The sequence below is a fragment of the Lontra canadensis genome, unplaced genomic scaffold (assembly GCF_010015895.1).
Source record: "Lontra canadensis isolate GAN:19392208 unplaced genomic scaffold, GSC_riverotter_1.0 scaffold57, whole genome shotgun sequence".
In the NCBI taxonomy this organism is placed as follows: Eukaryota; Metazoa; Chordata; class Mammalia; order Carnivora; family Mustelidae; genus Lontra; species Lontra canadensis.
Window position 1 is genome coordinate 11,338,923 of NW_022631051.1, and position 258,639 is coordinate 11,597,561.

A 258,639-nucleotide genomic window follows, 5' to 3' on the forward strand; every position below is an offset into this window, starting at 1 on the left:
CGGAGATGCTGACGAAGAGGCACTTTGACTCTAAAGCCATACCCCTAAGGTGAAGAACATCAAGAAAAAAGGATTTACTGTCTACAATTGTGTGTACAAGTTTATGAAGGAAAATCTGACAGAATTCAAACAATTCCACGGTTAGAGTTGGAAATTTTAACAGCCCTCTCTCCACAGGTGATAGAACTGGAAAGAAAGTGAACATAGGAGATCTGAACATTCCCCCACCTGCCTTACGTGAAGGCCATGTGTAAACCCCATTCCAGCCCCAGCAGCAGGGCTCCGGGGTCCCCTCCGCCACCCCAGGCTGGCTGCCTGCTGGGCCTCAAGGCAGCTCTGAGCATCCCGCAGCATGTGCGTGTTCTCTGGTTGCGTGGGATTGAGTTAGGGATTAGTAACCATAAAGCTCTCTGGAAGAACCCTCAATATTTAGAAATGTAAAGAGTAGAACTAAAATGCAAAGTTCATGGAAGATTCGAGGCAAAGACCAGAGCAGCAGGCTTTAAGGCAGTGGCTGGGGTGGATGGCAGAGCTAGCCAAGTTCAAGCAGAAGAGATACCAGAGGGGCGCCTGGCTGGCTCAGCCGGTACAGCATGTGACTCCTGATCTTGGAGTTGTGAGTTCCAGCCCCACGCTGGGCCTAGAGCTTCCTTAAGGGGGAAAAAAAAAAAAAGATACCATAAAATAGGGTATAATTTGGGGGAAGATCAAACAGAAGATAAGGGTGGGGAGAGCATAGAAAAGGCAGGATAAACACATTATAAAATAGTAGAAATATTTTCAAACAGAGCAGAAATGTTTCCAAACCACAATCCTTAAAAAGACTTGTCAAATCGGCATTAAAAAGGAAGTCAGTCAGATGCTACATACAAGATTCTGGCAATATGGCAAATAGTATATCTGCAAAAATTAGAAGTGCTGTTTATAATACTGGGGAGAAAATCAAAATCCATGAGCTGACAAGATAAGGTCCATTTAGAGACTAAAGACAATGTGAAATTTATTTTTTTTAGAAGATTTTATTCACTTATTTGACAGAGAGTGAATGCAAGCAGGGGGAGTGGGAGCAGAAGAAGCAGGCTTCCCTCGAGCAGGGAGCCCGAGTGGGGTTCGATCCCAGGACCCTGGGATCATGACCTGAGCTGACATCGGATGCTTAATGACTGAGCCGCCCAGGTGCCCTGACAAAGTGAAATTTTAAAAAAGAACAATAACGTTCCTGTTTTGATGACAAAAAAATGTTGGTGACAAAAGACCAACCCAAGAGCCTGCCTCTGTGGAGCTTACTAGAGAAGCTTGGTCTATACTCGGTGTCGGGTGTACTAAAAATAAAGGCATCCCCAAAGTGCAGAAACTTCCTTGATACATTGCAAAACACCCATCATGCTTAAAGGTGAGATATCAAAGAACAAAGTCTACACGTGTCTGCTCTCATGGCCTCTGCTCAGCTTTGTGCTGGAGGCCCTAAGCAGCCCTGCTGAGCAGTAAAAAGAAACAGTTTCAGAATCTGGAATGGAAGAAACAAAACTCAGAAATGGTATTTGTGTACCTGAAAATCCAGATAATCCATAAATACGATCTCTAGTCAAGGTGATAGGACACAGATTCATACACGAAAGTTAAGTTGTGGATGTATGTGTACTACATGTAGCTCACAACGACAAACAAAATAGCATCATTTACAGTTGGATCCTAAAACATCAAATAACAAGAAATAAATCTGATGAAAGAGTCTTAGGAAATAATGAAAACTACCAGTGTTGAGAGAAGATCTAAACAGTAACATATTCATGGATTGGAAGACAACATCATACAGAGGTTTGTTCTCCCCAGACTGATCAGTAGTTTCACTCTAAATGCCGATCGAAATCCCAGAAAGTTCTGTGGTGGAAATTGACACATCTAAAATTTATAGTCCGAGGGGGCATCTGGGTGGCTCTATGGGTTAAGCGTCTGCCTTGGGTTCAGGTCATGATCCCAGGGTTCTGGGATAGAGCCCTGCGGCGGGCTCCCTGCTCAGCAAGGACCCTGCTTCCTCCTCTCCTACCCGCTCCTGCCCTCTCACTATCTCTCTCTCTCTCTCTCTCCCTCTCTCTCTCAAATGTCTTTTAAAAGAATTTATAAGGGCATACAAAGGTCAAAATACAGCTATTTTGATTATAAAGACCGACAAGCCTAAATATCAAGACATCCTCAAGCTACACCAGTTAAAACAACGTGGCTCACGACGGAAGAGAAGTCCAGGAACAAACGCGTACACAGAGACACTGCATGGCAGCAGGGGAAGGATGGTCTTTCCAATAATGTTGTTGCATTAGCTGGATACCGCTACAGAGAAACAGATACAACCCCTGCCTACCTCACCTCAGACATAAAAATTCCATGGACCATAGAGCTGTATGTTCAGGGTAAACTTTAAAGACTTGGGAGAGGGGCGCCTGAGTGGCTCAGTCGGTTAAGTGTCTGCCTTCAGCTCAGGTCATGATCCCAGGGTCCTGGGATCGAGCCCCCCATCAGGCTCCCTGCTCAACGGAGAGTATCCTCCCTTTCTCTCTCCCTCTGCCTCTAACCCTGCTAATGCTCTCTCTCTGTTCACTCTCTCTCAAATAAGTAAATAAAAGGGGCGCCTGGGTGGCTCAGTGGGTTAAGCTAAGCCTCTGCCTTCGGTTTGGGTCATGATCTCAAGAGTCCTGGGATCGCGCCCCTCATTGGGCTCTCTGCTCAGCAGGGAGCCTGCTTCCCCCTCTCTTTCTGCCTGTCTCTCTGCCTACTTGTGATCTCAATCTCTCTATCAAATAAATAAAATTTTTTTAAAAATAAGTAAATAAAATCTTAAAAAAAAGAAATATGCATTAAGGCACCTGGGTTCCTCAGTTGGTTGAGCGCCCAAGTCTTGATCACAGCTCAGGTCTTTGATCTCAGGGTCATCAGTTCAGCCCCACGCTGGGCTCCATGCCTGCGCGTGGCACCTACTTAAAATGCGTGTGTGTGTTAAAAACAAAAGCAAAAACAGCATGCCACATACCCGGGAAGATATTTGCAATCAGTTAAGGTACAAGTGACTAATACAATAGACAAAGTCCTGAAGAGGCATTTCACAGGACGCCTGGGTGGCTCAGTTGGTTAAGTGTCTGCCTTAGGCTCAGGTCATGATCCCAGGGTCCTGGGATGAACTCTGCTCAGGAGGAGCCTGCTTCCCCCTCCTCCTCTCCCTCTGCCAGCTGCTCCCCCTGCTTGTATTCTTTGTGTGTGTGTCAAATAAATAAAATCTTAAAAAAAAAAAAAGGCATTTCACAAAACAGACTACCCAGAGCCGATGAATAATAATAAAATGTGTTCAATGTCACCAGTCATCGTGAAAATGCAAACTGAAGCCACAGTGTGTTCCCTCCTCACCCACCTGCATGTCTGAAGCATAAACAGATAGACAGCAAGTGCAGCCGCAGGGACCCCGGGAAGCTGCGGGTGGGTGTGTAAACTGGTTCAACACTTTGGAAAACCGAAGTGTTCGCTAAAGCTAAGCAGCTCCTCCTTTCTGCCCCAGTAATTCCACTCCCAGATGGGTACCCAACAGAGGTACAAAATCTGTGCACCGAAAGACACAAACAGGAATGTTGTGAGGCACATTATTCATAACAGCCAGAAACCGTAAGTGACCAAGATGCCCTTCCCACAAGAGACAAGTAACCATGGTTACTCATGTTACTCATGTGGCAGAATAAAATGCAAAAGAAGTAAGTGCGCACAGCAGCGGGCAGTATGGACTACTCTTCCCATGGGTTTTTTGGGTTTTTTTTTAAGATTTTTATTTATTTATTTGTCAGAGAGCACAAGCAGGCAGAGGCAGAGAGAGAAGCAAGCTCCCTGCTGGACAAGGAGTCTGATGCGGAACCCGATCGCAGGACCCTGGGATCATGACCTGAGCTGAAGGCAGCGGCTTAACCGACTGAGCCACCCAGGCGTCCCGTACTCTTCCCATGTTTAGCAAAAGAATCCAGACACAAAAACATACATACTGTGTTTTTCTTTTCTTTTCTTTTTTTATTTTATTTTATTTATTTGTCAGAGAGAGAGAGAGAAAGAGCAGAAGCCAGGGAAGAGAGAGTCAGAGGGAGAGGGAGAAGCAGGCTCCCTGCTGAGCAGGGAGCCCAATGTGAGACTCAATCCCTGGACCCTGGGATCACAACCCGAACAGAAGGCAAACGCTTAATGGACTGAGCCACCAGTGTCCCCATACTGCATTTCTCGATTTGAAGTTCAAGAACAGGCATAATTATTGATGGTATCCAATGTCAGGGTAGTAGTTACTTTTGGAGGGAGCAAACTAGGGAGGCATGAGGGAAAATGAAGGCACTGGTTAACATTCTGTTTCTTACTCTATAGAGGTGTTCCCTTTGGGAAAATTCACTGATGATTCATACAGTTCTCTGTGTTAACATCAACAATTATTAGTGGTAATTTTCCCTTTCATCATAAAGCCAGGATGGATCTAAACATTTAAGGAAGAAAAATGCCAATGTTACACACTTTCCCAGAAAATAGAGAACACCTCCCCAAATCATTTTTATGAGGGTAGCGTAGCCCTAAGACAAGAATATTCTGAGAAAATATAATTATAGCACGGCATCTCTCTCCTTAACATCCAGCTTCTTAAGAATGCCTTTCCTGGGGCACCTGGGTGGCTCCGAGGGTTAAAGCCTCTGCCTTCGGCTCAGGTCATGGTCCCAGGGTCCTGGGATCGAGCCCCGCATCGGGCTCTCTGCTCAGCGGGAGCCTGCTTCCTCCTCTCTCTCTGCCTGCCTCTCTTCCTACTTGTGGTCTCTCTCTCTCTCTGTGTCAAATAAATAAAATCTTAAAAAAAAAAAAAAAGAATGCCTTTCCTGGGGCACCTGGGTGGCTCAGTCAGTTGGGCGTCTGCCTTCACCTTGGGCCATCATCTCGGGATCCTGGGATTGAGTCACGTGTGCAGGAAGCCTGCTTCTCTCTCTTCCACTCCCCTGCTTGTGTTCCCTCTCTCACTGTGTCTCTTTCAAATAAAAAAATCTTTTCAAAATACGTGTAAGACTTCTACACTAAAAAAATACAAATCATTGTTGAAATAAGTGAAAACCAGACACTGACATCATGTTTGAGGACTGGAAGACTAAATTCCCTGCAAATTAGTCTCTAAATGCGCTGTACTCACATTCCCGTAAGAATTGACAAGCCGAGTCTAAAACTACTACCTACAGAAGTGGAAAGGATCCTCGCATCATAAACCAATGGTGAGTCTAAAATAGACTAGAGGTTGAAATGTGAACTAAGAAACCATGCAAGGGGCACCTGGCTGGCTTGGTCGGAAGAGCATGCTACTCTTGATTGTGGGGTGGTGAGTTTGAGCCCCGCTTTGGGTGTAGAGATTACTTTAAGAAATAATAATGGGGGCGCCTGGGTGGCTCAGTGGGTTAAGCTTCTGCCTTCAGCTCAGGTCACGGTCTCAGGGTCCTGGGATCGAGCCCCGCACCGGGCTCTCTGCTCAGCTGGGAGCCTGCTTCCCGCTCTCTCTCTGCCTGCCTCTCTGCCTTCCTATGATCTCTCTCTGTCAAATAAATAAATCTTTAAAAAAAAAGAAATAATGAAATTATGCAAATGTTAGAAGAAGAGGTGGGTGAGTTTCCTCAACAACCACTTAGAAGTGAGAACTTTCCTACCAAAATCCAGAATCAATACAGGAAAGTAAATTGTTACAAAACAGTGTATGGATGGCAAAAGAACACCATAAACATAGTGCAAGGCAAACAGTAAATATTTACAAAAGATCTCAAAATGCCAGCTGAGGGAGAAGAAAACCCTCAATCCTGTATTTTTCAGATAAGCGAATGATATTTACAGAAATAGGCAACTGGCCGTGAAATATGAAAATATCCTTAATCTTGATCATAAGATAAATGTAAATGGGAAGTACACTCAAGGGCCGTTTCTCACCCATCAGACTCCCAGGGTGACAATATGCACCATCGCCCAGGCTGTGGGGAAAGGGGCCATCGTATCCAGTGATGGTGGGAATGGAAAACAGTCCAAGCAGGAGGAGGACCTGGGCAGTATCTAGCGCTATTGTGTGTGAGATTACCCTTTGACCACAATCCAACTTTCAGGAATTGATCTCAAAGACTGGCGAAATGCAAAGAAGGTGTTTGCAGAAGGCTCCTTGTTGAGATACTGCTTGGTTTTTGTTTTGTTTTCTAAAGATTTTATTTTTTAAGTAAACTCTACACCTGATGTGGGGCTCAAACTTACAACCCAAAATCAAGAGTCACATGCTCTACCAGCTGAGCCAGGAGCCCCAAGATATGGTTTGTAATAGCAAAGCGTGGGAATCCACCGCATCACTGCAGCTGAGTAAGGACACAGTTTCTCTGACACTGCTCAGAGCCCCATGCTGAAAGGGGAGCAGAGAAGTCCAGGGGGTACACCCGTGTTCATCTAAGAAATGGAGGAGGTCCTCACTGTATATTTCACTTAGTTAATAGGGAATAAAGTAGAGTCCATTGCAACAACCTAATGTTCTTTTTTTTTTTAAGATTTTATTTATTTGAGAGAAAGAGTGAGAGCATGAGAGGGGAGAAGGTCAGAGGAAGAAGCAGTCTCCCCGTGGAGCTGGAAGCCCGTTGCGGACTCATGACCCGAGCAGAAGGCAGTGGCTTAACCAAATGAGCCACCCAGGCGCCCTCCCCCCTAATATTTCTTCTAAGAGAATGCAGGCAACAGGGTAGAGAGAGCTGGGATAAAAGCTAGATGTCCCTAAAATGTCTTATTTCACGGATTTAATTTTGTAGTTATAGAGTATAAAAAATAAGAAATTTAAATAAAAACTTGGAAGAAAAAAAGTAACACAATGCCTGGGGCACCTCGGTGACTTGGTTGAGCACTCAACTTGGTTTCAGCTCAGATCATGATCACAGGGTCCCCAGCACACAGTTCGCTTGAGATTCTCTCCCTCTCCTTCTGCCCCTCCCTGTCCCTCCCCCAGCTCATGCTCTTTCTCACTCTAAAATAAATAAAAATAATCTAAAAAAAAAAACCAAAGTTAATCCAATGCCTAAAGATTGAAAGCAAAAAAAAAAAATCACACTCGTGAAAATGGCTATTATTTTTTAAATTTTTTGAAAAACAAAACGGGGGAGCCTGGGTGACTCAGGTTAAGCATCTGACTCTTGGTTTCAGCTGGGGTCAGTCATAGTCATGGTGATTTAGTAAATAAAATCTTTTTAATAAAGATTTAATAAATAAAATCTTTTTTAAATAAATAAATAAATAACAGATGTTGGTGAGAATGTGGGCAAATGAGAGCCCTTTTGCACTGCCCTGGAGATGTAAAACGTGGAATGCAGTAGAGCCCTTCCTCCTCAAAGCATCAAACACAGAAGTACCAATGATCCAGCAGTTCCAAGTCTGTGTATTTACCCAAAAGAACAAACATTGATACACCAGTGTTCACAGAAGCATTATTCACAACAGCCAAAAGGTGGAAACAACCCAAATGCCAATCTATGCATGAAACCATAAAGTGGTTAGCAACAAAATGTTATAATGAATGTATGAACAAAATGTTTACACCAACTAAAGGTATTTACCGTATGTGAGTATTAACAATTTCTGGACTGAAATGGATTTTTATAAGGGCACAGCACACAATTTCTAAATTTGATGAAATTTTATACACTGGACTACATAAACAAATTTAACCCCAAAAGGACTTAAACACCTACACATCAATAAGAAAACGATTGTTTGGAGACCACAGCCAAAACCTGTGTGTTGCGGGGGGCGGGGGGGAAGGCGCGTGTCGCTGGGTGTGTGCACGCGCACCCGCAACGAGATACACGGAACAATTTCACTACCAAAAAACTTAAAGAATAAAAGTAGTATTTGTATCAGATCCCCCCCCCAAAAAAACCCCACAAAACTCAAGGTTCATCATTTCCACTAAGCAGAACAGTCTACCTAAATAAAAAGACGATTCCCAACGAAGACCGCAGTGGGGAGCGCGCGGCGCCAGCAGGACCAGCACGTACCACAAGGGGACCACAGGAGACCAATGCCCAGGCCGGCGCCCTGAAGAACCTGCCGCGAGAAAACCAAGGGATGCTGCGGGGATCTCAATAACCCCCCACGCAGCCGGGGGAACCACTGACCTCCACGGAGAAAACCTGACCCGCCTGCTCCCCCGTCCCCCCCCACGCCAGGCTCACTAGCAGGGAAAAACCAAGTTTAGCAAAAAGATACTGACCAACTTCCGAGTTGCTGCGAACCCCCAGCCCCTACCCCAAGTCGCGGGTGCCGGAAGAGGGCGCGCCGGGCTCCTGCGCAAGTCGCGGGCTCTACCACCTGGAGCCCGGGGCAGCCTCTCCAAACCCAAGAACCGCCTGGAAAGCCTTGCACCCGCTGAGACCAAGATGCCAGGACCGCTGGGCCAAGGGACACATGACCCACCCCCGAGAGTCTCCCCTCGGCCTCCACCCAGGCGCCCAGAAACCACACAGAGACAGAGGTGCAGGCGGCCGCGGCCGGCGTGATGCGCGCTAGGCCGGCAGCAGGCCGCGTGCGCGCAGCTGGAGCAGCGGGGACAGCGTGTAGCGCAGGCGGCGGAAGGTGGTGTCCGAGACAAAGTGCCGGAGTCCTCGGCGGAGGGCCGAAGGGTTCACTAGCATCAGGTAGAGCAACGGCAGCGCCAGGAAGCCGAGCAGGAGCAACAGCAGCGTCTGCAGAGCGCCCAGCGCCCACAGCCTGCGGACCGAAGGACGGATGGACAGACAGGGGAAGGGGGGCGGTGGCGAGTAAGTCGTGGGGTGGAACCGAGCCCAGCGCGCCCGCCGCCTGCCACCTGACTCACCTGATGCCAGCCCTGCCGGTGCCCGTGAAAAGCCGCCTCTCCTACGGACAGAGGGAGCGGCTTCTAGCTCGGCCCCGGGGCGGGGGCGCCACGAGTTCCGGGTCCTTCATGGAGGGGGCGGGAGTCGTAAGGGACCAGAACCCCCGACCCCCAGAGTGCGGGTCTGGATGGTCACGGGCCCGTCAGGAGGCAGGCCCTCGAGGGGAGGCGGAACCCCGTGGGTGCGGGTGGCCCCCGTGCAGAGAGGGTCCGACTCCAGCCCGCCCGCCCTGTCCGGGCCCGCGCTCACACAGTCAGCCTCGGCCACCTCCTCCATGAGCGAGCCCGCGCAGTTCTGCACCCGATGAGGATGGGAGTCGCACCTGCTGGGAAGAGCATCGAGGTGGGCGATCTAACTCAGCCCCACTGCCGCCCCACCCTACCCCCACAGTCCTGGCCCCCCTTACAGCTCCGGGCCGCCGCGCGAGGCGTCCAGCTCAGCAGCTGCCTCCATCACCTTTCCCTGCAGCTCCTGGAGGGAGTGGGAGTGAGGCCTCAGGACTGGGGGAGGAGACCCCCGGGGGGGAGGACTGGGGGTCGCCGCAGCTCCGGGGTTGGAGGGGAGTCGGACGTGAGCGGCTCTCGGTACCTGCAGGACTCCGCTCTGCTCCTGAAAGCTGGCCCAGGCCTCCTCCGTCCGCTGCGCGCCCTGGGATGAGGGGAGCCCTGATGAGACTCGGGGTAGCGCCAGGCCCTCCATCCTCCCGCACCTGCGCACCTACCCACCCACACCCAAAGCCGACCTTCTCCTTCAGGCCCCGGCCCCGCCCTCACCTGCCGCAGGTTCTCCGCCTGCCTGGCGCGCTTGGCCTCCACCAGCTCCAGTTGTTTCTTCAGACGGATCCAAGGAATGTCAGGAATCCAGGACGCCCGGGACTCCCCCGCAAGCCTCCTCTCTGCCCACCCCAGCCCCTCAGGAAGCCTCCGCGCCCCCAGGTCGTTATGGCCCCGCCCGCGCCTCCGCTCCGATCTTGGGGGCCCCACCCAAACACCTGCAATGCCATCAGTTGGGTCCCCAGTCGCTGCTCTGCGCGCTGCTGACTCAGTTGTTCGCCTCCGTAGTAGAAGAGCTAGAGATGGGTTTTGTGAGGGTGGGATTTGCGGGGCTTCGAGGAGCGGGGAATGTCCTGAGAGGAAGGGACAGGGCAAAAGGGGGGCGAGGACGACAGTGGGACTTCCTAGGGGAAGCTAGAGACCGAGGCCGTCTCCTTAATGTACCTGACTCGACAGCTCTTCCCACTGCTCCTGCAGCTGCCGGTTATGTTGCTCCTGCGGAGGGGGTCGAGGAGGCTGCCTGGGCTTCTCGGAGACCGCAGCGTCGAGGCCGGCGGTACCCATCCAGGGCCCCGCCCCCGCCCTCCCCGTCCGCCCCGCCCCGCCCCATCCCATCCAGAGCCGGGTCCTCACCAAGTCCTGGTGGCGCCGCTCCGCGGCTTCCAGCAGCCCGCGAGCTCTCTCCGCGCGCTCCCGCGCCGCCTCGCGCGCCTCCCCGCGCAGGCTCCGCGCCACCTGGCTTCGCTTCCGCTGCAGGCTGCAGAGGGGAAACTGAGGCGGTGCCACCGTGGAAGGCGGCAGGTGCTCAGGCTCCCGCGGCCCCCGGGAAAGGCCAGCTGCGAATGGGCCCGAGGAAGCCCAAGCCGGGGGCCCGCACCCTCCCCTTCGTAGGTGGGGACGGGGCTTCGGGCCCCGGCGAAGAGAAATAACCGACGGGCCGGCCGGCGGCTCTGCCCAGGCCCGGGTGCCGCCGTCCGTGGAACCGACCCTCGTGCGACCGCTTCCCCCCATCGAGCCGCCCTTCCCGCGCACCTGCGCTCGCGCTCGCGCAGGTCCTGCAGGCGCCCAGTGAGGCTCTCGCTCTCGGCCTCGAGCCCGCGCACCAGCTCCTCCAGCTCCTGCTTCCGCAGTCGCCCGTCGCGGTTGTCCTTCTGCAGCTGCAGCAGCAGCTCCTGCGTGTCTGCCATGGCTCCAGCGGCTGTGTCCAGCCGCAGCTGCCCGCCTCGGAGATCCGTCCCGCGGCTGGCGTCACAATGAGCGGCAGGGGGCTGCCGAGCGCAGGCCCCGAGCCGAGCCGCGGCGGACCGGAGTGGGGCAGGATCGCACTTAGTCCCTCACACACACACAAAAATGTGAGGCAGGAGCCAAAATCGGATCAGTAAAAGGTTAATAAAATACTAATATCTGTGGGCACCTGTGTGGCTCAGTGGGTTAAGCCTCTGCCTTTGGCTCAGGTCACGATCTCAGGGTCCTGGAATCGAGCCCCGCATCAGGCTCTCAGCTGATGATCAGTCTGCTTCCCCCTCTCTCTCCGCCTGTCTCTCTGTCTACTTGTGATCTCTCTTTCTCTGTGTCAAATAAATAAATAAAATCTTTTTTAAAAAATCCACTTGGAGGGGCACCTGGTGGCTCAGTCATTGAGTATCTGCCTTTGGCTCAGGACATGATCCCAGGTTCCTGGGATCAAGCCCCACATCTGGCTCCCTGCTTGACAGGAAGCCTGCTTCTCCCTCTCCCATTCCCCCTGCTTGCGTTCCCTCTCTCGCTGTCTCTTTATTTTTAATAAACAAAATCTTTAGGGGCGCCTGGGTGGCTCAGTGGGTTAAAGCTCTGCCTTCAGCTCAGGTCATGATCTCAGGGTCCTGGGATCCAGCTTGGTGTCTGGCTCTCTGCTCAGCAGGGAGCCTGCATCCCCCTCTCTCTGCCTACTTGTGATCTCTGTCAAATAAATAAAATCTTTTAAAAAATAAATAAAATATTTTTTAAAAAATCCACTTGAAACAAAAAGATACCATGGACAAATGTTACAAATGGGTGACGGAATAGGAAAAGATCTTCGCAATCTTTGTAATCAGATGACTAGTAACTAGAATACATGGGAAATCCAGGGGCCACCATGAGAAAGACCAAATATCAAACATCAAAGGGCAAAGGGTCCGCTGGGCATTGCCCAGAGGGGAGAACTGGAACGCCCAAGAAGAGTCGGAAGAGACACCGCATTTTCCATCAAGCAGAGCAGCCAACAGAAAGACGGTTGGTTGACATCAAATATAAGCAACCAAGTGAGGGAGAAGGAACCCTTGTGCCCTGCTACCAGCACCATCTGTGGGTCATTTGGGGGAGCCACTGGGGATGAACAGTAACTGGGCATAGTGGTCCTCCATGACCCACAATTTCACCACGGGAGTACACTCCCCAGAGGAACTTTCTTCCGTGTTTGCAAAGCATTAGGAGCAGTGTAAGTGCGCCACTAACGTGTAATTAAACACTGAAATGTGATATAGGAGACAATTGATAAAGGAATCCAATGAAGCACTTAAAATGAGCTAGGATCTTCTAAAATCAACACGAAGAGACCTGAAAATAATGTTGATGGAAAAAACAATAACAACAACAACAAACCAGCATGTAGAATGAGCTGTGCCCATGATAGTATTTACCTAAACTAAGTATGCAGGGGTGAGTCCCAGGGGATGAGGAGGATGAAGAGAAGGGGGTAGGAGGGTGCAGGGGGAGCTGCGCAGGGACCTGGGCTGACGATGAGGGCAATTCCTGCTACGCCCCAGTGGGAAAGCCAAGAGTCACCAGGAGGCGACACCTTTGCAGGGGGAGCTGGGTTGCTTCTCATTAATTCTGAGAAATGTGAGCAAGACTGAAGTCATTTCGAGTTACTTACACAGTAGATTAAAAATGGCCATGGCTTCCCTGCAGGCCTGCCACCAGGAAGTGGAGCCTGCCTCCCTGGGCCGTTAATCTTGGAGAGGCCATGGATTCTGGCACCAGGGTGGGCCCTGAATGGGGAGAGATGGGGGCACTGGAGAGAGCCTGGGACAAATCACAGGGCCACACGGGGGTGAGGCATCAGTTGGGAGAGTGGTGGGTGCCTCTCGTTGGCTGTCTGGCTCGGAAGCCTCTTCCGGGCTGGGGCTTTGGAGAACGGACGGAGCAGCGGTGGCAGTGGCGTTGGAGCAGCCTTGGGCCCTGCTGCCATCCGGCCCCGTACCCTGGCCCTCACGTGCCCAGCCTCCCCTACACCCCTTGCAGCAGCCAGCCAGCACCAGCCCCAGCAGGAAGGCTCCCTGGGAGTGGGCGGGCAGCCTGGGTTAGAGCCCATGAGGGGCTGGGGTGGGGTTGGGGAGGCAGGGGCATAAAACCCTCCGACTCTGGAATGAGAGAGGAGATGCCTGTCCCCTCCATTCAGAGCCCTGGCTTCCTCCCTTCCGGGTCTGTGACCTGCAACAAGGCTCCTAAGCCCCTGTGTCTCTCGGTTTGTTCACCTATAAAGTGGAGCTTGTTAGAGACTCTTCCTCAAAGGACTGAGGGGAGCAAATGAGTTCACACACTAAGCCTCTGAGCGCTGAGCCTGGCACCTCCCCGTCCAACGGGCCATCAGCTGGCTCTCGGCACTAGGACTTCTGTCTCCACTTTGACATCTGTGGTCCCAGATGGTGGAGGAGCAGCTGACCCACAAAGCCACCCAGGTGCCCCTATATATTGAAACATTTTGAATGTACTGGGTTGGATAAAACATTAAAACTTGATTTGATTGTTCTTTCTACATTTTCCTGTGGCTCCTAGAGAAATATTCTATTGGAGGGCACTGCCTAAGGTCAGTCCTGCTGGACAGCACTCTGTCTCCAGAGTTCCCGCATGGCCACTTCTCCCTTCAGGCTTAGCCCGCCCCCTGTCCCCCCATTGCCCTATAGGGTCCCAGGGATGGCCACCACCTCCACTGGCTAGGCTTCATGATCCCGGTTTATGGATGGGGTAACCAAGGCTCAATGATGACCATCGCCAGGCAGTAGCAGCATCGGCAGCCCCTGTCCCCACCTATGTTCAGGAGGGAAGCCGGCAGCCAGTGGCCAGCCAGGATGGGCAGGTGACAAGGGCCCAGTCCCTGGGTTCCCTTTCTGCCCCGCCCCTGTATCAGGACAGGAAAGTCTCTGTGGGGGAACACCCAGGATTATGCCTCTTAGGAAACCTAAGCCACTTCCCCTCCACAACCTGAAGGTCAGGAAAAAGGCTCGGGGAACACTCCTGGCCTCAGTTCCCAAGCTGCGCAGGCCACTGGGGTCCAACTCCTGAGAACTTCTCTCCTGCACCCAGGCCCCTGCAGGAAGCACCTGCCTTTCTTCCCCCTCGGTCCATTTGGCCCATTTCTGTCGTTTCTTAAAACACGGGTTCAAAATCTTCCAGACCGTGAGCCTTCCTCCTCCACCAAACTGGGTCAGGAGCCACCTCCTCCTTGCAAAGTCCACTTCTGGGGCAGGGGCAATCAGTGCGACACTGGGCAAGTTCCACCCACCCCAAGGATGGTGGCATAGAACGGGAAGGGGGGCCGGCGTGTCCACTGCACACCGCCCTGTGCTGCTCTTGATTTTTCTTAACATTTTGGTACTTTAGAATTTATAGTTGATTATAATCTAGTATGTGTAGGCCCCATTTTCTCCAACATTTATGAGTTTATGCCCATCTCCAAATATGAAACAGCTGGAAGAATTTTAACATGAACCCCCATGAAGACAGCACCCGCATTCCACTGTTGGTTCCTCTTGCTTCCTCCCCCTCCCCACCTTCCAGGGGAAGCTGCAGTGTCGCTGCAATGTCCCTGGCTTTCAGCTTCCTGGGCCGCTCTGCCCTCCTCTCCAGGGCTGAACAGTCATTGCATCCAGACGTGCTAGGAGCTCAGTAAATGTCAACTAAGAAAGAAAAATAAAATCTACATCTGTTGTGCAGAACCCCTTGTTTTATATTTAAAACTTTTATTTTTTGCCCAATAATCGAAAAAGGATGTAGGTAACTATGATCTATCAAATAATGAAGAGTTTCCATGGAAACAACTATTAAAAAAAAAGTTAGGTGGTTTTAAGCAGTCACCACCACAGAAAGCATTCCCTTGGAGAGTACAAAGCCAGAAGTGCTTTATGGCATACGATGTCCCCCAGGGTGCAGGCCCTACCCACCGGCCCATGTGAATCCCACTTTAGTCCCTTGAAAAAATCATCTAGTTCGATGTCTCACTGGTTTTCCTATGCTGTTCCCAACACATGGAACAGCCTTCCCTTGAATCACTGCTCTACTGCCGTCCTTTCCTGTGAAGACTTTGCTGACCACAGGGGTTTCTGTGGCCCTCTTTGACCAATTCCTCCCCTGGCTCTTATTCGTGAGGGCCCGTTTTTTTGTTTTTGTTTTTGTTTGTTTGTTTTTTGAGAGCCCGTTTTAATGGTTAGCCATTCAGTTAGCTCCGACAGCAGTCACTCTAAAAAGACACAGCAATGAGCTTTCTTATTTGCTCCTTTTTTCATATCTGGGTTTTGAGGGTTTTTTCCATGGTCAACCTTTGTTGCCTTTTTTTTTTTTTTGACATTTGTTGTTTTTCTAATGAAAAAATAAGTATTTGTAATTGGCAGAAGAAAAGCATTATGGCATGTAAAACAGGTGAAAGCCAATTACAGCCTGGGGACAAGGATGCGCTCTGCCAGCTGAGGCCCAGCGCGGCTGGTGACAGAGACTCCCAGCTGGTTTCCTGACAGGGCAGTCAAGTCTCAGATGGGCGCTATTCGAAGATGGATACCTGGCCACCACTTCCGAACCATGACAACCTGCCCTCCATGCAGCTCACTTGCCAGGGAAGGCCTCCAGGACTCTCCTGAAGCCAGGCTCATTCTGGGGTGAGGGGAGTGGCCCGATCCCAAGGGCTCACTCAAGGAAAGCAGGTCTTGGCCCCCTGGTTAAAGCCCCTTCCCTGCACTGGGCTCCCGTCCTTTCTGGTCCCTCTCCTTACAGCTGTGGTTCTTCCGTTCCCTCTCCCCCTCAGAGATCTCATGCAGGGTCCTAAGGTTGAGCTCTCTCCCTGTGGTGACGCTCAGTGACCCACCTTGAGTGGTGACCCCCTGCCCGTGGACCATCACCAGGAGGTTCACCCCCAAGGATGCCCACATAGCCTCTCCAATTAGTCCTGCCCCCTCTCCTCCAGCTGTGGCCCTAGAAATCTCGATGCTTTCCCTGCTTTCTTGACCTCTCCCACCCTGAGGTCTGTCCCCAAATACTGGGGACTCTTCCATGGCAAATTACTGCCCTATCTGTACCTCCATTTCTACTGTGAATGGAGAGACCACCTATCTCATCAGTGCTGTTATGTGGAATAAAGAAGCTGATGTTTGCACAGCACTTAGAACATGTCTGGTACCCAGTTAAGTGACACAGAAGCACTTGTTAAATAAGTTTAAACAAAAAAACAAATTTTCAAATTCTGACCTCTAACCATGTTCAATGCCATTGTTCCAGACTGGATCATTCCCAGACTTTCTAAGAAGTCAGCCTGCTCTCACCTCGTCACCCCACAGAAACCAGAGGGACAACTCCCCCCTCAACCCAACACAGACAGACACACACTCAGCCCTCTGGCTGCTTCCCACAAGTCCACAGCCTAGACTATCCTCCAGGCAACTGGCCTTGAGCCCAGGAATCTGTCTCCTACTGCTCTTTAGACTCACCTGCCTGCCACAGGGCCTTTGCACCTGCTCTCCCCCCTGCCCAGTCCCTCCCTCACATTCTTCAGCCCAATTCCAGATTTTTTTTTTTAAGATTTTTTTAAAAGATTTATTTATTTATTTGAGAGAGAGAGAGAGAGAGAGAGCTGGGGCTGGGGGAGGTAGGGGCAGAAGGAGAGAGAATCCTCAGACTCCCTCTCCCTGCTAAGGCTCGATCCCAGGACCCCGAGATCAGGATCTAAGTCAAAATCAAGAGTTAGCCACTCAACCAACTAAACCACCCAGGCGCCCCCTCCCCTCAATTCCAGCTTCTTAAGAATGCATTTCCTGGGGCACCTGGGTGGCTCAGTAAGTGGGGCATCTGCCTTTGGCTCAGGTCATGATCTCAGGGTCCTGGGATTTGAGCCCCATATCAGGATCCCTGCTCAGTGGTGGGGCTGCTTCTCCCTCTCCCTCTGTGATCTCTCTCACTCTCACTCTCTCTCAAATAAATAAATAAAATTTTAAAAATTTTAAAAAAGGTACTAAAAAAACAAAAACAAAACACCTTTCCTGGCGACTCTACCCCAAACTGCAATCCCCTCCCTCTGGCATTTCCCCTGTGTCTGCCAAGCATGTATTACCTATTATCTTTACCGTGTCCCCCACCGGAATAGGAGCTCAGCTAGGACAGGGCCTGGTGCATATAGAGCTGCTGAGTGGACACAGGAACAGCCTGTCTCCACTGCAGAGTCTTATCCAAGGACAGAAGCCACAATCCAGCCGTGACCCCAAAGGGCTGGAATCCAAACGGCTGGCAGGTGTGGCCCAAGACCACATTTTTCCTCTGACCCCACGGCCTTAAACTTGCAGAGCCTGTAGTGTGAACGCAGACAGACGGAGGGCTGCCTGGGACTCCTGTGCACTCAAGGCCTCATGTGGCACACCCCTGTGAACCCCGTTATGGGTGTTGTGCCCCCAGAATCCCTAGGTTGAAGTCCTCAGACTCAGCACCTGCTAATGTGGTTGTATCTGGAGGCGGGGCCTTGAACAAGGTGGTTAGGCTAGTACGAGGCTGTTAGGGTGGCCCCAAGCCAATCCGACTGGGATCCTTCTAAGAGGAAATCTGGACGCAGACAGAGAGCGAGGACAGCAATCTATAAGCCAAGGAGAGAGGCCTCAGGAGAAACCACCCGTCGAGACGTGGATTCAGGCTTCGGCCTCCAGAACCCTGAGAACTTCCTAAGCTCCCGAGGGTGTGGGGCTCCGTTATGGCCGCATGAGCGCACATGCACACCCCTTTCCATCTCCCGAGGAGGGCCCAGGCCCACCTGCAGACAGGATGCCAGTGGTGGGGGTAGGCCTTGAGGGCAGGGCCCCCTTGGGGAGGTAACAGCAGCGGTGGGAAGCTCCCCATGGCTCCTTCAGCGGGGTGGCAAGCCCCGGCCCTCTGATTGGGCTTTGGAGGCCCTTCGGGAACTGGCTGGAGTCTGGGCGCTTCTCTCCCCACACACAGCCCTGGCCACAGGGAAGCTGCTTCAGTTCCAGCTTCCAGTTCCACCGACTCCTCCCCTGGCCTTCATGTATACTGCTCTGGCTGCCTGGGACAGAACACCTGGACCCACCACCATTGCCTCCAGTCACAACCCCGGTATGAGTCCCCACCAGATGGCCCTCTGTCCCAAAGCTCCAGAAACTTCCTGTGGACAGGGCCCTCCTCCCCTGTGAGCTCCAGGTTGTGTTTCACCACAGACACTCCAGGCGGTCCCACCATGTACCCCCGGGGTTAGCAGAAGAGCTAGTGCGGCTGAGCACGGGGCACCAGGCTGGCTATGGGGCCTCAAGTCAGTATCAGTGTCTACCTGCCTGTCTCCTCCGCAGAACTCAAGGATCCGAGAGGTCAGAGGCCACATTCATGCACCGTCAACAATAGGGCTGTCCTGGGCTACTCAGAGATGACCTGGACACATGCCCACCTGACACAGAGAAACCACTCTAGACACCCCTTTGGTGCTGCCTCTGACCTCACATCAGGGACACCTGCAGATGGCGATCAGCTTTGTCACCTGTGGCCAGAGAGAAGGGCTGACCACAAAATAGGCTACCAGTGAAACCGTTTGGTGACACTTAAACTCACTGGTCAGGGGCATTGGCAGAGACCAGCGCAGGTGGAAGGGGAACTGCGGGCTCTCTTCCCAGAATTCCAAGCACCCAAGATGGAGGGTTCTTTATGGCTGGGTGGTGAAGGGTAAGACTTCCAGCATCTCAGGCCCTGAGGGTGGGCCAGCTTCCTGCACTCAAGCCAATGCCTGTCCCACTGCCGGTCTTTCCTAATGACTCAGACCCTCTCTCTCCCCTATCTGGTTTTTATAGCATAGAGGCCTGCGTTCAGCTGGTTGGAAGCAAAGGCCATCTAGGACACATGGCCACCTGCTCTCCCAGGGAGCCTGTGTGTGCTCTCTCCACTGGTCGCCCTCCTCTAGCCAGCTGTTAGAGGACTGCTCTCTTCAGGGACAGCCTTCCTCAGTGTGAGGTTCCTGCAGGTCTTAGGTTGAGGGGGCGCCCCACTGCCTCCCAGCAGCCTTCTTCCTCCTCAAGGCCCAGGGCAGTAGGAGGGCCAAGGCTGGCCTGTGCCGAGGGGTGGGCAGAGTGAACCGGGCAGCCAGGCCACTCAAGCATTGGTTTCACATGTGTTCTCACTCAGACTCTGGATGTGCACGTCCCCTACAGGTGGCTTACAGAAGCAGGGGTGGGACTTCAGAATTACCAACGGTTAACATTTTGTGGTGTACCTCAGACTTCAGTGACGTGCCCTGGCTCTTACCACGTTTGAGGAAGGAGCCATTGTGAAGTTTCCTCTCCATTTGGTATACAACTTGGCAAATGCCCTTGTAGAAGGTCTCATGGGAAACAGTTCTTAAAATATTTAGATACTTCCTCATGCAACAAAGTGGAAACAGCCTCTAGTTCCCTCACCCTGACCTTCTCCTTTTCCCCTCCCTCCTTGTTTGGACACACAAAGCTGACTATGACTCTCACTCACAATTTTGGGCCTAATGACAAAAGAGTTTTCTCCTACACTTCCCTGTTCCTTTTTTTGGCTCACTCTTGACTACACAGAATTCCTTTACTGCTGTCGACCTCAAGGGGCTTTGGAAAAGAGGCATGTTTTAAATTAAACACTTAATGGAAGGAAATGGCAGTGCCCACAACTCAAAATCTGTCTTTCATTTCTAACCATGTAACTCCTCCCTAATCTAGCCCTGATTTACAGTCAGCTGGGAATAAGGTTATTTCATCTCACCTTTCACCCTTCTCTAGAAGGCTCTTCAAGCTCCTGGTACTAAGGGGGCTTTTGCATAAGGCCCTCTCTGTCAGAAGCACCATAGCCAGCCCAGCACAGGCAAAAGCAGCGTCTCATCTCCTCCATCCCACACATTTTAGGTGACCACTGGATTGATTCCAAAGGCTTTTTAGGGTCTCATTCTTGAATATCAGAGCCTGCAAGGTCATCCCACATTCGAGGAAAGGCTTTAAAATTAATTTTTTAATGGATAAAAACTAACCTAATTGGGGATCTAAAAGGGAATTAGATACAAGGAACAGAAGAAAATGTCAAAAAATTAAACTTTCCTTAGAGATTAAGTCTATGAAAAGAGAACAAAATGCAATAATCAAAGAAGGGAAATTAAAAATAATGCTGACACATCTTAAGAACCAGTAAATTTACCGAAGGAACAGATCCCCTGAACTAAACCTATCCATCAGGTGCCCAGCCCCATGAATGGACAAACCACCTGAAATAGAGACAATTCTAAAAGCCTCCAGAGAAGGTTACAAAGGGAACTAGACTTCTCATCACATTGGAAGGTAGAGGCCAATGAAGCAACACTTTCCAAATTCAGGAGGAAAATGATACCCAATCTACAATTCTATACCCAGCCAAACTATCAATTCTGTGTAGTTCAAAAGCATTTTCAACGTTCAAAGTTACAAAAAAACCTACCTTCCATATGTCCTTTCTCAGGATGGTACCAGAGAAAACATACTTCCCTAACAAGCATGTAACCTAAGAAAACACACAGGATCCAGAAAGCTGAGCTTTCAAAGCAGGGCAAACAGGCAAGAAAACTTCCCACCCAATCTGTGCAGGAAAGCAGCAGTTTCCAGATGGATGTCCCTTGGGGGCAAAAATAACAGAACAGATAGCATCTGATTCTGTGGAAAACTATACTGGCAAGGATTTCACAGAGTTTAAGTGTGGAGGAAGACAGAGACACAAACCAGTCTGAGTAACTCAAAACATAATTGACCTCCACAAGAACAAGAAATGGTACAGAAAGATACACTACACCACTAGGTTCAGCAGTGAACAAAGACACATGGTCATCGTGGCAAGTACAGATCAGGAAATCAGGAAACGGTACACTTCATCAGTTCTCATAAATGAAGTTCAATGGAACATAGCCATGCCCACCTGCTTACATTGTCAGTGGGCACTTTTTTAAAGATTTTATTTATTTGACAGAGACAGAGAGAGATCACAAGTACACATAGAAGCAGGCAGAGAGAGGAGGGAGGAGGCTCCCCGCTGAGCAGGGAGCCCAGCATGGGGCTCGATCCCAGGACCCTGAGATCATGACCTGAAGGCAGAGGCTTAACCCACTGAGCCACCCAGGTACCCCGTTAGTGGGCACTTTTGCACTGGGACAACAGGGTTGAGAAGTCAGTGCAAAGACTCTATGACCCACAGAGCCTAGAACAGTTATTATCTGGCTACTTTATGGAAGTCTCCCAAGCTCTAAATTAGGGTTGACTGGAGGGGAGGAGGAGGGGTCTTGCTGAACTGCAGCTTCCCCGTGGCCATGGCTGTGTGGGGGGAGAGCAGCACCCAGGCTCCAATGGGGAATTTAAGGAAAGTGGAAGAGGGCATAAATGCACTAAAATCTTCATCTATAGGTCCAGATTCTTCAAAAGATGAATTAAGACAGTAGGGTACTACTATTTAGAAATGTGGAGATAACTACATAAGAAATGCTATAAATTAGAAGTGGGTACCTGTGTATGTTGTGATGGGGTTAAGAGAACAAAAAACTACTGTCTTATGACTTATTTTTTTGGTAATCGCCACACCCAACATGAAGCTTGAACTTAGGATGCCGAGATAACATGTCACATGGTCTTCCGACTGAGACAGGCCCTGTGTCCCTGTTTTAAGCCTTTTTTTTTTTTAAGATTTTATTTATTTATTTGACAGAGAGAGAGTATAAGCAGGCAGAGCAGCAGGCAGAGGGAGAAGCAGGCTCAGGGAGCCTGATGCGGGGCTCAACCCCAGGACCCTGGGATCATGACCTGAGCTGAAGGCAGACGCTTAACCCCCTGAGCCACCCAGGTGCCCCCGTTTTAAGCCTTTTAAATAAAGAAACTTGATTATTTAAGCTAGGGTCACTTATTGCTTTGATAAAACAAAAAAAGTGTTTTAAAAGAGTTGAACAGGGCGCCTGGGCAGCTCAGTTGGTTAAGTGACTGTCTTCAGCTCAGGTCATGCTCTGGGAGTCCCAGGATCAAGCTCTACACCAAGCTCCCTCCTCAGTGGGGAGTCTGCTTCTCCCTCTGACCCTCCCCCCTCTCATTCTCTCTCAAATAAAAAATAAAATCTTAAAAAAAACATAGAACAGGTGGTACCTGGCTGGCTCAGTAAGTAGAGAATGTGACTCGATCTCAGGGTTAAGTTCGAGCTCCCAGTGGGTGCAGAGATTACTTAAAACACACACACACGTTCAAAAACATAAAAATAACTGAATGAAACTTACCATGTATTAGAGCAGTGATGCTCTATCCTTCTGGGGTTCTGGGATCCTGGGCTCATCTGCTGCTGGCCTGGAGCCACTTGGACATCTGAAGCCCACAGTCAGAGGTCTAGGCTGGCTGACCACCCTCATGGCCCCATCCTTGCTCCTCCTCCTGTATCTTCACTCATCCTGGAATTCCCACTCCAGTGGGTGGGTGGGACAGTCCCAGAGGAAACTGGAACCACTGTCCCTGGAGACTAAGATTATCCTTTCCTTCCTCCCCTGCTTGACCTCAAGCAGAAAAGGAGCAGTGGGCAGGAGAGAGCCATTGCCCTACCCCAGCCTGACTCTGCTACTCCAACAGGTGGTCCTGAGCATGGGCCAGACCTCCCCTCATCCAGTCGACCAGGTCCCTGTCCCTGCGATATATCCACTGCTCCCTAAACCCTTAGCTAAACCAGGCCAGCATCACCCAAGAGGGTGGTAACTCCAGAATACTGGGTCCCTGGACCAGTGCCCAAGCCCCGGATGCACACATGTGGCCTAGCGTGGTCCCAGCCCCACCTGAAACCCACTCTTAGGATGGTAGTGATGCCCATCCCAGCTCCCCACCCTTCTAGGTCTTTGAAGTGCTGGACACAGGAAAGCAGTGTGTCATTTAGCGAGAACCACCAGAGAACACAGAAGCCCCACAGAAAGAAGTTTTCAATCAAGCTTTTAATGAAAAGATCATAAAATAACAGTTTCTCATCACTGTACATTAAGACTGCACGCTTCTGAATGGAGAGATCAGTCGTCGGTGAATTGCTTTTCTATGACACTTGAGGGCTGCATACCTGCAGCTCTGACCTGAATTTATCCAAACTCTCAAAGGAAGTGAGCTCGATATGATGACTGACAGCGGCGGTGGCCAGTACAGGAGTGCGATCACGGTGTCCCTCCCCCTTCTGGGAAGGGAAGAGAGTAGGTCGTGATCCCTCTTCCAGTTTTGATTAAACAAAACAGCTATAATCCCATCCCTCCCCCTCCCTCTCGAGGTATTTGCGAATGGGCAGGTGCCCAACCTGGGGTCCCCCCAAGGGGGAAGGGGGAAACAAGTGATGGGCGGGATACAGAGAGGTTCCCCTCAGCACCTGGCCCCACGGGGCCCCGCCAAGTGGAGGGGGGGAGCCCTGGGGATCCTCCCTGCCCCAAGTGAGGTCTGTTATGCAGCATTTTTGAGGTCAATAAATTACAGCAATAAATAGCAAGGTGAGGTAGGGGGATGGGTTCTCGGTAGAAAAATTAAAGTGGTGACTGAAGCTGGGGGGGGGTCCTAGGAAGGGGGTCCTGGGCAGCCTCAATTCCCACAGCGCACATCCACCCCCCGACTGGAATGTCACACTGAGGCTCCGGTTAGGTCCCTCTCCACCCCATCACTCCTGGCACTGGATTCACAGGTTCAGTAACATCTGCCCCAGTGTGACTCTGGGGAAGAGCAAGGGCCTTGGTCCCTTTGAGGGGCACAGCAGGGCTTAGATCCCTTGTCTGTTCTTTGGAGGCCTAGTGCCTCTGCTTCTGCCCCCCTTCCTAGGGGGCGGACGGATGCAGCCAACTTTTCCCTGAGCCCTGCCCTCCTGGCTGCCCAGGCCTCCCCCATTCAAGGACAGCTGTGGGGAGGGCAGTAGGGTCTGCCTGCCCAGCCAGCCCAGCCCAGATCGCACTCCTGCACGTGGGCCAGTCCAGTGAATACTGACAGGGTGGGGGTAGGGGTACAGCGGGACAGCCCAGCTCCCCCAAGTGGTGACGAACGTGAAATACACACATGGCTGCGTGAGGTTCCAAAGTCCGTCTGCATCCAGATTGTTCATTTCACAGGCTGAGGTGTATGGCTATGCTGCGAGTCTCTGAGATTCTTATTTGCTTAAAGGTTCGTCTTTTCTTTTTTACCTTTTTTGCAATCCTGGAGGAGCCCTTGCGGTGGCTCGGTCTGGCGGGAGCGAGCGGTGGCGGAGCCATCCGCTCACTCACCCCAAGTCTGAGAAATAAATACATTCATCACTGCACAAACATATTGATACAAAAACAACACTGTTCAGAGTGTTTGCACCGTCTGTGTTGGTAAGGACCAGCCCAGTAAGCCCGCCCCCGCCCCCACTGCTGGGTGGGGGTAGGGGTGTCCCCTGGGAGTGGGGACCCACTGGAGTCAACGGAGCTGTGCAAAGGTCCCGGGGCTTTTTGGCTTGATAGGGACCCTCACATCAACCCACCCCGGAGGGTCGCAGGCAGAGCGGGGGAGGTGGGGGGTGACCCTCCACCCAGGGCCCTAGCCCAGACTCAGGTCCTGAGGCCAGAGCCGACGGCCACCCCGTGCTATGCCAGCTGGCCAGGACCTCCACGGTCCGGCCAGGAGGCCTGGAGACCGGTCAGCACCGGCCCAAGCTCTTTGGTGCCAGCTGGGCTTTGAGAGGCCTGGGGCTGGGGAGGAGGGCTTAGGTAAATCCGGCAGGGGGCTCCATGCCGGCGCCAGCCCCACAGCAGCCCCTCTGCCCATGAGCCGACTCAGAAGGGCCTCCAGTGGAAGGTGGGGATTCACTGGGACTGGCCTTACAGCTGCTGAGGTCTGAAACTGTAAAAGTTTATGTAAACAATGAGATAAATATATTAGTATCTTTTTTTCTGAGCCCATTGAGGTTCCATACTCATTCAAAATGTGCTTTGGTTTAAAAAATAGGTTTTGTGAATTTGGGTATGAGCTTTTTTTTTTTTCTTTTTTTCTTTTTTTTTTTTTTTGTTTTGTTTATCCTCTTTCCTACATGACATCTGCTATTTTCTGTTTCCTGTTTCTCCGAAACATTCAGGAATTAAGTGACTAAAGCAGAGAACTGTAAGCCGCCCTTGGCCTCCAACGGCCTAATTTCCTTGTGAGGCTCTTAACACATGTCCACGCACACACTCCCAAGCACACACTCCACATGAAATCAAAGGAAAAAGAAAACAAAACCAAGTGTTGTGTTAATTAGTCCCACCCCTCCCCACAAACCCTTAAAATCTTAAATAGGAAACTAGTGTTTTGCTTTCTTGTTAAAATACAGAAAAAGCTCGATACAATACTCAGGTGGGTACAATACTATGTCACACGAACGTCGTTGAGTGAGGGGCCCTTGCGCCCAGTCCCTGAAGCTCTGCAAATCAATCACCTGCTCTCACGGGTCACCTCATGGATGCAGCCGCCCACGGCCCAAGAGGCCACACACAGGCATGCGTACAACTCCCGTGCTGTACAGACTTTGTGTCATGTGGCTTAAGTGCTGACGGAGTGGGGTGGGGTTGGGAGGGCAGAGACCTGGAAAGAACCCTGCCCACCCCCCCCACCTGACTTCTGGGAACACGAGACCCTGGGCCCAGTGCTCCCTTCCCACCCAGAGGGAGTAAGACCCAACTTGGGGCTTGGGGCACCTTGAGATGGGCTCAGCCAGGAGCCCTCACTTGCAAAACACACCCTGCACCATTTGGGTCCCTAAACTCAGGCTGTTTTCAGCTGGAGGGACTCTGGAGGAGTTGAGGGTAAAGGATGACTCTGGAAATTTTTTGGTCTGAACTTAAGAGTAGAAAGGGAAAAAAAAAAAAAAAGAAAGAAAGAAAAGCAAAGCATGAAGCAAAATGAAGATTCAGCTGCTGGCCCAGCCGTGTGGCTCCAGTCAGCCAAAGATAGTGGGGCCAACCACAGCGACCTTGGTCTGGCTTGTGAGCCTGACCCCTAGCCCACAGAAGGGTCCTGAGGCTGAGAGAGAAACCCCACGTTGAGGGGTGAGGGGTGGGGACTCCAGACAGGGCTTAGCCAACTAATGGCATCCAGCCTCTTGCCAGAGCAGCCAAGACTGCCCCAAGAAGATGCCAAAGCAGGGCAGGCCTCCTCCCTGTCCCCTGGGGTGGGGGTGGGGGTTTACATCACTTTGGTCAGTGTCCCTCCATGCCTCTGCACTGGCCTGCTGCTCTCCCAAGGGACAGGATGGGGGGGGCTCACTTCCACTTCATCCTGGCCCCGGCAAAGGAGCTCCAAGTAGCTGGCTCCAGCGGTGAGGCCCCACGGCCTGCTCTCCCACGCGGCTGGAGCACCACCCCCCCGCCCCCCAGGCCCAGATCAGGGGCACACACAGGCTCCCTGATGCACAGCAACACACTCAGAACACCCACAGGGTGGACATGGCAATTGGTATGCTCCAGGGAGCAGAGCCCTTCTCTGAGAGTGCTGGGGGTGGAAGTGGGGATGGGGGGGCGGTGCCCAGGAGGGTAAGCCCAGCTCACTCAAACGCACCTCTTCCTGTGCGCACTGACAGGAGGAAAACAAGTGTCATGGCCTCAGCTGCCAGCCACCAACATACTGTTCTTGTGGATTCAAGAGGTAGCAAAAGGTCAGAAGTCTCTCCACCTTTATCGGTAAGGAAGGAAGGAAAGCTCAATATCTGTCCACATGCGCCACACACACTACATACATACATACATACATACACACGTACACACACACACACACACACACAAAATGATAAAGAAGAGTACCGACGGCTCTGGCATCGAATCCAGCCTCCCCCCCTCCCCCCACAAATCCCAGACCTTCCAGTTCCAACATTCACATAAACGTTACACTGGTTTTTCTCTTAATAAAAAAGAAGTACCTCTAAACAAAGAATATTCCTCAGAAACTACAGGAAAATCACTCTCTCTCCTGAGGCAGCCGAGGCAGGGCTCGGGGCCCAGGGAAGCCTTTGGCCAAGAAGGGCTTCTGGGGCCTGGAGGGGTGGGCGCCCCTCAGCCCTCAGCCGGGCGGGGGCGGGAGGGGCAGCTGCCCCTGTACATTCAGTCTGCAGACCCAGGCTCAGCCCCGAGGGGCCGGGAGGAAAATAAACTCTTGTTGGTTTTGGTTTAAAAAACAAAATTCAAAAAGAAAAAAGGAACAGATCAGTAGGAATAACAGCAACATAGGCCCAGAGGGCTCTTTAGCTGTGGAGAGGTAGGCGGCGGGGGCCCCCTGACTGTCCCAGCGCCAGTGAGCAGTGACCCCTGGCTCAAGGAAGGAGGGCTCTGTCCTATTCCCTCCAGCACCACTCCCCGAAGAGCCAGGGTGGCCCGCACACAGACAAGCACTCGTGCACGCACACAGATAGCACCCCTGGCCACGGGACAGCCCTGCTCCTCCCCAGCGGAGGGAGGCCCCATGGCCCCCTGCTCGGACCCGGCCTGCGGGAAGGGGGCCAGGTCCCAGCGAGACCCCTGTGACCCACTCCCCCAGACTCTGCAGCGGCCCTCCCGGGGAGCCGGGGTGGAATCGGGAGGTAGACTGCACGCCAGCAATGCGCACTCGGAACTCGGGCCCATCAGCTTCCCTCCTCTCGCTGCCCTTGTACAGACTGTCCATTAAAGCTCTGGGTGTGGGGGGGGGCTGGCTGCAGGTGCCACCAGGAGCCATCCCCAGGGGACTTGGGGGTCCCAGCCCCTCCCGCCCGGCCTCCACGCGTCTTCCTTCCTTCGGTGGGCTCCCGAGGGCAGGTCTGCGGAGGGCAGCCTCAGGCCGGGGAGAAGGGTCTTTGGCTTCTAGGAGGGGGAGGTGTGCATGCGCAGATGGCTGATGAGGTTGCGCTGCTGGGTGAATTTGCCCCCGCAGAGCTGGCACTCGTAGGGCTTCTCACCCGAGTGCACACGCATGTGCTCGGTGAGGCGGTACTGGCGCGTGAAGCGCATGCCGCACTCATCACAGGCGAACGGCTTGAGGCCCAGGTGGCTGCGCATGTGGCGCGTCATGGTGCCGCGCTGCGTGAACATCTTGCCGCAGATGTTGCAGGGGAAGGGCCGCGTCAGCCAGTGCGTCTTCTCGTGCTGCCGCAGCGTGGCCGGGTCCTTGTAGGTCTTCTCACACACCGAGCACTTGAAGGGCCGGGGCTCAGCTGCATAGGCCGCGCTGGGTGCCGACAGGTCCTCGGCCTCCTCCTCGGCACCCCCGCTGCCCGTCTCGTAGGCACCCTCCTCCTTGATGAACAGCTCCTCCTCCGTGTGTGTCTCCACGTGGGCATTGAGCTGCTCGGAGCTGGGGAAGCCTTTGGCGCAGGGGATGCACACATACAGGTTGTCCCCATAGGACACGGTCTCATAGCCCTCCTGCCGGTACATGTAGTGCGTGCCAGCATGGCCACTGCCCCCCTCACTCCCGCTCTGCCCACTGTCCTCACTCCCGTCCTTGCCGTTCTCTTCCTCCTCCTTGCAGGGGTACGGGGGCTCCGTGTAGGGCCCACTGGGGCCGCCCCCTCCAACGCTGCTGGCCAGGATGCCATTGGGAACCCTGTCGCCTAGCCCCTCGCCCTCTTCCCCCGGGCAGGGGCCCTTGGGCCCCGCTTCCCTCCGCTCAAAGGGGGACCCCACCCTGGGCTCCTTCTTGCTCCACTCCTTCTTGCGGGCTGAGTGCCGTAGGCTCTTCCGGGGCTGCCCACCGGGCCCCTCCAGCAGGCTCAGGTGGTTGTCCTCGGCCCCCTCCAGATCCATGGGCTCATTAGGGGTGCCCCCCAGCTCAGCGTAAGAGGCACTGTTGGCAACAGGAGGGGCGGAGGCTGAGAGAGGCGAGCCGTGCTGACTGTCACTCAGCTGGGCCGGGTCGTCAGGGGTCAGGGGAGGACCAGGGGTGGCAGGGGGCAGGGGTGGGCTCTTCTTCGACAGGTCCAGGCCCAGCTCCTGCTCACAGCCCCCGCTACTCCCATTGGTGCTGCAGCTGCCTAAGCCGGCCTCCCCGCTGGCTGGACAGACGGCCCGACCCAGGCCATGGACACCTTCCTGGCTGGAGCCTCCGAGGAAGAGCTCATCATCAGAGCCTTTGGCCTGGGGGAGCTCCTGGGGGGCGTGGGCCCCCTTGCGTCCGTCCACAAGCGCTGGATACCGTGCCTGGATGACAGAGGCCGTGGAAAGCCGCTGGTTGCGGGGTGGCCTTCCCATGCCGGAGGCGCCCACCCGTCCAGAGCCAAAGGGCTTGCCGGCTCGCTTGAGTTTACGACGGCAGAGCGCTGCCAACTCGGGCAGCTGGAGGTAGCTGGCGGCAGTGAGGAGAGTGCTGAAGTTGGGCTCGGCTGGCTGGTCGCTGGGCAGCAGCTTGCCCGTGTAGATGAAGTCCAGAATCTGCTGGAACACCGTGGAGCTGACCATGTCTGTGTCCAGGTTGATGAGGTTGTCATGCAGGACCAGGGACTTGAAGTAGATGCTGCTGGCGGCCAGGACATTCTTGTGGGCGCGGAAGATGGAGTTCTCCACCATGATGATGACATCACACAGGAAGCCCTTCGTCCTCTGCTGGTTCAGCTGCAGCAGGAGCTGCTTGGAGTGGCTGGGCAGCTCCATGTCGGGCCCCATGTCCCCACGCCCCGCCCACGCGTACCACCTGCAAGCAAGAGTAGGTGCACGGGCATTAGCCACCCGGGAGCCCTAGGCAAGGGCTGACAGGGTGGGGCTGTGGTGGTGCTCGGTGCGGGGGCGGGGGGGGGGGTACTCACTGTGCATGGGACCCAGGGAGGGAACTCACACTACCACATGGGAACTCATGCTGCCCAAAGAGGTCATGGGCTCTGGTCCCATGTATACAGAAGCAGAGGACAATGGTCACGTGATGCTGAGCAGAGAAAATGGGATGTAACTTGGGCTCCATAGCCCAGGGCACCGTCTCCACGCTAAGGAAGTTGGCCGCGAGCCCACAGGGGACTCAAAAATGACAAGCAGTGGACCATGAGGTGCTGGGAAGCAGTAAAGGACTGAGGTGAGAAGTTCCCAGGTGGGCTCACTTCTCACATGGGTATAAACTTCCCAAAGTTTAGGACAAGCTAGAAACTGAGATTTTCAGGTTAATCCTCCCAATGCCAAATAAAGGTCCTTTTTCCTTAAATACCACTTGGGCCAAATCAAATAAGCAGCCTCCACCTGTGACCTCTACCCTGCCCTGGGTGCTTCTCAAACCCTAGTGGCTTCCCAAGCTTTCGGATTTGCCAACGTCACAGTCCTGCCTGCAGACACTGTGGTCTAGCCGCAGTCCCGTGCCAGTGCCTGCTTCCATCCCACAAGCGCCTCACCCCCCAGGAGGGACCTGAGCACCCCAGCCTGGGTCTCTAGATGCTGAGCAGAAAAGCGGGCCTGACCAAGCCCCTGGCACCACCGGGCCCCTGGGAAAGGCAGCCAGCTGGCCTTGCCAGACCAGCACAGACACTAACTGACGTCATTAATAAACAGAGAGAGGCCTCTGACCCCCACGGGAACCGTACAGGTGGGCTAACAGCATGCACGTGGGTCACTGAGAGTGGGGTGCTCTGACCAGGCACCCACCCAAATGAGCAGCGGGACCTGAGGCACAAAGGTGTGGCTCCCTACTCCCTCCAGCCCCTCAGGGGACATGCACCCTCCCAAGGGTGCTTTCAGGTCCTCTGGCTCAGGGCTCAATCTCTGAAAGTGACTGCTCAGAGCCTTGCCCCACTGGGACCCCCTCTGCCACTACCAGTGTACCCAGCCCAGTCCTGCCTCCCTTGGGGCAGTCTAGAGAGATCACACCCTCCCTGTCTTCCTGTAACACAAACACTTCCCACGCCCCGTTGCCTGCCCTTATTTGCAAAGACAGAGAAAAACCCTAATACCCACATACACCCCAAAGGCACCCTCGGAACTCACTGTGAACACACATGGGTAGACACAGCTGCAAGCTAGCACTCAGGGCCTGATGCTAGATAGCAGGCTCAGAGGCTAGATAGAGCCTGGGTCCTGAGGGAACCTACCCTCTCCTGCTCCCTGCCCCCTCAGCAAGCCAGGCAGGACAAAGAGTCCGATGCACAGTTTCCACACTGGATGGGACACCCAGCCTCAGGGAAATGGCAGTGTCAGCCCCACCAGCACTCAGGATACGTGGTACTCCCAGGCTGGCAAGAGGACAAGCCAAGGGCAGGAGGTCCCATTCTCCAAGAGCCTGTGAGCCAAAGCAGCCCCTCCTCTGCAGGCTGAGGGCCGTGGGCCGTGGGCCCCAGCCTCCCCTCCACACTACCGAACACTGTGCACACAAAGGACCAGGCTGAGAACTGCAGGGCTACGAGGGCGGTCCAGCTAGCCCTCCCCCAAGATCCCCCGCTCCCTCCATCCTGCCAGTACCCCCTACCCAGCCTACCGGAGTGCCAGGGGCCCAGAAACCATGTGAGCAGCAGCCAGCGGGGGTGGCCTCCTTGAGCGCGTGGCCTCCCTGGGGGTGCATCAATGCCTGGTCACCTGGGGAGGAGAAGATGGGACAGAGTCACCCAGACAGACAGACAAGGGAGGGTAGGAGGGACAGTGAAGGGAAGGCACCTGGTGGTCCTAGAGCCCTCCATCCCAGGAAGATCTGGGGTCTCTGTGGCTGAGACACCAGGGGCAGCCAGGCAGGGGACAGCAGCCACAGTGCCCAGCAACAGTCAGGCCCAGTGGCAGGGAAGGTCACAGGTCTGGAGAGCTCAGCAGGGCTGACACTGTCCTCCCACCCAGGAGACTTAGGGCACTCTAAGGGCTACCTAGGCCTGTAGGGGAGCTGGTGGCAGGCACATAATTCCTGGCAGGCAGGCAGGGTGGCAGGAGGCCTGGGCAAGGCCCTTCTCAGGCTGGCTACATTTACATAACAAAAGGTCAAAATTGGAGGCACTAGTGCAATAGGCTATTTATAAGAACCAGTCTCAACCGCTTCTGGCTCTCCTGCCTCCTTCCCTTCCTGATCCGCTCCCGCCACCCGCTCCCTGCCCAGAGGGCCCAGCCCCCTCCTGCCTGGCCCAGTCTGACCACATGGCCTCCCCTCACAGGAGTTTCTGCAGGCCAGGCCTTTCAATACCAGCCTGCCAAAGCTGCTGGCAGCTGCCGCCAGATGCGAAGGGTCTCCTTCTGCCCCCCACCCACCCCAGAGACACAGGTCCCAGAGAGGGTGATCCTGAGGTTCTGGCTTTTTGCACCCCAATGGGCTAGCCTGGGCTCCCTTGGAATGGAGCCAAGGGTGGGGGCGGAGGCCTGCAGCAGCCTGGAGCCCATCCCTGCCTGCCCTTCCCCCACCCCCAGGGCCAGGGAGGCTCAGCAGGTCCCTCAGGAATGTGACCAGACCCGGGGTGCGGGGTGGCTGGGAGGCCTCAGCTCCAGCCTGCCAGCTGTCTCTCTGGCCCCTAGCACAGCTCTCTTCTCCTGGGGCGGCCCGAGGGTATGGGGAAGTGGGGGGGGGTGAGTGGTTGGTCCAGGATCCCCCTCATGACCCAGATGGCAGCAGAACCAGCCCCAGTGGTCCAGAGGCCTGAGAGCATCTGCGTCTGCATTTAATGAAGGCCCAGATCCCTTGCCTACGTAGAGAGTTCGGGCTCTCCTGCCAGGTGACACCAGAGGTAGCGAGGTGGCCAGCAGGACAGAGTAGAACTCAGGCTAGGAAGGGGTGGGGGGCAGAGACCACCTTAGCATTGGTGAGAGCAACCCTGAAAAATGAACAGGGAGCCACAGCAATGCATTCGAGCCGACCAGATGCCCGCCACACGGCCCTGTGCCCCCTTGCCCACTCCCCACCAGATCTCAGGGCAACCCAATCCCTGCCGGGGCACAGGGTCCACACAGTGGCCCCTGGTTTAGCCCGTACCAGACCCCGCAGCTAGGGATTACCTGCCTTCGTCAGAGATCAGGCCCACAACCACCGAACACCATGCAAAGAGAGAGCAGAATAGGACTCCGGGGCTTCCACAGGTTCCCACTGCTTCAGCCTTGCCACCCACTTCACCAGCCACTGGAAGGCAGGGTGACTAACCAAGGTCTTTCAGGTTGGATCAGACAGCCTGGGGCCCAGTTTCCCCACAGGGACTCCACAGGACAGGGCAGAGGGGCCTTCCAGGTGCCCTCCACGGGTGGGGCCACAGCAGGGCTGCCTGCTGGGAGTTCACAGGCAGCAGGATGCCACCATACCTGCCTCCCACCCCAGGCCAGGCCACACGTGGGCCACCCCTGCCACATTCTATAAGTCACAAAATGTTAACCTCCCCACAGGGGAGGGGTCGCCCCACTGCTGCGAGGCCAGGACCCCTACAAAACATTGCTCTTTTCTTCCCAGAAGAGTAACAGCAGGGAATCCTCTGCCCTATAGCTCAACACCAGGTATAGGAGCAAGAGGAGCCAATGCCTGAGAAACCACAGACCCAGGGAGGGAGGCAGGGTGTCCGGTAACTAGAAATTGGACTGTGGGGGCTGGCCCCATAAACTGGCAGCGCAGTGCCCCACTGGGTACAGGGGCTTGGTGCCCAGCCCTGGCAGGAGCCCACGGGCTGGGATAAGGACACCGCCTGGCACCAGCTCCTGGCACCCAGCAGCCCCCTGGCAGCAGGCCCAGGCAGCGTGCCTATCAGCCACGAGGATCCACACCCAGCTCAGAACCGTTGCGCACTGGAGCGCTGGCTCCAAGGAGCCCAGGATCTAGGACAACGGGATCATCAGGTCCTCCTCTGAGGCAGAGACCTAGCCCATTGGGGGGGGGGGGCAGGGTAAGACCCTAGCTAGGCTGACCCCAGGGAAGGGCAGCAGGAACACAGTCCCTGGGGAAGGCCAGCTCCGGCTTCTTGTGAATACAGAAGCTAGGGAGAATGAACAGACAGACCTGGCTGTAACACCTGGATTCCCTTCCCAGGTCATTGTTTACAAAATGGACTACCTATCCAGCTGGGCTACTACACAGAGAACCACACAGGTCTCTGCTGAATTCTCGTGTCCTTCTCTCCCTCTCCAAGTCCCTGCCACAGAAAAGCCAGAGGTGCGTCCCCCCCAACACACACTCTGAGGGTGAGGGCAGGTCCAGGACCCAGACACCCCAGACTTTTAAAACACACACCCACCGAGCGAAGGCCAGGCCCACAGAGCTGAGCCGGGACGGCTGGCCGAGCTCCCTGCACCTGTCTACCTCCTCAACTATAGGCATGAAAGGCCCGACCAGGAAACGCCATCCTATGGAAAGAAAGATCTTGGCAGCACAAACGCCCAATCAATAAATGAGATTATCACTGAGAGTGTGGCGTAGAAGTACAGGAAAACTGTTAAGTTTCTGTAATATTCAGAATTAAAAATAATCTTGTATTACTTTTAAAATCCTGGGGGAAAAGAGTAGAACTGATGCACAAATATGGTTAAATCTCAAAATTGTGACATTAAGTGAAGAAAACCTTACACGCAACAGTACAGATGCACAATCCCATTTATTTGAAGCTCTAGAAAAGGCTGAACTAGTCCATGGAAGAACAAAATTAGGAGACCCTGTAGAGGGTGAGGTGAACACTGTTTGGGAAGGAGCATGAGGAACTTTCTGGGCTGCACATGGCTCTATTATCTTGGTAGGAGTTTGGGTTACGGCGGATGTCTCGCTGGTCAAAATTCAAGGGGTTACGTGCATCTGGGTATCAAACCAAGTTGCATATAAATTTTGCCTCATAGTGAAAAAAATTCCAACAAAGAGATAAAGAACAGTGGTTTCCACAAGACATGCCCTTCTCAGCAGCTCCCGACCAGCTAACACTCACGTAGCCTGGGCACACAGGAAGAAACTCTCAAGGGCAGAGTGGTCACAATAGGACCAAATCTGTGTGTCCCTCCTGGTTCCATGCTGGCCTGGCAGCCCTTGTGGGTCTTCAACAGGTAGTCAAAGCCCAAGGCCAAGGATACTCCTAAGAGGACTCCACCCTGTCCCCCCAAAACACCCCAGCCGAAAGGCCAATGAGGATGGCAGAGGCACAGACCCATGGCCTCCTGGAACAGTGCCCTATAAGGAGCCACACTTGCCCATGATCCCAGGCAGTCTACAAAGCTTCAAGGGCTCATGGGAAGGCTAGAATGGGGCCAACCTCCGGGCCTCTTTTCCTAGCATCGCACAAAAAGCAAAGCATGCTCTGGCCCAGCCTTTTAAATGCCATGAGAGGTGGTTTTAAAACCAAAGTGATCTTTGGGGCAGGTGGCTCAGTCAGTTGGGTATCTGACTCTTGACTTCCGCTCAGGTCATGATCTCAGGGGCGTAAGATCAAGCTAGTCAGGCTCCATGCCATGCTTGGCGTGAAGACTACTTGAGAGTCTTTCACTCTCCTCTCCCTCAGCCCGCTTGTGTTCCTCCCGCCACCAAAACAAATAAATAAAATCTTAAAAAAAAAAAAAAAAAAAAGAGTTACATAAAATTAAAGTGATCTTTGCTTAAGCAGAGAGCCCAGGAGAACAATTCCAACCACGTATCTGATGGGAACTGCCCCGACTTAGTGTGGACACCCACCGTATCCAGAGCCTGGGCTCCAGGAGGCCTGGGCATTCAAAACTGCTCTGTTCCAGGGCACCTGGCTGGCTCAGTGGGAAGAGCAGGGGACTACTGATCTCAGGGTCATGAGTTTAAGCCCCACGTTGGGTGTAGAGATTACTTAAAAATCAAGGGGAAATAAAAGGTAACTGTTCTGGTCATTCAACCTCCAGTGGTGCCCTCTGGTGACCAGACTGACAGCCTCACCTCTATGGGGCCTGCATCCCTCCTGGAAACAGAGTAGCGTGTTCCACCCCACCCCCCATCCCACCCCACACCTAGGAGCCAATCCCAAGGTCTGGTGGCATAGGGTGCGCTCCTGACTCTCCCGAGCAGTATGCTCCAGAAAAAATGCTGTCCTTTCTACCCCATGTCTAGCCTCCTACAAACAGGAACAAGCACCCCTCCCCACTCCAGAGGCAACTGTGGGCACCTTGACCCCAGTATCACAAAACTTCTCCACCTTCCTCCCAACCAGAAGGGTGGACCCTAGGAAGGTGAAGGACAGGGAAAGGGGGCCCACCTGCCTCCCCTCCCTGGGCCAGCTTCTTTACCCAGATCTCCTAGACACTTTCGCTATCCCACCTCCCTCTCTAGTGGCCCTCCCTATCTTGAGCAGGACTTCCCACAGGAGTCTTGGAGCTATGTGGGGGGCCCACTCCAAAGCACCCAACAGGACCTTATCTCCTTAAGGACCTCCTCCGAAGAAACGCCTGCCAGAAGTAATGGTGACACAGGAATCTTGGGCTACCCATCACCCAGCCAGAGCTCCACTGCCAGGTGGGAGACACAAAGCATGCCAAGCAGAGGGGCGGTGCTGGGCAAGGTACAGCCAACCATAAGACAGCTTCCACATCCACAGGGCAGCTCTTCTGTGTCAGAGAGGGTCCTAAACACGCTGGCTACTGTGCCCCCAAGCCTGAACCTGAGGTCAGCATGGCCCCTTAGTCACAGCTGACCTGAACGGTCACCTGGTACTCCAGGTATGGCCCTAACAAGTACCTCTCCCTTGAAGGCCTGGCCCCACCCAAGCTTCCAAAGAACAGCTTGAGGGCATGGCAGAGACAACCTGGAAGGTACAAGCAGGATCCAGAAGAACCTGAGGCCCAGAGCCCATGGTCCAGCCCCCAAGCCACCAACTAGCCCTGTGTGGCCAGAAGCCCAGGACTGCATTCTCCTGGCCCAATGGCCTGGAGTCCTATTGTACATCCCTCTTCTCTATTTTTTTTTTTTTTTTTTGAGAGAGAGAAAGTGGGGAGTGGGGGAGAGAGAGAATCTCAAGCACACTCCCTGCTGAGCATAGAGCCCGGGGTTGGGGCTCCATCTCACGACCCTAAGAGCATGACCTGAACTGAAGTCAAGAATCGGCTGCTCGGGACGCCTGGGTGGCTCAGTTGGTTGGACGACTGCCTTTGGCTCAGGTCGTGATCCTGGAGTCAGGGGATCGAGTCCCGCATCTGGCTCCCAGCTCCACGGGGAGTCTGCTTCTCTCTCTGACCTTCTCCTCGCTCATGCTCTCTCTCTCAAATAAATAAATAAAATCTTTAAAAAAAAAAAAAAAAAAAAGAATCGGCTGCTCAACCAACTGAGCCACCCAGGCGCTCCCTCTACATCTGTCTTCTCTGTATTCCTCCACCAAGTCTTTCCATCCCCTTCCCTGGGAGCCTCTCTCCCCTTTACCGACCCACCCAGGCAGCACCACACCCTGCCTCAGTCCACCCTCTGGGGAAGACTGAGGTGTTATCTCCACCTCCAGGGACAGATAAGCACTGGGGGTTAAGGAGCTTGCACAAGGTCACAAGAGCAAGCAGGCAGCAGAATGAGGACTCAAAGCCTGGTCCAAAGCTGATGTCAGACCCTCCCTACCCCACGGACCACACACCTCCCATTCCTTGGCAGGGACAGAGACGCCACTTAGAGAAGCACACCCCTCCATGCGTCAGAAAGAGGGTCTTGGTCTCCAGCTCCACCCTCATCTCCCCCTGCCCACCACCACCCACCTGCCCATCACAGCAGGGCCTCAGGTGGCTGCATTCTCCTTACCTCAGTGTATAAGGTCACCCCAGCTCCTTCATCGCCTGAGACTACTGAGAAGATTGGGGCTTCAAGTGACAAGGGGCCCCCCCCACCTCCAGCAAGCAGGCTACTCTGGGTGCCCAGGCTGTGCCTGCTGTTCTTCTGAGAACATCCCTGGCCTCCATGACCTCTCTGGCCTGTCCCTCCAGGCACTGGCTGATGGTGGGTGGGACTCAGTGCTCTGGGCAAGCCCAGCCGTGTAATCTAGCCCAGACCTGGATGCCAGCCAGCAGCTCCTGGCTCTTCTCCCAGACCATCCTCCTGGAAAGCAACAGGCTCTCCAAATGCCAGGAGCCCAGCCCTCCCTAAACGCAGCTTCTACGAAATAAACATTTGGGTTTCACTCAGTGCACTGGTGATATAATCATCAGGGACCCAGCGCTGGCATCCTTCTCTGCCCCTCAGGCCAGCCCTGCTGCCCACCCACCGGCTCACTCTGAACAGCAAGGGAAGGTGTATCCACCCCAGCCAGACTCTAAGTCTGTCCTGAAATTGCTTCATGCCCCACAGAAGACCCCATGCTGCCCGTTATGGGCCAGGGTTGACCACCTTCATCTTGTGCAACACCCACCTGAGGGGTGGGCCAGCTCCTGGGTAACCCAACACCATGAGAGAGGGCTGGTGTGAGGAGAACCCTGGCAGGAAGCCGAACACTGCACAGCCAGCAAACCTTGCTTCTCCAGGGCAGCCTTGGGTCTTCTCCCTCCCATCACTCCTGGCTTTGGAGCCAACCAGAAGCAAGGCCAAGATGGCCTTGGGGGCCTGCAACTGGACTGGGTTACCTGGCACCAGAAAAGGCACAGGGCAGGGTGCCACCAGAGGGCGAGGTCTTGCAAGTGTACCCAGCCAGGCCAAGCCATAAATGCCACTGGGGAGAGGCAGGTGAGCGCTACTCTAAAGAAGGGGAATAGCAGTTTAAGATTATGATTATTACAGGGGCACCTGCATGGCTCAGTGGTTAAGTGTCTGCCTTCAGCTCAGGTCATGATCCCAGGGTTCTGGGATCGAATCCCACGTCGGGGTCCCTGCTCAGGGGGAGGCCTGCTTCTCCCTCTCCCATTCCCCCTGCTTGTGTTCCTCTCTCACTCTCTCTCTGTCAAATAAATAAATAAAATCTTAAAAAAAAATTATGATTATTACTACAAAATCTATGCTCACTTCCAGACTCTCCCCCACACTGCCCTCTCCTTGGGAAGGGCCTGAGCTACTGGTGAGAGGCTATCTGGCAACAACAGGGCAGGAGCCTGGAGGCAATGAAGCACCCACGGGGAGGGTCGGCCAACAGGAGAGCAGAGCAGGGGATATCTGCCACTCCCATCAGGCAAGGAACCAGGGAAAACCCAGAAGCTACTTCAGTCAGAAGGCAGAGAGGCCCCAGCCCTGAGCCCTAGCTCCCCGAGGTCTGGCTCATCACAGGGCACAGCACAGGGACAGCTACAGCAACCCCACCCTGGCTCTCGCAGGAAGCACAGCTGCCCAGGCCTCACTCCAGACCTCAAACCAGAACTGGCATCCTAACCTCACAGGACTCGCACGCACATTCAGGTCTGGGAAGCGCTAAGGTGGGTTCTAAGCTCTCTACTGCCCCAAGAGCCCAATGCTCTCCAAGCAGTAAATGCTCAGCCGCTAGGTGTTTAGAGGTAGATAGAGCCCAAAGGGAAGAAATCGTTTCCCAGATAAACGAGCCCAGAGTGATTAATAAAAATGATGGAACTCGGGAGCACCTGGATGGCTTAGTCAGTTGAGCACTCAACTTCAGCTCATGTCACAATCTCAGGATCCTGGGACTGAGCCCCATCTAGGGCTCCCCATTCAGTCGGGTGTCTGCTTCTCCCTCTGCCCCTCTCCCCACTTGTGATGCGTGCACACTCTTTCTCTCAAATAAATAAAACCTTTTAAACTAAACAACAAAATAAATAAATAAAATAAAAACAAACAGCAACGGTGGACCTGGAATGTGAGACAGAGGTGGAGCCTGGTTACCAGGCATCTGCAGAGACAGGATGTGGCCAAAGGCAGGGGGCGCTGGGTTTGGGAGGCAGGCAGAGCCCTCAAGGGAGGAGACCAGCAGCACGGCACAGCGGTAAAGAGGTGGAAATTCCACCTGCAAGGAGCTAAAAGGGCACCTGGAAAGCCTGGGTAGCTCGCTGCAGGAGACTATCATAGTATCTCACCTGCCCCGGGGGACACCCTTCAGATGAGATAACGAAGTCCCAGAGGCAGAGAGCGGAGTCACCGCTGAGTCACAGTGCTACAACTGCCCTCCCAGGGCTCCTGTAAAGAAACTCCAACTCCACAATTTCAAAATCAATCCTAGCAATTAACAATTTCTTATGCCAACTAAGGACTCTTAAAACAATTAAAGCAAAACAAAACTAACCCAAACTCCTACCATCTTCTATCACTGTGATGTCATACAAAAAAATATTAAAATATTTCATGACCAAAAACCAGGAAGAGGGGCACCAGGATGGCGCAATCAGTTAAACGTCTGACTCCTGATTTTGGCTCAGGTTGTGATCTCACGGTCATTGAGGCTCCCATTTCCGGCTCCAGACTGAGCACAGAGTCTGCTTAAGATTCTCTCCCTCCCCCTCTGCTCCTCCCTGCCTCGTGCTGGTGGGCGCGTGCTCTCTCTCTCTCTCTCTCTCAAACATAAACAAATAAATCTTAAGGGGTTTTGTTTTGTTTTTACTTATTTGAGAGAGAGAGAGAGAGAGAGAGAGGCAGAGGGAGAAGCAGACTCCCTGGTGAGCAGGGAGCTCCACATGCGCCCCAATCCCAGGACACTGGGATCATAACCTGAGCTGAAGGCAGAAGCTTAAGTGACTGAGCCACCCAGTCGTCCCCAAATAAATACTTTAAGAAAGCAGGGGGCAGGAAGAAACACCTCCCAATGTAGGGCAGTCCTTCCCAAGAAAGGGCAGCTGACAACCCTTCACCCACATGGCTGCTGCAGGCCAGTCAGAATTCTCAAGGCAAGCCGGCAAGAAACACTGCCCTGCCCCATGACACAACATGACCCTCCTGGCCAGGGTAACAGCGACAGCACCCAAAAGGGGAATTAGAGAAAAACAAAACCTGATGCCAGACAGTAAAGATGAAGCTTCAATTAGCTGGCTGAAAACTAAAAGAATTATTTCCCAAGGAGGAAAGAGAAAGGTAATATTTTAGAATGAAAACATGCAAACCTTGTGGTCCAGAAAATGCATTCCAAGGTATACACCAAAACCCAGGCAAGCATGTACACAGCAGCCCTGCTCACAGGAGCCCAACACCTACCAGACAGGGGAGAGCTGAAGGTACTGAGGCTGTTAGCCAGCCATGAGCACAACTGACCATATGCACAGGACCATACAAATGTGCCTTTTATAGGTTAAAAATAGCTAATTTTGTTGGCGAGGTCACATAGTTCGATTTACACGCACGTAGACAAGTCTCTTGAGCATACTGCTGACCAAAGAAGCCAGGCCCAAAAGAGACTATGTGATGTGATTCCATTCATGTAAATTGGAAAGCAGGCAGCACAAATCCAAGGGCGAGGAGCGGGGGAAGACAGGTGACTCAACGAACTCACAAGGGGGGCCTGGGGTTGTATTTCTCATTCTGGACACTGGTTACACAAGTATGTCATCTGTAAAGAACCCACAACTGCACGAGTTGCCTCTATACGATGTACCTGAATATGATACAGGGCACAGAAACATTCAGGATGGGGAGCAGGGCCCAGTCTTGGTCCTCATTAGCAAGTAGACCCAGGTCAGGAAATAATCTCCCTGAACCACCAACTAATAATAATAATCACATGACAAGAAGCAGAGCACTGGGGCACCTGAGTGGCTCCGTGGGTTAAGCCTCTGCCTTCAGCTCAGGTCATGATCCCAGAGTCCTAGGATCGAGTCCCTCATCAGGCTCTCTGCTCAGGAGGGGGCCTGCTTCTCCCCCCTCTCCCTCTGCCTGCCTCTCTGCCTACTTGTGCTCTCTGTCAAATAAATAAATAAACTCTTTAAAAAAAAAAAAAAAAAAGCAGCAGCAGCAGCAGCAGAGCACTGACAGGACAAAATGGCCACACTCAGAATGGAATGTCCATCTTGGAACAGAGAACTCCGCAGACCAGCCAGGAACCTACAGAAAACCTAGAAACCCCATAAAAATCAGTGTCTCAGGGAGCCTGGGCGGCTTAGTCGGTTGAGCATCTGCCTTCGGTTCCAGTCATGATCTCGGGGTCCTGAGATTGAGCCCTGCAGGGAGCCTGTTTCTCCCTCTGCTGCTCCCCCTACTTGTTCTGTGTGTCAGATAAATAAATAAATAATCTTAAAAAAAAAAAAAAAAATCAGTGTCTGGCACCCAAAATAACAACAACCTGCTAGCTGGTACTTCTACAGAGAGAAGTTCCAATATCAAGCAAGCCCAGAAGAGAAGAGAAAATTCAGAGTGGCAAGTGAGGTACAAACAGGATACATTTCCACCAACGCCTGAGCGGGTCCCAGAGCAGCCAGCTGGGCACGTCAAAGGAAGGAAGCCAAGGAGAAACCAGACGAGGCCATCCGGAATAGGGGGTCTAAGGGGGCTGCTGCACCGAGGGACAAGCCCCCTTGGCTCCAGTGATAGCAAACCCCCCAACTCTCAAACAAATGGCTCAAGGAACTACAGCCAAAGATCAAAGATGAAAAAAGCAAAAAAAAAAAAAAAAAAAAAAAATGTTGAGTAGAAACATCATAGGCACCCAGTTGTTTTTAAGAAGCCATTTTTAAGGATAAAATTAGGGAACTTCCATAGAAAACCTCACCCTCTATGTCCCTGTGTCTGAAAAGCCTCCAGGTGTGGCATCTCACAGAAGAGGTCTCACATGCCCAGCGGGTATCTTGAAGGGTCTAACAGAGGAGAGGCCAACAGCTCAGAAAGGGAACCGGACAGAGATCCACCCGGACTTGAGGAAAACACTCCTAGTGTCCCTCTACTTTTCAAATGGAGTCTCGGTGGTACTGGGAGGACTGTGTAGCATTACGAAACCAGCTTCAGAAACAGAAAACAAACTGAACAGGCATGTATCTGGCTGGAGAAGTGGAGCCAGCCGTGTGGTGAAAATAGGGCTCCTCAGAAGCCAACAAAGACCCTCCCCTGAAAACTCCAGAACCCCCCGCTAGCAGGCTGGACGATGAAATGGAGGACAGCACCACCTTGGACCACTCCAAGAGGGGACAGGATGGCAGAAACCACGGCTATCCCCAGCACTTCAATGAATCTCAAAATAGAGATTAGTGGCTGATTCTGAGAGCACAAAGGGCAGACTTGGCCAAACCTGGCCAAACCAGACCAAACCCAGCCACCCGCTGTTCAAGGATCCCGACAAGCCCAGGGAGGCGACAAAGAAAAGCTAGGGAATGGTTAACCCTCAATTCAGAAGAGTAGTGATTCCTGGAGGGAGGCAGGGAACTAGGGAGCAGCACAGGTGGGTGTCCAGGGGCCACTTTTTTTTTTTTTTTTTTTTAAGATTTTACTTACTTATTTGACAGAGAGAGAGAGATCACAAGTAGGCAGAGAGGCAGGCAGAGAGAACAGGAGAAGCAGGCTCCCCGCTGAGCAGAGAGCCTGATGTGGGGCTCAATCCCAGGACCCTGAAATCATGACCCGAGCGGAAGGCAGAGGCCCAACCCACTGAGCTACCCAGGCGCCCCCAGGGGCCACTTCTTACATGGGTGGGGGAAGCCGGGGCGCATGTTGCCCACTGCACCTGCATGTGTGCACAGGTAATTTATACTCTCGTTAACCATGTTTGTAAATAACCCGGAGCACAATTTTCAAGTCAACCGAGGAAGCTGGCATGCTTTGTGCAGGAGCCCCCAGAAAACAGGGAGCGGTGCCAGAGACTAAAGCTGTGTGACACTCACTTGAACATCCCTCACATCCCTTGACCCAGAGACACGCCCCCCGCCCCCAACCACTGCAGGGCCGGCCACACAGCTAGGCAAACATCGCAACAAGATGCCAAGAAAGGCTTCAGAGGGTTCAGTCCCATGGGAGAAGCCCAGAAACTATCACTCTGTCCCAGTAAGTAGAAAGCAACAGAAGCAAGGGCCTCCACACCTGGGAGGACAGGCATGCCTCACCCAACAGGAGGGAAATCCCAGGAACCCTCCAAAGGACTAGAGGGGAGGAAGGGCAGTCATCACCACTCTAAGGGAAAATACGGAAGTCTAGCACACATCTCCCCTCTGCAGCCTCTACTCCAATTCAGAGTCCAATCAACCCTGAGTTATCTTTCTCAAACACTGGTCTCATCCAGTCACTCCCCTGCTTAAAGCTTTCAATGCATTCCCGATGCCTGGATAAAGTCCACACTCCAGCCGGGCCTGCACGGTGCTTCTACAGAAAATCTGGTCCACCGTCATGGCCGAGTGCCCCTCCCCTGCGAAGCCAGCCCTGCATTTCTCCCAGGACCCCATGTCAGCACCAGCTGCCCAGCTGCTTCCCTCTGTGTACTTCCCCTCTGCCTCAGCCCACAACGAGGCCCAACCAGGCTCCCAAGGTGAGGGACCCTGTGTCCCACCAGCCCACAGCCACAGTGGCACTGGGCATGGAACAGGCCCTGTACATGGTCTATTAAGGTGAGCAAATGCCAGCCAGGCAGGAGCAGTGCAAAGAGAGCGGATAATATGTGAGAGGAGAAGCAGGCAGTGAAGACGGGGTCATGAGAAAGGAAGAAGGCTGCCCAGCACTCTCCCCTCAAGCACTTTGAAACTGTTGATCACTTTCCTCAAACTTAGGATGTCCAACAAACTTTCATGCAGTTTATATAGCCCATGTTACTGCTCTATTTAGCACATCAGACAACCTGGTAATTAAAACAGTAACTTGACTTAAAACAGCAGTAAGAAACCCATGTTGGTGGTGCCTGACTGGCTCAGACAGTAGAGCATGTGACTCCTGATCTCAGGGTTGTGAGTTAGAACCTCAAGCTGGGTGCAGAGATCACTTAAAAATTAAAAACAGGGCGCCTGGGTGGCTCAGTCAGTTAAGCGTCCAACTTTAGCTCAGGTCATGATCTCAGAATCCCACATCTGCTCTCTGCTCAGCAGAAGTCTACTTCTCTCTCTCCCTCCCCAGCTCCCCTCTCACCCTCACTCTTTAAGATTTTATTTATTTATTTGACAGACAGAGACAGAGCGAGAGAGGGAACACAAGCAGGGGTAGTGGGAGAGGAAGAAGCAGGCTTCCTGTTGAGCAGGGAGCCCAATTCTGGGCTCAATACCAGGACCCTGGAATCATGACTGAAGGCAAAAGCAGATGCTTAACAACTAAGCCACCCAAGCACCCCAAATAAATGAATTCTTAAAAAAAAAAAATTAAATTAGAGGGGCGCCTGGGTGGCTCAGTAGGTTAAGCCTCTGCCTTCAGCTCAGGTCGTGATCTCATGGTCCTGGGACTGAGCCCCGCATTCGGCACTCTGCTTGGCAGGGAGCCTGCTTCCCCCTCTCTCTCTGCCTGCTTGTGAGCTCTGTCAAATAAATAAATAAAATCTTTAAAAAAAAAAAATTAGAAACAAAACAACAACAAAAAACCATTAACATAAATACCATTTTTTATGGGGGGGAAATCCCAAAATTAAAAAAAAATTGAGAAGAGTTTTACATTTTTGCATTTATCTTTTTTTTTTAAGATTTCATTTATTTAATTGACAGAGAGACAGCTAGAGAGGGGAATACAAGCAGGGGGAGTGGGAGAGGAAGAAGCAGGCCCCCCAAGGAGCAGGGAGCCTAATGTGGGGCTTGATCCCAGGACTCTGGGATGGTGACCAGAGTTGAAGGCAGATGGTTAACGACTGAGCCACCCAGGCGCCCATTTTACATTTTAAATCTCTTTAACATCTGGCTTAATAGAAGTGGCTACATTCTCTCAGTTGCTTTTTAAAATTTTTTTGTTTTTAAAGAGTTATCTATCAAAGTGAGAAAGCATGCACAAGCAGGGGGACAGGAGGCAGAGAGAAAAGCAGGCTCCTCGCCAACCAGAGAGCCCAATGCAGAACTCAATCCCAGGACTCTGGGACCATAACTCGAACTGAAAGCAGACTTAACCGACTGAGCCACCCAGGCGTCCCAGAAGCGGCTAGATTCTCGTAACTGTTTCTATACTTCGTCTATTAGGATATGTGGTTTTGATTCAAGTCTGAAAAAGTGTCTCTTTACACAGATAGAAGAGAGGAGTATTTTTTTTTAAGATTTTGTTTATTTATTAGACAGACAGAGATCACAAGTAGGCAGAGAGTCAGGCAGAGAGAGAGAGGAAGGGAAGCTGGCTCCCCGCGGAGCAGAGAGCCCGATGCGGGGCTTGATCCCAGGAGGCTGGGATCACGACCTGAGCTGAAGGCAGAGGCCTTAAACCACTGAGCCACCCAGGCGCCCCAGAAGAGAGGAGTATTTTAATAATCCTTTCAGCTAAGTGTGGCCCTTCTTCATTGACATTACACTGAAATTTAACAAGTGGTGGTCTTTCAAAAGTTACAACGGAGGGACGCCTGGTTAGCTCCATCAGTTAAATGTCGCCTTCAGCTTAGGTCATGATCTCAGGGTCCTGGGATCCAGCTCCCATCAGATCCCACGCTAAACAGGGAGTCTGCTTCTCTCTCCCCTTCTGCATCCCGCCCCCGCCCCCATCCCCACCACTCATGCTTGGCCTCTCAAACAGATTTTTCAAATCTAAAAATAAATAAATAAATAAATAAATAATTTGCCATCGAGATTCTGAAATCGTATCCATGACTATCTTACATTAAGTTATGCAAAAATCCACTGGTCTAGGCTGCACTCCTAACCACGCAAGGTTGTGCAACATCAAGCACTGGTCATCTGGAAAATTTTGGTTCACTGAGTTGATCAGATCTTCCAAATGTCATCACATTTCATTATAGGACACCAAAAAACTCCATGTGTTAGTATCACCGCTGATCTCACCAGTGAAGGCTAAGTCAGGCTCACAGTGATGGAGCGGAGTTTTCCAAAACTCATCTTCCCGTGAGGGTTCTAGCACCAGCAACACACACTGTCAGTTGTTTTCCTTGAAGTGGCAAAGCTCACCACCCGCATCTGACAAAATGTCTGGGTAAATTCTCCAAGTCTGAATAACCACACCTTGTCTGTCAGTCGTTCTTTCAACTGAAAACAACCTCTCGTGAGAAAAAGCAGCTAGTTCAGAGTAGAGCCCAAGCAGATGTGAAGGGCTTTCTGGAGACAATGGTTCTGCTTCACATGAGTCATGCATACTCCCCATTTTGTCACTAATGCTAAAAAGACATGTACCCCAGGGTCTAGATTTACTCCTCAGTCATCTGTACTGCCTCCCTAGGACGTTCAGTAACACTGGCCGTCTCTGTCTGAACACCACCAGTGGAGAACACAACTCTGGGTGATGTGTACCACCCACCATGGCTTTGCACAGAACAAAGGCCCGTCCCTTCTAAGTACTATGAAAAGGGTCTTGGGGACCCCAGAGGTCTGCAAGTCACTCTGCAAACAGCTGATATGCACTAGCTCAAATATTTCTAACAACACATTTTATAGGCAAGGAAAATGAGGCAGAGACGCATTCTTCCCAAAATCACATTTGTTCACCAAATACTCTAAGAGGCAGCAGGACTAACAGAAACTCTGGAAAGACCTCCGAAGGCCTGCTTACTCAGAGCTGGCAACGCTCTGGGAACAAGCTGGGCCTCTGTACGCTGTGGGCCCCCTGGAGTGCTGGCCCTGCAGAGGTGGTCAGAGGGTGAGGTGGGGGAGGGGTGCTGCAGGAAACAGGATGTGCAAGCTTGCTGCCTGCTGGGGGCATGAAGTCAAAGTCCCCTCCTGCCCAAAGCAGCTAAGCCAGCCCTGCTGCCCTTATCAGCATCAACACATGCATGGAATGTGGGACTTTGGAAACAGTCCTCTCGCCTGCCTGCACCCCTCTGGCGCTCAGGTTCACCTACCACAGCCAAAGGACAACCCAACTCAGTGGGTTGAACACTAGTGGCAGGTGAGAAAGGCACCTGCTAGGGGTGGCCCACGGCACCTGATGCGGCTATGGCTTGGCCCCTCTCCTCATCGCCAAGATGACCCATCGTTCAAGAAACAGCCTCACCCTAGGAGGCCACCCTGCCCAGTCCCAAGCACCTCTTATTTGCCTGCACAGTGAGAATACCAAGAGAAGGAAAGGAGCCCAGCTCTGAACCCCCAGACCATCACCCTCACAGATCCTCTGAAAAGTGGTCAACAAAGGCCCAAGTTTATAGTCCAACATGCCAGAAGGGAAGAAGTTGGCACTAGAAGGCTAAGGATTACCCCGAGAGTCCTGACCCCCTGACCACCTCCAGACCCCACATGGAGAAGGGTGGGGAACGGACCTGCTCACCAGGCCTGTAGTGGTCCCTCCCCAGTTTACAAGAACTCCTGCCCAGCTCCAGGCTTTGTCCAAGACAGCCATACTGGTGCCCCACTCAAAATGAAAACTTTTGACTGTCCTTAGTCTCCAGCACAGCTCAGAGGAAGGAGCCCACGCATACGTGTTTGAAGCTGCCACACACGTGTGGTTGTGTTTAACTTACTCTTAGAACATCTCTAACAGGGGTGCCTGGGTGGCTTAGTCGGTTGGGCATCTGACTCTTGATATCACCTCAGGTCATGATCTTGGGGTCCTGGGATCAAGGGCCACGCTGGGCTCCTTGCTCAGCAGAGAGTCTCTCCTGGGGCGCCTGGGTGGCTCAGTGGGTTAAAGCCTGTGCCTTCGAGGCACCTGGGTGGCTCAGTGGTTGGGCCTCTGCCTTCGGCTCAGGCCATGATCCCAGGGTCCTGGGATCGAGCCCCACATCGGGCTCTCTGCTCAGCAGGGAGCTTGCTTCCTCCTCTCTCTCTGCCTGCTTCTCTGCCTACTTGTGATCTCTGTCAAATAAATAAATAAAATCTTAAAAAAAAAAAAAAAGGATTCTTTCTACCACCCCTCCCCCCCAACCCTTCACGTTCTCCCTCTAAAATAAAGAAGTCTTGGGACGCCTGGGTGGCTCAGTTGGTTAAGCGGCTGCCTTCGGCTCAGGTCATGATCCCAGCATCCTGGGATCGAGTCCCACATCGGGCTCCTTGCTTGGCGGGGAGCCTGCTTCTCCCTCTGCCTCTGTCTGCCTGTGCTCGCTCGCTCTCCCTCTGTCACTGACAAATAAATAAAATCTTTAAAAAAAAAAAAAAATTTTTAAATAAAGAAGTCTTGGGATGCCTGAGTGGCTCAGTCGGTTAAACATCTGCCTTCAGCTCAGGTCACGATCTCAGGGTCCTAGGATTGAGTCCCACCATCAGGTTCCTTGCACCATGGTGAGCCTGCTTCTCCTCTGCTCCTCCCCCTGCTTGTATGCTCTCTCTCTCTCTCTCTCTGAGACACATAAAGAAAACCTTTGAAAATAAGTAAAATAAATCTTTTTTAAAAAGAACTTCTTGGGGCACCTGGGTGGCTCAGTGGGTTAAGCCTCTGCCTTCAGCTCAGCTCATGATTTCAGGGTCCTGGGATGGAGCCCCGCATCAGGCTCTCTGCTCAGCAGGGAACCTGCTTCCCTCCCTCCCTCTCTCTCTCTGCCTACTTGTGATCTCGGTCAAATAAATAAAATCTTAAAAAAAAAAAAAAAAAAAAAAAAGAACTTCTTACCAGCTTCCTAGCTACATGACTTGAGACTAACTGCCTAACCTCTCTGAGCCACTTGTACAGTGAAGACTGATAAAATGATTGGCACTGCACAGATTATGTTCCAATGATTAAATTCACAACACCTCCCACAAGGGCTATCACGGGGTAAGAAGAGCCCAAAAGTGAGTCCCTGGCCCTTGTCTTGGGACTACTTTCCTAGCATTCTGTCAGGAACTCTGTGGGAACCACCCTTCCGCCTGTATTCAAGCACATCAGCAGTAACGACTGTCAGACACAAACCACCCGTCACTTTCTACCGGAGGGGGGTGTGGGAGGCAGAGTGGGACGAAGAGACAAAAGAGCTGAGGCACGAACCCACCCCTAAGACCACTAGCTCTCAAGACAGAACCAGAGTCCATCCACCAAGATGTGCACGGGCAGAAAAGAACAGAGAGGGGGAGCCTGGGTGGCTCAGTGGGTTAAGCCTCTGCCTTTGGCTCAGGCCGTGATCCCAGGGTCCTGGGATGGAGCCCGGCGTCAGGCTCTCTGCTCAGCCAGGAGCCTGCTTCCCCCCCACCCCTGCCTGCCTCTCTGCCTACCTGTGATCTCTGTCAAATAAATAAATAAAATTGTTAAAAAAAAAAAAAAAAGAAAGAAAGAAAGAAAGAAAGAAAGAAAAGAACAGAGAGGAAGGACACCCTGCCTGTGCTCCCAACACCACCCACTTCTTCCTCAACTACCAGCCAAGACTTCTCAACCCCCTCTCCTTCACTGCCCCCAGCCCAAGCTGGTCTTCCTTCCCTAATGGACAGCACTTCCTAACCAGGACACCAACGAGAACCACACCAGACTCAGGGGCCTTGCTGCTCACCTCATTCTATAAGCTGCCCAGAGCAAGCAGCACAGCGGTCTTATGTTCCATCTGCCCACAGATAACGCACAAAACCCCAGGACTGCCCCTTGTTCTCTTCTAGCAAAGAAAGCTGAGCCAGGTGAGCCAGGTCTTACTACCTGAAGCTCTACCTCTAATGCCCTTTCACAGCAACCCCCTCCCAATTCTGTTTCCCAGCCCCTTACACACCTTATCCAGGTAACAATCCAGAAAAGCAACCTCAGGACCAATCTCTCTCTCCCGGGGACCTTGAGGTCAAAGAGAAAAACAGGGGTTCAGGTCCCAGGAGTCCCTGGCTACGGCCACAGTGGCTCATTAGGGAGCCACAAGGATCCCAAATGTCACTAGGTCAGGCCCTGCCAGGGCACAGAGAGGCCAACCAGGGCCCACGAATGCACTCACAAAAGCAGAACACGGAAACTCTGAAAACCAAGCAGGACGAAGAGCCCTGGGCTCAAGAGCAGCAGGTAGCACTCCAAACACCCCCTAGTGCACACTGGCCTGGGGTCTCTCCCACTGCCCCCAAGGAAGAGGGACCATGAAAAGAGTAAATGCCCTCTGTGTTCTGTGTCTGGTGCTTCTCTGAGACTCCAGTAACTAACAGAATCAACCCAACTTGTTCTGTAAATTCGATCCCACTGGGCCATCAGAGTAAAGCATTCATGACACCCCAGATCATCATCCACTGGTCGATGGGAACTCACCACTTGCTTGATTCTATTACCAACATAGATTCATCACCTGCTAAAGCAGTGGTTCCCGACCTTGGCTACACATCAAATTCATTTCCACGTCTTAGGAAACATGGAAGTTAGAAACAGGCCGGGCTGGGCCAGCCTCTACCAGCAACCAGGTGCTCCTCACGCACGGGGATGGAAACTAGGGCACCAGCAGGCAGGCCTCCTCCCGGCAGCACAGTAACAGCACGTACTCGACGGGTCAATGCACTCATCACAAGGAAAGCACCATGGTGTCCACGAAGGGTAAGGCCAGACCCCACCTTCCCAGCCATCAACCCTACTCTCGCTTCTCATTCATTTCAGGAACAAGAACCCACCCAGATCTTACGATCTTCCAAAGCAGCACAGGTGAGGGAACTACAAAGGCCACGGGCATTTCTTCTCCTTAAAGGGCCTGTAACCAGGCTGATGAGGCAGCCGAGGAAGCTCAGACCCCAGTGTGGTCTGGTCTCATGAGAACACCTGGGGGGAAGGGTAATGTGGGGGTAGTTACTGTTCTCAAGACACTGGAGTGGCCCCTCCCAATACTCACCTGAGAGAACCCACCCACCCACAGGTGCTGCTGGGAAAGAAGCCTGAGGCCACCGCAGCAGCCTGGAACGCGGGACAAGTCTGCACAGCGGCCACGCCCGTGCCAGAGCCAGCAGCCCTTCCATCTCAAGAGGCCAACTCCCCACCTGGAAGCGGCCCCCAAGCCAAGCCCAAACACTGCCTTTCCTTAGTGGCCCTTGGAATTGCCATGGAATTGACAGGAGAGCTAGAGATACATGCCCTCAAAGACTGGGCCACCTGCCTATCCATACCCCAAGTGCCCATGGAGGTAGATTACCCTCAAACAGGAAATGGGCACCCACTCTGGGCTACATATCTCAGAAGCAGTAGCAAAGCCCTTTGGCGTTATGTTTATGACTATTCTGTCCCTTCTCACCCACAGGAGGACCTGCTCTCACCCCAGAGCCACACTCACTCTCTCCTCCACCCACGTGGGACATTACCATGAAAAACATGAAAACTGAGCAGTCTGAAGGAGGGGCTCTGAATCCCTTCCTGACTGTCCCAGGGCAGGTTCTTGGGGTCACTCTCTCTACCAAGTCCAGCCACACCCTCTTTCAGCAGAGGCACCCCAGCCTGAGCCCTTCCCTCTTGGACTGTGACAGGCCTGGAGTTGCCTCCTGGCTTTCCCTTCCTTATCAAGCTCACTGGGGGCCCAGATACAACCCCAACCCCCACCTGCTTCCCTTGTTTTGCCTTGCTTAGCCACTCCTGCCACTCCAGGGTATAGGAGCTCTCGGAGACCTCCCCTAGCCCAGGTCCCTATCCCTCAGGGCAAGGCCCCTCCCACCAGGAAGCACAGGCTGGTCGTGCCAGGCAGAGTCAAACTGGCCTGGCTTGTTTGGAAACCACTAAGCCGGAGCCAGGATCCTCCTGGGGAGGGGGCTGTCTGTTCGCCTCTCCCTGCTTGGATCTCAGACCTCGAGACTCCACACCACACGGGTCTTCACAAAGCCCAAAAGTCAAAGGCATTTTACCCTCCAGCCCCAGCCTAACCAGTTGCTTACTTGCAGGCCCACAAGTTATGTAATCTCCCAGTTGAGTCTCATTTACCCATCTGTAAGAGGAGACTATCCGGCGGGCTGACCTGGAAGGATTCCGAGAAAACCCATCTCCCGGCCTAAGGCTGTGAAAGTCAGAGACCAGCATGATCCAGCGGAGCTGCAGGGGCTGGGCACTGCACCCCTGTGTCTGTTCTCAGAAAATCTTTTTTTTTTTTTTTTTTTTTTTTAAAGATTTTACCTATTTATTTGACAGGCAGAGATCACAAGCAGGCAGAGAGGCAGGCAGAGAGAGGAAGGGAAGCAGGCTCCCTGCTGTGCAGAGAGCCCGATGCGGGGCTCGATCCCAGGACCCTGGGATCATGACCTGAGCCGAAGGCAGCGGCTTAACCCACTGAGCCACCCAGGCACCCCTGTTCTCAGAAAATCTTGAAGGAATAAAAAGCTTGCCAAAGAGCCTCACAGGTGCCTGGCATGGAGAGGGTGCTCCTGTGCTAGCTTCTCTAACACACAGCATCTGCAGGCTTGAGCTCTCACCTCACTGCTCAATCTTGCCTGCCACACTCCACACCGCCACTGTCTATGCGCTCCGCCGTAAAACTCTCCTCCAGCCAGCTTGAACTTAGCATGCCATCTGTGGCTCTCCTCCAGCCTGGAGCCGGCCCCTTCCTCCACAGCTCGAAGCTACAGCCACCATCCGCGGTGCCCTCTGCACCGCATACCAGCACCGTGCCAGCCCTTATCAGTCTATCTTACAATCGTCTGTTTGCCTGTCTCTAGGCTAAGCTCTGGAGGGCAGCGATATGTAATGTAAACTCAAGTTCTGCTCCCATTTTAGACACGGGGACACTAAGGCTCAGAATCAATCACTGTCCAAGGTCACATGGAGAGTAAACGGCAGACCCAATGTCACACTCACTTCCAGACTTTCTAAGTCCACTTCCCTCTCACTGCCCTCCCGAGACAGGCTCCAAGGACCAGGAGGGCAAGAACCTGACTGGTTATTTCTTCTCCCATGTGGCAGAAACAGGAAGAGGCCCCACTCTCCTAGTGATCAGGTCCTGGGGGCAGTAGCCCTCAGCCCCAGTGGGCAAGGTGAGCTAGCACTGGGTGGGGCTGACAGCTTGAGGCCAACAGGCCAGTAAAAGGGCAACACCACAGGTCCCCTGGGTAAACTGAACTTTATTCCTTCCTCACTCCTCCGACTCTCCAGAACTGCCCAGCCAGCCCTTCTCTGGGGGATAGTAGCTGATTAAAAGGCACTGCCCCCACGCCACCCACACCCACCCCCACGAGATCTGACCCTGACACACAATAAGGACTCTGGGAAGGCAGCAGGCCTGTCAGCTCAATAATGCAAAACCCTGTTGCTCCAAGTCCACGACAGCTGACTTCAAGTGGATCGGAGGCTGTGCTTATTAACCAAATGAGAAATCTGATCTATGGAAAGAAAACACTATGTGAGGATTAATCCAGGACTGCAGCTTGTGGAGAAGGCTGGGCTGCTGGCCAAGACCAGGGAACGAAGATGGGATCCTGCCTACCTGTCCCCAGAGCAGGTCCTGTGCCAGGACAGGACACAGTGCCTCTGCTCCACCTGTGCTGCTGCTTCTCCTTCCAGCAATTGCAGCAATCATTTCAGTTTTGCTTTAATTAAAGGCCTGGCTCCCTCGGGCTGCTTCTTCCTCTATGCAGAGCCAGCAACCAGAGGGAGATTTTTCTTTTCAGGAATCGCTTGTAAAAGCTGAGTGACTAATCTACAAGTCCTAACAACTGGCAGGAAAACACTGCAGGGAGAAATTCTGGGCACACACCAGCACTCTGAGTCGAATGGCCAGAGAAGCTGGGCAAGAGATATTCAGCAACTCCCCCAAAACTGGTCTGCAGAAAGCCAGAAGTCAAAGGAAAGCAGACCAATCTGGGAGTTCTGACCACTAAGGCAGGCAGGCAGGTGGGGAGACCCCTCCCAGCCTTCTGAGTCTACTGCGTGCCCATGAGACCCAGACATTTTCCTAAGCCCAACTGTACAGAACCAAAGGTTCTCTCGAAAGCAAGGCGATCTACTCCTGGGCCAAAAGCCTCAGTTCAACCCCCAAGTATCAGCTTCCCATCCCCCCCCTTGGAGCTAAGAGCCAGCTAACCAGCAATCTCACCACACAGCTTTGTCTCTGGAGGCCAGCCTGAGGCCGGCCCATCTGCTTTTTTTCAGACCACTCCAGCAACCCTGCTAAGTGTACACTCTCTCCTTGAGCCAGGGCTACAGACCAGCCACATGGCCTGAGCTCCTGAAAATGTCTGCTAAAAGGGCCAGGGAGTCCAGAGTTCGCAAATGGGAATGGAAGAGAAGAAGTAAAGCCAGGAGCCAGGAAGCAATAAATGCTAGCTTCAGAAAGGTCCTGGGTTTGGGTGACCTAGCTCCATCACTCCATCCAAAGTCCCTGGAGAACAGCCCCAAGTTCAGCCTAGAAGCTCTGGAGGCCCCTCCACTACCTGCCAGCTCTCCTCCCCCAAGCAGAGGCACAGCAATCCCCACATCAGTCAACAATCCACCGCCACAGGATTCCTATGGGCAAAGCTCTACCCCTCCCCCCCCACCACATATGTCAGAGGGGTGGCCTCTCTGGGTTACACCCCTCCTGCAGGGGGGGGGGCGGGATAGGGCCGGGAACCTAGCTTTCCAGATGTGCTTGGCAATTCCTACTGGAAAAGACACTGGGGGTGGAGGGGACAGGAGAAGACACGGATAAATAACTTCAAAACCGTTCCAACCCATCCGGATCAGCACTGGGCTCCCTTCCCCAGGCAGTCCCACGCTGTTCTGGGTGGGGCCGCTGCGCGCATTATCTGACCTCCTTCCCTCCTCTCCGTAAGTCACTGCCCCCCCCAGGGAGAGGCATCCCTGCCTCACCCCCCCACCCCACACGCACCAAATAAGTCCATGTGAATATGAACCATCTCGGTAGATAAACAGAGAGTGACAAGCTGGAGCCCTTCAGCCCCCTTCCTCTGCCAGCCGGTCCCCTCCCACTGCCAGCAGACCCCCTCCCCCAAGCCCATCTCTCTTCCTGCCAAGTGGCTGCCTACAGGAGAGGTCTGGGGGCAGGGCAGCGAGCCCACCAGCCGCAGGGCCCAGCCTTCTGGAAGCGGCCCCTCCAAGGCCAACCCTGCCCCTACCCAGGCCGGTCTTCCCACGGGGGGGGGGGGGTGTGGGGAGGGGGGCAACAAAAAGGGACCCCAGGCAAAGGGTCGCAGTTCTGGAAATAGCAAAATCCCCCTATGAGGGGCGGCCACAGGCGCTGGGCCGTTTGCATAATGGAAGCCCGCCCGCCTGTCAGGCAGCGCAGCTCGCCCGACACTGTTCGGATTAGATTGCTAATGAAAAGGCACAAAGAGCCGGCGCCCGCTCAGCCGCCGACCCCCGCTCTGCAGACCCGCGCCCCGGCCTGGCGCGGCCCCTGGGCTTTGTGCCCAGGGTCCCTCGCCGCCCGCGCCCTACCAGGCACTGGGACCACAAAGCCAGGGCAGGCTGCGTTGGGCCGGGGGTCCCGCGTGCGCCCCCGCCCAGCCCCTGCGGGCGCGCGCCCGCCCACGCCCCTCTCCCCGGGGGCGCGCCCGTCCGCGGCCCCCGCCCGCGCCCCCCTGTTGCCCCAGACGGCCTCTCACCTCGTGTGCGTCGGGGGCGGCGCTCCGCCCGCCGGCCGGCCGGCCCTGCCCGCGGCGCCCCGTCCTCGGCGCCCAACTCGCGCCGCCTGCGCCCGCCCCGTCCGCCCGCCGCCGGCCCGGCTCGGCTCCCCGCCCAGCGCGCCCTGAGCGCCGGTCACAGCCGCCCGCCCGGCGCCATCTTGGAAGCTTGTGACGTCGGCACCGCCCGCTCACCCCTGACCCACATCTGAATGGGCGAGCGGCGGGGCGGGGCCGGAGGCGGGATGGGGCGGGGCCTTGTGGTGGGCGGGGACTGGTGGGGGCGGGGCGGAGGTGGTGAGCGGTCCGAACACGGGGCGGGGCGGGGCGACGGGCCTGCTGGACGGCGCCGTGGGGGAGGGGCGCGCGGAGAAGCCGGGACCCCGACCGTGGTCGCCCCGCCAGACCCCGACCCCAGATGCAGAGGCGGGACCGCGACCGCACCCCGAAACGCCCGGACCGCCCACCCACCACCCCCAACCCCGGGAAGAGAACTCTGGACCCCCACAGGCCCACGCCCAGCCTGCGCCCTCAGAGCTGACCCCCTTCGAGCCTGAGCCTGAGCCTGACCCCTCCGAGTTCCTCATCAGGAACCCCTAACGACCCGCGTGCGCCCCACCTCCAGGACACCCTCGCACCCTGGCTCTGTGCTGCCCACCGCAGGGACCCCACCGTCAAAGGCGCACCCTCCCAGGGACTGGAGGCCGCATGCTCTGAGCTCCCGAGGAGGCCCGCATTGGGCCATTTGGGTCCGGAGGGGAAGGGAACTCCCTGACCCCTGACCCCAGCGCCCCTTCGGGTCCCGGCTCCTACAGCCCCGCGGGCTGGCCTTACCTGCTCAAAGGTCGCGGAGGTCGCAAGCACGCGGTGCTCAGCCAGCCCCTTCCGGTGACCGCAGCCCTTCGCAGGCCCCCCGGGGGTCAAGCGTCGTGCCTAAGCTGGCCCGCCTGGACCCAGGCTCGTGGCAGTCGTTCTCACGGCCTGCTGAGGGGCTGTAGCTTGCCCTGAGCCGTAGCCACTTTCTCTAAGAAGTTACTTAATGGACCTCTTTCTACTTTGAACACCGAACATACGAACACACCACTGTCAAAGTCTGAGAAGGACCCAGACTTACCATGCAGGGAAGTTGTGCCCTAGCACTAGTCAAAACAGAAACCCAATTCAATAATTTCCCTCAGGATGGCTAGTTATGCGACCATTCTTTCCAAATTAATGTATAAATTTAACGTATATTAAATGTAAATGTATACTGAATATAATGTATAAAATAATATAATCCTAACAAGACTTGACAAAATTCTAAGTTCACCAGCAAGAATAAATAACCAAAAACAGCTAACATTTCTCACAAATGAAGGTGGACTTGCTGTAATAGATACTTAAATTATAAAAAGCTATTGCTGTCAACCCAGTGGGGTACAAACCAAGAAAAAAAAAAGCCCTAGAAACAGATCCTAGAAATGTTAAGAACATAATAAATGAAAAGAAAAATATCAAGGATTTGTAAGGAAGAAAAGACATATTCCATGAATAGAGTTTAATAGAGAACTTAACTATCTGAAGAAACTACTGAGGGCACCTGGGTGGCCCAGGCAGTTAAGCGTCTGCTTTGGCTCAGATCATGATCCCAGCGTCCTGGGATTGAGCCCCACGTCCGCCTCTTGGTCAGGGGGTGTCTGCTTCACTCCCTCCCTCTATTCCTCCCCACCACTGGAGTGTTCTTTCCCTCTCCGTCTCAAATAAATAGATAAATAAAATCCTTTAAAAAAAAAATGAAACTGCTAAAAAAAAAAGTCAATGTTCCAATCACCAAAGACATGCAAATTAAAACTACAAGATGACTGAGGGGTTGGAGGGGTGGCCCGTGTTTTGTTTTGCTTTCTACCAAATCAGGAATTGGTTTCCAATGATAACCTTCAAACCCCAGGCAGGGGTCTGGTGGGTAATCACTGTCCTATATTATTGGAAGTATACAAATTGCCTCAAAATTTCTGAACGTGAATTTGACAGTACAAGTTAAGAATAAAAATCTTTTACAGTGATCAGTACCTCCTCGGAGTAGTAATAATCCATCTTCTGGATTCTGTTTTAAAGAAATTAACCATATTTGAAGACAATATGCTTGATGATCTCTCTTTGTAACCAGACCATAAGCTTGGGCCCCCAGTGCCCAGAGCACTCAGTAGTCACTTGTTTCATTTGCATTTGAAAATTATTGTACAATCATATTTTTTCAAGTGTCATTTATAATTATGAAAAAAACTCATACACAGCATAAATGTCTGACAATAAGGGATTGGTTAAACAGCTCACCACGTGATAAAATGTTAAGCAGCCACTACAAGCAGTGTTTACAAAGATGTTTTATGACCTAGAAATGTGGAAATGATATTAAAAGAAAAAACTGTGCAAGTATATACAAAATACAAGATATTGATTCATGGAGAAGCAAAGGAGGAAAATACACCAAATTATTTACAGAGGTTCTCTCTAGGTGTTGTGATTTGTTTCGTACACATGTGTAGTTTAGTATTTTATTACAAAAGTAACATTTCTTCTAGGAATAATTCTAGCCAAAATACATTTTTTTCAAGCTCCTAATTCTCCTTCCTCCCCACTCCCATCTGTCCTCTAAAGTAACATTAATGGTTTGACATGTACCTTCACTCCTTTCTCTGACATCAGCATGTACCTGTTCACATGTTACAAAAAAGACCTTCCTTTATGTAAGTATAAAATAATATACTATATAAATTCTAAGTCACTTTAGAACTTACAAGACATTTGCTCTTTGTCCCTGAGAAGCTATCACAGATGTCTTTCTAGTTCGTATCACATAAATTCACTTTTTTAAAAATATTTTATTTATTTATTTGACAGAGAGAGACACAGCAAGAGAAGGAACACAAGCAGGGGTGTGGGAGAGGGAGAACAGGCTTTCCGCAGAGCAGGGAGCCCGATGCGGGGCTCGAACCCAGGACCCTGGGATCATGACCTGAGCCAAAGGCAGATACTTAACCGACTGGGCCACCCAGGCACCCCTAAATTCACTTTTTAATAGCTGACAGATTCCAGAGTATGAGGGTTTTATAAACACTTGCCTTAATCATAGCTATTCAGGATACTTACAGTTTGATGCTTTAAGAAGATAATTTTTTTTAAGATTTTATTTTATTTATTTGACAGAGATCACAGTAGACAGAGGCAGACAGAGAGAGAGAGAGAGGGAAGCAGGCTCCCCACTGAGTAGAGAGCCCGATGCGGGACTCGATCCCAGGATCCTGAGATCATGACCTGAGCCGAAGGCAGCGGCTTAACCCACTGAGCCACCCAGGCGTCCCTAAAAAGATAATTTTTTTAAAAGTCATGGAATATATAGCTTTATGTTCTCCTGCCTTCACTTGGGCAGAATAGTTTACTAGAAATAGAATCTACAGGTTAAATGATATGTGGGCATTTTCAATTTGCATAGGTCCTGCTGAGTATTCTCCCTCCAAATCGTGTACCAATTTATATCCTGCCAGCTAAGGTTTTGTTATTCCTGTGTCTTTAACTTTCCCTAACATTCCAAGTTTTTCATACTTAGTACATATTCCCTTTAAAATTAGGCAGAGGGTCACCTGGCTGGCTCAGTGGGTGGAACATGGGACTCTTGATCTCAGGGTTGTGAGTTTGAGCCCCACGCTGGGTGTAGAGATTACTTAAAAATAAAATCTCTAAACAAACAAACACAATCAGAAAGAAAAAAAAGGTTGGGGGGATTTCTAAATCATATTGAGCTAGACCCCCACCATCCCTGTCCTGAGCAGGCTTGCATGGTCTCTCCCCACCTCCAGTGCTCACTCTCAAGCCCATTTCCTGCCAAGCACTTTACAAAATCCAAGCATGCTTCTAGTGCAATAGTTCAAAAACACTTAAACTTTGTAACTTGGGGGAAAGTTTTTGATATATTAAGTAAAAATAGCAGATTTCCAGATTTTGTTCACACTGATAGCAACCCTGTAAACTCTATTTGGATGGAAGGTAATAAGGAAATATAAAAACCACACAGGGGCAGGGACAGGAGAGCCATTGAGAACTAGGTGTATTCTGGACTGCAGCTCCCTCTGTGTGTCTAGCACTGGAGCTAACCTCTCTGATCTTTCCTCATCAGTCATTTGAGAATCATAACAGCACCTACCCATGGGGCTACTTGGAGGACTGATGAAGATGAAACTGGCAGATAGAGTACACGGAATCAGGCTCTGGCAAGCTCTAGCTAAAGCAGCTGTGATTGTTATGTCATGTAGTACGGATCAAGTAAGGACAGTAGAGCTGATTTGCCACTTTTACCATCATCTTTTCTCAATTAAAACAACAACAGGGACGCCTGGCTGGATTCAGTCAGTTAAGCAGCTGCCTTTGGCTCAAGTCATGATCCCAGGGTCCTGGGATCGAGCCCCGTATTGGGTTCCTTGTTAAGCAGGGAGCCTGCTTCCCCTCTGCCTGCCTGTCTCCATGCTTGGTGCTTTGGTGCTCGCTCGCGCTCCCTCCCTGTGTGTCAAATAAATAAATAAATAAATAATCTTTTAAAAATAAATAAATAAGCAGAGATGCCTGGCTGGCTCAGTCGTTAAGCGTCTGCCTCGGGCTCTGGTCATGATCCTAGAGTACTGGGATCAAGTCACACTTCTGGCTCCCTGCTCAGCGGGATGCCTGCTTCTCCCTCTCCCATTCCCACAGCTTGTGTTCCCTCTCTTTCTGCATCTCTCTCCATCAAATAAATAAAAATCTTTATAAATAAATAAATAAATAAGTAAAAATCAAAAACAACAACAAAAGGAAAACGAATGATACAAAATATCCCCAAAAGGTAAATCACAGCTTCTTAAATGACAGGCAGATTTAACAAATATAAAAAAATACAGGCTGCCTAGTTAAATTTGAATAGTTGAACAACCAGTAATATTTCAGTGTATCTCCCATGTAAGATCACGTCTCACCTTCCCCCACCCCAAGCTCAAGCCACAAGGGCAAACTCTCTGCTCCTGTACATGCCAAGATTTTTCCTCCCACCTCTGGGCATCAGTGCCCAGGTCTCCTCCTGCCTGCATAACACCCCCTCCTTCTCCCCACCTCTGTCTGGCCAACTCCTACTCAGCTCAGACATCATCTCCCCTGATCCCAGGCTACTCACCCTGATACAGTCTTGATGCCCTCGATGGGCAGTTGCCATGACAACAAGAAGACTTTGTCTTGTTCATTCTTGTAGACCTAGTACCCACCTCATGCCTGCCACCGAATAGATGGTCAACTAAAAGGTCAAATGAATGAATGAATGAATTTCCTCCCAACCCCCAGCCTGTTCTCTCCCACCACAGAGCACCCCATCTGTGGGGTGGATTTCATTCATTCCCTGTCACAAAGGGTGTAATGTGAGTGGTCCACACAGGAGGCAGGGTGCACTACAGAAGCCTGGTGTTCAGGTCACTCAACTGGGAAGCAGAAACACTCTTGCGACAACAACAGCCCCACCCAATTCCTGGTTGCTGTTATTGGCTCCCAACGTCAAGTCCTTACTCTACATGTGAGCAAAGCACTGTACACACATGGGCTTGTTGTTCCTTATCACCACCTATGAGAAGGATGGCACTACAATCCCATTTTATAGATGAGAAAAATGAGGCTCAAAGAGGGTAAGATCACTTGCTCAAGGTCACACAGCGAAGCTCAAACCCAAGCCCCTCTGATAGGCAAGAGCTTGGTGCTGCCTCTTAAAACAATATCTGCCTGGGTGGCTCGTCGGTTAAGCAACTGCCTTCAGCTCGGGGCATAATTCCAGGGTTCTGGGATCGAGTCCCAAATCTGGCTCCCTGCTCAGCAGGGGGGTCTTCTCCTCCCTCTGTCTCTGCACCTCTCCCCTGCTTGTGCGCACTCTCTCTCTCTCAGATATTTAAATAAAATATTTAAAACAAAAATAGTACTCCACCTGAAGAGAAGTCCCCCAGGGCGTCTGGGTGGTACAATGGGTTGGGTTGGCTCAGGTCATGATCTCGGGGTCCTGGGACTGAGCCCCACTCAGGCTCCCTGCTTAGCATGGAAACTGCTTGTCCCTCTCCCCTGCCCTGCTCATGTTCTCTCTTGTTATCTCTCTCTCAAATAAATAAATACAATCTTTTTTTTTAAAAAAAGACGACTCTTGGTTTCAGCCGGGATGATAATCTCAGGGTCTTGAGATCCAAACCTACAGCAGGCTCCTCTCAGTGTGGAGTCAGCTTGGATTTCATCTTTTTAAAAAGATTTTATTTATTTGATAGAGAGAAAGAGAGAGAAGCAGGCTCCCTGCTCATGGAGCTCCACACAGGGCTTGATGGATAGCACCCTGGGATCATGACCTGAGCCGAAGGCAATCACTTAACAGACTGAGCCACCTAGGCATCCCAAGTGGCAAACTTTTGATTTCAGCTAAGGCCATGATGGGGGGGGCATGGGGGGGCAGGTCATGGGATCCAGCCCCTCCCCTCGGCTTAGTGCTCTGCATTGAGTCTGCTTGAGATTCTCTCTCTCCCTCTCCCCTTGTCCCTCCCCCTGCTTACAGGCACATACACTCTCTTAAATAAGTAAAATCTTTTTAAAATCAATCTATCAACCAATCCTTTTTTTTTGGTTAAAGATTATTTATTTATTTATTTGACAGAGAGACATAGCTAGAGAAAGAACACAACCAGAGGGAGTGGGAGAGGGAGAAGCAGGCTTCCTGCTAAGCAGGGAGCCCAATGCAGGGCTCGATCCCAGGACCCTGGGATCACAACGAGGCAAAGGCAAACGCTCAATGACTGAGCCACCCAGGTGCCCCTCAACCAATCCTTTTTTAAAAAAATTAAGTCCCCCTGGGACACCTGGGTGGCTCAGTGGGTTAAGCCTCTGCCTTGGGCTCCGGTCATGATCCCAGAGTCCTGGGATTGAGCCCCGCATCAGGCTCTCTGCTCAGCGGGGAGTCTGCTTCCTCCTCTCTCTCTGCCTGCCTCTCTGCCTACTTGTGAGCATTGTCTGTCAAAAAAAAGAATAAAATCTTAAAAAAAAATTAAGTCCCCCAACATGATAGTCCCTAGAGCAAAGGCCATGCCGTGCTGGGCAGAGGCTTCCTCACTACCCATCTCCCCTCATTTTGCCATCTCACAGACCCAGGCAGAACTAAAAAAAACACCCTGAGCGCAAGAGAGTCCATACACTCCACTGTCATTCAACCGACAGTTGCTGACATCATTGACATTAGTGAGATGGGTACCACGCTAGTGCACAGTGGTGGTCCCTGGCCCTGGAAGACCATGGACAAGGGAGGAGACAAGGAAGGGAAGGCTTGGATCTGGGCAAGGAGATGAGCAGTCAGCTTTCCAACGTCTAACAGGGAAACTGAGTGCCCTGGTTTGTGGGGCCAAGGAAGGGGATTTGCCTATGCTATTCCCTCTGCCTGGCAAGCCGTGTTTCAGTGCTAGCTCCAATGTTGCTCCCAGTGCGACTTCCTCTGATTGCCCTTTCTTTCTTTCTTTGAAGATTTTATTTTTTTACTTATCTGACAGAGAGATAGAGAGCACAAGTAGGCAGAGCAGAAGGCGGAGGGAGAGGGAGAAGTAGGCTCTCTGCTGAGTGGGGAGCCCCACGTGGGGCTTGATCCCAGGACCCCAGGATCATTACTTGAGACGAAGGCAGCCACCTTAACCAACTGAGCCATACAGGTGCCTTTCTTCCTTCCTTTCTTTCTTTCTTCTTTCTTTCTTTCTTTCTTTCTTTCTTAAAGATTTTATTTTGGGGACACCTGGGTGACTCAGCCAGTTAAGCATCTGACTTCAGCTCAGGTTGTGATCTTGGGGTCCTGGGATGTCCAGCTTCCACTCAACGGGGAGTCTGCTTCTCCCTCTCCCTCTACCCCTCCCTCCACTCATGCTCTTTCTCTCTCAAATAAATAAATAATATTTTTAAAAAGATTTTATTTATTTGACAGAAAGACACAGCAAGAGAGGGAGCATAAGGAGGGGGAGTGGGAGAGGGAGAAACAGGCTCCCTGTGGAGCAGGGAGCCAGATGAGGGGCTCGATCCCAGGACCCTGGGATCATGACCCGAGGCGAAGGAGACGCCCAACAACTGAGCCACCCAGGTGCCCCAATAAATAATATTTTTAAAGATTTTATTTATATAGTGGCACCTGGGTGGCTCAGTGGGTTAAGCCTCTGCCATTAGCCCAGGTCATGATCTTGGGGTCCTGGGATTGAGCCCTATATCAGGCTCTCTGCTCAGCAGGGAGCCTGCTTCCCCCCCTCTCTCTGGCTGTTTTTCTGCCTACTTGTGCTCTCTTTCTCTGTCAAATAAATAAATAAAATCTTTAAGAAAAAGATTTTATTTATATATTTGAGAGAGGGAGGGAGAGAGAGAGAGAGAGAAAGCAGGAGGAGGGGCAGAGAGAGAGGAAGAGAGAGAATCCACAGCAGACTCCCCACATGGGGTTCAATCTCACGAGCCTGAGATTAGACCTGAACTGAAACCAAGAGTGGGGTGCCCATGCTACTGTGCCACCCAGGTGCCCCAAAGATTTTATTTTTAACCAATCTCCACACCCAACATGGGGCTCAAACTTACAACCCCAAGGTCAAGAGTCACATGCTTCACCAACTGAGCCAGCCAGGTGCTCCTGATTGCTCTCCAACAGCTGCTCTACACTCTCCACCCTTGCTCCCTATTTCCTTCCCGGGTCTTGCACCATCTGTGAAGACCTCATTGAAGGCATGCTTCTTCACTCACCTCTCTCTCCCTCACCAAAAGGGGTACCCCGCACAAGTCACCATCAGCCACTCTTCACTGCTGCGGAAAGTGCCTAGGCCGGGGCAGGCACCTACACAGTAAATACTACTCAGTGCACTCATGAATTAATGAGTGAGGTCCAAAGGCCAAACCAGAGTGAGAGGCCAGGCGAGGTGAGGCCAGGCAGGGGAGCAGCACCAACAAACCCCTGAAGGGAGAAAGGGCTCTCTGAAACACCCAGAGGAGTGCCAAGCACACGGGACCATGGGATGTGATGAGAACCAAAAGACAGGGAGTGCTGTGAGCCCAAGCCAGCGGCAGGCTTCTCAAACAGCTTCTTGAACATACTCACACTGGAAGCGTGTGGGGGTGACCGGTCCCCTAGCAACCCGGGGAAGCCACAGGGAAGGCAAGACAGCCCTGGAACCCAGCTGAAGGACATGACACTGGCACCCGGCACACTCGCCAAGAAGGGGGAGAAATTTACACTTGGCCAAGACCTTCTGCTAAGTGGAAGAGCAAGATGTAGAACGGGATGCATGATGTAATCACATCAATGGTTTTTAAACATTATAGGTGTTTTCATCTCTGTTTATAAATCCCTAAAGAATGCGGCACCTGGGTGGCTCAGTTGGTTGAGCGGCCAACTCTTGAGTCAAGCTCCGGTCATGATCTCAGGGTCCTGGGATCAGGCTCCATCCTCAGTGGGGAATCTTCTCCAAGATTCTCTTTCTCCCTCTGCCCTCCTCCTGGGCTCATATGCTCCTACGTGCACACACATTCTCTCTCTCTCTTTCTGTCCCTAAATTAAATAAATAAATCTTTTAAAAAAAGGCAGGGGGCACCTGGGTAGCTCAGTCATTAAACGCCTGCCTTTGGCTCGGGTCATGATCCCAGAGTCTCTGGCCCCTGGCTCAGCGGGAAGCCTGCTTCTCCCTCTTCCACTCCCTCTGCTTGTGTTCCCTCTCTCCCTGCCTCTCTCTCTGTCAAATAAGTGAATAAAATCTTAAAAAAAAAAAAATTTAAGGGCGCTTGGGTGGCTCAGTGGGTTAAACCTCTGCCTTCAGCTCAGGTCATGATCTCAGGGTCCTGGGAAGGAGCCCCGCATCAGGCTCTCTGCTCAGTGGGGATCCTGCTTCCTTTCCTCTCTCTGCCTGCCTCTCTGCTTACTTGTGATCTCTCTCTGTCAAATAAATAAATAAAATCTTAAAAAAAAAATCTTAGAAAAAAAGAAATCCCTCCGGGACAGGAGTCTCAGGGGAGGAAGGGAAATGGGGGAGGGGTGAAGAGGGAGACTTCTCATTTAACTCCATATTTAATCCTCTGTAGTATTGGCATTCCTCTATGTATTTGTTTTTGTTGTTGTTGTTGTTGTTAAACCATTATGAAATAAAGAAAAAGAAAAATTTCAGTGAGGCCTCCCTTTCTTGGAAACTCTGTGTCCTACTTGGTTGCAAGCCCACTCGGGCCCTTCTGATTACTCACTTGAAGCCCTTTGGCTTCTCGGATGCTTCCACCATTAGACTGGTAGGGTCTGTTCTGGGGTCTTTCCGCATGTGCCAGAGTGGCGGCTGGCCCCACAGAACACATGGATGAAGGAGGCCCAGCCATGGCTCCATGATGAGCAGGATGGAAATGAACGTCAGTGGGCCTGTGCTTCTGGGGGAAGCCTGAGGAAAAGCGATGGGACCTGGATCCAAATCCTAGCTGTAACAGTGACTACCCGCTGCCCTAGTACAGACCGCTATTGGCCTTGAAACTCCCACCTGTAAAATGGAGCTGATAGCTCCATCTGCCCCCATTGGCTTGGATAGGGCAGGTAGAAGCCCAGCAGAGTCTCAGCAGATGGGGAGGGGAGGGAGCAGACAGAGAAAGGACCTCAGGGCAAAGGTGGGGATAAGGTGAGGCAAGGTTCTATTTCCTTAGTGAGGTTCCTCTCCAATAGCTGAGGGGGGCAGGAGCTGAGAGGCTGGTCTCCTCCTGAATCTCAGCAGGAAACAGGGGCCTAGAGCACTGGGAACTGCCTGGGGGCTCTGCTTGAGTAGCAGGAGGGGTTGGAGTGCACCAAGGCTGCACTGTGGGGAGGGCTTGGAATTTCCAGATTCCAACTTTGCAGTTTTCTTTTGGGGAGCCCTCCCTCAACACCACTGTAGCAGTGGGGGAGGGGACCAGCTCCCTCACTGCCAGCACACAGAAGTCCCTGGGCTGGGAGAGCAGCCTCTGGTCACAGTCACGAGGGAGGCTGGGCCCAGGGACTCTTATCTGGCCTGACCTTGTGGAGACTGACCACTCCCTCCTTCTAGAAAATGTGGCCCCCTGCCCTCTCGGAAGCCTCTTTCTCCTCAAATCCCCATGGTTCTGTGTGGGGCCTCAGTGCCCAATTCTACCCCTTGGCCCTCCCCCCTGGGGTGCTTTGCTGGCCCCAGCTCTCAACCACCTTCCCTATGCTTCCCCCTGGAGACCCTTGGGCATTTCTGGCTCAGCAGGTCTGTGCCTGTCCTCTCCGTCCCCGAAGCACCAGGTTGCCCAAGCCTTAACTACTGGCCACTCCCCAGCACCTCCTGCCCTCCCCCCGACCAGCTCTACCGATTTGAATTCCTGACTATCTCACCCTCTACTCACCTCCCCAGATCCAGGCCCCTGCCCCCAGGCTGGGGGGAGGAATCCTTCAGATAAGGGCAAGGGGCAAAGGGACACACCTGGGTTCAGACCCTGGCTCTGTTACCAACTGAATGACCTTGATGCATGACCTCCTCTCTCTAGGCCTGAGTTTCCCCATCTGTAAAAAGGAGAAATAATTACACCATCTGGTTAGGGTTGCCGTGAGCAGGACAGCAAGACGTGAGCTAAGGCACGTGGGGAAGGCTCATAAAGGTCAGTTCTTATTGGGAAGCGCCCATGGATCGCCCCAGGCCAACACTTTCTTGAGCCGGTCTTGGTTACAGGCCAGTCAGTGCCCCTGTCCTAAATTTAGGAATACACTGGCCCACAGACCCTGATGCCACTCCTCACTGGGTTCAGATGCAGGTGTGGAGGGCACAACACGAGGTTAGACCCAGTCTGATGGGAGAGGCAGTGAAATGAATGGGTAATTTACTCATTTACAGGGATATGCCTGGGGGCTGTTCAGGCACCTGGGAGGGGCAGCTAAATCCAGGGAGGGTGGGGCTGGATGGAGAGGCTGCCCCCAAGACAGGATAGAGGGCACTTTTGAAGGGCGCTGGCCAAAGGGGCAAAGTAGCGCCGCCCCCCCCTCCCCCCCGCCAGGAAGGCTGATTTTAGGGAAAAGGAAGTTGAGGCTGAGAATGAAAAAAATCACCTGAAGTTTCCTGGGCGATCCAGGATTAGGATTCAGCCCCCACCCCCACTCTCAGGGTGAGCAAGAGGGGCCAAGCCCCGGAGAGGGCACTCTCTAGCCAAGAGGTGTGGCCAATGCAGTCCCCCAAGCTAAGGTCAATGTCCTAGAGATCCAGCTAGGGGGGCATAGCCTGCCAGGTGGTCATTTACTAGAGGACTGAAGGGAGTTTACCTGCGGGTTCAGAGCACAATGAGGCACGCAAGCCTATAGTCAGGCATCAGACACCCAGGCTTTGGAGAGAGGGGGACCTGAAAATACTGAGCACTGCAGACCAGAAGAGACCCAATGCAGACCCCCTCCACCTCCTGGTGTCCACAGTGCCACCAGGGCCCCAGGAACCCTCTGTGCCCAGGGTTCCTGGAGGCAGCTCCACCTGGTTTCACAAGACCAGAGTTGGGCCAGTGTGTTCTATCTTAGGTGGAACATCCCGACCTCCTACAGGCCCCCACCCGTCCGACTTCCACTGGGTTGAGACAGGCATAGGAGGGTGTGACCAAAAAAGTGGAATGAGTGTCTTTGAGTTCTTTTTCATTATGTCCGGATAATTTGAAACCTGCACAGTGGCAAAGGACAAGAGGGGCAGGTCACCGAAAGGTAGAGGAGGTACGGATGGGCTGGACGCGGGTCCCTATGGCAGGTGGGCCTTGGAAAAGGCTAGAAGGAGCCCCTTGGGCATCTTCATGCTGTTTTTGTGGCAGTTCTTTTCTCTTGCCACCGGTTCTCTCTTCTCATTTGTGAATTGGGGTAACCCATACCAATGTTGTGAGGGCCAGGAGTAGGAAACCAGGTCCCTGATGAGAAATAACTAAAAGCCGAAAGCCCTTCCTCTGTGGGAGGAGGGCTGGTGAGGTGCTGAGACTTGCCCTGACCAGAGGCCCCTGGGCAGAAGTAGACAGCCCCAGGACATGATCTGTGACCCTTGTTCCAGAATGCTTTAGGCTCTTCGGATGCTGCCCCTTTGCCCACTCCAGACTCCTCTGCCCTCTGGCCAGCTGGGCTTCCCAACCCCCAGCCCCTCCTGGGCAGGCCTGGACAGGCTTTGGGCCTCTAGGTGGTCTGGTCAGTTGGGGAGGGGCCCCACCAGCGCAGGCCACAACCAGGCATCTGCTCCTTCCTAGCCTGCCCACCTCACTAGACCTGCATGGCATCCCTGTGCAGGTTCTCAGTGCCCTGGCGGGAAGCAAGCTGGACCCAGAGCCATCAGCCCCTGCCACCTGTGTCCTTACCAGCTTTCTTGGTCTTTCTTTGGGTCCTGGCCCTGGGCTAAGTGCTCTGTACATTTGACCTGCTCAATATAACTTCCTGCCACACCCCCAGCCCTGACAAAGGTGAAGACACTGAGGTTCAGAGAACCCTTCTAGCTGTCCACTGGCAGGCCAGGGCTTGGACCTACCTGGCCAGGTTCTGGCCCCCCAGCTGCTCCACCGCGGGTGGTCCTGCCTCCTCCAGGCCATGAGGCCTTGTGCTTCTTCACTCATTCACTCAAACTTCCCGTGGTCTCAAGGAAACTAGGATTTGTAGGAACAGGACCAGAAGAAGAGTTCTGAAGATCAAGGCTTCCCTGTGGCTGGGTGTCAGACTTGCCAGGCCTGATACTGATCAGGGGTGCCCAGAAAGACAACCACCGTAGATAGGGAGGAGGGGCTCCTCAGGGTGCTTTGGTGAGAGGGGACAGAGAGAACAGGGTTGGGTGGGGCCTGAATCCCACGCCTGCAGGGTCAAAGAGACGTTTCTGTTTACCCTGACACTGGGGCTCAGGGCCTGAAAAGACAGGTGTGGGGCCAGGCAGCTGACTCCTGTGCAAGGGCCCTGGGGAGCAACCCTTGGGGCACCCAGCCTGCCCCCTGGTGGCAGTGTCAGAAAGCTCCTGGGGACTTGGAAACCCTTCCGGGAGAGGGGGCCCTCAGTGGCAGGTAGATACCTATCTCCAAACTCTTTCCCCTGCCTGTGCCACTGCTCCCTAAGTTTCCCCAAGTATTCAAGCACTCTCATGCCCCAGGGCCTTTGCATCTGCGGTTGCCACTGACGAGGATCCCCTGCTTCTCACCTGCCCCAGTGTCCCAGTGCCAAAATTAGCAAAGACATCCTCTGCTGCTCGGGGTCAACACCTTCCACTGTTCCAGTGGATTTAGCCCAGTGTGGAATATGAATGCCTGGAGCCCAGCCAGAGCCCACGTACAGAGGATGGTCAAAAACTGCTTGTTCGGGGTGCCTGGGTGGCTCAGTCGTTAAGTGTCTGCCTTCGGCTCAGGTCATGATCCCAGGGCCCTGGGATCAAGCCCTGCATCAGGCTCCCTGCTTCACGGGAAGCCTGCTTCTCCCTCTCCCACTCCCTCTGCTTGTGTTCCCTCTCTCATTGTGTCTCTTTCTGTCGAATAAATAAAATCTTAAAAAACAAAACAAAACCAAACCTGCTTGTTCCTTCACTCCATGTGCATTTATTGAAGACCCACTATGAGTCAGGCAATGAATAAGCCATTTGTGGAACTTGCATTCTGTCTGTGGAGATGGCTGTGGCGGCAGGACACAGACAACAGAAAAACCGTGGGCAAAACACCAGGTGTAGATTGGGCGGGGGAGGAAGTGAAGCAGGGTAGGGGCCGCAGTCGGGGGTGGGATGGCTCTCCGTAACTACAGCAGATAATTCTGCAGTTGTTGAAACAATGGGAGCAATCTCGACCAATGGTCGGGGAAGGATGCAAAGTTCACTAGAAAAATGACAGAACAATATAGTTTGTGTAACTCTCATTGGGTTCTTACAGAATTAGAGTCATTGTCTTTAAATTTGAAAGTAGGTGGGTTAACGTTTCTCTTCTCTGGCTGAACTGCTGTTGTTCTCCTGATGTGTAGACAACATTCTTGTTCCCTAGCCCTAGTACACAAAATGTTGGCTCTCCACTCCATACAATATGACTTGGCCTTGAGGAAGGACAGTTTGATGATACACTACATGGCTGAACTCTGAGGACCTTATGCTCAGTGACATAAGCTAAACACAAAAAGACAAATTTCCTGAGTGAGTCTACTTATAGGAGATCCCTAGAGCAGTGAAATTCAGAGATACAAAGTAGATTCAAGGTTATTGGGAACTGAGGGAAAGGGTATGGGGAGTTGTTTAATGGGTACAGAATTTCAGTTTTGCGAGACGAAAAGACCTTGGGGAATTGGCTGCATGACAATATGAATGTACTTCACACTACTGAATTACACACTTAAGAATGGTCAAGGTGGGAGGTGCCCGGCTAGCTCAATGGGTAGAGCCCGCAACTCTTGATTATGGGATTGTGAGTTCCAGCCCTGAGTTGGGTGTAGAAATTGCTTAAAAATAAAAATCTTTAAAAAATGGTTCTCGGGGCGCCTGGGTGGCTCAGTGGGTTAAGGCTCAGCCTTCAGCTCAGGCCATGATCTCAGGGTCCTGGGATCGAGCCCTGCATCGGGCTCTCTGCTTGGCAGGGAGCCTGCCCCCCCGACAGCCTCCACCCTCCCTGTCTCTCTGCCTACTTGTGATCTGTCAAATAAATAAATAAAATCTTTAAAAAAAAATTGGTTCTTGGTGCCTGGGTGGCTCAGTCAGCTAAGCATCTGCTTTCCGCTTAGGTCATGATCCCAGGGTCACAGGATTGAGCCCTACATCCGGCTCCTCGCTTAGCAGAGAGCCTGCTTTTCCCTCCTACTCTGTCCCTCCCCACTGCTCATACTCTCTCTCTCTCTTTAAGAAATAATAAAATAAAATCTTTAAAGAAAATGGTTGAGGGGTGCTTGGGTGGCTCAGTCGTTAAATGTCTGCCTTCGGCTTGGGTCATGGTCCCAGGGTCGAGGGATCAAGCCCCACATCAGGCTCCTTGCTCAATAGGAAGCCTGCTTCTCTATCTCCCACTCCCCCTGCTTGTATTCTCTCTCTTGATGTGTGTGTCTCTGTCAAATACATAAATAAAATCTTAAGATAAAAAATTTAAAAATGGTTGAGTAAGGAAGAGTTTCTTTCCCAGGCTTAGGCCAGAGACCTTCCACTCGCAAGTGGTGTGTGTGCACACCACAGCTGCTGAACTAGTCCCTGTATTTTGTGAGGATAAGGTGGCAACCCCGCCACCCTCCACAGGGTCTGTTCCTTTCCAGTTCCTGCCTTCAGCCTCAAGGCCAGCTTGGTGGAACACTCTGGACCCAATTAACCAATTCCCCAAGGAAACTAACTACTAGTGGCTCCAATCCTTCTGCCTGCCCGGGGAATGCTTCTAGTCATTTCCTCCTGCACCCAGGAAGGCAGTGCCCTTCCTTTGACATCATCGTTGGACTCAGGAAAACAAAGGAATGTCAGACAAAAGCAGAGATGGATAAAGACCACCTTTCACTCCCACTCTCCCGGAGGGGAAGCCCAGAGGCTGTGGGAAGAAGCAGCCCTACAGCCGGGTGACCTGACACAAGGGGTACCCTCTGAGCCTCAAAGGCTCTTATGTAAGATGGGGGAAATATGGAAACGCCCTCCCAGAGAGACACACTGGGGAAAGGGGACAGTTACTAATGCCATGTAGGGTGGGATCCCCAGTCGGGAGATGCTAATCCCAACCACCACAAAGGCTGACACCCAGGGACACAGGCCACGTGTAGGAAAGCCTGTGGGGAACACCAGCCTCACTGAGCCTGTGGTGGGGCCCTGCTTCTTCTGCATGGCTCTTAAAACCCTAAGCTGAGTTCCCCCTAAAGAGGAAGGAGGTGCCCTCCCCAGCTGGGAACACATGTCTGCAGTCATTGTAAGATCCTCTAGACAGAAGTGGGGGGCAGGGGGAGCAACAGGTAGGTTTGTGTTTCCCTTGGTTGTGCTTTTACTTCTAAAATATTCTTTTTCTTTTTTTCTATGAACATTTTAATGAGGGGGTGAACATAAGATAGAAAAATAACATTCTGGTCACTTATTCTTGTTGTTTTTTTTTAAGAGGTAGGCTTTTCTTGAGACTGTCATACAAGGCAATGGATGAGGAAACTCTAAAGAAACTTCTAGAGAAAATGTACACTGAGCACAGAAAAAGGCACTTCTCCAAACACCGTCATGGTCACTGACAACTCCGAAGTAGCCTGTTGGGCTCTCATGGGCTGTTTCTTCTGTTTTCTTTGGGGAACAGCTCAGTTTGGACTTAAGCCCTGCTCCTCGCAGAGGCTAGGGGACACCTTGGGACTGCCATCAGTTTCCCATGGTGACGCTTGGAGCAAGTGATGCTCATGGAGGTGAGGAGGGGTGCTGGAGGTAGAGTCCCAGAGTTTGCTTCTCCTCTGGTGGGGTGTGGGTGGCTAGAGGCCACTACCCCGGTGGGAGCTTTGCTCACTCCCCATGGAGGGAAAGGTGATCCAGCAGGTGGGCTGGGACCAGGCCCCTGTGACCACCCGACTCCCCATAATAGAATCCCTTGTCATCCACAGGCCCGTAGACTGTGACCACATCCCCTGCCCTCAGCGACAGCTTGTCCTTCACCTGGCCCCCTACTCGCCCATCCTTGGGGTCATAGTCCAAAGCTGCCATCATGGTTGTTGGGGTCCACAGTGATGACATCCTGGGGTTCCCTTGGGGCATAGGAAAGGAGCTCTGGGGGCTGGTGAGCCCCCCAAAGTCATCGAAGGGGGCCATAGGGGGGAGGTACCCATGCACTGGCAAATGCCACTTGCCATCAGTCTGCTCTGTGCCCACCTTCACCTCAGCCACCAGGTGCCCAGGTATGGTGCCCACTTGCCCGTTACACTCGCCATGGTAGAAGCCACAGGGGTCCTGAGATCCCCACACTCTCAGCAACTGCCCTTTCTGGAAGGCCAGCTCCTCCTCTGCGACCTCGGGGTTGGCAGACATCACCAGGGGGTTGTAATCAAAGAGGGCCACAAAGACCCTGACCAGAGTGTCCCCCCCGGTCCCCAGTGGGGAGGGGACACCCCTGGGCATCTTCATGACCTTGCTGGATGGAGCTGGACAAAGTGCTGGGCTAGGCTCCCGGAGCTGGCACATTCTCTTGCCCCCCAGAGCCTGACCTCTCCCATTCTGGGTCCTAAACTCCTTTCTCTGCTCTCGCCTCCTCGTGCCCCAGGGACTGAAGCACACAGCCTCCTCCTTCTGCAGAATGTCATGGAAGTCAGACACATATGGTTGGCTGGCATCCAGCCGGGGAGGGATGAGCACTTGGGTATCTTGCTTTTGCCTAAGGACCTTCTCAAGGGCAGCCTTTTCCTGATACAGTTCTTTGTTGAGCCCACGCTCTGGGAAAAGATGGATGACTCCCGAAGCAGGACTCTGTCTAGGGCCCATGTGACAATAGCGGTCTTCTCCCCTTGACTGGCCACTGGGCAGAGGGGGTCTGTGGTTCAGGGACCTCTGCTGGAAGAGCAGGTCCTTTCTGCAGACTTCTTGGGTCTCTGGAGGCCCCTGGGCTTGGCGGCTACACCCTGCACTGGCACATTCTCTTTCTGGATCCAGGTTGGGCATCGGAGACTGCCTCCTTGGGGGTTCTTCAGAAAAGGCTTCTAGAAACTCGGCCTGGGACTCCCTGCAGCTTCCAGAAGCATGAGGGCTGGCTGTGGCACTCAGGGGAGCCAGGGTCAGCCTCTGAGAACAGACAGGGACGGTGACTCTGCAGGTAGATGGGTCACCACATGGGTGGCTAAAGGAAGAAGTCTCTGGCAACTGGTGGCAGGTGAAACAGTCATGAGGGATCTGGGCTGGCACCGAATCCAGGGACTCACCACAAAGCGACATGGTTCTCACAGACACACTCTGGCACAGCAGGGGCTGCTGGAGCTGGGAGTATTCCAACAGGGTGCTCCCAGCAGTGGCATCGGCGACCTCTGCAACCTTGAGCCCATCAGCATAGACAGCATAGCCGGTGACCTGGACTCCATTAGATGACCCAGCAGAGTCAATGGTTACGGGGAGCCAGCTGACCATCAGGAGGCCTGGGGAGGCGTGGCGCTCCACCAGCACATCCAGGGGAGGGTCAGGGGGTCCCGCCAGGGGCGTTTTGAAGGTGATGGTAGAGAACGATGTCTTCCAGTGCACCTGCATTGAGTCCCACGGCAGCCGCACCTCCACCCGTGCCCGGTACCTCGTGCCAGGCAGCAGGCCATGAAAGGTATAGCTGCTCACACCTGCTGGGGTCAGGGCGTGCTCTTGACCATTGAGATACACCATGTGGAGGTGGCTGCTGCTGCCGTAGACCCAGGCGATCTTGGCCGATGTTGCTGCAACGCTTTGCAGGTGGAGTTGCATGGGGGCCATGCACAGAGCCCCTGTGGCCCCTAGAAGGGGTCTGGAGAAGCCCTTCTCTTTCATACACTGCAGTGCACCCAGCCAGCTGTCTTCTGTCTTGGCATCCTCGATCTCTGCTGTCCTCTCTGTCTTGGGGGCTACCCCCACCATCAGGCACGGCCTCTTGTCCATAGCCCCCTGGGCTTTCCCAGGCAAGAAGCTGTGACCAGTGTCTTCCGTCAAACCTTTGCTCTGTCCAGGTGGGAGCCGAGTGGGGCCAAAGTCAGGGGATTTGAGGGGCAGGCAGTCCAGGATGTCACTGTCTGGAATCTGCTCCACCAGGTTGGACGGCACCAGCCCTTGTCGGCCATCCTCAAGCTCCCCTTCATAAAAGCCGTCTTCATCCATGTCCCCAAAGATATAGACATACTCCCCAGCTGTAAGGGGTAGCTCACTCTCAGGGTGCTCATTAGGGCCCTTAAAAGGATTGTAGCTGTAACGAGCCAGGAATATCTTGAGCTTGGGGGGCAGGCGGGCCTCTGACCCCCCCACTTCCAAGGTGGAAGACATACTGTCAGGCTCCAGATCCTCCATCTCGCTGGCGGTGTCCATATCCAGAGTAGGACAATATGGCACTGTGGCCCATGCGGACTCCACCTCAGATGAAGAGTTAGACTGGGAGCTAGTCTTCTTGGCCTGGTACCTGGAGTTCAGAGGCCGACTGGCTAGAACTCTGTCAGGCACCTGAGGGGCACTGGCTGTCTCCCCGATGTCAACTGGACTTCCGGGCGGAAAAGCTTCTTGACTCTCCCGTTTGTCTCTGCTGGGCTGTGAAGATGCTTGGTCTGGAGGCTCCGGCTGGAACTTGGTCCTTCCAGGGTCTCTAACTTGCGACTCAGGGACTTGGGGGGCCTCCTGGAGTTCGGGGGGAGGGTGACCAGGCTGACACTGAAGCGCTAGCATCTCCTCGCGAGCAGCCTGGAGATCGTGCAATGCCTTCCGCAGGTCGTGCTGCAGCTGTTGCTGCCGGTCCTGTCCGCGCGCCGCCTGCTGCAGCAGCTGCTCTGCCAGCATGCCGGCGGCGTCGCGCTCCTGGCACGCGCGGTCCAGCTGCCCGCGCACGTCGTCGTTCTCGGCCGCCACCTTCCGCGTCCAGTCGGCCTGGGCCTGCAACCGCGCATTCTCCTGGGTCAGCCAGGCTCCCTCGCGTAGCGCCGCCTGCAGCTGCGCCTCAGCCTCGTCGCCCCGCCGCCGCGCCGCAGCCGCCTGGGCGCTCAGCTCCTCGCACTCCCGCCGCCGCGCGCCCAGCTCTAGCTCCAGGGCCTGCACCTGGCGCCGCGCCTCCTCGCTGGGTGCGCCCTGGCCGTCCGCCTCCACTCGGGCGCTGCCGCTGGCCTGCTGGCGTGTCAACTGTCTCTGAAGGCGCAGCACCTCCCGCTGGGACTCGCGCTGCAGCCGGTCCAACTCGCTGATGTCGAGCCACTGGGCTTGGGCTTGGGCGGCACCCCCGCCAGGGTGCAGGACGCTGCCGAAGCCCGAGGCGACGCGCGCCTGCAGCAAGTGGCACTCCTGCCTCAGCTCTTCGATCTGCTTGTCCTTGGCCAGCAGTGCGCTCGCCTGCTCGGACAAGTCCCGGGCGCGCTGGCGGGAAAAGGCCTGGCACAGCTCCAGACCCGCGCGGCTCTCGCCGGGCACAGGCGCGCTCACAGCCCGCAGGTTGGTTTCTTGTAGCTTTCGGGCTCGGTCCTCCAGGCGCCGCGCGAGGCCTGTAAGCTTCGCGTGCTTCACCTTGAGCCGCTTCACCTTCTCGTCCGACTTGTCCTGGAAGCCTGCGCGCCGCAGCTGCGTGTTCTCCTCCCGCAGGCCAGAGCAGCGGCGCGCCACCGCGCGCAACGCCTTGGACAGTTCCGAGTTCTGCTTCACCAGCTCCTGGTAGTCCAGACTCGGCGAAGAAGGGGTCAGGACTTCGCTGGGCTGGCTCCCGGGGTCTTCTGGCGCATCGCTAAGTCTTCGGTGCTCCGATGGCGGTGGTGGTGGAGGCGGTGGCAGTGGCGGCGGCGGCGGCGGCGTAGGGGGACTCGGGGAGCCCAAGACGGAGGCGTCTGGCGAGGAGGCCCGCTCCTCGGATTCGGGGGCCTTGGGACAACCGAGGGTGCTGTCGAGCGAGCGGGAACGCGCTGGTGGCAAGGAATCGAGAGAGCTGGCGCGCGTGTGGAGCAGGCTGTTTGAGGAGTTGGAGCGCCCGGCCCGCACCACGTCTAGGGAGCGGGAGCGCAGGCGGACGCCCCTGGTCAGGCTGTCAGCATTCAGGGGTTCGAGTCTACACATGGACTTTGGGGGCCTGCGGGAGTCGGCGGCGGTATCGCCGGGCGGCCCTTCCGAAGAATGCACGGCTTGGGGGTCGGGGGAGCCGGGCAAAGCTGGATGCCAGCGGAAGTGCTCCAGGATGTACTTGAGGAAGAGCTGGCGCTCCACGTCGAGCGCCGCCTGCAGGTGTCGGATGCGCGAAGCCTGCTCGCCGTCGGTTTCCCAGCGAAGCTGCGCCAGCACTTCCTGCAGGCGACAGCGGCACTGAGCAGCGGCGACCTCGGGCGCCCCCGCGCGGCCGCAGTAGCCCCGGTTCACCAACTCCTCGGCCAGCTGGCGCTGCAGCTCCCGGGCCTGGCGCATGACACCGTCGCGCTCGCGGTACAGCAGCTGCCGCAGCTGCCGCATCTCGGCCTCCTTCCAGCGCAGCAGCTGCCGGATCTCGGCCTCACGCTCCCGCAGCAAGTCCTCCTGCAGCTGCCTCAAGTCCCGACCGCGCTGAGCCTCCCACTTGGAGCGCAGATGGTCAACCAGCTGCTGTCGCTCCCGCTCGGCCGCCTCCCGCAGCTGGCGTGCCTGGGACGCGAAACGCTGCCTCTCTGCCCGCCCGCGGGCCCGCTCGGTCTCCAGCTCGGCTCGCAGCTTCTCCAGCTCCCGCCTTTGCTCCTCCAGCACCACCGCCGACGGACCCGGACTACCCGGCTTCTTCGGTGTCGCGCGGCCGCCGCCCGAAGGGCTAGGCGAATCTTTGGTCATGGTGGCCAAGGCCCGGCCAGACGCCTGACCTCGTCCGGCCCAGGCCGCTGCTAGCCAACCGCCACCGCCCCCGCTGCGGCCAACCGCCCCGCGCGCCCCTTCCGGCGATCCTGGGGGTCTCCACGCGCCCCTTCCGCCTCTGAGCGCCTTCCCCAACCCTCTGCTGCGGGTGTACTAGCCCGAGCTCCTCTCCTGGCTGCCTGCGCGGGGCCTGGGCTCCAAACACCCTTGCTCAACTCAGTCCATGTCCTTTCTGGGATACCCAGGGGTCTCTCTGATCCCAGGCCCTTCCGTGTTTCTGGTGTCATGTCCTTTGTGACTCACCGGGCATACTCTCCCAGGCACTGTGCAGTACCTTTCAGGCCAACTAGTACTGGGGCGAGCCCACGCCACTGCTCTGGACCTGGAGGGAAGAACTCCACGTGTGGGTCAAGGATGGGGTGTGAGCAGATCCTGCTTAGCCCTGGCATGGGTTCAGGTGGCCTGTTTGGTCTAAGTGTCTGGGAACCACAACAGAATACCCCCAAACTTAGAGATGAGCCCTGAACACCTATGAGGGGAGGGTGCGGTCTTGTGACCGCATCCCCAAGTCGCCTACCTTTCCAATGATCCCAGAGGAGCTGAGCAGTTGGATGCATTATCTGTTTAAACTTACCACGCCCATTTTACAGATGAGAAGTATTATTAAAGATTTTATTTATTTATTTGACAGAGAGGTAGAGAGAGAGCACAAGTAGGCAGAGGGTCAGGCAGAAGGAGAAGGAGAAGCAGACTCTCCGCTGAGCAGGGAGCCCGATACAGAGCTTAATCCCAGGACCCTGGGATGATGACCTGAGCCAAAGGCAGACACCTGGAGAAGTTTTTTTGTTTGTTTGTTTGTTTGTTTTTTTTTAAAGATTGTATTTATTGGGGGTGGCCAAAAAAAAAAAAAGATTGTATTTATTTATTTGACACACACAGAGAGAAATCACAAATAGGCAGAGAGGCAGGCAGAGAGAGAATGGGGGAAGCAGTCTCCCTGCTGAGCAGAGAGCCTGATGTGGGTGCTTGATCCCAGGACCCTGAGATCATGACCTGAGCTGAAGGCAGAGGCTTAACCCACTGAGCCTCCCAGGCAGCCCCTCCTTTATTTTAAACACAAATGAAAAGTCTTAGGCACATAGTCTGGGCATGGTGCCAACTGAGACAAAGAAGGCCTCCTTGAAGAACCAAAGCCCTGGCCTATGTTTTCTTGGTTCACTTTTATGATCACCTTGCAAGAATACTCTGAGAGATAAGGACTTCTTCACGGTCACACTGCCCAGAAGTAGCTTAGTGAGGAGTCAGACTTGGAAAATCCTGCCTCCAGAGTCCGTGGGCACTCTGACTCCATCTGCCTAATCTTAGGGTTGTAGCTTCGAAGGGTACTTCCCAGTCTTTCTTTCAGGGGAGGGTTTCACACTTTGGAATCCAGAGTGGGGAGCCGGTCAGGGAGGGAGGTGAGAACATGGGCACACCATTGGGGTCCAGCCTGCCCTTTGTCTGGCCCAGGAGTGCTCAGGGCTTCCTGCTTCTCCAAAAGGTAAGTCACAGGCCCTTATGGGCCCAGCTGTTTCCCAGCACCATCTCGCTGAAGGCAGCAAGGCCAGAAATTTCCATGGCTCTCCCAAGAGGCCATATTGTCAGACGGTTAGGATTGGTGTGCCTTTGGAGGCAAACAGTCCTTCAGCTTCTTGTGCCATTTCCATGTCCTCATCTGTTAAATGGGCTAATATTGCACCTCCCTTCTGTGTTGTGTGACCTCCCGGAGTTCCCTGACCTCTCTGAGCATCCATTTCTCCAGTTTGTGAGGTTTCACTAAGGTGAGAGCACACAGTGCCCAGAACAGAGTAAGGCTCTGGTTGGCAGTTCACTGATTTTATTTTTAAAATATTTTCTTTCTTTCTTTCTTCCTTTCTTCCTTCCTTCCTTCCTTCCTTCCTTTCTTTCTTTGTCAGAGAGCGAGAACAAGAGGGGGAGCAGCAGGCAGAGGGAGAAGCAGGCTCCCTGCTGTGAAAGGACCACCCCCCCACCACGCCATGCGGGACTCAATCTCAGGACTCTGGGATCAGGACCTGAGCCGAAGGCAGATGCTTAACTGACTGAGCCATCCAGACGTCCCAGCTCACGAATTTTAATCCCCACCCTTTTTTTGCAGCTAGGGAAGCTGAGGTCAGCAAGCAGAGATCTGACTGAAGTCATTCAGGGCGGCTGTGGTAGAGGCAACATGAGGTACCCTTTGTGTGCTCTGGGACTCACTCTGGATTCCTCATGGCAGATGGGAAGCCTCAGAGACCTGGGTGTCCATCCAGGCTCTGCCCCTCTTTGGCTGAGCAACCATGACTGATTATTTCGCTTCTCCTGGCCTCCACAAGATGGATATGTATTGATAACACTGGCCTTCCGTGGTTAGAGAGAGAGAGAGAGAGACACCGGGACGCTGTCTATCTGTGGATGGCCAGATGTGCAAGAGGGGCTGTGTCAAGCTCCGTGTAAGTTCTCATCTTCCCATCCAGGGCTTGGCCTAGACTCTCCAAGCTTCTTCCAGTAATCTAAAGAATCCCCCTGCTCAAAGGCCTCTGGGCCTTCACATGTGTTGCTTCCCCCTGCCTGGGATGCCTACGTTGCCCGACACAAAAATAACAACAACGCCCCCTGCAGACCAGGAACCTATTATGTGCCAGGCTTTGTGCTAAATGCTTGCCATTCATTATTTACACTGTCCATTTTGCAGATGAGAAGTCTCAAGCCTCTGAGGAGCAAGAGATTTTGTCCACCTACCTAGTGCTAACCTTGTCTTGTCCTTTAGCCTCAGCTTAGCGGTTCCTCCTCCAGGAAGCCTTCCCTGACTCTCTGGGCTGGGTATGGTCCCCTAAGAAGTCTGTAGCCCTAATGGCCCTACCAGGCACCCCTCCATTTGGAATAGGGATGTATCTGGTATATATCAGTGTCCCTGCCCAGAGGATTTTGGGGAAGGAATAAGTGAAAAGTCCCTCCCCAGAAAGGAGGGATAGGGATCCAAAGAGAGGCAAGCAGGGAGGGCACAAAGGGCACTATCCAACCAGGCCACCCAGACTGCCTACCTCCCACATTCAGGTACCACCTGGTGTCAAGGGCTGAAGCCTCAGGCTCTGGGCTGCCTATCAGGGCCTTGGGCAGACACCTTAGACTGGAGTGAGGGTCAGGCCTCAGTAGAGATGTTGGCAGGATCTAAAGATGTGTATCTAACACACATACATACACACACTCAAGGACTCTCTAGGCCTGGCCCCTGTGGGGCTGGGGAGCTTAGGAGCCCTACTTAAGTCTGGCTCCTCCCTATTCTTCCTGTCCCAGCACATCAATACCCTGCTATTTCGAATCTAGACCTTGATGTTGTGGTCACATTAGAGTCCCCCTTTGCTTTTCTTTGTCTATGGTGTCTGTGGCTTCTCTATGTTTCAGTCCCTCTCACACAGTCATTTCCCCCAAGTAGGTGGGCAGGTGACCTTGGCTCCATCTCCCAGGTGGTGAGAGAGAGGCTCAGAGATGGCACAGGTCGTGTTCTTCAGCACGTGGCTCTGTGGGCTCTGCCTTCTCTGCCGTACTCATGTTTTTCAGATCCCGTTCCCCTAAACCACTGGTGTGCCATGGGAGATTGATGGCTTCAGGCAATGCTATGTACCAGGATCACAGAGAACTGTGACTCCAGATGTTTTCCGGGAGTGATGCAGGGGGTGGAGTGATGCAAGGATGGCCTTAGCCTTGAACTAAGGCCCTGGATGTGGTAGCCACAGGCAGAGTATGTTCATGGAATCCTCACTGCAGCTCTGTTGGACAGAGGAGAGCCCGAGGCCTGGTGGGAGCAGGTGGCTTGCCAGGGGACATGGGCAGCTGCGGCAGAGCTGGGTTGTCACTTCTGGGCAGTGGGTGGAACTCCGCAGCCTAGATTTCTGCTGCAGTGTCTAGAGGAACCTGCAACCCTCAGAGGAGGAGGACCAAGGAAGAGGACCTTGGGGTGAGTCTCTGGGAACCCCACAGTCACCATCCAGCAGCTACTGGGGCTGGCACCACCTGTGGCATGTCAGAGGCATTCTGGAATGTAGGTTGAGTGGATGAGCAAACCAGGGCTTCCCCAATGCCAGACTTCTGCCACCCCCACACTCATCATGTTGTGCCATGATTGTTAATGACCTGCCCATCACTCCCATCAACTCTGAGCTCAGGGAGGGCACAGACCATGTAGATGCATTCTCTGGGTCTCACTTTCTTGCCTATAATATGAAAGAGGTAGATTACGTGGGTGGCTTTAAAACTGGGTTCCTTAAGGCCTCAGGGTTCCTGAGAAATATTGTAGCAGGATTTTTGGGAATGGGAGAATATGCCTGGAGCTAAAGAGAAATACTGCTTCTACCAGCTTCAACAGAGCATGTACACCTGTTAGTGTCATTCTTTTTTTTTTTTTAAGAGTTCCTTCATTTATTTGACAGAGAGAGAGAGAGGCAAGCAGAGGGAGAGGGAGAAGCACGCTCCCCACTGAGCAAGGAGCCCGACATGGGTGGGGCTTCATCCCAGGGCCCTGGACTCCTGACTTGAGCCGAAGGCAGAAACTTAACCAACTGAGCCACCCAGGCACTCCTTTTAGTGTCATTATTTAGGTTTTAAGGAAGACTTTGGCTTAATAAAGAGGTATGCCACTAGAAACAAGTTTGGAAACCTCTGGTTAGAGACCCTCCTGTCTATTACATGCAAACACACATTGCCCTGACACTCAGTAATTCCACTGACCCTGAGAGAAGGCACCTGGGCCCCTTACGTCTTTGTTCACCCCACATCACCAGCATTATACTCCATGCTGCCTCTCTCCCCAGCACCAGTCTGTGACCTTTGGACCATGCGGTCATGGGGTATGTGATCCTGGGCAATCTGGTTCTCATCCCCTGCTAGCCTGGCCTAGCCCTATTTTAACTCTGTCACACGTGCCTAGAGCTCTTGCCTGGCCTTAGGGAGAGGCAAAAACTCCATCCAGAGAGCCAACCCACTGGAAGATTTTTTTAAAAAAGATTTTATTTATTTGAGAGAGAGACAGAGAGAGCACAAGTGTGCGGTGTGGCAGAGGGAGAGGGAGAGGGAGAAGCAGACTCCCGGCTGAGCATGGAGCCCAATGTGGGGCTCAATCCCAGTACACTAAGATTAAGACTTGAGCCAAAATCAAGAGTCAAATGCTTAACTGACTGAGCCACCCAGGCACCCCCCCACTGGAGGGGTTTTAAGCTTCTGAACAGACCCCTTTAGCCATTGGGAATACCTTTGGTCAGTCACTTGGCTATTGCTCTACGTCACGGACAGTCCTTTTTTTTTTTTTTTTTAAGATTGATTTATTTGGGACACCTGAGTGGCTCAGTAAGGAGCCTGCTTTTCCCTCTCTCTGTCTGCTGCTCCCCCTACTTGTGCTCGCTCTCACTCTCTCTGTCAAATAAATAAATAAAATCTTTTAAAAAAGAAGAAGAAAGATACGGACGCCTGGGTGGCTCAGTCAGTTAAGCGTCTGCCTTTGGCTCAGGTCATGATCCCAGGGTTCTGGGATGGAGTCCCACATCGGGCTCCCTGCTCTGCGGGGAACCTGCTTCTCCCTCTGCCTTCCACTCTCCCTGCTTTGCGCTCTCTCTCTTTCTCTCTCTCTGACAAATAAATAAATAAATAAATAAAATCTTTTTTAAAAAAGATTGATTCATTTATCTTAGAGAGAGCATGAGAGTGGTGGGAGGGGCAGAGGGAGAGAGAGAGACCGAGTCTTAAGCAAATTCTCTGCTGAGCACAGAGCCCAATGCAAAGTTCGATCTCACGACTCTGAGATCATGACCTGAGCCAAAATCAAGAATCGAAAGCCCAACTGACTAAGCCACCCAGGCACCCCAAAGGGACAGTCCTTCACCAACTGTTTGTTGAGTACCAATCTAGTCAGGGCAAGGCGGCAGGGAAGGATGTGAATTTCCTCATTCGCTAAGCACAGAGAACCCCCAGTGGGATTTGTGAAGGGAGGATGGAAGGAAAGCGGGAGGTTGGGAAGGAGGATAGAAGGGAAAGAAGGAGCCCTTTAGGTGAGTTGAGCCTCCCAGACCTTGGCTTCCCCCTCACAGTCAAAGCGCAGACTTGGGCTTGATGCTCTGACCAGCTGAGCGGCTGAAAAGCTGATTGACCCTTTGAGCCTCAGTTTTTTCCTTTGTAAATGGGGCTGATAACAGTTCTGCCCTCAAAGGGCTGCTGGGGGAGTCAATAGAAAACACTTGTGCATTTGTACTCATGGGAACCCAGCACACAGCAGGCTGTCAGGTCAACCAAGTGAGCCAGCATGGTAAGCTGAGTCTTCAAGAATGGTTAGCACTTGGGATGCCTTGGTGGCTCAGTCGGACTCTTGATCTCAGCTCAGGTCTTGATCTCTGGGTTGTGAGTTCAAGTCCCATGTTGGACCCTCTGCTGGGTATGGAGCCTACTTTAAAAAAAGAAGAGAAAGAAAGAGAAGAGGGGAGGAAGAAGAAGGAGGAGGAGGAGAAGTAGAAGAAGGAGGAGGAGGAGAAGTAGAAGAAGGAGGAGGAGGAGAAGTAGAAGAAGGAGGAGAAGGAGAAGAAGAAGAAGAGGAGGAGGGAGGAAGGGGAATGGGAGGGGGAGGAGGAGGGTAGGGGAAAGGAAAGGGGAAGGAGAAGAGGAAGAGGAGAAGGAGGAGAAGGAGGAAGAAGATGATGAAGAAGGAGGGGGAGGGGGAAGGAGAGTGGGTTGGGGGAGGAGGAGGAGAGGAAGGACTACTATTTGCCAGCTGGTTAAGTGGTGTTGTGGGGAGGGAATGACAAAGGCATCCCAGGCAAAGGGAGCAGCAAGGACAGAGGCAGGGAGTGTGGAGTGGCAGGAGCACTGGTCTTGGAAAGGGAGAGATGTAGGATATGAAGTTTTGGGCCATCAGAAGGAGATCAAGTCAGAGCCTCACCAGCATGAACCAGATCAGGGTCTAACTTCTGGAGCCTCTCTTCCTAGCTGGGTGATGAAGGACAAGCTACCACTCTCGGGGCCTCAGTCTCCTCACCTGTGAAATGGAACATCTTAGCACTGCTCTGTGGTGCCAGTGCACTTGATGGTGGGTGTAAATGTGCAGTACCCAGTGCCAGGCATACAGTCAGTCTGCCAAGGAGCTCCTTCCATCCCTGGCCCCTCCTTTGGCCATTGTCAGCCTTCTCCTCCGGGCTCCCACACCTCATCCAACCATTGCCACATTCTGGCATTCTCCTCGGTGACTCCCCAGGATGCTTCGAGCTGCTTGCGGGCAGGTGCTACCTTTGTATCTCCCTCTCCGAGCCTAGAAGGCAAGCCCCAGGACCCTGTGCTGACTGGGAGAAGAAAAAGAAGAATGTGGTAAGGTCTAGCCAAAGCATCTGTCTTTGGAGTGTAGGAGGAGGAGGAAGATTGGAATTAGAGAAGGAAGGGGGCACTTTTAATGGAAGGCTCAGGGAAATGGCACACAAAGGCCAGGTCCAAATGAACATGGTTTGTCTGAGTGGAAGGGGGTTGGTGTGACCAGAAGCCAGGCCTGCCATGGGGAACAATAAAAGTTTTGTTTTCTTTTTTTAAAGACTTTATTTATTTGGCTGAGAGAGAGAGAGATCACAAGTAGGCAGAGAGGCAGTCAGAGAGAGAAGAGAAGGCAGCCTCCCTGCTGAGCAGAGAGCCTGATTCGGGGCTTGATCCCAGGACCCTAAGATCATGACCTGGGCCCAAGGCAGATGCTTAACTATCTGAGCCACCCAGGTGCTCCTTCCCTCGTGTTCTTCTAAGGCTGCCCCAGTCTGTCGTCTGCCTCCCTTGCTCCCTATTAACTTCCTACTCCATTCTGGCCATCCAGACAGCCTCATGGCCTTTGCCAGTGTCTTTTCTCCTGCTTGAAACAACCTCCTCTCAGTCTCTCAGCTGTTCCATCCCATCCTTCAGGTTCCAGGGTTGGCCCTGAAGCCAGCAGCTCAGTCTCTGTTCCTAGTTCACTGCATGAACTTGGGCAAATCATTGGCCTTCTCTATGCTTCTGTTTCCTGTGAGATGGGCTGTCAATGGTAGCCATCTCAGAATGGTTTCAGAGATTAAGGAAAATAAAGCACAGGAGGGGGGAGCTGGCATTTGAGGTTCCAGTGTTGGCTCTTATTATACTATTTCCTCAGTGAGGCTTCCGTGACTTCCCAATGAAAAGTAGTTTCCCCCATGGGCGCCTGGGTGGCTCAATCATGAACCTGGAGTTCCAGGATTGAGTTCTGCATTGGGCTTCCTGCTCAGCAGGGAGTCTGGTTCTCCCTCTGACCGTCCCTCCTCTCGTGCTCTCTCAAATAAATCAATAAAATCTTAAAAAAAAAAAAAAAGTAGGCCCCCATAATCACTTTCCCATCACCCAGGTTTCTTTAATTTTTTTGATTTTATTTATTTGACACACACAGAAAGAGAATAAGCAGGGGGAGAGTAGAGGGAGAGGGAGAAGCAGGCTCCCTGCTGAGCATGGTGCTCTATCGTGCAACTGGATTCCAGAACCCTGGGATCATGAAGTAAGCTGAAGGCAGACGCTTAACTGACTGAGTCACCCAGGAGCCCCTCAGTTTCCTTTTCTTCATGGCACTTATCAGTGTGAAATAATCTTGGTTATTCAATGATCTTATGCAACCAATAATTATTGTGCACCTACTATGTGCCAAACACCTTGTAATCACCTCCGGATGGGACGTTCAGTAAAGGCAAGGTGTCTGCCGGTTCCATTCATCTGTGTTCGCCCAGCATCGTCATGGCACACAGTAGGCACTTCATACGTGGGGGCGGGGGGAGCGCCCCGCCTGCCCCTCCCCCGCTCCAGGAAGTGCGGGGGCTCCAGCCGCCCGGCGGGCCGCGATGCATTCTGGGAAAGCAGCAGCACCAGATCCAAGATGGCGGCCAGCAGAAGGCTGATGAAGGTAAAAGCCATTCTCCGGCGCCGGCCGGGTGGGGGGGGGCGGCGTCCCGGGCCGGGGGTCCCCGCGGCGGGCGGGACTCCTCGGGGCGTCGCCGCTCGGTCTCCCGTCCCTGTGTGGCCTCACCGCCCCTCTGACCGCAAACGGGCAGAGGGAGGTAACGGGGCCGCCTAGGCCGCAGCCTGGGCGGGAGCGCCAGGCCGCGGTGGGAGCTGCCGCTGGCCCCTCCGCCCGGTCCGGGGCGTTCACGTCGCCCTCTGCCCGGAGCCCGGCCAGGCTCTTCTCGCGGTGGCCGCCTCCCGCACCGGGGGCGGCGTTGATGTGGGGACCCCGCCGGGAGGTCCCAAACCGGGCGCCCGCGGGGAAGGCCCGAGCGCCGGAGCTCCGACCCGGAGCCCGCGCCGCGGAGCCGCCCCGCCCTGGGCCGCAGCGCGCCGGGTTTAGAGCTCCGGAGGCTGGGAGGTTGGGAGGCTCGGGCTGGGGAAGGAAGGAGGAGGCCAGGCGACAAAAGTTAGGTCAGTTTGTTGGTGGGTCGTTTGAAATTGCTCTGGGTCCTAGCAAACTGTCGCCTTGTGTCTGCAGAGTCACACAGCCGGCAAGTTCCAACTCCAGGAAGGCGTGGGGTCTGCCGCATTCGCGGCGCTGTTCTCTTTCCCCGTCTCCTTTTCAACCTACCACTTAAAATCATCAGGACCTTCTTTCCCTGCCGAAGCAAAAGTGCCATTTTGGGGGGTGGGTTGGGGGTTGGCTTTAGTCGTTTGAACCCAAACCGGCCAAAGTTTATAAAAATAACTTGGTACTTTGTATATTGCATGCAGCGGGGTGCCTTTTTGCTAAGTGGCTCTCCTTTGGTGAGGAATACAGATGCTAAACTGGCTTAGTTCTCTCCCGAGTATGTTTGCCGGCGTCCTCCGGAGCCGACCTCGCCAAGACTTGTGAGTCCGCGCCCGGATAGTGCTGCTGGGTTGCACGGGGCCGGAAATAAAAAGACCTAGGAGCTGATTTCCTGAGAGGAGATAAAAAGCTGGGGTTCCTCTTGGGTAGAGCAGTGCTCGGTGGAACTAGACATTGAACTTGGAGTCACAGCCTTTGGGCCCTCCCTCCCTGGGAACGTTTCCTTTCTTTTGTTCACTAAGGGCTGGGGACGACATTTAACTTCGTAAAAGTGGATCGGAAGTGGGCACTAAAGAAGAGTCAGCAGATTCCAGACTTCTCCTCATCTTTTTTCTGTCGGTGACACCACCATTCACCCACCAGTCATCCAGATGAGAGGACTGTTACTCACTTAGTTCCCTACCCTACTGCAGTCACCCATTAAGACTTGTGGATTTTACTTTAGAGGGAGTTCTGGAGTGTGCTTTCCTTCCTGATCTTAATGCAATTACCAGAATCCATACCTTCATCTCTCAGATGCCTTTCCAAGTCCATACTCTTCTTCTCTGACTCCACTTCTTGGACACCAGAGTTCTTTTTCTAAAGCAAATATTTAATCCTTTCGCTCCTATTGAAACCTTTGTGATCTTATGGTCCTCAGCAGTTAATCCTAACTTCTTATTTGTCACGGAAGACCCTCCTTAGGCTGGCAGAAATCTGTTTAGCCTCCCCTCCAGGCCCTTTCTTTCCCACTACCCTTGCAAATCATAGTAGATACTTTTTTTTTTTTTTAAGCTGTTACTTTGTGCAGCCCTGTACTTCGCAGTCCTAATCATGTTTAATCATCCTTGAAAAGTAAACATTCCCATTTTGTAGGTGGTAAAATGGAATGCTGAGAGATTCCTTGTGTTGCCTCAGTTTTTCTAGTTTGGGAGGGTGAGCTGTAATCTCACCTCTGACTCCAGAGCCCCCTGCTCTTCCTCAGTCAGTTGCTATGTGGTGTTCCTTTGCACTTGCTGTTTGGTCTTCGAGAAATGCTGCCTTCCACTTGCTTCTCTTTTCCAGGGAAATCCTAGGTTCAATTCCAATGCCAGCTACTTTGTCAGGCCTTTGCCCCCATCCCCCTTCAGAATAAGTTGTTCCTCCTTTTTGTGACCACAGCACTTTCTTTATGTTTCTCTTTAAGATTTTGTCCCAATCAGATTTGTGTTAGACTTGCGTTTCCTACTGGGTTTTGAGTTCTTCAAGGACAGGAATCTTGACCTAATTCATCCTTGCAGGGTATCCCCTAGTCTACCCCAGTTGACCTAGTTGGGGTTCCCAGGCTCCAGGGTTCTGAGAGGGGAGTTAACTGGTTTTTAAATTATTTTTGTATTTCCAAAAAATTGGAGCTTAGAGAAAATGTGTAACGGTAACTGAGTGCTTTTTTTTTTCTTTTTTTAAAAAAGGTTTTATTTATTTGACAGAGATCACAAGTAGGCAGAGAGGCAGGCAGAGAGAGAAAAGAGGAAGCAGGCTCTCCGAGGAGCAGAGAGCCCGATCGGGGCTCGATCCCAGGACTCTGGGATCATGACCTGAGCGGAAGGCAGAGGCTTTAACCCACTGAGCCACCCAGGCGCTCCTAACTGAGTGCTTTTAAGTGCTAGGTCATTTACATTAATTCTTTTCAATAACACTTAGAATTAGCATATTGTTGTCTTTATTTTACAAATGAGAGAATTGTGAGGCTTTGATAGGTTGAGTGTTACCTAAGGTGGAGTAGCTAGCTGACCTGGGTGGGAAGAGGTAAGATGTTAAATCTCCCTACTTTTCAAATCCCAAGATCCATGCCTTTTTCTTACTCCAAGGGTACCTGGAAGACTATGTAGTTTCTTGAGTTGTGGACGGAAATTCTTCCAATTCAGTAGAGGAATGCTGGTTACATGATGCAGGTCTTTGGCTCTGAGAGTCAGAGTTTAAGATGTTTAGTTTAAAAAAAAAAACAAAAACAAATTATTGTAGCATGTCGATCAATACTTGGAAATAAAATAGGCGTTTTCGATGATGAAAAAAACATGTTGAAAAATCAAATGAGGGGCACCTGGGTGGCTCAGTGGGTTAAAGCCTCTGACCTTCCGCTCGGGTCATGATCCCAGGGTTCTGGGATCGAGCCTCGCATCGGGCTCTCTGCTCAGCAGGGAGCCTGCTTCCTCCTCTCTCTCTGCCTGCCTCTGCCTACTTGTGATCTCTGTCTGTCAAATAAATAAATTAAAAAAAATCAAATGAATTACATCTTAAAGAACTTTAGATTTCTTCAAAAACTATTATCCAGGACACTCACAAAGATTTCTTTGTAACAATGGACTGTCTGCATATAGTGTAAGATACATTATTAAAAGTAGACTGATTTGCATATATTGGGCTGAGAAGTTATTTTAGGCAAGGTGAGTATGATCAAGTCTTTAATTTATTATTATTTTTTTTAAAGATTTTTATTTATTTATTTGACAGATCACAAGTAGACAGAGAGGCAGGCAGAGGGAGAGAGAGAGAGGGAAGCAGGCTCCCTGCTGAGCAGAGAGCCCGATGTGGGACTTGATCCCAGGACCCTGAGATCATGACCTGAGCCGAAGGCAGCGGCTTAACCCACTGAGCCACCCAGGTGTCCCTCAAGTCTTTAATTTAAAAATCATTTGCTGGGTGCCCGGGTTGTTTACTTAGTTGGTTAGGCGTCTGTCTTTCGCTCTTGTGGTCCCAGGGTCCTGGGAGTCTCATGTCTGGCTCCTCGCTCACCCGGGAGTCTGCTGCTCCCTCTGTCCCTTCCCCACTCTCTCTCTCAAAAATAAATAAACAGGGTGCCTGGGTGGCTCAGTGGGTTAAAGCCTCTGCCTTCAGCTCAGGTCATGATCTCAGGGTCCTGGGATAGAGTCCCGCATCGGGCTGTCTGCTCGGCAGGGAGCCTGCTTCCCTCTTTCTCTCTCTCTGCCTGCCTCTCTGCCTACTTGTGATTTCTGTCAAATAAATAAGTAAAATCTTAAAAAAAAAAAAAAAAACACCAAAATCTTCAGGAAAAAAAAATAAGGGCATCTGGGCGGCTCAGATGGTTAAGCATGCCTTTGGCTCAGCTCATGATCCCAGGATCCTGGGATCGGGTCCGGTATTGGGCTCCCTGCTTGGCGGGGAGCCTGCTTCTCCCTCTCCCTCTGCTGCTCCCCCTGTGTGTACTCTCTCTCTATCAAATAAATAAATAAGCAAAATCTTAAAACAAACAAACAAAAAAAACCAGGGGCACCTGGGTGGCTCAGTGGGTTAAAGCCTCTGCCTTTGGCTCAGGTCATGATCCCAGTGTCCTGGGATTTGAGCCCCAAATCGGGCTCTCTGCTCTGCAGGGAGCCTGCTTCCTCCTCCTCTCTCTCTCTGCCTACTTGTGATCTCTGTCTGTCAAATAAATTAAAAAACAAAACAAAACAAAACAAAAAAAAACAAAAAAACCCCCACTTGTCAAAAGGATAAGCCTTTTTCAGAACACTTTTTAGGAATTACAATGTTAATAAAACATTAAATACTTTTTAATTTGCAAGCAGCAAATTCAGCATTGATGGCAACAATGCGAATGTAACCATTGTTTCTATCAGGAAGGGAAATAGCTACAAAAGTGAAACCTGTAGGTGTGGTTGAGGAAATGGATGCAGTCTGATCATTTCTTTTCAGCCTCTGAACTGCACACATCTCCCCTAAGGGCCCTCCAGCTGAGTATCTCCCCACAAGGGCTTTTCTGTGGATTTAAAAAGGGCGGGCTGATATTTTATTCGTTATTATGGTGTAACTGTTGAGATAAGGAATTGAGATTTGTGGCAGCCTTTTAATGCATTTTCAATAATGTTCAATCAGGGGCGTGGGTTGCTCTTTTGGCATCTGATTAGTGATTTTGGCTCAGGTCATGATCTCATAGGTCATGGGATCATCCCTCTGTGGTGGCATCATGCTTAGCAGGGAGTTCGCTTGGGGTTCTCTCCCTCTGCCCCTCCCCCCACTCATTTTCATGTGCACGTGCTTGCTCTTTCTCTCCCTCAAATAAATCTTGAAAAAAAAATGTTCAATCAAAACTCTGTATTGGTGTACTTTCTCTCAATCTATAATTACACATGAATAAGTAGGAGGAGTCACTAACAGTTCTTTCCTTGGAATTCATAGGCAATAAACTGGTTTGGTTTTGAATACAAGTTTATGTTCTCTGAAGTTGGGTAATTAACACGACAGAGCAGTGAGCATGTCTGGTAGGTGTGTTGTGTGTGTCAGAAGATGAGAGTTTTCCAGATGATGCTCTGCTAATATAAATGTCCTGAATCCACTGGGTTTTGGGGAATTCAGAAAATCATTGTTTTTTTTGTTGTTGTTTTTTGTTTTTTTTTTGTCGTAAGTGTAAAATCCCAGTAAGTTGGGACGATTTCAGCTTCCCTTAATGACCCTCATTGTACATGTTTCTCCATTAAAAGAAAATTGGGACAGGCCTTGGGAAAGAGAGTTTACTTAGTTGTTGCAACATTTGCGATTTTTTTTCAAGATCCGCACTGAACAAAAACACTTGTCTCAGGGTACTTGGACCTATTTTGATTTTGTTATAACTCTAACGAGAGTTTGTCAAATTAGCATTGTATTGTACCAAGTCAGCTGGTCATATTCCATTGAAGAGTACCACTAAATGTTCAAGAGATATTTCTATTTTCTTTGCTGTAACACTAAGGGATTAAACTTAGAGAACCCCAAGATGCCTTTCCTGAGCCCATAGTTTGTATCTAACCGCCTTGAGAGTTTTCCCTTTGAATGGCACATAGACCTCTAGTTGTCCAGGCTCATCCCATGCACCATGCTTCTCCTGTCTTGCCTTCCTTAGTTAATGAGCACCTTGTCTACTCAGTCACCCACGGAAGAACCTGGGGGAGCCCACCTCACCCCCTCTTCCCTCATCTAGCCACTTGCCAGATTCTGCTGAACTAGGCCTTTATCTTTGGTCTCTGTGTGTCTTTTCTCCATACGCACTACTGCTCCCTTAGTTGAGGCCATCCATTGTGGTAGGACACCTGCATCTGATTCCTTTGTGGCTTCCTCTTATTCCTCACCAGTCCATTGTGAGCCCCACATGATTCCTAACCAGCAGTTCATCAAGGAGAAGTCTATGTACTCAGGGCTCAGGCCCTGCTTTCAGAGATTGGAACCAAAACCCGCATTTCGGGGTGCCTGGGTGGCTCAGTTGGTTGGGTGACTGCCTTTGGCTCAGGTCATGATCCTGGAATCCCGGGATCGAGTCCCGCATTGGGCTCCCTGCTCAGTGGGAGTCTGCTCTCTCTGACTCTACCCCTTCTCATGGTCTTTCTAACTCATTCTCTCTCTCTCAAATAAATAAAATCTTTTTAGGGACGCCTGGGTGGCTTAGTTGGTTGGACGACTGCCTTCGGCTCAGGTCATGATCCCAGAGTCCCCGGATCGAGTCCCGCATCAGGCTCCCAGCTCCATGGGGAGTCTGCTTCTCCCTCTGACTTTCTCCTTGCTCATGCTCTCTCTCACTGTCTCTCTCTCAAATAAATAAATAAAATCTTTAAAAAAAATAAAAATAAAAAATATAAAAAAGGGGCACCTGGGTGGCTCAGTGGGTTAAAGCCTCTGCCTTCGGCTCAGGTCATGATCCCAGGGTCCTGGGCTCGAGCTCTGAATCAGGCTCTCTGCTCAGTGGGGAGCCTGCTTCCTCCTCTCTCTCTGCCTGCCTCTCTGCCTACTTGTGATCTGTCAAATAAATAAATTAAAATCTTTAAAAATAAAAATAAAAAAATTAAACCCCACATTTCTTAGCATGTTCCTTCAAGCTCTGGTCTCGACAGTCTCTTTCCCCCACTTACCCGTGGGGTCCCCTAAACATGCTTTGTCCCTTTGGGTCTCTTAATGGGCATCCCTGCCTCTTCTCCACATCAGGTAATTTCTTGTCCTTTAAGACTCAGCTCACAGGGCCCCTCCTCTTGGCTCTGCATTCGAGGAGCTCTGTGAGGGAGGAAAAATGGCATGCATCTAGAACAGAGAAATCCTGGTCTGTCCACTGTATGCTGGATGTATGCCAGCCGAATAATGGAGTACAGGGGAGGGAAAGATCTGACATTGAGAAGAAGGTGGAACTTGGTCTGACCTTTCAAGAATAAGTAAAGGTTTGGATTGTTGAGGGTTGAGGGGAGGGGCCTGGCAGCCAGTGAGGTTAAGTAGGTTTCATCCCTCAGAGTGGATGCAGGCAATGGCTATGACTCTCATAGGGTCCTGGGAAACCCTGGTGACGGTTCACCTACCTCCCAGTATGGCTGCTTGCTTCTGACCTTGTGCTGTCCCTTTCTTAGGTTTTAGTTAGGCCAGCCCTGAGGAATTTTCCAGAAGCAGTGGGTAAGTGGCCTAGTTTTACCCTAGATTGGTATATCCAGTGCACCTGGCCCTCCAAAACTATGAGCCTTCACTCTGCCCTGGCAGGACTAAGTTTTCCGCCCAGCCACTGGAAGACTCGTTTTTCCATGAAGGGACGTCATGGAGGACAATGCTGATGAGTTTAGGGACAGGTGGCTAAGAGGTTCCGGGCCTTTCACTTGAGGGAGTCAGATGTATCCTCAGCTTCAGGATCCAGGAGAAGCAGCAGGCTGCTCACGTGTGAGAGCTTTTGCCTCCAGGTTTCCTCTAGCCAGCCTTGTCCCGTTAGATAAACCTAACCCTCACCTCAGTAAAAAATGGGGGAGGAAAGGGTCTTTCATTCAGGGCAAAGCTATCGAGAGGAAGAATATAGTGTACTGGTTAAGAGCTTCTGGAGGGGTGCCTGGGGGGCTAAGTTGGTTAGGTGCCTGCCTTTCGCTCAGGTCATGATCCCAGGGTCTTGGAATTGAGTCCTGCATTGGGCTCTCTGCTCAGTGGGGAGCCTGCTTCTCTCTCTCCCTTGCTTCCTGTTCCCCCTGATTGTGTTCTCCTGCTCTCTCTGCCAAATAAATAAGTCAAAAAAATTTTTTTAAAGATTTTAATTTTTTTTTTATTTGACAGAGATCACAAGTTTTATTTGACAGAGATCACAAGGAGGAAGCAGGCTCCCCAGCGAGCAGAGAGCCCGATGCGGGGCTTGATCCCAGGACCCTGGGATCATGACCTGAGCCGAAGGCAGAGGCTTTAACCCACTGAGCCACCCAGGCGCCCCAAAATATATATATTTTTTTAAGATTTTATTTATTTGACAGAGAGAGAGAGATCACAAGCAGACAGAGAGGCAGGCAGAGAGAGAGGAGGAAGCAGGCTCCTTGCCGAGCAGAGAGCCCAATGCGGGGCTCGATCCCAGGACCCTGAGATCATGACCTGAGCCGAGGGCAGCGGCTTAACCCACTGAGTCACCCAGGCGCCTTTTTTTTTTTTTTTTTTAAAGAGCTTCTGGAGGTTGCATATCCTAGGCCTGCCACATCTTAGTGGAGGAACTTGGGCAAGTTACTTAATCTCTGTGTGTTAGTTTACTTCACCTGTGTGTGAAAATGAACTAAATTAGTATATATCACATGTTCTGGAGCATGCTTAGCATATCCTAAGTGTGAGATATGTGTAGATTATTATTATTGAGAGTCAGCAAGACACATCCCAGGACAGTGAGGAGAGCACCCTGGCAGGAGGAGAGGGCTCAGTGCTGAAAAGGTGGGCTGAGCCAGGTAGGGGTGGCATGCCAGGACACGACCTCACCAGAGGCAGAGCCCATTCTCTTACCCTCCCCTCTCTCCTGCCTCTTGAAGTAACCTGTTCCTTAGGGTTAGCAAGAGGTTTCTTTTCTTTTCTTTTTAAGATTTTATTTATTTATTTGACACAGAGAGAGAGATCACAAGTAGGCAGAGTGACAGGCAGAGGGGGAAGCAGGGTCCTTGCTGAGCAGAGAGCCCGATGTGGGGCTCAATCCCAGGACCCTGAGATCATGACCTGAGCCGAAGGCAGAGGCTTAACCCACTGAGCCACCCAGGCACCCCAGCAAGAGGTTTCTTGAGATGGCTGTGTGAACCTGTGCATCTTTGTTCAAAAATACATACTTTTTCCAGCAAAATTGAAAAGCTCTTGAATTCAAAATTAGTCTTCCCACTATCTCAGGATCTCACCCTTGTATTATTTCTTTCTGTCCTGCATGTATTATGTTCAGTGCAATAACTGTCACTGTGTCCAAAGAGGAACCGAGGTGCAGTTCAAGGCGCTGAACGGTGCTGAGCTGAGAGTACGGGGTGGGAATTTGAAGGGAACTCTCTCTCTCTCTTTTTTAAAGATCTTATTTATTTATTTAACAGAGAGAGACACAGCGAGAGAGGGAACACAAGCAGGGGGAGTGGGAGAGGAAGAAGCAGGCCTCCCACTGAGCAGGGAGCCGGACGTGGGGCTTGATCCCAGGACTCCGGGATCAAGACCCAAGCTGAAGGCAGACGCTTAACGACTGAGCCACCCAGGTGCCCCTCTCTCTCTCTCTTTTTTTATTTTTGAAGAAGTTTTATTTATTTATTTAAGAGAGTAAGAGACGGCAAACATATGTGCAAGGAGGGGGAGAGAAAGGGAGAGAATCTGACACGGGGCCGATCCCACAAACCTGAGATCGTGACCTGAGCTGAAATCAAGAGATGGAAGCTCAACCGACTGAGCTGCCCTGAAGGAAACTCTAAATAAGTAGTTGCAGTCCCAGAAATAATCCTGTTGCTTTTTGTCTTCTGTTTCAGCCCTGAAGCAGAAAGTTAAGGAAGGTTGCTTCTTTCTGGTGGCTGTTCTGTTTTTCCTCCTGGCCCTTTGTGCAGTCTGTTTAGAATTCCAGAGCTTCAAGAGGGCCCCTTGACAGGAGGCTTGGGGGGCACCACTCACAGGCTCACAGTGGAGCCTGGCACACTCACTGCCCAGGCCTCCCTGCTCTCAGGGTCTTCCCATAGCAGCTTTTTTTTTTTTTTTTTAAAGATTTTATTTACTTATTTATTTGACAGAGGAAGAGACAGCAAGAGAGGGGACAACACAAGCAGGGGTGGTGGGAGAGGGAGAAGCAGGCTTCCCGCTGAGCAGGGAGCCTGATGCAGGGCTCAATCCCAGCACCCCAGGATCACGACCCAAGCTGAATACAGACGCCCAGCAACTGAGCCATCCAGACGCCCCTGCTTTATTTTTTTGTTTTTTAAGACTTTATTTATTTATTTGACAGAGAGAGAGATCACAAGTAGGCAGAGGAGCAGGCAGAGAGAGAGGAGGGAAGCAGGCTCCCCACTGAGCAGAGTGTCCAATGCAGGGCTCGATCCCAGGACCCTGAGATCATGACCCGAGCCGAAGGCAGAGGCTTAACCCACTGAGCCACCCAGGCACCCCTGCTTTTGGTTTTTAAGGAAGGAGGGACATGGTGGATAGGAGGAGAATTTCAGGTTAGGTGGTGGTTTGGGTTTGTTCAGTTTTTTTTTTTGTTTGTTTGTTTTTAAGGTTTTGTTTATCCACTTGACAGAGAGGTCACAGGCAGGGGGAGCGGCAGGCAGAGGGAGAGGGAGAAGCAGCCTCCCCACTGAGCAGGGAGCCTGAAGTGGGGCTGGATCCCAGGACTTTGGGATCATGACCTGAGCCGAAGACAGATGCTTAACCAACTGAGCCACCTGGGCGTCCCGGTTTTGTTCAGTTTTTAACATTTTTGGGTCAGTGTTGATGATTGTTTTCTGTACTTCATGATCTTGTCAGATTTTGTTTCTACTTCTTTACCAGCACAGTTCAGCAGAGGAGTGAAATACTATTTTGACAGCCCGTGGCCCCGCAGGCACATTTGCCAGCAAAGCAGTCGGTAATGTCAAATCCAGTGCTCATGGTGGTGCTCTGTTTTTCTGAGAGGGGATGCTTCCTGACTCTGTCACAGAATTGGAGCGTGGGTACAAGTCAGAAGTTGAACAGCCTCTGAGTCCCTTCTGACGTGGTTTGTAAAATATCTGCTTCATACCAGTGTACCTCTTGTTAAGAAAACTCAGCACAGGAAAGCTAACCTTACAGAAGGAGACCTGCCAGGTATTTTACACACAGGATTCCCATTCCAGTCACTCGTGTTGGGGCTCTGGACTTTGGAGTGTGTGGCGTAGGTCAAGAATGCCAGGTACAACCATGTCCAGATGGGGACAGAAACCTATTCTGGGGGCATGGCCTACATCCAGAAGTGGACTGTGTGTGGAGCTGGCATCAGAGCCCACTCACTCAGCTGGGGCCCCAGCCACGCTCACCTGGAGGTGTGTGGGCAGTGCGTTCCTATAAGCCTGTTCTGAATGTTCTTTTCAGAATGTCCTCTTAGAATGACCTCTTGACAGTGGCCCACCACTCTGGAGCACTGTGCTGTGGTTGAATGACAGGGACGCGAGTTCTGATCTTCACTTCTACCACGGACTCGTTTCTGTCATCACCTTGAGCCTCAGTGTGCTGATTCTGCAATGGGGTAATGAAACCACTTTGTAGTTTCATTTCATGTAGTTTCATGACTACTTTGTAGAGTTATGATAGGAGTTGAGAGCGTTAGTTGTCGTAATAACTAAGTGTAAGATGGTATACTGCTGACCCTTGCAAGGGTTGATGTGTTGCTGTGGGTTCCGCCTCCTTTGCTGAGTATTTGTTGAAGTAAGAGAATCATATTTGAGGGGTTTTGAAACCTTATGTTTAGATGTAAAGTATTTTGAACTTAATATTAACATCATGATTTAGTGTCATTGCCACTGGTTGCTTTGTGCAAGCTTGGAAAGCACATTTCTGTCAAAATTAGTTATTTGGCTCCCATGACACAAAAAAGCAGGAAGTTTTTTTTTTTTTTTTTCCCAAATTATTAATGTCCTACCAATTGTGGAGCTGGTACTTGAGAGTGATGCTTTACTTAGATTTAAGGCAGGTTTGTGTAACTTTCCCTTAGACGTCCAGCTCCCGCCCGGTTTCATTTTGCCTGGACAAGAGGAGCCTAGAAACATTCCTTGCACAGCATAAACACTTAAGGGCCAGCTGTGAAGGGTTAGGGCAGTATCTGTCTCTAAGCTGTATCTGTTCATGCCTTTGTCATTGTAACTCTGGGCGAGTGCTATTCCAGAGCAGGCGAGCCCTCCCAGGATCCTGCTTAGGAAATAGGAGCCCCTGTGCTGCCTGTTTGCAGTGAAGGCTTGGCCACCCTCACCCACTGCTTTGTGTGGCTGAGAGATTCTACTCGGTCTCCAGTCCTGGCCTTACCCTGTAAAAGGCCTGTGACTTGGGCATCTCTGAACATCAGCTTTATGAGCTGTAAGATGAAGCTAATATGCCTGACCTGCCTGCCTCCAAGGGGTGTTGTGAGCTTCCAGTCCCTATTCTATGTGCTGTTCATTGTAAATACTGCTGAGTGTTATAACCAACTGCCGCTCAGGCTTCTCTGTCACGGTCTTCCTCTGGCCTTTCACATGGCTGCTTTGGGTGTGGATCTCCTACTTGGAAGGCACACACCTTCCGGAGCATCTTCGTTTTTGGAGATTACCTCCAGAAACGCCTTGCTTTCCTAGAAGACCACCTCTTCCCTAGCATCTCTCCCTTTCTCTATGGTATTTTACCATTCTGTTTTTCACATTTTTTTAAAAGATTTTATTTATTGACAGAGATCACAAGTAGGCAGAGAGGCAGGCAGAGAGAGAGAGAGGAGAAAGCAGGTTCCCCACTGAACAGAGAGCCTGATGTGGGGCTCGATCCCAGGACCCTGGGATCATGACCTGAGCCGAAGGCAGAGATTTTAACCCACTGAGCCACCCAGGCGCCCCAACACATTTTTGTTTGTTGTTGTTGTTGTTGTTTTTTAAAGATTTTATTGATTTATTTGACAGAGATCACAAGTAGGCAGAGCAGCAGGCAGAGAGAGGGGGGAAGCAGGCTCCCTGCTGAGCAGAGAGCCCGATGTGGGGCTGGATCCCAGGACCCTGGGATCATGACCCGAGCCGAAGGCAGACGCTTAACCCACTGAGCCACCCAGGCGTCCCCACATTTCTGTTTTTTGTTGGGATTTTGAAGGGGATGGCGACACTAAGCTGTCGGCTTACAAAGGGGAGTGCGGTGGTGATGTATTCTTTTTATTTTATTTTTTTTAAAGATTTTTATTTATTTGACAGATGGATCACAAGTAGGCAGAGAGAGAGAGGAGGAAGCAGGCTTCCCACTGAGCAGAAAGCCTGACGTGGGGCTCGATCCCAGGACCCTGGGATCCTGACCTGAGCCGAAGGCAGAGGCTTTAACCCACTGAGCCACCCAGGTGCCCCAGATGTATTCTTAGCAACTCCTCTGCCTTATGCTTCTTTTTCCTTTTCTTTTCCCTTTCATTTTCTTTCTTTTATTGAGATAAGTTGATCAGTTCATTTCTGGAAAAGCTTTGTGCCAACAACTATAAATATATTCCTTCCTTCTTTCTTTTCCTTTCTTTCTTTTCTTTTCCTTTCTTTCTTTCACATGACAAACTTATTTTTTTAAGATTATTTATTTGGGCACCTGGGTGGCTCAGTCAGTTAAGCATCTGCATTTGGCTCAGGTCATGCCTGGGATCGAGCCCTGCATTGGGCTCCCTGCTCGGCGGAGAGCCTGCTTCTCCCTCTGTCGCTCCTGTTTGTGTCCTGCACATGCTTGCTGTGTTGCATGCACACGCGCGCTGTCAAATAAATAAATATTATAAATATTTTAAAAAACTTACTTATTTGAGAGAGGCATGCACGCACACAAGCAAGGTAGAGGGGCAGAGAGCTGAGGGAAGAGCGGAAGGCAGATGCTTAACCGATTGAGCCACCCAGGCGCCTCCACAGTCCTTTCTAATTTAAGACCCTATGAGTTCTGGTCATAGGCTGTTAACGCCATATCGTGTCTATTCCCTGTTAATGTAGAGGAGGGAATATATGTTGGTGCCTCAACACTGTCTTGGATTTTAAGAACTACCGTGATATAATTATGGAAGGGAATGAAACTAACATTAATTGAATATCTACCAGGGGTGCTAAGTGTTAAGCACTTAGTGTTTTTTGTAATTCTCAGTAGAGCCCTGTGAATTTGGTTTCCTATTTTTCAGGTTAGACTACTGGAGGTCTGGGAGCTTCAGGGGGTATGAAGGGTGGGGCAGGGGCTTAAGCTCAGGCCTGTCCAGCTCCAGGGGCCTCTGCTCTTTCTAGTCCAATGATAGTTTGACAGCTGTTGAAGCAACTGCTTGTCAAATCAAAACATTGTTTCTCTGTATAATATATAAAAGTAGTGCTGAAGAGAATGGTTGGGGATTGCAATATACTGAATTTTTTGTCTATAGGAAGCTTCAGAACAGAGAACAGTAAAATAACCAATGTAAGTCATAGTAAGCGTTCGTTTTTTTAAAAAAAAGTTCGAAAGATTTCCAGGTTTCTGTTACCACAGACTTGTTGCAGTAAAAAGGATTCCTTACATTGCTTCTGTGTGCCTGGCTCAGTGGGAGGTGTTAGCTCTTTTAGGAGCTTATTTCTAGTCATGGAAATGACACTGAATTCATCAGAGCCTCAGTTATCTTCCTTTGTAAAAGACGGGATTGGATAAGCATGGTGTTTTTGTTTTTGTTTTTTTTTTTTAAGATTTTATTTATTTATTTTGGGGAGAGAGAATGAGAGAGAGATCATGAGCAGGAGAAGGGTAGAGGGAGAAGCTGACTCCCCAGTGATCAGGGAGCCCGATGTGGGGACTCCGTGGGGCTCGATCCCAGCACCCTGGAATTAGGACCTGAGCCGAAGGCAGATGCTTAACCAGCAGAGCCCAGGCGCACCGGGCATGGTGGTTCTTAAACGGGGGTGCACCTCAGTGTCACTGGGGGACCTCTTGGCGCAAGTGCCCAGCCTTATTCTGGAGATTGTGATCCTGCAGTTCTAGAATGAGGCCTAGGCACGATTCGGGCTTTCTCCCTCCACCCTCCCTCTTTGCGCCACCTCTCTGCATATGAGTATTAAATAACTCTCCTGGGGCCTTTGGGTGCTGTCTGATTGAGAGTCCCCCAACATTAGTTAACACTCGAGCCAGATTTGGCTCCCAGCTGCTTCCCAGACATACCCGGTGATTTCTTCCTTCTGGGGTTTTGCATACATTTCTAACACATGGACACACCTGTTCCCTTCTCTGCAGTGGTTTGGTTTTCCTGATTACCCTCTGCTGTTGCCTGCTGGGCCTCCCTTGCTCTGACCTCCAGGTTACTAGAGTAGTACTTCTCTGCCCTTCTAACCTCATCTCAACAGCCAAGATGGTTCCTTTAGGGGTACAGTGTGCTCTTTTCCAGTCAACAGATAAGAAATTACAGGATGCTATCGAGTATGCTTTTTTAAACTATATAAGCACCCCCTACCTTGTGACTTGCTGTCCATAGCACTGATTTGACATCTGAAGCAGCCCTGGCTTTCACAGCTGATTTTTCTTCTGTACTTCTGTCTGGATTTCTTTCTTTCTTTCTTTCTTTTTTTTTTTTTTTAAGATTTTATTTATTTGACAGAGATCACAAGTAGGCAGAGAGGCAGTCAGAGAGAGAGAGGAGGAAGCAGGCTCCCCGCTGAGCAGAGAGCCTGATGTGGGGCTCGATCCCCGGTCCTTGAGATCATGACCTGAGCTGAAGGCAGAGGCTTTAACCCACTGAGCCACCCAGGTGCCCCCTGTCTGGATTTTTTAAAGAGGATCATGGTCACAAGCTAGTTTCGAATCACTGGCTCGTGAAGGGTTCTCAGGTCCTGTGTGAGGGTTGTTTGGGAAGATTTTGAATGGTTGCCTTTCCAGGGCCCACCGTAGATCTCCAAAGAAGAAGAAAAGACTTCGTTAAATATTTTGCCCAAACTCGGATGCACGCACTGTAGTTTTGTGACAGCCCACTGTGTATAGCTGTCTCCTGCTGTCCTTTCCGGGATGAGCTGAAGGTTCTGTGGGACGTGGAGTAGCCCGCTCCTGCTGGGGTCAGGGTTGTCTCCTGTTAGTTTCTCGGAGCTATTAGGCAGTGGTCTGTTTCTGGAGCTTGCCGCACCCTGGCCTGGGATGGGCATCAAGCTCTCTGGGCTAGAGTCTAGGCAGTGGGCCTTTCCCCTTTTGAAGAGCTGGGCAGCATGCCCATGCTCTTTTGGAGTCCCTCAGTACATTGAGATCCACCTCTGGGTTCAGAAATGGACCTCATTTGAAGAAGCACTGCTGTCTTTCTCCTTATCCACTTGCCGTGGCTGGGAAGCCTGCCCTTCCCTACCAGAAGGAGTGAGCTAGTTGGCTTGTTCTGCTTTCCCTTGTGCTCTTCTTTTGGGTTGTCAGTATTTGGGTTGTCCTGGCTGATCCAGGACAGCTTCTTGCAGAACTGAAACAAACTTTTGTGGGCATATTTTGTAAGCTCCTGTTGTTCTTGGCTTTGGTCTTCCTGACTCTGTTCTAGAGCTGGGTCCCTCTGTTTTCCTTTGTCAGGTCCCTTTTTTCCCATCATTTATAATAGTACCCTTTTGAATTTGAACTCTGAATTTACATTGGTCTCTTTAAATTCCTTCTCCAGGGTCGTCTGGGTGGCTCAGTGGGTCATGACCTCTGCCTTTGGCTCAGGTCATGATCTCAGGGTCCTGGGATCGAACCCTGCATTGGGCTCTGTGCTCAGCAGGGAGCCTGCTTCCCTTCCTCTCTCTCTGCCTGCCTCTCTGCCTACTTGTGATCTCTGTCTGTCTAATGAATAAATAAAATCTTAAAAAAAAGAAAATTCCTTCTCCAGTTCTTCCTTCTCAGGCTCATGCTCAGTTATAGGAGTGCACTTTTGCTTGAGGATTTGTCAAGCGTCTTGAGTCATCTTGCCTTTTCGAGTCTCAGACCTTTGTATGAATCTCTCTTTTCTCTGAATGACTTGAATCCATTCTTCAAGTTGTTCTCCTTGGTGGAGGTGTGGTTGGCATTGTGGGCCGAATAGTTCTTGACTGGAGGGCCTGCTTGTGCAATGCAAGACTTTTAGCGTCCTGGCCTCTGAGAGTGCCAGGGGTTCTCAGCAGCTGGGCCTCTAGAGGATGTTGGGAAATTGGGGTGGGGTGTGGTGTCACAATGCTTGGCATGTAATGGGCAGGGCTCGGGATGCTCAAGTGCAAAGTCCTGCCTGGATGGTGGCACCACCCTGTTGAGAAAGGCTCTCCTAGGGCTGCCCAACATTCCCTGGAGATTATAGGGCTTGCTAGCTTGTTTGTTTGTCTTGGTTTCTCTCACTTCTGCCTTGTTGTAATCACTTCTTCCTTGTTGGTTAGGATTATGCAAAGGAGGTTGCCTCTTCTGCTCTTTGGTGAACTTAACTTGACAGCAAGGTAAATTGAGAGTTTATCTGATGACCAACAATTGATAACCGAGCGTTGGAGTCCTTGAGCCTCCCAGTTCTGCCAGCAGTAGTGTCACCCTTCCTCTCTGGCAGAGGGTAGGAGGAATGGCATCCTCTCCCTCAGTATGGCTTTTATCTTTGTGCACATCTCTCTCTCTCTTTTTAAGTAGGCTCCATGGCCAAGGTGGGGCTTGAATTCATGACTCTGAGATTGAATCGTGTACCGACGGAGCCAGCTGGAGATCCCAATGTTCATGTGTCTCTTGGTTTCAGAGCACCAATAGGTGCCCTCTCTGTACCCCTGCCCACAGTGCCCACTCCTTCCTCCCTTTTTCTTGAGCAAGGTGCAGGTTTTCACTCGCAGCTTATAGTGGAGTCTCATCTTGCCATATTTTTTTAATTCTTTTGAAATTTACCTTCTTGGGTTTATTACTGATATATCCTGTTGTTAGTATGTGGATTTCTGAAGCCATAGATTATATGGACAGATTATTTTAAAACTAATTTTCCCCCATGAAAAGTGAATATGATCTCATTGGTTGCCCAGTTTCAGAGCTCTATCTGGAATTGTTTTCCTGACTACTTTTGGTTTAAAACATTTCTGATAGCTTGGTTAGATTTGTGTCTAGCTGGGAATCTTTCTCTAGAATCTTGCATCAGGGACCAGAAAATCAAATACATGGAGAGCCTTTTCTATCCCAGAGTCTTTTTTTCCTCCCCAATACCCAGCTTCCTGTCCCTTCACTATCCTGATAATTAAGCAAGTGTTTGAGCATGACCGTGAGCTCCCGGGGCTTTTAGATCCCTGCCTTCAAGCTTGCTCTCATGGAACTTGTATGCTGTTTGGGGAGTGGGACAGAGTGGTCGTAGAGTGAGATTTATTTATTCCCCATCCTGAAGGCTTCATTATCCCCAGGGGAGCGTTTCTGATGAGTCCTGGGCACTAGCAGGAGGACCAGATGGCAGTTGGCAGGTTGAGTGGTCTCTCAGGTTCCATGCTCTCCTTCCTCCAGGCTCAGGAAGAGGGGCGGGACCACGCCTTCTCCACTGCAGGGGCCACAGCCACTGCAACTAGCTTCCTTACGGAAGCTGAGTGTTGCTTAGAAATGGAGCTCCTCTCCCAGTGGCAGTGGCTCTCTCCTCTCACTGTGGAGCTTGTTAAAAATCCCCATTTCAGACTCCACCCCACAGTTGCTGGACCAGAATTTCCAGGGCTGGGGCCTGAGCCCAGATGGTTGTGGTGGGCAGCTAGGGTTGACAAGCAGCAGCACCCTGTGGGAAGAAACTTGGTCGGGCGTGTCGCCTGCCGTGAAGCACCGGCATGTCCCAGCTGTCTGTTCTGCGTGTTCATTTGATACACTGTCCTTCTCAGCCCACTCCATGCCGGGCACACATCCTCCAACTTAGAACCTGTGACAGTGGCTCAGTTCCCACTTCGTTTGGAATTGTTTCCCCACGGGGCCTTGTAAACTGTTGCCGGTGTGGTGGGAATGTGGAGTGCAAAGGATCTTTTGGGCTTGAAGTAGAGGCTGGTTCAGAGCTTCTGTGCCATTGTGAGCCATGGCACCACACAAGGAGGGGCTTCCCAGTTGCAAAAGGGTGCATGGGCTGGACCAACAAGGAGGAAGCCAGGGCCATTGAGGAAGCTGCTCAGCTGGGTGTTGGTGCTCTAGGGATGTAGAAGAAGGTACCCAGGAGACGTGGAGGAGGCTTTTGTACCAGGAACATGAGGCCAGGTTGGGATATTGGAGGGATTGTGTCACTGTAGGTGTCTGAGAATGGAGGAATATTGGGAAGGTGAGCAGGTGGGCGCACCTTGGGTCTTGGGTCATGATGCCTGCTGGAGGTTGACTGGAGTTGTTGAAGAAGCGGTGGTGCACAGTTGAAAAACAAGCGACAGACTGTAGCCCAAAGACCTCTCAGGCAGGGCCCTGAAGTAGTTAGTCCCCGTGGTCATGCTTTCTGGATGAAAGGCATTTGCTGTCTGGACTATTTGTATAATAATCCCTCATTTGCAAAGGGTTCTGTTATGTACAACAGGGTTTCCCCTTCGCTGTGTTCAGCTCTGGGTCTTACTCTCCCTCTTGAAGCTGAGGAAACAGAGGGTCAGTGAAAGGCTCCTGTCCCCCTCCCATCCCAGACTAGATAGTTGTTCTCTTCGCCAAGTGTCCATGCTGACACAGAGTTCTGAAATCACACTTACTGGGTAGAAAACCTGGTGGGTATGCGTTTGCTCCTAGTCTTTGACATCTGACTCATAGCTTAATAAATCTTGGTCGGAAGAAATCAGGTCTGTAGCACCTTTCTTGCACCCTGCTGAGTGACTGCCCTGTGCAGGGGTCTGAGGGTGTTCAGACAGAGGTCTGGTGACCAGCCCAAAGAGGATGCGATGTGTCTGCAGAAGACAGTTACTTATCCCCCTGAGTTCCGTGGGGTCACTGAAGTGGGGCCTGTCTTGGTCTGGGGCATGGGTTTGAGGGGACCACTGTGGCTCCAGGCCTCTTAACCAGACCGGGCACAGTCTAGTCTACACTCTGCAATTTGGTCATCAGTGGTGTTGGCACTTGGTTTAATTTGAGGGAGTCAAGAGGGATCTTAATGTGTGGTGCTTTCCCCTATTTGACACCCCTTTATGCTTTGTTAATCAACAGGAGCTTGAAGAAATCCGCAAATGTGGAATGAAAAACTTCCGTAACATCCAGGTTGATGAAGCTAATTTATTGACTTGGCAAGGGCTTATTGTTCCTGTGAGTATTGAACACTTCCACTTCTTACCAGATTATTCTTCAAGGTGATGTGTGTGCTGGGCTGACCTCTCTGCTCCCAAGTAGGCTCTTAGGTGAGGCAGCCAAGAGATGTGCAGAAGTGGGCTGTCACTCTAGGATATAATAACAGGGACTTTAGCCTCGGGTGCCTGAGTAGAATCCCGTCTTTGCACTGGTTTTGTAAGATTCTGGGGGGGCCCCAAGCGTTCTTCGTCTGTGGTTATTGCCTAGGGAAAGGAGTGTGTTTTTGTGCTCCTCTCTTCCCTGGCTTCTCCATGCCTGGCCCCGTTTGTCCAGACGGGGCTGCCTTCTCTGACCTCTCTTGGGAGATAGTGGCCTTTCCCATCTAGATCTTTTCTTTGCTTCCCTGCCCGGTTTTGCATCTGTGTGTCTAAGCCTCTGGACATTTGCGTTCCAGGCTTTAGTCCTAGTACCCTCCAATATGTGCCTTCTGTTGGTTTCAAATCCCTTTGTCTAATGGCCTGCCTGGTCCCCTCACCCAGTGTCTTGTCTGGGGCTTCTGCCTTTACTTTCTGACCCCCACAGCTCCTGTTCCCTCTGCCTCACAGAATTCTGCCATCAGATCGGCTCAGGCTTGCTCCTAACAATGGCCTTCCTGTGGCCTTACTGTCCTCTTGATTTAGTGTCTGCTCTTTCTCCATCCTTTCATCTCCTCACTCCTTGAGAGCCTCATCCTGTACTAACTCCAGTTTGCAATCCCAGTTTCTCCCACCCTCATAGAACCATCTCACAGTGAGCACATGGGTTCCCCTCTGTCCTCAGCACCTCAGCCTCAGCAGCCCTAGAGCCTGCTTGCCTCTCCAGCCTTTGGAGCCCGTGCTGCCCCCAGTTCTGTGACCTTGTACCACTCATTCCTGTCTTGCTGCTGCTTCCTGTGAGCTCTCAGACATGGACCTTGTTTAGTCTCCTGCCTTTCTTTCATGCTGTTTCTTGGACTCCTGCTTCATCCAGCATCATAGATGACTAGATTACTGCTGTACATGAAGGAGTCCTGTCCTTGCCTCTGTTCCTGTCCTCTCCCCAGAGCCACACCATCTGTCCATGAGGTGGCCTCACTTGGACGCCGTGTGCCTTCCAGTTTCCCCAGCTCACAACTGGGACTTCATCGCGAGTGCTCCCTTCCTTCCTGTTCTTCAGTCTCCACTGCCTCCTCTTTTCATCCCCACTTTCCCCATGAGCCTCAGGCCCTTTTCCTGTGCCTGTCCCTGCACTACATTGTTGTGCAGAATCTTTCCTTATGGGCAGATTGGCTACTTTGCCAAAGCAGAACACAGAACATGCTGACTCTAGAGGCTTTCTTCTTCTTCTTCTTCTTTTTTTTTTTTTTAAGATTTTATTTATTTATTTGACAGAGATCACAAGTAGGCAGAGAGGCAGGCAGAGGAGGGAAAGCAGGCTCCCTGCTGAGCGGAGAGCCTGATGTGGGGCTCGATCCCAGGACCCTGGGATCATGACCTGAGCTGAAAGCAGAGGCTTACCCACTGAGCCACCCAGGCGCCCCTAGAGGCTTGCTTCTTAATGCTGATTATAGGTCATGCCTTTTTAAAAAGTCCTTGCAACTTGAACAGCAGATACTGGATTCATGCTTTATTTTCATGCTTATTTGAATAATGAAGGAAAGATAAGCTTTTGTAGTGTTTTCAGTACACACTCAGAAATTTTAAATGTGGGAGCATCCAATCTGGTTTTGAGGATGAGTGTTTAAGATTTCTCCAGGCTTGCAGGTGGTGGGACTCAGGGCACAGTGCGTAGGTGGTAGAGGAACCCCTGGGTGGGAAGGTTCAGCCAGTAACCCCAGGGTTTACCCGCTGTAGAGAATCGTTAGGTGCTAAGTGGAAGGGTGGCCAGGACCATCTGACCTATCCCTTTTCTAATTGCGGTTTTGTATCCTACTGACATAAGAAGAGTTAACATGGATCTGTTGAAAAATGACAAGAATGAATGGGATGGTTTTGAGTAGTCAGACTTGGGGCAGTCTCCCCCATGATTTCAGTGGCCTGAGAGTGCAGGTCAGCTCCAAGGGTAGGTGGCTATCAGCAGGCTCAGCCCAGAGCATTTCCCAAGGCCTCCCTCTCTTGTCATGTTGGCAGAGCCTATGGAATGGGCTGCGGTTTCATAAGTCCAAGGTGGAGACTCGTGGTAGAATGCAGCGTGCTTGGATTGAGTCTCTAGGGACTGGCCAGGCCAAAGCCTCATTTTCCATTTAGTGGAAGCTGAGTGCAGAGACAGTAGGCCATAGCTACTGTCTCCCCATTCCACTGCCTCTTCCCATTTCTCTCTTGTGTCCTTACTATGGTCACTGCTCAGGGACCCTGGTTTGGTATAAGGAGTGTTTCAAGGAGGCAGTTACAATGCTCTTGGCAACCAACCCCTCAACGGTCTTCACTAGTACCCCACACCTGGGCCTCCGGTCTTGCTGTACCATAGGGCCCAAGTCAGTAGGGGGAATCTTCTCCCCAGACTCACCTGGGGTACACCCAGCTGGGGTGAAGGCAGGGCCAGGCTGGTAAAGGCATATTAGTCCAGACGCATGCCTTGACCACCTGGTCCTGGTCCTCTAGGAGCGGCTTAGTAAATACTGTAGCTCAGAGAAGGGGCAGACCCAAACTCACCAGAGAGGAAAATGGGAGTGAACCAGATGTGGTGCTTCCTTGAGACATTTCACTGTTACTAAGGCAGTTCAGGCTTATTCCCTTTAAACTCTTGTTTTTATATAAATTTTTTTCATTTGAAATTCAGAGGTGATAGCTAAGGAAGAAAATGATTTTGTAATCCTATCGTGAAGAAATGCAGTAAGTTTTTCGGCACCTGCCCTTCAGGAGCTAGAGGCATGGTGGTGAGCCTTCTTGAATTTCTCACCCAATGAGCATGTTCACTCTTCATCATTAACATTATTCCTCCTAGCCTTTTTAATGGACCATTTGATAGTTTGATAATTATCACGTATTTCCATCATTTAGTCATTGCCTCAAAACTCTTTGTGAATGTAACTTTTGATACTGTACAATATCCCATAGTACTTGTGTTATCATTTATTCATTCTTTAATTTTGAAGTTTTTTTCCATTTTTAAGATAATTTATCCATGAACATCTGTACGTGAAAATCTTAGCATCTTTGTTTATTTTAGGTTTGATTTTTTTATTAAAGTTTTTATTTTTTTAAAGTAATCTCCATACCCAACTTTTTTTTTTTTTTAAGGTTTTATTTCTTTATTAGAGAGCACACAAGTAGGCAGAGTGGCAGGAAGAGGGAGAGGAGGAAGCAGGCTCCCTGCTGAGCAGAGAGCCCGATGTAGGGCTCGATCCCAGTACCCTGGGATCGTGACCTGAGCAGAAGGCAGAGGCTTAACCAACTGAGCCACCCAGGTGCCCCATACCCACCATTTCTTAAAGTCATCTCCATACCCGACTCAAAACCCTCCTGAGATTGAGAGTCGGACACTCTGCTGACTGAGCCAGGTGCCCCGTATTTTATGTTTGATCTTAAGATAGCCGTAGTCTGACTGGGAGGATGAGGGTTATATTATATATACCTATAAGCCTGCTTATTGTCAAGTTATTTCCCAGAAAGATTGTGCCAGTTTATACTTTGCGGGCACCGTCTGCACCAGTGCCTGTGCTTGTCCTTGTCCGTCGTGGAGGTTTCTGGGTGTTACTAAAGCGGGCTCTGAATGGCAGTAGTTCAACCCCCAGAGTCTGGGGTCTGATTGCCCCAGGTGAGAACCCTAGCTCTGCTTCGGACTGGTTTGGGGATCTCTGGCAGGTTAAGCAGTTTGTCCTGGTATCCTCACATCTAAAAGGAGTACTCATCTCTCTGGTTGTTGTCCAAGTTCAGTAAGTGCGTGTGTGTGTGTGAAGTGCTTAGTCTCACTCTTACTATTAAAGTCTTTGTGGGGCTCCCTGCAAAACTATTGGTGGTATGTAGCAAAGAGCCTATGAGACAAGTATATGGAAAGAAATCATTGTGCCAGTGTGACAGGTGCAAAGATACTCAATTAGATTTATGTGTTAGTCCCATTCAGGCTGTTATAGAACAAAATACCAAATACTGGTTAGTTTAAAACAACAGAATTTTACTTCTCACAGTTCTGGGACCTGGAAGTCCAAGATCAGAGTGCAGGTCTGGGGAGGGCCTTGTTCTTGGTCACACACTTCCCATGTATCCTCCATGTGAGGGAAGGAGCAAGCTAGGTCTCTGGGGCCTGTTAAAAGGTGCTAATCCCATTCATGAAGGCCCTTCCCTAGTAATCTAATAGCTCCCTAAAGGCCCCATCTCCTAACACCATCATGTTAGGCATTAAGTTTTCAGTGTATGACTTTTGGGGCTACACAAACATTCAGACCACAGTAATGTGCATTTCTAATTTTGTCATTGTAGTTGAAGGTTTTGTTATTAATTTATTGACTGTTTGTATTTTCCATAATCTGTTATCTGAGTTTTAGTATGCTGCTTTGTTGAATTGTAGGAATTCTGTATATTAATCCTTTGTGTCTAGGAAAAATATTTTTCATCTTATTGTTTTCTTTCCTTCCTTGTTTATTCAAGAATTCTTAACTTGAAAGTTTCTCTTAAAATTTAAGAAATTTTTTGCTTCATTAATTTTTTTTGTAAAATACATTTGACATAAAATTTGCCATTTGTGGGGCACCTGGGTGGCTCAGTGGGTTAAAGCCTCTGCCTTCGGCTCAGGTCATGATCCCAGGGTCCTGGGATCGAGCCCCACATCAGGCTCTGCTCAGCAGGGAACCTGCTTTCTCCTCTCTCTCTCTCTGCCTGCCTCTCTGCCTACTTGTGATCTCTCTCTGTTTAAAAAAAAAAAAAAAAATCTTTAAAATTTGCCATTTGTAAGTATATAATTCAGTGACATTAATTATTTTCAAAATGTTGTGCAACCACCACTGCCTAGTTCCAAAATTTTCCATCACTCAGAGAAAATGCATCCATTCAGTAATAACACCCTACTTCCCATGGCCCCCCAACCCCTGGGAACCTCTAATCTACTGTTTATGAATTTAACTATTAGAGATGTTTTATGTAAATCATATAATACTTGTCCTTTCGATCTGGCTTATTTCTCTTAGCATAATTTTTCAGGGTCATCTGTGTGGTACCACAAACCAGAACTTCATTCATTTTTTATGGATGAAGAATGTTCCACTTTGTTTTTATACCACATTTTGTTTATCCATTCATCTCTTGATGAAAACTAGGGTGAAAAAAAGACACTGGGGTGGTTTCTACCTTTTGGCTGTTGTGAACATTGGCATACACCATGTGTACTCTGCTTGAGTCCTGTTTTCACTTCTTTAGGGTATATATGTAGGAGTAGAATTGCTGGATCATATGGTAATTCCATGTTTTTAAACTTACCGAGGAACCACCAAACTGATTTTCACAGTGGCTGCCCTGTGTACAAGCGTTACAATTTCCCCTACATCCTCACCAACATTTGTTATTTTATTTTTTAAAAAAGGTATACCCATTCCAGTAGATGTGAAGATGGTATCTCATTGTGGGTTTGACTTTTTTTTTTTTCCCCCCTCATGACTATGTATGTTGAATATCTTTTCATTTGCTTCTTGGCCGTTTGTATATGTTCTTTGGGGAAGTTTGGTTAATTCAAGCAAGGCCTTTGCCCTCTTTCCTTTTCTTTCTTTTTTCCTTTTTTCTTTTTTGAAGTAGGCTCCGTGCCCAGTGTGGAGTCTAGCATGGGGCTTGACCCTGAGATCAAGACCTGAACTGAGATCAGGAGTCAGACACTTAACCATCTGAGCCACCCAGGTGCTCCAAGATTTAAGTTTTTAGAGCAGTTTTAGGTTCACAGTAACGTTAAGAGAAAAGAATAGGGATTTCCTACATACCCTCTGGCCCCCACACATGCCTAACCTCCCCCATTATGGACATTTCTTACCAGAGGTATATTTGTTATGATTGATGAACCTACATTGTCACATCATAATCACCTAACCCTATTAGGGTTCATCATTGGTGTTGTAAATTCTGTGAATTTGGAAAAATGTATAATGGCACATATCCGTTATTGTAGTATCATACGGAGTATTTTCACTGCCCTACAGTCCTCTGTATTCTACTTTTTCATTCCTCCCTGCCCCTCTCCCCCACCCGTTGCCCTATGCCCACCCACAGCAACCATTAATCCTTTTACTGTCTCTGTAGTTTGGCCTTTTCTAGAATGCTGTTTGGTTGGAATCATACAGTATGTAGTCTTTTCAGCCTGGCTTCTTTCAGTTATAATCATATACAGTTAAGTTTCCTTCGTGTCTTTTCATGGCTTGATAGCTGCTTTCTTTTTCGCACTGAATAATATTCTGTTGTCTGGATATACCACAGTTTATTTATCTGTTCTTGTTTGCTTCCAAGTTTTGGCAGTTATAAATAAAGCAGCTATAAACATTTTTAGTTGGGTGTTTGCATTCTCCTTCTCTTTAAGTTGTAGGAGTCCTTTATATGTTAGAGATATTAAACCCTTATCAGATGATATGATTTGCAAATATTTCTTCCCATTCTGTGGGCTGTCCTTTCACACTTTTGATAGTGTCTTTTTTTTTTTTTCTTAATTCATGTATAGTTGACACACAATATTACATTAGTTGGATAGTGTTCTCTGATGCACGGAGGTTTTTAATTTTAATGAAGTACATTTTGTCTGTTTTTTCTTTTGTTGCCTCTGCTTTCAGTATTATATTTAAGAAACCATTGCCAAACCTAAGTCATACAGATCTTCCCCTTCCCCTGTTTTGTTTTGTTTTTTTTTTCTTAAAGTGAACTCCACACCTCATGTGGGCGTTGGACTCATGACACTGAGAGCAAGAGTCTCGAGTTCTACCCACTGAGCCAGCCAACCCCCGCTCCGTTTTCTTCTAAGGATGTTTATATTTTAGCTCTTAAATTTATGTCTTTGATCCATTTTAAATTAATTTTTATATGTAAAAATTATATATGTAAAGGTCCACATTCCTTATTTTGCATGTGGACATCCAGTTTTCCCAGTACCATTTGTTGAAGAGACTGCTCTTGATCTTGGTGTCTTTGTCAGAAATAAGTTGAGCATATATGTGGGGGTTTATTTCTGGACTCTGAGTTCTATTCTGTTGGTCTGTGTGTCTGTCTGTTTACCAGCCACACTGTTTTGGTTACTGTAGCTTTGTAGTAAGTTTTGAAATCAGAGGTGCGAGTCGTCCAACTTTGGTCTTCTTTTTCTTTTTTACTTTTTTTTTTTTTTTTTTTGGTAAAGATTTTATTTATTTATTTGAGAGAGGGAAAGAGAGGGCACAAGCAGGGGGAGCAGCAGAGGGAGAAGTAGGCTCCTGACTGAGCAGGGAGCCTGACACCAGGCTCGACACAAGGCTAGGATCGTGATCTGAGCCAAAAGCAGATGCTTAACAACTGAGCCATCCAGGTGCCCCATACTGTTTTCTTTTCTTTTCTTTTTTTAAAAGTAAACCCTCTCCCCAACATGGGACTCAAACTCACAACCCCAAGATCAAGAGTTGCATGCTCTACCAACTGAGCTAGTCACGTGCCCCTTTGCTCTTCTTTTACAAGATTGTTTTAGCTGTTCAGAGTTCTTTGAGATCTCATAAGAATTTTAGGATAGGTTTTTCTATTTTGCAAAAATAACACTTGGGATTTTGGTGGAGCTCACATTGAATCTTGAGATCACTTTGGGTGATATTTTCATCCGAATATTAAGTCTTTCAGTCCATGAACCCAGGATGTCTTTTCATATATTTAGGTTTTTAATTTCTTTTAGCAGTGCTTTGTAATTTTCAGTATGTAAATTTTATGTCTCTGTTAATTAGCTCAGACTGCCATAACAAAACACTATAGACTGGATGGCTTAAACGACAGTAATTAATTTTTTCACGCTTCTGGAAGCTAAATGTCCTAGATCAGGGTTTAGCAAGGTCACTTTCTGGTGAGGACTTGTCCTGGCTTGCAAATGGCTACCTACTTTGTGTTCCCAATGAGAGGGAGAGGGAGAGCAAGGAGTTCTTTGATGCTTCTTGTAAATACAGTAGGTTCTCCCCACCCTAACCTTCAGTTCAGTTGCCCATAGTCAACTGTGATCCCAAAGCAGATGATCTTCCTTCTGACATATCTTCAGGTCAGTATAGTAGCCTGACACTACGTTAGCATGCTTACATGATTTACCTTACTTCATCCGATCTGATGCCTACGTGATTCATTTTACATCATCTGATTACATCATCACAAGAAGAGTGAGTACAGTACCGTGAGCTATTTTGAGAGAGACCACATTCGCATAACTTGTATTACGGTATATTGTTAAAATTGTTCTGTTTTTTTTTTTTTTTTTTTTTTTTGTCAGTCTCTTACTGTGCCTCATTTATAAATTAAACTTTATCATAGGTATGTATGCATAGGAAACAACATAGTATATAGAGAATTTGTTACTATCTGTGGTTTCTGATACCCACAGTGGGCCTTAGCAAGATTACTACGTGGATAAAGGGGGACTACTCTACATTAATCCTGTTGGATCAGGGCTCCACCGTATAACCTCATTTAGTCTTAATTATTTGCTTACCCCAAATACAGTCACATTGGGGTTTGGGGCTTCAGTATATGATTTTGGAGGAAACACATTCAGTCTATAACAGCCTCCTTGGTTAAATTTATTTCTAGGTATTTTAGTCTTTTCATTGTTATTTTGAATGGACTTAATTTCCTTTTTTGGATTATTCATTGTGTATAGAAATGGCACTGATTTTTGTGTTGCTTTTATATCTTGCAGTTTTTCTGAGCTCATTTATTCTGCGTGTTAGGGTTTTCTACATATGAGATCAGGTCCTCTCTGAGTAGGTAGTTTTATATTTTCCATACCAGTTTGGATATCTTTTACTAGTTTTTCTTGCCTACTTGTCCTGGCTAGAAGCACCAGCACTTTGTTGAATGAAGTGGCAAAAGGAAGCATCCATGTCTTATTCCTGATTTCAGGGGGAAAATGTTCAGACTTTCACCATTGAGTATGATGTTTGCTGTAGTTTTTTTATATATAGCTTTTGTGGTGTTCTCTACCTAGTTTATAAAGTGTTTTTTCCCTGAAAGTGTGTTAAGTTTTTGTCAAGTGCTTTTTCTGCATCACTTGAGATGACTGTGTTTTTTTCCTTTATTCTATTAATGTGGTGTATTACATTGACTGATTTTTTTTTTTTTTTTTTTTTTGTATTTAGGCATCCTTGCATTCCTGGAATGAATCCTACTTGGGGATGGTGTATAATCGTTATATGCTTCCGAATTCATTTTGCTAGTGTTTTGTTGAAGATTTTGGCTCAAAACTCGTAAGGGATTTTGTAATTTTCTTGTAGTGTCTTTGGCTTCAGTGTTAGGGTGATGCAGGCCTTATATAATGAGTTATGAAGAGTTCCCTCTTTGGAAGAGTTCTGGAAGGATAGGTGTTAATTCTGTACACATTTGGTGTAGGTTGTCAGTAAAACCGTCTGATTTAGGACTCATCTCGTTGGGAGGTTTTTGATTGCTGATTCAGTCTCCTTAGTCATTACAGGTTTATTTCCATTTTCTTTTCGTGATTCAGTTTTAGTAGATTTAATGTTCCTGAGGGTTTGTCCACCTCATCTAAGCTCTCGAGTTTGTTGTTGTACACAGCTGTTCATGGTACTCTCTTACAGTGTTGTTTATTTCTGTAAAATTGGGAGTAATGCTTCCACTTTCATTTCTCGTTTGAGTAATGTGAGTCTCCTTTCTTTTCCTTAGTCAGCCTAGGCCAAGGTTTATCAGTTTCGTTGATCTTTTCAAAGAACCAGCTTTTGGTTTCATTGCTTTATCTCTTGTTTTTCTATACTCTGTTTCATTTATCTCCTCTGTAATTGTTATTTACTTTCTGCTAGCTTTGGGTTTCATTTACTTTTCCTTTCTTCATTCCTTAAGGTGTCCAGTTAGGTTATTGATTCAAGATCTTCCTTTATTGTTACTATTAGTGTTCACAGTTGTACATTTCCCTCTGAGCACAACTTCCACTGCATCCCTGAAGTTTCTGGTCTGTTGTGTTTAAATTTTCATTCATCTCAAGGTATTTTCTAATTTCCCTTGTGATTTTTTTTTTTCTTGACCCATTGTTTGTTTTGTTTTGTTTTTTAAAGATTTTATTTATTTAACAGAGAGAGGTCACAAGTAGGCAGAGAAGCAGGCAGAGAGGGGGGAAGCAGGCTCCCTGCTGAGCAGAGAGCCCAACATGGGGCTTGATCCCAGGACCCTGAGATCACGACCCGAGCCGAAGGCAGAGGCTTTAACCCACTGAGCCACCCAGGCACCCCTTGTTTGTTTTTTAAAAATATGTTTAATTTCCACATATTTGTGAGCTTTCCAGTTTTCCTTTTGTAATTGACTTCTGGTTGCATTCCACAACGGCCAAAAAATATACTTTGTGTGACTTAATGTGGTTTATTGTGGAGAATGTTTCACAGGCACTTGAAAAGAATGTGTATTCTGCTGTTGTTAGAGTGTTCTGTATATGTTCGGTCTAATTGGTTGTTCAAGTACTCCCATTTCCTTGTTGGTCTTCTCTCTTGTTCTCTTATTGAAAATGGGGTATTAGGGGCGCCTGGGTGGCTCAGTTGGTTAAGCCACTGCTTATGGCTCTGGTCATCATCCCAGAGTCCTGGGATCGAGTCCTGCCTTGGGCTCCCAGCTTGGCGGGGAGTCTGCTTCTCCCTCTGACCTTCTCCCCTCTCAGGTTCTCTCTCTCTCTCAAATAAATAAATGAAATCTTTAAAAAAAAAGAAGGAAAGAAAGAAAATGGGGTATTAAAATCCCGAAAGATGTTTTTAGAACTTATATTTCTTATATTTCTCCCTTCATTTCGTCAATTTTTGCTTCATGTATTTTGGTTCATATGTTTGTTGTATATAGGTTTATAATTGTATCTTCTTGATGGATTGAACCTTTGTCAATACATAATATCCTTTGTTGTATTCTTTTTTACTTAAAATCTATCTAGTTTGATATTAATATAGTCACCGTAGCTCTCTTTTGGTTAGTAATTGCACGGAATATCTTTTTCCATCTTTTAGTTGTTGTTTTTTTTTTTTAAGATTTTATTTATTTGACAGAGAGATCACAGGTAGGAAGAGAGGCAGGCAGAGACAGAGGGGGAAGCAGGCTTCCCGCTGAGTAGAGAGCCTGATGCAGGGCTTGATCCCAGGACCCTGGGATCATGACCTGAGCTGAAGGCAGAGGCTTAACCTAACTCTCTTCCCCGAGGGGGCCCTGTTACTTCTGACTTCTTTATGTCTTTGTAAAGCGAGTCTCTTGCAATCATCATATAGATGGATGGCATTTTCTTATCCATTCTGGTAATCTTTGTCCTTTTTTAAAAGATTTTATTTATTTATTTGCCAGAGAGAGCGTGCGCGCACAGGGTTAGGGTTAGGATTAGCACAGGCGAGCACAAGCAGGGGGAGTGGCAGACTGAAGGAGAAGCAGGCTCCACGCTGAGTGGATCAGGACCTGAGCCAAAGGCAGCCACTGCTCAACTGCCAGTTGTCCCATCTCTGTCTTTTTTAAGTGGAGAGATTATCCATTTACATTTCAAGTAATTACTGATAAAGTGTTTGCTTCTGTTATTTATCTGTTTTCTGGGTGTCTTAAATGCTTTTTGTTTCTAAATTCCTGTATTATTGCCATATATGTTGATTTTTTTGGTAGCATACCATTTTGATTCCCTTCTTTCCTTTTATGTATACTTACTAGTTATTTTCTTAGAGGTTAACTTGGGGATTACAATTAACATCTTAATCTGTTAGCAATTTAGCTTGAATAATACTAGCTTAATTTTAATAGTTTTTAAACACTCTTCTCCTATACATCTCTATTACCTCCCATTTTTATTTCTTTTATATATTTTTTATTTTTTTAAAGATTTTATTTACTTATATGTTAGAGAGTACAAGCAGAGGGAGTGGCAGGCAGAGGGAGAAGCAGGCTCTATACTGAGCAGGGAGCCTGATTTGGGACTCCATCCGAGGACCCTGGGAGTGTGACCTGAGCCGAAGGCAGACACTTCACTGACTGAGCCACCCATGAGTCCCTACCTCCCACTTTTATATGGTTACTGTTTTTTTTTGTTTTGTTTTAAGAGTTTATTTATTGACAGAGAGAGATCGTAAGTAGGCAGAGAGGCAGGCAGAGAGAGAGAGGGAAGCAGGCTCCCCGCTGAGCAGAGAGCCCAGTGCGGGGCTCCATCCCAGAACCCTGAGATCATGACCTGAGCCCAAGGCAGAGGCTTAACCCACTGAGCCACCCAGGTGCCCCTATATGGTTACTTGTTGCGAAGAGCAGTTAAAACCCAAAGTACAATAATCTATATTACTAGCTTTTATATTTTTCTGTGTAGTTAAATTTATTATTCTTTATTTCTTCATATGGCTTTAAGTTACTGTCCTTTCATTTAGCCTGTTGGACTCTTGTATTTCTTTTAGGGAAAGTGAAGATTCTCCCAGCTTTTTATTTGTTTGTTTGTCTGTTTAAGATTTATTTATTTAGGGGCGCCTGGGTGGCTCAGTGGGTTAAAGCCTCTGCCTTCGGCTCAGGTCATGATCCCAGCGTCCTGGGATCGAGCCCTGCATCAGGCTCTCTGCTTAGTGGGGAGCCTGCTTCCACCTCTCTCTCTGCCTGCCTCTCAGCCTACTTGTGATCTCTGTCTGTCAAATAAATAAATAAAATTCTTTTAAAAAAAATTATTTATTTATTTGACAGATAGCGAGAGGTAGGCTTCCTGCTGAGCAGGGAACTGGATGTGGGGCTTGATCCCAGGACCCTTGGGATCATCACCTGAGCTGAAGGCAGATGCTTAATGACTGAGCCATCCAGGCGCCACCACCCCCCAGCTTTTTTTAAAATCTGGGAATATTTTAATTTCTCACTCATTTTTGGAGGATAGTTTTTGCTGATGTCTTTACCTCTTAACCCCTTGAATATGTCATCCCACTGCTTTCTGGCCTCCATGGTTTCTATTGAGAAATCATTCGTCTTACTGAGGATCCAAGAAATCACTTCTCTTTTACAGCTTTCAATATTATCTCTTTGTCTAGGGCACTTGGGTGGCTCATTTGGTTAAGCATCTAACTCTTGGTATTAGCTCTAGGTCTTGCTCTCAGTGCTATGAGTTCACGCCCAACATTGGGCTCCACACTGGGCTTGGAGCCTACTTTAGAAAAAGATTATTGGGGTGGCTGGGTGGCTCAGTCATTAAGTGTTTGCCTTTAGCTCAGGTCATGATCCCAGGGTCCTGGGATTGAGCCCCACATCAGGCTCTCTGCTTAGCAGGGAGCCTCCTCCCTCTCCCTCTCCCTGTGCCTGTAGCTACCCCTGCTTGTGCTTGCTCTCTTTATCTGTCAAATAAATAAATTAAAATCTGTAAAAAAAAAAAAAAAAGAGCATCTCTTTGTCTTCGGTGGTTTGGACTGTGTGTTTTGGTATAGATCTCTTTGAGTTGATTTTGCTTGGAGTTCATTAAGCTGCTTGTGTTGTAGTTTATTTTTCATAGAATTTGGAAAGTTTTTGCACATTATTTTTCAAAAAAAATTTTTTTTTTGCCTGTTTTCTCTTGCTTAGCCTTCTGGGGGTCCCATAATGTGTATTTTGGTCTTCTTGATGGTGTTCCATATTTCCCTAGGCTCTGTTCACTTTTCTTCATTTCTTTTTCTTTCTGGTCCTCAGACTGGATAATTGTCCTAACTTCAGGCAGTTCTTTATGATTCTTCCACTTGCCAAAATCTACTGTCACACTCCTCTGCTGTGGCTTTCGTTTCAGTTACTATGTTTTTCAGCTCCAAAATTTCTGTTTGTTTCCTTTTTAATTTCTGTCTATTGGTGTTCTCATTTTGTTCAGAAATCATTTTCCTGGTTTCATTTAGTTCTTAGTCCATGATTTCCTTTATCTCTTTGATCATGTTTAAGACTGTTGATTTTAGGGGTGCCTGCCTGGCTCAGTCAGAAGAGCATGTGACTCCTGATCTTGGAGTTGTGAGTTCAAGCCCTACATTGGGTGTAGAGATTACTTAAATAAATGAATAAATAAAAACTTAAAAAAAAAAAAGACTGTTGATTTTAATTCTTTGTGTAGTAAGTCCAGTGTTTAGACTTCTTTAGGGATGGTTTCTGTCAGTTGGTTTTATTCCTTTAGATGGGTCACACTTTTTCTCTTTCTTTCTTTCTTTTTTTTTTTAAGATTTTATTTATTTATTTGACAGAGAGATCACAAGTAGGCAGAGAGTCAGGCAGAGAGAGAGGGGGAAGCAGGCTCTCTGCTTAGCAGGGATGCTGAGGCAGATGCGGGGCTCGATCTCAGGACCCTGAGATAATGACCTGAGCCCAAAGCAGCGGCTTTATCCACTGAGCATCCCAGGTGTCCCTCTTGTGTGTGTGTGTGTTGTTTTTTTTTTTAAGATTTTATTTTTGGGGCATCTGGGTGGCTCAGTTGGTTAAATATCTGAGTCTTTTTTTTTTTTTTCTTTTTAAAGATTTTATTTATTTGACCGAGAGAAAGCACAAGTGGGGGGAACAGCAGGGAGAGGGAGAAACAACGTCCTCGCTGAGCAAAGGGCCTGATGCCCCACTTGATCCCAGAACCCTGGGATCATGACCTGAGCTGAAGGCAGACACTTAACCAACCCAGTGAGCCACAAGGGTGCCCCAAGCATCTGACTCTTGATCTCAGGGTCATGAGTTCAAGCTCTGGGTTCGGCTCCATGCTGGGCATAGAGCCTCCTTTAAATTGGGGTGGGGGGGAGGATTTTAGTTTGTTATTCATTTATTTTTAAAGATTTATTTGAGAGAGTGTGTGTCAGCATGAGTGGAGGGAGGGGCAGACCGAGTGGGGAAGCAGACTCCTTGCTGATAACCCTGAGATCATGACCTGAGCTGAAACCAAGTCGGCTATTCAGCCAACTGAGGCACCCAGGTGCCCTGAGATTTTATTTTTAAGTAATCTTTATACCCAGGGTTGGACTTGAATTTTTAACCCCAGGATCACATACTCTATGGACCTAGCCAGCCAGGCACCTCTCCTTTTCTTTGTGTACTTCATGGTCTTTGTTTTTGGTGGTGGTGTTGAAAACTGGATATTTGAATATTATAATGTGGAATCAGATTCTCCCCCTTGCCCAGGATTTGCTGGGGTTTTTTTCGTTTTGTCTTTTAAGTGATAACAACAGCCAAGGTAGGGCTTGAACTCACAACCCCAAGATCAACAGTCACGTGTTCTACTGACTTAGCCAGCCTGGTGCCCTGGGGTTTGCTGTTCTTGACTGTTTAAGGTTTCATTTGTGTTTTACCCATGTTAGGGCTGTAATTTCCTTGAATGTCAAAAGCCTTAAAAAAAAAAAAAAAAAAAAGAGTTTCTCTCAGTCTGTGCAGACTGGCTCCGATCTGGGGTACTACTTTAACACATAGCCATGTCAGCTGCAATTCTCCCATAACCTTTACTTGTTGCTTGCATTGAGGCTACAGTGAGCCAGTGGTGAAAGTTACAGATCGGCTCATGCCTTTGCCCAGCAGGTAGCCTGTCCTAGGCATATGCATGGCTTTCTCAATTCCCCAGTATCCCAGGGCACATTTGAAGGCCTTCGTTTCCCCCGGTTTCTCCTTGGCTTTTCCTCTTTTGCTTTAGGAAGTCTATTGTATGTCTCAATCACTCTCTTTGCTCCTATTGGCTGTGGGCTTGTCATTGCCTCGCAGTGTTTTGGAGCAGGGCCGGGATTTTCCACCCTTGTGGAAAGGCAAAACAAAGGTAAGCGCCTTGTAGTCAGCCCCTCAGGTTGCTCTAAGACTGGTGTGAACAGACAGACACAGTAATTTGCAAGTAAGGTCTACTCTGCTCCCTCTGGAACCAGGGACCAGGGCCCCACGCTGGAAATAGAGGCTGCCTTCTGCAAGACTGCAGGCTGTCCTGCTAGGGAGCGAGTGGAGTAAAAGCGAGTAAAATTGCCACAAAGCTTTCCTGCCAGTTTTCAGTTGCCTTTTTCTTGATTCTGCATTCATTCCGTTGCTGTAAACCTTGGATTGTTTTCCAGAGTTCATACGAAGTTGGTTCTAACAGTTTCTGTGGGTATGGGTTTTTTGTTTCTTTGTTTTATGTTTCTGTGGAAGGGGGTTTGGAGCTGCTTGCTTTGCCATTTTGCTGATGTTGCTCTCTAAATTTGTAAATTTTAATCAGGAATGAGTGGATTTCATTAAAGGCCATATTACTGTCAATTAAATTTTATGATATGGGTTTTTCAAAGTAGCCTGTTAATTACAAGTCTCTTCCCTTTCTGGATTAACCCCTCCTTCATCATGAGCTATTTTTAAAATATTCCATTGTAGGGACGCCTGGGCAGCTCAGTCGTTTGAGCGTTGGCTCTTAATTTTGGCTCAGGTCGCGATCTTGAGCCATGGGATTGAGCCCTACATGAGGCTCTGCGCATCAGGGAGTCTGCTTCTCTCCCTCTCCCTTGCCCCTCTCCCCTGCTTGTGTGTGTGCACACACACACTCTCTCAAATAAATAGATCTTCAAAATGCATTTTTTTAAAAATTAAAGTGAGGGGCACCTGGGTGGCTCAGTGGGTTAAAGCCTCTGCCTTCGGCTCAGGTCATGGTCCCAGGGTCCTGGGATCGAGCCCCACATCGGGCTTTCTGCTCAGCAGGGAGCCTGCTTCCTCCCTCTCTCTCTGCCTGCCTCTCTGCCTACTTGTGATCTCTGTCTGTCAAATCAATAAATAAAATATTTAAAAAAAATTAAAGTGGAAAAATATTCCATCGTATTAAGTTTACTAGTCTTTAGTGTTTTTGCCTTTGTTTATATGTGAGATTGGATTGTGTGTTCTGTGTGCTAGTGGATTTGGGTAAATGGTCACATGGGTTTCGTGCATCATGAAGTAGAAATTTCATTCTTTTCTTGTGTTGTGAGTAGCTGATTTTTGCTTTTCTTGTAATTTCGCTTTTATGTTTTGATGTCTTCTATTTTCCTTGGTGTTTTCTCTTTGTCCCTTGTGGTGCTGCTGCTGCTAGTTTTAGTTTTACCTGTTACCGAGAAGGTAAGACATGCACAGATGGAAACAATCTAAACAGTAACAGTAAGTAGTCTTCTGATTGCCTGTGCCTCAGTTCCTCATCTGTAAAATGGAGCTAATAAGTGCCTGCCTCTCACAGCGCGCAGGGGACTAAAAATAGTTGACAGTGCTCCTGGGCCTGGTGCAGAGCAAGTGTTTGCCTCAGCTAATGCTGTGGTTAATGCTCGAATCAGCTGCCCTGGATGTCTTCGCCTTTGGGCTTCAGAACCACAGACTTGTGAGTCATCTTTGTATCCCTGAGGCCTTGTATGTCAAAGGCTGCCTTAAGAATTATTTTTAAAATGAAAAGAAGGCCCTCTGGAGAGGACTTGTACTTCCTTGTTGTTTTCCCTGCCAGCTGGTGGGAAAGGAAGCACACTCTCTGACATGGCAGTTTCTCTGGCCTCCACGCTGGCTCCTGGGGCGCACTGCTCTCCTTTTGGTGCACACACACACACACACACACACACACCAGGTTCTGGTGAACCCCTCTGGAGTAGTTTTGGGGATGGGCATGAGTTACACTGATAATACCCTCTTTCAGAAACTGGAAGTACTTCTGTCTCTGTGCAGGCTTTTTCGTTTCAGAAGTTCTTTGCAGCACCTCCCAGGATCACCATCACATCTCCCCCACCCGGGCTGGATACCAGCCTCTTTGGAACAGCTTTGGACCCTGAGGTGCAGTGGAACAGCTTTGCCCCCTTTGTCTCGTGCACTGCACCTCAGGGTCCACTACCAGTTGACTCTAAGTTGGACTGTGGCTAGGGTACTCAAAGCTAATTGTTGAGTTAAATTCCTGTTAACCTTAGGGAGAGGCATCACATTCTCCCAGGAACATCACACCTCTTCCTGCTTGGGAAGCCTCTTCTACTTAAGGCACCCGTCCTCCTGAGTCTTCTCTGAAACTCCCCATGCCCTGGTCTCAGTGAATCACATTCTTCCGTGTTCTCTGCAGTCACCATTCATACTGGTGAGGTCGCTTTTGATTGCAAGTAAGGAAACCCCCAACTCAGCTTTGCTTCAAAAAGGGAAAGTTAACTGCTCCAGAAAGTCCTGTGGTGCATGCTCTGGGCTGGTTAATCCAGCAGCTCCGTGATGGGAGCAGGGACCTGAATTTGGCCTGTTCCTCTTCTCTGGTTCTTGGTTCTATTCAGCCTGACTTTCAGCCATTCATCCCATAGTTGTTGCAGTACTGGGGTCCGCTGCAGGGCGCACAGTGGCCAGTACTTCCCTTCCCGCTCCACATGTGGAGCCCACTCAGTGGGAAGAGGACCTCCTCTTCCCTTCATTTCTTTTCTGTCTCTTTGAACGGTTAATTTTGAGATAATCATAGATTCTCATGCAATTATAATAAGAGAGATCGGCAGTACCTTTTACCTGTTGCATAACCATAGCAGAGTATCATAACCAGAAAATAACAGTGATACAGTCCACTGACCTTTAGATTTTTCCAATTTTAGTATGTGTGTGTTTTGTCTGTGTAGTTTTTATCGTATGTGTAGTTTGGTGTGACCAAGAACAAAGACACCCATCCTGGAAGCTGCCCAAAGGCCCCCACATGTCATTATCCAGAACCAGGACACATGGCTTACCCCTGCCCTGACCCCAACCCCGTCTGTTACTGGTAGGAAAGTCCCACAATGGATGATAGTGCTGTCCAATTGGGATATCCTGTGAGTCACAGCTGTACTTTTAAGTTTTCTAGTATTTTTAAAAATTCATTTTGGCATTCATTTTGGTAAAATAGTTTAGATAAATTATATTAAAAATATTTCTTAACATATAATCCTAATAATTATTACTGAAATATTTTGAATTCTTTTTTTGTACAAGGTCTCTGAAATCCATGTGGTATTTTGCACTCATAGCACATCTCAATTCAGAAGAGTTTCTCTTCTCTCTCTTCCCTTCCCGCTCCACATGTGGAGCCCACTGTGGGGCTTGAACTCCTGACCCTGAGATCAAGACCTAAGCTGAGATCAAGAGTCTGATGCTTGGGGGCGCCTTGGTGGCTCAGTGGGTTAAAGCCTCTGCCTTCGGCTCAGGTCATGATCCTGGGGTCCTGGGATCGAGCCCCACATCAGGCTTTCCGCTCCTTGGGAAGCCTGCTTTCTCCTCTCTCTCTCTCTCTTCCTGCCTCTCTGCCTACTTGTGATCTCTGTCTGTCAAATAAATAAATAAAATCTTAAAAAAAAAAAAGTCTGATGCTTAACCAACTGAGCCACCAGGTGCCCCAGAAGAGTCACATTCCAAGTGTGCAATAGCCACTAGCAACTGGTGGCTGCTTTGTTGGACAGGTTTAGACCAGTCAGGACTTACCTCTAGATCACAGTGAGGGAGCAGCATGACCACGTACAAAACTGGGGTTTTGCCTGCAAAGAAATGGGGTAATGCCTGTTGGCTGACAGCTTGTTGGGGTGTGCTGTGACCTGCACCACATCACTTTGCCCCCCACCTATTTGGGCACTCCTAACAGTGTGACTTCTGCGTTATTGTGGTATGAATATCTGTCTCAACAAGTTCTGGGTCAGGTAGAAGCCTGTATCAGTTTCCCTTACATTTCTTGCCCTTAGCACTGACATGTCGCACATAGTAGGCACCTCCCGAACAGTTTGTAAATTGAACTTGTAGTTACCCAGAACCAGTATTTCTCAATGCGATTGTGTTATAAACTGCATTTTGGTGTGTGCCTGTGGATTATTTGTGTAGGATTGTCCTTGTTTCTTGTCCAGTAGGTGCCAGTGGCCAGTTTTGTCATTGGGACAATGTAGGGACACTCTCAGGTATTTCTCTTTCAGGATTCTATTTATTTGAGAGAGATAGAGCGCTAGCCAGCTGGAGGGAGAGGCAGACTCCCCACTGAGCAGGGAGCCCAAGAAGGGGCTCTATCCCAGGAGCCTGAGATTATGGCCTGAGCCAAAGGCAGACATTTAACTGACTAAGCCACCCAGGCGTCCCTGCTCCCCTCCCCCCATCCCCTGCCCAGGCATTTCTAAACCTGTGAGGGAGGAATAACACTACCCTTATTTGAGAATTACTGTTTCTGTGTTAGCTTTAATTTGGGCAGGGCAGGGGGTTGGCGGTGGGGGGGGGATGATTTATTTATTTGAAGCAGAGAGAGCAAGAGTGCGTGAGCGAGCGCGCCCACTTGCACGAGCAGGGGGAGGAGATAGAGGAAGAGAGAAAATCTCAAGCACACTCCCTGCCTAGCGCAGTGCCTGAGCGCAGTGCCTGAGGGGGGGCGCTCGATCTCAAAACCCTGAGATCATGACCTGAGCCCAAACCAAGAGTCGGATGCTCAGCCAACTGAGCCACCCAAGCGCTCCAGTTTTTTTTAAAGTCTTGTTGAGATGCACAAACCATGCATTTCCTCCTTTTAAAGTATACAATTCGGGGCACGTGGGTGGCTCTGTCAGTTAAGTGTCTTCCTTCGACTCAGGTCACGGTCCCAGGGTCCTGGGAACGACCGTCACAGTCAGGTTCCCTGCTTCTCCCTCTGCCTCTCCCCTTGCTTGTGCTCTCTCTCTTTCACTCTCTCTCTCAAATAAATAAATCTTTTTCAAAAATAAAGTGTAAAATTGAGTGGATTTTAGTATATTCACAGAATTGTGCCACTATAACCACAATTTTACAACATTTTTCATTATTCCCAAAAGAACCACCCCACCCATAGCTATCACCCTCATCCCCCTAGGCCTAGGCAACCAAAAAGCTACTTTGTCTCTGTAGCTTTATCTTATTTTGCATATTTCATATAAATGGAATCTTACAATGTATGACCTTTTGTGTCTGGCTTCTTTCCTTAGCTTAATGCTTTCAGGCTTCACCCATGTTGTAGCGTGTATCAGAAATTCATTCCTCTTATTGCCAAATAAGTTTCCATTATAATGGTTATATTCTGTTTACTTGTCCATTCGTCAGTTGATGGGTATTTGGATTGTTTCCAGTTTGGGGCTGTTAAAAATAATGCTGCTGTGAACATTCACGTACAGGTTTTTATGTGGAATATGTTTTCATTTCTTATGGGTATTTACCTAGGGGTGGAGTTGCTGGGTTATATGGTAACTTTATGTTTAACCATTTGAGGAGTTGCCGGACTGTTTCCACAGTGGCTGCACCACTTACATTTCTACCAGCAGAGTATAAGGGCTCTAATTCCTTATATCTCTGTCAATACTTGCTACTGTCCGTCCTTTTCATTACAGCCTTCATAGTAGGTGCAGAGTGGCATCCCACTGTGGTTTTGATTTGCATTTCCCTGATGGCTAATAATGTGGAATATATTTTCCCGTGTTTATTGGACATTTGTATATCTTTTTTGGAGAAATGTCTGTTCAAGTTACCTTGCCCATTTTTAAAATTGGGTTATTTGGGCATGTGTATTTTTATTTTTTTAAATTCAGTTGTAATTAGCCTATATATATATATATATATATATATATATATACACACATATACACACACATATATATACACATATACATATATATAATTTATTTATTTGATAGAGACACACAGCGAGAGAGGGAACACAAGCAGGGGGACTGGGAGAGGGAGAAGCAGGCTTCCTGCTGAGCAGGGAGCCTGATTCAAGGCTCGATCACATCATGACCTGAGCCAAAGGCAGATGCTTAACGACTGAGCTACCCAGGCGCCCCTAGCTTTGTTGTTGTTGTTTTTAATATTTTATTTATTAAAAAAAAAGATTTTATTTATTTATTTGACAGACAGATCACAAGTAGGCAGAGAGGCAGGCAGGGAGAGAGGGGGAAGCAGGCTCCCCGCTGAGCAGAGAGCCCCATTCAGGCTCGGTCCCAAGACCCTGAGATCATGACCTGAGCTGAAGGCAGAGGCTTAACCCACTGAGCCACCCAGGCACCCCCTAGCCTTGGTTTTTAAAAAAGCAGTAATATCAGTTTTTCTTTCTTTTTTATAAGATTTTATTTGAGAGAGAGAGTGAAAGAGAGAGCACACAAGCAGGGGGAGTGGCAAAGGTGGGAGGAGAAGCAGACATCAGGGAGCCTGATGTCACACTCAGTCCCAGGACTAGAGATGGTGAGCTGAGCCAAAAGCCAGTAGTTAACCAACTGAGCCACCCAGCTGCCCCTCAGTTTTTCTTTCCTAAAAAGAACTTGTTTTATTTCCATGTGAATGACCTGGAATTGACTCCCTGCCTCCTAGATTGGCTGTGAGGTTCTCATACTTCCTACTTTATTAGCCACTCTAAGCTGGGACTGGTACCTGGGATATCCAGAGACGTGGAAATGTTTTCTGTGTATACGCTTCTGGGATCACTGTGTTTCAGGCACATTAAAGCATTATTCTGAGAGCTGACATTCATGGCCATAACATAAACCCTGGCATTGATGATTTATAATAAAGAAGAGAATCTGTTGGCTTAGCAGTTCAGTTAGCAAACATTTGAGGCTTGCTTCTGAGGGTGCCTTGGGTCCTTGCTCTCACGTATCTCCTGGACTAATGGGGGAAGACAGGTGATCAAAATGCAACTAGGAGAACACAGTAAGGAGCTCACCAGAACAGAAAGGTTCCTTGCCACCACTTCCTCTCTCAGATGAAACCAGGCTTCTTCCTTATATGAAAACATCCTCAGGGCGCTGGGGTGGCTCAGTTGGTTAAGTGTCCAGCTCTTGGTTTTTGACTCAGGTCATGACGATCTCAGGGTCCTGGGATTGAGCCCTACAAGGGGCTCCCTGCTCACTGGGGAGTCTGCTTCAGATTCAATCCCTCTGCCACCCCCCGAACCCATGCCTTCTTTCTCCTTTCCTAAATAAATAAGTAAATCTTTAAAAAAAAAAAAGAAAGAAAGAAAAAGAAAGAAAAAGAAAATGGAAGAAATACCATTTCTGATTTTCTGGCTTCCCACAATGGGTGCTGCCACCATGTCCTCATGGCTCCCCGCAGCCTTGCCAGCTCTGCTTTCCTGCTTTTCAGCCAGGGGAGCTAGCCGGTGCTCTTGGAAACGCATGGTAGCTTTGTTTTTTATTAAAAACGTATGTTGGGTCTTTGCTGCTGCCGCAGACACTCATGATACTATTGATTTCATCTTTACAAATGAAGAGGAGTTCATGCCCTGCAGTGGGGCGGTGGTAAGGAAATTGTGGTGCATCCAAACCATTATGAAGATTGAGGAGCTAAGTGTATGGGTGATGAGGATAAAGTCGGTAGCACACTGCAAGGTAAATAAAAATAAACGTGTTATGGCACCACACGTATAAATCCCGGCATGTGAGAGGGTGCGCGCTGATGTGTTCACCTAAAAGAAAACGGGCAGGAGTGCCACCTGCTAGGGTGCTGGCCCCAGTTCTCTGTTAGGGAGAGAGACGAGGGTAGCCTGTTTTCTACCACAACACAGATTTCTCTCTCTGATAGCACCGAATGTCATTTTAGCAGCTCTGGAGGCCGGCTTGTAGAAAGCAACATGTGTTCTTTCTTGGCTTGCCTGCCCTCTACCTGAGGGTCCCTCCTTCAACCGTGAGCTCCTCTCCTCTCCCTCCTGGGAGAAGTTAGCCGCCTCTGGCGCAGCTCCCTCAGCCTCCACTGGAGCAAAAATGTATCTATTCAACAGAGTTTTATTGCCTCGATTTTCTGTTTGTTACTTAATGGATACGGAGTGTTTGAAGGCAAGGAAAATCTTGAAATTAGAGAGAGGGGGTACAACATTATGAATTCACTATACCACCGAATCATACATGCCAAAATAGTTAATTGTATGTTACGTGAATTTTGCCTCAATTAAAACACTTTTTTTCCAGGGCACCTGGGTGGCTCAGTGGGTTAAAGCCTCTGCCTTCGGCTCAGGTCATAATCCCGGGGACCTGGGATCAAGCCCCGCATCAGGCTCTCTGCTCAGCAGGGAGTTTGCTTCTCCATCTCTCTCTCTGCCTGCCTCTCTGCCTACTTGTGATCTCTGTCAAATAAATAAACAAAATCTTAAAAAAACAAAACAAAACACTTTTTTCCTACTTGTGACAAAACCTGAAGACTTGCCAAAGCTAGTAGGGTGCTTGGGTATCTGTGACACCGGCACCCCCGCCTTCCTTTTTTCTTCCATTGCCCTCTGGTGACTGGTATACTGTTCTTGACTAAAAGTATCTGGGACTGTCCCAGGCACAGTATAAAAGCTCCTTCAATGCTAGATTATTTTTTCAGTTTGGAAGAAGGAAGATTTCTCACAAGTCCACCCTGACCCCCGGGAGCACATGTGAAGCTTTGGTTTCCTTCTTTCACCTCTTTGTTGCTGCGTTCGTAGTTCCAGTCTCTCACCTTCCTTTCTGGGTCCTTACTCACCTTACAGCCCGCTTCACCGGAAATCCTCACCTGCCAGACCCCTTCCTTCTTTCCGCATCGCCTCTCTGGACTGAGATGGAGCCAAGTCCTGCCTCTCTCAGGACCCAGCCCCGGTGGGTTTTCCGCTCTTCTCTGCTTTCCTGCTGATTCTCCTATAGCTTCTCACTTCTGCCTTTCTGTCGCTGTAATGGTTGTAGCCAAATGAGGGGATCCCTACATAAAACATAATTTTGTCGCCAACCTCACATTACACTGGAGATATTTTCGGGGACGAGCATCCCTCCATATTGGTGGGAACTGTTACGCTCCTGTCAAAGCCAGCTGCAGGCTTTGTGGACAAAAGCCACAGGGGCACTGCCCTCCGTGGTCTCTTTGACATTGAGTGTGGCTCCACCTGCAAGGCGCTGTGGCCTAAGAAGTGGGCAACAGCTGGACCGCAGGGTGGGAGACCGTGTATAGCAACATGAACAGAAGTACAAAAGGATAGAGACAGTATGACTCCAGTTTCGTAACTACTTGTAAGTAATACGTACAGATGTCAATAAAATGCCTTTGTTTACACTACATATGTGTAGAGAACATACCAGGGCCATGCAGCAGGGGACTAACAGCTCTTATCCTGGGGGATGGAATGTTTAATATACTTCGGGGTACGAATGTTAGCTACTTCATTCTTTTTTTTTTTTTTTTTTTTTATTGTCAGAGAGAGGGAGCAAGTACAGGCAGGGGGAGCAGCAGGCAAAGGGAGAAGCAGGCTCCCCGCTGAACAGGGAGCCCGGTGCGGAACTTGCTCCCAGGACCCAGGGATCATGATCTGAGCCGAAGACAGACGCTTAACCGACTGAGCTGCTCAGGCATCCCAGCTACTTCCATTCTTGGGGGGAAAGTGGATCGTGTTGTGAGACGTACATATGAATTGAGAGCAGAGGAAGTTCCTTATTGAATTCAGTTCATGGAGACGGTGATTTTTAAATTTAGATATAATTCAAAAGGTAGCTTGGTCACGAGAGACAAGAAAATGGGTTTTAAAAATACTCTTTCATGGGGTGCCTGGGTGGCTCAGTGGGTTAAAGCCTCTGCCTCAGGCTCAGGTCATGATCCCAGGGTCCTGGGATCGAGCCCTGCATTGGTCTTTCTGCTCAGCGGGGAGCAGTTTCCCCTCCTCTCTCTGCCAGCCTCTCTGCCTACTTGTGATCTCTGTCAAATAAATGAATAAAATCTTTTTTAAAAATAAATAAAAATAAAAATACTCTCGCATTTGTAAGTTTTAATGTGATGGAATTCTGTAACATCGGGTATTCGTTGACAAAGACCTATACTGTGAAGTGCCCTACAAACCAAAACCATTGGAGACAGTACAAACGACTCCTCTTTAGAAAGCAGCATTAACGCAGAATGAGCCTACTGATCGGACAGATTTTGTGATTCAGGCAACAAGGAAGTGCATTTTCAGAATAGATACGAAAGAAAAAATACTTGACAATTTACATCTTCTTTGTTCAGAAGACCCATGACAAGATTCTAGAGTGGACCCTGAAGGCTTGAGCGCATAGACAGCTCCCCTTTAACAAGAGCTCAGCTCGAGGGGCTGACTGGGCTTGGCATTCTAGTCGTAGTGACTCTCTGGCTTTGTTAACTTACTGGGTGAAACATAGTGAAAGGATGCTGCTGAGGGGTCATCACTAAAGGGGACAGAAGTGGATGCAACACACAGAGCCTTCAGTCCGTCTGACCCTTGAAGAAGGGACAGCACGGTCATTAGCTCTAAACCAGGAACCTCCTGTTCACATCAGGTCAGGTGTGAGTCCTGTGTGTGGTGTCAGTTAGCTGTGCACACGCCGTGGGGACATGCCGTGTGGCAGCAGTCCATGTCAGGGAGTGGGAGGACTGGCCTGACTTCCTCTCACTGCCAGAGAGCTGTGCGGTGTCCTCACTGCAGCACAGAGAAAGCAGTCACAGCCGTGACACAAACTGTGACTTCTGTGGGATAATTGAAGGAGTCGGTCTTCACTCAAGGAAGGGAAGACATGAAACGCAATGGAGTCTTGGGATTCTTAAAGGGTTGCCCTGGGAAGGAAAGGTTAGGCTTGGGCCCCAGGGTGAGGGGTAGGACGCACAGGTCAAAGCCTGGGGGTGGGGAGGTGGATTTGGTGCCTGTGTGGAGGAGCTTCCTCTTGGTGAAGTCGGTCTTAGTCTCTGCAGGATGGCTTTGTGCTTTGCACAGTGGGTGTCAGGAACTGTGAAGGATCTCAAGTTTTTACCCTACTTGCAAGCTAACAGCCTATTGGATGTGGCAGGCGACATAAGACTTCTAGTCCAGAGGCAGAAAGAGACAGGGACTCAGGGCACCAAAAGCAGCGTGAACAGCAGCACATGCTCATGGCTTCCCTGGGCCCGCAGGTGACACAGAGGTGACGAGGGTGGGCCCGGAGGGTTCCGGCACGTGCAGTGAGTTGTGTTAACCAGAGAGGAGGTCTGAGTTTAGGTTCTTCGGCTGATTGCTCAACTTCCATCTCACTTGTCTCATTTCCAGATGTGGCTGATGACAGCATCTGCTTGAGGTTGCCATGGGGGGAGGTCAATTGGAGGGAAGACAGAGAAGCAGCTAGCATGTCATAAATCCTTGGTAAAGAGCGGTCAAATCTTTTGTACATGCATGTGTATCATGACTAGAAGCAAAGGCAGAAAAATGGATCGTAAGCACAAGAACAGTACCAAAGTTAGTTTTCTTTTTCCTTTTCTCCTCAACCGTACTGTTTATAAAGTAAACAATAAACACTTTAAAACCAGTCATGTCTATAAAGGGAGAGTGGATACATGTTTGGCTAATCGCCTATAGTGTCTTCAGGAGAGAGAGAAATAAAACTTGAAGGCTTTGCACTAACTGAGAGCATGTAAAATTAGCAGAAGAAATTAAGTTTACATCTAAAAACATTCCCTGACATAGTGGTATCAGCTAAAAGGAATGCAAGACACCCATATAGGTGGGAATAACAGAAAAAAATTGGTCAGGGTCATGTGTAAAGATAAAAGTGCTAGAATCGTTGGTGGATTTGACGATGGAGTGGTGTTACAATTTGATCTTGGTGTGAGGCAAATTCCTGGATAGTTGTGTAATATTTCTCTCCGCACAAACATGTTTTTTCATTAAGGTCCCTTGTAGTTTCTGAGCTACCTTCCAGAGTAAGTTAGGCTCTGAAATGTCCAAAACTCACATGTGGTGCTTTCGGCCTTTCTCCAGAAGGTATATCCTGTGTTTTAATTTTTGCACGCCTTCTTCCGCAAAAATCACTGGCACAGGTGGAAAGTCTGTGTGATTGGCACGCCCCCGAGCTACTCCTTTGTTCATCCCCAGAGCCCCAGACAAGGACAGAGGCTCAGGGAAGGTAAGGTGAGCGTAGCCACGTTCCGTGGGGAGTGGTGAGAGGCTCAGCCTATAGTGCTTCTGGCAGCAACAGAGCTGCTCTTCTTTGAGCTTTTTGCGCCAGGGCCAGGCACGTTGGACCGTGTGTGCTCAAACCTCCTCCTCAGTGCGCACTGCAGTTACACACCCACATCGCAGCCGTTTGGGAAGGTCCCAGGCTTGCCCAGTGAGCAGGAGGTAGAGTCAAGGTTAGCACTGCTAACTGGACCTGGCTCATTCTTGTCTCCCAGCTCCTAGCGCAGGGCCCAGCATCAGGTAAGCCACAGGGTTGGTCAGCCTGGGGCAATGAATGAATAAATCTGGCAGATATGGCCAGCCAAACAAAAGTTGTACAGGAAAGCTCTTTTTACATGGCTCAAGTGGTAGAAGTGAACATGGTTGTGTTTTTTTTTTTTTTATGATTTTATTTATTATTTGACAGAGACACAGCGAGAGAGGGAACACAAGCAGGGGACGGGGAGAGGGAGAAGCAGGTTTCCCACTGAGCAGGGAGCCTGATGCGGGGCTTGATTCTGGGACCTTGGGATCATGACCTGAGCTGAAGGCAGACGCTTAACTGAGCCACCCAGGCGCCCCGTGAACATGATTTTTACTTAGAAAATTTAAAAATTAAAAAAAAAATAAAAATTAATTTACTTTTTAAAAAATTAAAAATTAATTTATTTAAAAATAAGTTAATCTTAAAAATCAAAAGCAAAAACAAAACAAAACCCCTAAAAACCAAAAATGAAAACCAAAAGCCATCTTATCTTCTCTGAGTTCCCCCATTGGTAATTTGTACAAATCTGTACATTTGTAACAGTGAGTCGAGCTGTCCTTGGTAGTGAGTGACTCTGGGTAGGCACACAGGACAAGGCCTGGGAGGGGTCTGCTGCTGCTTTAACTTCTGGAGAGTGTTGTAGAGAATTCTGAAGAAGGGATTAGCAAAGGTTTTGTTGGGATAAAAATGATTTTCCAGTCCTGTCTTCTCCTAACCTTTCTCAGGTATGTGCCAGGTGTCTCCCCATATAGGCACCCAGCCTGGACTTTTTGCTAACATCTCCACCTTATTCCAGACCCTGAGTCTCCCACCTTCCCCACAAGCTTCCCCACAGATTAATCTTCTGACAGGGTATCCACTGGTCAGAGGGGAGTTCAGTCTTTCTTCGGGAAGACCCCATGTAGGCGCTCAGCCACACTGGTGGCTCCCAGCCTCTAGTCTTGGCCCAGATCGCCCCTTCCAAGCCCCACCATTCTAGTCTTTAGTCTTCTCTGCCTGGAAGACCTCTCTTACCCCTCAGCCCTCCCTAATTTTACCTGTCTTCAAAGCCCTTGCACCATGCCTCCCTTCTTTGGGGAGGATTAGAACATGGGTCAGTGTGGAGATCTGGTGCCTGCCAACCCTGTTCCCCAGCAGAGGAGCTGTGTTTGCTGGAAGATGCCCAGGTGGTCTGAGGGTTAAAGAGGAAGGGCCATGGTGTGGGGGCTCTCAACAGCATTCCTGGGCACTCTGAGAAGCTTAACTTTCTTTGGGTTGGGTGTGATACAGCAGGAGAGCCAGAGTACTAGGAGAAGGCAGTAGATGAAGGGTTTGCTCAACTTCCTGAAGGTAGACAGAAGAGTGGGGCTCTTTATCTTGGGTCATCTCTCAGGGGCTCCTGGGCCCATCAGGGTGTCCAGCCCCTGAGGTCTAGATCTTTGATCTAGATCTAGATCTCAAAGATCTAGAGTTGGGGCATGGTTCTGGCCCTGACTGGCTACCAGCTAGGGGCAAGTTGAGCTCCCCAGAGTCTAGCCATCCAGCTGGATACTGGCTTTACTTTGAGGAGATCTAGCTAGCCAGAATTTGGAGCCCTGGCTACCTGTTTGGCCTCCCAGAATGCGGTATAGTCTTGGTTGAGTTGTTATTTACCCCTGGTGTGACTCTTCATATTTTCTTTTTCTTTTTTAATCTTTTTAGATTTATTTATTTATTTATTTATTTATTTTAAGATTTATTTATTTATTTTAGGGAGGAGGAGGAGAGAGAAAGACTCTCCAGTAGACTCTGTGCTGAGCATGGAGCCTGACAGGGAACTCAGTCTCACGACCCTGAGATTATGACCTGAACTAAACCCAAGAGTCAGGCATTTAACTAACTGCACCATCCAGGTGCCCCCACCTCTATTTTCAAAAAAGATGAGATATTTGTAAAAGACCTGTCTGATAAAGGGCTATTATCCAAAAATAAGCAAAAAAGTCTTAAAACTCAATAATAAGGGGAAAAAAGGCAGATTTTATTTTTTTATTTTTATGTTTTTAAAAGATTTTACTTATTTGAGAGTGAGAGAGAGTGAGTGTGAGAGCACAAGCTGGAGGGTGGGCAGAGGGAGAGGAAGAAGCAGATGTGGGACTCTATCCCACAACCCTGGGATTATATAACCTGAAGGCAGATGCTTAACTGAGGTATCCAGGTGCCCCAAAGTCTGCTTTTAAAATGGGCAAGAAAGGGGTGCCTGGGCGGTTTAGTCAGTAAAGCATCTGCCTTCGGCTTGGGTCATGATCCCAAGATCCTGGGATCAAGTCCCGCATCGGGCTTCTTGCTCAGCAAGGGGTCTGCTTCTCCCTCTCCCTCTGCTTGCTGCTCCCCCTGCTTGTGCTCTGACAACTGAATAAATAAAATCTTTAAAAATAAATAAAATAAGTGTCTTTGAAAAAGAAAACAAAACAAAACTAGAGGCGCCTGGGTGGCTCGGTCGTTAAGCGTCTGCCTTGGGCTCAGGTCATGATCCCAGGGTCCTGGGATCAAGCCGCACATTGAACTCCCTGCTCAGCAAGAAGCCTGCTTCTCCCTCTCCCACTTCCCCTGCTTGTGTTCCTTCTCTGACTGTCTCTCTCTCTGTCAAATAAATAAAATCTTAAAAACAAAAAAACAAACAACATACTCTTAACCTACAATCCAGGAATCATGCTGCTCCGTGTTTCCCCAGTGGAGGTGGAAAGGGGTGTCCATACAAAAACCTGCACACAGATGTGTAAGGCAGCCTTATTCATAGTTGCCCAACTCAGAAGCAACCAAGATGTCCTTCAGCAGATGAATGGATAAATAAGTGGTGCTAAATCCAGACAATGAAATATTCAGTGCTAAGAAGAAATGAGCTATTGTGCCATGAAAAACATGGCAGAACCTTAAATGCATATTACTAAGTGAAGGAGGCCATCTGTAAAGGCTATATATACTGTCGGATTCTAACTAATGTACGATACCTTACCCAAACCATAGAATGCACGACACCAAGAGTGAACCCAAGTGTAACTGGACTGCGCGTGGCAATGAGGTGTCCATGTAGGTTCATTGATGTAACAAACTAGTGTGTGGGGGATGTTGGTAGTGGGGAGGCTGTGTGTGAAGGAGGGGACTTAGAGGAACCCAGCTCACCTTTCCTCTGTTATCCAAAGGTAGAGTATTTTGTGGCACGTGGCTGGGTCAGTCAGTGGACCCGCGACCCCTGGTCTCTAGGTTCTGAGTTTGAGCCCCACATTGGGTGAAGGGATTGCACAAGAATAAAATCTTAAAAACCACACAAACAAAAGTAGAGCATTCCTAGGAAACCTTGTGTAAGCCAAAGTGGTGTAAAGCAAAGAAACATTTAATTACCATTAACTTACATGGAAAAAACGTTTATGTTCCCAGACCCCCAAAATAACCTCTCTCAGGCTTGTCTGATACTTTAGGACACATCTTGCTAACAGAGAACACAAAATAAATCAGATAAAGCACAGGTGCTCACAGACAAGAATTCAGCGCTCTGGCAGCTAAACTGAGTGTAGTTCCTGGGGGAGGCTCTGGGCAGTGCCACCACTCTGGCCGCTCCTGGTGCTCACTGCCTGTGTATAAAGGATTGCGGCAAAAGAAACACGGGGTGCTATATTTCACTTTTTTGCCTTTTTCGATAAAAGTGAAAATCCTCGGGGCACCTGGGTGGCTCAGTGGGTTAAAGCCTCTGCCTTCGGCTCAGGTCATGATCTCAGGGTCCTGGGATCAAGTCCCGCATTGGGCTCTCTGCTCAGCAGGGAGCCTGCTTCCTCCTCTCTCTCTGCCTGCCTCTCTGCCTACTTGTGATCTCTGTCAAATAAATAAATAAAATCTTTAAAAAAAAAAAAAGTGAAAATCCTCTTCAGATGTCTTTCTGTTGGCTAGCAAAACAGTTACTAACGTAGGCCTTTGATGAAAGTGAAGTGGCATCACTCAAACTTTTGGAAAGTGAGGGATACCTGTACTTCCCTCTTGCTGTTGCTGTAGACCTAAAACTACACAAACAAAAGCTATTAAGGGTACAAAGATAAAGAGACCACACCGTCTATCTCAGAGTTTTCTGGAATTTAGCAGACATCTTGCTGTAGAAATACTGATTATTGGTGGCCCTCAAGGTGACAAGGTTTCAATTGGCATACTACTTGAAATAAATTAATTTTTCAAGTAAACAGAGCAGTTCTGTCTCAGCGACAGGTTTTTGAGCTGTAGTGTGTTCATTTACCCTTTTTTGTTCCCTGCAGGACAACCCTCCATATGATAAGGGGGCCTTCAGAATCGAAATCAACTTTCCAGCAGAGTACCCATTCAAACCACCGAAGATCACATTTAAAACAAAGATCTATCACCCGAACATCGATGAAAAGGGGCAGGTCTGTCTGCCAGTAATTAGTGCTGAAAACTGGAAGCCAGCAACCAAAACCGACCAAGGTAAGGCATGCTTCTTACGTCTTCCCAGATGGTGCTGCTGTGGGGGCAGGGGCCATGTCTCACAGAGTCCAGAGAAATTTTACCTGACCCAACTCCAGTGCACGTAGAAGTGCTGCTGAGGTCCCACCATTTCTCGTGGGCAGGACACATCTCAGTTAAACTGTTGACCTGTGTAGGTATTGGAGGAGTTCCTGACTCCTGTGTTCCTGACCAGTGGGGACACATGTAGAGAGACCAGCCCAGCATTGGCTGCCCATGCAGTAAGGGGCCACGCTTCCAAGTTTTCATGAAGGACTGCAGGGCTGCTCTGAATGAGAAAGGGCGAGTGGTGTTTAAGGTGACCTCACACAGCAGTTAGCACATGAATTTAGACTTGAAGGAGGAAGGGAGGTTAGAGAGGTCCTGCCAGACTAAAAGAAGGGCGTAAGGCAAAGCCATGTGGTGGCTCAGAGGGGTTGGCATGGCGGGGAGGGCATGGTCCTGTGGGCTGTGTGCCCTGACAAAAGTACAGTGTTGGCCATGTGTGGTCACATGCCTCTGTGTGAACATCCATGTGCTCATTTTTCTGGGAAGGATACTTGATTGATCATTATGGTTAGCTTTCCTCTTGTCCTGTGGAAATTGGAAATATCTAGATTTTGTTACAGACTATGTCCAGTTTTTATTTGTTAACTCCAGAACTTTCTTTTGAACGCCTCATCTCATATTTTTAGTGGCTTTCTGATGTATTGCTACCTGAACCACTGTATGGTCTTTACAGATTAAAGGGAGTGGATGAGGCTGGAATTTGTGAGGCCACAGGTGGTTTTTCAGTGACCAATATAGTCATTTTTTGGTGGAACCCTTGGAAGAAGGAGTTGAAAACCTTTTACACGGGAAGTTGAGCCTTCCTTATTTGAAATGATTGCCGTGAAATGTGTCCCACCAGGTTTCACAGCTGAGTCGTAGAAAGGACTGGGTTTCAATGTTGAATCAGAATAGAAGGATCTCCAGTGGACGTGACATTTGGTCATGTACAAGTTGATATTTATAAAAGCTTGACGAAATATGTTCTTCAGTGCACACCCTTGGGTTTTTTTCCTGTAGAAATTCCTTGTCCTCACATACGTCAAGCATGTTGTCCCTGGCACTTGCTGCTGTGTTCCCTTGCTTCTGATATTACTGTATTACAAACCAGCTCAAAACTTCATGGCTTAACATAACAAGAATTTGGTATTCCTCATTCTTTGGGTTGGCTGGGCTCAGCTGGGTGGTTCTACAGCTGGCATTCCTGAGGTCACTCACGGCTCAGTATCTATGTAATTCAGCATTCATGGCAACTTCAGGGTATATAACTAGTGCAGAAAACCCTAGAATCGACTGTACATGTCATGTCCACAATAGGCACATCTACAGAGAGAGAACATAGAGTAGTACTTGTCAGGGCTGATATGGAGGGATTAGGAAGTGAGTGTGAGAGTGGGTGGTGTTTTTGGAATGATGAAGATGTTCTGGTGAACATTTTCACCAGAAATGCTGGTATCACACAGTTTTTGTGTATCTACTAAAAAACAACTTAATTGTACACTTTCAAGAGTTTTTTTATATCTCAGTATTTTTAGTATCTCAATTTTTATTTTTATTTATTTTTTATTTTTTTATTATTTATTTTTTAAGATTTTATTTATTTGAAACAGAGAGAGAGATCACAAGTATGCAGAGAGGCAGGCATAGAGAGAGAGAGGAGAAAGCAGGCTCCCCGCTGAGCAGAAAGCCCGATGAGGGCCTCGATCCCAGGAGCCTGAGATCATGACCTGAGCCGAAGGCAGAGGCTTAACCCACTGAGCCACCCAGGCACCCAGTATCTCAATTTTTAATTACGAAGTAGGGAAGCATTAAAAACTGAGCAAAAATAGCAGGAGAAAAGTCAAGAAACAAAGCAAAACTTTATCAGAGAGGTAGTAGAAGTTGATGATAATCACAGCAGAAGAAAAGAACTTGAAGACAGAGTCTTTCTCTTCAGCAATGTATGTGGTTCTAGTAGATGTCTCAGCAGCAGAATGACGTCTTAGTTTGGTAGTTGAACAAGATTTGCCATATAGAGTCATCAACAAAGCCAGCGTAATATGGACTCAACAACAGCAACAAAATTATATAAAGAAAAAAATCAAATAATTCCTAAATTGAATGTTTCAGTTCCCCCTACATTATCTTAAGACAAATCAAGCAGATAAAATTTAGAGGATTCAAGAAATACAATAAACAGCAGAAGACTAATTAGATTTTGTAGCACATTCTGTGGGAAGGCTGCTTATGCAGTGCACACCTTCAGGGTTGAGGGAAAGTTCTATTCACATCTTACTCTGAGAACGGAGCCCCTGGATCTCCGTGAAAAGGGGTGGGCATTGAATCATGGATATTGTTTACATCCCCTATTACAAAGAAACTGTAAGAACAAAAATGAGGAAATTTTATAGCCTTTATTCTCTGATCCTATACATTGAGAATAGGAGGTAAATTTTGATAATGTTTTTAAACTCTTCCATTTTGGAGAGAAAATAAAATACTTCTGAGGAACATTTGGGTCAAAGAGAGGTTAAAAAAAAAAAGGCAGGGCTAGACCATTTGTGAAATATAATGAGTGTGCTGTTTTAAGTATGGAAATGCTGGGATGGGGTCACAGTTGTAGTCTGAAAAGCAGTTGTAGCTGTCAGGGTCCTCACTAGCAAAACAAGCTAAGCTCAGCTGGCTCTTATTACAGTTGAGCTGAGGAGCCAGAAATGCACCCAGAGGAACAGAGAAAGGGTGAAATACTTGCCAGAACTACTAAATAAATTGGAAAATATTTCGACTTGATCAAATAAGTGAAAGCAAGTTCCCAGAAAATAATTAAATAGATATAGTAAACTTGCAAAGTGATTAGCTTTTAAGGAGCCACCCTTAATAGTGAACAAAGGGTTCTCTGCTGAAACATTGGCTGTGAAGATGATCATAGTGAAAAGCAGAGAGCCTGAGTACCCTCACAGAGGGTGAGCAGGAAACCTTGAAAACTCCTCACTGCCCTCCCCACACACCCCCACTGCACTTATCCAGGCAAGTGCCCCTTGAGGTTCCTGAAATGCTAAGGAAGCAGCGGTTCTGCTAGAGAACAGTCTCTGATCACAGCAGAAGACAGGAAGCCATCTGTTCATACCCTGAGTCACATGTGGTGCAGGATTCCTGCCTGAAGTCGAGACGACAGAGGGATATGGAGCAGTCTCGCAGCTAAGCACAGGGTGGAGAATCTGGGAGCTTGCTAAGGGCGGGCATGGCCGGCAAGCTGGGGTAGTGTCTGCGAGAAACTGAAAGGTGTCCTCTGGAAGAGTATTGGTCCCAGTGCAGTTGCTTCCCCTGGCTGGACAGGGGTGCTCATTTTAATGTTTGTTGATGCATGTCTTCTGTTTCTAGCAAGTGAAAGTGATTTTCCATTGGAGTTACATTTACTTTTTCTTTGAGAAAAATTTTCTTTGAGGAAAAATTGTATTTTAAAAAATTAGGTGATTTGGAGGAAAATATTAGGTAAATAATCATTTAGGCCATATGTGGGTATGTGGCAAACACTGGAATCCCAGTGGAGGGAGTTGGGGAAATAGGGACAAATAGGAACAAACAAAATAGCTATTCGTGCTGTTATACAAGAATCAAATATGAAAGGGATAAATCTTAAATAAACAGACAAAAAATGTACTTCCAGGGCCTACTTCCTCTTAGAGATATTTACAGGTGGGAGGTGATAATGCCTGCCCCTGAGGGTGCTGTGGGGATTGGATTAGGAACTGCCTCAACCTGCAGAGATGCTTCCAGGCCCTTCACTCCTTCTTGCTCTTCACAGTCCACCCTCTTTGGCCTCCAGCCCCTCCTCCCTGCTCAGCCTGGACCCCGCCAGCCCTGCATGTGCCTCACCTGTTGCTCCATCTCACCTGGTAGCACTGACAGGCAGAGGTGAGGGCAGGTGGTCTTTGGGTGCCCCGCCAGGAGTGCTTAGTGCTGTTCCTCCCACTCAGAGTGAGCTAGTGGCCGAGTAGGCCTTTGTGCCTGGCTCGGCCAGCATTAGCATTTAATCCATAACTTGTAATGCAGTGGGGAGAACATGATCCCCAGCAAAGGAACCCATGGCATCGGTAACCTAGAGGAGAGATGCCTTTTTGCTAGGAATGTGGCAGTGGGAGGGAACCCAGCATTCTGGGGGGTGCTGGTCCTAATCAGGGCTGGATGAGGAGAAGCATGTGTGAGAAGGCAAAGTGGCTGCATGCAGCCCACTTCTGAGGTGAGGGGGCCTGGGGTTCCTGGACCTTTCGTTTCCCCCTCGATCTCCCTTCCCCACCTTCCATTCCCTTGTGCCCTTGCCACCCCAGGGCCAGCCTTCCAGTACATCTAGGCCTTACTGTACTTTGGGAGAGTGTTGTGGGGCCCACCCCAAGCAGTTGGTGTGGTTTCTGCTTGTGGAATCGAGAGCATAACTCTGGTGAGGGTTATCTACCTTCCGGTAGTTAAGACAGGGTGTCAGGTGAACCTTTCTCAGCTAGTTCACGAGCTCCTACGGGTCTCCCGGAGTGGGCTCACTGTGCATTTACACCATGCAGACACCAAGCTCCCCTGACCTGCTCGTAGCGGTGGGACATGTCACCCAGTCCCTACCCTAGAGAAGCTCCACCTGTGTGTGCAGGTGTGTATATGTATGTGAGTGGGTGTTTGTGCTAGGCCTAAGAGCTCCAGAGTTCGGGAGAAGGGGGAGTGAGACTGACTGGGGGGCCCTGAGATGTCAGTTCAGGAAGGTTCCTGGAGGAGGCGGAGGTTCATTCTGAACAGTTACCCACTGTCACGGTAGCAGTTTGTGGTCCAGCACTTTGTCCCAGCTACAGAGGAAAGATGGGTTGTGCCCTGGTGGTTAGAATTTTGGATAAATGGGAGGCCACTTTATCTTAAAAGCACATTGATGTAAATCAGTGTTGCAGTCAAAACTTGCCCTTTCTGAGACTGTTCTAACCAGCGGTGCCTGGTCCTTTTCTTGGCAGTAATCCAGTCCCTCATAGCACTGGTGAACGACCCCCAGCCCGAGCACCCACTTCGGGCTGACCTAGCTGAAGAATACTCTAAGGACCGTAAAAAATTCTGTAAGAACGCTGAAGAGTTTACAAAGAAATACGGGGAGAAGCGACCTGTGGACTAAACTCTGCCGCGACCGATTCCAGTGAGTGTGAGCGGAGACCCTGAACAGCGCATTCAGACACCCCGCAAAGCAGGACTCTGTGGAAAATTGACACGTGCCGCCGCCTGGCGTTTGCTTGTGGCAGTTACTAACTTTCTACAGTTTTCTTAATCAAAAGTGGTCTAGGTAACCTGTAAAGAAAGGATTAAAGATTTAAGATGTTCTAGTTCTGCTTTCTTTGTTTTAAAAATCACTGCTTCAATCTACTTTAAAAGAATGGTGTTTCTTTTCTTGTCCAAATTGATCCAGAACCTTCAATTTACATTTAGCCCTTAAGGTTAAGAAAAAAGAAAAAAAAAAAGTTGCAGTTCCCTTTCTTCCCCTGCCCCTGCAGCTCCCACTTTCTTCCATTTGGTTTATTTTTCACCCATTCACTTCGCCCAGACCCAGGGCTATCTCCTCTGCAAAGGGGAAGAGACAGCTCCTGGCCGTTCTGGTGGCTTCTCTCCTCCCATGTTGCACTGCCCTGTGTGGGAGTTGGTTCAAATTCTCCTGGCTCCAATTTAAACATCCTTTTAAAAATATTTAAAAACAAGCAAACCACCACTCACCACCCCACCACCTCCCCCTCACCACCAAAAAAAACCAACAAACAAAACAAAAAAACCAGCCATGAAAAGGGAGGCCCAGTTCTTATGTAAAAATCTGGCCAGTGTTACCACAGTAACATTGATTAAATGGGCAAACCCTAATGTCTGTATGCGTGATTGAACTTCAGCCTGGCCTGGCCTGCTTGGGGAAACCCAGGTCTGTGGCCACGCCAGGGAAGGGCCTGCCGACCGGAGGACGCTCTGCACTTGCGTGAGGAATTCCTCGCCAGAGAGGCTCTCGAGGCCAAATGTTGACGCTCCTCCCTGCAGCCACTGCAGAAGACGTGCTGGTCATTGCCGACAACGCTGAAGCCAGAATGTCCACGTGAAATTTCACGCTCATCTGTCACCGAGCTCCATATGAATGTGCCACGGAGCTCGCGCTCCCAGCTCCTCAGCGCAGCGCAGCCCCAATGCGACCCTCCCTCGGCACAGTTTGACCCTTTGCGGGGTTTGGAATTGGCGGGACTCGGCTATAGCCAGCAGCAGGCTGGGGTTGCCGGCGCCCTGCTGGCCCCTCCGGAGCAGCCGGCCAGCCCAGGAACAAGATGGTCTTCCCTCTCCCTCTGGACTCATAGCCTTTGCAGAGTCAAGCTCCACTTGAAGCTCACTCAGTAATATCCTTTACATGTGTTTTATATTGTTTTGACTGCCTTTTTTTGTAGAAATAAAAATTGACCTTAGAATTTATCATCAGATGAACTTGTAAGGATTTGAATGTTACTGTCTTTTCAAAGCAAGTGGGACTGCCCCTGAAATCGAGAATGCGTGTCACTGACACCCGGAGGAAGCCGATGGTCCAAACGCCGTATGTCACCAACTCCTCCTTCTGCCACTGGCGGCTGCCCTTCTGGTTCTCGGGGAACTAGATCCTGTGGACAAGATGACGTAAAGAAACTGCTTTCTGTTTTTAGCTCTCTAACGTGGGATCTTTCCGGGGCTTACAGACCTGTAAGACGGTTTCACCTGCGCAGAGGTGGGTGTGATGGGTAGGTTAGGCAGCAGAATGTTGTTTAGTTGTCCAGGTGCGTGGCCCCTGCAGTATGTCAGTGAACTCCGCTTCTTTAGTCCTAGGTACGCGAGGGGCAGGTTCTGGAGACTTCTCTGTGCCCAGGAACGCAAGAGTGCCAGGCCAGTGTTTCCACATCTGTCTCTTCATTAGCAGAGAGGTGATGATGGACTTTAATTTCACTCACACGCAGGTTTGTAATAAAATGCCAAATTCTGTCAGAAGCTATACAAATAAGCCACCATTTGTTCTCATTGCTTCTCTGAACCCAGAAATATTGCCATTCTTGGGAACTGTCCCATTGCTTCATCTCTCTCTACCAGCGTAGCTCTGCCCGCCTGTCCCTTTCTCACTTCTCTGCTCATCGTGGGAGGATACCTTTGTCCAAGCCGGCAGCCACTCGGGGACTCTCAGCCCTGGCATGGCAGCCCACAGTTTGCCCCATCAGAGGCCTGGCCCTGGGAGAACAAGACAGTGGGTAGTTCCTCCCTCAGACCTAGGCAGTTTGTCCCCTCCAGCCTGGGCAGTCCCCAGGACGGGTTTTGAAACATGCTGGCCAGCAGTCCTGGCTGCTCCACACCCAAACAGCTGGGCCCTCTGGAGAAGGGGAGAGCTGTCGAGCAGCCACTGCTGACCTGAGCCCACTCAGGAATTCACGCCCGCCAGGTTCCTCGGAGTGCGCTGGGTCCGCCCCCTCTGCCCTGCCCCTCCCCACCATACCCATGGTGGAGAATAGGCTTTCTAAGATGCTGCGATCCCCTTTTGCTGCCCTTAATAAAAATGCTCTCCGACACTGGTTTGGTCTTGTGGGTTTCTTCCGGACTGGGAGTGGGCAGAGCCAGGGGCCTATGTTCTTATAGAAGGGAGAGGGGTGGCCAGGGCCCAGGTTCGCTCTTCTGCCTGCTCCTCTCCCCTTGCCCAGCTTTTCCAAGAAGCGCACAGAGGTGTGTGGCCTTCCTGCGAGGGAAGCAGAAAAGACTGGAGATCCAGACCATCAGGGCCTGCCAAGGGCACCTTGGGTGTCAGGGAGGGGACAGTGGCCTCTGTGTATAGGCCTCATTTCAGTCCACTTGTCAGTCCCCAGAGAGTGATATTCTCCACATCGAGCAGAGGAGCAGACTGAGGCCCTGAGAAGGGTGGCTTTCATGTTCGTTTCCCAGAACTAAGGAGGGTGTGCCTGAGGGTGGGGCTAGGCCATTTCCTTGAACCTGCCTGGAGCCCCAGGGACCTCCTGTTGTACTGACCCAGCACCAGGCATGATGCTGATTTTTTTATTTCCTTGTCTGGAATTTGACACCAGCGGAGACCAGACCTGCCCTGTCAGATAGGTCTGCAGGTGTCCACCAGGAGCCCTCCTGGGAAATCATTTTACCAGGAAGCAAGGAGCCAGTCGGTTCTTTCCCTTGGTCATCAGCAGGGTACTCTGCTGTCTTCTAGCACTTCATCCTCTGTGACTCTCAAGACAACCCGACGGACACGGTCCCTATTTTTACAGAGGAAGAGACTGCAGTTCAGTGACAGCCAAGGAAACCAGGCCTGGGTTTTTACAGTCTGGTTTCAGAGCCTGTTACATTCCACCACTCAGGTTCCTTGGTGCCCAACCCTTCCCAAATCCAGAGCCCTACAGGACCTTTTCTCAACTTTCTGAACTCTGGAGCCACCACTTTCTCACTTTCCTCACTCTTGTATTAATTGGTCAGCTCAAAATGCGTATCTCCTTTCATCATTCCTGTGCGCACTGCAGCCTGGCTCCTGTCAGCCCCTGGCTCCCTGAGGCTTCCTCTGGCAAGGGCCCTGGACTTCCTCTTGTGCAGTCCATGCGCTGGCAGCCTGGCGGCCCCACTCTGCTTCTTCAGTAGGCCAGCACCTCCATGTCCCACCCTGCCAGGGCAGCCACCCAACTCCATCTCTGAGGCAAAGCCAGAGCTGGGTCTTGGCTCTTCCTGCCCTCCCTGCACTGGCTCTCCCTCCTCTCCCTGTGTCCCTCATGCAGCACAGGATGCTGGCACCAGCCGGAGAAGGAGCAGAGCTGAAGGTGGCCTGGCTTAGGCGGCACTTGCTAAATGGCTATTTCCTGGGTGATTGGAACATGTTCTTGCAGGAGGGCTCCTAGGGGCACCTCCTACCCCTAGGAGCCCTCTTGCAAGACATTGCCTGTCAGGATCAGAGCGGAAAGGACTGCCCAACAGTGGGTGGAGGCCACAATCGAGGCCTAGAGAAGTCACTTCGTCCAGAGAGCGTTCTCCCAGCAGGCCTGGCTTGGTTAGGAATCCCCTTTTGCCCCACACTCTTTGTGTTCCTTCCCCTTCCCCATCCCACTGCAGTTCAGATCATACCAGCTATCCCCGTGTTTGTCCCAGACTGAGCTCCTGGCAGGCTGGGCTGTCCCGGCACCCAGCCCCCACCTGGCCCAGAGTAGGCCTTCCGTCCATGACTGATGAATGGGTGGAGAGCAGTAGCTCCCACTCGCCTAAGCCATCCAGTGCACAGCAGGTTTGACATAGGAATACCCCTGTGTCCCCAGTGCAGTGCTAGTGACCAGTGGGCCCTGTGCTACCTGCAGCCTCTGCCTTACCACATTCCCTCCCCTTGTGAGGCAGACCTTGGTCTCCAGATGATTCTACCAGTCTGGCCATGACCATGGCCCCTCTCTTCTCTCCACTGTCATGGTCCCCAGGGCTGATCTGGGCCCTCAGCTCTGCTCACTCCTCTCCCTGTATGAGCAATAGGAGCTCACTCCACAGCTTCATCTTGCTTCTGTGCAGACCCCAGTTCTCTCCTGTCTCCCCACACCTCTCTCCTGAGCCTCGGAGCCACACAATCAGCTGCCTCCTCTCAATCGCAGAACCCCCCGCTTCTCCCCAAAGGAAGTGCCTCTGTGCAACAGGCTGCCTTCCCACCACCCCTCTACCTGCTCCAGCCAGCAGCCTGCAGGAGTGTGGCCAGACCCCACTGGGCTGAGGCAAGGAGGTGAGGGCACGGCACTAGGAGGAACTAAGTGATTCCAGTTTACAGCCATGGAGGAAAGGTAGGAGGAAAGAGCCTGATGCTGAAAAAACCATGGTCAAGGGAAAGTTAGTGTGAAAGATGGAGCCACAAAAGAGTGGGCCGAAGTCACAGTAAAGGGGGTAGAGGTGTAGGATGGGGGCAGCAGGAAAGAACAGCAAGATCCCACCCTTAACCCCTTCAGAAAGCTATACATCCCTCGGGGCTGCCTAGGCTGAGAGAGCTCTCTGGGCGCCTGACCCCTTGCCTGACACGGTGCATGGTGAATAAATGAACAGGTAGCTTCAAAGCCCTGCCCTGCCATTTCTACTTCTCAGTCTGTTAAGATGGAGATATTGGATCATTGTTCAATCTGCCTTTCCACACGCCAGAGCGGGGCAGGGCTCTGTGCTCCCAAGAACTCCCTGCCACCTTCCCCATCTTCTCCCTGCATCTCCTTGATCCAAGACACACGAGCCACAGTGACAGGGCAAACACACATCACCAGGTCTGGTGAGGAGTCCTGGATGCCATTTCCGCAGAAGACTGTTCCTCCTGGAAAAATTTGAAGAGGCTTACAGGACTTCCTTAGATCTGCCCCTAGGATGGCAAAGGGATGTCTGCTTAGAACACATGACTTTTGGGGTGCCTGGGTTAAGCTGACTCTTGATCTCAGCTGAGGTCTTGATCTCAGGGTCGTGAGTTCAAGCACCGCAAAACAACAAAACAGGTGACTTTTTTTTTTTTTTTAAGATTTTTTATTTATTAGACACACAGAGAAATCACAAGTAGGCAGAGAGGCAGGCAGAGAGAAAGGGGGAAGCAGGCTCTCCGCTGAGCAGAAAGCCCGATGCGGGACTCGATCCCAGGACCCTGAGATCATGACCCGAGCCGAAGGCAGAGGCTTAACCCACTGAGCCACCCAGGCGCCCAACAGGTGACTTTTTAAATAAAATTTGAGATGATAATATTACCTTCCAAAAAGTAGCCTGGTGAGACATTGTTCTCCCAACCTCCCTCCCCCCAAAATAATAAACTTAAGCATGAACAAAACTAGAACTTGGAGTATGTTCTGTGTTATCTATTCTGTTATAATGACCGGGTTTGTGCCCCGAAGGAGTTGCTTTTGCCCTGTCGTGTCTGTGAACGTTTTCACAGTTCACAGGGCACAGTTTAAGAAACCACCCAGATTTGGGGTCCCTGGGTGGCTCAGTTGGTTGAACGACTGCCTTTGGTTCAGGTCATGATCTCCAGGTCCTGGGATCAAGCCCCACATTGGGCTCCTTGCTTAGTGGAGAATCCACTTCTCTCCCTCTGCTCCTCCGCACCCCATGCTCATCCTTTCTTTCTCTCTCTCAAACAAATAAAATCTTATTAAAAAATTAAAAAATTTAAATAAAAAAACACCCAAGTTTACAAGACATATATTTTATTAATACAGTGATCTCTCTCTACTATATCTGAACAAGGAGGATGCTTTGGCAGGCCCCAGGCTCAGATGTCATAGGGCCTATCTGCCGGCAGCCAAGATGGGTTGCCAAAACTCTGGCCACCATTCTGAGCCATGAGGACCTGGACACAGAGGTGACAGGGACCTGCCCAGGGAAGTATGTTACTGGACCCCCGCTCTCAGCCTGGTTTCAGCCTGTCCCAGGGCTTGACACTGGCCCCCTTCCCATGCACTAAAGGACATTTGTGCTTGGCTGGCTGTCAGGGGCATGGCAGGGAGGGCTCCAGGAATGTTTCCAGAGTAGCTTCTCCAAGGACCCCTTCCCCAGGCCTCTTGGAGTCTAGGTCATGGAGTGTGCAGAGCTGCACTCCGTCCTGTGCAAGTCGGGCCCGAAGCGTGGGCGCGGTGAGGACCCGCAGTTCATGCAGCCGCTCCCAAGAGCAGGAAAAGGCATCCGGGCCCTCACCGCAGCCCCCAGCCGGGGGCACACTAGGGTAGCCGGGGTGTGCCATCAGCTCAGCTGTTAGGGCGTGGCCCGTGGGTATGCCTTCCAGGGCCCGCGCTAGTGCTCCTGATACGCGGTGAGCAGACATGTGCCGACCGCAGGTGCTCAGGCCCACGAAGGCATCCGTCCACCTGTGGATGTAGGGGCATCAGCGGCAAGGACCAGCAGAGCTGTCATGGGCAGGGGTGGGGGCCACGACAGGGATCGCCCGAGGAACGCCACAGCTCACAGGTGAAAGGTCAGCAAGACGCCCTGGGATAGGGCGGGATAGGGGCGGAGGGCCTCACCGTAGGCCGTAGCGAGAGAAGGGGCCCACGGCGGCCCGGGCGTCGCGCTCCACCGCACAAGCAAAGGCATGTGCGGGGGCCTCGAGCCACGCGCAGCCGCCCACTCCGCGCTCCACCGGCAACCGTGTGAAGCGCACCCCGTTGGCCTGCAGCGTCTCTGCGAACACCTGGCACACGCCTGCGGACGGGGAGGAGTCAGGAAGCAGCCCGTCCTACTACCTGGAACCACCTCTTACCCCCAGCCCCCCACCGGGGAGCAACGCCCCCCACCCCAACCTGGGAGCACGTGCACGTGCTGGTGCCCGTCCACGTGAGTGGGTTCCCCGCCCAGTAATTCGCGGAAGCGTATCAGCTGGGCCTCCAGCTCTTCCCGCACCTGGAGAGAGAACGACAAGGCACCTTGGTCAGGGAGCAGCTACCTAGAAGGCCTCCCTCCAGATGCCTCTGCGTGCCTGGTCCAGTATGAACCAGGAGAGCATCCATCGCGCGCCCCTGCCCCTAATGGCTTCACGGTACCCTCCGGACGAGCCTTGGGGTCAACGCGAGCCTCTTGCTGCAGCCGCATCTCCGCACCTGGGGCAAGGCTATGTCTCCGGCCGCCACTGCCTCGCGAAATCCCATCTTGCCGAGGAAGAAGCCTTCGGGGCTGAGCAGCGACGAAGCGCCGTGGCGGGCCGGGCCCACGGGGCGGCCCTCCGACAGGTTTGCGTGGAGGCCCGTGGGGATTTGATGCCTATAGGCGGAGCGCGAGCGGGAGCACTGGCGGCCGCGGAGAGACGGCTTCCCAGGCCCGCCCAGACCCTGTACGGTGCCGCCACTCACCTGCCAGCTAGCTCCGCCGCGCTCTCGGCGGCTGCCCCGTTGACCAGAAGGGATACGCTGGTCACAGCCCCTGCCAGAAAGGCCTCTACGATGCCCTCATCGCGCCGCGGGCAGTAACCAAAGTCATCTGCGGTGACTACCAGCCGCACGCGCGGTCGGGCCATTGGTACTTCCGCGGACTGTTCAGGACTCTAGAGGACTGGATGCAGGCCCCGCCCCTAAACGCTGTCCGAGGCTCCGCCCCGACGCGCAGGTCCAGGCGCGGCTGCTCTTCGTCTTTGTTCTCGCCACCTACCGGTCCCAATGTGGAACTGCAGCAGTCCCCTCCCACCTCACAGTGAGTTGACCCTAACCAAACCATTTTGTTTGCTGCATTTATTGTAACAAAGAACTCTCAGTAAGTGCAAAAATGTTATCTAGTATGAAAAATACAGGGGCGCCTAGTTAAGAGTCTGTCGGTTAAGAGTCTGCCTTCCACTCAGGTCATAGTCTCAGGGCCTTGGGATCCAGCCCCTAGTGGGGCTCCTTGCTCACCCTGGAGTCGGCTTTTCCCTCTCCCTATGCCCTTCCTCCAGGCTTGTGCTCTCCCAAATTTAAAAAAAAAAAAAAAAAATCAAAAAAATCTTTAAAAGAAATATGAAAAATAGAGGGAAAAAACCTATTGGAAAAAAATTATCTCTTAACCTTTCCCCAGGTTCACCACTGCTAACTTTCTGGATAGTGCCCTTCCAGTATTTTTCTAAACAAACAAACCCGTTTCATTTTCTCCCCCACCTCAAAGTTTTTGAGTTGTTTTGAGACGATAATGATCACATCAATGTTATCTCATTCTTGTAACTTTTCATTTTTTGATAGTGACTATGAACTTTTTCTAATTGCCTATTTGGTGATTTTTTTCTAGGAAGAGGCTTTTTTTCTTTCGTTCATTCTTCCTTTTTCTTAAAATAAAAGTTCTAAGTAAGAAAAGATGTATACCAATGGCTTCGTTTGAGGACACGTTAGTCCCTGATTCCACAACTTGAGCTCTGTTCCAGGTTACAACTTTTACATTCATAATCTCATTTTTTTCCCCTTCTGTAGTCCAGAAAAACTTTCCTTACTGATGACTATACAAATAGTCACCATGGTTGACAGAGCGTTTTTATTGTGATGTGGCTGCTCTGGTGTTCCCAATGCAAAGGGCGGAATTTGTGTCCAGCCCAAGAGGTTGGTAAAATCATTCCTGTTTTACAGATGAGGAAACTGATGCTCAGAAGGGAGAAGTGTCTTGCCCAAAGTGAGCCTGCCAGGAGTAGTGGAGCTGGGACTTCCCTCCAAAGCTCTGGACCTACTCTGGTTGTCTAGTCCCTAGCTCTCCCCTGAGTCAGGGGCAGACAGGGCAGAGTTGAGCGTGGGCATAACAAACCATATTCTCCTCCTGGGATGTTGTAAAGATCAGAGGCCTCACAGTGCTCTTCATCAAACTCTTGGTGCAAGGATTGTTGCATTCAGTCGTAATTATTGAATTGTTGGACTTCAACTATTTTTCTCCCCTGAGAAGCTGATCCTGGAAAGCCAGAGGCCCCGATGGCAAACAGATTGGAAAGAGAAAATTGACATTTATTCAGTACCTACTGGTATTAGACATATGAGAGACTGGGGCAAGTGCCTCAGTTCCTACTGCCAAGGAGCACCATCTGGTTCACAAGTAGCAATACAAGAGGCAGAGTCTGGAATAGGGTTTTTGGTAATTCTGTTTAGGGTGGCAGGCCTTCTGAGAAGGCTTATCAGAGGAGTGACACCTGGAAAGGACTTTAGGAGTTTACTGGGCAGAGGGGGAAAGAAGGGAAAAGAAAGAAAGATACCCAGGGCTCTTACTGGCATGCGGGATGTGTTGTACGCAGATTTTATTTAATCTCCATACTCCCATATGGAAGGATGCTCAACTATTTACAGACAGAGCAGATGATCAGAGAGGTTGAGTCACACTGTCAGGAAACAGCAGAGCTAGGAATTGAAGCTAGGTCTGTGTCTTACAACTGGGACTCAATACTGCGCTCAAGGACACCGCGCAGTGGGAGGGCTGAAGACCCCCACCCCCCGCTGTGGTCGTCCATACTGGGGAGGGGAGAACCCTAGAAGGAGCAGTCAGAGAGCAGGAGGCACAGGACAACGCAGCGACCAGAGTGGAGTCGAGGAAAGTGCTTGTGTCACCAGAGGCGGCCGTGGCTTTGATCCTTTAGGGATCCCTTCGGGTGCGGAGCGCAGATCCGAGCCCAGTCTTGGGATTCTTCCTGGCTTGGGTGAGCAGTAAAAGGCACCCACTGACTCCACCCTCCTTCCCCTCCACCCCGCTCCTAAAGCGAATGTGGGCGGAGCAAAGACAGAAGCAGGGAAGGGACCAGCCTGGTTCCCGCCCCCATCCATTGTGCCGGGGAGCTAGGAGGCACTGCGAGCCAATCAGGACGTAGCATGTAAATGAGCAAGACGGGCAATTTGGGGGCGACTCCAGAGCTCGGTGTCGCCGCCCTGGCGAGGGCGCAAACTACATTCTACATTGACTGGTCGTGAGCGAGGCGTGGACTCTGGTGAGCAGGTTGGCTCTGGGCCAGGGGCAGATGCCAAGGAGTTTTGGGTCTAGGAGGAGGGAGGGTCAGACACACTTGGGCCCAGAGATGGTCGGAGACAGCATGCGGACGTCTTTGAGGACCCCACCCCCAACGACTCTGGACACAGATGATGCGCAGATGCCCAGGGAACGCTGAGCAGAGGAAGGGCCCGATGCCTGAAGGACGCGGGGTGAGGGAAGCGAGGGATCCGCGGACGCCGGGACCGCTGACGCAGTGGCTGACAGACGAAGGGAGAGTTGGACTCATGGAGGCCTAGGGAGACCCTCACGCCATCTCCCGCACAGCGCAGAGAGAAATCCGTGGCTGCGCTGGGGAACCGGAGAGAGAGAGGAGGAGGATAGCCATCCCGTCCGCCCTCACCATGACCAGCTGCCGCCACCATTCCGGGTATTTGGCAGACGACGAGGCCGGCCACACCACCTACGTGGCCCGGGTGAGTGTGTCTGGCAGGGCCCTGACTCCTGAGATCCCCCCAAATGTTCCCCTCCAGCTCCAGCACCCCAGATCACAGCACACACACACACACACACACCCCTCAGTGCCTATTGACCTCACCTCCCAGCCTTTTAGTGACATCCTTATCACCTTGACCACTCCTCCGACCTGCTGGGCCCTAGTCACCCACAACTTCATTCACTGTGTCCTCTGACCTCTAGCAGCTCTGGAGGAGCTTGGTAGACTGGTACCCCAGTGGGAGCATGGTGTCTAGCACGGCCCAAGCCTCAAAGTTTCAGAAGCAGCAATGGAGGCACCAAGGGGTCAGGACTACAGGTGGTCTATATAGTGGAGACAGGATTGGTCTGCTCAAAGTACAGATGAGAAGCCCACATAGGACTCCAAGGGGTTTGTGATTGCTCATTCCTGCCCTGTGTGAGGGCGGAAGTGGGCTTTCAGACTCCCCGACCACATCTTGTATATTTATGCAGTGTATGTGTTAGGGAAACATCAAGGTGACCCGAAATTGATGCCTACTTTGCGGAAGAGAAAATTGGACCTCAAGAAGGGCCATGGTGCCTATGGTGTCAGAGCTGGCAGTGGCAGAGGCAGGGTCCAAATCCAGAAACTTCCTTACTCCAAAACACCCTGCCTTCCACTGTCCCCTCCCACTCAGCTCCTGGTACCCCAAGAGGACCCACAGAGACCCCTATCCCTGCGATACATCCCTACCCTATGTGACATGCCTGTCTGCTCTGGTGCAGCTGCCTAAGAAGCCACTGTTTCCGGGAATGGGGCAAGCCGCCAAGTTGGGCCACACGCCACACCCATCATCGAGGTACACCCCCACAGACAGCTTAGGGCTCCGTGGCCACCGACGAAACCCAAGGGACCCTCAGCCCTTTGCTGCCTTCCTGGATTTCCTCGTCGAGGGTCAGGTGCTAGACAGCCTACAGACGGTGGTGGAAGAGGCAACTGAGCGCATGACTGCCATGAAGACAGAGGCTGGGGTGCCCCTGGTGGAGGTGCAGGACCCCATAGAGGTGCCGAGGGGTGGGCGGCGGGCGCGTGCCCGGCCCAGCCTCAGTACCGTGCACCGGCACCGGGCCCGGCCCAGCCTCTGCACTGGACAGCCCAACAATTACCCCTCCTCCTCCAGCTCCATGTCCGATTCCCATAGCTGCTTCACAGCTGGCTGCCGGGGCTCCCACAGCTGGGACAGTGACCTGGGCGCCCGTGGCATGGGCTCACTGCCACCCATGAGGGACAGACTTTTGCTGGAGAAGAACCTCAAACGGCTTCTGAAGCTGGAGAACCGAGGGGTGAGATCTAGCACCGTGGCCCAGGGTGGGCGGGATGGACCCTGGTCCAGAGCACAGGGCCAGGGTTAGGCCTGGCTTGGCGGCTCTTGGATGCCTCTGAAAGTCCCTCCTCTCTCTGCAGAAAGGCCTGGGTCCATCCTGCTTCCGGAGGGACTCCCTGCTGTGGAACTCCCTGGCCAGCCAGTCCAGCAGCCAGTGGACCCAGGAGCCACCTCAGTCATGGTTCTCAGGCTTGCTGGACTCAAACATAGGCACACCCCAAACATCAGAGCCCGGGTCTGGAGAACAGGATCTGACGTTTCTCAAGCAAGAGTTCAATAAGGAGATCAAGTCCTTGTTGAACCAGCCAGTGTCCTTTGACCTGCCCGGCTACTGTTCATTCCGTGAGCCCCATCAGACCCTGGACTTTCTGGCTGAGCACCACCTCTTCCCTGCCCTGCAGAGCGTGGTCCGCCAGGCTGTGGACAAGCTCAGTGGCGCCTGCCGCCACAATGGCTGCCCTCTCTTCCCATCAGAATGGGAGCCTGCCACAGATCCCAATTCTGACTCTGCCACAGGCTCCAAGCCAGCCACACCCACCGACGGGGAGGACCCCTATGATGTGCTTCCCAGAGTCTCCAGCTCCAAGACAGATGGAAGAAAGAGCACCAAGGGCAGAGGACAGGGCAAGCCCAAGGAAGGTGGTTCCCCTGTGTCTAGTGCCCAGGTGGCCACAAAATACAGGATCGAGGTGAAACCCACAGAAGAATCCAAGGTTCCCTCACCCCACCCCAGACAGGAGTCTCCTGACCAGAACCCTGAAGAACATAGACCACCCATCCCTTCTTCTGGGCCCCTGAGCTCCAGCCAAAAGGCCCATCCCTGGCGGAGCCTGCACCTCACCCTGCCTGTCTCTGGGATTGTGGTGGAAGGGTCCTCCAGCCAGACCCAGCCCACTATTCGGGGCATAACTCCTCTCATTTTCCCATACCCTGGCTTCTCCCACCGCCTCCCTGTGTTCTCACCACTTGCCTCCTCAGTAAGAAGCTTCTCCCCATCTCCTGTTCCCCTGTATCCAGAGAGGACCTCAAGGGTGGAGCTAGGGGGCTTAGGGAAAGGTTCTCGTGAGAAAGGCTCCTTTAGTTATCACCCTTAGCAGCCATGGTCCCAGGTATCTTGCCCTGAGTGGTGGAAGCCACCTGAGCAGGCAACAAGCAGATGGGGAGCAGAAATCCCAGCCTTGCTCCTGCCAGGTGTGGTCGAAGATGAATAAAGCCTATTTTTTATCCTGGGTAGTTTTGTAATGTTCGCCTGTGAATCTCAGAAGCCCTTCTATGCGGGCAGCGTCCTGTCTGTTGTGGACAGCAGTCTAAGCCAGAGTGGGGCACTGGATCCTAGGTCCAGCTCCCTCTGCTTCCTCTCCTTAGAGCAGGACTCTCCGGTGTGTCTGCTGAGAGGGAGTTGCTCAGGCAGGGTCTGGAGAAGACATAGGTGGCTTTACCCCCTGACCTGACCACAGCCCCTGACCCTCATCTCACTGATCAAGGCTCAGGCAGGCTTCCCTCCTCTGAACCTTGGCCTGGGGGAGAACCTATAAGAGCACCAGTGATCCCAGCTCCAGCTGGGCTGACACCATGACTGACATCACCAGCTTGGCCGCAGGCCTTGCTGATGTGGTTGGTGTGAGGTCAGTGTGGTAAGTGCAAGGGTGTGGCTGACATGCAGGGCCTGCACTCACCTGTCACCAAGAGAGCGTGGCAGATGTGACAAAGCCATAGTGCCAGGGCAGTGACAAGTGTGGCATCCGTGTGGGTAATGTGGAGAGTGCTCTGGGGGTGAGGGGCATCCTAGGACATCAGGAGTGGCATGACGTATCTCCCTTTCCCTCCCCGGCTGTTGCACAGAGCCCCACTTACAAGTTCACGAAGAAGAAGCCACTGCCCTCCATCTCCTCCAACTCCAGCACGTCCCACCTCTCCAACCCCTTGTACGAGGAGCTCGTCAGCTATTTGGTGGACCAGGTTGTGTCCTTGCTTACCTATAAGTACAAGTTTGAGAAGAACCTCTCCAAGAAGCTGGGCTTCATCTCCTTCCCGGTCACCGAGATGCTCATGGACCTCTTCCTGGGCTTCAGGAAGGTGGAGGACTCCCACATCGGCCTGTCCCCCAAGATTGACTGGAGCTGCCTCCAGCGGAGGCTGGAGCAGGCCGAGTGGGCCCAGCAGCTGTCCAGACACACATCCCAGCATGATTCCTCCTCCCAGCGCAGCTCCCACCGCAGAGCCCCCCACCACAAAGCCCCCCACCACAAGGCCCCCCACCACAGGCCACCCCACAGCAGCACAGAGTCGCCCTCCACGCTGCTGGAGCCGGGCCCCCAAGTGGATCAGGAGGAGGCCATGGAGTCCAGCCTCAACAGTGAGTTTCCAGGCTCTCAGTTGCTCCCAGATCAGGAGGACACTCCAGTCGGGGGCCAGGAGCCCACAAGCCAGCAAGAGCCCAAGCCCTCCATGTTCTCTGGCACCAGCACGGGCTCTAATAAGCATCAGGAAGTCCTACACATGGACAGTCAGAGCGAGGAGGAGGAAGAGGGTGAGGACGAGGACGAGGACTTCTTAGGGGACAACGACACATCCCAGAGCTACCCGGGGCTTCAAGTGGAGGTGGGGGTCACCCACTCCACAAACGTGAGCCGCAGTGACCCTCCGTGAGGCCGCTTGTAAGCTGCACCCAGCACTTGATTCCCTATTCCTCCTCTTGCTCCAATGCTGCCCCCCTCACCCCCAGCTGGTCCCCATCCTGAGCAGAGGTCAGGGTGGGCCGGACACCCATGAGAAGCTCTGCTGGCCCGTCGGGGGAGCTAATGGGAGAAATAAAGCTTGTCTTGGTGGAACACTGTCTTCTCAACCAGAGACCGCAGACCCTCATCCGCAGGCCTAAGCACCTGCCCTGGGGTGACACCTTGGCCAGGCATTCATGGCAGCTACCGAGCCCTGACCTTCACCACCCCCGCAACCCACACACGCTCTGCTTGAACACAAGGCCCCGCTCAGGGCTCTTTCCCACTCCAGTGTGCACCTTCCTGGCTCTTCCAGCCTTTTAGGACTCGTGGTCCCTTTCCTTAACAGCCCCTGGGCATCGCAGTTCCTGCTTCCAGAAGGTTCCTCCTCTGCTGGGGCAGCATCCTGCTCCCTCTGACATTCCTCTTGCAGAACCATGCAGCCGCCCTTTCCTGATGACCCCCTGTCTTTCTAATTTGTACTTCTCAGCTCCAACTCCCAAATCTGGAGGGTCCAAGCTAGGTCCCATGGGAGTGCTGGTCTGGCAAGCTGGGTGTTGGCTGCCCCAGGCTGGCCATGGTTTCACCCTTTCAGCAGAGGCACTGGGCCAGACAGCTCCCCTGGAAGGGTCTGCAGACAAGGCTCGTGCTATGATTGGCAGGTCTCATCTCCAAGGTTTCTCCTGGGGCCTCTGGCTGTCCTGTGCCACCAGCTCAACACCCTCCTCCTCTCTGCCTTCCCAGGGCAGCCTTTTTGTTCCCCAATCCAGGCATCTTCACCCAGGGAGCCCCTTGACCTCTTGCCACCACCCTGTTGCCCTTGTGGCCAAGAGAGCTGATGACAATGCTCCACTCTGCCTTGCTGTGTAGGTGGCCATTGCAGGGAGACCGGTAGGGGTCCCACACATCCCCCTGGACCCCACCTGGGTGTATAGAGCTTGAGTCTGTTCAACCCAGCCTGGACGTGCTCAGTGGCCCACGTGGGAAGACGAAGCAATCACAGAGCTGCTCTAGAGCTGGGCAAGGAGGACCTTCCACATCACATCCATGCCCTGCCATTCTGGGGAAAAGGACTTCCTCTGCTCCAGTCAAGAGGGACCAGGGCCCTAAAGTGGATGGGTCAGGGACCCATTTTTTTTTTCCAGAAAGCTCTTGTGGCAAGGATCTTTTTTTTTTTTAATTTTATTTATTTATTTGACTGACAGAGACCTCAAGTATGCAGAGAGGCAGGCAGAGAGAGAGAGAGCAGGAAGCAGGCTCCCTGCTGAGCAGAGAGCCTGATGCGGGGCTTGATCCCAGGACCCTGAGATCACAACCTGAGCCGAAGGCAGAGGCTTAACCCACTGAGCCACCCAGGTGCCCCTGGCAAGGATCTTTTAGGGCATATGCTCAACTCATAAGGCCCATTCCCTGGGGCCACCCACTGCCACCACCACCGTAGTGTGGGTCCACATTTTTATACCTTCTTGCCATGCCACTTGGCCACAGTTGATTAGCCCTCTTGCCACATTCTTATTCCAAGCTAGGCCAATCATGTTTTTTCCCCCCAGGAGCTAATAACTGGGATGAACTGAGAGATTTTTTTAAAGTTTATTTTTAGTCATCTCTACATCTAAAGTGGGGCTTGAACTCACAACCCCGAGATCAAGAGTCACATGCTCTTCCAACTGAGCCTGCCAGGCGCCCCAAGATAGACTGAGAAATTCTGGTGCAGTTTGCACTGAGTGCTAAAGACAAGCGTGACCATCTTCCAACCCTCCACAGAGAGGCAGCAAATCCTGTCTGCAGAAAAGAACCTGGAGAGGAGCCTTGGGGCTCTGGAGACACAGCAGCTGGGAGGTGAAGAGAACATACCCCCACCTTGGCCTCAGAAGCACATGCCTAGAGAATGTCCCTGGAGCGGGAGCAGCCCCTTTGGGAACTACTGGTACACTGTGCTAAAGACATCTGTTTCAGGTATCCATGGCCATGTAACCACTCCAAGGTTTAAGCGGCTTCTTTTTGCTGATGCTGGAGCTTGGCTGGCTTGGCTCGCCATGGTGTAGGCAGTCTATGTGTGGCTGCTTCCAGCTGGGGGCATGGCTAAGACCAGAACATTCTGCATGGCTTCTCCCCACCCAAGGTCTCTCCCCAAGATTCCTGATCATTCATTCAGCCATCTAGCCTGCCCTTCTTACAGCATGGGGCAGCAGCTGGATTCCTAGGGAGAGAAAGCAAGAACCACTACTCCTTTTGAATCTCAGAAGTCCCAAAACAGCATTTCTGTGCCATTCTCTTTGTCAAAGCGGAAGCCCAGACTCAATGTTTTGACATGAGACATGACTCTCTCTTTCTCTTTTTTAAAGATTTTATTTACTTGAGAAAGAGAATGGGAGAGAGCATAAGCAGGGTGAGCGGCAGGCAGAGGGAGAGGGAAAAGCAGGGTTCCCCGCTGAGCAGGGAGCCTGACATCGGGGCTCGATCCCAGGACTCCAGGATCATGACCTGAGCTGAAGGCAGATGCTTAGCTTAACCCACTGAGCCATCCATCTCGAGAGTCATGTCTTGATGAAAGAAGCAGCTTACACTTATGGGGATGGAAGGAATTGTTAGTAGCCATATTTGGAGGACAGCTACCCCCCACCTGCACCCCTGCAGCTGATTGCACCTTGAGCAATCCCTGGAACCAAGTTGAGCAAATGAGCATCTGAAACTGAAGGCAAACTGTCGGTGGAAAGTGGAGGTCTGTGGAGAAACCATAATTTGCCCTGAGCATCTGTCCATAGGGTGAGCTGGGGAAGGTGGTCTGCAAGGGGGAAGCAGAGAAAGGGAACAGCTTTGAGAAGGCCTGAAGCCCTCAGAAAGTTGAGGGAGAGCCACATTGGCTTCTCCCACTCTGGTTCTGAGGTCTGTACTGTACTTGAAATCCTGTTTTTGCCTGCCGGGGAGATTGCCTGCTGTGTCCTCACCATCCTCTGGTCTTACATGCAACAAGAAGCTGTTGGCCTCTTTAAGCAGGTGACTGGCATGATTTTATATATGTTTATTTTTTTTTAAGATTTTTAAGTAATGCCTACACCCACATGGGCCTTGAACTCACAACCTGAGATCAAGAGTTGCGTGCTCCCTGACTGAGTCTGCTAGACCCCTCTGATTAAAAAAAAAAAAAATTCTTTTAAGTAGGCTCCTCGCCCAACATGGGACATGAACTCATGACCCCTGAGATCAACAGTCACATGCTTTACTGACTGAGCCAGCCAGGTGCCCCCCCTCTATACGCTATTTAAGGTATAAATCACTTTCCTGTGAGGAGAGTGACTTGGAGGGGACTGAGCAGTGGAAGTACAGAAATCTGTTAGGAGGCCATGGTCAATACCTGGAGAGGAGATATCGATATCAGTAGATACCCATCTGGAGAGTGGCTTGGACTCAGGTGGTGATAAGGAATGTTGGAGATATGCTTTACAATCTGTTTTGAAGTTAGAGCCATCCAGATGTGTTGGATAAGATTCGAGACTGTGGTAAAGAGAGGACTTAAAGATGAGTTCCAATTTGGGGGCTGAATCAAGGCAAATGGAGGTGCTGTTTCTGAGACTCAGAAGCCTGGGGGAGGGGAGAGAAGTTTGAGGGAGGAGACCAAGAATTCTGCTTTGGACATAGTAAGTCTGAGATGCTTGTTGGGATGTCCAAGAGGACATATCTGTTGCTTTTCAGATTGTACTCTAGTCCCTCCACCATGGATTGGAGGCCCCTCAAGTGAGTGCAGGGTCTGCCAATGCCAGGGCAGACTTTTAGCAATTTAGACAACCTAAGTGCTGAAAAGATCACCTGTCTTCTCCCGTATGTAATTCAAAATCAAAACACTATTAAACATGAAAACCCCTAAATAACATGTTTCTGTAATTAAAATGGCTCTGCTCTGGATTTTCTGAGTGCAAAATTCTGAATGACTTAATTAAATATAAACTATTATCCCTGCTTGTTAGTGCCTCAAGTGCATGGGTAGTCTGCCTATTGAGTAATGGGACAGCCTGCCAGTTCCCCAGTGGCCCTCGGAACAGGGCCTGGAGTTAACATAAGAACATTCCACAAATGAATAAATCAGTCGTGTAAGTTTTCCTCCCTTAAAGGTTGAGCTGACAGACTTCTGGGAAGGCACTGAGACAGCGACCCACTCATATCGGAAACCTGGCACACTTAGCACCCACAGTCATTTGGTCTCCCAGGGTTCTGGTTTCCTAAGAAACTTGGGAGCTTTCGGTGAGAACCTGTCGTCATCCTCAGCACCGCAGATCCCTGCTGCCCTCTGCTGCCCGATAAGCAGAGTGCATGTGATTCTGCCCTGGGAAGAGTCAGTGAGTTGCCAGGGGAATTAAAAAACCAGGGTCCAGGGACTGAGGTAATCCATTCTCAAAAAGGAGGCAATGACCGAATGACTTGGGGAATCAACTAATACCGGGAACCAGGGACTGAAAAACCAAGTTATCCAGTACCTGAGATCCATCGACCACAATGTGACCACAAAATCTAGTGGTCCAGCAACTCTGAAGCTGAGGACCCAGAGTCCGAGAGGAAAGATCGTGATTGAAAGCCTGACGACCCAAGATCAAGGGGTTTTGTGAACACTTGCCCGCAGGGTCAAGCCAGGGGTCCATCAATGGGGCGCCCAAACCTACAGCGCTGCTCTACAACGTCTCTTTAACCACTGGGCGCCGCACCAGCCTTCCCTTAGCATTCATTGGTGAGTCCTCGGAAGCGTGGACCAATCAAAACCCTCCTCGTGTCTCGCCCCCCCCCCCCAGTCGCGCTCTGGAAAGCTGGGGGCGGGTTCCCTCCATGCTGACCCAATGGCAATGCAGGCGTGGTGCCGTGCTGGCTGACGATTGGGTACCCATACGGGCTCTGTCAGAGCCGGATTGGCCGGTGCCGGAGACGGAAGCGTCCCATGGGCCCGAGCTGCCGGAGCTCGGCCGGGGCGATGTGGAGCGCGGGTCGCCGCAGAGCTGCCGGACGGGCGCTCCTGGGGTTGCTGCTGACGCTCTTGGTGCCGAACAGCGGTGCCGCCAAGACCGGCGCAGGGCTCGTGACCTGCGGGTCGGTGCTGAAGCTGTTCAACACGCAGCACAGGGTGCGGTTGCACTCTCACGACATCAAATACGGATCCGGTGCGCTGGGCCGGGGACTGGGGCATAGTCAGGGGGCGGAGCCCGGGGCTGGGAGTTTGAAGGTGGGGTGGTCATGGGGGAGTCTGCAGGGCTACGAGTCTCGGGGTCATCAAGGAGCCTGGCTGGGGGGTCAGGGGGTGCAAGGATCGGCCGTTTTAAGGGGGTCGTCGGGACATCGGGGGCTTGGAGGGTTGTCCAGGAGCTGCAGGCCAAGGGACTTGGGAGTTCAGCCAGGGGCCAAGGGCTGGAGATGGGGGCTGGGAGTGAGCCGTTGGGGTCCCAGGATTGAGGTTGTCCTGGAATGTTTATGGTGTCCGGGTCAAGGGTAGGGAATTCAAAGATTGACCGCGACCCCGGGTGGGGTGGGATGTCGCCCATCAGGCAGCGGCCAACAGTCGGTGACTGGCGTGGAGGCGTCTGACGACGCCAATAGCTACTGGCGGATCCGCGGTGGCTCGGAGGGCGGGTGCCCGCGCGGGGCCCCGGTGCGCTGCGGGCAGGCGGTTCGGCTCACGCACGTGCTAACCGGCAAGAACCTGCACACGCACCACTTTCCGTCGCCGCTGTCCAACAACCAGGTGAGCCCTCGCCTCGCTCCTTGAGTGTGTATGTGTGTGTTTGACGCGGGGGGGGGGGGGGGGTGTCAGGAACAGAATCTAGACATCTAGACTCTTCCTCTCAGTGTCTCTGAGCCTCAGCTTCCTGTGTGAAATGCGAATTTCGGTTCAGAAATGTTTCCTGAGCGCCAGCTCTGCGGGGCAACCGACAGGAAGAGAGATCTGCTGGATAGCTCGCTTATCTCCTGGGGTTGAGTTGGACCCAGGAAGCGGACTCAACAGGGTCTTTGGGGTAGGGAATCAGAAACCCGGCAGGGGAGGAGGAACTCAGGCTGGGTCTGGAATGATGAGTAGGAGTTCTTCAGGCCACAAAGGGGGAAAACAGGGGTTTGCCAAGCCTGGGGAAGAGCTTGGGCTCCAGTGGAATTCAGTGGAACTGGAGGATGGAGAAGTGGAGGGGTAGTGTTGGGGTAGAAGGGGCTACTGGGGTTAGGGAGGTATTGGGGAGGAACAGAGGCTGCCTGGGGGACTTGCCAGAAGCAGGAGTATGAAATAGAGACCTGTCAGCCTAGGGGCTGGATGTCATACTGAGTGAGGCTCAGAGAGGTTAGGAAGAACATGGAGGAGAGGGGAGGAGGCCTTAGCTACTTGGGGGCCAGTGGTTACCGCCCAGACAGATGGGGTAGGGTGTGCGTATGTTTGAAGAGACCGTGTTGGGGAGAGCCCCTGGGTGCTGGGGGTGGTGGCGGTTGTGGCCCATTTTGCAGCTGTGGAAGTTGAGGCTCAGAAGGATCCAGGGAAGGACCCAAGGCCCAGTGTCCTGGGTGTGAGTGCTGCTGCCAAAGTGACCACAGGGGATTCAGTGTGCCCTCTGTGGTAAGCACTGTCCTTCTACCCCCTGCACCCACAGGAGGTGAGCGCCTTTGGGGAGGATGGAGAGGGTGACGACCTGGATCTGTGGACAGTGCGCTGCTCAGGGCAGCACTGGGAGCGAGAGGCTGCTGTGCGCTTCCAGCACGTGGGCACCTCTGTGTTCCTGTCCGTCACTGGAGAGCAGTACGGAAGCCCCATCCGTGGGCAGCACGAAGTGCATGGCATGTCCAGTGCCAACACACACAATACGTGGAAGGCCATGGAAGGCATCTTCATCAAGCCCAGCGTGGATCCCTCGGCAGGTCACGATGAACTCTGAGTGCTGTGGGTGGGTGGATGGAGGGTAGCAGGGTGGGGCATCTGCAGGACCGTTCTCTGTGAAGACTTTGGGTTTGTAGGGGTTCTCAAGTGCCTTTGTGATTAAAGAATGTTAGTCTGTGCTCGTGTTTTGCTGTAATCCTGGGGGTGACCAGGAGGTGCCGGCTTCCTCGACCTGGTTCACCATTTCTTCCTTAGTGTAAAACCTCTTATCTCCAGCATGGAATGACAGCTCAACTCATCCAGACCTTGATGCTCTTTCAGGTACTCTAACACTGCCAACACAACAACCCTCTCCACCTTTACATGGTCTGATGACAGGTGACCCCAGTTCCCTAGCCCCTGAGCTTCATGAACCTTCGCTTTAAGGCCTCACACCCTAGCCTGCCTGGGCAATGTGGCATCTCAAGCCCCCACTACAACTTTCCAGGGTCCTAAGGAGATAACAAAACTTTGAAAGGTTTTGCAAGGGAAGGTAATCACAAAGAACTGCTACCTGCAGAGATCTAAGAAGGCTTCCTGGAAGGAGAGGCATAATTCTGGCAGGCAAAGCTTTGTAACTTAAAGATAGGAACACTAAACAGGAGGGCCCTAATAATGGAAGGGAATAGTTTTGCTGGTGCGTAGGTGACCTCTAGAGGTTATGAGGAGGACTACAGGGTTCCTGAACTTGCTAACTTGGCCTATGTGGGGCTGTATATGTAGGAGGGGAGGGTTTAAGGGACCTGCTGGGGTTACCGAGTATCACTTTCCTGAATGAGAACACAAGAGCCCAAGGAGAAGTGGGGGATAGCAGCTGGTGGGAAGGGGCTTGGAGGAGTGTGGGCAGAGCACCTTACAGGTGAGAAATCCACTGGTCTTATGGGGGTGTGAGAAAAGCTATAGCCAATTGTGAGACTTGTTGGGAAGTCACTGTAGGCTCTGGACCATTACTGGCCCACCCTCTCAACCCATGAACTTCTGCTCTGGTCACAGACCTTCTGACTCCTCTACTGCCAAACCCCTCAAGCATTGTCCACAAGTTTAAGCTCCTCTCCCATCACTCACCTGCCCCGCGACATGATTGCAGTATGCCTAGATGAGTAGCAGAATCAAACTGTACAGCACGTGGGAATTCTTGGGGAACCAAGGCTGAAGCCGTGAGAACAGTTAAGATGGCTCCAGGCAGAATGCAGGACAAGACCAAAAATTAAATTGCAGCAGCAGAGCACCCATTTCCTGAACACTAAGTGTCAGGCACTTGGCCAACGATTTATACAGCATCTCATTTGCTCCTGGCGGCAATTCTATGAAGCAGGTTCAATTGTCTTAATTTTGCAGATGAGACAGCAGGATGGTATAAAGTTTCAACCCAGCTGTACCTGCCTCAGAAACATTTGCTCTCCACCATTGGACTGAGAGAATAAAATGGGCGGGGGGGGGGGGGGGAGGCAGCGATGCACTATAGTCTAAGTAACGCCCCCACACAACACACACACACACACACACACACACACACACACACACACTGCAGCTGTGTGAGGGCTGAACGGTGTATATCTTTCTGGGTCATCAGCTCTGGGTAGGCTCTTAATGCGTTTCCACAAAGTGGATAACAATTGCGGGAGACTCAAGCTAACACCCTCTTCCCCGCACCTCCCACAGATCCACAAGGCTTCACTGGCTCCAGGACCAGGTCTCTGTAGCTCAGGCCTAACCGGATGGCTCCAGGTCAAGCCAGGGATGAGGTGGGGTTGGGTGAGGAGCGGAGGCTACCCTAGCCGGGAAGCCCACTGCAGCCGAGCATCTAGTTCGGGAAGCACAGGGAGAGATATCAATACGCAAAATGAAGCAGCCCGAGGCTCTGCTCCACAGAGAACTAGACAGAGGTTTCGGGCATTCTCCCAGGATCGCAGGCCTCTTCCCAGTGGGCTCAGCTGCGCGGACGGCGCCCCCCTCCGGGCTTCCAAGCGCTCTCGCCAGCGCCGCTATTAAACTCGCGGAGACTGGAGCTGAGAAAAGGCGGGCAAAATTCCTTTTGATAAGTTATGAATGGGGAGAAAGTGTTTGTAGTACTCATTGTTAAAACCACGGAGCCGGGGACTTGGCCCGCTCCCGGCCAATCGGAACCCGGAGGCTATTTTGAAATCGCTCGGGTTTTAGCCAATAGGCGTGCAGGAGGCGAAGCCCCGCGCCGGCTCTGGCCAATGAGTGCGGCGTTATGCTAAGAAGCCGGGGGCCGGGCCCCACCGACTGTCAGCGGGTTAAAGATGGAGCCGGCTAGCGAGAGGGCGCCACGAGGTGCGGGGTCGTCCTGATGGGGACGACGGGGGCGACCAACCGCCAGGACCTTTCTCTCGCTAACCTTCCGCGTCCTGCCCCCGGCCTGGTTTGGAAGGGGCGTCCCGCCGCGTGAGTAGCAGGGTCCGAGGTGGAGGGCACCGGCAGAGCGGCCCTACCGGGCGGGACTGTGCAGAGAGGCGCAGCCCGGACCCCGGGCGCCCTCTCCGTGCAGGGGACTCCAGAAGGGCGGGAAGCCGCCCTTGTTCCTTTGCTTCTCTCTGGGCCGCCAGGCAGAGAATTTTTAGGACTGGAACCCAAGTTGGGGGGCTAGGGGCCAGGGAAGGGGGCCTGAGCCGGCAGGGGCGCGCCGTTCGGAATGGGGCCACCCTCCTCTCGGAGCCGCAGACCGAATGAGGCCGTAGGGTCGTCGGGTTGTACCCACTCTGGCTCCGTGCGGGAGTGGGCTTGGGACTGCGGCGGAGCACGGGTCCCTCTCCTTTGTGTGTTTGCCCCCTCCCCCGTCCGCTCCCGCTCCTGGGTTGGAGCTACCCCTCGGTCTGGGGTCTCTCCCGCACCGCAATGTGGAGCGTGCTGGGGAAGGTCCAGGACCTTCTGACGACCTCTAGGACCGCCGCCCTGCCGAAACCCTCCCCGCCTTGAGGTCCAAGACAGGGCCTCTAGCCCCACCCACCCACCCACGGTTGAGCTTCCCGCCCTGGGCTTATTGGGGACTGTGGGGGTCCCTCCTGCTGGCCTCAGGTGCTCTGACGAGGTTGCACTACTGTGCTCTGAGAAGCAGTGCAATGATATTGTCAAAGCATCTGGGACCAGCCTTGGGAAACCCCCCTTCTCCACACTATCAACCCCCTCCCCAGGTTGGGCCCCTTGGGCCTACAGGACCTCCCCTCCCCCCCTGGCCCTGGCCTCGCTCCCTTCTCCATGGAAACTTGAGATCCTGGCCAGGCCTGGGCCTCTAGGGTCAGAGGGCACCCTTCCCCCCAGGCAGAAGCCCCACCCCAGTGGGCCTGCATTCCAGGTCTCAGATCCTCACAGACCACCACCGGGAGAGGCGCTGGCAGGCCTGCCTGACACTCTTTCCCTGTTGCACTACTGTGGGCCGCTGGGAAGCAGTGCAATGATGAAAGGGCATCGGTCAGGCCCAGCCCACCACCCATAGCGCCTGAAGGGAGGGAGTTTTGCTGCCTCAGTCTGCTTGCTAGCAGTGAGGAGTAGGTGTGGAACGGAACTGACCCCTCCATCAGAGGACTAGGTGAGTGCAGAGCTGGGGGATCCTCCCACAAATTCTCCTTCTGGGTTATGGCTGGACAGTAGCAGGGGCAGAGGCCCCAGATTCAGAAAAGCTCTGCTTTGAAGATCTTTCCACACCAACTCCCTGGGTAAGACTGGGGACTTCAGCTTTGGTCAGGTCCTTGTGGAGAAATGGAGACCCACTGTGTTGCCTGGCTCAGACCCAGCTCAACTTTGACCATGCACAGGTGGACTACACCCCGCCCTCCTTGAGGGCTTTGGGAGGGTCAGACTCTGGAGAGAACATTCTCCTGGGTTCTTAGCAGCAGCACTATGTGGGGTGGGTGGGTGGACTTGGGCCATGAAGCCCCTAGGTGATACCCATCAACCATGCCAGCTTGTTCTCTTACAGGGAGGTATGCTGCCCTGAGACTGCAGGAGGGACCAAGAGGTGCCTGGCATGCCCATCCTAACAGCTACAATTAGGGGGACTGCCAAGGAGCCAGGCCCCAGGTGTGCCTGCAAGGTCACCTCCTCCATCAGGACCTACCACAATGCAAAAGGCTTTTGTGTGCCCAGGGACAGTCATTCAAGCCTGCCTCCTTTGAGAGGAGGCCTAGGTTTCCAGATGGGCATTTGGGAGTACCCCTCACCCCTGGATGAGCACATCAAGATGTCAGCTTCACCCCTACCCTGGGGAGAGGGTAGAAGACCGGGCATCCATGGCTGGTGGTGGCCATCCTTATTTCTGTGCAGATTTTGCACCCCCTGGCTGGAGACCCTCATGTAGATGTTTCTGGCCCCTGCTGGGGGATGCTTGTGAACTCAGGGCTTTGCTCAAATGTTCCCTCCCAGGGAAAGCCTTTCTTGGGCTCCACAGCATCCACTATCCCTCCAGCAGAGCCTGCTAGATTGAAATTTCTCATTGTGGCTGAAGTCCTCATCAGACTGGGAGCCCTGAGGGCAGGGACAATGTCCCTTTTTATATCTCAGCAGTGCCTGGCACAGAGGAGGGGACCAATACAACTTTAAAAAAAAAGTACATGAAGTGTGAAGTATTATGAGCATAACACGGTGGGGGGACTAATTAGAAGTCTGCTTGATCCCTCAGAGGTTACTTGTGCAGTATATAAAAAGGCACATACCGTATATTTCAAAGTCTTTAAGTCACACAGCATCAGGAAGTAGAATGAAGATTTGAACCCATGTGTATCATCTGTTTGCACCCCTAGGCTAAAATTTTTTTCCTCCTTGGTTGTTTCCTCCTTGGTTGCTCCATCTCCTATGTCGGGGACAGCAGAACCTAGAGGGTGGTGGTTTGGTAGTGGGAGGTGAAAAATTTCTTTAGATTTCTCAGATACACTCCATGGATCTCAGGTTGATGGGGGTGAAGGGGTTTGGAAGGTGACAGAGAGGAAGCAATCCAGGATGGACCCCCTTATCAGTGTGGCTGCGGTGGATGGTGGTGACATCGCCGACCAAGTAGGATTAGGAGGAGAGAAGCCGGTTTGGGGTTGGGAGGGAAGAAGCTGTATGCCAAACTGGGTGTATGTTCAGCACGAGACGCCCAAGAAACGTCTCCAGCCAAAACCTGGATGTGGTTCTGGAATTCAAGGGAGGTCTAAGCCTGATACGCCGGTTAGAGTTAAGTCAGCTTCGAGCTGGGACCAAGAAGTGGGGTAGGATCGTTCCAGATGGTACCGCGAGGACGGGACCTTCTCAAATGCGTCAGGAGCAGCTGGAGATGCTGAAGAGGCAACTGCGAGTACAGAGTAAACGAGTGGTTATACACGGGAAGAGAAAAGACAGAAGCTGGGGAGGGCTGGGTTTAATGCTGGAGAGTAAATCAGGAGAAGAAGAGTGAAGTCTGAGTAGAGGAGTTAGGGACTGAGTGAAGAAGCCCTTGGGGTGCTGTCTACAGACCTCAAGGAGGGAGGGCGAGCAGGCGGAATGGGGAGGGGGGAGAGCCTTAAAGTTTGAAGAGTACGGCTGCTGACCATGTTCCTTGCGCGGCCACCGCCAGCACCCAGCTCCCAGCTCCCGGATCAAGGTCTGCAACACGCCAGCGGGTTGGGGCCTCCGCGGAGCGCTGCGGCGTTTGCCCCGTCGAAGGTTTCAGAGCGCATGCCCAGAGCGGGGGAGGGGGCATTGTCACGTGCGGCCGCCTCGCGCGGATTGGCCCCTCCGCTAGCCAGCTCCGGGGGTGGGATTGGCTAGGCGGTCGGGGCGGTGGCGGCGGCACGCCGAGAGAGACTGCGTCCGCGCGGCGGCTGTGGGTCAGAGAGCAGGTGCGTCCCCTGCGGTCCCCGCCCCGACGGGCCCCCGCCGCCCACGGCGACCCGATCTCTGCCCCTTGGGACCTGCCCTTTACCCCCAACGGCCGGAGGCGGGCTGGGTGGGGGGTGGGGGCGTCGCCGCGCCTGGAGGCTCGGTGGCCCCGCCCCGACGGCCGCTCCGCCCCCAGGCCGCCGGGGCCGCCTGCAGCCCCTCCGGGATGGAGGTCCTGGACGAGTTCGACAGCGAGTTACCCCAGAGTGTGACCTTCTGCCAGCTCATCTCCGAGGAAGACTTCGAGAGGCAGGCGGCCACCTACACGGAGCGCGCGCTGCGCCGCCTTTTCCGCAGCATCGACCGCAACCCCGCGCTGGCCGAGAGGGTGGTGCGCAAGGGCAAGCTGGCCGAGTACGAGGGGCGCGGGCTCCTCTCCTTCCTCTGGGTGCGAGCCGGCGGGGCTGCAAGGGGGGAGGCGGGGTGGGGACCACGGGGGCGGATGCTCGCACCGCTCCTGCTCCTCTTCAGAGGGTAGGTGACTGGGAGTGGGGTGGGGTGGGAGCCCTCGCGCCTCGCTGAAGCTGCGGGGTGGGGGTTCTTCCTGAAGCCCCGGCTGCCCAGCTTGGGGAGTGCAGCCGGCAGGCGGCTTACCTGTCTGGCCTCCTCCTGCTCTGCCTCTCCCTTTGTCGTAGGCCAAGTTCTTCTGTGCAGTTCAGGGGGAGCTGAATTGTTGCAACAGCATGGGTGCCCTGGAGATGCACCAGCGCCTAGAGCAGCTGAAGAGGGGGATCCACCGCGTGCACCTCTACTCCCAGGGTGAGGTTCAGCCCCTGCCAGACTTCAGTAACCCAGGAAACCTGACTCAGGTTCCCTTATCCCTGGTTCTCTGCTTGGCTCTTTTTTTTTTTTTTTTTAAATTGGTGTTCATTTTTAAAGTATTAGGGAAACGAACATATACAAAACTGGAGACCACAGGGAACACTCAGGGACCAGCCACACTTCAGCTTCAGCAAGTATCCCCATCTTGCCATGCTTGCTTCGGGCTCTGTTCCCCCCTTTTTCTGGAGCGTTTTGGGGGAAATCTCAGACATCATTGTATTCTTGGATCCTTTAAAGTGCTTTTTGATCTGTTAAAAGACATTTTATAATTACAATGTTACCTAGATGTTGACAATTTCTTTTTTTTTTTTTTAAGATTTATTTATTTATGTATTTGATGGAGAGAGCACACACTTGCAGGAGCAGGGGGAGGGGCAGAGGGAGAAGGAAAAGCAGGCTCCCCATGGAGCAGGGAGCCTGATATGGGGCTCCATCCCTGGACCCTGAGATCACTACCCCAGCTGAAGGCAGTTGCTTAACTGACTGAGCCACCCAGGCACCTGACAACAATTTCTTAATATTAGCTGATACTTAATATTTGGGTGTTAGGTCCTTTGAGGTTCCTTTTCACTAGGATGGCCATGTACTTCGTGTCCACGTTGGCACACTTGTGAGGGTGAAATGAAAGGGGGCCACACTAGTGACCACATAGGGATGCCAAGTGAGGGATGGCCATGTCTGTTGGAGTCCCTTTGAGGTGGGATGCTCTCCCCTTACTCCCCCCATGCCATCAACTTGAAGAACTGTGTTGTCCTTTGGGACATTGCGCTCACTGGATTTATATCTGTTGTTAGGGTCCCCTGGTGCCGTTTGTCTTGTTCCCCTCTCCCTATATTTCTTGGGCATTTGCTCTAAAGCCTTGATCAGATGCAGGTTCAGTTCTTATGGTGCATTTGCCTTCAGTGATACACTAGCTAGTGGTGGAGTGGCTTTCTTCATTGTATCAGGAGGCCTGGCTCACCTGGATCTCTCACTTTCATGATGGGCCCATCACATTTCATCTGATGGGCCCATAGCATGTGTAGCTCTCACACAGCCTCCCGAGGAAGTGTCCATGCTATTAAACTCATTTTACAGATGAGGACATAGAGGCCCAGGGAGGGTAGCCAACAATGTGACAACAGTGTCACATAGTAGTAGAGTCTAGACCGGAACTCAGGTATGGGTTGCTCTAGGGCTCGGGCTCTTCGCCTCCAGGTCGGTGCTCACGGGTGGTAGTGATCATCATTCTAGATGAGCCCTTTCTTTCTTTCCTTTCTTTCTTTCTTTTTTTTACGAATTTATTTATTTATTTATTTGACAGAGAGCTCAAGTAGTTGGAGAGATGGGCAGAGAGAGAGAGAGAGAGAGGAGGAAGCAGGCTTCCTGCTGAGCAGAGAGCCCAATGCGGGACTCTATCCCAGGACCCTGGGACCATGACCTGAGCTGAAGGCAGAGGCTTTAACCCACTGAGCCTCCCAGACGCCCCTAGATGAGCCCTTTCACTGAGCTGTATGAGGCACTTGTTCATACCCATTTTGCTGGTGTCCAATAGAAATACTCAGACTCACGGAATATAGGAAGAAAACCTAACGTGGAAATAGGAGAGGGGGCAGACCCCAGAGTCCTGTTACTCAAAGACTCTCCCTGAGCCCACTTCTTTTTTTTTTTTTTTAATTTTATTTTTTATAAACATATATTTTTTTCCCCAGGGGTACAGGTCTGTGAATCGCCAGGTTTACACACTTCACAGCACTCACCATAGCACATACCCTCCCCAATGTCCATAACCCCACCCCCCCTCCCAACCCCTCTCCCCCCAGCAACCCTCAGTTTGTTTTGTGAGATTAAGAGTCACTTATGGTTTATCTCCCTCCCAATCCCATCTTGCTTCATTTACTCTTCTCCTACCCCCTTAACCCCCCATGTTGCATCTCCTCTCCCTCATATCAGGGAGATCATATGATAGTTGTCTTTCTCCGATTGACTTATTTCGCTAAGCATGATACCCTCTAGTTCCATCCACGTCGTCGCAAATGGCAAGATTTCATTTCTTTTGATGGCTGCATAGTATTCCATTGTGTATATATACCACATCTTCTTTATCCATTCGTCTGTTGATGGACATCTAGGTTCTTTCCATAGTTTGGCTATTGTAGACATTGCTGCTATAAACATTTGGGTGCACGTGCCCCTTCGGATCACTACGTTTGTATCTTTAGGGTAAATACCCAGCAGTGCAATTGCTGGGTCATAGGGTAGTTCTATTTTCAACATTTTGAGGAACCTCCATGCTGTTTTCCAGAGTGGTTGCACCAGCTTGCATTCCCACCAACAGTGTAGGAGGGTTCCCCTTTACAGAGGATTTCCTTACAGAGGAGAGGGCCTTTGCACACCCCCAGGATGGCCCTGGGGCTGGGTGTAGCTGGTGAACTCACCTTGGGCCTGGATACCCCATGAAAGGCCTGGCTAAATCAGGAGCTTTCCACAAGGTTTGGGGGAGGCAGCAGACTGACCTGCTTGGGACACGCCCAGCCCTCCTAGAGGGCGGTACTCTGTTCTATCCCCTCAGATTCTGGCCTTGAAGTCAGCCCATCAGGGTGTGGGTCCTGCCTGGGCTTTGGACAGTGGGAGCTTCCAGTTCTGCTTGTGTGAGAGAGAGAGACAAAAATACCCTTGTGGGGGTAGCTGTGGGGTCAGTGGGATGGTACATGTTGGTTCCTGTCAGCAGTGGCTCTGGATGTTCTTACATGGTGCCTTTTGTGGGAGGAAGCTTTTGAATAGCCTACACCATTGTTCAACCTCTGCTCTGCCCTGCTCTGGCCACGGCAGAGGCCCTCATTGGTCCCTTTTATCACAGATGCCAAGAAGAAGAGAAGAAAGCCAAAACTGAAGAAACCAGAACCCATCCTCTTGAGAGACCGATCAACCTCCCCATGCCTGCCACCAGCCCTGCTGCCACCTCCCCCACTGCCGTCACCTGCCACCACCATAGCCTCCGTGGTGGCCCCATCGCCTCCTGTCTACACTATGCCTAGGGTCTTTGGTCCCTTCCCTCCGCTGCCCAGCAAGTCGGTCAGTGAGCTCATCCCACATTCCCTGTGGCCCTGGGAGGGGCAGCCTCCGCCCCTGTGCTCAGAGCCAACCCCAAGGCTCTCCTGGGCCCACGGCAGTGACTGTCAGAAATTTGTTTTTAAGCGGCACAATGCTGTCTGGAGGCAAAATCTTGGGTAGAATGTTGATAGATAAAGCAGATAAAAGGGGTCTGCTCCAGTTGAAGGGTTGGAGGCATGGAGTTTCACCTGCTTGGCGTCAGCTGAACAAGGCAGCCGCCACAGGGCAGAATCTTGGGGGGCCTAAAGGACAGGTGGAGAACCATGGCTGCCACACCCCCAACATCTCCAGCCTCACACCTGTCCCACCTCATGGCTGGTGTTCTCCTTCCCACTCTCTTTAAGTGCCTCGGCAGTACCTTCCTAACTACCGCCCTCTCTTGGCCCCTGCTTATCCCTCACTCTCAAGCCAGGCAGCCTCCTCATCCTCTCTCAGTTCCCAGCTCCCCCATCCCGTCCCTCTTAACACCAAGCTTGAGGTGGGCACAAAGGATGACCCCGATGCATTTGCTGAATGAGTGACAGTCACATAGTTTCCCTAGTTCTTGTATAAGGTGTTTTTCTTCCCCACGAAGCGCCCAAACTTATCCTAAGATTTCCCTTATTTCCTGCAGATGGAGAAGTTGGAGGTTGCAAGGTCAGAAGTGAAACTGAACTGGGCTGGCCTGTCATCGAACCCAAAGAGGTGGAAGGAATGGATTCTAGGCTCAGGGCAAAGGAAAAGAGCATTTTAGGGAGCACACTGTGGGCCGTGCTTGGTTCCCATTTTTCCCTACCTTGTTCATCCTCACCACAATCCCGAGGAGTTGTTATCCCCATTTTATAGGGACGGAGTCAAGGCTCATAGAGGTCTCCTCTGCGCCCGGGAGTCCCTGTGGGAGGGCCTGCCTAGGAGGAGTCCAGAGCTGATGCTCCCCTCCCTGCCCTGCCTTGCAGACATATGGTTGATCTGACCCCCTTGGTCCTCAATCCCGGAGGCTTCCATTTCTCATACCTGGCTGGAAACAGTGCGCACAAGCTCCACTGCCCTGGCTTCCCCTGGTAAGCGTGCCTCTGAGCCTCTCTGGGTTGGGATGTCATCCTGGCTTGATGGCATCATGGCAGTGTACAGGAGGGCCAAAAAAACATTCTGTGTTGTAGTCCTTCGCATTTTCTGAAAGGGCCCTAATGTAATTGGGTGCTGGAAAAGTCACTCCCCCTTCCTAGAGTGTGTAAATGCTGAGAATGGGTAACAAGCAGCTCAAAGACACACCAGAAAGGGAATGATTCCATCAACTGTGGGTAGCCCTAAGGTTTACACACATGTGTTTTGCAAAGCAGGGATTTACTGAATATGTAGTTTGTTTGCTTGTTTGGTTTAATCACCTGTTTTCAACATTTATGGTGGTGGTGAGTATTTCCCATGGCATTCCGTGGAGTGTTATTTCAAAGTATGTACGTAGATTGGCTGCTTCAATGCATTAGATGATTTTTTTTTAATAGCTATTTTTTAGAGGAGTTCTGTATTCACAGCCAACTAGAAAAGTGCTGAGAGTTCTCAGATCCCCCTCCCCCTACTCAGGCACAGACCCCCCCACCCCATTATCAACATCCCCTACCTTACAACTGATGAACCTACATTGACACGTCATCACCCAGAGTCCATATGTTTGGGCTCACTCTTGGCGTTGTACGTTCTATGGGTTTGGACAAATGTGTACTGACAGGTGTCCCCTACCATAGTGTCCTGCAGAATAGCTTGGTTGCCTTCAAAGTCCTCCAAGCTCCAGCCGTTCATCCCTCCCTCCCCACTAACCCCTGACTACCACTGATCTTTTTATTGTCTCCATGATTTTACCTTTGCCAGGATATTACATACTTGGAATCGTACAGTATATAGCCATTCCAGAATGGTTTCTTTCACATACGGTTCCTCCATGTCTTCTCATGGCTGGCTTGTTCCTTTTCGGCACTGAATAACTGGGTACACTAGTTTATCCATCCAGCTGCTGGAGGACATCTTGGTTGCTTCCAAGCTTTGGTATGGACAAAAGTTTTCAACTCTTACCAAGGAGCACGATGGCCGGATCACATGGTGATCATATGTTTCATTTTAAAGAAACGACTGAAGTGGTTGTACCATTATGGATTCCCACTAGCAGTGAGTGAGAATGCAAATGACTTACCATGTGAGAAACCTGCACAGTTCTGTAGAGATGATTCTATTTTTTTTTAAAGATTTTATTTATTTATTTGAAAGAGAGAGACCACAAGCAGGCAGAGAGTGGGGAAGTATGCTCCCTGCTGAGCAGAGAGCCCGGTGTGGGGCTCGATCCCAGGACCCTGAGACCATGACCTGAGCCAAAGGCAGAGGCTTTAACCCATTGAGCCACCCAGGCACCCCAGAGATGATTCTAAATTTAGTTGATGGAAAGTTTATTCACGAAGACACCCAAAGTGTAAACAAACCTTTAAATATGTTTTTGGTTTCCTTAGTAATGAAAGATGTACATGTTAAGGTTGCTAGGATATGTGTTCTCTGCCTATCAAAAAGCCCCAGGTAGGGGTGCCTGGGTGGCTCAGTGGGTTAAAGCCTCTGCCTTCGGCTCAGGTCATGATCCCAGGGTCCTGGGATGGAGCCCCGCATTGGGCTCTCTGCTCAGCAGGGAGTCTGCTTCCTCCTCTCTGTCCGCTTCTCTGCCTAGTTGTGATCTCTGTCTCTCAAATAAATAAAATCTTAAAAAAAAAAAAAAGCCCCAGGTAATGACTCGTGGGTGGCTCAGTCAGTTGCGTGTCTGCCTTCGGCTCGGGTCATGATCTCAGGGCCCTGGGATCGAGTCCCACATTGGACTCCTTGCTCAGCAGGGAGCCTGCTTCTGCCTCTGCCTGCTGTTCTCCCTGCTTGTGCTTGCTCTCTTGCTCTCTCTGTCTGAAAAGTAAATAAAATCTTTTAAAAAAAAAAAAGCCCCAAGTGAAGAGAATCCAGTGCTGTAAGGGCTTTAGGAAGAGAATCATTTTTGTTGTGAAAATACTATATATTGGCTTTTTCCTGTTAAAAGGTCTTTGAGATAATTTGCCTAGTATCATATGAATTCACCCATTTAAAATGTTCACTTTAGTGGCCTTATATATATTCACATTTGTGCAAACATGCCCACAGTCCAATTTTAGAACATTTCCATCATGTCCAAAAGAAGGGAGTGAAAAGACAACCCACAGAATGGGAGAAAAGATTTGTAAATCAACAATAAAAAACCCATTCCAGAAAATGGGCAAAGGACTCGAATAGACATTTCTTCAAGGAAGGCATACAAATGTCCAATAAACCAAGGAAAAGATGCTCCCCATCACTAGACATCAGGGAAATGCAAATGAACACAGTGAAATACCACATCCCACCCCCCAGGATGGCTCTTAACATCAATGGCATGTTGATGAGCATGGGGATAAATTGGAACTCTAGCATGTGACTGGTGGGAATGTAAAATGGGGCAACCACCATGGCAAAAAGGCATGGTGGTTCCCCAAAATGTTGAGCATAGGATTGCCATATGACCCAGTAATTCCACTCCCAGGTATATGGCTGAAAGAAGTCAAGTAGAGAGACTCAGATGCTTGCCCATGAATCTCCGTAGCACCGGCATCACCGTGGCCAAAAGGAGGAGTCAACCCAAGTGTATCTAAGATGAACAAAATGTGATCTAGCCATATAACAGAATGTTGAAACAAGTGAAAGAAGCCAGCACGAGAGGACAAATTACTGTATGGTTCCAGAGTCCTCGAGACAAAGTAGATGAGAGGTTACCAAGAACTGGGAGAAGGAAGTGGGTTGTTGCTTAATTGGTACGGTTTCTGTTTGGGAGGATGAAAAAGTTCTGGAAATAGATAGTGGTGATGGTCATAGGACATTGTGAATGTATCTAATGGCAATGAATTGTACACACAGAAATGGTTAAAATGATAAATTTTATGTATATTTTACTACAATAGAAAACAAGCAAGAAACCCTAGCACCACTTAGCTGTCACCCCCCAGTTCCTCCACCCCTGGCCCTAGGCAGCCATTAACCTACTCTCTGTGGATTTGTCTGTTCTGGACATTTCATATAAATGAAACCATACAATAACATGGTATTTCGCGACTGGCTTCTTTCATTTAGCATAACGCTTGCAAGGTTCATCCATGTCATAGCATGTGTTAACTACGAATTTCCTGTTTGTATGTTTGCTTAAATTGGCAGAATAATTTATTTTTATTTATTTATTTTTAAAGATGTTATTTATTTTGGAGCGAGAGCAAGTGCGTGCATGCAAGTGGTAGTGGGAGGGAAGAGAGAGGGAGAGGGAGAGAGGGAATCTCAGGCAGACTCTATACTGAGCCTGGAGCCTGACGCAGGGCTTGATCTCAAAACGCTGAGGTCACGATCTGAGCCGAAACCAAGAGTTGGATGTTTAACTGGCTGACCCACCCAGGCGCCCTTGGGGATAATTTATTTTATTTTTTACTTTAAAAAATTTGTATTTAGGGGTGCCTGGGTGGCTCAGTTGTTTGGGCAACTGCTTTTGGCTCGGGACGTGGTCCTGGCATCCTGGGATCGAGCCCCATGTTGGGCTCCTTGCTCGGGGGGTGAGCCTGCTTCACCCTCTCCCTCTGCTTGCTACTCCACCAGCTTATGCTCTCTCTCTCTGTCAAATAACTAAATAAAATTTTTAAAAAATTTAAAAATTTTTATTTAGGGGCGCCTGAGTGGTTCAGTGGGTTAAGCGTCTGACTTCAGCTCGAGTCATGATCTCGGGGTCCTGGGATTGAGCCCCACATCGGGCTGTCTGCTCAGTGGGAGCCTGCTTCCCCCTCTCTCTCTCTACCTGCCTCTCTGCCTACTTCTGAGATCTCTGTCAAATAAATAAAATTTTTAAAATTTTTAAAATTTAAATTTGAGTTAGTTAATATACAAATTTCCTGTTTCTTAAATGTCTTTTTTAAGACAAATTTTTGTTTTTTTAAAGATTTTATTTATTTGACAGAGAGAGAGAGACGTCACAAGTAGGCAGAGAGGCAGGCAGAGAGAGGGGGAAGCAGGCTCCTTGCTGAGCAGAGAGCCCGATGCGGGCCTCGATCCCAGGACCCTGAGATCATAACCTGAGCCGAAGGCAGCGGCTTAACCCACTGAGTCACCCAGGCGCTCAAGACAAATCCTTTTTAGAGCAGTTTCAGGTTCACGGCAAAACTGATAGGAAAGAACTGAGAGTTCCCACACGCCCCCTGCCCCCAGTATGTGCACAGCTGCCCTCATGAACAACATCCGCTCCGGAGTGATGTGTGTGTTAACAACCGAAGAGCCTGCACTGACATCATCACCCAAAAGTCATAGTTTCCATCCGGGTTCCCTGTTGGTGCTGTACCTTCTATGGGTTGGCTTTCTTCTTATGGTGGAATGGTATTCCATTGTATGGCTCTAATACCGTGTTTTCTCTATCTGTCCATGAGCTGATGGACATTGGGGTTGTTTCCATTTTTTTGGCTCTTGTATCTAATACTGTTAGGAACATCTGTGGCCAAGTGTCTGTGAGGACATGGTTGTCTGTTTTCTTGGGTATACCCATAAGAGTGGAATTGCTGGGTCATAGGGTAAGTGTGTATCTTGAGCAGCTGCCAAAGACACAAGGCCCTTATCAGACATAGGATCTGCAAATGTTTCCTCCCACTATGTGCGTTGTCTTCCCACTTTCTCAGTGGTGTCTTTTGAAGCACAGAAGTGTAAGGTTAGTCCTTTCAAAAGGCAGTTTATCAGAACATCAGGACCGATAGGCGTTTTTAAATTCTTTGCTCTGTTGTTGTTTCGTTGTTGTGGTTGTTTTAAGATTTTATTTATTTGAGAGAGAGAAAGCACAAGCAGGGGGAGTGGCAGAGAGAGAGAGAGAGAGAAGCAGGCTCCCTGCTGAGCAGGGAGCCCGACATGGGGCTCCATCCCAGGACACCAGGATCATGACCTGAGTTGAAGGCAGATGCTTAACCAGCTGAGCCATCCAGGCGTCCCTGCTCTGGTATTTTCAGTCCTGGAAGCTGGCCCCAAGGAGATGATGAAGGGAAAGAAAAAAGTGATTGTGTACCAATATGTCTGGGGCAGTGTCATGTAAAAGAAAAACTGGAAACAGCTTAAATGTGCATTCACTGAATTATGGAATATTATGCAGACATAAAATTATAAACCTGATCATATAGATTCATGAATTATGTCTAAGTGGAAGGAGTAGGCTATGCAGTCAGATCAGAAGTAGGTGGGATGAAGGGATAGGAAGGGGACTGACAGCTGGGTGACAGAGAAGGGGTTGTCAGCAAATATGCGCAGTGTTGTCATGAAGCAACATGTAAAAGTGAGGCGTTGGCCTTATCAGATCCTCACAGAATTATGGGGCCATGCACTGGGGCTGGACCCTATTAGGGCATTGCTGTCAAGATACCTTCTAGCTTTCTCTAGGCATCATTTTATAAAGGTGTGATTCAGTTAGACAATGTCATTTTTTTTTTTTATCTTGCCTTTGTCACTCATCATTAAGGCCATGGGGACACGTCCACTTCTTCATGGTCTTTTGAAGTCGAGCTTCATTGGCTGTATGATACCCTTTGTCTGTAGTGCAGTCCCTTAACTCCATTTGGGGCTTCCATGAACACAAGAGGTGCTTCTGGTTCCTTTTCCACGAGGATTAAAGTCTTTATGTGCTAAGCCATTCCTGAATTTCAGATGAATTTCCTGAAGTGGAATTATAAGGGAAATGGTATGAACAGTTTTTAAAAGCCTTTTTTTTTTCAGACTCTAAAACAATATGTACTTATTGTGGACAATCTAAAAACCACACACAAAGGAGAAGAAAAGCCATACCAAACCACCCCTATTCCTACTGCCAGAAATAGCATCACATATAATTGTCTTTTCCCTGTGGAGATGCATATCTATACACGTCTGGTAGTCTGTTACCTCATTGGGACTGTCCTGTTGGGCAGTTTCATAGCCAGCTGTGGAATGTGTTTCTTCTCATGTCTTTAGAATTAGACTTACATTAACCAAAAATAGATGCACAGTGCTCCATTGTATGGATGGAAGATTTCCTCAACAGTTCTTGCTTGTTAAAACATTGCCCTGATGGGGACAATTTTAGGCTCTTGTTACATATTGCTTTCTGAGTGAGCTGTGTTCTGATGCTGTCATCAAAACTGGGGTATTTTTAATTGGCTTTAAAAAGTTTACAAAAGCAGGACACGTTCTATGGGGAAAAGTTTGTAATAGAGAAATGAGTATGTAAAATATAAGAGGCCCCCGCTCAGAGTCCCACTGCCAAGAGTTTCATGTGTACCCTTCTAACACACACACACACACACACACACACACACACACAAATACACTGGTTAATTTTGTAACCAACACAGGATTATATTACATGTACTTCCCAGAAGCTGGCATTTTTCCACTACCGTATCACTGGGGCATCGTTATTTGCTGGGGTCTCCAGACCTACCTCAGTCCTTCCAACAGCTGCAGAACAGCCTGCCACATGGCGGCCGTGGTTCCTTTAGCCATTTCCAGAGGAATGTTTAGGTGGTTTCCAGGTTTTCACAATCACAAACATTGCTGTGGTGAACAGCCTGGAACAACCATCCATGGGAGAGAGTTCTGGAAGTAGAAATGCCCTGAGAGCCATGCCACAGCCTCTGGTTTTGTTATGTGTACTTCTGGTGGCTCTTTGTGCTGGTATCCCACCTCATGGACATGTCTTGGCTATCTCCTGCACAGGACCTCGGCTTGTAGTGGCTCCCCCAAGACCGAAGAGACACCACTCTCTCCTGTGAAGGCCTCCATCTTCACCCCGCCTGTCTTGCTCAAGTTCCAGCCTGTGCCAAGACCCAAAGATGACTCTGAGAACGACCCCAGCAGCACAGAGTCTGTGCCTCCCAAGAGGGGCCCATAACCTCTTCCCTACAGACCATGGCTAGAGGAGTGAATAAAGTTCCTGTGGAGGTGCTTGCTTGTGCTGGGCTCCCTAGAAGCTGTACAGTCCCATGGGCTTCCTCCAGTTGGAAGAGGTGGTCAGGGTGGTGCAAGCCTGAGGCCCCGGCGGCCTGAGCCTGCATCTGGTAATTGGTCAGGTTGGTGGTAGTGTGTAGTCCCCTTGCTTGCACTCATATGGGAATTGAGCCACGGTACTTTTTTTTTTTTTTTAAGATTTTTTTTTTTTTTTTTAATTTGAGAGAGCGAGAGAGAGAGCATGAGTGGGGAAGAGAGGGAGAAGCAGGCTCCTCGTTGAGCAGGGAGCCCTATGTGGGGCTCAATCCCAGGACCCTGGGGTCATGACCTGAACTCAAAGCAGACTCTTGACTGAGCCACCCAGGTGCCCCAGCCATGGCGCTTTGAAAGAGAAATGAGTGATGAGACAGGGCTGTCCTTCCCTACAGTGACTCTGGCCCCTTTGGGTGTCGCTTGACCCCACTGAATAGGAAGTCTACCATTTTTCCCTATACTTGGCCCCAAAACTCAAACTTTATCCAGGTGTGGGTTTAAAAACAGTGATCTGTTCCCTCTCTTGAGGAAAATAAGCTGGTGTATTAGTTTCCAACTTGGCACCTCCCCAAGGAATTTCAGAGACAGTGACTCCCCTCACGCAGTAACCTGAGAATCAAACCTGCATGTGAGATATGAGTCCTCACTAAATGCTTTATGACTGCTGGACATTAGCAGATAATCACTGAACCCTTGTGTATGCCCCACACCTTGCTTGGGACTGGAGATAATAAGCCAAGTCGTTGGGGGTCCCAGCTCTTAAGGAGCTTACATCCTATCCTCGTGTGTGTGTCTCTGTGTGTGTAACCAGTGTAGAGATCTAATTAATAACAGGGTTCTAAGTTGTGGTAAGTCCTGTGGGAGCTGAGTTGGACATGTATGCAGTGGGCTGTCAGAGAGGGCCTCTCTGAGGAGATGACGTTTATATTGAAACCTAGAAAATGAGAAGGAGGCAGCCATGAGATGAGAAAGGCCAAGGAAGCTGGCTTTGGGTGGCTGGCTGATGGTATAGTTGAGTACGGGGAAGAAGGGGGATGGAGAATTCTGTTTTGACCAGACGTGTTAAATTTGAGATCAGGGGTATCTAAGTAGAGGTCAGGAATCTGGAGTATTGGCCGTCTAATGATGAGAATCAAGGGATACAAGTAATATTTAAAGCCACGAGCCTATGTAAGATCACCCAGTGCGTGGGTGTAGATGGAAGCCCAGGGCTTAGGCTGGAGCACATGAACATAGTGATCTGGTCAAGGGAAAGGGTCCATAAGGGGTAGAGATGCGTGAGGGCTTTAGATTTTTGGACTTAATGGCTACTTGTCCCTAATTCGCCCAGAAGAGGGGCCTGGAGTCAGTGGGGACTGAATAGGGGGAGCAGAACGGGCACACAGCGAACATGGACGTGCCTTTGGAGTTGTCTGCGGTGGAAGGAAACAGATGAGCCTGAGGCTGATGGGACTTAAGGTGCCCGGCTGACTTAAAGACCTGAGAGCCCAAGTGAAACCAGGGCGCGCTTGAGCAGGAACGGCACGTAGCCAGGCCTGGATGAGGAAGCGAAAGATCCAGAGAGAGGACCCCCGGCGCCTGAGAAAGTGGGGCCTCGAGACAGAGGTCCCTTGCCTCACCATCATCTAAGCCTTATGATGAATTCGGCCCATGCACCCTAGAACCAGGCGTACTTGCTGGGCATGCGCACTCGGCACCAGGTGTCCCAGTTCCCTTAGGCACGGCGCCCGCTTCCGGGGCGGGTCCGCGAGACCCGGAAGTAATTAGGGAGCTGGTTCGGGAAGTCGGAATTTGGATTGTTTGCCGTCGTTTCTCCGCACTCGCTAGTCCTGGCACTGCCAGCGCCGCTGCCGCCACCATGGGGAAGCGACAGCATCAGAAGGACAAGATGTAAGTTGAGCCGCAGCCGGAGCGGAGCCTCGCTCGGCCTCAGTGCCCGCCTGTCCCGCACTCCGCGCCGCCCTTCTTCCCTCTCTCAGAGCTGGTTCCCGGAGCGGCTCGTAAATGGCACTTCGTGCCGGCAGCCTCTGCCCCTTCCCCAGGCGGGGAATTATCCCCCGTACCCCCCACCCCCAGCGCCGAGGTCTCCCGGGCTCCCGGTTCTAACACGCCGTAGGTGCCGTCTTCTGAGCGTGGCCCTCCCACTGTCTTGGCGCTGGGCGAGCACGGGCCCCTCTGCACTCCCGAGCTCTGCTCCCGAATCAGCCCCTGCCTCTTCCGCACCTCCAGTCTCCCTGCATGCTGGTTCATCCGCCTACACTCATGTCCCGGAGTCTTGCAGTTTAAAACAAAACTAGTCGTGCCCCGTGCTCCCCTTCAGCTGCCACTGTGATTTGTTGTTTTTTCTTTCTCACAAGACGTGAAAGACTTGCGTCTGCTTGCTGTGTTCTGATGTCTTCTTGAAACTACTCCAGGCAGGCTTGACTCCCCAGCACTACTCGTGTCAGGATCCTAGTAACTTCTCTGTTGCTAAATCTAGTGATCAGTTCACAGTTCTCATTTTGTGGGGCTTCTCAACAGCCTGACACAGCTGACCACCTCACTCCTTCTGAACACCTTCTTTGGTATGTGGGACATCATATGCTGTTGGTTTTACATCTGCCTCAGTGGCGTCTCTATCCTCAGTCTCCTTTGCTGGATCCTTTTTCCTCTCCCAGAGTTCATACATCCATGCCCTCCACGTTTTTTCTTCCCTTAATGTTCTTTGTGATCTCCCCTCTTGGCAGTAGTCAGCTGCTTACTCAACATTTCCAGCTGGAGGTCTGATAGACATCTCAAATTTAATATGCTCCTCCTTCATCTCCCCTCTGTCAGTGGTCACACCGACATTGGGTTTCTTAGAAGTCTGGGAGTTAGCTTTGAGGCCTCTTTTCTGCGGCTCTCTCCTCCCCCTGTTCATCAGTAAATCTTTATGGCTCTTCCAGGAGCCACTTCTCACTCATCCAGCAACCGTCCGGTAGGAGGAGTTTATGCTCACTCGTCCTTGAACCATTGTAGTTGCCTTCTGATTGGTTTTCTGCTGCCTCTCTTGCTTGTCCCTCTCTACACAGGCTCCAGGGAAATGCTTTGAGGACTTACGTTAGTCATGCCAGGGCCTTACTCAAAACCCTCCAGCAGCTTTCCATACTGCTTAAAGCCAATCCTTAGCCCTTACCCGGCTTGTGGGGCCCTGCGTGATCTGACCACCACCCTTCTTCATCTGCTCCTGGATGCCCCTGTGTGCTTTTCTTCAGCGACTTCACCCTTTTCTGAAAACACAACAGCTTTTCCTATCTCGGGGCTTTTATATTTGATAAGCCTGCTTGGTCCCTCTACCTGGAAAGTTCTTCCCTCAGATCCTCACATGGCTAGTTCCTTTGCATCTTTAAGCCTTCTGTTAAATTCTGTTCATTTCCTTCAGAGGAAAGCAGGACTATTTGTATTTGCTTATTAGTTTGTGTATCTCTGTGTTCTGTTGTATTAACCACTATGTGTCTGACACATAGCAGGTGTTTTATAAGCGTTTGCTGAATGAGTGAAACGATTCAGTCATTGGTTACTTCCAGAGACTGTCCTCTTTATAAAGGGTGGTGGTAGTAAGATTCTCTTTCTCTTCTTCAGGTACATTACCTGTGCTGAATACACTCATTTCTATGGTGGCAAGAAACCAGGTAAGGCATGAAATCCTTCTGTTTCCCTTGGTGTGGATGTGTGTGTATGGGGGGGTTTGTTATTAAGTAATAATGGTCTTCACTACACAGTGAGACTGTAAAAGTTAACAATGAACAAGAACACAGAAAGTGTAGCAGACAGATGGGTTGAGAACACAGATAATTCACAAAAAAGAACACTGAACACATGAGAAAATTAATCTCGGTGAGGGTATATATATCTATATATATTTTTGTGACAGCATGCCTGAGAGCAACTGCAGGTGGGGGAAGGGGCAGAGAGAAAGAGAGAGAGAGACTCAAGCAGTCTCCATGCCGAGCACAGAGTGGACAAGGCCTTGATCTCATGACCCTGAGACCATGACGTGAGCCAAAATCAAGAGTCAGTTGCTTAGGGGCACCTGGGTGGCCTAGGGGTTAAGGCTCTGCCTTTAGTTCAGGTCATGATCTCAGGGTCCTGGGTTTTAGCCCCGCATCACAGTCTCTGCTCAGCAGGGAGCCTGCTTCCCCTCTCTCTATGCCTACTTGTCTGCCTACTTTTGATCTCTCTCTCTGTCAAATAAATAAATAAAATCTGTTAAAAAAAAAAAAAGTCAGATGCTTAACTGTGCCACCTAGTGATCACCTGTGGTGATATTTTTTGACATAAATAAACATTCTTTTTTCTGTCACCACCTAGTGATCACCTGTGGTGATATTTTTTGACATAAATAAACATTCTTTTTTCTGTCAAGTTAATAAAGAATGAAAAGAATGATAATACCCAAGTTATCAAGGCTGCATTAAAAAGAGCACATTCTCATTAATTGCTGATGGGGGTAAAACCAGCACAACTGTCTTGGAAAGCCAAGCCAGGCCCCACAACAATGTTGTGGGAGAAACCCAACCTCAGTGGCTTATTGCTCTAAATTTATTCTTGATATACTCCATGTGTTCTACCTATTGAAAGGTTTTGTTTGTTTGTTTTTAAGATTTTTATTTATTTTTTTGGAAGAGGGAACACAAACGGGGAGTGGGAGAGGGAGATGCAGGCTTCCTGCCAAGCAGGAAGCCTGAAGCGGGGCTCGTTCCCAGGACCCTGGGATCATGACCTGAGCCGAAGGCAGACACTTAACGACTGAGCCACCCAGGCGCCCCTATTGAAAGGTTTTTAACCCATACTAGTGTTAGTGTTTGCACTAGGTAGTTAACATGAACTTTTTCTTTTCTTTTTTTTTTTTTTTGAAAGATTTTATTTATTTATTTGACAGAGATCACAAGTAGGCAGAGAGGCAGGTAGAGAGAGAGAGGAGGAAGCAGGCTTCCCACTGAGCAGAGAGCCCGATGCGGGGCTCGATCCTAGGACCCTGAGATCATGACCTGAGCTGAAGGCAGAGGCTTTAACCACTGAGCCACCTAGGTGCCCCTACATGAACTTTTTCTTAACATGGGATTGAGCTGGTGGTAGGAACACATCCATGAAGTTATTTATAGAATAAGCTTTCTTTTATTTTCATCTTAAACAGATATCCCACAAGCCAATTTTCGTCGTTTACCTTTTGATCACTGCAGGTAAGAGTTTCGAGTGTTAATCTGTCCCTCCTACTTGTTTCCTGGTACTCGTTATTTGACAGTGAATCTGGTCTTTGGGGATGCATATGTGGGTTCCGTCTGTATTCCCCCACCTAGATCTTCCTTGAACTGAGAGAAGGTGACCTAAGAGTGATAAGAATTAATACTTAACTTTCTGCTCATTCTGTGTCTGTATGTTTATGCATTGTTTCTTTTAGCTTCTTTCTATCTTTCTAAGGTAAGTAGACTCTGTTGTTAAGCCTCTTTTACACTTGAGAGAGTCAGTATTTAAAAGTGGGAAGTCCCTCACTCTGGCGTCCCATCCAGAAAGTGATGCCACTGAGGCTTAAACCCAGTGGTCTGACTCCGGGCCCATGTCTTTCGTGCTTTACTTTTATTTTATTTATTTATTTATTTATTTATTTATTTATTTATTTTCTTAAAAGATTTTATTTATTTATTCAACAGAGAGAGATCACAAGTAGGCAGAGAGGCAGGCAGAGAGAGAGAGAGGAGGAAACAGGCTCCCCACCAAGGAGAGAGCCCGATGCGGGGCTCGATCCCAGGACCCTGGGATCATGACCTGAGCCGAAGGCAGAGGCTTTAACCCTCTGAGCCACCCAGGCGCCCCTCGTGCTTTACTTTTAGTCCAGGGTCTAAGTAGTAACAGCATCAGTAGTAGTCATGATACTGTGAACCCCTTCCCCCTTCCCTGGGAACACAGGTTACTGTTGGGGATGGGGAGAGACCCAAATGTAGACACTTCCAGATGCTTTTTCCCATCATGGTTGGTATGTGTATGAACAGAAGGTGGGTCTGCTGGAGAAGTGGGACTAGCATTAATGAACCCCAGACATGGGGGTTGGGGGGATGGTCCACTTGGGCCTCAGTTTCCCCAAGCTCAAGCTGTGATCATCCCTGGTCTGGACACATGCATTGTGGGTGTGGGTGTGTGTGTGTGTCCCGTTGGTTTCTGATTCCGTAGGTCATGATGGGCCTTGAGAACTGACAGAGCTCTCCTAGTGCTCTCAGACAGACACCACAGGGCAGTGAGCATGTAGGAAAGGCCAAGGGTACAGCCACTCGGTCTGCCCCAGGAGGATCCCATGTTGCTCAGGGAGGGTCCACAAGTGAGACCGAGGCCTCGTTGGTTGGATTTCTCCCCACGGATATTTGTCATCAGCCTCCTGGGAATCTGGTCTCATTCAGGGTGTGCATGAATGGATTTTATGGAAATACTTTCATCCTTGGTTTCCAGTTCCTCCAAGAGGTCTCTAAACTGTGTTTCATCCACTTTTTAACTACCTTGGGTTCTGGGTAAAAATGTGCTTTGAGAATATGCCCTTTGAGGCCCATTTTCAAGAAGATGCGTGGATGGTGTCTTGCCGTCTGGAGCTTGCTTTGACGTTGGACCCTGTTGTCCTCAGCCCCCAGCAGCAGCAGGATCACCACTGGGTTAGAGTAATAGGTTGGCCCAGAAAAGGAGGTGGTGAGGTTGTTCCTTGAGGGCTTTCTGGAGCAGCATCTGGGGAGGTGACCCTATCACTGCCAGGCTGGGGACTGACCTGTGCTGACCCAACTTAGAGATGACTGATTTACAAACAAGCCAGGTCAGCCGGGGCTCTTGATGGCTGGCGATGGAAACCCTGTGCAAGAGAAAAGGGTATTGGCTCGAGGAAGTTCACCAGGTATAACCTCCCTTCATCTGTGGGTTCTGCTTTTTACCCTCTACAAGGTGGTAGATGGCTTGTGGCAGTCTGGGTCTCTGCAGACCCATCTGCTCCCATATCTGTGTATTAGAACTTACCCAGGGCTCCTAGGGCACTTGCCTGAGTCACGTGCCTACCCCTTGGAAATGTGGGGGGGGATTGTGTGCACACTCTAAGCAGGAGTGGGCCCAGCACCCCCAGACCAGGATAGGCCCGCCAGAGTCTCTTGGGATGAGAGAGGGCAGCTCTCAGTAGAAGAGTGTGGCCTGCCTGCTATGTGAGGTTTTAGGGAGTGGAGTCTAGTCCTGCCCCCCCAAGGCCGCCTCCAGGAACTTGTTTTGGGCTCGAACATGTCAAATGACACAGCAGAGAGTGTGGGGAAAGAGAGGCTGCTGTTGCCCCAAGGTGCTCTCAGCACCTCTTGGGACCCTTGCCTTGTATTTATTGGTGTGTACAGGGAGCTTCTGAGGGGCAGGGATGTGGGGTTCACCTCTGAACCGACACCCAGCCCTGGCTGGGCAGAGGAGCCTTGGAATTGTTGGAGGGAAGAAGGAAGAAACAAAGGGAGAAGTCATGGGAGCCACTGTGTGACCTGGAGTGACTCTGCCCTTTTCTCAGTCTCTCTCTGCAGCCCTTCGTCTACCCGGTCTGCACCCCTGAGGGTGTCGTCTTCGACTTGCTGTGAGTTTTCCCTCGACTTTTGAGCTAACAAAGGGGGTGAGATTGTTGACACCCACTCGGGAAGGGGGTATGGAACCAGCTGGGGGGTTTGAGTCTTAGGCACTGCCAAGCCAGGCCACGCTGGGGTCTTGGCAGCCTCGGGAGTGTTGGGTGGCCTCTTGGGGACCCAGGAGACTTCCAGAGCTTCAGGGATGAGGCCATAGTGTTGTTGTGACCCCTGGGCAGGCAGCCTTGCCGGCAGGCACTACTGTCCCTGCCTGGGGTGGCATTGACCTCTCCCCATCCGGGGGTGGGGGCTCCTAGGGTTCTAATTGGCCTACCTATACCTGTTTTGGAATGTTAACAAACTTGAATACTTTTTGCTTTATGAAAGTAGAGCCATAATTTAGGTACACTTTCCCCGTACTGTGTTTTGAAGCATGGTGCTCAGTTTTATGTCCTAGCATAAACCAGCTTCTGTAAATTCTTTTTTTGTTTTAAAGATTTTATTTATTTGACAGACAGAGATCACAAGTAGGCAGAGAGAGAGAGAGGAGGAAGCAGGCTCCCTGCTGAGCAGAGAGCCCGATGCGGGGCTCGATCCCAGGACCCTGAGACCATGACCCAAGCCGAAAGCAGAGGCTTTAACCCACTGAGCCACCCAGGTGCCCCAGCTTCTGTAAATTCTTCATGCTTTAGTCTCTATTTAGAACATGTGGAAAATACTTCGAAGTTAAAGGAAAAATTTACCATAATAACACTATCCGGGATAACTGTAGTCAACATTTATACTCTTCTTTTTCCGTGAGTTTATTTGTGGTACGTGGTTGGGGTAGTACTGCGAAGACAGTTCTGAATCCGTTTTTCACCCAGTTGTGTCATTCAGAATTCTCTGGAAGCCTGACTTTTGGTGCTGGCCCAGTATTTCACTGTGTGGACGTATCAACATTTATGTTTATATTTTTTTGCTGCTTTGTGTTGTTTATCCATAACCACGATAAAAACGCTGGATATACGTTGAAACCCATGTATCCAGAAACACTCCTCACTTCCTTGGTCAAGGCAGGGGCTAGCAGAAGTGACTCGGAGCGAAGCCCATTTGCACCGCTCACCTGGACGCGGCCCTCGTGGATGTTGGGCTCGTCACCGGGCTGCACCTGGTCGCCTGGCTGACATTCTCTCTTCTCTTCCCTTCAGTAACATCGTCCCTTGGCTTAAGAAGTATGGGACCAACCCCAGCAACGGAGAGGTAGGTGGCCGGCATGAGTTTTTAAATAATGCCGATTGAACGCTATCCTCTCATCTGTCTTTTGTTCTGTGGTTTTTGTGTGCACATGAGAGCGGTAGAGGACGGTGCATGGGGCACCATGAGTGGGACTGTCCTCCCCTCTCTTCCCCACACTGTTCCTTTCTGGAAATGTTCCTTACATGTACGTGCGTGTGTACAAACGTCCATTTTCTTTCCTTGGGTCCTGATGCAGTCCCCCGCGTGAACCCCACTGTACCTTGCTTCCTCGCCCGTTGGGGTGTTGGAGATCTGAACGTCAGTGTGTAGAGCTGTTCCACGTTCTGTCGTGGCTGCACACGTCTTCTTGTGGGGCTATTGTGGCATGTTGGAAGTCACCTGCTGTTACAGTGGACAGCGACCACCCTGTGCCCATCTCTGGACACATATATGGGGGTCCTCCCAGGACTGCTGGGTCATGGGGAGGGTGTGTTTTCTGTTTCGGCAGCTACTGGCAAACTGTCTTCCAGAGAAGTGGCAAATGCCTGTTCCCCATACCCTCAATAACCACAAGGATCAAGTTTTTAGAAATTTTCTTTGCCTCAGGGTGAGAGCATTTAAAAAAACATTTTAAGATTTTACTTTTAAATAATCTCTACACCCAGTGCGGGCCTCGAACCCACAACCCTGAGATCAGAGTTGCATGCTCCACTGACTGAGCCAGCTAGGCGCCCCTCAATTGGTGTTTTTATCATGAGCAAGTTTAAGCAGCTCCTTCTCTGTCACACACACAGGCCCAGTGTCAGGAATTCTGTGCCACTTGGGAAAAGAGCCCCAGAGCCAAGTTCCAGTGTAGTCGCCTTTTCTGCCCCACACTGCGGGCCTCCATCATAAACCTGTGGGGCTGCTGCCTTTCCCATACTCTGGTGGTCCCTTTACTTCCTGGGGCCCTCTTGTTCCCTTACACTGAGGCACAGGCCCATTTCTTCAGTTCCGCAGCTGCAACAGGCAGGGCCTGGGAGCTGTCGGCTGTGGGAGGTGGGGGCACTCCCCGGCAGGGAGCCGGGGATGGGGGGTGAGGGCCTTGGGGAAGGGTGTTGGAGCAGCGCCGTTGAAGCTGAGACCTGGGGATGGTGGCAGATGGTCAGAGGCCATGTTAGGGAGGGCTTGAAGGCCCTGGGGGGAGTTTGGGTTTGTTCTGGGGGCGCTGGAAGCTGGACAGGGTTTCATGCAGAAGCATGTTGTGATCTGGCCTGTGTCTTTGTTTTATTTCAAAGAGTTTATTGATAGAGAGCACACAAGCAGACAGAGAGACGAAGCAGGCTCCCTGCCGAGCAGAAAGTCTGATTCAGGGCTTGATCCAAGGACCCTGAGATCATGACTTGAGCTGAAGGCAGACGCCTAACTGACTGAGTCACCCAGGCACCCCTGGCCTGCGTTTCGAAGGCTCAGTTTGGCTGTGGTGTAGGAAATAGGACTACAGGGAGGCAAGGTGGAAGGTGGGAAAGCAGCCAGGGGGCTGTGCCCTTGTCTGTGCAAGAGGTGCTGCGTGAACTTGGACCAGGATGGAGGCTGAGGAGGGGGCACAGAGAGACTGGACCCATGGTTGTTGTTACAGATGGACCTGTGGGCCTCGTGGGGCTGTCACATGAGGGTCTCTGTTTCTCTGGGGCTGGGGAGAGCCCAGTAGGAGCCTTTTAGTGCAGTCCCATCTTGGGAGGACTGGGTCACTTACATCCTGTGCCAGGGATGCCTGGGACAGGCAGGTGGAACTGGGTGATCCAGCCTGTGCTTGGTGTTCCAGGCCAGTGGGCCTTCAGCAGGAAGGTCTATCCCTTTGAAGCAGAACCCTGAGCGGCAGGAGGGATTTGGGTGCATGGAATGGGGCAGGCAGTTGGGGTGGAGATGGGATGAGGAGGGCCAGCAGGGAGGGTAGGGACTTCTGTGGGACCTTGGAGGACAGTTGACACCAGGGGGAGGTATTTGAGGCCGAGAGGTTTTTCACCTCATGAAATATGGCCTTTGTGAGGAGGAATAGCGGGCTGGGCGAGGCGGCCGGTTCTGGCACCATGGAGCCGAGAGCTGGCCGGAGCCAGGGGGTTGGAGCCCATCTGCTAAGATGAGGCCCTTCCCCGAAGGGGAAGACAGCAAGCTGGCTGAGGCCTGATCAGATCTGTGATGGAGACCCTGGCGGCCATGCAAGGTGGAGGCCACCTTCAGGGAGGCCCAGGAGGACCTGGGTGCTGTGAGGCTTGAGGGGGAGGTTAGTGAGGGGGCGAGCAGTGTGAACGGTGTCCTGGTTGCTAGCCTAGGACAGGTGAAATGTCACTGGTTCATTACTTAGCTGAGGTCTTGTTACCTGATTCCTAGAGGCCCTTCTGTGCTGTCTGGGCTCCTCTGGCCCTTGTGACAGAGTGTAGGGTGCCGTTGGCCCCTCGGATCAGGTGGGTGGCTCACCAGCGGTCCTTCCCTGCCCTTGGAAGAAAGGGGGTTAGACTTGGGGGGGTCGTGCTTTCTGGGCCCAGCCACCCAGAGCCTGTGAGTTTTTTTCTCAGATGGTTGAGGTGGTGCTTGTGCCCTGGTCTCTAGAAGAAGAGCGTGCTCCCTCAGGTGTCTGCTGTGTTCTTCCTCACTTTTTGTCATCCAGAAGCGTGACTAGGCAGTGTTTTCCTGTGAGGCCTTCTGCTGAGAAGCCCCGGTGGGCTTCCACGGGCTTCCTGTGGGGTCTGTGCTGCCTGCCTGTGCCCCGTGATTGGCTTGTGCTCGGGGTTCATTGCCTTCCCTGACATGAGTGTCACGTCTGAGCAGGCGAGTCTGCAGGGCTCATCCACAGCCAAGGCTCCGTGCTCTGAGCTCCCAGTGGTGGCTTTCCGCCTCCACCCTACCCCTGGACCGCTTCAGGTCTCCTTGTCCCTGCTTGTCGTCATGGCCTCGGTCTCCTTCCCCATGGATATTGTCATTTGGTTGGGTCTAGGGCACTTTTTGTTTCGGGCTTTTTGATTCACGGGTGCTCTTTAGGGTCCCAAAACATGTAGCTGCTCTGGGCTCGGCCTCTGGCCAGGCCTAACGTGGCAGCTAAACCAAGGGCAGTTCACCAGGAGCTGGCTTGGCCCATGTCACTTCCCGGGGACCCAGGAGGAGCATGTTGTGTGCAGGATCATGTACCCAGACTGCCTGGGCCTGAAGCAGGATGGGAGCAGCCTGGGAGTGAGTACCCCGTTGCTGAATGCTCACTGCACTGGTGGCGGGGCGGGGGCAGTTGAGTGGCCACCGCAGGAATGAAACCAGCCGTGGAGGAGCGGGTGAGGGCTGGCCACTGCAGGAGGACGAGGACATGGGGGCCTGGCCCTGGGTGGCCTGCCCAGCATCTCCTCTGTGGCTCGGTTAGGCAGGGCTGGGCTGGGCTGGCACAGGAGTGGCCAGGCGCCACTGGGATGTGGGCTCTCAGTTAGGTGCTCCGGGGCACCTTCTTGTGGTCTCTCTGTAGTCCCCTTCTCTTGCTCCAATCCAAGCCCCCCACACCTTGGGGCAGCTCTTTTCTTCTGGCTGCCTGGACCTTGTTTTATTGTAAAGTCGCCGATAGAAGAGGTAAAACTACGGATGGCGCAGGAACTTTGAAAACTAGAGGATCCCATCACAGTCACTCCACACGTGGGGGTATTAATTCCTCCCTCCCTCAACAAACTAGTCTTAATGCAGAACAGCAGGGCCACGCTCGTGTACTCCCCAGCTAGGTGAAGAAGTAACATTTATTTGTTTGTTTATTTTAAGATTTTATTTGTTTGTTTGACAGAGACACTGCGAGAGAGGGAACACAAGCAGGGAGAGCGGGAGAGGGAGAAGCAGGCTTCCCGCTGGGCAGGGAGCCTAATGCGGGGTTCCATCCCAGGACCCTGGGATCATGACCTGAGCCGAAGGCAGACATTTAACCGACTGAGTCACCCAGGCGCCCCCGTAACATTCTTTTTTTTTTTAATTTTTATTTATTTTTAAAATTTCTTTTCAGCGTACCAGAATTCAGTTTATTGTTATTATTTTTAAGATCTTATTTATTTATTTGACACAGAGAGAGAGATCACAAGTAGGTAGAGAGGTAGGCAGAGAGAGAAGGGTAAGGGGAAGCAGGCTCCCTGCTGAGCAGAGAGCCCGATGCGGGGCTCGATCCCAGGACCCTGAGACTATGACCTGAGCTGAAAGCAGAGGCCTAACCCACAGAGCCACCCAGGCGCCCCCAGAATTTATTGTTTCTGTACCACACCCAGTGTTCCATGCAGTACGTGCCCTCCATAATAACCCACCACCAGGCTCACCTAGCCTCCCATGCCCCACCCCTCCAAATCCCTCAGATTGTTTTTCAGAGTCCATAGTCTCTCATGGTAACATTCATTTTTAACTTCAGAAGTAGTCAGTACATCAGGGCTCACAATAAAAATGTGTCAGCATTTGAGAAGTATAAAACACACCTCCACTCTCGGCCTCTAGGCAGGGGTTGCCCTGTGAGCAGGTCAGTGTGCTCCTCAGTGGCTGAGGGTTCCGTGGGGCAGCCTCTCTTACCCATGTGACTGCTGGGTCTCAGGGCCCTCAGGGCGGCCCCTGTGGCTCTCCTCTTGTCTGCTGCTGTGAGGGCTCTGCGTGCTCAGAGACCTTGCCCATCTCTCTGCCTCACCCATCCTCATAGGCCCGGCATTTCTTCACATCAGCCACTTGCTCCTTATTAATTATTAATTTTTCTTCCAGAAACTGGACGGGAGGTCCCTGATCAGGCTGAACTTTGCAAAGAACAAGGAAGGTGAGAGATCCATTTTACAGCCATTTCAAAGACTGTGCTCGGACCCCAGCGCCCCTGCCTCTCACCACATTTTCTGCAGAATCCATCATTCTCCTCTGATCAAGCCGGATACTTAATTTTTCTTTTTCTAAAAGATTTTATTTATGTATTTGTGTTTGTGTGAGAGAGAGAGAGTGACCGCACAAGCAGGGAGAGGCAGAGGCAGAGGGAGAAGCGGGCTCCATGCCAAGCAGGGAGCCTGACATGGGGCTCGATCCCAGGACCCTGGGATCATGACCTGACCCAAATGCAGCTGCTTAACAGACTAAGCGACCTAGGCACCCCTTAATTTTTCAAATATGTAGGGGCGCCTTGGCTGACTCAGTCAGTGGAGCACACAGCTCTTGATCTCGGGGATGTGAGTTCAGGCCCCACCTTGGCAGTAAAGATTACTGAAAATAATAGAATGGTTGAAGTGGCAAAGGTTATGTGTATTTTGCCCCAATTTAAAAAAAAGATGTAATATAATTTTTCCTTAAAGGTCCAGATGGTTTAAAGCTGGGGAGGGGGGAGGGGGTAAAATGTTGAGTTTTGGGCACTGCTTTTCACAAGGGCAGTGGGGGCTGTGAGGGTTGCTGATGGCCTTTGTGTGGACATTTGGGCCCTGTGGGCATGGACCCTGTTTAGCTGCGACCCTGCAAGAGCTGCTCAGAGGCCCAGGGCAGGTGGGGGTGGGGGTGTGTTGGGTTTGCTGGGGACTTCTTTGGCTGGGCTTCTCCTCACCGCTGGTTGTGAAGCCCCATGCCAGCCCAGGGATCCTGCTTCCCAGCTCTCCACACCCTCCGCTGTTCTTGTCAGATACCAGAGCTGAGGTGCTTCCCCGTGGGCTCCGACCTTGCTCTTGGCTCTTTGTGGGCCTGGCACAGTTCTCGCAGGCCATGCAGGTGCCATGGCTGAGGTTGTTGTGAGCGCTCAGTGGGTGCGTGCATCCCAGGGAAGATGCTGGGGCCTGACATGCCCGTCTTGCCCCAAAGCCTGGCCCAGAGTAGGTGCCGGCTCACTGTAAATGAGGGTATGGCCTCGACCAAACCGGAGCACGGCGCTTTGTGGATGGCCTGGGGACTCAGAGCTCCATGATGATAGATAAGCACTGCAGACCTCCTGCTCAGAGCTCCGAGCTCTGAGGACCTCGGAGATCCACTGACTCAGAGGCCCACTATGTGTCTCATTCAGCACGTATTTACTGAGTGCCTGCCAGGTGCAGAGAGCAAAACAGGCCACATCCCTCCTGGAGTAAAAGGAGCTTACATTATGGTGAGGAAGGAAACTGGACAACGGTTCATCATAGTGTCAGATGCTGCTTCTGCCAGCAACCAAAGATAGGGAGCGGGGAGGTGAGGGAGTCACAGCGAGACATACTGACGGGGTTTGTGTGGAAATCCAATGAGACAGGAGGTGTGAGGGGATGTGGGGATAAGCATTTCAGGCAGAGGGCACAGCCAGTGCAAGGGCCCTGAGGAGGCCTCTATTGCTGGGACAGTGTTGGGGTGGAAGCAGGGAGCTACGGTTGGAGGGGTCCAGGGTGGGGATGGTGCAGAGCAGTCATGCAGGACATGGGCACCCACAGGACTCCCAGCTGCCAGCCAGAGAGGAGAGATAAGATCTGACCATCCGACCATTCGCCTGGTTTTATTGTTTTAACATTTCGACCAGCCAGCACCTCTTTGTTTTTTTTTTTTAAAGTAGGCTCGAGGGGCCCCTGGGTGGCTCTGTGGGTTAAGTTTCTGCCTTCAGCTCAGGTCATGATCTCAGGGTCCTGGGATTGAGCCCCACATCGGGCTCTCTGCTCAGCAGGGAGCCTGCTCCTACCTCCCGCCTGCCTCTCTGCCTGCTCGTGATCTCTCTCTGCCAAATAAATAAATAAAATCCTTTAAAAAAAAAAAAAAAAAAGTAGGCTCCATACCCAGCATGGAGCTCAGTGCAGGGCTAGAACTCATAGCACTAAGATCAAGACCTGAGCTGAGATCAAGAGTTGGATGCTTGGAGCACCTGGGTGGCTCAGTTAGCTAAGAATCTGCCTTTGGTTCAGGTCATGATCTCAGGGTCCTGGGATCAAGCCCCGCATTGGGCTCCCTGCCCTGCAGAGAGCCTGCTTTTCTCTCTCCCTCTGCCTGCCACTCTCCCTGCTTATGCTCTCTCTCTGTCAAATAAATGAATAAAATCTTTAAAAACAAAACAGAGTTGGATGTCTAACCGACTGAGCCACCTAGGTGCCCCTTTTGCTTTGTTGTTGTTTTTAAAGATGTGTTTGAGAGCGAGTGCGAGCACAGGCATGTGCATGTGTGTGAGGAGGAGGAGGGCAGAAGGAGAGGAGGAGAGAGAATCCTCAAGCAGACTCCACGCTGAGCACAGAGCCTGCCATGGTGCTCAATTCAAGGACGCTGGGACCGTGACCTGAGTCGAAGTCAAGAGTTGAACGCTTAACCAACTGAGCCACCCAGGCCCCCTTTTGGCTTTGTTTTTATTTTATTTTATTTTCTTAAAATATTTATTTATTTGAGAGAGAAAGAGAATGAGAGAGAGCGAGCATGAGAGAGAGAAGGTCAGAGGGAGAAGCAGACCCCTGGCTGAGCAGGGATCCTGATATGGGACTCAATTCCGGGACTCCAGGATCATGACCTGGAGCTGAAGGCAGTCGCTCAACCAATTGAGCCACCCGGGCGCCTCTTTGGCTTTGCTTTTAATTGGAAACTCCAGACAAATGAAAGTAGAATTAGTACGGTGATCCCTGCTCCGTAGCCATCACCCAGTTCAGTTCCTGTCCACTCAGAGCTGTGTGGTTTTATCTGTGCTCCCGTGTGGCACCTGCTTAGGTAATTTTGAAGCAAATACCAGATACTGTGTCATTTCATGCTTAAGTGCTTCAGTGTATATGTCTAAACGATAAGGACTTAAAAAGTCATCATAGTACCATCATCACACCTAAACACTTAACAGGAATTCTTTAGTATCAGATATCCAGCTTATGGTCAAAATTCTGGAATGTTTTCGTAATCTTTTTCTTCTAGTTTTCAAATCAAGATTTTTTAGAAGCCCACACAAATCTGTGTGCTTGCTGTGTCCTGAGTCTCAATCTGTAAATATCCTACCCCCTTTTCCTGCAGTGTATTTGTTGGGACTTACTTGAACGGGCTTCCTGGCTGCCTGGTGCAGAGCTGGCAAGGCAGGGGCAGGGAGGGCAGTGGGAGTTTGTTGCAATAATGCAGGCAAGGGTACAGGGGGTTGGGGAATGTGGCAAGGTGTGAGATGGAGGAGGAGACCAGGGTAGTGGCTGCTAGCAGTAGGCTGATGGCATAGACGCCTTCAAGGAAGGCCGTGCGGGGCTTGGGTTTTGTAGGACGATTAGGAATTTCCCACTGGGATTGGAGCCGGGACTTGAGCAGCTGACTGTCTGTGGGTCTCTGTTCTGGGCCTGCTGACACAGGGTTCTGTGTCCTCCCTTGCTTTGACCTCGGCCCTTTCTCCGACTGGTTTTGTATGTGCCTTCTTTCTAGGAAAGTACCACTGCCCAGTGCTGTTTACCGTGTTCACCAACAACACCCACATTGTAGCTGTCAGGACCACCGGCAATGTCTACACCTACGAGGTGGGTTCTTGGGAACCATGTCGCCTGTAGGCTCTTGAGGGGTGTGGCTCAGGGCAACCCTGGGCTGGTGCTGAGGTTGCCCCGGGCACCCTGGGCACAGCCTGTCTCCGTGGAGCCTACATTCTGAGAGCCACGGGTGCAGTCAAGAAGAGGTGTGCCCTTCCTGTGGCCTCCAGATCTGAAACCTGAGGGTTGGTTTTGTACCCCAGGGGTCCGCCCCGCAGTCCTTGTCTTCATTGATCAGGCCTTGGGAGAGAACCTGTGCTCTGAGGGCAGGCCCAGGGCTGAGGGGAGCATTGAGCACCCACAGCCCCACCTCCTGCTGGAGTCCCCAAGAGGAGCAGACGCAAGCTGGTGGGCAGGCGTGGGGGTGGGGAGGCCCCGATCCCCACCCCCCTAAGCGTGCTGCTCCGGGTGGACTGGCACAGGGTACCACAGCAGTCGCCATGGCACCATGTTGCAGGGAAGCCCTCTCTGAGCTGTTTTCCCATCTGTCCCTGGCTGTGGGCAGGGTCTGGGTGGCCAGTGCTGCCCTAGAGGCTCTGGGGGTCACTGCTGCCCACAGAGCACAGATTTGGCTTGAGGGGCTTGGTAGAGCTGCAAGGCCGGCCTTGTAGAGCCCGTTTGCTGATGTCTGCTGTGTGTCGCATCTCAGCAAGGCTCCTTCAGTGAGCCTTGCTGAGATGGCAGATTCTAGTCTCTGCGGCTCAGCTGGCTCCACCCTCTGTGGTGGGGGGGTACACGGTCATGCTATCCTTTCCCTCCCCCCTGGAATGGCATTGGCACCTGGGTGAGCTCCTGGCTCCCAGGGCCAGGGTTGGGGCAGGCACCCTAACAGCGGGCTCCCTCCTGGCTGCAGGCAGTGGAACAGTTAAATATCAAGGCCAAGAACTTCCGAGACCTGCTGACGGACGAGCCCTTCTCTCGGCAGGACATCATCACCCTTCAGGTGGGCATCCCTTTGCCACTGCTCTTCTGAGGGTGGACCTCGATGCCCTCTGCCAATCCCACCTCCCCGCACAGGCTCTGGGCATGCCTGGTTGAGGTTTCCCAGCTGTCCCTCACTGCTGGCAGTGCCCCCAGCTCCAGCACCCCTGCTCTCTATCCGCCTGGCCCTTTGCACTGCCGCTTCTGTCTGGCTCTCACATCTCTCTTCCAATGTCTGTCCTTGCTGTGCCAGGGTAGCTCATCTCTGCCCCCAAAGCCATCTCCATATCCAGGTGGGAGAGGATGGGCTGGTATGTGTCCTACTCCAGTGTTGAGCAGAGGACGTGCCTCTAGGTGTCAGCCCTGAGTGGGCTCCTGAAAGACCTGGACTTAGAAACTCTGGGGGTGGCCTCATGGGCCATTCCCATCCTTGACTTATCCATCCTCATCAGAGGTCCATGCATGCTCCCTCCCACGGGGTGGGCCCGAGGTGCTGCAGGCTCTATGTCTGGCAGCTGGGCTGAAGGGAGCGGTGAGGGTGTGTGTGTGGGAGGCCTAAGTTGGCTGCCTCATGTCTGCCCTCACCCCCTAGATGAACGTCCATCCATGCTCATCGGCCGTATGCCGGGGAGAATGGGACACAGTGTGCCAGTGTCTGTCCACTCCCCTGCCCACCCCTGCTCTTGGCCCTGTTCTGGCAGAGCCCGCTCCTGACCGCAGGTGCCCTCCATTCCCTGCTTGACACCCCAGATCTCCATGGTGCCCCTGCCTCTCTCTTTCCCAGCCTATGCCCCTGGGGCCACCCAGCTGTCCTTTGTTGCCCGGCTCACTCTGCTGCGTGTGTTCTTTTTGCTGCAGGACCCCACCAATTTGGACAAATTCAACGTCTCCGATTTCTTTCATGTGAAGAATAACATGAAGATGACAGATCCTGGTAAGTACAAGCGCAGCTGGCTTCGGTGCCAGGGGTTTGGGTGAAATAGGTCCGTGCCCTCTGGGTAAAGCCCTCACCTTGCTGGGGGCAGGAGCATCCAGGAGTCTTTCTTGAGCCCAGACTGGCCGATGCTTCCTTCTGTGCCAACATTGGCACGACCGCACTCACCCACACCCGCTCACACGGGGCATGATGTGGGGAGTCCCAGCTGGGGCCCATATGCTTGGTGCCCACTGCCACATATGGTGGAGGCCTAGGCCCCACCTCCTCCCCACTCAGGACTCTGCCTCAGGCCCCCTTAGGCCATGTCCTCTCCCAAGTCTTCCCCTTGCTCCTTAGAAATTGTCTCTGTTCCCACTTCAGGGACAGGTCATGAGTGCAGGCTACTGGGTCCCTCTGGCATGGAGGCAGGTCCTGGGAGGGTAAGGGGTGACTGTGGGCAGGGCATGGCTAGGGACAGAGTCCAGAGTAGACCACAGTGGAAACTGCCTGTGGGCGGGCTCTCTTGCCACCCTTAAGAGCTGTTGCCTCGCATTCTTCCCCGCCCGCCTCCCCTGCGTCGTGGCCCCCAGGAGTCACTGTGTGGGGGCTCGGCTTACTTGCCTGCATCCTGTTCCAGACTTCTGCTGTTGCAGCTGGCTCTGGCCTCTTGTCCCTGTCGCACCTGTCTGGGGACATCACTGGGGGATCGTCTGAGCAGGGTCACTGTGCTGTTTTGTAGATGAAGAAAAGGCCAAACAGGACCCATCTTATTATTTAAAAAATACGAATGCCGAGACCCGTGAGACGTTGCAGGAGCTCTACAAGGAGTTCAAAGGGGACGAGGTCCTGGCGGCCACCATGAAGGTCCCCGAGAAGAAGAAAGTGGACAAGCTGAACGCCGTGAGTAAGCAGAGGGCTACATAGCCGCCAGCGCAGCCGGCCTGCCCATCTCAGCCCCTCAGAGAGGTCCTGGGGGACGGGGCTCATGGGGGCCCTGCGATACCTTTGGAGGGTGGTGGCTGGGACCCCTCAAGAGCCCAGCTGCCCCTTGGGGGCCCAAAGGTGGCCTGCACTGAGGCTGGGCCTCAGGAGGCTGGGGGTGGCTGGTGCATATGCTGGGGGCCCACGGGGTTTGTGTCTCACGCTGGCCCAAGCTCGGCAGCCTGGAGCAGATAGTCTGGGTGGACCTCTGCCTGATTACCACGTGACGCTGCAGCCTCAGGACAGCAGGGAAGGGACAGCCCCTGGGATGTAGTCACTGCCCTGCGGAGCAGGTCACTTGTTGCCCAGAGGAAGCCCAGGGAGAGACTGCAGGGTTTCAGGGGACCATGGTGCTGAGGGGAGGGGACAGCTGGTGCCCACCGCCTGGGCCTCTGCCTGGGTGTCACGTTTGCTTTTCATGACACCCACTTTTGGCTCCAAGGCCCCCAGTTGGCAGTGATGGTGACAGGATTTGTGCCCTGGCCTGTCAGGCCCCAAAGCTGCTTGTTCCCCTGTTCAGGCAGGGCTCCAGGGGATAAGGGAGGGAGGGCTCTGAGGCTCCCTCAGAGAATTAGCCTGGAAAACTCACAAGAGAGAAGGAAGTTTGTTGTTCACGATCCCATCCCTCTAAAACAACAGTGCTTAGCATTTTGGTGTATTTCTTTCTGACAGGGAGAAATGCCTTTTTTTTTTTCTCTTCTCTGACTCTGATAAAAATGTTTTTAACATATTGGGGCTTATTTTTCCCTGATTGAGAAAGCAGTGTGTTTACTCTAGGAAATTGAAACCTTTGAAAAGGAACTAGCGTCCCTCGTACTGTGAACCCCAGCAGTGACTGGTTCCTAGTTCTGTCCAGGGTCTCAGTTACCATGAGAGCCTTGGCCACCTGGGTCTCAGCCTCCTGGCCGGTCAGGGCCCTCTGTTGCACATGCCCCCGGTCAGTCCCTGCACTCCCTGAGCCCTTAGAGAAAGAGCCAGGCCCCCCAGAAGTCCCTGCTGGGCTCTGTGGGAGGCCGCCAGGGACAGCTTCTTGGAGGAAGGGCACTGAGGGGACCCCGAGAGATGGGATCCTGGCCTTCCAGCTTCCCGGGACGCTGCTCATGGGCCACCTGGTTTTCTCTGCAGGCGCACTATTCCACCGGGAAGGTCAGCGCCTCCTTTACCTCCACTGCCATGGTTCCGGAGACCACACATGAAGCAGGTAGCTGCCCTTGCCTGTCCGTCCCCAGCAGGCTGCCTCACAGCGGCCAAGGGTGGGCATCCTGCCCCTGCACCCTGTGACGTGCCATCATGCCTGGCCTTCGTGGGTGCTTAGGCAGCTCTGGTGTGGTTAGGTTCTGGTGTGGTTAGGCAGTGACAGGCCTTTTCTACAAGTGGGGGGGGGGCGCAGAGGCTGCAGTGGAGGCCCAGTTGGGGGGTAGGAGGTCCTCCCTCCACCCACCGGGGTTGTCCTGTCTTGAGCCTACGTCCCACCTTGGCACTGGCCCCACACCTCTTCCTCTCGTGTTTTCGGCCTATCTGGCTCCCACTGTCCCCTTCCTTCCCAATGACATCCCATTCCAGGCTTTTCCAGGCTCTCCCACCTTAACTGCCGAGCCCCGCCATATCCCCCCGGCCCCGAGACTCACCCAGTCCTGTGGCTGGGGTGCCGTGAGCCCGTGCTTGGCCAGGGCCAATCCTTGGGCTCCCCCCAGACCTGGTGTGGGTAGGGGTTGTTGCCCCAGCTGGAGGGCAGCACGGACCCAAGGCCTCGGTTTGCAGCCGCCATTGATGAGGATGTGCTGCGCTACCAGTTTGTGAAGAAGAAGGGCTACGTGCGCCTGCACACCAACAAGGGCGACCTCAATCTGGAGCTGCACTGCGACATGGTGCGTGTGGCTGTCCCCGCCAGGGTCCGCATGCCTGCCCAGCTTTTCAGTCCGTAGTCACGCCTGTATGCGCTTGTGGGAGAACAAATGTTCCACCTGCCCCCTTGAAGGCCCAGTGCCCGCACTCCCCTCCCCAGAAGGGACCCTGGGAGCCGCGCATGGTGCTTCCTGGGCCCGTGTTTTGGCTGGGGCATGCGTACTCATCCCACAAAAGGGGTCAGGTTCCACGCGTGCACATCCCCCCTGCCCCCCCACTTGCTCAGGTGTCTCTTGGTGGCCCTCACTCAGGGTCATGGCAGGTGCATGTGTCCTGTCATTCAGCCTCACGGTGCTGCTTTACCGGGTCTGGCCTGGGCAGCTGACCGGCCCCCCTGCCTGATACGGGCCCTGGGTGGTGCTTGCGATCCTCCCACGGGCTGCTGCTCACCTCACGGAGGCATCTGGGCTATTGTGTAGACGCCGAAGACCTGTGAAAACTTTATCAAGCTCTGCAAGAAGCAGTACTATGACGGCACCATCTTCCACAGGTCCATCCGGAACTTTGTGGTGAGTGGCGGGGGTCCGCGCTGGCCGCAGACCTGCGCCCCCGTGAGGGCCGTAGGGCTCCTGGCCAGGGCAAGGGCTACGGGGACTGCTGAGAGTCGTACCTGTGAGCCCCTTCTCCCCGGGCGGGGAGTGTGCAGACTGACCCCTGTGAGTCCCCAGCCCGGCTATGCTGGGCTCGTGCAGAGAGCTGGCCCGGGAAGGCTGTGTCCTCATCAGGCGCTCAGTCGCCCTCAGGCCTGCCGGGCAGGTGGGGAGCGAGCGGAGGGCCGGGTGGGGCTTCGGGCTCCTGGGGCAGAGCTTGCTGACTGGCCTTGCTTCCTCTCACAGATCCAGGGGGGTGACCCCACCGGCACAGGCACAGGTTGGTACCGGTGCGCGGGCTTCCCCGGCTGCTCTGTAGGCCTTATGGTGGGGTGGGGAGGGTAGTTGGGTGGGGGCTGTGCTACCAAGAGTTCCAGATGTGGAATCTGATAGGACAGCCACTAGCCAGCCTGAGGGGCGACCTTAGTCGCATCCCTCGTTTTTTTTTTTTTTGAGATGGTTGCACGGCCTGGATGGGCTGGAGAGGCCATGCGGTGCCTCCTGGCTGCTCTGGAGCCCCCTCTGGGTCCATAGGCTCCAAGGGCCCAGGCAGTGTCCTCACCCGGTGTGGTGTGAGTGGGCATGACCTGTGCTCTCACCCTGTCCTCCTTGTCCTAGGGGTCCAGCCCCATGCAGGAATCTGAGGGGCCTGGGGGCTGGAGGTGGGGGGGGGCTCCGTGGGGAGATGGTGATGAGGTTCCCTCAGAGCAGGGCTTCCCCCTGGAGTACTCAGCAGGGCCCCTCGGGACTCAGCGCACATCTGTGGAGCTGGGCTTCATCCACTGGCCACATTTGGCCGGAACCCAGGCATTGCTGCTGCTAGCCTTGCCGCTTCCTCCTGCAGGTGGGGAGTCGTACTGGGGAAAGCCCTTCAAAGACGAGTTCCGGCCCAACCTCTCGCACACGGGCCGGGGCATCCTCAGCATGGCCAACTCAGGTCCCAACGCCAACAAGTCTCAGTTGTGAGTCAGTGGGCACCTGTGGGTGGGTCCTCCCTCTCAGCTTTGCCCTCCAGGGCGTGCTCCACCCGAATCCTGCCCAGAAAGTGGGCAGCGCCCTGGGGGAGAGGACCCCCATCCCCCCAACCCCATCCCCGTGTGTGTGCATGCACCCACGAAGGAATAAGCCTGGGTGGTTGCTCAGAGGCCCAGGGAGGCTGTGGGAGGCAGCAGATGCTGGCTCCGGCCACAGAGAGGGGGTGGCCCAGGACATGGAGTGCTGGAAGTCCGGGCCTGGGTGGCCCTGTGTCCTGATGGACAGGCAGGAGGTGAGGGCCCCACAGGAGTGAGTGTGGGGAGGGGAGCGGCCAGACCCAGCCTGGGAGGGGCAGGAGTGGAGGCAGGACAGTTTTCCAGAGGAGCCTCATGCCACGGAGCGGGCAGGACAGGGGAGATCTGTCTGTGCAACATGGGGCCCGGTGACAGGTGATGGTGGCATCAGCGGTGGGGGGGAGGGCCCTTCCTGCACATTTGATGGGATTCCCCTGCAGCACTGTCCCGTTGGGTGGAATGGGGGTGCCCAGCCAACCAGAGTTCTCTTGATCTGTCTGTCCTTCGCTCTCTGGGAGCTGTAGTTCACCTGAGTTCCATTATTTCTGATTTTAAAAACTTCTTTGATTTCTGCTTGTTCTTTGTCAACTCTTTGCTCTTTGCTCACTTTTTTTGAGGAGGTTTGTATTTTTCTTCAGAGCTTTTTAGATTAGGCATCTGTTTTCCAGATACTTTTTCCAGGTATTCCCAGTTGGAAGAATCATCCATAGTATTTTAAAATATACAGTATATATTCTGAGCCACCCAGGTGCCCCTTATTTGGTATTTTTTTTTTTTTTAAAGATTTTATTTATTTATTTGACAGACAGAGATCACAAGTAGGCAGAGAGGCAGGCAGAGAGAGAGGAAGGGAAGCAGGCTCCCTGTTGAGCAGAGAGCCCGATGCGGGACTCGATCCCAGGACCCTGAGATCATGACCTGAGCCGAAGGCAGCGGCTTAACCCACTGAGCCACCCAGGCGCCCTTATTTGGTATTTTAAAATCAAAATTCTTTTCCAGTTCAGTTGCTCATATAAAATCTATTTTTGGGGGCACCTGGGTGGCTCAGTAGGTTAAGCATCTGTGTTAGCACAGGTCATGATCCAGGGTCCTGGGATAGAGTTCTGTGTCAGGCTGCCTACTCAGCGGGGAGCCTGCTTCTCCCTCTCCCTGCCTCTCCCTTGCGTGTGTGCCCACACACACTCTCTCAAACAGATAAAATTTTTTTATTTTATTTTTTTAAAAAATATTTTATTTATTTATTTGACAGAGATCACAAGTAGGCAGAGAGACAGGCAGAGAGAGAGGGGGAAGCAGGCTCCCTGCCGAGCAGAGAGCCCGATGTGGGGCTCCATCCCAGGACCCTGGGATCATGACCTGAGCCAAAGGCAGAGGCTTTAACCCGCTGAGCCACCCAGGTGCCCCCAGATAAAATCTTTTTTTAAAAAAAGTTGATTTTATATCTAACTACTTTATTTGAATAGTTTATTAAGAGTGTCCTGGGTTAGGGCACCTGGGTGGCTCAGTCAGTTAAGTGCCTGCCTTTGCCTCAGGTCATGATCCTAGGGTCCTGGGGTCAAATCCCACATAGGGCTCCCTGCTCATCGGGGAACCTGCTTCTCCTGCCTGTTTCTGTCCCTGCTTGTGTGCACTCGCTCATTCTCTCTCTCTGACAAATAAATAAAACATATATAAAAAAAAAAAGCGTCCTGGGTTTCCTAGATATTCAGCATTCATCAGCTCAAGGTGTTGTTGCTCTTCCGGGGAGAACACTAGTTCCCTCACGGTTGGGCCTGTAAGGACAGCACGTGGGCATCCCGCTCTCAGGTTCCATGCTGTTTTGCCATCTGATCAAATTTGTTGCCGGCCCGACTCTTTGGGAGAGGCTGTGTTTCCAGAGGCTTTTCTCTTAGCATCTGTTACTACGATCAGACCATTTCCTTTTTCTTCTGGAATCTGTGGACAGAAGCGCTGGGTTGACCAGCTTGGCTTATCACTGTTTTGTCCTGGAGGGCAGCTGGGCTGGTCGGGCCTGAGGCCCAGCGTGAACCGCCTGGGGTGGTTTAGCTCACGTCCGGTCTGCTTGGTGAGGTAACATGCCAGGGACAGCTTTTGCGGATCCTTCAGGCTGACTCCTCAGTTTGGGTTCCACTTTGAGGGCCATCTGGGTCGCTGCTATTGTGCCAGAATGGAACTGATTTGTCTCCAGATTTCCAGACTTCTGCGGCATCTCCCTGTCCGTCACTGTGTCAGCATTCCCGCTCTCCTTAATGGTTTACAGAAGGCTTTCCTGTTTTTATTTTATGCGATTTTCTTCTGTTTCCATCTTCGCTGGCTTCCTCCTGTTTCTCTCCTCTCCCAAGCCACCATCTTGCTCGCCGCCGCTGCAGACGTCCGAGGCTGTGCATGCTGACGGCTCGTGCTTCCACTTCACGGTCTTCTCAGGTTATAGAACGAATTGTAGACTTGACTTCCTTTCTGGTATATCTTTGTTTGCCCTGTCATTGCTTTTCTTTCCTCCTTTTTCCTTCAGGACTATTTCATTCCCTTACAAGCTTCCTGACCTGTCTTAGCAATGCATGGCCAAGACCCACTTGATGGTCAGAGCTCAGGTCTGCACAGTTGTGGGTGTTGATGTCTGTGGAGACTTGCCTGCTGGCCGAGTCTGGTCAGGCCTGGTCGGCTCTGAAGGGGTGTTGACCCTGGTGGAATGGGCTTCGGCTTCTGTCCCTTGCTTGACTGTGCGTGCCATGGGCTGTCGGGGATGTGGGTAACATGGTGTCCCAGGAGGGCTCTCTGGCCTAAAACTGCTCCTCCAGAGACCCCGCCCCAGAAGGCTTCTCTCTCCATCTCTTCTTGGGCCTCTTCTTCCATGCTTTTACCTGGAGCGTTCCAGATTCTTGAGGTCTTAGGGGTGTCTTTTTAATGGCACACACCTAGATTTGGGGTTATTTTAATTCAAACTGACAGTCGTAGGTGTATACTTAACTTTCCAGTCAGTATCTGTATTTTCTATTATCTTAATTTGTACTTCCTGGTTTACCCCCCCCCCTTTTTTTTTAAGATTTTATTTATTTGACAGAGACAGAGACAGCGAGAGAGGGAACACAAGCAGGGGCAGAGAGAGAGGGAGAAGCAGGCTTCCTGCTGAGCAGGGAGCCGGATGTGGGGCTTGATCCCATGACCTTTGGATCATGACCTGAGCCAAAGGCAGATGCTTAACTGACTGAGCGAGCCACCCAGGCACGCGTGGTTTCCCCCTTTTTTTAAAAATATTTTTCATTTCTTCCTTTTCTCTTTCACCTGATTTGGAAGTTATGTGTCACTTTTGGCTTTAAGTAGATTTATTTAAAGTCTGTAGTTACCACTTAATCTCTCTTCCTCCCTCGCAGACAAACCCTGCCTGTGCCATCCCCTCAGCCCAGCCAGCTCACATGTTCGTATAGTTGGATATTTAAATTTCACTCATTTTTACACCAAATTAGATTTGAAAATTTACTAGGTCAGCATTTATGGGTGTTTACCCACATTCCTCAGGGTCTCTACTCCCTTTTTTGTCCGTCTCCTCTCTTCCAGTTCAGAGTCCCTTCATCTTCACGTGCTGTCACAGTGGGATGGTCTCTGGTGTCCAGTCTCCCTTTCCACCCCCCTCGGACCCCTCCCAGCAGCCTCTGCCTGCAGGTTCTGGCAGTGTCTGTCTGCCAGAAGTTGGCTGCAGCCCGATCTGGCCTTTCCCAGGCCTTCTCCTGGGGAACCGGGATTCTGGTCCCCTCAGTGGCCTTGGCTGATGGCCTCCCCCAACCAGGCACATGTGGGGTCCATGCATACAAGTGAAGCACCAGCTTCCCAGAGCTGCTTTTGGGGTATAGGGATGCCTAGTGGGTGCCCAGAAGCCTTGGGGGCCAAGCAGGCTGGGTGGGGAAGCTCACAGGCTCTTCCTAATTTCCCCTCCTCCTCACCCAGCTTTATCACCTTTCGATCCTGTGCGTACCTGGACAAGAAGCACACCATCTTCGGGCGGTAAGAGGATGGGGGTGCTGATGTGGGTGGGCTCCTTTCTCAGTGGGACCCTCTCACTGCCTTTCCCCATGCCCGGCCCAGTGCTCATTTGGTCTCACGACCATCACTGCTGAGGTCACGGCCACGCAGAAGTGGGGACTCGGGCCTTTTCTGTTAGCCAAGGGATGGCTGGCTCTGCGGACCTGCCGGCTGAGGGGAGGGCCACTCTGGCCCCTTCTGGCCAGCTGCCCTATCCAGACTTGCCCCCGACTTGGTTCCCCTCCCCAGGTCATGCCCCCATCCATGCAGCCCTTCTCAGGCCCATCTTCTGCCCCTCTTCTTGCCATGCTTTTGGGGGTATCCTGCCCTGGAGCACATTCAGAGGTACCCCTGTTCCTTGGCTGCAGGGTTGTTGGGGGCTTTGACACGCTGACAGCCATGGAGAACGTGGAGAGTGACCCCAAAACCGACCGCCCTAAGGTACGTGCCAAGGGAGACTGGGGGAACTGCTGCTCAGGATGGGCACGGGGCAGGCGGGTTTGGAGGGGCCTGCAGCCTCCCACCGCCCGCTCACTTGTCTCCCTCTGCTGCTAGGAGGAGATCCGCATCGACTCCACCACCGTGTTTGTGGACCCCTACGAGGAGGCCGATGCTCAGGTGAGGAGGCCGCCAGGCCGGTGGGGGGCTGCAGGAACCCCACCCAGCCTGCGGGGCTCCGAGCCAGCTGTTGCCCTGCTCCATCCCAGATTGCTGAGGAACGGAAGAAGACGCAGCTCGAGGAGGCGGCCCCAGAAAGTGCTATAAAAACTCAACAGCCCAAGGCGGGGAGCCAAGGCCCCCAGACGTACCGCCAGGGGGTGGGCAAGTACATCAACCCAGCAGCCACGTGAGTGCAGTGAGGGTGCTCGTCCCGTTTGCGGGGTGCTCTCCTAGCTTCCCAGTGCCCACGGTTAGAGCCCATCCGTGGCGAGAGAACCGGACACTGGCAGGGAGCAGGTGCCGTGGGGGGCCGCTGTGCAGGCTGGAGCTCAAGGACTCGGGGTTGGGCGGGGGGGGGGGGATATGTGACTGTGCGACCTCACACTGAGCAGGCGCTGTGGGTGTGCGTGGGCTCCCAGCGCAGGGGACTCGTCTACACCCAGCAGCTCAAGCACTTCTCCTCTTCCCAGGAAACGGGCAGCAGAGGAAGAGCCCTCAACCAGCACAGCTGTCCCTGCAGCCAAGAAAAAGCCCAGCCGAGGCTTTGGGGACTTCAGCTCCTGGTAGGAGCAGGTCTGCCCCTCTGGAGCCCTAGAGGGCCTCAGGGCTTGGGGGCCTGTATCCACACCACAGAGTTCTCTGCCTTTCTGACTACAGCTCACTAAAGCTCCTGCTTGTTGCAGGAGTCCCCTTTCTTGGCCCTGGGAGTCCACGGGCCTTCCCCGCCTTCACTCGGTTCAGTGGCCCGACCCTCTTCCCAGGCCGGGGCCAAGCCCGAATGAGATCTCAGACCACCAGGTGTGGGCTGTGGCCCTTAGGCCCACCTGCCGGGTGGGCCTGGGTGGGGGAGGAAGGCAGAGACTCTGCCTCTGCCTTCCTCCCCAGCCCCATTTTTGTCATCTCCCTTGGGTACTGTTTGCTCAGCGTTAGCACCTGGGACCGAGTTAGAAACACAGGCTTGCAGAGCCCGACCTCCTCGCCGGAGGCCACGGGGAGGACAGTCCCTGGTACTGCCACAGACTGGGGAGCTCCTGTTGCCTGTGGCTTGAGGACCCTTGACCAGAGCCTTGACCCGAGTTCCTAAAATCTCTCCTGCTGCCTTTTGCCTGGACTCGCTGAGGCCTGCCCACACCCCCGGCCCCCACAAGGACTCTGGGCGGTCATAGCCATGTTCCCCCATGGGCCTGCTCTGGCCCTGCTGCCTCAGGATGGGAAGAAGAGCCCATGGGAGCAGCTGCCCCACCCCCCCCACCCCCGCCCATAGGGCCTGACTTCGGGCTCAAACATTTGATCCTTCACCCCAGCATTAGGGCTTTCAGACCAGCCTCACCAGTGTTTCTGGATTTTAAAATCCCTTTCCTTTATTTTTCTATAAATGTCAAAAAAACCTTAACATTTGCTGGTCTGCCCTTTGTTTTCTGTTTCTTCTGTAGCCTGTGCCCATGTGGCTTCCCTGCTCCTGACCTTGACAACACTACCTCAGCTTTCCCAGAGTGCCTCTGCACAAGCGTGGGACAGCTGTACACCCCCTCACCACCCACTCCTGAGGCCTGTCGTCCTCATGTTGGCATGGGCCGCGACCCCCTCCAGCTTGTCACATTGCAAACCTCACTTACGCTCTGTCCTTGGTGGTTCTTTCCCTCACCCAAACCTCAGGTCCATCAGTGTCAATAGCAGCTTCCGAATGTACCTGGGAGTTCCCCCCGCTTTTTTTTTTTTTTTTTTTTAAGATTATTTGACAGAGATCACAAGAAGGCAGAGCAGCAGAGAGAGAGGGGAATGCAGGCTCCCTGCTGAGCAGAGAGCCTGATGTGGGGCTCGATCCCAGGACCCTGATACCATGACCTGAGCTGAAGACCGAGGCTTAACCCACTGAGCCACCCAGGCACCCCAGGGCTCCCCTCTTTCCACCTCTGATACTGAACCCCAGACCCAAGCCTGCTCTCTAGCCTGCCTCTGTTTAAGCCCCTTGCACACATCCTCCAGGTGCCATCTGGGCCCCCCTTCCCAGAGCTTGTCTGGCCATTGTCCTCGTTTCACACCAGTCACTGGCTGTCCTGTGTGTGGAGAACAAGGTCTGTGCTCCCCACGAACCCTGTCCCTCCGCAGTCTTCTGCCTGTGACTGTAACCAGGGACTGGAGTTCTAGAGAGCACCCGCTCAGCCCTCTGTACCTGGGGCCAGGCCCTTGTCACCCTTCTCCCTGACCTCCCCACCATCCCTCCCAGCTACACCAAAACATCAGGGAGCTGGTGTTTGTGCCCAGAATGCCTCCAGGAACCTGGTCCACCCAGGAGGGCTGCGTCAGGGACAGCCGTGTGAACACACTCGCAGACCTCTGAATAGCTCTTGGTGACTCAGGGTGCGGGTGGGTGGGTGCAGAGGCGGCCCTGGAGAGGGAAGGTTCCAGAGGGCGCCCGGGTTCCTCAGCCTTCTGAGTTTGGGGGCAGGGGGAGCTCAGGTGAAGCTTTCTTGGGCTGCATGTACCCACTCCAGACTTGGCTGGTGGGGAGCCTGGTGGCACCCTGCTCTAGGACATGGCAGGCTGCATGCCACCACACAGGACCGGAGCAGCCACAGGAGGAGCTTGGAGATGCAAAGCTCCCAGTGGGAACCCAGGGCCCTTCAGCATTGGGGCAGGGCGCCTGAGACAGGAGGTGCTACCGGAAAGGACACATCTGACAGTGGAAGCTTTATTTTTCAACCTCACACAGACACAGAGGACAGAGGGCTGGACACAGAGGCTGAAGGAGGCTTGTGCATGTGAGCTTGGCAGTCCTGCTCCAAGGGGCAAACCTTCCGGCTCTTGTCCATCTGTACGTCCTTCCAGCTGCACCCAGTGACCACACCCACCTGGCCCAAAGCATGGCCAGCCCACCCTAGGCTGCAGACCCACCCAAGAGCCTTTGACAAAGAAGGGTTTACATTTCTGTAGGTCGTTTTGGAACTTTTAAATTAGTTTTCTAAATATTAAAACGGCTTGGGATTTTTTAAGTACCTGGTGAGGTCCTCAGGTAAATTAAAAGGGCTTTTGGAAAAATTCCCATGTCTGAGCTCGCCTAATATCTGACAGATGCCATCAAGAATAAGCATTAAGGTACAAAAATACTATATATATGTATATATATAAAACAGCAACGAAATGAAACCACACTGGGAAAGCAGACGCGCCATGCCAGAGAATGCAACATGGTTGAAGTTCAACGCATTTCTGGTCCTGGCATCATCTCCCATTCTTTAAGGAAACAAATACTTTAAATAATTTAAATAAAAGTCGCAGGATGATATTTAGTGTCTCGGAATTTAAGAGGGTGGAACATTCCCACACTTCGCCACCACGTCTGGTTGTGTGTGGTCTCCTGAATGTCCTTCCCCTGAAGCCAGCTCACGGTCTGTTCATTTGGTTTTGAAAGGAGCTTGGATTTTTCAGAAGACCAACAAATAAAAGTGGTAAAGAGTTTTTCGTTGGTATCAATTACCAAAAAAAAAAAAAAAAAAAAAGCCTAAGACCACTAGTAAAAATGTTTCAATGCCATCACAAGACAATACAAAAACCAAAGTGCTCAAATCCAAGGAGCAGTAAACTTGCCCAGAACATATAAAAGCTTTAAATATAGGTTTAGTATATACAAAACTCGGTCAGAGGAATTTGAGAAGATTCTTCAGTTTAAACGAAGAGCTTGTGGGGAAACGCTCAGGAGCCTGGCCCTCGGTGCCCCAAGGACGCCCCCACCCCAGCCCTCATCCTCTCGCGGCCTCGGGTGCAGCATGGAGGCTTGCAGAGGAACCAAGGCAAGGAGAGAAATGTCAGTTTAGGCGAAGTTTTCAATGAGGAGCACTCACTCCTCAAAGGGCCTTGCCGTCCCTTCAAAGTGGCCACTGAGGACCGAAGCCGCAGATGTCCGCGCTGCCTGTGCCAGCTCGAGGGTGAAGCGTCTTCGGGTTTCGGAGCCTGGCAGCGAGTGCGCACGCGTGCGGGCCTGGGCCCCGGGGCGCCTGAAGGCTGTACAGCTGAAGGTGAACTTATACACATGGGGACTGTGCTGGGACAACCTAAACCTGCGGGGGACGCCAGCTCGGGGAAGCAGCAGCCTGCTGGAGTACCTGCGCGCGCAGAGGCCCACACAGCTGTACAAAGACCTGCCCTTGACGCTGGGATATGCGCGGACATTAACCCGGGCGCCCGTCCCCTCACCCAGAGTGGGGCGCTTCATCTCCCCACGTTCTAAGGCTTCGCTCTTAGCCAGAGAGACGGTTCCAAAAGGGAAGCTCTGGGGGAGCAGCTATGCCAGAACCAGTCAGGGGAGCCCAGTGCCTGGCTATGGGCTCTGGGCTCTGGGGAGGGCAGGGACCTCCCATAGGACTGGAAAGCCGTTCTCTCGCCCTTCCTGGCCAGCTCACACTCGCCCCTGGGCTGACCTTTGCTGCAGTGGTTTCAGAGCCACTGGCCGGGCTGAGAAACGTCTGGGTTCGCTGCCCTTCTCCCTGCCTCGCTGGGCCCTTTTCCTGCCCCTCGGCAGTGGGGTCTCAGGAGTTTCATGCCATGCTACACCCAAGGCCCCGCCAGACTCCTGGAGCAGCAGGCCGGGCCAGGCAGCTGGAGTCAGGTAAGAAACTTGAAAACCAAAACCGATTTGGGAATGGTTTTTGGCCTTCATTCTCTGAAAACTGGCCAGTACCCTGCATAGTGCCGTCTCCCTGAAGAGGCACTGGTGGATCGGAACTTAAAATACATTGCTGAGACACAAGGCATAGACGACCATCCAGGTCCCTTCTGTGTCAGCTCAAGGGGCAGAACCAGTGGGGCACGGGAGACCCATATTCATTTATGAAGTTTAAATCTGTTTTGAAACTTTAACCTTTCCTAAAAAAATTTTAAAATGATCTCCCAAATCTCAAGTTTGGAAGTTCATCCTGCTAGTTCTGGCCTCTTCCATATGCAAAAGTATTTCTTTTTCTTCAGGTACATCAGAACAGAAAGGAAATCCGATCTGATTCCGTCCAGTGAGTTCACCCCTCACTGCGTGCGGACCACTCTGTCAGCGACTGACACAGAAGCTCCACTTCCAGAGCCCTGCCGGACTGCGGCCTCCGCACATGCGTGCCTGCAGCCCCTTGGAACAGCCTTTGCTAATGCTTGCTTTCTAGATAAAGAAGCGTTGGCTTAAATAAACAAGATGTTCCATTAGACAGATTTCTCTATTTATAGCTTGTCTAAAATGTAATCAGTGGTATCTTCTAGTTCTGAACAAGCCTTCAAAAAAAAAAAAAAAGGCCCCTTGGTGTACAGATTTGTTGACTGTTTCTGGAAGATTCCTAAATGAGCACTATGCCTTAACAGCTCATCTGCAAGAGGAATAACTCATCTGTAGTTTCAGGAATTAGGAGAAAAAGTGGCCTACAGTATCCTTACTCAAAAAGAGCGGCGTGAACTTGCTCTCTGAAAAGCGCCCTAACCCTGTGGTCCGCAGAAATTTTTGTTTTTGTTTTTGTTTTTGTTTTTTATCAAACATGAAAGAGCAAAGCCAAACTCTATCGTAAAGGCATAGCTTAAAAGAAGGTATTAACTAGACAGGTAAGTCATCAATTGGTTAATTCTGTCTCTAGAACTTGAGAAGTTGGGAAAAAGGTCACTGAAACATTTCAGAAATAGCCATGTACGTGAACAGGACAGAGGCTGGAGGGACACCTTACCACCGGAACAGCCGGGAAAGGCCCGCCAGCCGCAAGGTTCAAGTTCAAGAAATACGGCCATCCAGGGTGCTCCTATGTCTCCGTTACACTTACAGTCTCTTCCACAAACTAGTATTCAGAAGAGAACGAAGTTTTCACTTTACTCCCAACCATTGTCTTTGATCATGTGGGCAAGCTCAATAATAAATTTTCCTTCCTTATATTTCTGACTGCTTTCAAAGGCATGTTCCTTGAAAAAAAAAAAAAAAAAAAAGAAAAGTAGAAAGAAGGTTTCAGGACAGAATAGACTTCACTTTTCAACTTCATTACACTCTTGGCAAAGAAAATAAGCATATGGGGTCAAATCTCCTCAGGTGTCCCTTGTTCCGCAGACCAGGGCCAGGGGAGGGGTCTGTCTCGGTGACGAGCCTGGGCAGGGAAGGGCAGCCCACCTCTACTTGTCCTTAACCTTACAGATCCATTTCACAGGGAAAGGGTAATTCAAGTTTGTCCCTGAGCATCTACCATGCGTAAGACAATCCGGGAGGGAGGAAGGGGAGCGAGATCCTGCTTGCAGGGACTGTAGGTAAAAGGCCAGTGGAGGCCACTATAGCCAGCACCGGGGGGGTCATTTAAGATGCTGGAGTGAGAGAGAAGGCCCTTGGCTGGGCAGTGAAGGTAGAAACGAAATGGGGCTTGGCAGGGTGTATATGTGTGCACATGTAGGCCTCTCGGAGCCCATCTCCACACCGGGGACTGCGTCTCCTCATGTGTGTCGAGGAATGTGGAGGACAGGAAGTCAGGAATTCCAGAAAGAGGAAGCACAGGCAGCCCTGACCAAGATGGCCAGAATGGCTGTAGCGGACAACAGACAGGCACTAGCCACACCCAGACGCACCTCTCAGGTGCCACGGCTGGCGGTGGTCAGGGGCACAGGAGACAGACTTGGGAGTCAACAGGAGGGGTGGGGAACAACGGGATCAGGGAGTGTGGTGGGGGGGGAGGGCGGGCAGAAGCTGCCTATGGGCCAAGCCCCAGGTGGGTCAGTGAGACATGGGTGGGCCGTTCCCCTCCTGCCAGAGGACCCTCGGAGGGCAGGGCCACATGCCCGCCAACCAGCATGGCTGTTACCCACGTCCCACCTCCGGGAGTCAGGGGAGCGCGGGTACAACCATGTGAGGACCTCCACGTTCAATCGGCTAGAAAGACATGCTACAACGAGAACACAGGACACTTCAGGCAGGAGGTCTTACTCCTTTGCAAATTTTGCTCCTGACTGTAACGCGTGTTTCGGTACCGCGGTGAGTCGGTGCGGGCTCCGCGGGCCCGGAGTGCACGGGTACTCACATATTTCCACCCGAGCGTGGTTTTGCAGTTTTCACAGTAGATGTCTGCGACAGCGTGCAGCCCAGTGAGAAGGACCCTCTCCTCCGCCGGGCCACAGCCCACGTTGACCCTGCAGGGGAGCAGGCGGGACCGTGCTGAAGACCAGAGGCCCCGCCCCTGCCCACCACCGCCCTTGGGGGAAGGATCAACTTATTTCTCCAGAATCCCAAGATGGGACGGCTGCGGGGGCCGTGACCACCGTCCTGCACAGAGCACCGTCAAAAATCAAACCCACCACAAATGGGTCACAAACCATGCCTCATGTGGGAGCTGGGTCTCAGGTAAGAGCACACCCTTCCGGCAAACTCTCACACTAAAGAGAGCAGAATTCCTTAAACTATCAAAACACTGGGTCATTCTAGGGGCACCTGGGTGGCTCAGTCATGATTCCCGGTTCCTGAGCCTGCTTTTCCCTCCCGCTCTGCCCCTGCCCTCCCCCCCAGGCTCATGCTCTCTCAAATAAATAAGATCTTAAAAACCAAAAACAAAACCACTGGATCATTCTAGCTCATCAAGGAACTCTGCACAGTCCAGCTTTGAGTAATCACGTGCATGGATGGACAGGAGCACTGAATGTAATCGGATCATGGACACAGCCATGTCCACAAGGCCAATGGCAGTAGTACTCACACAGAATTGAAGAGGTAGGCTCGTCCCTGACTTCCCTGAAAAGACTGCAAAGAAGAAAAAAATTTTAACAGATGTACTGTGGTAAGAGGAAAAGTCTGGCATTTAGGGATGAAGGTGGAGAGACTGTTTCAGGTCATGGACTTCAACGTGGGTGGAATGGCCACCTTGTGGAGCATTTCGAGCAGCGCTCAGGAGGAGCGCTGACCACAGGCCTCCAGGACCCTGGACCCCACACTGGACCCAGAAGTCAAAGTGCTCCTAGAGCCCCAGAGGGGCCGCTCAGTGTCCCGATTCTCTCTGCTGGACTAGCTCCCATCAGTCAGACAGTAGGGGCGAGGGGACATTCCCATGCTTTGCCACTGAAACTGAAAGCAAAACCATATCCCAAGATGACTCCTTCCTTGGAGGAAGGGACCTTCTGGTGACATCTCCCCCAGGAAAGTGCTTTAAGCCAATGAACAGCTTGTAGCATACCCATGGAGTCTGGGATGATAATGGAGGAAGGATGGGGTACAGTCGGGTCAGTTCCAGACTTAGCGCCCGCACCCTGCACTCTCAGCAACAAGAGGGAATATGAGTTCCCTCGTAGACAGATGGGGGGCTCATCTGCTTTGGTGCCAGGTCCAAATGACCGAGCGGAACACAGGGACCTCAAAAATAACCAAATGGGGGCACCTGGGTGGCTCAGTGGGTTAAAACCTCTGCCTTCAGCTCAGGTCATGATCCCAGGGTCCTGGGATCGAGCCCCGCATCGGGCTCTCTGCTCAGCAGGAAGCCTGCTTACCCCTTTCTCTCTCTGCCTGCCTCTCTGCCTATGTGATCTCTGTCTGTCAAATAAATAAATAAAATCCTTTAAAAAAAATAATAACCAAATGAAGAGAACTTCTTTGAGTGTTTTTTTAGTTTGTTTTTGTTTTGGGGTTTGTTTGTTTTTTTTTTGCCTACCACCTCAGCACAAATTCAAAAGACTATGAGGAATGTTGAATGGAGCAGAGGGTGACAGTATCTGTAAATGTAAGAGGCACATGCTATGTGACCAGCCACTCCACTCCTAAGGATTCACTGTCAAGACAAACCAACTGGAGCACATAGGGAAACATGTGACAAGATTGGTTACTGGTAAGTATTTGCAATTGCAAAAGCATGGGACACGTGGATACCCACACAAGTGAGCAAACGAGGGCACTCACATCCAGGACACACGCAGACATTAAGAAGGGGACGGAAGCAGCTGGGCATGAGCATGTGTGGTGAGAGTCACACTGGGAAGTGAAGGAGAGCTAGCCATGACACGCTGTGCCGTGCTGTGTTGTGGGGGCCCTTCAATTAAGGGGAAAACCACAGGGCACCAGAGTGGCTCAGTCAATCAAGTGTCTGCCTTCGGCTCAGGTCACAATCCAGAGGTCCTGGGATCAAGTCGCACATCGGGCTCCCCGCTTGGTGGGAAGCCTGCTTCTCTCTCTCCCTCTGCCCCTTCCCCTACTTGTGCTCTCCCTCTCTCTCACACTCTTGAAAAAATAAAATCTTAAAAGATAAAGGGAAAACCATGATCTTATAGGCCAGAAAGAGACCACATATGCCACACAACTAACAGAGACAAGCAGAAGGAATGGAGTCAGGGGTGAGGAGGGGAAAGCAGGTCGTCCCTGCCTCCCGTGCACACGACACCGCACTGTGCTGGTTTGCGCAGTCCCTTGCATGGGCACAGACGGCAGCAGCCCCTGCTGACCGGGGACACACATCCACTGGAGCAATACAGAGACCCTCATGCTAAGCCACTAAGCCCCTGTGGTTTGGGGGCTCTTTGTTACTGCCGCATACCCTGGCCTGAGGCTAGTGGTGTTTTGATCTAAACATACAGCTTTCAGACTTAAAAAGAAAAAGAAAAACGCTTCTTAAGAGTTTTCCTTTCCAGTGGCTTTCCAAAATTAAGAATATTACTTTATGTCCAGTTTAACAAATAATCATGTTATGGGCTTCCCCTTATATCCTTATTAGCCTTCAATTCTGTAGACCGATTTTCCTAATTCTCTTGCCTGCTCTTCAAATTCTCCCCCCGCGCCCCTATAAATCCTTATTTAAAAAAAAATTTTTTTAAAGATTATTTATTTATTTATTTGACAGAGATCACTAGTAGGCAGAGAGGCAGGCAGAGAAAGAGCAGGAGGGAGGCTCCCCACTGAGCAGAGAGCCTGATGCGGGGCTCGATCCCAGGACCCTGGGATCATGACCTGAGCTGAAGGCAGATGCTTAACCCTCTGACCCACCAAGGCGCCCCACAAATCCTTATTTTTTAAACAGGGTTTAGATCCATGATGTGGCCAGATTTGTGGTTGGGGGTGAGACAGAAGTCAGACTAGAGCAGGAGGTCTGCAAACTTCCATAAACAAGGGCCAGCTGCGAAATGTTTTCAGCTCTGGGGGCTGCACGGCCTCTGCGGTAAGGATGCTGGTGCTCTGGCCAGCCCAACAGCAGCCACCAGTGCTGTAGAAACACACAAACGTGGCTGTGGCCCAATAAAACTTCCTGGGAACAGATGGGGTGCCGGAGGTGGCCCACAGATAAAACCAGAGCCTTCTCATAACGAGACCCGCCTGCATCAAGGAACAGCTCCCTCAGGCCGGGGCATCACTGACTAATGACAAAGATGGCCCTCTTCACAGCTTCCCTCATGGGTATTTTTCTAAAAGATCCAATTTTTCCCATCCCCCCATGATACCCTGTTTTCTTCTTAAGTATTCCGAGTTAACATTTAATTTCCTCATTATTGGACTATTTCCACAGATCTTCTAAACTTCCTTTGCTCCTTCAGTGTTTCTTGGTCTTATGTGAACTCTACTGCTCTGACAAATAACCTACTCATCTTGCTTTCTGTGATTTTCTGTCCCAGCTGCCTAGCCCTCCAACACCCACCCCCTGTGCCAACACCATGCCCAATGGCACACCAAGATCACAGTCATACCGAGATAACGAGATAGCAGTCAGTCACACTCAATCACGCACAAAACATTCATCAGTGCTGCCCAGAAGGCCCTAGACTCCTAGGATGCCACCAACCCCGGAAGTCACATGATGGTCAAATGTCCATCTGGTAGGGAGGTACAATCACGGTGACCGGGAGCCCATCACTCTCTAGACACCAACCACTTGCCTTGGAGATCAGCTCATCGTGGTTGGCCAGGTGGGCTCTGCAGTGGACACAGCTGTAGGTTCGGTGACAGTTTGGCAAATAAGCTTGGAACGTTTTGGATTTTGTCATCTTCACCATCTCGGCTGGGCGCTCCTCGCTCAGCTCAGGGCTGGCACTGGACGGCCGGCGGCTCTGCTGGGCCCTCTGACAGGAAAAACAGCGGAAGATGCACGCAAGGGCCGTCGTCGTTCGGAGGGCGTGTGGCACTGTCCACACAGTTGGGACGAGAGAAAAGCGTCACAACCTGTCAACCAATCATGACAAAGCACAGGGTTATGGAGGGAACGAGAGACTTCGAGGAGGGATGCCTGGGAATTGTGCGTTCCCAGGAACAGGGTGGGGAGAGGCAGACCCAGAAGATCGAATTCTTTACTATTTGTCACGGTTTCATTCTAGATGCCATTGGAAGTGGCGAGCGAACTACTTTTACATCCAGATCATTTGAGAAAAACATCTGATTTAGTGCATTTTAGGCTGTGTGTGACTTCTGGAAACATAAAGGAAAATGCAGCCAACAAGCCTCCCGTCTGAGTGAGGCCAACAGCAGGACGGCACACATCTTGTCCCAAATCCTGGAATTAATGACTCAAAGCACCGTGACATTTATGAATTCACAGGAGGGATCCAGTTTAATTAATCGTGAAGAAGTTACATATCAATCCAGAAACAAACCCTTTATATGCTCAACTGATTTTCAACAAGGGGACCGAGATGATTCAGTGGGGAAAGGGCAGTCTTTTCAACAAACGGCACTAGGAAAACTGGATATCCACATGCAAAACAAAAACAAGGCTGGACCCTTATTTAACACCATATACAAAAAATAACTCAAACTGGATCCAAGACCTAAATGTAAGAATGAGGGTGCCTGGGTGTTCAGTCACTTGGGCATCTGCGATCGGCTCAGGTCATGATCCCAGGGTCCCAGGATCAAGGCTCCCATCAGGCTCCCTGCTCGGCAGGAAGCCTGGTTCTCCCTCTGCAGCTCCCCCGGCTTGTGTTCCTGCTCTGATTCTCTCTTTGTCAAATAAATAAAAATTTTTAAAGAATTAAAATAAACAAACACACACAAAAAAACCCCAAACTATTAAAAAAAAATCAATGTAAGAATGGAAACTATAAACAGTTAGATGAAACCATAGGGGAAAGCATTCACAACATTGATGGGGCCTGACTGCCTGCAAATGACCGTGAAGGCCCACACACGTATTTAGACTGATGGATGGTAAACTGAGAGGAAAAATGGGGCACAGCACCTGTAGAACACCAAAGAAAAAGAAATAAAAGTATTAGAAGTATCCAGAAGGGGAGGGAAAATTACCTTTCAACAGAACAATTTCCTAAGTAGAACAACAGAACCCAGAAGGCAGTCAGGAAAGGTACCTTTAAGGTCCTGAAAGACAATGATGGCTATTCCAGAATTCTACATCCAGTGAAAATATCTTTCAAGAATTCCGGAATGGTGTTTTCAGACAACTAAAAAGTTTGACTTCAGCGAAGTATCACTAGAGGAAGCGCAAGGATGTGCTTCAGACAAAAGAAAAACAGCACTAAACGTGAGAATCTAAAAAAAAAGAATGGGAATGAAGAATATGGTAAGTCCATGGGTAAACAGAACAGCAGTATCTTGTAGAGCTTTGAAGAAATAGGACTATGTGGGGCGCTTGGGTGGCTCAGTTGGTTAAGTGTCAGACTCTTGATTTCTGCTCAGGTCATGGTCTCAGGGTCCTAAGACTGAGCCTTGTCTCAGGCTCCGCGCTGGGCATGGAGTCTGCTTAAGATTCTCTCCCCCCCCCACCCCCGTTCTCCCCTAAAAATATAAAAGAAAAAGAAAATATATCACCGTAATACAGGAGCACAGTAACTCAGGGTGAGAGCTCTGATGAAAACTTTCTAGAGTCTTTGTATTATTCAAAAAAGTAGCTATAAATATTGGTTAAGCTTCAGATTCTGGGAAAGTAAGGATAAATGTTGTGATTTTGATGACATTTCTAGAACAACAAAACCTAACTGTATAATTCCAAACCTGCAAAGGGGCATATCAGTGAATGATAAAATGTCAGTCTAAAAAGATGCAAGAAAGGGGGGGCCCAGCTGAGGGAACATGTATCTCTTGATCTTGAAGTTGTGAGTTCAACAACTCACCTAGACTTAATTTACAAGAGACATACCTCCAAGTAAGGAAACATAGTGGCTAAAAGATAAGGCTAGAAACCTGGATGGTGGCAACACAGACATAACGTTTATAATTATTTGCTGGCAGTATATTTGTCTTATGTATTATATGTATGTGATTCACAATAAAGAAATTGAAGTAGTAAAAGGATTGGGCATCTGGCTGGCTCAGTCGGTAGGGCAGTGACTCGATGTTGGGGTCGTGGGTTTGAGGCCCATGTTGGGTGTAGAAATTATTATTATTATTATTTTTTAAAGATTTTATTTATTTACTTGACAGAGAGAGATCACAAGCAGGCAGAGAGGCAGGCAGAGAGAGAGGAGGAAACAGGCTCCCTGCTGAGCAGAGAGCCCGATGCGGGGCTCGATCCCAGGACCCTGAGATCATGACCCAAGCCGAAGGCAGCGGCTTAACCCACTGAGCCACCCAGGCGCCCCTGGTGTAGAAATTATTTTTAAAAAAGGTGGCTAAAGGACAGAAAAAGTATGATATGCAAATGAAAAAATATTAATACATTAGCACTTCCCTTAAATAAGTATTTAAGGGAAGACTTTTGCTAGATAGAAAAATGGATTACTTCATAATGAAAAAATAGCAGGGAGAGAAATAGCAAGTGTAAACCTTATCACTTAATAACATAGCCTCAAAATATATAAATCAAACACATAACTGCAAGGAGTAAGAAATAAATCTTCAATCAGAATAGGATTACTGGGCGTGCTTGGCTGGCTCAGTCATTGAGCATGTGACTTTTGATCTCAGGATCGTGAGTTCAAGCCCCATGCGGGGCATAAAGCTCTATTTAAAAAAAGAAAAAAAAAAAAGGGCGCCTGGGTGGCTCAGTGGGTTAAAGCCTCTGCCTTCAGCTCAGGTCATGATCCCAGGGTCCTGGAATCAAGCCCCACATAGGGCTCTCTGCTCAGCAGGGAGCCTGTTTCCTTCTCTCTCACTCTACCTGCTTCTCTGCCTACTTGTGATCTCCGTCTGTCAAATAAATAAAATCTTTAAAAAAATTCTTAAAAAAAAAAAATAGGAACACTGATTATAGTGTGTAAATATGGTATACTTATTACATATTTATATTATACTTAAAACATAGCATATATAGTATAAATACATTTCTCTTTTACTATGCCTTTCAGTGACTGATAGAACAAACACAAATGATTATGGGCAGAGAGGATATGCAAAATGTGACGAACAAATTTTACCTAAAAGACATGGAGAAAGCTGTAAGAACTGCCGAACCCACATTCATGCACAGCATGCAAACATCTACAAGTCTCAACCAACTTCCCCAAACTTAAAACACAGTATATTCTCTGAACACAATACACTTAAGTTAGAAATCAGTAAGAAAACCTAACAAGAAAAGTCTTTGGGGTCTCCTGGGTGGCTCAGTGGGTTAAAGCCTCTGCCTTCAACTCAAGTCATGATCTGAGGGTCCTGAGATCGAGCCCCGCATTGGGCTCTCTGATCAGCAGGGAGCCTGCTTCCTCCTCTCTGCCTGCCTCTCTGCGTACTTGTGATCCCTGTCAAATAATTAAATAAAATCTTAAAAAAAAAAAAAAGAAAAATCTTTGTATGCTTGGAAATGCAGAAATGTATGTCTACACAAAGAAATGGAAAGATGTTCTGTGCTCATGGATTGGAAGAACACTTAAAATTCTCATCCTACCCAAAGCAATCTAGAGATTCAACGCAACACCTGACAAAATACCAGTGGCATTTTTCATAGAACAAAGGATCCTAAAATATGTATAAAACCACAAAAGACTCCAATAGCCAAAGCAATTTAGAGAAAAAGTAACAAAGTTGGAGGTATCACAGTCCCTAATTTCAGACTATACTACAAAGCCACAGAACTCAAGGCAGTGTGGTACTCGTGCAAAGACACACACACAGATCAAAAGAATGACTAGAGAGCCCAGAACAAAACTCACACACGTACGGCCAACCCAGGACAATGGTGGTAAGAATATATGATGAGTCTCTTCACTAAACGGCCCTGGGGGCACTGGACAGCTAGGTGCAAAAGGAGGAAACTGGACCACTGTCTTACGTTGTACACAAAAATAAATCCAGAATGGATTAAAGACTTGAAAGTAAGGCTCCAAACTGTTAAACTCTCAAAGAAGCCATAGGCAGGAAGCTCTGTGACCTCATTCTTAGTGGTATGATTTTGGGACCCATCTCTCCAGACAAGGGCGACAAAAGAAAAAATAAGCAAGTGGGATTACATCAAACTAAAAAGCTTTTCCACAGCAAAGGAAGCCATCAACAAAACAAAAGACCATCTGTGTAATGGGAGAAAATATTTGCAAATCACACGTCTGAAAAGGGGTTAATATCCAAAATATACAAGGGACTTCACACAATTTAAAAACAAACATCCTGGTTAAAAATGGGCAGGGGGCCGCCTGGATGGCTCGGTTGGTAGAGTGAGCAACTCTTGATCTAGGGCTTGTGAGTCCGAGCCCCACGTTGGGTGTGCAGCCTACTTTAAAAGAAAAATGGGCAGAGGACTTTAATGGGCATTCTTCCAAAGAAGACATCCGGACGGCCACAGACACATGAAAAGATAGATGATGACTCAGCATCACTCATCATCTGGGAAATACAAAACTAGTTTTCATTTTATTGTGGTTTTTCAATAACTTATCAGCACACACCTGTCAGATTGGCTATTATCAAAGAGACAAAAAAAAAAAATAAAAGTTGGCAAGGATGGGGAGAAAAGGGAAGCGATGGAAGCAGCCAAGTGTCCACTGATAGATGAATGGATAAAGATGTGGCCATACACAGTGGAACACCACGCAGTCATCTCACCACAAAATCGTACGCGGCTCAATGTCAACGGTACTACACTAGGTGAAAGAAGTCAGAGAGGGACAAACACCATATGACCGCACTTGTATGTGGGATCTAAACAAAAAAGTGAAAGAAAATACAAAACATTAAGAGATTCACAGGGGCGCCTGAGTGGCTCAGTGGGTTAAAGCCTCTGCCTTTGGCTCAGGTCATGATCCCAGGGTCCTGAGATCGAGCCCCGCATCGGGTTCTGCTCGGCAGGGAGCCTGCTTCCTCCTCTCTCTCTGCCTGCTTATGATCTCTGTCAAATAAATAAATAAAAATCTTAAAAAAAAAAAAAAAAAAGAAAGAGATTCACAGATACAGAAAACAAATGGTGGGTTACCAGAGGGGACAGGGTGGGGGGATGGGCAAAGTAGGTGAAGGGGATTAAGGGGTATGAACTTCCAGTCACAAAATAAAGAATTCATGGGGATATAATGTACGGCATAGAGAATATAGTCAGTAACTTTGTAATGATTTTGTATGGGGACAGGGGACATTAGATTTATGGTGGAGATCATTTCATAATATATAAAAATACCCAATCAATATTATGTACAGTTAAAACTAATAGGATATTGTGTGTCAATTATTCTCTCATATTAAAAAAGTATAATCTGAGGAGAGAAAGGAATGTATTTCTATATACTCATGGGTCTAAGAATGGAAATTAAAAGATCTTTTTATTAATATTATTAAACAATAATAAAATAACTACTTTCTAGTACTTAAAGGAAAATGTATAATCTTACAGGATGTAGACTAGAAAATATGATAGGTTGAAATGATGAGCTAAACACCCCCTTTTTTTTTTTTTTTTTTAAGATTTTACTTATTTATTTGAGAGAGAGAGAGAGCCTAAGCTGGGGGGGAGAGGGAAAAGGAGAGGGAAATGCAGACTCCCTGCTGAGCAGGGAGCCCAGTGACCTGAAGGAATCTTCAGAGGATTATGCTAAGTAAAAAAAAGAAAAAGCCAGCCCCCCAAAGGTGACATACTGTATTATCCCATTTGTAGAATGTTCTTGAAGTGACAAAATCATGGAAATGGGGAACCAATTAGAGGATGCTGGGGGTTAAGAGGGGGCTGAAGTGGGTGTGGATGTCAAAAGGCAACACAGGGAATCTTGCTGTGACGATTTTTTTTTTAAGGTTGACTTTTTTTTCCCTCAGAGAATTTTTTAAAATCTAAATTCAATTAATTAGCATATAGTGTATTATTAGTTTCAGAGGTAGAGTTCAGTGATTCATCAGTCTTATATAACACCAGTGTTCATTACATCACGTGCCCTTCTTAATGCCCATCACCCAGTTACCCCATCCCCTCACCCATCTCCCCTCCAGCAGCCCTCAGTTTGTTTCTGATGATTAAGAGTCTCTAATGGTTTGGCTCCCTCTCTGATTTCATCTGGTTTTCTTTTCCTCTCTTCCCCTATGATCCTCTGTTTTCTTTCCCTCCTTTTTTTAAAAAAAAATAGTATTTTATTTATTTATTTGACAGAGGGAGAGAGACAGAGAGAGGGTGTACAAGCAGGGGGAATGGGAGAGGGAGAAGCCGGCTCCTGTGGAACAGGGAGCCCAACGTGGGGCTCAATTCCAGGACCCTGGGATCATGACCCAAGCCGAAGGCAGATGCTTAACTGACTGAACCACCCAGGCATCCCTGTTTATTAAATTCCACATGAGTGAGATCATACAATATTTGTCTTTCTGTGACTTATTTCGCTTAGCAAAATACCCTTTAGTTCTATCCACATCATTGCAAATGGGAATATTTCTGTTTTTTTGCAATGGCTGAGTAGTATTCCATTGTGTGCATGTACACACACACACAGACCACATCTTCTTTACCCATTCATCTGTCCATGGACATCTGGGCTCTTTCCACAGTTTGGCTGTTGTGGATGTTGCTGCTATAAACATTGGGGTGCACGTGTCCCTTTGGATCACTACATCTGTATCTTTAGGGTAAATACCCAGTAGTGTGATTGCTGGGTCACAGGGTAGCTCTATTTGCAACTTTTTGAGGAACCTCCATACTGTTTTCCAGAGTGGCTGCATCGGCTTACATTCTCACCAACAGTAAACACCCATCTTTAAAAGTTAAAAAAAAAAAAAAAAAAAAAAAGTAGGGGCGCCTGGGTGGCTCAGTTGTTAAGCGTCTGCCTTCGGCTCAGGTCATGATGCCAGGTCCTGGGATCAAGCCCCACACTGGGCTCCCTGTTCAGCGGAAAGTCTGCTTCTCCCTCTCTCTCTGCGCCCTGCTTGTGTTCCCTCTCTCGCAGTCATTCTCTGTCAAATAAATAAATCTTTAAAAATATATATTTTTAAAAATAGAAGTTAAAAGAGTAACAGAGAGGAGTGTCTGGGGGCTCAGTCAGTTAAGCGTCTGCCTTCACCTCAGGTCATGACCCCGGGGTCCTGGGATTGAGCCCCGCATCAGGCTCCCTGCTTGATGGGAAGCCTGCTTCTCCCTCTCCCACTCCCCCTGCTTGTGTTCCCTCTCTTGCTATCTATCAAATAAATAAATAAAATCTTAAAAAAAAAAAAAAGCAACAGAGAAACAACACAAAGAAAATATAGGGAAGGAAATAAACAGGAAAAAATGTAATGTAACAGGCAAGGAAAACATGCAAGAGAGGATCAACAAAGCCAAAAGTTTGTTCTTGGAAAAGACAGATAAAACTGATAAAACTTTATTCAACTGATTTGGGGAGAGAGGTGGGAGGGAGAGATCGGATAGAAGTAATAACCTGGCAGAAATGGAAATGGTATATCACTTTCTTTGGATGAGATTTATAGGTTAAGAGGATGTTGTGATCAACTGAATGTATTTGAAAACGTAAATCACACAGATAAATTCTTAGAAGAAATATAACTGAAAAATAGGACTCAGGAAGAAACAACAAACCCAAACAATCTGATAAACATTAAAGAAATGGGGATGAACCAGCTAGCTTGACCTGATACCAAACCTCGATGAGGGTAGTGCAAGAATGAAATTCGCTGTAATTTTCTTCTCATGAACCAAGATGCAAACACCCGAAATCAGTTTACCAAATGGAATCTAATACTATTTTAAAAGGATAATAAAATACAATTAGGTTGACTTTATCACAGGAATTCAAAATCATTTAACGTTAGGAAGTACAGTTAATACAATGTACCACCTATTGTTCTCTCAATCTGTTTATCTCAATAGATGCAGAGAAAGCATTTGACAAAATCTAACATCTATTGGCAATTCTAGCAACATTCTGCACAGACTAAGGAAATAAGGGAACTTCCTTATCTGTTAAGAGACATCTATAAAAACGGAACAACCCACAATGAACATCAGCCTCTCGGGTAAGACTTAGAAAACTTTCTCTTTGAGGTCAGGAATGAGACTCTACACCACCATTTCCACACAGCCCTACCCCCTCTCCCCAAGTCCCAGCAAGCTCTGCAAGACAAGGCAACAAGACATAAAGATCAGAATAGAGGGGTGCCTGGGTGGCTCAGTTGGTTAAAGCCTCTGCCTTCAGCTCTGGTCATGATCCCAGGGTCCTGGGATAGAGCCCCATATTGGGCTGTCTGCTCAGCAGGGAGCCTGCTTCCCCCCCTCTCTCTGCCTGCCTCTCTACCTACTTGTGATCTCTGTCAAATAAATAAATAAAATCTATAAATAAAATCTTTTTTAAAAAACGGGGGCACCTGGGTGGCTCAGCGGATTAAAGCTTCTGCCTTCAGCTCTGGTCATGATCCCAGGGTCCTGGGATCGAGCCCCCGCATCGGGCTATCCGCTCCTCGGGGAGCCAGCTTCCTCCTCTCTCTGCCTGCCTCTCTGCCTACTTGTGATCTCTGTCTCTCAAATAAATAAATAAAATCTTTAAATAAATAAAATCTTAAAAAAAAATCAGAATAGAAAAATATACACTTAGGCAACAGTGTTACAGTACAAAGTATCTAAGAATAAATTCAAAGACCTGAAACATCTTTACAGAGAGAGCATACATTTTTGAGGGACAATAAGGAATACCTAAATAAATGGAGATAAACCAAGATCAGGACCGGAAGATATTGTAAACATATGAATTCTCCCCAAAGTGATTTTTATTTTTATTATTTTAACTATATTTGTTTTTAGAGATTGTATTTATTTTATTTGAGAGAGAGAGCATGAGCACAGGGGCAGAGGCTGTGCGGGAGGGAGAATCTCAGGCAGACTCCATGCTGAAAGTAGAGCCCGATGCAGGATTTGATCCCATGACCCTAAATGATCATGATCAGAGCCGAAACTGAGTTGGATGCTTAACCAACAGAGCCACCCAGACACACGTGAATTTTATTTAAGTAATTTCTACGCTCAGCGTGGGGCTCAAACTCATGACTTCAAGATCAAAGAGTGGCATGATCTGCTGACTAAGCCAGCCGGACGCCCCCCACCCCCAGAAGTAATTTTTAAATCAAATGCAATTCAAATCGGGGTGCCTGGGTGGTTCAGTGAGTTAAAGCCTCTGCCTTCGGCTCAGGTCATGATCCCAGGGTCCTGGGATCAAGCCCCACATCAGGCTCTCTGCTCGGTAGGGAGCCTGCCTCCCCCTCTCTCTGTGCCTGCCTCTCTGCCTACTTGTGATTTCTGTCAAATAAACAAAATCTTTTTAAAAAATGCAATTCAAATCAAAATCCAGTAAGATGTGTTGGGTGTCTGTATGTGTGTGTGCGCACGCGCACGTGTGTGTACACACGTGCATATGCAAGCCAGGGGAGCCAGTGAGAAGCAGCGAGACTGGATTCTAAGATTTATCCTAAAAGTGTCTATGGGGAGGATAAAGGTTTCCTCAACCCTCTCGGGGTCCCTGGCTGGGTCTGGAAATTAAACTGGCAAAGAAAGATCAGCAGGAGAAAAGCACACAGATCTTATGGAATGTTTCCACAAGAGAATGAAGAACCAATAGCAACAGAGCAGGAAGCTTTTCTGTCACTTAGACAAAGAATTTATTTGTGAAGAACAAGGCAGAGGTCTTTGGTCAAGGGGGTATTCTGTGGTGAAGAAGTAACTAGAAAGATAGGGTAGGTTTAATAAGGTTGTGCAGAATTCTTGGCCCCAAATTCTCTGTCTCTGATAGGAAGGTCTTCCCTCCTCCTCGTACAGGGAGGACACCTTTCCCAGGAGGGTCTTATGACCTGTGTCAGGGAATCAGGGCAAAGGGGGAAGTCAGAATGACCTCCTTCCTTCTGTCATTTTCTCAAATTCCTCCAGCTTAAGACAGTCAACATGCATGGTGACATATGTTAGGGTAGTGTGTCTTGAGCCCCATCCTGTCAAAGGTCAAAACCACGAGGGCGCGGGATGCCTGGGTGGCTCAGTTGGTTGGACGACTGCCTTCAGCTCAGGTCATGATCCTGGAGTCCCAGGATCGAGTCCCGCATCAGGCTCCCAGCTCCGCGGGGAGTCTGCTTCTCTCTCTGACCTTCTCCTCACTCATGCTCTCTCTCACGATCTCTCTCTCAAATAAATAAATAAAATCTTTAAAAACAAAAAACCAAAAAAACCATGAGGGTGCTCTCAAAGAGCGTGATGGAAACACGTTTGCTACCTGAGTCTGACAGAGAGCCGTCCTGCCATTTTCCACAGTCACGGGGGCAGAGCAGTGCTGGCAGGGGACAGGAAAACGGGCTGATAGGACTCGAAAGAGAACCTAGAAACAGACATATGCTTACATGGACACCAGATACAATGACAGTGGTATCGCAGCTCACTGCAAGAGAGAGGTTTCCTAAAATGGAGCTGGACGTTATGGATACCCATCTGTAGGAAAAGGAAAAGGTGGGTCCTATTTTATACCAGAAACAGAAATTAATGGTTGTCCCATTTCCCAACAGAGAAAATCAGCCAGCAAGATTATCGTGGAGGAAGGTTCCACACAAGGGACACACACGGACGCCTATACGTCTTCCAAAATGAAGCTCTGTTTCTTTCTCCACTCAAAGTCTTCTCAACCAAGGATTAAAGGAGCCTCTGAAGAAGTCTGATTGTATTAGATATTCCCTATCAGGGATTCCCAAAACTTTAACCTTTTCAAGCCATCACATTAGCCCTGATACATTCTATTGGGTTTTATTTGTTGCCCAAACTACTGGGCACTCTGAATCGGAACCCTGGCATCCCTCCCATCTTTGAGGTCATGGGGATGGGGGTCAATCCGGATGGATCCCACCCACAGCAGCCCAGCTCCCACCCCATGTCCCACACGGGCCACACAGGTACTGTCAATCCAGAAATGCAACCTCCTCCGCCCCCTACAATTTGGTGATGACTCATAAGGAAGGAAAGAACTTTAAAAAAAATTTTTTTTTTTTTTTTTTAAAGTAGGCTCTACACCTGAACTCACAACCCAGAGACTGAGAGTCCCACGCTCTACTAACTGAGCCAGCCAGGCGCCCCCTGACCTGACTTTTTACTGAACTCATGTTGAGTCTGGTTTCATACCTTCACCTGAATCTTTCCCCTTTATTGAAAGGAGTCTTCAGTTTTGTCCCTTCTTTCCTCAGACTCCTTCAATGAAGACTCTAAAAGTATGTGGTAGGGACGCCTGCGTGGCTCAGTCCATTAAGCCGCTGCCTTCGGCTCAGGTCGTGATCCCAGGATCCTGGGATCAAGTCCTGCATCGGACTCCTTGCTCCGAGGGGAGCCTGCTTCTCCCTCTGCCTCCCACTTGCCTGCTTGTGCGCTTTCTCTCTCTCTCTCTGACAAATAAATAAATAGAATCTTTAAAAAAATAAAAATAAAAATAAAAAAATAAAGGTACACGGTAAAGGGGCCAAGAGACAGGAATCTCAGACTATTCACGAGCTGCCTGGTCAGGTCTCGAGAGTCCTGCCCCTTTAGTGGCAGAAACACTGCTCCCTGTGACTGAATAGAGAAACTCCCAGAAACTCCCTCCAGCCTTGAAACAGGGGATTTCAGGGTGCCTGGCTGGCTCAGTTGGTAGTGTGTGTAATTCTTGATCTTGGAGTTGTGAGTTCGAGCCCCATGCTGGGTAGAGAGATTACTTTAAAAAAAGGGGGGGTTCACTTTTATTCCTAATAATAAAGGGGGTGACACCTCTTATTTTTAGCTCACATGCAGTTCCCTTTGTATGGGACACCACCTTTCAAAGTGGCAACTCACCAAGGCTTTTCTGTTTATCGTGAATTGCTCAATGGCACAGCTATGTGTCCTTCCACTGCAGGCCTCCAAGGATGGCCTTCACCCCAGCTGACCTCAGCCTGAGGAGCGGCCAGTGTCCAGAAGGCCCGTCTCTGTGGAACCGCCCTCCTCATAGTCTCCTGTCACCTTTACGGAGCCTTGTCCGTGCTCAGCACTCACGGCCAACCCTTCCAAGGCAGGAGTGTGCCTTACATATACACATTCCACCATCTCTGTCCTGACTGCCACCCCTGTTGCCACCCAGCAGAGGGGGCCCAGCCAGGGCAACGGCCAGGCCTGGATTTGTGGTTCCGGAGAAGCGTTTTGGGTGGTGGTTCCACTAGGCTTCTAAACTGGGTATCTGCTGGGGCACTGGCAAGATCACGGCCAAATTTTCAGGCACCCAGTGTGCAAAATGGGCTTTTACAATATAGAGCTACTGGCGAGTTAGGAGCCTCCGTGAAGTCAGAGAAAGGCCGATGGGTCCTGTGAATCATGTTTACTATAGGACATTATGTTTCCCCTGGGTTTGGAGGGCAGCAACCATCCCCCCAACCCCACAGAAGATATTACTGTGGGGTAATTTTTTGGAGCAAAAACGATATTCTGGGTTCCAGAAATGTCTCTCCTAAAATAAACATGCATAATTATTTTAAGAGAACGTGAATCAGGCCCATGTCCATATGGTGCTGTTACCACACTTCGAAAGACAAAAACATTGAGAAATAAAGCCCCAGCCAGGCAGCTCTGACATTTCCGGGATAGCATGGAGGCTCCTGAGGGCCCCACACCCTGGGACACCCTTTCTCCCTACTCTCCACGCCACCTCCCCACCCTGCCACTACCTGGTGACAGGCTCAGTTCCAGCCCTCTACTTCCTCCTCCTCCTTCCTGGGGGCATACAAAGCATTTAGCCAGAGTTCATGGTGGAAGTAGGACCCCGGGTGGGTGGCTCGGGCAGGGACATCCACATCTTCCATGGAAAAGGGAACATGGGGGCTATGCAGAGACCCCCCGCCCAGGCCAACACTATTCTAAGTAGCAGACTTCACAAGAACCAGATGAACTGGCAGCAACCCTCGGAGGTGGGGATTCTTCTGAGTCCCACTGTGCAGATATGGAAACTGGGGCCCAGAGAGCTTAACCAACCTGCCAAGGTTGCACAGCTAGTAAGCAGTGGATTCAAAGCCAGAGTCTACACCCTGGACCGCTGTGCCTTGCAGACACATGAACCTGTGTGAACTTCACTCATCAAAGCAAATTAAAGGGAGTCTGGTAGGTCTTACAACCTAGCAATGGGCAAAAATTTTTAAGAAGTTGCTATCACCACTGGCGAGGGCTGGCTGTGCTGCAGCCATCTGGTAACACCGGTCAGCGCTCTTGGGCACACGCCCCTGGACCTCAGCTGGGGTCTAGGAAGCACGGGGAAGGTGACTCCCTTTTCACCATTTGCTTTTTGAACAATTTAGATTTTTTAAAAAAGTATTTTATTTATTTATTAGAGCACACAAGCAGGGGGAGCGGCAGGCAGAGGAAGAAGCAGGCTCCCCATTGAGCAAGGAGCCTGATGTGGGAATCGATCCCAGGACCCTGGCATCATGACCTGAGCCGAAGGAGATGCTTAACCAACAGCTACCCAGGCGTCCCGGTGACTTTAGATTTTTGATACCAAAGGTATGTACCAACTACTCAAACTCACTATCTCTCTCTCTCTCTCTTTCTCTCTCACACACACACACACACACACACACACACAAAGCACAGGTGTGGAAAGGCCTGGAAGGATTCACGTCAAAGGGCAATGGCAGGAGGCCAGATTGCCTTTGGCAGAACCAGCTTCCCTTCATGCGCACGGTCTGCCTTCTCACTGGAGTTACAGGATAAAATGCTCTTCTCCACACATTTCAGGAACTGCAGGCTTGGTGATCCGTGGACCCACTGGGAGGGGCAAGAAAATTTCCTCAGTCCTACCACCTGTCTGTCTGGCCCCAGATGAAGCCCCACAGCTTCTCCAGAATCTGGGCAGGGGTGTCTGTGCAACTTCAACACCTCATGGCCTAGCTCCTCTGCCCTCCAGGTCCTGGTCCTCACCCCTCCTCCCCGCTGCCTTAGGTTCTGCCTCCGCCATCTGTCTCCTGCAAGACTAATTAATGTGTTTGCACTGAGCCCTTCTTTTCTAACAACCTATAATACATTCTTTTCTATTTCTCCCACTAGTAACAAAGTTCCCCACAGTCAGGGCCTAGGGACACTTCCTAACAGAGTTTACTGGCTTGCTTGCTATTGATAGGGGGAAAGACCAAGATGCTAGCTACACACACACCACTGCCCTTCTCACTTGAAAGGGTGGGACCCAGAAGGCTGATGGAAGCAGGACACACGGTGGGATAAGGACATAATCAAACATTTGAAGGCCTGTGTTGGAGCAAGAGAAGGAAAAACCAGAGATGCAAAAAGCAATCGAAGGGGGCCAGTGCTTGAGGGTGAGAGTGCCAACACTGGGAAGCCAGGTGACAGCCCAAGGGACCCAGGAGGGGAGGCTTGCCAAGAGACAGGCTGCTGGGGGTGAGCAGGGACAAAGCTGCAACAGCGCTTGGCTCAAACTATGCCCGTGTTTGGTGGCCAGGGAACCGCAAGCCAAGTTGTTGCCTTATCTGTAAAATGAGAGTAAATTGCGATTCACAAGGTGGTCCAGACAATCGCATAAGAGGTCGTGTCATCGTTATAGGACAGCGGGACAGAGGGATGGCGAGCTCATCTCCCCACCGGGAAGTCCTGGTTCTGAGGCTCTTCAGGAGCCAGATTAAGGGGATGTTCCCTGGGTGGGGATGACACGGTGTTGGCTCCAGGATTTCCATCCCTCTCTCACCAGCAGATAGCTTTTCAGAGGGTTTCTATCACAGAAGGAACAGGGACTTCCTTCCTGAATCCAACCTCTGCGGTCCTCCCCAGAACCCTTAGCCCTCTATGTCTTGGTTGTTCAGAACTTTCTCCAACCTCCCCTGAAATCTCATGTCAAGATTTCCACTCCCTAGAGGTTTCGTTGATTAGCAGATCTAACTACTTTTCTACAGATGGAAAACCAAATGAACCTCAAATGAAGAGTTTGAAAGGAAGATTTCCATTGCTGCTGCCTTTTTCTTTTTCAAAGTTTTCATATTTTCTACAAACATAGGTAAGTCGCTACTGAAGTTACAGCAGGCACCTAGCTCTAACAGAACATATGGAAAAGGAAAAAATCAAAAACCCAGCAAGTTGAGGACAGGTGTCATTACGCAGTCTGCCGTGCCCTCACAAATTAAAAGTGATAGCAATAAATAGGCAAAATGGGCTTCGTTAACCAGAGGGCTTTCCTCCCTTTCTTGTGTTTGTGTCGGGGCTCTGAGGCTAATAGAATCTGTGTTATTCAACTTCGGCAAAGCAGCTTCTTGAAATGCCAATTTTATATCTTCCTGGCATTAAATCCACCCAGGCAGATTCTACTGGCAACTTGACCTCAGCATTTCAAGCACTCCCAGTGGCTGAGGATTGGTTTTGCCAGCTCCCCACTGTCAGAACAGCTCTCTAAGGCGAAGTGGTTATATACGCTACCAAATAACTAAGAATACTGCCTCTTCATATTCTAGTTTCTCAGTCTCCCGGGGGTGCAGAGGGATACATTCAAACTCTATGGCAGTCCCTCGCCCTCTCCACTCTCTGTCCCTTGACACTAGGTCCTTGTGAAACTTAGGGACGACAGGCAGGAAAATCAGGAAGAGATTTTATAGGAACGCTGCTTCCAACCTAAAGAGCTTTACACATTCCAAGGCTTCAAAATGGTAAGATTTAATGTCTGGACTTAGGCTACAAGAATGTCTCCATGTCAGTTGCTCATGTTGGCAAAGGCATCATGACAGCAGAGGGTCGTTAACACTGGGGAACACTGGGCATGGGGCATACCAGGGCTGTCTGGACTACCCTTGCAACTTTCACAGAAATCTAAAGTTATCACAAAACAAGAAGTTCGTTTAAAAAGCAAAGGCTGTGGGGGCTCCTGGCTGGCTCAGTCGGTGCAGACTGTGGCTCTTGATCTCAGGGTTGTGAGCTGGAGCCCCACACTGAGTGTAGAGATTACTTAAAGATGAAATCTTAAAAAAAAAAAAAAGAAAGAAAGAAAAAGCAAAGGCTATTGCTCAGATTGGTAATTAAGATTATTCAGCTATTTTTTTTCTTAAGTGCCCAACAGAAGCCAGACTCTGTGCCACAGGTCTGTGGTGGGACAGAATTTCGCTCTGGTCCTACCTCTGAGAGGTTCCTGAAAGGAGAAGACACTCTAAACCCGTGAGATGCAAGGGAAGGGAGCATAAGGGTCCAGGAGAGCTTCAGTATTAGCATTCCTCAAGAGTACCACGACTGTCACCCAAGAACCCGGGGCCAGGGGTAAGAGGGAATCAGCGCACAATTACAAAACTCAACCACCCCAGCATCCAGCACAGCTCCTGGCACCGAGCAGGGACTCATCTACCAGAACAGAGCAGAGGCTGGAGGGTGCACAGGTGTGGGAAAGAGCTGGCTTGCTCAGGTGAGGCACCTGGCAGAATTCCCTAGAGGAGGTAAGCCTCCTCTTGAGGCTTGCTTAGTTTAGGAGGGAGGTGGGTGGAAAGAATAACATTCTTTGCAAAGGAAACAACAGGTTAAAGTGTGTGTTCTGGCCAAAAAGAGGAAGAAGAAATGCAACTGAACAAAAAAGCTTGGGGGTGGGGAAACTGAGGTCTTTCAAAGCCATTATCTTTGCAAAATGAAATTATAGCCTTTTTTTCCCCCCATCCTGGAACTCAGCACATTATCTGGACATCAAAGATGTCAATCAGAGGCAGGCCTGGGGGAGGGGGACCCTACTGAGCAGGTTTCCCAAGCTATGGCTCCTGCAAGCTGTGCTTTAAAAAAAAAAAAAAAAAAAAAAAAAGCCTAGTGCTACAAGCAGGGAACTGATACAGAGAACAATTCATTTTAGTCACGATCTTTATGTGGGTAACTCGAAAACATCCCCCTCTTCTAATAAACATTCCTAGGAACCCTCTTTTGTCCTCATTTCACTCTGGGTCGCAACATTTTTTGTTGTTGTTGTTAAAGAGGGAAAAGCCCATTATCAGCAGGCATCTAGTTCATTCTCTCTGTAAATTTTTTTCGTGGCTGAAGTGGGAAGGAGGCAGGGAAGGGAAGGAAGAAAGGAGGGCAAAAATCAAAGATCAGGCTTTGTGGTCTGCTCCAACACGGAGTGAGCCAAATAACAACAAAAAATCCAATCAGAACAAAAACATCCACAGGTGCGGCCCGCTCGCGCCCCGCCCGCCGGCCCGGACGCCCAACAGGTGCCTCCGGGCCCCGCCCGCTGTCGCAGGAGCCTCGGGTCGCCACAGAGTAGCCGCCCGCGCAACAGTGTCCAGGCCCGCCCGTACTCACGGCCGCTCGGCGGTCCGCGCCCCGGCCCGCAGCGCCCATCCGGCCCGGGCCCCGGTCAGCGCGGGCTCGGCTCTCAGGCGGCGCCGGCGCGGCCCGGGACGCGCTGCGGCCGTTGGCGCCTCCGCAGGGCGCGAGGCATCCTCCCGCCGCCGCCCCGCGGGCCGCCTGCCCTTTGTTTTGGAGCCGCGGCCCCGCCGCGCTGCCGTTAACGGCCTCGGAACGCGGCGTCGGCCAATCAGCGCGCCCCCCCGCCCGCGCTCCGCCCCGTGCCCCGCCCCTCCCGCGCGTTCCCTCCCCGCGCGCTCCGCGCCCGGGAGCTGGACCGGCTCGCACTCGACCGGGCTGGGCGGGGGCGCACGTGCGGCGGGGCGCGCCGCGCTCCCATTGGCCGGCCTGCCGAGCGCGGCCTCGGAGCCAGCCTATGAGGGTTGAAGGGCCTGGGGGCGGGGCCCCGCGGGGAGGGGCGGGCCCTGGGGCGGGCTCAAAGGGGAGAGCAGTGCGCAAGCGCGGTCTGTCCTGAACTTGGGTGTTCAGCCCACGGTTTTCGCCCGCAGGCTTCCCCCGCGGTGGGGAGCCCGCGGGCCACTCGGTCTCTCCGCACTCCTGGGTCGGCTCATGGACGTCAGGGCCACAGCTTCCGGGGCCGAAGCGGGGCGCATGGGTCGGCCGTGCGCAGGACTTGGGCTTCCCTGGCCGGACCACTCGCAGACTCGGTTCCCAGAATACGGGGTCCTCCGCGCTCGCCCACTCCATCCTCCCCGAACCCTCCAAGTCACTCTGCCTGAGAACCTCTGCATCTGGCTCTCTGCTCCAGAACCCCCAGATCGGATTCGACAGGAAGCTCCATTCTCCAGGTGGCCCTCCCGGCCCCCCAGGCAGCCCATCACATCTTCATGTCCACATCCCATCCCTCTAAGACTCTCAAGTCATTATTTTTTTGGCCCCAAAGCTTTCCACTATAGGTTGTTTCTTAAGTTACATAATTTTTTAAAAACCACAGTGTTGAGGTCACAATGTATATAACATTTTTATAAATGTTCGCCTTCTTTAGATCTTGTTTCTTTTTTGCAATGCAGTGTATCTGTAAAGATCTCTCAGCGTCTTTGGATGTGCACCTGATTTATTACCGTACTTAGAAGGTCTCTGGATACTATCCATTTGTCAGAATTCAGCCATTCTCCTGGCAATGTCTCCAGCTCCCCCTCTTTTACAAACCTGGCTGCAAAGTGGGAACTCATGATTGTTTTTAAGATGCACTTTTCAGAGGAGTGTTAGCATCTCTTCATTAACTATTAAGTCTTTCGTAGCTTCTATTTCCAACTTTCAGATCTTCAGTTTGCAACTGAGTGTAGGGGAGTTCCTTCCTCTTGTAAATTTTAGAGATTCCTTAGATTGTCTTAAATATTATGCTTTTGTTGTTTTTGCTACAGCAAGTATCTTAGCCAGTCCTCTATTGAAAAAAATCCTAATTTTTATGTGAGTCAACGTTTATGTAATTTTGTATCTTGCTTGGAGAAGGGGCATTTTACTCTTACTGCAGTTTTTAATGAATGATTTTAGTGGCTGCAGAATATTGAATTTAACATACCCAAATAACTATGTGTTCGTTAGGCACGTTGGTGATTTCTGCTCCATTTCTTTGGATTCCTGCATTCTTGGAATATTTTTGCACCAGATTTCCTATTGTGCTTTGCATTGTGGTTCCTGGCTTCATCCTTAGAAATACATCTTTTCCTTAAAATCTAAGGGATTGATGCATGTGAATCCAGTACCCTGGCCTGTCAGCTCATTGCCGCCTCTCCTGCAAGAATCTTGCCCTCTGAATGACCCCCGGGCTGGACCCCTTTCCTGACCACTGACCAGTGCCTTTTAAATGTTTTAAACTATGACCACAGTAAAGAATACATTTTATGGGTAGAAAGGTTCTATTTGGGGTGATGATAAATTTGGGGGATAGTGTGGATGACTGCACAACAATGTAAATGTATCAATGCCACTGAATTATACACTTAACAGTTAAAATGGCAAATTTTAAGCTTTAAAAACCCATTTTACATTATGATCTAGTACACATACGTATGAAAAAGTTTCACGATTTAAGACATAGTCTTGTCTTGTGTAACGCCCTAACACTATTCAGTTTTATTTTTATTGATGACATCCTGCACGTGACTCTCTATGTGATTTCACAGGCTATCAACCATGGCCTGTGGTCTGCCACCTGCTGCCTGGTCCCCGTTGTCACCACCCTCCAGAAGCCCACTCTGGGCCACAACACTGTGCTCTCCGGCCCCCTCCTGTTAGCAGGACCACTGCTGCCTTCTCCAGCACTGGGAGCCACACAACTCCCTATCTTCACCACCTACCCACCGGTGGCTCTTCTCCTCCTTTTGTTCACCTCCCTTGAGCACCTTTCTCACATCACAGACTTGCCCAGGGAACCCCAGTCCTGGGTAAATGTGACTCTCTCTGCTATGGCTGAAGAGATGCTTTCCCTTGGGGAGACCACTTTCTAGGGCAGGACTGTCCTCCTGACAATCCTACCCTTGCCCGCCTGCTGTGGCCATTCAGATTTTTGCCTTCCTGGAAGACTATCCTACACCAGCCCCTGCCCTCTGCCTGTGCTAGCTCTGTGTCTTGCTTTACTGAAGACATCAGCGTCAGCAGGAGAGTGTTTCTCACTGCTTCCACCCTAAACCTTCCACCGGCCCACTCCCACCACCATGCACACATTGCTCTGTCCTCTAAGACCTGCATGTCACTGGCGCATCGGGTCTACCCCACCCCACATGCTAGCTGGTCTGCTTCAGTCACAGCACCCTCTTTCTCCTGCATCCTCAGTCCCTGCTTTATTGGGCTGTCCCATCAGGATGGGAGACATGGTGTCATCTCCATATCCATTTTCTCCATTATCATGCTTCTCTCTAATTCTTCAAGAGCAAAATTGCTCAGGAGCAGCTTGGCTGGGCTCCTCCCACTCTTGGGCTCCCTCCACTCCACCTGTTCCTTGCCAGAGCTCACATCCGGGTTCAGCCAAATCTCCGTAGTGGTCAGGCAGCACTTCACACCACCTGATGTCTCCCAGGGCGTGCCTCAGCACGGACCCCCAGCCCCCAAATCCTAGGCTTCCAAGTCCATATGCCCACTGTGAACCACCCTTGGAGCTCTACGGGACACCTCAAAGCCAGGGCACCCTCAATCGAGCCACAGCTATCACCACCTCAGTAAAAGGCACAGCCAAACTTCCAGGACAGCCAAAACCTCTGAGACCCTCACCTTGGGTCTCCCCATCATGCCCCACAGTGGGCCCTCAGAAAGTCCCTCTTCTGCCACCAGTGCCTGACACCGGGGCCACTCTTCTCTCTCATGATGATGACAGCCACACGTGAGCAGTAAGCTTTGTCTCCTTACTCCTCACACACTGACTCTTTGAGAACAAAAGCCAGACCTGTCCCTCCTCAAAAGCCTCCGGGAGCTTTCCATTGCACTCAGACTAAAAAACAAAGTCCTTCCAATAGCCCCCCAAGACTTGGCACCTCCCTGTCCCTCTCGATTTCCTACTTCAACCCCTGCATTTGGCCAACTACAACATTCGGAGGGACCAGTCCCCACAGGACCACCTCCACTTCTGACACCAATGGCATGTTTGGGAGTCCCCAAGCGGACCCTTAGCCAAGGTTGACAATTTCCTGGAGGGACTCACAGCGCTTTACTCACAGTTACAGTTTACAGCACAGGAAGGATGCTGATTAAGACCAGCTGCAGGAAAAGCACCCAGGGACTGGTCTAGGAGAGTGTCAGACTTGAGGGGTAAGCTGCCTGCACACAACCCTCCTCTCAGCACCTGTGAGGGACAGCCCACATGATGCTGCCGATAGGGAAGTTCCTCAGGGCCAAGTGCTCAGAGCTTTTACTGGAGTTCATTGCACAGGTGTGATTAATTGAGTGTCCTCCTAGTGATCTCAGTCTGCAGCCCCCTCATCACAACATTGGTCTTGTGTGTTCAGTTCCAGCCTGAATATAATCTGTGCCACGTTCCTACTTGAAATCGCATTGTTAGGCTATTAGAAGCCCCCCCGCCAGGCAAACAGGCACTCTTGGTAGAGCTTAGTAACCGCCTCCCCAAAGCAGAAGGCAAATGGCACTCTTTGGGGGTGAGATTAAATTCTTCCCGACAACCTCCCCTTGCTTACTACTCTTCAGACACACCACCTCCTTGCTGCCTCTTCTTGGGGACTCTGTGCTTGCTGTCCCTTCCTCTGGAAGGCCCCTTTCTTCAGGATTCTGCTCAAATGTGTCCTCACCAGAGAAGCAGTATTCTCTAGGCTCTGCGGACCAGAGGCTCCTACCCACCACTCCCTCTCCCTCCTCACCCAGCTTTGATTTTCCTCTTCAGCAACCCCTCCCACCACCACCACCACAACTGGCCTGTGTTTTCTTCTGTTTGGTTTATTGTCCGTCTCTCTCACCAGGATGTGAGCCACCTGAGGGCAGGGTCCGGGTTTGTCCTCAGCTGTATATGCAATGCTTACAACATAATTTGTTGAATGAGCCACTCCTGCAGGAAGACTAAAGCATAAAGGAGCTCTAAGATGCCCAGCTCTTTTGTTTGGGCTGACCAGGGCACCGGAAGACCAGTGCACCAGAACCCCAGTGCACTGGAAGTGCACCACAGAGGAGAAGGGATGGGAGAGTCCATGAGAACCTGGTGCACCATGGCTCAGTGCCTTGCTGCTCAGTGGTGTTGTACACCTGCTGCCAGCAAGCCTGCTTGGTGATTACGGACTCGAGCCCAACAAAGGTGAGTGGATCAGGCTACGATCATCAAAGGTGGGATCCAGGACACTGCAGTTGTCTAACTGCCCATGGGAGGCTCTCCAGACCCATGTGTGGACACAGTGGCGCGTTTGTGATCACATGCTGGAGTTGGACCCACACAGGCTCTCACATACAGAGATGGTTACAGGCTAGGGTACTGTCCGCGTCCCTGGAGGATCCAGTCTAGCTGGTTGTTACACGCTAAATTGCGTCCCTCCAAATGTGACTGTATCTGGAGATAGCCTTCAAATAGGTGATTAAGTCAAAATGAGGTCGTTAGGAAGGTGCCTTGATCTGGTCTGACTGGTGTCCTTATAAGAGGAAATCAGTTCACAGACACACACAGGGATGACCCACCATGTGAGGACACAGGGAGAGGGTGACTGTCCATTGACACACCCAGGAGAGAGGCCTCAGAAGTAACCAAAGCTGCCAACACCTTGATCTTGAACTTGCAGCCTCTAGAACTGTGAGACAGTAATCTCTGTTGTTGAGGCTGCCTGGCCTGTTATTTTGACAGCCCTAGGCAAGCAAATACGCTGGGGTTGGGAAGTAGCAAGACACCAAAAGTAGGATGCCTGGCTGGCTCAGTCGGTAAAGTAGGCAACTCTCGATCTCAGAGTCATGAGTTCAAGCCCCACGTTGGGCATAACAGTCAGTTAAAAAAAAAAAAAAGCACCTAAAGGGTCCTCTAGGCTGCCTTCTATCCCCAAATCCTGCTTAAACACCTTGGGTTGGCCAGGCTGAGCAGCTTGCCTAGGGATGACTTCAAAGCAGGCTGGCAGTTTGCCATGCAGCAAACAGGGAGACTCACCTCCCATCCCCAGGGCCCTCCACAGCCAAGTGAGGGGATGCAAGTCTCTCTGTAGCTCCTTGGGGTTAAAAATTCTCTGATTTGCTGATAAGTTTCCTTTATGAGATCCAAGCCCATTAGGAAGGGTGCAGTTGCTGTTGGCATGGCAACCACAAGCCATCTTTGGTTCTTTCCAAATTAAAAAATTCCCAGCTTCAGGGCTGAGGAGAGCAAGATGTAAAAGAGGAGATGAAATTAAGTTACTGATGGAAGACGTTGCCATGGCATCGTGCTGTCCTTGGAGTCTGCCAGCTGCCACTGTGATTTCTCCATTCTTCGTGCAGAGGAAGGAGTCCAAGAGACGATGAAGTGCAGCCTCCCACAGTGAGGGAGAAAAAATATATGTTATGATTAGAAATAGTAACTAATGATGGGAATTTATATTTTAAGAGTAACTATCCATCTAACATACAGGGTTTCTCAAAATGTAAACAGATCACCTGGGAATTTGTTCAAATGGGTTTGCTGAAAGGCAGCATGTCCGAGGAGGGTCCTGAGATTCTGCATTCTAATTTTTTATTGTGGTAACATATATAGATAACATAAAATTTACCCTCTTAAACAAGAGATTCTGGGGCACCTGGGTGGCTCAGTCAGCTAAGCGTCTGCCTTTGGCTCAAGTCATGATCTTGGGGTCCTGGGATTGAGCCCCACATCAGGCTCCCTGCTCCACTGGAAGCCTTATTCTCCTTCTCCCACTCCCCCTGCTTGTGTTCCCTCTCTTGCTGTGTCTCTCCTTGTCAAATAAATAAATAAAATCTTGGGGCACCTGGGTGGCTCAGTGGGTTGGGCCTCTGACTTCAGCTCAGGTCATGATCTCAGGGTCCTGAGATTGAGCCCCGAGTTGGGCTCTCTGCTCAGCGGGGAGTCTGCTTCCCTCACTCCCTCTGCCTGTCTCTCTGCCTACTTGTGATCTCTGCCTGTCAAATAAATAAATAAAATCTTAAATAAGTAAATAAATAAAATCTTTAAAAAAAAAAGATTCTGCATTTCTAACAGTCTCCTAGTGATGGTGATACAGTGGGTCTGTGACCCACGTTTTGCACATTAGCCTTTTTAGAGCCTTTCTTTGTACCAGAGCTTGAAGTAGGTGGCAGGCGTACCAAAATGAGCAAGACACACAGTGTGCTTTTCCAGGGAACTTCCTGGCAAGTGGACAAGAGAAGGGGCAATGTCATTTCAGAGGACCAGACTGAAAACTGTCTGATTCACAAGTGGGTCTGGAATTTGCATGCTGGAAGATCAAAGTGTGGGGGTGGGGATAGTGACATGAAGACTCTGGTAACTGCTGTATTGACTTGCAAGTTTGCTAGACCATTCCCTAAAGAAGGGCATGGAGGCTATTTGTCTCCTTTTCGGGATTTCAAATAGTGCTGGTACAAACACCTTTGTCCACATGGCTGCTCTCTCTTGGATTATTGCCTAGGGAACAAAAAAATCCCCCCCCTCAAAAATCCCAGTAATGGAATTACTGAGTCAAAACACACCTGACTGGCTCATCACATGTACCAGATTTCAGTGTATTCATTTACAGGACTATTAGCAATGCCAAAGGACACATGTTTCCTTACAACTTCACATTTGGCTTTTATAATTTTGCTTTTGCTAAAAACAGATGCACAAACAAACAAAACAAAAAAAACCCAGAAAGCCTATAGGTTATATACAAACTAGAACTTCACCTTTTTAAAAAATTTTTCTCTTTTTTTTTTAAAGATTTTATATATTTGTCATAGAGAGAGCACAAGCAGGAAGAGTGGCAGGCAGAGGCAGAGAGAGAGGCAGGCTCCCTGCTGGATAAGGAGCCTGATGGCGGGACTCGATCCCAGGACCCCGGGATCATGACCTGAGCAGAAGGCAGCGGCTTAACTGACTGAGCCACACAGGCGTCCCCCCCCCTTTTTTTTTTTTTAAGATTTTTATTTGGGGCACCTGAGTGGCTCAGTTGGTTAAGCGTCGGCCTTCAGTTCAGGTCCTGGGATGGAGCCCCATGTTGGGCTCCCTGCTTTTTCCTCTACCTCTGCTCATGCCCCCTGATTGTGCTTGCTCCTTCTTTCAAATAAATCGATGAAATCTTTAAAAACAGATTTTTATTTATTTGAGAGAGAGCAGGAGTAGGGGGTGGAGAGGGGTGGGACAGAGGGAGAAGGGCACTCCCCACTGAGCAGGAAGCCAGCCTGAGCAGGGTCTCAATCCTGGGACTCTGGGACCATGACCCTAGCCAAAGGTAGACAACACCCAACTGACTGAGCCACCCAGGTGCCTCACATTTAATCTTTAATTTGCATTTTCTGATTTCTAATGGCACTGGATGTTTTTCTTCATGCAAGCAGATAATATTTTTTGATTAACAGTTGGGAATGAGGCAAGGTTTTTGTATTTTTAGGATTTTTTTTATAATTTGGAAAATAGATTTTATTACTGGTCACCCACAGCAGATGTGTCCCAGCTCCTATGGTTACCCCCCACTGTTGTCCACATTGGCCTGTGTTAAAATCAGATGCAGAGCTATTTCTGAATAGTTTTCTCCAACACCACCTGCTGAGTAAACACTTGTCTAGACACACTTGTTAGAAAGGCATTGGAGAGCAAGCACAAATATAGGAAAGGCCTTCAGGTTAAGCTTTAACACATAGGGAACTCGGGATCCCTCCTGCCCTCGAAAACAAGAAAAAAGCTGCAGAAAACTGAAAATCAAGGATCTCTTCTTAGACCCAGCAGAGAATTGAGGTCAGGGGGCAACACCTCCTCCCTCAAACTGTAGACTCAGGCGAAGACAGAGTATCCCAACTCACCAGTAGCAGGAGCCGGCAGCCAGAAAGTGGTAGGAACATCTACATGACTGCTTAAATGGTAATGTTCATGAAATGCTGGAGGCTGAGCAAGAACTAGCTTGAGAATTAGAAACTCACCCTCAGTGAACCAGTCAAAGGGGGTGCAGGGAAGCACACTCTTCCACGTCTTACCTCCAAGGAGCCCCAGCAGGTCCTCACAGTGAAGACTGGAACAAAATTCTTTTGTGTTTGATGCAAGGGAGATGGGACGTGTGATCATTTGAAATATGTCCAGATGGGGGCGCCTGGGTGGCACAGTGGGTTAAAGCCTCTGCCTTCGGCTCAGGTCATGATCCCAGCGTCCTGGGATTGAGCCCCACATTGGGCTCTCTGCTCATCGGGAAGCCTGCTTCCCGCCCCCCCCCCCCCCCCCTCTCTGCTCGCCTCTCTGCCTACTTGTGATGTCTGTCTGCCAAATAAATAAAATCTAAAAAAAAAAAAAGAAAGAAATATGCTTAGATGGTTTATTCTACACACACACACACACACACACACACACACACACAGAGTCCAGCCCATGACAGAGACAACTTCCCCAGAGCCTCATCTAACATGGCAACTCCAGCCCCCTGTAGCCTTTGTCTTACCCAGGGAGGCAAAAAAGCCCCGAGAAGCAGCCCTTGTGAGAATCACAGGCGGGGCCACAAGGCCACAAGAAGACAGACCTAATCATCTGATCCTGGGACAACTCCCCTCCCTCTGTGTCTTCCCGCCCCAAGCAGGGCTCCTGTTTCTTAGAGAGTTGCAGCTGTAACAACTGCTACAAGGCTGATTCTTCACAAATCCGTGTGTCATCCCTGCACAGGGGTCATGCTGATCTCTGTTGCCATTCCAACCTGCTATATGTTTGTTTTTAAAGATTTTATTTATTTATTTATTTGACAGACAGAGATCACAAGCAGGCAGAGAGGCAGGCAGAGAGAGAGGGGTAAGCAGGCTCCCCACTGAGCAGGGAGCCCGATGTGGGGCTCGATCCCAGGACCGGGAGACCATGATCTGAGCTGAAGGCAGAGGCTTAACCCACTGAGCCACCCAGGTCCCCCCGCCTTTTTAAAAAAATTTTATTTATCTTGAGACAGTGAGTGAGAACAGGGGGAGGGGACAGAGGCAGAGGGAGATAATTTTTTTTTAAGATTTATTTATTTATTTGACAGACAGAAATCACAAGGAGGCAGTGAGGCAGGCAGAGAGAGAGGAGGAAGCAGGCTCCCTGCGGAGCAGAGAGCCTGACGTGGGGCTTGATCGAAGGACCCTGGGATCATGACCCAAGCCGAAGGCAGAGGCTTTAACCCACTGAGCCACCCAGGCGCCCACAGAGGGGGAGAATTTTGAGCAGACTCCCCGATGAGTGCCGAGCCCAGAGAGGGGCTCAACCCCATGCCCCTGAGATCATGATCTCAGCTGATATCAAGAGTTGGATGCTTAACCAACTGAGCCACCCAGCTGCCCCGCGTCATTCCAATCTTAACACGTGTTGCCTAAGTGAATACCGGTGCAAGGCTGACTCCACTAAAGCAGTTTCTAGAGACACCCAAAGACCACAGAAGAAACATAAACAAGGACACGAGAGGGAACCTCAGCCGCTGAGCCTAACTCCTCGCCAGAAAAACATATAAACCTCTTATTAAAGCGCTATCAGTTACTCAACATCTGTCTGAAATTTGACAAAAACTACAAGCTTGTGAAAAAAAAGGCACAGTCTGAAGGGAGAAGGCAAGCCTCAGACTTGGGCTCAGCTATGGCAGAGATATTGGCATTATTGGCAGGAATTTAAATATTTTGTTATTTTATTTTATTCTATTTTTTTAAGAAAACTTTTATTTGACAGAGAGAGACAGCAAGAGCGCATAAGCAGGGAGAGCAGCAGTGGGAGAGGGAGAAGCTGGTTCCCCACTGAGCAGGGATCCCGATGCAGGACTCGATCCCAGCACCCTGGGATCATGACCTGAGCCAAAGGCAGACACTTAGCCAACTGAGCCACCCAGGTGCCCCAAGATTTTATTTTATGAGTAATCTCTACACCCAACATGGGACTTGAACTCACAACCCCAAGACCAAGAGTTACCTGCTCTCCCTACTGAGCCAGCAGTGTGCCCCCTTGTATGGGGAATTTAACACAACCATGGTTCATATGCTAAGGGCTCTAACAGAAAAAGTGGGCAACATGCAAGAATAGATGGGTAATGTAAGCAGAGAGATGGAAACTAGAAGAAAGCATCAAAAAGAAATGGTAGAAATTTAAAAAAAAATTAACAGAAATGGAGAATGGCTTTGGTGGGCACATAGGTGGGCCGGGCACAGCCAAGAAAAGAATTCATGAACTTGAAAATATGTCACTAGAAACCTTCCAAACGAAAATGCAAAGGGGAAAAAAAAAGTAACAATGTCCAAGGACGGCAGGATGATTACAAAAGATGTCGCATATACAGAATGGGAATTCTGGAAGAAGATAGGAGCAGAAGAAACATTTAAAGGAATAATGGCTGACACTCACTGCCCACGTTGTGTGGTGTCAGTGGTGACGGATGTGTGACTCCAAGGCGCAGCACCCACAGCAGCGGCTTGGGCCCAGTGTGCACACACTCACTCTTGGGGACAGAGACTGAATAACCAGCACCCCTTCACAGGCAGTGGTGTGGGGGTGGGCACCAGCCTCAGGGCGCCTCATCAGTGTGTTCAGGTACCAGGCACTCTGGGCTTTGTGGCTGAACCAGTGTGAGCCCCAAGTATGTCCACAAGCTCTGGCGGCATGGCTGGTATGCTCATGATTTGCCTTCTGAGAAGTGTCCACCAACAGTATCCAGGAACGTGTAGCTGAACAGAATAGGGCCCCGTGCCCCAAAATCCATCAGGCATCCTGGGCCCCTTCTCTGCATGAGCCCACAGTACGGATGCATCACAGGAACAGGACACAGGAAGGGACAGATAGGTCCACAGAGGCCGCAGGTGGGAGCCCAAATCCCCTCTGCCAGAGGTTAGCATGGCTGCTAAGGGATGGTGAGCTCTTGTCCTCAGCACAGAAATGAGTTTCCCATAAGTGAGATAAGATGTTTATAAAGTGGTATTTGTGAACTCATTTTTGTAAGAAGATAAGTGCTGGGAGGGGCACCTGACTGGTTCAGTTGGTGAAGCACGTGACTCTTGATCTGGGGGATGTAAGTTTGATCCCCACTTGTGTGTAGAGAATACTTAAAAATAAAACCTTTTTTAAAAAAGATTTATTTACTTGACAGAGAGAGAGAGAGAGAGACAGAGAGAGAGAGAGAGAACATAAGCATGGGGAGTGGGAGAGGGAGAAGCAGGCTTCCTGTTGAGCAGGGAGCCCAACGCAGGGCTCTATCCCAGGACCTGGGATCATGACCTGAGCCAAAGGCAGATGCTGTGCCCCTTAAAAATAAAATTAAAAAAAAAAAAAGTGCTGAGAAAAATGAAGTGGGGCCCTGGCTTCCCAGAAAGTAGTGTGAGTGCCTCGGTGTGTCTCTATCACGGAAAAAAAACAAGACAACAAAAAAAACAAAACACAAATTCTCCAAAATAACAACAACAAAAAACAGAGAATATTGCAGAATTAATGGCAGAAGCCAAATCACAAATTCAGCAATCTCAGACAACACTTAGCAACACAGCCCATTTAGGCATATTCAAACTGCAGGAAACCAAAGACAAAAAGACAACTGGAAAGAAGACACAAGAAAAGAAAAACAAAAACAAAAAACCCCCAGCTCACCTACAGAGAAATAACGGTGAAAATCACCTCAGATTTCTTGTCTGAAACCATGCAAGCAAGGAGTGAGAGGGAGTAGAGTATTTAAAAAGGTGGGGCAACTGGGTGGCTCAGCCAGCTAAGTGTCTGACTCTTCATTTCCGCTCAGCTCATGATCTCAAGGCCATGAGATCAAGCCCTGTGTTAGGCTCATGCTGGGCATAGAACCTGCTTAAGATCCTCTCTCTCTCTTTAAAAAAAAAAAAAAAAAAAAAAAAAAGCTTATGTACAGCTGAAATTCCGAACTAAATAATTTTCCTTCTCTCTGAAGAACTTTTAACATTTCTGGCAAAGCTCTACTGGCAACAAATTTTCTCAGCTTTTTAAAAAATACTGCTATTTTATTTATTTATTTGTTATCTTTAAAGATTTTATTTATTCATTTGAAAGAGAGAGTGAGCATGAGCAAGGGGAAGGGCAGAGGAAGAGGGAGAAGCAGGCACCCTGCTGAGCAGGGAGCCTGTCATGGGGAATGATCCCCAGACCCTGAGATCATGACCTGAGCCAAAGACAGATACTTAACTGACTGAGCCACCCAGGCTCCTCTAATTTTTTTTTAATGATTTTATTTACTTATTTGACAGAGAGACACACACAGCAAGAGAGGGAACACAAGCAGGGGTAGTGGGAGAGGGAGAAACAGGTTTCCTGGTAAGCTGGGAGCCTGATACAGGGCTGGATCCCAGAACTCTGGGATCATGAACTGAGTAGAAGGCAGACGCCCAATGACTGAGCCACCCAGGCGACCCTGTTTTTTTTTTTCAAGTAATGTGGGGCTCAAACTCATGACCCTGAGATCAAGTGTCCACACTCTTATCAACTGAGACAGCCCAGGGCCCTGAATTCTTTCAGCTTTTGCCTAAGGAAGTATTTCTCGGGGCGCCTGGGTGGCTCAGTGGGTTAGGCCTCTGCCTTCAGCTAAGGTCATGATCTCGGGGTCCTGGGATCGAGCCCCGCATTGGGCTCTCTGCTCAGCTTGCTTCTCCCTCTCTCTCTCTCTGCCTGCCTCTCTGCCTACTTGTGTTCTCTCTCTCTGTAAAATAAATGGATAGAGTCTTTGGGGAAAAAAAGAAAGAAAAAAAAAGAAAGAAAGAATTTCTCCATTTTTGAAGGATACTTTCACTGGATACAAAATCCTAGGTTTGGTGGTGTTTTTGTTTTTTCTCTTTCAATATAATGTTTAACAGAAATAGTGTGAAGGGACACCCTTGCTTTGTTCCTGACCTTGGAAAAACACATAGCTTCTCATCATTAATAATGGTACCTCTAGGTTTTGGCTTTTTTTTGGTCATTTAATTGTAGTATAGTTGACACATACCTGTGTTTTTGTAGACATTCTTTGTCAAATTGGGAAAGGTCCCCTTTATTCCTACTTTGCTGAGATTTTATGAGCAAAGGTGTTGGATTTTGCCATATGCTTCTTCTGCATCTATTGGTATGATCATGTGATTTTTCTTCTTTAGTTTGTTGATATGATGGGTTACATTGACTTCCTAATATTGAACCAGTCTTGCATAACTGAAATAAATCCTACCTGGTCATGGAGTGTAATACTATTTCAATTTTTTTTTAAAGATTTTTTAAAGTAATCTCTACATTTAATGTGGGACTCGAACTTAACAACACTGAGATCAAGAGCCACATGCTCCGCTGACCAAGCCAGACAGGCTCCCCTATAATTCTTCTTATATGTTGTTGGATTTTTTTTTTTTCTCTAATATTTGTTGAACATTTCTGCACTTACGGTCATGAAAGATAGTTTTTTTTCTTGCAACATCTTTGTCTGATTTTGGTACATTAGGGTAATGCTGGCCTCATAGAATCAGGTGTGTTCCCTCTGAAGAGGCTGTAGAGAAATCCTATCATTTCTTCCTTTAACTGTATGTGTCTGGCGCAATCATGCACCAAAGGGTAGGTATTACCTGAATGAGATGAAAATTTACATCCACAGGAAAATGTGCAAAGGTTTACAGCGGCTTTATACATAATTCCCCCAGATGAAACCACCAAGATGCCCTTTATAGGTGAATGGGTAAACAAACTGTGGTATGCCCATACAATGTAGCATTATTCCAAGATGAAAAGAAATGTGCTGTCATAAACACAGAGGAGAAGGTGGTTACCAAGGGCTGGGGGGGTGGGAGAGAGGGGGAGATGCTGGTCAAAGGGTCCAAGCCTTCACTTATAAGATGAATGATTTCTGGGGATGCACGGTGACTGCAGTTAATGATACTGTGCTGTATACTTGAAATTTGCTAATAGTAGATCTTAAGTGTTGCCATTACACACATACAGAGAAACTGTGAGGTGATGGATGTGTTAATAGGATAGTGGTGATCATCCCATGAAGTACATGTATTTTGAATTATCATGTTGTACATTTTTTTTCATGTTGTACATCTTAAATATATACAATTTTACTTATCAATTGTATCTCAATAAAGTTGGAGGAAAAATGAGCTATCAAGCTATAAACTGACACGAAGTGGGCTTAAACACAGCATTGCTACATGGAAGAGGCCAATCTGAAAAGGCTACACTCTTTAGATTTCCAATTACATGACATTCTGGAAAAGGCAAACGTAGAGAGACAATAGAGCAAAAGGGTTTGTGGCTACCTGTGGTGGGGGCGGGGCTGGTACTAGGAGCTCTGCGGGCTAGCTGCTCAGTTATTCTGCCAATCTTAAACTACTAAAAACAATAAAGTCTACTAAAAAAGAAAAAACAAAGGATATGAGCCAAAAGGGGCTGAGTGGCCCAAACTGGTGGAGAGGAGCTCTTGGGAGATGCGGGGGGTTAGGAAGTGACTAAGCTGTTTTGAGAACCACCAGTGAAAGACAGGGTGTCCCAAGATCCAAGAGAATTCTGGCAGGGTAAGTTGACTGCTTTCTGGATTTAATGCATGTATTAGAGTCCTGGGGAGAAAAAAGTAGTCATAAACACAGAGCTCAAGGTCTACTTTATGCACAGAGTAAACGTAAGAAACCAGCAATGGGAAGAACTAAATTGATTTTTGGGGGACAGAATGTTCTGGAATTGTCAGCACCTGTCTGCAGCCTCCCCAGGCACAGATAGGGCATCTTCCACACCATGTTTTCTAACTGTAATAATTGCCCTTCTCCAACTCCCAGACTAACACAAAGTATTAAACCTCTTGGTACCTGTCAACTGCTTTTTAGAAATCCCCGTGTGCCAGGAGTGCTACCTGAATCTGAAGGGCAGTGGGACCGACAGCCCAAGTGGTGGGGTGCTTCATGGAAGGGGCTTCATCCCTCTGCTCTGGGGCCTTGGGCCTGTGCTCCAACACTGCCAATTCACCCTCAGGGCTGCGAAGGGCCGAGCCCAGAAGGGTGTGGGGTCAGACGGAGGCAGGGACGTGGTACAGAAGACCAGGGCTGAGGGGGTACCCTTGGGGGCCTGATGAAGCGTCCAGACCCAGACACAGATACCGGTTACCGCCAAGGAAAAACAAAACACAAAGCCAGACCAGCAAAAGACAAAGAAAGGAAAGGGGAGGGAGAGAGCTCTTGCGGAAGCTGCTGTAGGCACGGGACACAACTTTCCTCCAGAGTCCTGGGGTCCACTAGGAGGCAGGGGCTGCCATCCCAATCCCACCGGCAGACTGAGGCCCCCATGGCCTTGGCTGAAGGCCCGCTGCTACTTGGCAGTGGAGCTGAGTTTAGGACTTAACCTGCCAGGGGCTGCTCAGGAGTTGGGGTGCATGTCTGCTTCCCCTTCAGAAGCTACTCTGTGTGTGGTGGGTGGGGGAGGGGTGAGACCTGTGTTCTCCCATCCCAGGTGGGGCATGCAACCTTGATGAGGGCATGTTCTTATATAAAGATGGGAGCTTGCACAGGCACACCAACTCGTCTGCAGCATGTGGGAAACATGCACAACACGGGGTCTAAGGGGGTGCCAGGGCCAGCTTGGTGGGCTCCCTCCAGCCCCAGGTCAGTGCAGCTGCACTCCACTCCACACTTGTGGGAGGGAATCAGCCATCAAATAGTATCTCCAGTGTTTGCTGGGCATGCCTGTCTCATGGCCACAGCTGAGAAAGGAGGAGGTCTGACTTGTTCTTGCAGACTGAATTAAATTGGACAGAATTCAACCAGGGCCAGCCCCGCCCCTCCCACGTGGCAACGCAGTTGAGGGTCCTGGGAGTGGCCGCAGAATGAATGGACAGGCCCCCTCTGCCTTTATCTGAGAAAAAAAGGCAGGACAGGTCAAAGCATCGTTTCTTCGTCTGCCATGACATCATCTGCCTTTTTCACCCTTCTTTCAGTAAAATACTTGGTCTCATCTGCTCATCACTGACAGTACTAACTTGTCTTTTTGGAGGATGAACTGAGAGCCTGGGCACTCCTGGGACTTCTCCTGGTCCTAAGTTCCCTGCTGGGTACCATCCTGGCCTTCTGGGGGCCCGAGTTGCACACACTGTCCCCACAGCGCCATCCAGTCCTAACGTGCCTGCATTTCATGCTCAAAAACACTTGGGGCTAATGCAGCTGCCTTTGCACACTTTATAATCTAGCAGGACGGTGCCTCTCATTCCTGTTCTCCTTTAAGCACTTTTTAAGTTTGTAGTTTTAACTATTCATTTAATGCCTGTCTTCCCTGCCACAGACGGTGCCACGAGGGCAGCTCTGCGAGCTTTGCCTCCTGCTGCCTTACAAGCTCATCTTTCTTACCTACTGCCCCATCCAACCTCATCTGTACTTCTCCACTGGTCTGTATTTCCCTGCACTTTCAAACCAGGGGGACCTCCCCACACCTACTCGCGGGTTCCTCCTGCCAGGGACTCCCGAGCTGCTGGCCCACTGGGCAAGTGCTAACAGTTACGTGGGGCCCTGTTCCACCTCTTCAATGATGCCCTTTTGTGGCACTTGCTCTCATCTCCAGTGCCTCTGAGTGTTCTTTGATTCCTCTCGGGTGGAAGCGTGATGCCACCCCTGGGAAGGAGCCCGGGGAGGCGCTGGGCTGTCCCACCCTTGCT

At 50.7% G+C, this 258,639-nt stretch overlaps 10 protein-coding genes and 1 long non-coding RNA gene across 18 annotated transcripts; 6 read left to right on the forward strand and 5 right to left on the reverse strand.

Annotated features, from left to right (window-relative positions):
- Nucleotides 1–8,373: 8,373 nt before the first annotated feature.
- Nucleotides 8,374–10,905, reverse strand: TMEM191C (transmembrane protein 191C). Its single transcript, XM_032875968.1, has 10 exons — nt 10,718–10,905; nt 10,319–10,442; nt 10,130–10,180; nt 9,904–9,981; nt 9,686–9,742; nt 9,501–9,560; nt 9,319–9,383; nt 9,162–9,234; nt 8,873–8,913; nt 8,374–8,766 (listed from the first exon to the last, which is right to left on the reverse strand). The coding sequence occupies exons 1-10, from the start codon at nt 10,870–10,872 to the stop codon at nt 8,562–8,564; spliced, it is 909 nt and encodes a 302-aa protein (XP_032731859.1). The 5' UTR covers nt 10,873–10,905; the 3' UTR covers nt 8,374–8,561.
- A 15,498-nt stretch (nt 10,906–26,403) lies between these two features.
- Nucleotides 26,404–56,086, reverse strand: HIC2 (HIC ZBTB transcriptional repressor 2). 3 transcript variants are annotated; one of them, XM_032875969.1, is made up of 3 exons: nt 56,031–56,086; nt 31,324–31,421; nt 26,404–29,565 (listed from the first exon to the last, which is right to left on the reverse strand). In XM_032875969.1, exons 2-3 carry the CDS (start codon nt 31,347–31,349, stop codon nt 27,741–27,743), a joined length of 1,851 nt encoding a protein of 616 aa, XP_032731860.1. In that variant the 5' UTR covers nt 31,350–31,421; nt 56,031–56,086; the 3' UTR covers nt 26,404–27,740. The 3 variants fall into 3 exon arrangements, with proteins under 3 accessions (XP_032731860.1, XP_032731862.1, XP_032731861.1); XM_032875971.1 differs by lacking the exon at nt 56,031–56,086 and adding an exon at nt 50,264–50,279; XM_032875970.1 differs by lacking the exon at nt 56,031–56,086 and adding an exon at nt 39,717–39,926.
- A 17,004-nt stretch (nt 56,087–73,090) lies between these two features.
- On the reverse strand, nt 73,091–78,562 carry LOC116878452 (RIMS-binding protein 3A-like). The gene has a single exon (XM_032875972.1). The coding sequence runs from the start codon at nt 78,461–78,463 to the stop codon at nt 73,496–73,498; it is 4,968 nt and encodes a 1,655-aa protein (XP_032731863.1). The 5' UTR covers nt 78,464–78,562; the 3' UTR covers nt 73,091–73,495.
- An 8,792-nt stretch (nt 78,563–87,354) lies between these two features.
- UBE2L3 (ubiquitin conjugating enzyme E2 L3) lies at nt 87,355–147,548 on the forward strand. Of its 2 annotated transcripts, XM_032875973.1 has the most exons (4): nt 87,355–87,434; nt 107,265–107,360; nt 139,743–139,929; nt 144,963–147,548. In XM_032875973.1, the coding sequence occupies exons 1-4, from the start codon at nt 87,408–87,410 to the stop codon at nt 145,115–145,117; spliced, it is 465 nt and encodes a 154-aa protein (XP_032731864.1). In that variant the 5' UTR covers nt 87,355–87,407; the 3' UTR covers nt 145,118–147,548. The 2 variants fall into 2 exon arrangements, with proteins under 2 accessions (XP_032731864.1, XP_032731865.1); XM_032875974.1 differs by lacking the exon at nt 107,265–107,360 and having other exon boundaries at nt 87,393–87,434.
- On the forward strand, nt 116,610–132,091 carry LOC116878455. The gene is made up of 3 exons (XR_004384845.1): nt 116,610–117,476; nt 128,582–128,583; nt 132,079–132,091. It is a non-coding gene; the product is annotated as an uncharacterized LOC116878455 (long non-coding RNA).
- Nucleotides 147,549–151,152: 3,604 nt separating the features above from the next.
- Nucleotides 151,153–153,047, reverse strand: YDJC (YdjC chitooligosaccharide deacetylase homolog). The gene is made up of 5 exons (XM_032875976.1): nt 152,805–153,047; nt 152,556–152,715; nt 152,259–152,358; nt 151,983–152,160; nt 151,153–151,826 (listed from the first exon to the last, which is right to left on the reverse strand). Exons 1-5 carry the CDS (start codon nt 152,966–152,968, stop codon nt 151,451–151,453), a joined length of 978 nt encoding a protein of 325 aa, XP_032731867.1. The 5' UTR covers nt 152,969–153,047; the 3' UTR covers nt 151,153–151,450.
- A 2,672-nt stretch (nt 153,048–155,719) lies between these two features.
- On the forward strand, nt 155,720–159,888 carry CCDC116 (coiled-coil domain containing 116). 3 transcript variants are annotated; one of them, XM_032875977.1, is made up of 4 exons: nt 155,720–155,846; nt 156,613–157,170; nt 157,292–158,188; nt 159,054–159,888. In XM_032875977.1, exons 1-4 carry the CDS (start codon nt 155,775–155,777, stop codon nt 159,858–159,860), a joined length of 2,334 nt encoding a protein of 777 aa, XP_032731868.1. In that variant the 5' UTR covers nt 155,720–155,774; the 3' UTR covers nt 159,861–159,888. The 3 variants fall into 3 exon arrangements, with proteins under 3 accessions (XP_032731868.1, XP_032731869.1, XP_032731870.1); XM_032875978.1 differs by having other exon boundaries at nt 157,292–157,924; XM_032875979.1 differs by having other exon boundaries at nt 157,292–157,900.
- Nucleotides 159,889–164,832: 4,944 nt separating this feature from the next.
- On the forward strand, nt 164,833–166,942 carry SDF2L1 (stromal cell derived factor 2 like 1). Its single transcript, XM_032875980.1, has 3 exons — nt 164,833–165,072; nt 165,454–165,650; nt 166,540–166,942. The coding sequence occupies exons 1-3, from the start codon at nt 164,853–164,855 to the stop codon at nt 166,819–166,821; spliced, it is 699 nt and encodes a 232-aa protein (XP_032731871.1). The 5' UTR covers nt 164,833–164,852; the 3' UTR covers nt 166,822–166,942.
- A 5,647-nt stretch (nt 166,943–172,589) lies between these two features.
- On the forward strand, nt 172,590–184,568 carry LOC116878459. Of its 2 annotated transcripts, none has more exons than XM_032875981.1 (7): nt 172,590–172,618; nt 172,795–173,046; nt 173,294–173,417; nt 176,320–176,534; nt 177,187–177,257; nt 177,509–177,613; nt 184,341–184,568. In XM_032875981.1, exons 2-7 carry the CDS (start codon nt 172,825–172,827, stop codon nt 184,513–184,515), a joined length of 912 nt encoding a protein of 303 aa, XP_032731872.1. In that variant the 5' UTR covers nt 172,590–172,618; nt 172,795–172,824; the 3' UTR covers nt 184,516–184,568. The 2 variants fall into 2 exon arrangements, with proteins under 2 accessions (XP_032731872.1, XP_032731873.1); XM_032875982.1 differs by having other exon boundaries at nt 172,795–172,989.
- A 1,812-nt stretch (nt 184,569–186,380) lies between these two features.
- PPIL2 (peptidylprolyl isomerase like 2) lies at nt 186,381–213,635 on the forward strand. Of its 2 annotated transcripts, XM_032875985.1 has the most exons (21): nt 186,381–186,494; nt 188,205–188,254; nt 189,760–189,805; nt 192,133–192,195; nt 193,372–193,423; nt 198,137–198,188; nt 201,722–201,813; nt 202,673–202,762; nt 203,599–203,674; nt 204,396–204,556; nt 205,763–205,838; nt 206,399–206,505; nt 206,962–207,051; nt 207,379–207,412; nt 207,977–208,094; nt 212,124–212,180; nt 212,567–212,639; nt 212,754–212,816; nt 212,906–213,045; nt 213,149–213,155; nt 213,340–213,635. In XM_032875985.1, exons 1-21 carry the CDS (start codon nt 186,463–186,465, stop codon nt 213,451–213,453), a joined length of 1,593 nt encoding a protein of 530 aa, XP_032731876.1. In that variant the 5' UTR covers nt 186,381–186,462; the 3' UTR covers nt 213,454–213,635. The 2 variants fall into 2 exon arrangements, with proteins under 2 accessions (XP_032731876.1, XP_032731874.1); XM_032875983.1 differs by lacking the exon at nt 213,149–213,155 and having other exon boundaries at nt 213,329–213,635.
- Nucleotides 213,636–218,395: 4,760 nt separating this feature from the next.
- On the reverse strand, nt 218,396–241,556 carry YPEL1 (yippee like 1). Its single transcript, XM_032875986.1, has 5 exons — nt 241,379–241,556; nt 223,698–223,980; nt 220,547–220,590; nt 219,878–219,986; nt 218,396–218,780 (listed from the first exon to the last, which is right to left on the reverse strand). Exons 2-5 carry the CDS (start codon nt 223,812–223,814, stop codon nt 218,691–218,693), a joined length of 360 nt encoding a protein of 119 aa, XP_032731877.1. The 5' UTR covers nt 223,815–223,980; nt 241,379–241,556; the 3' UTR covers nt 218,396–218,690.
- Between the last annotated feature and the right edge of the window lie 17,083 nt (nt 241,557–258,639).

What these genes read in the sequence shown, in the direction of transcription:
- LOC116878452 (XM_032875972.1), bottom strand. Translation starts at nt 78,463, where the DNA reads ATGACCAAAGATTCGCCTAGCCCTTCGGGCGGCGGCCGCGCGACACCG.
- YPEL1 (XM_032875986.1), bottom strand. Translation starts at nt 223,814, where the DNA reads ATGGTGAAGATGACAAAATCCAAAACGTTCCAAGCTTATTTGCCAAAC. An exon ending in GCCTACCTCTTCAATTCTGT is followed by an intron (nt 219,987 to 220,546) that starts GTGAGTACTACT and finishes GCTCCCCTGCAG; the next exon opens with GGTCAACGTGGGCTGTGGCC. An exon ending in CCACGCTCGGGTGGAAATAT is followed by an intron (nt 218,781 to 219,877) that starts GTGAGTACCCGT and finishes TTTTTTTTCAAG; the next exon opens with GAACATGCCTTTGAAAGCAG.
- UBE2L3 (XM_032875973.1), top strand. Translation starts at nt 87,408, where the DNA reads ATGGCGGCCAGCAGAAGGCTGATGAAG. An exon ending in GGCAAGGGCTTATTGTTCCT is followed by an intron (nt 107,361 to 139,742) that starts GTGAGTATTGAA and finishes TGTTCCCTGCAG; the next exon opens with GACAACCCTCCATATGATAA. An exon ending in AGCAACCAAAACCGACCAAG is followed by an intron (nt 139,930 to 144,962) that starts GTAAGGCATGCT and finishes TTTTCTTGGCAG; the next exon opens with TAATCCAGTCCCTCATAGCA.
- YDJC (XM_032875976.1), bottom strand. Translation starts at nt 152,968, where the DNA reads ATGGCCCGACCGCGCGTGCGGCTGGTAGTCACCGCAGATGACTTTGGT. An exon ending in GCGGCGGAGCTAGCTGGCAG is followed by an intron (nt 152,716 to 152,804) that starts GTGAGTGGCGGC and finishes CTCCGCCTATAG; the next exon opens with GCATCAAATCCCCACGGGCC. An exon ending in GAGACATAGCCTTGCCCCAG is followed by an intron (nt 152,359 to 152,555) that starts GTGCGGAGATGC and finishes TTCTCTCTCCAG; the next exon opens with GTGCGGGAAGAGCTGGAGGC.
- TMEM191C (XM_032875968.1), bottom strand. Translation starts at nt 10,872, where the DNA reads ATGGCAGACACGCAGGAGCTGCTGCTGCAGCTGCAGAAGGACAACCGC. An exon ending in GGGAAGAGCTGTCGAGTCAG is followed by an intron (nt 9,982 to 10,129) that starts GTACATTAAGGA and finishes ACCCATCTCTAG; the next exon opens with CTCTTCTACTACGGAGGCGA. An exon ending in ACCGGCAGGGCTGGCATCAG is followed by an intron (nt 8,767 to 8,872) that starts GTGAGTCAGGTG and finishes TTCGGTCCGCAG; the next exon opens with GCTGTGGGCGCTGGGCGCTC.
- PPIL2 (XM_032875985.1), top strand. Translation starts at nt 186,463, where the DNA reads ATGGGGAAGCGACAGCATCAGAAGGACAAGAT. An exon ending in CATGAAGATGACAGATCCTG is followed by an intron (nt 203,675 to 204,395) that starts GTAAGTACAAGC and finishes GCTGTTTTGTAG; the next exon opens with ATGAAGAAAAGGCCAAACAG. An exon ending in TGGAGCTGCACTGCGACATG is followed by an intron (nt 206,506 to 206,961) that starts GTGCGTGTGGCT and finishes GCTATTGTGTAG; the next exon opens with ACGCCGAAGACCTGTGAAAA.
- CCDC116 (XM_032875977.1), top strand. Translation starts at nt 155,775, where the DNA reads ATGACCAGCTGCCGCCACCATTCCGGGTATTTGGCAGACGACGAGGCC. An exon ending in ACACCACCTACGTGGCCCGG is followed by an intron (nt 155,847 to 156,612) that starts GTGAGTGTGTCT and finishes GCTCTGGTGCAG; the next exon opens with CTGCCTAAGAAGCCACTGTT. An exon ending in TCTCACCACTTGCCTCCTCA is followed by an intron (nt 158,189 to 159,053) that starts GTAAGAAGCTTC and finishes GCTGTTGCACAG; the next exon opens with AGCCCCACTTACAAGTTCAC.
- HIC2 (XM_032875969.1), bottom strand. Translation starts at nt 31,349, where the DNA reads ATGGTTTCTGGGCCCCTGGCACTCCG. An exon ending in TCTGGGCCCCTGGCACTCCG is followed by an intron (nt 29,566 to 31,323) that starts GTAGGCTGGGTA and finishes TCTTGCTTGCAG; the next exon opens with GTGGTACGCGTGGGCGGGGC.
- SDF2L1 (XM_032875980.1), top strand. Translation starts at nt 164,853, where the DNA reads ATGGGCCCGAGCTGCCGGAGCTCGGCCGGGGCGATGTGGAGCGCGGGT. An exon ending in CGACATCAAATACGGATCCG is followed by an intron (nt 165,073 to 165,453) that starts GTGCGCTGGGCC and finishes GTCGCCCATCAG; the next exon opens with GCAGCGGCCAACAGTCGGTG. An exon ending in CGCCGCTGTCCAACAACCAG is followed by an intron (nt 165,651 to 166,539) that starts GTGAGCCCTCGC and finishes CTGCACCCACAG; the next exon opens with GAGGTGAGCGCCTTTGGGGA.
- LOC116878459 (XM_032875981.1), top strand. Translation starts at nt 172,825, where the DNA reads ATGGAGGTCCTGGACGAGTTCGACAGCGAGTTACCCCAGAGTGTGACC. An exon ending in GGCTCCTCTCCTTCCTCTGG is followed by an intron (nt 173,047 to 173,293) that starts GTGCGAGCCGGC and finishes CCTTTGTCGTAG; the next exon opens with GCCAAGTTCTTCTGTGCAGT. An exon ending in CTGTCATCGAACCCAAAGAG is followed by an intron (nt 177,258 to 177,508) that starts GTGGAAGGAATG and finishes CCTGCCTTGCAG; the next exon opens with ACATATGGTTGATCTGACCC.